Raw genomic sequence first — 288,358 nt, forward strand, 5'->3', positions numbered from 1 at the left:
GAGCATCCAACATTCCAGAATCAAGCGATACAGATCAAACTGAAGAAATCAACCAGATAAGTGTTACTGATTCTGATTCTCAATATGCAGATTTAATCTTCTATTTAAAGAATGGTTATGCACCCCCAAACCTGTCTTACAAAAACAAAAGGGCCATTAGGTTAAAAGCAAAGAATTTTACAATTATTGATGATGTGCTTTTTAAGCAGAATTACGATTCTATTTTATTAAGATGCCTTGAGAAACCTGAAGCACAAAAGGTTTTGCAGGAGTTACATGATGGACCAGTAGGAGGACATTTTGGAGCTGACACAACAGCTCACAAAATTATTCATGCTGGATACTATTAGCCCACTCTGTTTAGAGATGCCCACGAATATGTAAGGAAATGCCTCAATTGTCAAACTTCTAGTGGAAGACAACGTAAATCAGCTTTCCCTCTGCAACCAGTCAATATTGAACAACCATTTGAGCAATGGGGATTGGACATCATTGGGGAAATTACTCCACCATCTTCCAAACAGCATAAGTATATCCTTATTGCTACCGATTATTTTACTAAATGGGTAGAGGCAATTCCTTTGAACACAACAAATTCTGAAGCAATCATTGAGTTCATAGATAAATACATCATTACCAGGTTTGGTGTCCCAAATGCTCTTGTTTTTGATAATGCATCTTATTTCTCAGGCAATGCTATGTTTGATTTCGCTATTAAAAGAGGATTTAAATTAAAATATTCTGCTAATTACTATCCCCAGGGTAATGGTTTAGCAGAGTCTACTAATAAGAATCTGATCAAAATCATTAAGCGAACTATCGAACAGAATCATAAAAACTGGCATAAATCCTTAATTTTTGCGTTATGGGCTGATAGGATAACATAGAAAGCTTCTATAGGATCTTCCCCATTCAACCTTGTCTATGGAAAAGAAGCAGTACTGCCCACAAATCTTGTTCTTCCTTCTCTAGCCCTAATTCAATTCATTGAAGAAAGTCCTTCCTCTTCTATTCAATTTAGACATGATCAAATTCTAAAATTAGAAGAGGAAAGAGAAAAAGCCAAGGTTATTCATGCCAAACATCAGCAAATCATCAAGACAGCTTTTGATTCAGTCTCATCCGGTTCAAAACAATTTCAAATCGGTGATTTAGTTCTGCAATGGGACAAAGCCCATGAGGACAAGGGAAAACACACCAAGTTCCAGAAGATGTGCCTTGGACCATTTCAGATATGTGAGAAGATAGGCCATTCAACCTTCATGTTGCAAGATTTATCAGGTTTGAGAGATTCTCTCCCTGTTAATGGCCTTATCTTGAAGAAATTCTTTAATTGAGGAGGTAACCCCTTCTCATTTTAGCTTCATAGAGTTTTGTAGTTTGTAGAACCTTTAGGAAATAAAGTTTTAAGGTATCTTCCATTGACCTTTTGCTGCGTTTGAAAAGTTATCCCACAGAAGTAGTATAGATACTTGCTTTTAAATAATAGAGCTCACAACCAAAAGAGATAATTTCTAGGAAATTAGGTATCATTGTATTTTGAAACCACATTTCAAGTTTTGTGAATTCCTCTCAAAGTTTAGAAGTATTGTAAATCATTTTCTGTTTTCAAATTGGTCTCGAAAAGGTTATCAATATCAAGATAGAAGCTAATCCAATTTCAGCATCTTCAACTCTTACCATGTCATCCATTTACTCTTAAAAGAGAAAATTGTCCATCCCATTCACTAAAGTTTATGATTACTCAGAGTGTAATTCTAAAATATTTGATACAAAAGATAAGAGGTCTTATTACAAGCCTGCTTACCATGATCATAGGGAAATAGTTTAACCGACATTACCAATACTGCATACCATAACAGGGTAATGGCTTAGCAATTTTAAGACAAGGGGTCTCATCACGAGCCAGCTTGTTCGGTTAGATTACTACCAGTGAATGGCATTGTCAATAACTGGCCACCAAACCAGGACAATGGCTTTTTATCTTATCAATAACAGGAAAAGAAAGAAATACAAGATATGAAAACATGTTTTGAATTCATTCTGTTAATCACACTCTTAATTGGATGGAACAATGGACAATAACATGTCGAAACTATGAACGTTTGCTGGCAGCAGAGGCTCTACCTATGACAGAAGAGTTCACTATAAAAGCTGATTTGGAAAGGTTTTATGTTTTATCATTATAAACCAATAGAGGCCTATTTAAAACTTAGAATGTATCTATTTTCTTAAAAAAGAGAGAAAATTAGCAAAAATAGATTCATTTTATTTGGAATACATATATACCTAGTTATATTAGAATTTTCCCCTTTGATTAGAACTCTATTTTGAAAAAGTTTAAGTATTTCTATGCTTTTCAGAGATAACTGGTTCTTCCAGCGAATCGCCAATTTTTGTGCTCTACAACAACCCCCCCATTTCATATCATTTTTATATGAAATGGGTCCCTTTAGAAGTTAATTGGTATCAATATTGTATTGTTCAAAAAGGTCCGATAACCAAATGAAAACATTATATAAAAACCTTTTGAAAAATCCATTTTGATCAAATAAAACAATCTTTTATCATTGCGATAAAGTGATCGCAAGATCACATTTCGCAATGACATAGAGAACACAAATAAGTGACATATTGGTTTCCGCCGATGCGATATCGCTATCGGCTATCGGCGGTACTCTATACGCAGTCTTAAAGCACCCCAAGCCTTTCACCCCGATGCGATGCGATATCGCAATCGGCAATCGGCAATATCCTATGCACATTAATGAGGCGCCCAGGTGAGGCGGCCCGATGCGATGCGATATCGCAATCGGCAAATCGACGATATGTTGTCCATGTCACATATAATCCATATTCTCCCGACGCGATGCGATATCGGCTATCGGCAATCGGGGGTTTTAAATGGTGTCAATACAAGAAGTTAAAGCTCTCCCCGATGGCCGATTGCGATAAAGCGCAGTTTTCAAAAAGCCATTAAATGGAGGGATATTATGATCGAATCATATTTAAAGCTTAATCTGTTAAGAAATGATGCACCTGCGCCCAACCGCCAAAATATCCATAGCACGCTTAAGCGGGCCATTCGGTCGAATAATGATATAATGGGCATTTAAGATTGGCAGGTTTTAAACGGCCATTTAATGTGATCGTAAGTCCTAAACTCCTCCCATGGATTGTATCTGCGCCCATTTTAAAAGCTAATTCCTTATTATGCATCAGTCACCATAGCTCATTACTTTGAAGATTTCATTGCAATTCTCCGTGTTACGTTTATTTTCGCCTCTGTGCAGAATTCATCTCAAGGAGAAAGCTCAAGCAAAATGGGGAAGAAGTCCAAGAAGACCACAGGCACTTCCGCTGCACCAGCTGCAGGACAAGCTGCCACTGACAAAAAGAAGGGATTGATATCTGATACTACATGTTCGGGTCTCGTCAGAACTACTTGGCAAGGTACCTACAACCTGATTGAAGCCGAAGAACCAGTAGTGACAATAGTAGAAGCTACTGCAGATTCTACTCGGAAATCTGAGGGTACTCTCAAGGACTTAGCTGACTCCTTCCTTCACCGGATAGCAGCGAGAGAACAAATTCTCCCATATACTGATGTAGTGCGGTGGACAATTGAGGAAATCCCAGTCCTGGATAGAACCTTCAGCACTAGAGACGGGAGAATTTTCGGGTCATTCAGGGCGGATGATCTAAGGCAAATGTATCATTTGCCTGAGCCAGAGAAGATATACAATAAGGCGTTCCTGGAGAAATTCGCAAACGAAAATGAAGTTGAATCCGAACCCATCTGGGATTGGAGACAAAATCCGGCAAAGCACAAACATGAGTCTTCTGGTAAGTACTCAGTTGATTCCCTGGCTTCTCCTTATTGCTATGCTGGAATAATGATGTGTAGATTGTGGGGATTGCATGACTCTGCTAATTTTACCATAGAAATGGTTCCCCTAATGGAAGCAGCATGCAACAGTGTAATTATGGATTGGGCCACTATTCTCTCAAATAAACTAGCCTCAGCTCTTCTTGAATTTAGGAGTAAGACCTGCGTTTCTGAAAGGATAATTCCCCCATTCTATTACAGTGCCTTTATCTTAGATACCTTGTGTTTTAATTCTGAATTTCCTGTGCTCGGCTGGAGGTGGAAACCACAAGACCCCGTGCCTATTCACATATACCATTAGAAATTATGGAAGTACTCTTATAAACACCATTTGTATCAACTCTGCAATGGTTTTATGTTACCTGTTCATTATTCTATTTTTTATAAACCTGCTCCCAAGATTTCTTATCAAGCCGGAATTGACTTAACCTCAATAGGAAGATGGTTCGGGGAGGAAAACTTCACTTATATAAGGATTTTTGGTAGTCAAGACGAACCTCATGTCCTCCCTTTATACATACCGGATAAACTGTTGGCAAGAGAAATCTCTTACCAGATTATGGCTGAGAGTGTTACACAGACTCTCAAGAAAAATAAGAAGCAGGGCTGGCCCTCTTTTCCCTTGAGATGTGGTGTCTATACTCTGCTGATCTCAAACATGCAGAAAAGGAAGCCACGAAGATTAAATCATTGACTTTGGCGACTCTCCCAAATAGGCAGTTTGATCCAAACAAATTTGCCTATAATGCACTAGAACAGGCCAAATTGACAAAATTTGATCATAAAGAAGATATGTTTGATGACCTGTTCTCTTCAGCTGAGACAATAAATCAGGTTAAAGCATTCGCCAAAGTGAAATATAATGATGAAGGGCTGACTGAATTTAATCAAGTTAGAGAGCAGAGGTTGCAAACTCTGCCTCTAGATTTACTAGCGACAACCCCAGCGACATCATCAAGCGAGCCTGATTGACAATAGTCAAAGGAACCTCCGGTTATAACACAGGAGGAAAAGCAGAAGAGAGAACAGGAAGAAAAGCAGAGAAAAGAAAAAGAAGAGAGCCAGAAGAGAGCGCAGGAAGAAAAACAGAGAAGAGAGAAAGAGGAACAGCAAAAGAAAGAGCAGGAGGAAAGGCAAAAGAAAGAGCAAGAGGAAAAGCAGAAGAGAGAGCTGGAAAAGGTGCGGAAGGAGTCCCAAGCTTAAAAGCAAAAACAAACCACCATTTATGTCAATATAGATACTCATATTGACCCTAAATTGCTCCAGGAATGGAAGCAATTTGATTCTATCATCAGTGGGTTGGAATGTTCAAAGGACACAGACACTTCCAAGACAACGGATACACAAGACATCACTTCATCACAGGTTCAGAGTGGAACCAGTGGCCCACCCATTTCCAAAGAGGTTGAGATAATACCAAAAGACCCCTCCGACCAAATCATTTTGTAGGTAGAAGATATTCCTCCCTTGGATGTCTTCTACAGCCCAAGGCATAAAGCAGTGGTTAAACGACAAAGGAAAAGAAGAAGGACTGATCAACCTTCCCTTTTCCCAGAGAAAACTGTTACGGGCAATGTGGTTTGGAAGGAGGAATTTGACCCCTCCGATGACCTGACAAAACTGTCGCAGTATGAGGGAGCCTATTCGGCAGTGACAATTGATAAGGCATCGGAGGTAAGTCTTCTACTGAAAACCAAGGATCAAGAGATTTTCTCATTACAGGCAGAGTTAGCTGAGACAAAGCAGAAGGCAGAGCAGGCAGAGCAGCAATTGTTGATGCAACAACAATTAAATGGTCAACTAACTCAACAATTGCAGGCAGAAAAGCAAAGGATCGACCAAAGCGCGATCCAGAAACAGAAGGAATTATCAGATTCATTGGACAATTAAAGGCAGCAAATGAGCAAATGATGAAAACAAAAGATGAGCAAATTGCTCAATTGTCATCACAGCTCGAAAAAATAAAGGCCGTTCCACAAGTGGCTGAATTTAGAGCAGAAGCATTGCAAATAAACACTGCATTAATATCCCAAATTAAGCTTCTGTGTCAACAAATCGCCCAGGCAGAGCCACTGTGTGAATTAACGGCATCCATAAATAAGCAAGTAGAGAAGGCCAGAACTGAATTGGATCAAGCCGAAGAAATCATAGCTGCATTTCTTGATTGGCAGGATTCTGATCAAGGACAAGCGGCAAATTTTCCCAGGATCCTGGAACCACATAAAGATATACTCTTCACAGAATGGCAGTCCCAGTTAATGAAAGCAGAGAGGGCGGCTTCAAGATGTAAATCAACTTCTAGCAATTTAGTTGAACTAGTTAATAACACTCTCTACTTATCAAATATGATTTCCCAATGTACACCAGGAAAGTTGACAACTATGAAAACATTGGAGCAATCATGTTATCCAGATTTAGAAGAGAAGGGGAGATTAATCGCTGGGATTAACAGTTTAACCTGGGACACGTATTGGTTCTTCCTGGTCAAGCCATACACAGAGAGCCGCCCTTAAGTGCCTAACAAATGCAATCGGGTATATTATTCCCGATATTGAGGATGCCACCTATGCCGCCCAGCTCAGCTCGTGCCTCAACAAACCACCTGAAGTAGAGCCAATGCTTGCGATAAGTCAGCTCAGATATAAAGGCAAGCAGCCTACTTGATGAATCATGTCGCTGACTGCCAGATCATTGAAGAAAATCATATCAAGATCGATTGATACCAATTAAATAGGATTTCTGTTTTATAGATAGATAGATTAGTTAAGTATTTATAGACCCTTTCATTGTTTTGGAAAGGGTCGTAAAGTTTTGTACCAGACTTAAAGACTGAAGTTTGCACTATTGTGCTTCAGTCAATATTCTTTTATGAAACTGGACCAGTTGTTCTTAATTCGACAAGGAAGCTTTTTATGCAATTGTGCACTATTGTCTTTGTTGAGAATGTTTCTGCGTTGAAGGAAGAATTACAAGTAGCGATTGATATTGGGAGTGTCAAGCAGCTCATATGGTATTTCTATCTATGTCTGAATTCATTCCTTTCATATGAATTGTTATGTGATTATCTTTGCTATTATTGATTATATGCATGCGCTGTAACAACAGATCTATATTTCTTCCACTACTGGATGTTTTATGATATGCCTTTCTTTTAATCATGTATATGTCAATGATATAAATGATAAGTGTGGTAATATCGCTTCAATCACTTTGCTTAACTATTTAAGCATAGTAATCATGAATGAAATGATGTCCATGTCTGTTAAATGGAGTCATCTATATGCCTGTTTATAGACACAGATCATCAAGCGCTGCACTTTAAAGTTCAATAAGTTCCCGGGATAGGTCATAGTTTCTGTATTCTTGTTAATAGTTTTAGTTATTCGCTCATTGCTAGCTTAGTTTATAAATCATTCACTCATCCCGTTTATCTACTTTTGGGAAACTGGTCCCATTATCCCCAGTCGGAGCCACTATTCCAAATGGAAAAGGAGTTGTACTAAGGTCCGGACTGGGTGGTTATCCCCGATGTTGTTGCAGCGATTTTCGAGGCATCAACACTTAGCAAACAAATCTTGTTGCAGACCCCAAGGAGAGGTTAGGATCAATGAGGAGATCTCCATAAAGTTTATTACCTAATGTCATTTTAATTTACATGCATAAAAGGACCTCTACTAATTCCAAAAATTATCCCTTCCCATCTGTGGATTGTCTCATTTGGAATCTCCAATATATCTCTTCTATTCAATGCTCCAACTCCTAAGTGGATAGGATCCCCTCCTTGAATTCGTATCCCTCGTCTCTTTCTCTAACCACAAATCCAAGTGTGATCTTCCTTAGGGTTCAGATGCTTGTTCTTTGTTCTCCTTCATCCTTAAATTTCCCTCTCTGCTCCCCTCCTTCCACTATTACGCTACCTCTTTCTAAGCATCCACATCATGCTTCACTTCCCCGCCCCTATCTCACCCTTTCTCCTTGTTGTGGGAATCCTTTATTTTTATACGTAGTTTTCCTTCTCTCTTCACACTCTCTCAACACTTTGTGCCATTTGCATTTGTTTCTAATAGTAGTACCTCCAGTTCCCCTGATCCTTAATCCATGGATCTGAACCATTGCTACCCTCACTGAAATTCCATTACAGAAGAATTGGAACAGGTCAAAGCTTTGCAAAACCAGTGAAAGGATCAGTGCTCCTTAGAACTGGGTTCCTATATCACCAATGCACCAACCTCAATGACTGCTTCCACAACATTAATCAATATTGTGCCCACATTGAACTAGCTCTTCAATCTCTGCGAGATATTGTCAAAAAGAAGTTTGCTAAAAACACAGACTCCAACGATAGATGCACCATTCATCCACAAAAATAAATAAATAAATAATTAATTAACCAAAAATAAAAGGAAGAAACACCTTCAACTATGTTTCAAACTCCATAAAAACCTTCCACCAAACAAAATGATTTTGAATGCTTTCCCACACGTGTTTTGAATCTCTTCCTAACTAGAAATGAATAGATAATATAATTTGTTACCACAACAATATGTTAGAATATATAAGCAAAATGTAATAGGGAAAATAGGCACTTATATAAGCCAAAACTTAACTTACTAATGAACTTCTATTTAAAAAAGCGGTGACATAATGTCAATTAAAACGATACATGAATTTGGAGGAAAAAACAATAATACATTAATAATTTTGAATTGTCAAAATAAATAACTTATATTTATTATTTATTATTAAAACCGAAAATTTGTGGGTGACAGAAAATGGCTGAAAATTTTGAGGTGAAATCTTGATTTGTGTTATATAAACTGGTTTTTTCTATTGTATATATGGATTTAGCACCCTGAAAAACCCTAGGGCACTTTGATTGTGATAAGGGTTACCCATTAAGCTTGTGATTTCAATAAATTCCTGCCGAATTTTAAAGAAATTAAACCAGAAAAACCCATTGGATTTGACACCGTGAAAAACCCTAGGGCACTTTGATTGTGCTAAGGGTTACCCATTAAGCTTGTGATTTCAATAAATTCATGCCGAATTTTAGAGAAATTAAACCAGAAAAACCCATTGGCTTCCAAAAATTCTCACTTAAGACAATGCTCATTAATAATTTTAAATGTTCATAATAGTAATAAAACAATTTATCTTACAAATCAACATATATTATATCAATTCTCCTTTTTTGTTTTTTAATTATTTAAATAAATTTTGATATCGCATTTATTATTTATAATTAAAATAAAATATTTTACTAAAAGATAATATTTAAAAAATTAAAATTATGTATTGAGTGGTTTTGAGAGTGCATATTAGATATCCTTTTTTTGGATTCAAGTGCTTTAAGTAAGTCATTCATCTATGATAATTTTCATGAGAGGTAGTCTCAATAACTACTTCTCATGGAAATGGTCATAGTTGAATCCGAAAAATGATATCTAAATTAAAATTATATTTTGCAATGAAATAAAATAATATATGGATAAATAAAATTTAAATAATATAATAATTTTGATCATGTCAACTTACATTTATTATTTATAATTAAATAAAATTATTTTACCAAAAAATTATTTTAAAAAATTGTAGTCTAATCTATAGACCAAATAAGTTTTTTTTAGCGTGTTGGATCCATTTATGCATTCAAACATGTAATTTAAACAACAAAAAATCGCAATCTTGCTTGAGATTGTATCACCATATTCTAATAAAAATACCATTTTATTTATAAGTTAAACCAAATCTTTAAAAACCCTAAAAATATATTAAACCATAAATAAATAAATTTAACCCTCTCATACCCAATCACATAACCAGATTTCCTTTTAAAAAAATAATCCCATTAAACAAATATACAATATACATCTCTTACATTGACTCTTATAATTAAATAAAATTATAAATCATCATTTTATTAAATAAAAGTATTTTATTTAATAAAATTATTTTATTAGAAAACTAATAAAAGCAAGACTTCGTAAAAAAACCAAATTCTGTTAGGTTTTATTTATGAAAAAACGTTCACATTGATTTTCTTTCATTGTTAGAAGCACTATTTTAATTAAATAAAGTCAGTACGATTAGGTTTTATCTATGAGAAAACATTCACGTTGATTTTCTTTTATTGTTACAAGATATTCTAGTTTATTACAGTGCCTTATATACTGGTCGTATGAATTTCTAAATATCGCACCTATCTTTTTTTTGAAGATATTAAGGCTTGCTCAAAATAGGTCATGATTGAGAAGTGATGGAAATGGAGAGAGTTAGTGGGAGCCTAGGCTGTTCTTTCCTGCCAAAGGAACTACAAGAGAAGATATTGGCGTGGATGCCATTTGAATGCATCTGTACATGTCGCAGAGTGTGCAGTCAATGGAATGCCATATTTTCATCCATTGGCGTGGATGCCATTTGAATGCATCTGTACATGTCGCAGAGTGTGCAGTCAATGGAATGCCATATTTTCATCCAGTGAATTTGTATCTACTCAATGGGCTGAGTCGCCTGCCAATCAGAGCCCATTACTGGTTCTGATCCCTGTAAAGGCTCGAAATCATTGTGTGGCTTACTGTTTTTACACGCAAACATGGAAGAAATGCACCCCCTCCCTTTTCTTCCTACAGGAAGAGCCTGAGCCTGTAATTAATCATATAACTTGCGAGGGGTCGGCCAAAGGCCTCTTCCTGGTCAAGTCAATGGTGGACAGTAAGCCAATATCGACAACCCTTGCTGTGTGCAATCCTCTTACAGGAAGGTTCTTTTACCTTCCCACCATGTGGTCCATACGATTAGTCATGGCAATTGGCATTGTGGAAGGCGAAGAGAACACACATAAAGTAATAGTGGTGCGCAAATCAAGTCGACGTAATAAAGAGCCAATAGTGGAAATCTACGATCTCCTCCAAAAATCATGGAAGATTGTGGGGCGTCTTCCAAGAAATGTGAAGGAAGTCTACCATCATGATACAGTTTTCAGTGAGGGTTTCTTCTATTGCATCACAAAAGGGACGGTTCAGCAGACGCAAGTTATGGGTTTCAGCATCAGAGATGGGAGTTTCTATTTTGTGTCATTGCCTAATGTGCCTGGTGCAGAAATATTGCCTTACCTAATTGCATGTGGGTCGCGGATTCTTGTAGCAGGGATTATATGCTCAAATATTATAACCAAACAGAACGTGATTATTTGGGAGCTTGAGAAGGTGAGCGTGACATTACGTTTAAATTCCCCTTCTGCATCTTCCTGTTTATCGTGGAAGGAGATAACAAGTATGCCGCCATCCATGTGGCAAGATCTTTGGAAGATTATTCCTCCAGCTTGGCCTAAGATTACAGGAGTGGGAGATTATGTGTGTTTCACCGTAAGAAATAAAGTGATTGCTTATTATAGTTTAAGCAAAATGTCGTGGACATGGCTTCCCCAATGTCCCTTTGATGGTAACTTTGGAAGTGTTTCTGCACTTCAATTGAGACCAGATATGTTGAACTTTTGTATGAATGACTAACTGTCTCTCTGGCGTTTGAATTTCACGCCCTCCAGTCTTTGATCTGTGATTTAATTTATAAAGTTTTTCCATGCATTTTTCCACAATTTGTTCTTCTTGAATTAGGAGTGTAAGATTTTGTCCCACTACAATTTTCCCCTGTTGATGAGCAGCATAATTATAATTGCTCAATCTGGCCGACTCTGAACAAAGAGCAGCATTATCTTTTTTCATTCTTGTCGGCAAATATCACAAGGCTTTTCAATGCCTTAGTTACATGACTTGGACTTTGGAATGACTTGACAAAGGCAAAGAGTAAGAGGCTCTAGAAAATTTCAGGGAAGACACCACATATGACTCCAGTTATAAAAAGACAAAATAATACTAGTCTTATCTATCAAAATGATAAACGTGGTCATATGTCAAATTTTCTCAGTGTTGGCAAGTTTGATCAGGTTTGATCATGAGACAAAGGGAGGCTGATGCGCCATAATAATTTTGTATATTTCCATATAGTTATCACTGCCAGGTAAAGGGAGGCTGATGCTCCTTGTGCTGCTAATAATAATAACAATAATGGGTATGCTAATGCTGCAAGTGTTGGTAGAGGAAGGAAGAATGGGTTGCCTGCTAAGAATCTTATGGCAGAGAGGAGGCGGAGGAAGAAGGTCAATGATCGCCTGTTAAAGCTTCGTTCTGTGGTGCCCAACGTCTCCAAGGTGATCTCATTTCCTTTTCATTGTCCCCCCTGCTTCTTTCCCTCTTCTGGTTTTCTCTGTTGAATCGGTTACAACACTTCAGTTAGAAAACTTAAGATGACTGAAGTTAGAATCACAGTATAAAAATATTGAGCCTGGCCAAAGATTCTGTTGAAATTCAAGGACTAATTTTGCTGGCATTTGGTTGAGATTTAGGGACCAAAACTCCATGTCTTCAGAAAGGCTCGGTGGTTATATTCAGATATTCGTTTTCAGATAAAAATAATATCCTTTCTTCCTTGTTTCGAGCTTACTGTTAAAACATATAAGATATTGAAACTTGAAAGATTGTATTACTCATTTGGTAAATGGACAATTCATTTGACATAACTCGAAACTTAATCAAAGGAAACTAAAATACAGGGTTCAAATGCTCAGACTACAAAGGTATATTAATACGAAAAATACCACAATTTTGTTGTAGACTTGTCCTTGTGAGGATTGTGGATTTTGTCAAATCACTATGAATTTCTTCTTTAGTTTTTATTAGCGTTGCATTGATCATATTTTCTTCATATTTATTATACAATATATATTTTCCTGAATTTGTTTTTTCATCTCTTGTCTGTTTTAATAAAATGTGCTCTACATTCATCGTAATATTGCCTCAGCCAACATGAAAAATAATTTAAAGGTATCAGAAAGGAGAGATGTAAATCACGTAAACTCATCTTCTGTCATCTAATCATCTCCTTTTGAGCCCCATTGAAAATCACCACGTAGAATGATCATTTCATGGTGATCTGTAATAGACTGTTTCCTTATAAAAAATAATGGTTGGAAGATTTGTTTTCTATTTCTGTTTATGAATTTGAGCTAAGTTTAGTTACATATTTGCAGGGAAAACAATGGTGGCCCGAATTCTTGGAAAACTTTTGCATATTGTTGGTGTTTTACCTTCAGACAAGGTAACTGAAGTTCAAAGAACAGATCTAGTTGGAGAATTTGTTGGTCATACTGGCCCCAAGACTAGGAAAAAGGTATGGTCATAATTGGTCATAATTTTCTGCAACGTATTAATGGACTACACACCGAGTTCATGTATGGGTAAGAAGATTGTTCCTCACTCGCAGCAGAGCATGTTGTTTGTTCATTGTTAAGAAATTTGAAACCAATATAAAACGATTTAAGGAATCACTAGCCCATTACAGGTCCAATGGGCAGTTGAACAAAGAGAATGAGAACGAAATTAAAATGAGTGGTAGTTGGGCTGCAGATCGAACTGCGGGAAAACAATTCGTTACGCATGAACAATATGGGGAATAGCCTAATTTGTGTAAAAAAATTCCTGGTAGGAGTAATACCTTTGAACCCTAGTCTCCAGATAGATTCAGGGGACGAACATGTAAGTTCTCATAATCGTGTCTAGTGAGAGTGAAATGACAGAGAATTCATAGCACCGTGGAGAGTAGGTAAGACAATGATCTGTCTAGAAGGAACCAAATGAAAACATATGCGACTGAGTTCGAAGGGTTAGGGTAGTCATTTTTACAAACCTGGTTCTTTCGTTACTATTCGATGTAACTAATTGATCAAAATCGTTGAATGTGTGCAAGCCATGGGCACATATGCGACTGAGTTCGAAGGGTTAGGGTAGTCATTTTTACAAACCTTGTTCTTTCGTTACTATTCGATGTAACTAATTGATCAAAATCGTTGAATGTGTGCAAGCCATGGGCACTCCTGTCGTAAACACATAAATGATTTCCATGTATACGCATGGGCCTACGCTCGATGTAAAACATCCCACATTCATAAAATATAAATGGGAACCCAATTGTACAGGGAAAGGGAAAGGGAAGGGTACCTGCGAGCTGCAGAGCGGTACCTCAGCACAGCGGAATCGCAATTCAGAGCGGGAAGTGAGCTGCAGAGCGTAATCGCGCCGGTTCGAAATGGTCACCCCGCCGGTTCGAAATGGTCACCCGCGTGAGCTGCAGAGCGTAATCGCGCCGGTTCGAAATGGTCACCCGCGCGCCATGAATTCCAGCTCATCGCTGATGGGTCAGGGATGTCAGGCGGTTTAACTGCATTCTGATTTTTTTGTCAGCGAATGCAGGGAAGAATGCAGGGAATGTCAGGGCTGTCAGGGGAGGGTGGCGGAGAAAGAGGGTGGCGGAGCGGGGAGATGGTGGTGGAGGATGGGAGTAGTCCCGATCGCCGGAGCCGGACGATTTTCCGGCCGGTGCCGGAAAAGGGGCCATTCTACAGCCTCCGTAGACTACTCCAGAGCCTGAGCCTGTAATTAATCATATAACTTGCGAGGGGTCGGCCAAAGGCCTCTTCCTGGTCAAGTCAATGGTGGACAGTAAGCCAATATCGACAACCCTTGCTGTGTGCAATCCTCTTACAGGAAGGTTCTTTTACCTTCCCACCATGTGGTCCATACGATTAGTCATGGCAATTGGCATTGTGGAAGGCGAAGAGAACACACATAAAGTAATAGTGGTGCGCAAATCAAGTCGACGTAATAAAGAGCCAATAGTGGAAATCTACGATCTCCTCCAAAAATCATGGAAGATTGTGGGGCGTCTTCCAAGAAATGTGAAGGAAGTCTACCATCATGATATAGTTTTCAGTGAGGGTTTCTTCTATTGCATCACAAAAGGGACGGCTCAGCAGACGCAAGTTATGGGTTTCAGCATCAGAGATGGGAGTTTCTATTTTGTGTCATTGCCTAATGTGCCTGGTGCAGAAATATTGCCTTACTTGATTGCATGTGGGTCGCGGATTCTTGTAGCAGGGATTATATGCTCAAATATTATAACCGAACAGAACGTGATTATTTGGGAGCTTGAGAAGGTGAGCGTGACATTAGATTTAAATTCCCCTTCTGCATCTTCCTGTTTATCGTGGAAGGAGATAACAAGTATGCCGCCATCCATGTGGCAAGATCTTTGGAAGATTATTCCTCCAGCTTGGCCTAAGATTACAGGAGTGGGAGATTATGTGTGTTTCACCGTAAGAAATAAAGTGATTGCTTATTATAGTTTAAGCAAAATGTCGTGGACATGGCTTCCCCAATGTCCCTTTGATGGTAACTTTGGAAGTGTTTATGCACTTCAATTGAGACCAGATATGTTGAACTTTTGTATGAATGACTAACTGTCTCTCTGGCATTTGAATTTCACGCCCTCTGGTCTTTGATCTGTTAATTTTGGAGTGAGTTTGCACTTGAAGTTTTGAGACGAGATATGCTGAACCTCATATGGACTACTGTCTTTTTGGTGTCAGGATTTCACACCCTTTATTACCATAATTTATATTTTATTGTGATGTTTGGGTTTTATATAATCCATATTTTATTGTGATGGTTGGGCTTTTATAGTGATTTATTATAATGTTGAATCCATATTTTATTGTGAGGTATATTTTTGGGTTTTTATAGTGATTTATTATAATGTTGAATCTATATTTTAAATATGAATATGTTATGACTAGGCATTTGATGGCTAGAAGTGATGTCTACAACTTTGGTGTAGTGCTCCTTGAGCTGTTTACTGGAAGACGATCTGTGGATAAGACTAGACCAAACAGAGAACACGACCTGGTAGATTGGGCTCGTCCACTTTTAATGATAAGTGAAGGTTGCTGCAAATTATTGATCTTAGGCTGTAAAAACAATATTCCATGAAAAGTGCCCAGAAAGCTTGTAGCTTGGCCTGTCACTGCCTTAACCAAAATCGTAAGGCAAGGCCTCTCATGAGTGATGTTGTTGAAACATTGGAACCTCTAGAAAATAGGAAGGATATGGCAAATATTTCCTTAATTTATACTTTGAATAATAGGATAAATGTACTCTTACTTTTTTTTCTCTTGGAGCATTTACATCACCTCAAGCATATTTTCCTCTGATCAAACTTGTATAAAAGATTTCTGCCTTCCGTATGTGGGCAGCAATTCTTGATCCTAGTGAAAGTAGTTTAAGTTCATCAATGATTGAAGCCCATCATAGATGGGATGATCACAAGGGTGAAAGAACAGGGATTTATACTTGGAGAACTGTCTATCAGTGAAAGTTTCATTGCAGGTCACAGTATTGGTGCGTGGTGTGCTAGAAGTATTGCAAAGAAGCGAGTAGAGGGTTTCATTGAGATGGGTTCTTTCTTTGACACTAACTCTGACAATTTGGCTCAGTATCCAAAACCAGTGTTGAGCCTTGCTAACGGGTTTGATGGCCAACTCAAAGTGGCTACCATGGCAAAGCTTGCAGGTGAAATATATAGAATAGAACCTGAAATGGGGAATTTCAATACACATGTTGTCAAAACTATTATTATCATTCCCGAAATGAACCATGCAAAATTTAGCCACGACATCCCCAACAAATCAAGAGGTGCCCTTGATGCAAATATTCCAATTGAATAGGCTAGATTTGAGACTATAGAATTTGTTGCATCGTTTCTCACTGTGAATATTGAAGGACAGGTTGAAACAAGGCAGCTAGCATTTGAAAATTTGAGGAAAGGTGTAAAAAAATAAAAAAAAAATCCCATGGCCTGTATAATACATTTTGGGAAGCATATAACACTGGTGGTCCAGCTAGTCATTATCGTTGAAATGAAGTCCTGCTTGGATGACTTCACTCATCACAATATTGATGTTGCATGCAATTTTCTCGAAACATGTGGGCTTTTCTTGTATCGTTCACCTAAAACAACCATACGCATGGCAAACATTGTTAGAAATAATGATGCGATTGAAAAACGTGAAAAATCTTGAAGCTCCACACAGTACATTCATTGAGAATGATTATTAGCTTTGTAAGCCTCCTGAAAAATCTGCCAGGGTTTCTAAAGTTCGGCCTCCTTTGCATCAATATGTGCGGAAACTTCTTTTTCAAACTATAGAGCATGTTTTCCTTCAAATTCACAAGCTACCCCGGAGTGAATACAAACCATATGTCTTGAAGTGTTTTATGAAGGTTCACAAGGGAAAGTATAGTCAAAGTACACCTTATTGCATCTCTTATGGCAAGCTTAAGTCATCACCAAGAAGCATTGTTGTTGTTGTTGTTAATGAGGTTTTGGAGAAATCAAGCTAGGTCTCGAGCTAAATGACAATGGAATGCAGCAACGATGTATAACACACATGCACCTTCTAGGAGAGCTATACAGTTATCATCTTGTTGCTTCATCTGTGATTTTTTTATACTCTTTATTTGGTTCTTTGCTTTAGACATGATACTACAGAGCTTGACACACTAGATCCACTAGAGGACTGTTCTCGCATTCGGATGGTGATAACTTGTCTTCAGACATGTGGTCACTTCTTTAATAGAGGTTCTTCTAAATGAAGGCTTGATAAGTTTCAGATGCTATTGAAAGAGTAGAAGCGTAATGGTTTTCTGAAAAGATGGGCAGTAAAAACATTCTGACACAGAAGGATGCAAACCTGCTTCACATTCTGTTGATCCAGTTGCACAAATTCAGCGGTGGTTGAGGATTTCAGGGCTTAATATCAGCAGTCAAGGATTGAAACAGTAGTAAAAGGGTAGATTTTGTGGAATATGGTTCAGCACTTAAAGGAGTAGATCCAGGAACTAACAACTCTCACAGCTAGCCAGCTCTCAGTACAATCCTCACAGATGCTCACAGGAAATCTTGGCTTCTCTCCAGCCTTCCTCTCTGCCCTCCAAGCTCCTATTTCCTTGCGTTGTTCCTTATGGATGTTTAGCCTATTACTAAGTGGAAAACCAACACTATCAAAATTGCGCAATCCTCAAGGATAAATCCTTGACAACATGCATGAGTTTTCTCCATGAGAAAACACATGCAAATGATAGTACATTGTCCTTGAACATTAATCTCAACTGGGTCTTTCTTAGAATAGACATGCATGAGTTTCTGATGAGGGAATCTTCAGTTAACTGGAGTAGCACTAGTTGAGTGCATGCATGCATCAACTGACCGTTAACTCACTATTAGTTCCTCAAACAGTTTACAACTAATTTAACTGGACTTAACTTAGTAAACTGAGTTAACTAATTACAACTTAAATATAACTCAATATTATCTCCTTAATTTAAGGGATAACTCTTGCATGACTTCAAAAAGACTTCTAACTTGAATTTCTCCAACTAATTAATTTAAAATTAATTAATTAATTATTTCCAAGTAGCTGTTAAGACTAAATTCGATTTTTATTCACAGTTTAATTCAAGGACAAATTAAATTGGAATATTCTTGTTGCCATGTTTCAACACTCCCTCTCAACAAGAAAGGGATTATCTGCCACCCCGATCCTGTCTCTATGGAACTCGAATTTACACTTTGACAATGCCTTTGTCAAAATGTCAGCATCTTTCTCCTCTGTCGAAATATACTGCAGCAACATGATCCTCCTCGCAACATAGTCTCTGAGCTGATGGTACCGTATGTCAATGTGCTTGGACCTATCATGAAATACTGGATTCTCAAAGAGTTTGATACAACTCTGATTATCACAATAGATCACAGCTGGATCCATCCTCTGATCAAACAAACCAACTAGGATTTTCCGCATCCAGATAGCCTCACATGCTGCCTGACTTGCAGCCGTCTATTCTACCTCTACCGAGCTGAGTGCAACCGACCTTTGTTTCCTGCTGTACCAAGCAACTGTCGCTGACCCAAGGTTGAAAATCCTCCTGATGTGCTCTTCTGATCTAATCGACTCCCTACCCAATCTACATCAGTGAAGCCCTGTAGCTTCACTCCCTCTGTCCCTCTGTACCATAATCCATACTGAGATGTGCCTCTGAGGTATCTCAATACATGCTTTTTCACCTTCCAAAACATCTTGGTAGGTTGAACCATCGCTTGACTCAGTTGGTTCACTGCATAGCAAAAACGTTCACATTAATTCTTTTAGGTTTTATTTATGAAAAAACGTTCACATTGATTTTCTTTCATTGTTAGAAGCACTATTATAATTAAATAAAATCAGTACGATTAGATTTTATCTATGAGAAAACATTCACGTTGATTTTCTTTTATTGTTACGAGATATTCTAGTTTATTACAGTGCCTTATAAAGAGTCGTATGAATTTCTGAATATCGCACCTATATTTTGTTGAAGATATTAAGGCTGGCTCAAAATAGGTCATGATTGAGAAGTGATGGAAATGGAGAGAGTTAGTGGGCGCCTAGGCTGTTCTTTCCTGCCAAAGGAACTACAAGAGAAGATATTGGCGTGGATGCCATTTGAATGCGTTTGTACATTTCGCAAAGTGTGCAGTCAATGGAATGCCATATTTTCATCCAGTGAATTTATATCTACTCAATGGGCTGAGTCACCTGCCAATCAGAGCCCATTACTGGTTCTGATCCCTGTAAATGCTCGAAATCATTGTGTGGCTTACTGTTTTTACACGCAAACATGGAAGAAATGCACCTCCTCCCTTTTCTTCCTACAGGAAGAGCTTGTAATTAATCATATAACTTGCGAGGGGTCGGCCAAAGGCCTCTTCCTGGTCAGGTCAATGGTGGACAATAAGCCAAAATCGACAACCCTTGCTGTGTGCAATCCTCTTTCAGGAAGGTTCTTTTACCTTCCCACCATGTGGTCCATACGATTAGTCATGGCGATTGGCGTTGTGGAAGGCGAAGAGAACACACATAAAGTAATAGTGGTGCGCAAATCAAGTCGACGTAATAAAGAGCCAATAGTGGAAATCTACGATCTCCTCCAAAAATCATGGAAGATTGTGGGGCGTCTTCCAAGAAATGTGAAGGAAGTCTACCCTCATGATATCGTTTTCAGTGAGGGTTTCTTCTATTGCATCACAAAAGGGACGGCTCAGCAGACGCAAGTTATGGGTTTCAGCATCAGAGATGGGAGTTTCTATTTTGTGTCATTGCCTAATGTGCCTGGTGCAGAAATATTGCCTTACCTGATTGCATGTGGGTCGCGGATTCTTGTAGCAGGGATTATATGCTCAAATATTATAACCAAACAGAACGTGATTATTTGGGAGCTTGAGAAGGTGAGCATGACATTAGGTTTAAATTCCCCTTCTGCATCTTCCTCTTTATCGTGGAAGGAGATAACAAGTATGCCGCCATCCATGTGGCAAGATCTTTGGAAGATTATTCCTCCAGCTTGGCCTAAGTTTACAGGAGTGGGAGATTATGTGTGTTTCACCGTAAGAAATAAAGTGATTGCTTATAAGATTACAGGAGTGGGAGATTATGTGTGTTTCACCGTAAGAAATAAAGTGATTGCTTATAGTTTAAGCAAAATGTCATGGACATGGCTTCCCCAATGTCCCTTTGATGGTAACTTTGGAAGTGTTTTTGCACTTCAATTGAGACCAGATATGTTGAACTTTTGTATGAATGACTAACTGTCTCTCTGGCGTTCGAATTTCACGCCCTCTAGTCTTTGATCTGTTATTTTTGGAGTGAGTTTGCACTTGAATTTTTAAGACGAGATATGCTCAACCTGATATGGACTACTGTCTTATGCTGAACCTAATATGGACTACTGTCTTTTTGGTGTCAGGATTTCATACCCTTTATTACCATAATTTATATTTTATTGTGATGTTTGGGTTTTATATAGTCCATATTTTATTGTGATGTTTATGTTTGGGTTTTGATAGTGATTTATTATAATGTTGAATCTATATTTTAAATATATTGTGATGTGTGATGTTTGGGTTTTTATAGTGATTTATTATAATGTTGAATTTTTTATATATTGGGTGAGAGTTTTTTACTTGGAAATAACAATAAATTAAAAACTGTAGTTGCTTTTTTATTAGAATAGAATATTTTTGGAGTTGTTTTTAGTGTGATTTTTTGGATTTTTGAAATGAAATCTTGATTTGTGTTATTTAAACGAGTTTTTTAATTGTATATACCTTGAAACCCTAGGGCATTTGGATTGTGGGGTTACCCATCAAACTTGTGGTTTCAATAAATTCTTGTAGGATTTTAGAGAAATTAAACAAGGAAAACTCACCAAAAAAACTTCCAAAAAATAGCACTAAATACAACCCATATTTTTTTGCTTTTATTTTTAAATTATTTAAGAAATACAATATAATAAATGGTTATAAATAATGTAATTATTTAAAAAAATGGTTTTCTAAATATTTAAAATATATGTAAAGGTTTTCATGTTTTTAGCTTTTGAGTATACAAACAGATGAAAATCACTTCCTCTTAAAGTGCCCGTACAACCACATAGATCTCTATTTCAAAATCTTTGTTTCAACACTGACCTTCCTAGCCTTTTATGTTGTCAAAATTATAGTGAGCTCAGGAGGCTTCTCTCCAAGCTTTTTGAGCATAAGAATAAAATCTTAAATCAAAATAAGTAATTCGTTCCTTTAGGTCTGATAGACCAAAATTTGCTCTCAGTAGACGTTAACCATCATCATTATTTTTAATATTTTATTGTTATATATAAATTTTTATAATAATTTATTATAATGTTAACTTTAAAAAAAATAAAAATAAAATCCTCATAGATATTAAAATAATAATAAATTAAAAAATTTAATTACTTCTTCATTATAATGGAATATATTTCTTACTTTAAAAACACAACATAGTAAATTGTTACACATAATGCAATTATTTATTTTAAAAGAGGGTTTTTGTAATTTTTAAAAATATATTTAAAAGTTTTCTCACACTTTCATATTTGTGGTTAGTTTTTCATATATTATACTTGTTCATGATTAATGGTTTTTTTGTAAGTGACTTTGCAATTGACTTCTAAAGTTAAATTACCTTTATCTAAATAATATATAAATGGAAGAATAGAGAATATGTAAATGATTAAGTTTAATAAGATTTTTACTATTTGTGTGATGATAATGTTAAATTTTTAATATTAATGTTATTAATATGATATAACTAAATTATATTATTAAAATTAAATTAATTTTGTATTTTTAAATCGCTTTTATGAATCATTAAAAATAATTAATTTAATGAGAGATAATGTATTTTAAATACCATAATTAGTTTGTGTAATATGTTAATTATTTAGATGGAGGAATAATTTTTTATTTTTTTAACACTATCAGTTACTTTTTATATAATGCAAAAAAGAAAAGAAAAGGAAGTTGGTTCCTTGTACTATCAGATGAGGGTTGATTCAAAGTAGTGCGCAAAATGGGAGCGCAGTCTTCACCGCTATTTTTACAGCCCTGTTTCTATAAACTTCAAAGACTATAAAGCAAAGGTTGAGGTTCTGAGCTAAGGGGAAACTTTCCAAATTTTGACTTGAGTTCCTTAAGTCTCGCGTGGTAACCAAACCCACACATAACTTTGAATAAAGCAGAGTTAACCAAAAACTCGCACTTAACTTTGGAAAAGGTGAACATAAACACAAACACACGGGAAGAAACAAATTTCGCTTTCCACAGCCTTTGCACGAATTTCAAAGCTTACCTTTATTAGGCTCAATCTCCACCATAGAATTTCCTCCGTTAGATCTGATAGACACCCCGATCAATCAAATAACACGTCACTCCACCACCGTTGATGCACTCACGATAGATCCAACGACTATCGGGGATTTCAAGTCAGCAAATCACGTGGAGAATACCCACTCGGTAAAGCGGTATTCTCACTCCACCCTTTTATAACATGTCCAACGGTGAGTGGGATCGGGTGGTTCCCTCCTATAACCACTTACCGCTTAATCTCCCCCCGAAAAACCATTCCTATTTATAATCCCGCCTATTCTCTTTGACTAACTCTCGATCATGTTGGCACCCGATGACCGTTGATCTGCCACCATCGATGGCTACGATAACATCTCCGAGTTCCTCTTCTGCTACAAATGTTGTCAAACCTCGACCGTTGATCTCCAAGATCCAACGGTTCCTGTGTGATGATTCTTCATCTGTCTTCTCACTCTTACTTTGCTGAATTTGTTTATTGTTTTGTGGTCTTTATTCCTGATGTTTTGGTCTCTGTTGAGAAGAGCCTTATTGCTACTGGTTTCCATACTGTCTTGAGTCGCCTGGGAGCCTATGCAGGTGAACGTGGCTAAGAGTTACATTGACATTACGATCCAGGCATTTGTGATTCATCATATAGGGTAGCTTTTTTTGGATTGTGAGAATAATGTGCTTTGAGCAAGGCTGATTACATTTGAGAACCTCTACTCACATATATTCTCTGCTTTCCTCATGCAATATCCTTCTTGACTTAACGATTTGATTCTTCTTTTTTATTTTTTCCTCCCTGTAATATTTCTTGTGATATTCTTCGATTCTGTATCTACTTTCTTCGGTTCTATATCTTCTTGTCATGGTATACTTTCTTCATAAACTTCATTATTCTCTTTGACAATCCCAACTAGTCTATCAATTGCTTTGTTGGCATGGCTATCAGCATCCTTATTTTGGTTTCCCAAGACATGCTTTAGGGTTATTTTTCAAAGACTTTCAAAACTTGTTCTGATCCTTTGATATATTTTGTTGATGGCTATGCTTTTGAAGTCCCTTTTAGCATCCAATGTGGCTATTATGATAGCTGAGTCCCCTATTACTATAGGGTCCTTGATTGCATTTTTGTTTAAAAGCCTTGTGTCGAGGAGAAGGTTGTATGCTTCAGCCCTCTTATTTGTCATTTCTCCAAGGCTCCATTCATAGGTTATGATTTTTTTCCATTTGGTTCTAGAATAACTCCACCTACCCTTGCTTTACCTGGGTTATTTTTTGCAGCTCCGTAGAAAAAAAAGAATGTGTCCCTTCTAATCTTTTATCCATTCAGCAAATTCTTTATCCTCCAATCTTAATTTCCATTTCTTGTTTGTGTGAAATTCTTTATTTTTCGCTGTAGATCCTGCTTCTGCTTTGTTTTCTAACATTACTTTGTTGTACCAGTCTTTCTCCTCTTGTTGTAAATTGTTCTGGTCCATTTTTGAGATTCCATTTGTACTTATTATCTCTGCAACTTGGCTCCAAGTTTTTGCTAGGATCTTGCCTAGATTTGGCTTTTGTTCTTTGAAAATGCATTTGTTTCGAGCTAACCAAATTTGCCAACACAGAATTGAAGGGAGACATTTCCATATCCTATTTATTTTTGCCTATTTTTCTTTGTATATGGGAATCTTTTATCCCAGTTTTTATGAAGAGTTGTCAAATGAATTGTTGGATTTATGTTTATCTCCAAAGAACTTGTTTCCTATTTCTAGCACTCTCTCGCCACCATACAGTTTATGAAGAGGTGTTGGATTGTTTCTTCCTCCTTTTGACACATGACACATTTTGAGGGCCCTTGCATACCTTTTTTTTTTTTTTTTTTCCAGAGGTAAGAATTTTGCCTTTGAGAAGGGCCCCGGTGAAAAATTTAATTTTGGGCAGACTCTCTGATTTCCAAGCTGCCTTCCAAATACTCCAATCATTTTGATTATGAGGATTTTGGAGGAGTTTGTACCCTGATTTCACTGTGTAGTTCCCTCCATTTAGGTCCCAAACAAAGTCATCCTGCTCTTCTTTGTTGATGGGTGCGGCCCCTTCCAGATGGAATTTTAACATTTCCCACTTACTTTTTAGTGTTGGTGGTGTAGACAGATTTTTCCATCTTACCCAGTTGTTCTGATCCCAATTTGAAATAGAAAAAAGAGTGTTAAAACTTTTCTTTTCCATCCATCTCTGAAGTCCTCTTAAATTTTGTTGTTGATTTAAGGGGTTTTTCCTTGTAATTCTATCCTCCCAGATAGAAATAGTTTTTCCATTCCCTATATTTTTGGATATTTGATATCTAATAAGAGGAATTATCCTTTTAACCAATTTCCAGATTTGGGTGCATGGCTTGTCTGGAATAGTATCAATGAGCAGTTTTGTTCTATGACAATTTAAATATTTCATTGTTAGAGCTTTTTCCCACCAGTGACCATTCCCATTTATCATTCTCCATATAATTTTTGTCCCTAGAGCAATGTTCATTAGCCCTAGCAAGCGAATTGATATTCCTCTTTTTTCATAGGGAAGAGTAACTTGCTCCCATCTAACAAGGATAAATTTTTTATTATTATCTTGTTTTCCTCCTTGCCAAAGGAAGCTTCTAATTATCAGTTCCATTTGCTTGTGGGCACTTTCTGGGGCCATAATGATTGCATACTGATATATAGGCAAGGCCGAGAGAAGTACTTTAATCAGTGTCACTCTTCCTGCCAAGTTGAGCCACATCACTCCCCAGTTCTGAATTTTTTCCCTCATTCTCTCCACTTGCTTGTTCCAGACTTCTGATTTTACCACTTCCTTTACTAAGGGCAGCCTAAGATAAGTGAAGTGGCTCCAATTTATTTGTAGAGGTATTTCCAGTATTTGTGAGATACGTTGCATTGTTTTTGTTAGGGTATTCCAACAATAAATTCTGCATTTGGAGTTGTTTAAAATTCCTCCTGAAGCTAGGAGAAATTCATCCAAGACTTTTTTGAATCTTCTTGCTATAATGCAAGATGCCCCGCCTATGAGAAGGGTATCATCTGCAAAGAGAGAGTGGTTTATATCTTTGACTCCCCTCGAGATTTGGATCACTGTTATTTTTTTCTCTTTTCTCTGATTTTCCAGCATAACACTCAGTGATTCAGCCATGATGATGTACAAGAATGGGGAAAGCGGATAGCCTTGCCTCAGCCCTTGTGTGCTTTGGAAAAAATTACTGGGTCGACCATTGATTAAAGTAGTTATCCAAGGATTTTAGATACATGCTTGGATAATCTTTATGACATTTATTGAAAAGCCAAACTTTTTGAGTGCTGCTGCAAGAAATTTATGGTTAACTCTATCAAAGGCTACCATATCTAAGTTAACAATCATTCCTCTCTCTGTTATTTGGATACTACTATGAATAGCCTCCTGAACAATTATCACATTGTCTGTGATTTGCCTCTTGGGGATAAATCCTCCTTGGTTTTCTGAAATTATTTCCAGAAGTAATTTTTTCATCCTGTTTGCTAGTATTTTGGTGAGTATCTTATAAGATGAGTTGCAAAGGGAGATTGGCCTATATTTGTTAAAAGTCTTGTTGCAGACCCAAAGGAGAGGTTAGGATCAATGAGGAGATCTCCATTAAGTTTATTACCTAATGTCATTTCAGTTCACATGCATAAAAGGACCTCTGCTAATTCCAAAAATTATCCCTTCCCATCTATGGATTGTCTCATTTGGAATCTCCAATATATCTCTTCTATTCAATGCCCCAACTCCTAAGTGGATAGGATCCCCTCCTTGAATTCATATCCCTCATCTCTTTCTCTAACCACATATCCAAGTGTGATCTTCCTTAGGGTTCACATTCTTGTTCTTTGTTCTCCTTCATCCTTAAATTTCCCTCTCTGCTCCCCTCCTTCCACTATTATGTTGCCTCTTTCTAAGCATCCACATTGTGCTTCACTTCCCCGCCCCTATCTCATCCTTTCTCCTTGTTGTGGGCATCCTTTATTTTTATACGTAGTTTTCCTTCTCTCTTCACACTCTCACAACACTTTGTGCCATTTGCATTTGTTTCTAATAGTAGTACCTCCAGTTCCCCCGATCCTTGATCCATGGATCTGAACCATTGCTGCCCTCACTGAAATTCCATTACAGAAGAATTGGAACAGGTAAAAGCTTTGCAAAACAAGTGGAAGGATCAGTGCTCCTTAGAACTGGATTCCTATATCACCAATGCACCAACCTCAATGACTGCTTCCACAACATTAATCAGTATTGTGCCCACATTGAACTAGATTTTCAATATCTGCGAGATATGGTCGAAAAGAAGTTTGCTAAGAACATAGGCTCCAACGATAGATGCACCATTCATCCAAAAAAAAATTATTAATTAACAAGAAATAAAAGGAAGAGACACCTTCAACTATGTTTCAAACTCCATAAAAACCTTCCACCAAACAAAATGAATGCTTTCCCACAAGTGTTTTGAATCTCTTCTTAACTATAAATGAATAGATAATATAATTTTTTACCACAACAATATGTTAGAATATATAAGCCAAATGTAATAGGGAAAATAGGCACTTATATAAGCCAAAACTTAACTTACTAATGAACTTTTATTTAAAAAAGCGGTGACATAATATCAATTAAAACGATACATGAATTTTGACGAAAAAAACAATAATACATTAATAATTTTGAATGGTCAAAATAAATAAGTTATATTTATTGTTTATTATTAAAATAAATTATTTTATTAAAAATCAATAATAGTAAAATATTCTTTAAAAATCAAAAGATATTATTTATGGTTAGGTAATGTTGACCAATTTATACTCAATTTGAGAGATTTTTACAAAAATAAAAAAATAACTTTATAAAACCAATATGCATCGCATAAAATTGAAACAATACATTAATAATGAGTTGTCTTTAGTGAGACTTTTTAAAATTTTCCAGTGATTAAAAATGGCTAGAACGCACAAAACTGAAGCAATACATTAATAAGGAGTTATCTTTAGTGAGACTTTTTAAAATTTTGCGGTGACGGAAAATGGCTGAAAATTTTGAGGTGAAATCTTGATTTGTGTTATTTAAACTGGTTTTTTTTATTGTTTATATGGATTTAGCACCGTGAAAAACCTAGGGCACTTTGATTGTGTTAAGCGTTACCCATTAACCTTGTGATTTCAATAAATTTGTGGCGAATTTTAGAGAAATTAAACCAAAAAAACCCATCGCTTCCAAAAATTCTCACTTAAGACAACGCCCATTAATAATTTTAAATGTTCATAATAGTAATAAAATAATTTATCTTACAAATCAACATATATTATATCAATTCTCTTTTTTTGTCTTTTAATTATTTACAAAAATTTTGATATTGTCCAGATAAATTAACTTGCATTTATTATTTATAATTAAAATAAATTATTTTACTAAAAGATAATATTTAAAAAATTAAAATTATGTATTGAGGGGTTTTCACAGTGCATTATATTAGATATCATTTTTTTGGATTCAACTACTTTAAGTAAGTCATTCATCTATGACCATTTTCATGAGAGGTGGTCTCAATAACTACTTCTCATGGAAATGGTCATAGTTGAATCCGGAAAATGATATCTAAATTAAAATTATATTTTGCAATGAAATAAAATAATATATGAATAAATAAAATTTAAATAATATAATAATTTTGATAATTTCAACTTACATTTATTATTTATAATTAAATAAAATTATTTTACGAGAAAATTATTTTAAAAAATTGTAGTCTAATATATAGACCAAATAAGTTTTTTTTTATTGTGTTGGATCCATTTATGCATTCAAAAATGTAATTTAAACAGCAAAAAATCACAATCTTGCTTGAGATTGTATCACCATATTCTAGTGAACATACCATTTTATTTATAAGTTAAACCAAATCTTTAAAAACCCTAAAAATATATTAAACCATAAATAAATAAATTTGACCCTCTCATACCCAATCACATAACCAGATTTCCGTTTAAAAAAATAATCCCATTAAACAAATATACATCTCTTACATTGACTCTTATAATTAAATAAAATTATAAATTTTCATTTTATTAAATAAAAGTATTTTATTTAATAAAATTATTTTATTAGAAAACTAATAAAAGCAAGGCTTTGTAAAAAAAACCAAACTCTGTTAGGTTTTATTTATGAAAAAACGTTCACATTAATTCTTTTAGGTTTTATTTATGAAAAAACGTTCACATTGATTTTCTTTCATTGTTAGAAGCACTATTATAATTAAATAAAATCAGTACGATTAGGTTTTATCTATGAGAAAACATTCACGTTGATTTTCTTATTCTAGTTTATTACAGTGCCTTATAAAGAGTCGTATGAATTTCTGAATATCGCACCTATATTTTGTTGAAGATATTAAGGCTTGCTCAAAATAGGTCATGATTGAGAAGTGATGGAAATGGAGAGAGTTGGTGCGCGCCTAGGCTGTTCTTTCCTGCCAAAGGAACTACAAGAGAAGATATTGGCGTGGATGCCATTTGAATGCGTCTGTACATTTCGCAGAGTGTGCAGTCAATGGAATGCCATATTTTCATCCAGTGAATTTATATCTACTCAATGGGCTGAGTCACCTGCCAATCAGAGCCCATTACTGGTTCTGATCCCTGTAAATGCTCGAAATCATTGTGTGGCTTACTGTTTTTACACGCAAACATGGAAGAAATGCACCTCCTCCCTTTTCTTCCTACAGGAAGAGCCTGTAATTAATCATATAACTTGCGAGGGGTCGGCCAAAGGCCTCTTCCTAGTCAGGTCAATGGTGGACAGTAAGCCAATATCGACAACCCTTGCTGTGTGCAATAGTTTTTGATGAGGAAAATGAAGCTTTAACAAAACCTAATGAGGCAGAGGAACTAAAAATGCAATATGGAATCTCCATCCTGATAAAGCGCTAGGGTCGGATGGTTTCACTATCGCATTTTATCGATCATTCTGTAAACTCATAAAAAATGATCTACTTAATATGATTCATTGAGTTGTAAAAAAGCACAACATTATAGGCAATCCAAATTCAAACTTCTTGTCTCTAATTCCTAAAGAAACTGATGGGAATGAGATTTTGGGGTTAATTAAAATCCCTTTCCCTTTAAAAAATTGATCCTAGACATATGGGTTATGAGCCCACAAGTCTATCGGAAGCCTTCATTCGGCCTGGCACTTTTAAATTATAATCGGGACCATCGAAACCCATAGTACTATCGGGATTCCCTTTAAAGTTGGAGCATCAAACTTTAATCACAACACACAGAAACACAGGAAAATTCTGCTTTGAATCATATAGATAGATCTCAATATTATATACACACGCATGTATAAACTATCAGTGGGTACGCAACTTTAAGCGTTGTTCTTCAGAACCACTCTAACCTCTGATCTCCGATAGCGATCGCTTCAATCCAACCGAGCTCCGATTGCTCAACATTTCTTGATGCCGATCACCGATTTCGCTATCGGCGATATCGCACCGTCGCAATCATTGTGTTTATTCTCACCACCCTTTGCACTTCCGACTGCTGATTTGCAATTGAATCTCAACTGTGGATCTTCCAAATCCGACCGTTGCTGAGCATTCTCGCCGCTTCCTCGTTAACTTAATTTCATCCGCCATTGAAGGAATTCTGTGTTAAAACACAGTTCTGCCACTGTCTGCCAAAGCACGCATAAGTTCCATTAATATCTTTAGGTCGCCATTGATCCTTCTCATGATCGATAATCAATTGACCTGCAACATTTGAACACACTTATTACAGATTCAAACCATTCACGGGTATATACATATATACAGCATAACTGAAATATATACGCACGCGGAAACCCACAAATACATAAACGCACAGTTTCAATAGCTAAACACATTCATATATTATTAACGGTTATAATCTAAGGCATTGCAGTCTTAGCACGGTTTCTCTTCTAACTACATTTTAACACTCTATGTTACATGAGTTATATTCTGTTCTCTCTCCTCTACTACTTGGAACACATAGGTACAATCACATATATATAAGGAAAATTGGCTTACTAGATCCGATCACTGAAAGGATCCAATCATATCCTCTAACAAAAATCCCTTAAAGCATGCATACACATGGTAGATTATATTTAGATCAATTCTTTGAGAGACTTATCCATTCCATCTTTAAATCTGTTTTAAAGCAGTTTTTTCCTTGTTTTGCTCCCCTGGTCCACATTCGCTTTCTTTTTCTGCTTTGGATTCCTACCTTTGACTAAGAGTGTTGGATGCTCCTGCATTAGACTCCCGAGGCACAAAATTTTATGACCTCCTGGTCATATGCTTCTCCTTATTCTTAGCAATTCTACCCACTTCATTCTTTAGTGGAACTGCCTTCATGGTCTTCTGTGAGCTGCAACCAAACCTCTGCAGTACCAGTCTCCTTTTTTACATGATACCTCACCAAGCCCTCCTCACTCGGTCTTTTGGCATCCTTCAGGTTCTCTCCTCTGGAACCATATGAGCACTCATGCTCTAGGTTTGCTACAATCTTCTCCCTTTTTGTTGTCGTTCTTTGTGCAACGGTAAAGACCATAACTTTTTAGCTCTATCAACTATACCTCCTACTCCTCTTCTTTCTCTCTGGAATCCTTTAACCTTCCTTTCCATGCAGAATCTTATTATGCTTTGATACCACTTGATGGGAATGAGATTTTGGGGTTAATCAAAATCTCTTTCCCTTTAAAAAATTGATCCTGGACCTATGGGTTATGAGCCCACAAGTCTATTGGAAGCCTTCATTTGGCCTAGCACTTTTAAATTATAATCGGGACCATTGGAACCCATAGTACCTTTTCACTTCCGACTGCCGATTTGCGATTTAATCTCAACTGTGGATCTTCCAGATCCGACAGTTGCTGAGCATTCCCACCGTTTCCTCCTTAACTTAATTTCATCCGCCATTGAAGGAATTATGTGTTAAAACATAGTTCTGCCACTGCTTGCCAAAGCATGCATAAGTTCCATTAATATCTTTGGGTCACCATCGATCCTTCTCGTGATCGATGGTTGATTGACCTACAACATTTGAACACACCTATAACAGATTCAAACCATTCATGGGTATATATAGATATACAACATAACTAAAATATATATGCACGCGGAAACCCACAAACACATAAACGCACAATTTCAACACTTAAACACATTCATATATTATTAACAGTTATAAGCTAAGGCATTGCAGCCTTAGCATGGGTTCTCTTCCGACTACATTTCAACACTCTCTGTTACATGAGTTATATTCTATACTCCCTCCTCTACTACTTGGAACATGCAGGTTCAATCACATATGTATAAGGAACATTGGCTTATTGGATCGGATCACGGAAAGGATCTAATCATATCCTCTAACAAAAAGCCCTTAAAGCATGCATACACCTGGCAGATTACATTTAGATCAAGTCTTTGAGAGACTTATCCAATCCATCTTTAAATCTATTTTAAAGCAGATTTTTCCCTGTTTTGCTCCCTTGGTCCATGTTCTCTTTCTTTTTCCACATTGGATTCCTCCCTTTGACTAAGAGTGTTGTATGCTCTACATCAAAAACTAAACCTATATCCTTTAACCATTTTAGACCCATATCTTTGTGTAACTCCTCCTACAAAATCATGACTAAGATTCTAGAAAATCAACTCAAATCCCTCCTTCCAATCCCGATTTTTGAAAATCAAGGTAGCTTCATTCCAAATTGGCAAATTGTTGACAATATTCTATTAGAACAATGTAAACTTTGAAACGGGAACTATAAACTCAAAATGGGAACTCTGGCCAAAAAACCCCAAAAAAGCATCAAAAACAGTGCTAAAAACGAAAAAGTGTGTATACTGGAACGGTGTTTTTTTTTTTAGGTGTCAATTTTGAACGTGTTTTAAAAATGGCAGTGACTACGAAATTTACTACGAAATTTTTGTGCAAAATATAGCTTCAAAACAAAAGTGTTGATACTGGAATAATGATTTTTTTTTTTAGGGTCAATTTTCAAACTTTTTAAAAAATGCTAATAAAACCAATTTTTTATGTCTCAAACAAAGTTAAATTTTAAGGAAAAAACACATTAATGTTTCTGGTAGAATATCATTTTTCTTTCCTAAGTATAAATTTAACATGTTTTCAACCACAACATGCTAAATACAAAAGGAATTGAAATTTTTTCAACTATAAAACTAAAAAAACATGACATTATGAACAAATTATATCACTGAATGAATTCAAAAGTCTTTATTTGTATACTGAATATTATACGTAATATTAAACCCAATATTATACGTAATATTAAACCCAATATTATAAACTCAATATTAAACCCAAGTGATTAGCATAGTCAAACATGGTTAATATTACTAGTTAATGTGGTTGAATAATTTTTTAATGTTGCATTGCAATGTAATATAACATTACGACAATGTTTGTGACATTGCAACAAGGTTTGTCACATTAGTTATATTTTTGTATCATTTCGATGTCACAATATTATTATTATTTTCTTTACCAATCAACTTTATTAATATTACTATTGTTATTATTAATGATTTTTAATGTAACAATTGATTATGAATAATCAAATATTAACATTAGGTAACTGTGGTTGACCATAGTTGACCATTTTAACCACATTGAACAATGTTCACTATCAAACTTTGTCAAACATGGTCGAACATAGTCAACCACATTAGTTACTGTGGTTAACTAATTTTGTAATGCGACATTGTGACATTGGATACATTATAATGTAAAGTAACATTGTGATGTTGTTTGTCACGTTGCAACATTGGATAGATTTATGTAGTATTCAAATGTCTGAACATGTTTGATTATTAATATTAATCAATAATATTAATAGGTGATTATGTTTGACCAAAGTTGAAGAGTGTTGACTATAAAACATACTTAAACATAATTTAACATAGTTGATCACATTAGTAAATGTGGTTGACTAATTTTGTAATGTCGCATTACGACATTAGATAATTTAAAATGTAATGTAACATTGCAATAATGTTTGTCGCTTTGTGACAATGTGGTTTGCCATATTGTGACGTTGGATACATTTTTGTACCATTGTGACATCATAATATCAATATTAATGTCATCATTATTATTAGTCAGCTTTATTAATATTAATATTTTTATTGTAAACCCTAATATTACACCTAATATGATTAACCTTGCCATTAAACCAAACACTATAAACCATGTTAACTATACTTGATAAAGTGGTTGACCATGGATGTTGAACAATGTTCACTATCAAACTTTGCCAAACATGGTTGAATGTAGTAAATCACATTAGTGAATGTGGTTAACTAAATTTCTATAACATGAAGATGTCATAACATGATTAATTATCAATTTTAATCAATAATATTAACAAGTGATTATGTTTGACCAAGTTAGAATAGTGTTGACTGTTAAACATAGTCAAACATAATTGAACATAGTCGATCACATTAGTAAATGTGGTTGACTGAATTTTTAATGTCACATTGTGACCTTGGATAAATATGCCAGTATGTCCTGAAGAGCATTGCGATTGGAGTTATGAAAAAAAAGCATAATAATACATTGTGAAAAATTGCTTAAATTTTTTCTAAATCCAATAAATATAAAACATGTTGAAAAGTAACCATGGATCTATTTGTCTACCATATACATAAGGTTGCTTCTAATAACTTTATTGATGTAAATAATAATAAATTTGATTTTTTTTTTAAACATTATTTTTGATAATCCATAATTGTGTGTAATTTACTTTTACAATCTTCTAATTTATTTATTTAAAATATAGTTAACCAATCCACTTACTAATATTTATATATTATTTGTATTAGGTTAATTTAAAAGCAAAACTTGCGAAAAAGAAAGCCAGGTGGCTACACGATGCCCATGAAGAGAAACGATGGAAATATTGCATTGAAAGTTTGAAACGTGGTTTCATGCTATTTCCATGGATTTATTATATACATATGACAGTCTTGGCAAATCACGAGCTATTTCTGGAGTAGTAGTTTGGGCTTTCCATCTACGAATTTTCTGTGATAATGCACGCATCCATTCATTATGTGGCCGCTAAAAATCACATTTCTGGAATGAAATTGATGCTCATAATCGTACTCATAGAATGAAATGGCTCACATGATAGTTGAAATTAGTGCGAAGAAAAGTAAAAGCATAAGGTTCCCAGGACTACTAGTCGGGACAGTCTGCAGGGCATTATGATTCAGCCGTCTGTAAATTTAATAAATCATTATTAGTAAGTTTACTATTAAATCTACAGCTCAACTAGTTATCAATTATAACGCCTAATAATACAATAAGCAAACTCTCTTGAAAAATCTTCAAACTCACTTTGTGAGTTTCAACAAATAAGCCTATGTAGACCTGAAACTGCTATGTGATTTTTTCAGATGAAAAGACAGTCAATTCCGGTAGTTCATGGCTTCTTTCTTACACACCATTTCTCAACAAAACAAATGCCGTATAAAAGCATTATTGTCATACTACGTTACTTACACTCTTTTGTTTTGCACTCGTCGTATTTGTCATTTCTCAACAAAACAAATGCCGTATAAAACATTCTTGGGAATGATTTTCTTGGACACTCATTACTGGTGGGATTCTATTACACTAAATTTCATGATTCTATTTCATGTACAATTTCTTAACCACAAACTCTACAGTTACCTTCTCCTCCCACATTAACCTCTCTGTCAAGTGTTGAGTTTATAGTATATCATACCCTGATCTATTTTCAACTCGAGTTAGTTTATTCTTAATATACATAAAGATAGGGCGACTGGCTTGAAACGGAAATTCTATCAAGCGGTGCTGAAGTACAGATAAATATACCATAAACGATATAATACACTTAGCATAAAAATATCATCGCAGTTTTCTTTTTGAAAATTGGATTATGAATGAAATTTTACAGAAATTTAACTCACGGCAAACAGAGTCTCTCTCCACGAATCAGTTGTGGACATCAAATCTCCACTTGCGGTGAAAATATGGCATTCCATTGACTAATGTACTGTGTGGAGCTTCAAGATTTTTCACATTTTTCAATCGCATCATTATTTCTAACAATGTTTGCCATGCGTATGGTTGTTTTAGGTGAACGATACAAGAAACGCCCACATGTTTCGAGAAAATTGCATGCAACATCAATATTGTGATGAGTGAAGTCATCCAAGCAGGACTTCATTTCAACGATAATGACTAGCTGGACCACCAGTGTTATATGCTTCCCAGGCCATGGGATTTTATTTTTTATTTTTTTACACCTTTCCTCAAATTTTCAAATGCTAGCTGCCTTGTTTCAACCTGTCCTTCAATATTCACAGTGAGAAACGATGCAACAAATTCTACATTATAATAACTCACTATAAAAGCCCAACCATCACAATAAAATATGGATTATATAAAACCTAAACATCACAATAAAATATAAATTATGGTAATAAAGGGTGTGAAATCCTGACACCAAAAAGACAGTAGTCCATATCAGGTTCAGCATATCTCGTCTGAAAACTTCAAGTGCAAACTCACTCCAAAATTAACAGATCAAAGACCAGAGGGCGTGAAATTCAAACGCCAGAGAGACAGTTAGTCATTCATACAAAAGTTCAACATATCTGGTCTCAATTGAAGTGCAGAAACACTTCCAAAGTTACCATCAAAGGGACATTGGGGAAGCCATGTCCACGACATTTTGCTTAAACTATAAGCAATCACTTTATTTCTTACGGTGAAACACACATAATCTCCCACTCCTGTAATCTTAGGCCAAGCTCGAGGAATAATCTTCCAAAGATCTTGCCACATGGATGGCGGCATACTTGTTATCTCCTTCCACGATAAAGAGGAAGATGCAGAAGGGGAATTTAAACCTAATGTCACGCTCACCTTCTCAAGCTCCCAAATAATCACTTTCTGTCCGGTTATAATATTTGAGCATATAATCCCTGCTACAAGAATCCGCGACCCACATGCAATCAGGTAAGGTAATATTTCTGCACCAGGCACATTACGCAATGACACGAAATAGAAACTCCCATCTCTGATGCTGAAACCCATAACTTGCGTCTGCTGAGCCGTCCCTTTTGTGATGCAATAGAAGAAACCCTCACTGGAAACTATATCATGATGGTAGACTTCCTTCACATTTCTTGGAAGACGCCCCACAATCTTCCATGATTTTTGGAGGAGATCGTAGATTTCCACTATTGGCTCTTTATTACGTCGACTTGATTTGCGCACCACTATTACTTTATGTGTGTTCTCTTCGCCTTCCACAATGCCAATTGCCATGACTAATCGTATGGACCACATGGTGGGAAGGTAAAAGAACCTTCCTGTAAGAGGATTGCACACAGCAAGAGTTGTCGATATTGGCTTACTGTCCACCATTGACTTGACCAGGAAGAGGCCTTTGGCCGACCCCTCGCAAGTTATATGATTAATTACAGGCTCAGGCTCTTCCTGTAGGAAGAAAAGGGAGGAGGTGCATTTCTTCCATGTTTGCGTGTAAAAACAGTAAGCCACACAATGATTTCGAGCCTTTACAGGGATCAGAACCAGTAATGGGCTCTGATTGGCAGGCGACTCAGCCCATTGAGTAGATACAAATTCACTGGATGAAAATATGGCATTCCATTGACTGCACACTCTGCGACATGTACAGATGCATTCAAATGGCATCCATGCCAATATCTTCTCTTGTAGTTCCTTTGGCATGAAAGAACAGCCTAGGCGCCCACTAGCTCTCTCCATTTCCTTCACTTCTCAATGATGACCTATTTTGAGCCAGCCTTAATATCTTCAAAAAAAAAGAAAGCCTTATTTTAAAAAATTGTAGTCTAATCTATCGACGCCAAACAGCGAATCGTGGAAAGTCTCTGTTCTTGCTTAACGAAATTCGCACCCAAAATGAAGTCGATGTATAACGTTTTTAGATGTGCAAATTCCATTATTGAACGGAGAAGAAATGGTAACACAAAAATGTTAACCTATATATTCATATACAATACAAAAGTGATTACCAATGTCCTTTTTATATCGAATTCACATTCAATTGATCAGAGATAGATAGCACGCCTGCCTATTTCCTCTGCATTTTTGCAGCTGGGCTGTAAGAGACAGTTATCTCTCCCTTTCCAAGAGCAAGAAACAAAAGGAGGTCTGTAGAAGCTTAAATACTGAAGCAGTTACCAGCAATGACTAAGCTTAAACAAAAGGAGGTCTGTGCAAATGCTAGTAAAAAATTGTAGTCTAATCTATCGACGCCAAACAGCGAATCGTGGAAAGTCTCTGTTCTTGCTTAACGAAATTCGCACCCAAAATGAAGTCGATGTATAACGTTTTTAGATGTGCAAATTCCATTACTGAACGGAGAAGAAATGGTAACACAAAAATGTTAAGCGTTGACGTTGAGAATTTAGGATTTGTCAAAGACACCATGGAATTGCTGACACGTAATAAATGGCCGTCTCACGATAAATTAAAGAACATTTGAACATTACAACTAAATTAGTTAACCTTTGAATGAGAAATTGTGTCGTTATTATATTTTTAAAACTTATTTTGATTTCGCTAATGATGTGACTAATTTTGATCACAGATTATTTCTATTCCTCAGTCCATAGCAATTCGACAAATTATTATTATAATTTGCTAAAATAGAAATCTCTGAAGGGCAAATCGACAAATCTTTGTGTGGGTTTATTTTTATTTTTTTCCGTTTACCTGGGCAGTTTTTAAATCAATTTTACTGAGATTTGTTAAATTATAAATTGATGTCAAATTTAATGTCGAGTGAATAATTTTTATTATTATATTTAAAAAAAATCAAAATATTAAATTTATTTATATATTCAAAATATATTTTAAACTACCGACCATCTCATTTTAAAAGAATCAGATACTGAATTCAATGATATTTCAAAATATATCATCGAAACGAAACAAAACAAAAATTACTTCTAAATTCCAGCCAAAACAAACACCCATACCTTTCAATGTCAAGTCTAATGGATACGATGAAAGCGTCGTTTAACTCTGATGGATTTGAAGCGTAAAGACGGACGGAGACGTCTTCATATGAAAGCTATGACCTATTTTGGTCTATAGATTAGACTACAATTTTTTAAAATAATTTTTTGGTAAAATAATTTCGTATATGAACCCTGCTGGAGTTAGTTCCTTAACATGGGAGTTCCTGAACATGGGGAGCTGAAGCCGCTGACTCCTACTAGATATGGAATCCTGCCACGAGATAAACGATGGCCTCAGGCAGGGGGGTTTCCCGGTTGGGGCAGGCACAAAAAAAAGGTTGTTAGAAAGCATTTTCGCAAAATGCGGTGGTGTCCTTTTCACCCGTTTCTATGGCCATTGACGTGTTTTACTTCATCGTTAAGCTAGAGGGGCACAGGAGCGGAATCAAGCTTTGAGAGTTTCATCCGAGTGAATAATCTGACATGGCATTCGACATCATTATACTACTTTGCTATGCCTTGTGACTTCCCCATCTTCTTTCCATGAGCTTTGTAATAATTGCCTGGTAAAGGCATTGAAACTTGCGTGCTTTATCATAACCAATTGAAAGGAAAAGGAAGAACACATGACATGACCAGACGGTCACAATCATGACAAATACGACGAGTGCAAAACAAAAGAGTGTAAGTAACGTAGTATGACAATAATGCTTTTATACGGCATTTGTTTTGTTGAGAAATGGTGTGTAAGAAAGAAGCCATGAACTACCGGAATTGACTGTCTTTTCATCTGAAAAAATCACATAGCAGTTTCAGGTCTACATAGGCTTATTTGTTGAAACTCACAAAGTGAGTTTGAAGATTTTTCAAGAGAGTTTGCTTATTGTATTATTAGGCGTTATAATTGATAACTAGTTGAGCTGTAGATTTAATAGTAAACTTACTAATAATGATTTATTAAATTTACAGACCGCTGAATCATAATGCCCTGCAGACTGTCCCGACTAGTAGTCCTGGGAACACACTAATTTCATGTTCCATTTCATGGCCACGCTACGGGGATTCTCCCTAGGGCCTAAACCTGTTTTTTTCTTTGTTTAAATTCTTATAGACTTTTATTTTATCATAACACCACGGCTGTTATATATTAATGTTTGTTGTGTGATTGCTCTTTACCTTCTGTACGTCCAACCCGCCTCCCTTACTCTCTGCATCACAATTCCGCAATCCATCTCCCCGCTTCCCCTGCGGCAAGGCACAGAGATAACACATTCTCTGATTCTTTTTCTCCCACAACTACAAGAAAGCCATGGCAACGGTCACCACAGTAGCAGGCGATGCCACAATCAACCCAGTCATGGTGTTGATGAAGGAAGTTATTAACAAGGAGGATACTCGTCAGATTCTGCAAACTGACTTGACACGTATGGAGAGCTTACTACATATTGCCTTCTTTTTCGGATTTGAACAGAAAGAGACCCTGGAGATGGTGAAGATTTGGTTGCAGTTGCTGCAAAATTCGCTTACGGAGGCAAACGGCCTACTCGATCGCAGGGAGGGATCATGCCAGATTGGAAAGCAGTTTTTGATCATCTCTATGAAGTCTTTCAAACTGACTTTTTTCAGCACTTTGTTTTATCAGGTAACCTCATAAATAGCCATGCGGTCGCCCCAGTCACCGAACTGTTGAAGGATGTTATAGACAAGGAGGATAACCGTTAGATGCCGCAAACTGAGCTGAGGCGTATGGAAAGCCTTCTACAAGATATGGCCACCCTCTTCCGTGATGAGCCCGATATTGCCACTCTCTTCCATCGTCAAAAAGACGAGCTCCTGCAAATCATGAGGTTTCAATTGCTGCAAAGTTGTCTTACAGAGGCAAACGGCCTATTCGATCTCGATCCCACAACACACTCCCAAGAAATAAGAGAATGGCGCGCAGCGCCACCCCCGGGCCGCCCCGCCCTGCCCGACCGGCGGGGCGGGGCGGCCCGGGGTGCTGCTGTGCGCCACAGCAGCACCCCCGGGCCGCCCCGCCCCGCCCGACCGGCGGCAGGTCGATTCCCGGAATCGACCCGCCGCCGGTCCGGCGGGGCGGCACAGCAGCACCCCCGGGCCGCCCCGCCCCGCCCGACCGGCGGCAGGTCGATTCCCGGAATCGACCCGCCGCCGGTCCGGCGGGGCGGGGCGGCCCGGGGGTGCCGCTGCCGCGGAGGGAGAGGGGAGGGGGAGGGGTTTGTGCACGCGATTAGGCCACCAGGTAAGGATGATGTTGAAGATTGAATAATGTTGAGAGTCCATGAATCAGACTCGACTGAACCAAGAAACTTTAGAATAATGTTACAAATGTCAAATAACGTTAGAATAATGTTAAATTTTGCCTTAAAAGCTGTGAGTACTCAATTTCAAAATCTAAATCATTCTCATTGAAATTTGGAATTGAGGAGATGTATTTTTGTATTTTTTTAAAGTTTTTTATTTTTATTTTTATTAAATTGATATATTTATGGTAACATTGGAAACCAGATTCAGTGTAAAAGTTAATCTTTTTACTGATCAAGATTTGGTTATGCAAGACCGTATGTGATGGTATTAGTAAATTTTTAATGAAGTAAAAAAATCGTATGTTTATGGTTATATTGGAAACTAGGTTATAGTTACTAATTAAGATTTAGTTATGTAAGACAGTATGTGATGGTATTAGTAAATTTTTAGTGAAATAAAAAATTATGAATCATAAGTGGCATGGAATGGCATACAAAAATTATGCAGTTTCTGGAAATTTTGATAGGAATATTAAATTAGCACAGCCACTTAATAAGTGGTTGACATACCTCAGTGTTTATGAGAGAATAGCTGAATTCCTTTTGGAATATTATGGAATTTTATTGACAGTGCAGTGTGTCTGAGAAGACGACTGAATTTATTATAAATTTCTGGAATATTTTGAAATGAGAACCATATAAATAAAGTTAAAAATATGTTTTATTGTTTATCAAATTTCAAAATATTCTGAAAGTATATAATTAAATAAAATGAAAAGTAATAAAAAATATATATTTTTCTCTCCAAATTAAGTTTATATATTGATGATATATTTTATAAAACATTATACTGTTTGATACAATAAAATGTGGAAAGTGAATAAGTTTGTCAATGATATAATGGATTTTGCAATAAGAAGAAGTTGATATCAAAATGGTGGAAGATACCAAAAGAATATATCAATATCTTATCTCAAAATTGAGATTTTTATTATTAGTCATTGATGAAGAGACATTTTTTTTATATCAACATCTTTGATATCTAATCACAAGATTAGAAATAAGAAAAATCATTTTGACGCCTACATAGTGAGGGGAGGATTACGTACTCATCAGAAATTTTATTTAAGAAACTGAAGAATCTTTTTCTATACATCTGCAAAGTTTTGAATATAAAATTTTTCACTTCTGAAAATAAATGAAATGATACTTAAAAACTAATTTTCTTAAAAAATAAATATGTATTTTAATGGTTGTGAAATGTGTTGTATAAAGTTTTACGGAGATGTTATTGAATATGTTGTTTCATTGGGATATATACTGAGGTAAAAATGATATAATATATTAAGTGATATATAAAGTGTAAAGGATTTTTATATTGATAAATATAAAAAAATGGAGTTCAAAATTAATGAAAACACATAAAAATATAAAAAATGTTAATTAAAAAAAGTATTTAAATTAGGAGTTTTTTAAATTGAAAAAGTGTAAAATTTGTATTAATAAAGAGTTAAATAATGTGATTTTTACAAATATTTTCCAATATATAATCAAATTACGAGTATGAATTAATACGTCACAGGTTCATTTAGTATAACCCAGTGATAATTGGTAATCACACCTACCATAAGTATGAGTATGGTAAACTAGAATATAGCTGTGATCCAAGCAATACCTATTAAACTTCACGAAATTCAAAGAATGAACACAAATATGCGATACAGTCTCATGCTACTGTTCTAGAATTACAACCTGCCTTATATCATCTGCCGTTGCAAACCATGGGTCTGAACCTTCAAAATTGGCCATTCAGTGTTTTCAAGGAGCCTGTGAACTTGGGGCTTTCAATTTGGGGAAGGGGTGGGCGGGGGTGCGGGGGGTAGGGGGTAAGGTGGGGAGGGGGGGTAGGGGGGGGGGGGGGTGGCGCGGGTAGGGGGTTGGTGGTGGGGAGGGGGGGTAGGGGGGGGGGGGGGGGTGGCGCGGGTAGGGGGTGGTGGTGGGGGGGGGGGGGGGGGGGGGGGGGGTAAGGGGGGCGGTGCGGGGTGGGCGACGGGGGGGGGGTTAAGGGGGGCGGTGGGCAACGGGGGGGGGTAAGGGTAGGGGTTGGGGGGGGGGGATGGGGGTAGGGCACAGGGGTAGGGGTGGGTGGACGCTGGGGAAGGGTACAGTTGGGCGGGGGTTGGGGGGTAGGCGCAGTGGCGAGGGGCGGCTGCGGGGAGGGGTTGGGGGGTGTAGGGGGTTTGGGAGGGGGTTGGGGTGGTGGGCGCAGTGGCGAGGGGCGGCCGCGAGGAGGGGTTGGGGGGTGTAGGGGGTTTGGGAGGATGGAGGGGGGCAGGGGGTTTGGGAGGATGGGGGGGGGGGCGCGGGGGGGGTGCAGGGCGAGGGGGGATGGGGCGCGGGAGTGTGGGGGGACGGTAGGGGGTAGGGTGAGGGAAGGGGAGGGGGGCTGGGGAGGGGCGGGAAGCTTTGGAAGCTTCGTTCAAACAGAAAATTCAGCTGAAAACAAACATCTAGCGTGGCATGCAAAGGATGGACCACGAAGAAATACAGAGTTGGCGAGCGAAACAAAGAGAAAACACAGATTTGATGGATGCAGGGAGTACAATAACTTGGTAATCATATCGAGGGATTGTCATCATCATCATTTTTGGAGATTGGATCATGCGTGTTACTTTAATTATTAATGTGTAGTGAATCCAGACAAGAAATCTCTCGTGAGAGGAATAAGTTAATGGGGTCGGGGCTTCAATGTAGTCGTCAGGGGGTTGTGGGGGGCACATGGGTAGGGACTCGCCCATACTTGCCTAATTGTGCCCTTAGTCTCATTATCCCTCACTTGACCTCCCGCTCGCCCATCGACCCGCCTGCCCGTTAGAGGTGGGGGTAAGGGTAGGGGTTGGGGGGGGGTGGGGGTAGCGCACAGGGGTAGGGGTGGGTGGACGCTGGGGACGGGTACAGTTGGGCGGGGGTTGGGGGGGTAGGCGCAGTGGCGAGGGGCGGCTGCGGGGAGGGGTTGGGGGGTGTAGGGGGTTTGGGAGGGGGTTGGGGTGGTGGGCGCAGTGGCGAGGGGTGGCCGCGAGGAGGGGTTGGGGGGTGTAGGGGGTTTGGGAGGATGGGGGGGGGCAGGGGGTTTGGGAGGATGGGGGGCGGGGGCGGGGGTGCAGGGCGAGGGGGCATGGGGCGCGGGAGTGTGGGGGGACGGTAGGGGATAGGGTGAGGGAAGGGGAGGAGGGCTGGGGAGGGGCGGAAAGCTTTGGAAGCTTCGTTCAAACAGAAAATTCAGCTGAAAACAAACATCTAGCGTGGCATGCAAAGGATGGACCACGAAGAAATACAGAGTTGGCGAGCGAAACAAAGAGAAAACACAGATTTGATGGATGCAGGGAGTACAATAACTTGGTAATCATATCGAGGGATTGTCATCATCATCATTTTCGGAGATTGGATCATGCGTGTTACTTTAATTATTAATGTGTAGTGAATCCAGACAAGAAATCTCTCGTGAGAGGAATAAGTTAATGGGGTCGGGGCTTCAATGTAGTCGTCAGGGGGTTGTGGGGGGCGCATGGGTAGGGACTCGCCCATACTTGCCTAATTGTGCCCTTAGTCTCATTATCCCTCACTTGACCTCCCGCTCGCCCATCGACCCGCCTGCCCGTTAGAGGTGGCTGGGCAATTCTGATTATACAAATAAAAAATTTATGGTATATTTTTGTTGTTAATTTAAGTTAATATGTTTTTTTATTTACTAATTTATGTGTTTTTTTTTAGGAAAATGGCATCAAGGAAAATTTCTGTGAATCTTTCTGGACCAAAGAGTCTTAAAGGTGTATCTTCAAAAAACATTGGTGAACGAACTCCACCTGAGATCATGCCTACAAATATTTCAAGTGCTTTAAGTGATAAGAAGCTAATCTCAGATTGGAAAAGTTCAAAAGAGGTGAAATTTCCATCAAGAGTCTGGTATGTGAAAGAAAGAGATAGCACAACTATGATTTTCACATTGATTTTTAAGTTAATTATTATTTTTTGAAAAAAAAAAGTTGTTATTATTATTTTTTGACATGAAATTCATAAAAAAAAAACTATTATTTGACCATTTTTAGTTAATATTTTTGTATAAAAATTGTGATTTTGACATGTTAATTCTAGCAAAAAATTATCAAAACGTTTAGTTTTTTTGTTATATTTATGTTAAAAATGGTTATTTTTATGTCCATTGTTAAAAAATGTTGTTTTTTAGAAACAATTATTTCATGTGGATTGAAAAATTAATTAAGGATGTATAAATATGTAGATTATCTAAAATTCAAACTATCGACTTTCTAATTTAAAAACGCAAAACAATAAAAACCCCCCTAAAAAAAAAAAAAATTAAGATAAAGAACAAGAAAATATGAATAAAATGACGACTTAAAAAACTATCAAATTTAGAAAATAATTTTTTACATTTCACACACTAGAAAATTAAAAGTCAAAAAATAGGTCTTTTAAAAAAAGGGTGTGATGCAGAATACTCACTTTTTAAAATCAGCATGAAAATCGCTACCATTCTAAAACTTGATTTCATCCTTGAACATGAAAAAAAATTAAAGTTCCAAAAACCATGTTCTAAAAAAAACATGTGTATTCTGCATCACCACTTTTGAAAATCGGGTCATTTTTTTGCTATCTCTACGAAACGGGTAACAGTATCAGTTCCCGTTTCAAAGTTTACATTGTTCCTCTCATGAGTGATGTTGTTGAAACATTGGAACCTCTACAAAATAGGAAGGATATGGCAAATGTTTCCTTAATGTATATTGTTATCACTTAGAACTAAAATTGATACATGTAACTTTTTATCCTAGCCCGATGACAAAGGTCAGTGCTAGTTTAATTTTGTTTTAATTTTTTCCCTTAGAATCTGGAGTTTTGAAGAGTTTTTGAGTCAAGTTATTCTCAGCTCCGATTGGTTCCCCTCCATCTACCATTGTTTTATAGCCACTTGTTATCTTATGTCAGTCACCGTGCCTGTTTGCAATTTCGCAGCGCAATCATGATTAGGCAGTTTCGCAGCGCATCATTAAAATTTAAAACTAACAGCGCTGCGAAATCATGGATTCGTACATTTCGCAGCGAGTCTTTCTCGAAATTTCAAGTCCGTTAGGTGAGTCATAGGCCGTGTCTTCTCATGTCAGCTCATGTACCTCCCTTATCACATTTTACCACTCATTGCCACTATCACCACCACTAGATCTGTTGATACGCACGAATTATCATTCCCAAGAAAGACAACCGTGCATAAATCTTAATGATGGCCGTAAGTCTTGCATGAATGACAAATCTGCAAGATTACATCTTGAAAGATTTTAAAAGGAAAAATTTAAAATTTAAGCGAGGCTGATAATCAAGCGAGGCTGAATTCAAATAGAAGCTGAAACACAATTCCAACCGGAGCTGGTAGTTATTGTTTGCGAGGATTTGGAAGAATCAATGGAGAAAAAGGAGCACAGATCTGGAAAATGTCTAAGGACTGAGCCTGAAGGCCTGGATATAACGCTGAGAAATGAAGAGGTGAAGAAAGCATTTAAAAAGGCCGGGTGCTGGAAGTTTTGCAAAAAGTTACAAGGAGGACACACACAGGTAACCAAAGAATTTGCACTTAACTTCACAGGCTTGAATTCAAAAGTAGCCATGTTAGAATTGCAGGTTTCGCCAGAAGTGATATCTACTGTGACAGAGATCCCACGAGGACAAGAGGAATGGTTTAAAAACTTCAAATTTGACATGAATCCTTGTAAGGAGTTTTTGAAGGATGAATTTGTAAATGAAGATTTAAGTAAGGCAGTGCCCAGGAATTATGTCAAAGAATATTATGCTCACTTACTCACCTGCATACAGAAATATCTGACTTGTGAAGGAAGGTATAACAAGGTTTACTCTTACCATTTTAAACTCCTTTTGCATTTCACCGGGAAGGTCTCCATAGACTTATCTTTTTATCTGTTCCGTAGTTTGAGTAAGATGTGTGATAAGGTACAGATGAGGAAAGAGGATTGTGAAACCTCTTTGTTTCATCATGGTTTGATCAAACTACTGGTTTTAGAAGGGCTCCAAAAGGTAGACAGAGATTGGAATTCATTTATTTTTATGGCTGGCTTCAAAAGCCAGACTGGCCTCACTCCTCAACCTGTTAGAGATTCTACAATAGCTGAGCTCCAAACAGAAGTAAGAGCTAAAAGAGTTCCAAAGTCACAAGTAAGAAAACAAGTGAAGCCACTCGTCATCCAAGATCAACCTCAGCAATCAACTAAGGAAAAAGCTCATGGTAAAAAGACTGTACCTGAAACAAGCACATCTGAAGTAGTCTCAAGGAAAAAAAGGGGCAGGAGCTGGGATTTGGATCAATAGTCCAACTGAAGAAAGTAAGTTTCTCTCATACAAATTAAACTTTGATTGTACCAACAATATCGCTGAGTACGAATCTCTGATTTTAGGTTTGGAAGCCTTGATAAAATTGAAAGCTAGAAACATTGTTGTTTGTGGAGATTCTGAATTGGTAATTAAACAAGTAGAAGGTACATATCAAACTAAGGATACAAGGATGAGAGCATACAGAAATTTAGTGTTGGAAATGTTGGAAAAATTTCAATCCTATTCTTTTAGCATCAAAACTAGAGATCAAAACTCTATTGCAGATTCTCTTGCTGTTTCGGCCAGTCTCTTTATCATTCCTAAGCACTCTTCTGAAAATTATGAAGTGGAGGTTCGCCATAGACCAGTTATACGGGATAATATCACAAATTGGCAAGTTTTCGAGGATGATCAGCATGTAAGGAACTTCATTGAATTAAAAGGAGAGTTTGAACACAATCAGATAGATCAGCAGAATATGTTAATAGAGTCAAAGGAAAGCTCTGAAGTCTTACAATTACAAAACAACTTAATTCCTAAAGGCCTCATTCCCCTTGAGAAATTATTTGATCATAATTATGTGTTCAAAGCACCAAGACTACAAGCTAATGAAGAAGAACTAGAAAGCTGCAATTTAGGAGACTCGGTTGTGCCTAAGATAGTCAAGATTTCAAAATTCCTTTCAGCTGATATGAAGACTAAATATGTTGAGATGATGAAAAGATTCATTGATGTTTTTGCATAGAGTTATGCTGACTTGAAACAATATGACTCTTCAATCATACAGCATACCATTCCTATTAAGCAGAATGAAAAGCCTTTTAAGCAGAAGCTAAGAAGAATTAATCCTCTTCTAATGCCACTGATTGAAAAAGAAGTGAAAAATCTCTTTGATGCTAAAATTATTGTCCCAATCAGATTCTCAAATTGGCTTGCTAACTTGGTACCAGTCAGAAAAAAGAATGGAGAGATCAGAATTTGTATAGACTTCAGAAACTTAAACAAAGCTTCATTGAAAGATAATTACCCCCTCCCCAAAATGGATTTCATTCTGCAAAACATTGTTGGTTCACAAAGGATGTCTATGCTTGATGGTTTCTCAGGGTACAATCAGATTCTTGTTCACCCAGATGATCAGGAGAAAACGGCCTTCACTACACCATGGGGAACATTCATGTATGCAAAAATGCCATTTGGCCTCATGAACGCAGGAGCCACTTTCCAGAGAGAAATGGATATTGCTTTTGCTGAAGAAAAGGACAAATCAGTAGTGGTTTATCTTGATGACATCACAATTTTTTCAAAAAGGGAAGAAGACCACTTAAAGCACCTTGAAAGGGTCCTACTGAAGTGTAGGAGGTTTGGTATTTCTCTAAACCCAACCAAAAGTATTTTCTCTCTAACTTCTGGCAAACTGCTTGGTCATATTATTTCTGAAGAAGGAATTAGGATTGATCCTAATAGAGTTAGTGCAATTCAAAAATTAGATTTACCAAGGAGTAAGAAGGAGATTCAATCCTTTCTTGGGAAAGTTAACTTTGTTAGAAGATTCATTCCTAATTTTGCTGAAGTTGTCAAGAACATAACAAAGATGTTAAAGAAAGGAGCAGATTTTAAATGGACAGTTGAAGCAAAGAAATCATTTGAAGAGATCAAGAAGGCACTTACTCAAGCACCAGTACTCATCAGCCCGGATTTTACCAAGGAGTTCCTTATCTTCACATTCGCTTCTGAAGACACAATTGCTGGAGTTTTATTGCAAAAAGGAAGTCAAGGTACTGAACAACCCATTTCTTTCTTTAGCAAGACATTAGCCAATGCTGAATTGAAATATAATATCTTAGAGAAACAAGCCTATGCATTGGTGAAAGCAATTAAGGATTTCAGAATCTATGTTTTACACTCTCACATTGTTGCCTACGTCCCAAATGCTGTTATAAAAGATATTCTTACACAAGCTGATCCAGATGGAAAAAGGGGAAAGTGGATAGCAAAACTGCTGGAGTATGACATTGAGATCAAACCCACAAAGTTGGTAAAGGGTCAAGGCCTAGCAAAATTGTTGACTCGGTCAAATTTGGACTGTATTGATATTAATTTAAGCATAGAAATCTCAGAAATTTTTGAAAATGAAGAGGAATTGGTCCAAATAAATGAGAAATTCTTGATCTCAGAATGGTACAAGGATATAGCATTTGTTTTGCAGCATAATAGAGCTCCTGATAATATTTCAAAATCCAAAGCTCGGTTTACCAAATTGAAATCTCTCAGATATTTTGTGTATGACCAAAATTTGTTTTGGAAATATGCAGGAGGAATATTATTAAACTGCCTCATTGAAGAAGAAGCTGATAAAGTAATTGATGAGTTTCATAAAGGGGATTGTGGAGGACATCACTATTGGAAAACCACTGCAAACAAGGTCTTGAGAGCTGGCTATTTTTGGCCAACTATGTTTAGAGATATCTATAAAAAGATAGCCACATGCCATGAATGTCAAGTGTTTGAAGGAAAGAGAAAGCTGATGCCAATGCCCTTGGTTCCTATTTATGTTGAAGCACCTTTCCAGCAGTGGGGATTAGACTTTAGAGGGGAAATCCATCCTCCTTCATCAGGACAGCATCGCTGGATTCTCACAGCCACCGATTACTTTACAAAATGGATAGAAGCAATACCCACAAGGCAAGCAAATGATTCAGTGATTATTTCTTTCTTAGAAAATAATATATTATCAAGATTTGGTTGCCCAATCAAGATCATTACAGACAATGCTCAAGCTTTCAAGTCCAAAAGGATGATTAATTTTTGTCATCAGTATCACATCTCCCTTGGACATTCCACTGCTTATTATCCACAGGGAAATGGTTTGGCTGAGTCATCAAACAAGAGCCTTGTGAGAATCATTAAGAAGCTGCTGCAAGAAAATAAAAAAGCATGGCATTTGAAACTGAGATATGCTTTGTGGGCTGACCGGATTTGCACAAAGAGGTCCATTGGAACATCACCATATGAGCTAGTATATGGGGCAGAGGCTATATTTCCAACATCCCTTGGAGTACCAGTAATGAAGTTGATTCAAGGACTAGAAGAGGAACCAAATGCTATACAACGAAGGATTAATCAGCTAATAGCTTTGCAAGAGAAAAGAAATGAGGTGTTTGACAGTCATCAACAAAACCAAAACAGGATCAAGAGAGCATTTGACAAAAAGATCAAAGAAGTTACATTCCAGATTCATGATAAAGTCTTGAAATGGGAAGCTAGAATTGAAGAGAAAGGTAAACATGGTAAATTTGAAAATTTGTGGAAAGGGCCATATCAAATTTCTGCTTTCCATGGGAATAACACCTACATTCTACAAGAGATTGATGGAACACCATATGCTGGAGGACATGTTAATGGCAGGTTCCTAAAGCATTACAATTGATTAAATCTCTGCCAAGTTTCTCACAACATTGTATATAACCGTTTTATTAGTCTTTCTTTGTTGCAAATAAATGACAAGCTGAACAGGAAGCTTAAGCCCGAGGTGAAGGCTCACAAAGCTAGAGAAGGATGCTTGTCAACTTCATCTATGTTTTCATAAATTGGACAAAGCACTGGACATACGAGTTCTTAGTGTACTACAGGAGCACACTATCCCAAGTGGAGCCACTGTTATCACTTAGAACTAAAATTGATACATGTAACTTTTTATCCTAGCCCGATGACAAAGGTCAGTGCTAGTTTAATTTTGTTTTAATTTTTTCCCTTAGAATATGGAGTTTTGAAGAGTTTTTGAGTCAAGTTATTCTCAGCTCCCATTGGTTCCCCTCCATCTACCATTGTTTTATAGCCACTTGTTATCTTATGTCAGTCACCGTGCATGTTTGCAATTTCGCAGCGCAATCATGATTAGGCAGTTTTGCAGCGCATCATTAAAATTTAAAACTAACAGCGCTGTGAAATCATGGATTCGTACATTTTGCAGCGAGTCTTTCCCGAAATGTCAAGTCCGTTAGGTGAGTCATAGGCCGTGTCTTCTCATGTCAGCTCATGTACCTCTCTTATCACATTTTACCACTCATTGCCACTATCACCACCACTAGATCTGTTGATACGCACGAATTATCATTCCCAAGAAAGACAATCGTGCATAAATCTTAATGATGGCCGTAAGTCTTGCATGAATGACAAATCTGCAAGATTACATATTGAAAGATTTTAAACGGAAAAATTTAAAATTCAAGCGAGGCTGATAATCTAGCGAGGCTGAATTCAAATAGAAGATGAAACACAATTCCAACCGGAGCTGGTAGTTATTGTTTGCGAGGATTTGGAAGAATCAATGGAGAAAAAGGAGCACAGATCCGGCAAATGTCTAAGGACTGAGCCTGAAGGCCTGGATATAACGCTGAGAAATGAAGAGGTGAAGAAAGCATTTAAAAAGGCCGGGTGCTGGAAGTTTTGCAAAAAGTTACAAGGAGGACACGCACAAGTAACCAAAGAATTTGCACTTAACTTCACAGGCTTGAATTCAAAAGTAGCCATGTTAGAATTGCAGGTTTCGCCAGAAGTGATATCTACTGTGACAGAGATCCCACGAGGACAAGAGGAATGGTTTAAAAACTTCAAATTTGACATGAATCCTTGTAAGGAGTTTTTGAAGGATGAATTTGTAAATGAAGATTTAAGTAAGGCAGTGCCCAGGAATTATGTCAAAGAATATTATGCTCACTTACTCACCTGCATACAGAAATATCTGACTTGTGAAGGAAGGTATAACAAGGTTTACTCTTACCATTTTAAACTCCTTTTGCATTTCACCGGGAAGGTCTCCATAGACTTACCTTTTTATCTGTTCCGTAGTTTGAGTAAGATGTGTGATAAGGTACAGCTGAGGAAAGAGGATTGTGAAATCTCTTTGTTTCATCATGGTTTGATCAAACTACTGGTTTTAGATGGGCTCCAAAAGGTAGACAGAGATTGGAATTCATTTATTTTTATGGCTGGCTTCAAAAGCCAGACTGGCCTCACTCCTCAACCTGCTAGAGATTCTACAATAGCTGAGCTCCAAACAGAAGTAAGAGCTAAAAGAGTTCCAAAGTCACAAGTAAGAAAACAAGTGAAGCCACTCGTCATCCAAGATCAACCTCAGCAATCAAATAAGGAAAAAGCTCATGGTAAAAAGACTGTACCTTAAACAAGCACATCTGAAGTAGTCTCAAGGATAAGAACAAGAAGCCAGATGAATAAGGAAAAAGGTAAAGCTATAGCAGTCGAAGAAAGTCCAGTGTCCAAGGCAAGTTTAAATGACTTATTACAGGCTATTGAATTTGAGCAGTCTCTACCAGTTCAAATCGAGTTAATACAGTCAGAACAAGAAAGCACCAAGAAATCCAAGGCCTCAAAAAGGCTTAAATTTGATGAGCCAGCTGAAGAGTTCATTTTTAAACCTAGAAGACCTATGACAAGGAGATTCCAGCAAGTACAGGAAGTACTGCCAAGAACAGAGGAAACAGGGGAAGAGACACAGAAAAACGCAGGCAAAACAGTCATTACGCCTAAAGAAAATAATATAGCAGCCATAAAGAGCCAATTAGAATCAGCTAAGCATGAGATCGCCAAATTGAAGAAAGCTGCTAGAAGACATGCAGTCATACACGCAAACTATTATAAAGCTCTATGGAAAGGGAATGAAACTGTAGAAGCCCAGTTGAATTCAGTGGTTGATGGCCATTCACAATTTCACACCTGGACGATACCAGCAATCAAAGAAGCCAAGTACATCAGAAGGATCAATATGCAACTGAGAGCTGGGAATAAGGTTATGAAGAAACAAATTGAAGATCTGAAGGCACAGCTAAGCCAGCTTAAAGGACCTGCTAAATGAGTTTTCATTTCAAGTAAGATTTTGTTTCAAAAATTTTGACAAGTTTGCTTGATCTTATCTTTCTGAAGAAATATAAATTCCTATTCGACCTGTGGAAAGTCTAAAGAAGTTTTTGGAAATCAAGCACTTGGCTAATAAAGGTCTCAGGTTAAAAACAAGCTGTTTTAAATAACTCAGCAGTTTCGTAGCGCGCTACGAAACTTTTGAAAGTGATGATTTCAACGTAAATCAAGAAGTTTTGAATTATAAGCGGGAATTTTGAAAGGGAAACGTCTAAAAGGCATACAAGGCATCATCTGAAGCTATCAACAGTCAACCAGGTCAAGACAGGTGGAGAAAATATATATTCAAATCCAACTTTAAATTTTTGCCGTAAAGTGAGCACATTTACCACAGTTCAGGATATATCAAACAGTTTACAAGAAACTTTTGCCTGCACACATGTACATGGGAAAAAGTTTACAACGCATCAAGGACGTGGTAGTCTGCTCCATTTTGGGTAATTAAAGGATAAAGGACATGCTTATTTGCATTCGAATATTTTGGGGAAAACTAAAGACCAGTAAACAAGGGTAGTTTCCTATCTTTCAGGGCATTGGAAAACATGTGTCATTGAAGACAACCATGGAGCCTTGAAGACCATCACAACTAAACTAGAAGGGAACCAGATGTCAAAGAACGAGGAATCATCTTAATTAAAGCCATCATGCATGTAATATGGAGTTAGAGTCATAGTTGATTTAGATCTCTAAAAAAAACTCCAGTCAACACTTTGTTGTATTTATTAGTTAGTTAAAGGGTTAATAGGTGTCATTAGAAGTAGTTTTCGAATTCCCCTCATGCTGGAGGAGGAATCTCGATCAGTTAGAATAAGAGCTCTATATATAGTTGAAACAGAAATGTAATCAGGGTTGGAAAACTTTATAACAAAGTTTGTATTTGGCTTATGTAAGACTCATTTTCAGTAATATAATTTTGACTTTACTTCTCAGGATTCATGAAGGATTTCTTATGTTCAGAATATGTGAATGTTGTCATTTTCTTAATTCTTACAGTGGTATAGATGTATAATCACTCAGAATTCACTGAATGTGCTCTGATTTCCTGTATACATTTATAAACTGTGTGGTCCCATATGAGTTGATGTTCTGAATGTCTAAATGCTGAATGCCCTGACTTCCATGTAAGGTTAAGTTCACTGTTATATTGAGGTGTTGTTGACTCCATAAGCCCAATGGATAGTTGTTTAATGTGTTTCCAGCATTCATATTTTTCACAGTTGTTCTATAAGAGTTAGCCATCTTATCTTTAATCAAAATCATTAATCCATCAAGAGAGAGCCCTCTCAGGTTGAGGAGGCTAGGCCTCAGCCTAAAGTAGGTTTGAAATAGTTACTTAGAGTCAACCTGACCAGCAGCCTATCAGGGTCTGATTTTGAGATAACATTTTGGTGCGTCTGCCGGGAGCCTGAAGATTACTCATTCCCGAAATCATGAAGCTGAACTTCTGAAGGTAGCAGGAGCTCAGAAGGTTTTCGAGGCTGCATTCTACCTTGGTGACTCCATACAATCTTAAAGTTAAAAAGGTGGCTTCGAGAGGAAGATATACAAGGAGTAATCCTGACCCAGATCCACCTACTCCTGTGGATAATCCAAACACCATCTCAAGGAGCAGGCAAAGATTTCCTGATATACCAGGTACTTCATCTGTATCAAAATCTTTGTTCCCTGAATTTTCTAGAAGTCCTGAAGATAAAATTGTAGATGATAAAATTCATGAGGTATTGTTGAGGTCTGAGAACGAAGAAGAACTTATTGGAATTATTTTAGATTTACAAAAAAGAGGCATTGATACTTCATCCTTAGTGTCACAAAAAGATAAGGAAGAGTTTTGGGAGGTTGTTACTTCAGAATTACTGTTAGAAGAAGAAGATTTGAATCAACTCAAAGAGCTTGATCCTTTTGAAGTTTTGCTCAAATCCAAAACTGGTTTACCTCTCCCAAATTGGAGTTCCTTTGTCAGTGGTTTGCAAAGTCCAAATAGTCCTTTTCGTACCAATACTTTATCTTCTGCCTCTGCTAGTCCAAATAGTCCTCAGACACTATCTCACACTAGTTCTGCTCCCACCGGTCATACAATACCTGTTATCACTGCTCCTCCATTCACTATGGCTATACCTGCTAGGTATGCTCCTCTAGCTCTCCCTGCTGTTTTACATGATCTTCCTAGCAAATATGCTGCCAGAATTCCAACATGGGGAGGAGATGAAGATATTACAGCAGAGGAACATGTGGATAGGTTCAATGATTTTGTTGACAGGGAAGAAGTGGATGATGAATATGTAAAACTAAGATTGTTTGCTCAAACTTTCATTGGGGAAGTCAGAAAATGGTTTAAAGCCCTTAGAGCCGGAAGCATTCATTGTTGGATGGAATTTGAAGATAGCTTTCTAAGGAAATGGGGAAACAGAACCAACCCTGTCCAAGCCCTTACTGAATACAACAATCTTAGAAGAGCTCCAGACGAAACTGTCCAAAACTTCTCTAAGAGGTTTAACAAAATATACAATTCTATTCCAGCTCATTTGAAACCTCCTGGAGCTTTGGCACAATTGAGATATGCTGAATCATTTGATTCAGATTTCTCTCTTTTACTCAGAGAAAGGGAGTCTGCCTCTCTTGCTGACATGCAAAATGATGCAATTAAGGTAGAGGTGAATATGCTTGCTGCTAAGAAATCAAAGATGGCAAAGACTAAGCTGAAGGAAGAAGAGAAACCTTCTACCTCTGCTCAAGAAGACAAGTTTGAAACAATGATGAAAACCATGGAGAAATTGATGGACCGACTAGCTCTTGGGAATGCTTCTGCTCCTCCAGCATAGCAGGAACCTCAATTCAGGAACCCTCAGTTCAGAAGACCTCAGAATCAGCAAAGGCCAAGAGACAACAGAAATCAGCAGGCAGATCCTCCAGTGAGACCTCCCTTCTAAAAAAATTTGGTAGATGAAGAAGATGAACCTGAAGTCCCTGAGGAATCAATCCATTGTTTTGATGAAGAAGTGTCAGGGATTTTCTTGACTAAGGAGGAACATGATGAGTCCAGTATGATAAAATCAGGAGAAGAGCCTTCAGATTTTTTAAAGGGCTATCAGCACGCTATCTTTGAGATGCAAAAGCAGTATAATCTTAGGAATAGAGATGTTCCTATTACAGCAAACAAAGCACAGCCCAAGAAGAATACCTCAAAGACAGTTGAAGATAAAAAGGAAAAATCAAAGGTGGTTGAAGGTAAGGATGATTCTCCTCTTGTCAAAAAGGATATTCAAATTCTTCCTCCTCCTAAAGAAATTGACAAGACTACTTCTGTTTTTAATCTTGAGAATGAGATTGCAAAAATTAAGATATCAGTCCCTTTTAATGAAATTCTCAAGGTAGACAAATACAGAAGCAAAATTGTTGAAATGCTTAATTCACAACCAGGAGTGGCTGATATCCTAAATGTACAAGAAGATAACCCTGTTATCTGCTTGGGTCCAAGACTTGAGGATGAACAAAATGAAGAGTTTCCCCCTTTTTACATAAGCATTAGCATTCATGATATGACTCTACATAATGCTATGTTAGACTCAGGGGCATCACATAATCTCATGCCTAAGGTAATCATGGAAAGACTGGGGTTAGAGGTAACTAGGCCATATAAGGATTTATTTTCCTTTGATTCAAAAAGAGTCCATTGCATTGGTTTGATAAAAGATGTTGTTGTGGGGCTCACACAAATTCCAACAAAAACAATTGTTATGGATATTGTTGTTGCTGACATTCCACCAAAGTTTGGGATGCTTCTTTCAAGGTCATGGGCAGCAAAAATCAAGGGCACAATGCAGATGGACCTTACATATGCTACCATCCCAGTGTTTGGTGAACAAAGGAGGTTGTATCGCGAGACAAGGATGGCCTACATGGTAAGTAGCAAAGACAAGCCTCAAAATTTTCCTATTTATTCATGTCATACTAGTCTTGGGTCAGCTATCCTTTTCAATGAATCAGTTGCAAAAGAATCACAAGATGAACCTGCGGAAAATCAGTGTCAAGAAGGGCAGCAAGGAGATGAAACAGACATCATGGGCTGCTGGTCATTATACTTTGATGGATCAGCAGGAAAAGAAGGGGCAGGAGCTGGGATTTGGATCAATAGTCCAACTGAAGAAAGTAAGTTTCTCTCATACAAATTAAACTTTGATTGTACCAACAATATGGCTGAGTACGAATCTCTGATTTTAGGTTTGGAAGCCTTGATAAAATTGAAAGCTAGAAACATTGCTGTTTGTGGAGATTCTGAATTGGTAATTAAACAAGTAGAAGGTACATATCAAACTAAGGATACAAGGATGAGAGCATACAGAAATTTAGTGTTGGAAATGTTGGAAAAATTTCAATCCTATTCTTTTAGCATCAAAACTAGAGATCAAAACTCTATTGTAGATTCTCTTGCTGTTTCGGCCAGTCTCTTTATCATTCCTAAGCACTCTTCTGAAAATTATGAAGTGGAGGTTCGCCATAGATCAGTTATACCGGATAATATCACAAATTGGCAAGTTTTCGAGGATGATCAGCATGTAAGGAACTTCATTGAATTAAAAGGAGAGTTTGAACACAATCAGATAGATCAGCAGGATATGTTAATAGAGTCAAAGGAAAGCTCTGAAGTCTTACAATTACAAAACAACCTAATTCCTAAAGGCCTCATTCCCCTTGAGAAATTATTTGATCATAATGATGTGTTCAAAGCACCAAGACTACAAGCTAATGAAGAAGAAGTAGAAAGCTGCAATTTAGGAGACTCGGTTGTGCCTAAGATAGTCAAGATTTCAAAATTCCTTTCAGCTGATATGAAGACTAAATATGTTGAGATGATGAAAAGATTCATTGATGTTTTTGCATGGAGTTATGCTGACTTGAAAAAATATGACTCTTCAATCATACAGCATACCATTCCTATTAAGCAGAACGAAAAGCCTTTTAAGCAGAAGCTAAGAAGAATTAATCCTCTTTTAATTCCACTGATTGAAAAAGAAGTGAAAAAGCTCTTTGATGCTAAAATTATTGTCCCAATCAGATTCTCAAATTGGCTTGCTAACTTGGTACCAGTCAGAAAAAAGAATGGAGAGATCAGAATTTGTATAGACTTCAGAAACTTAAACAAAGCTTCATTGAAAGATAATTACCCCCTCCCCAAAATGGATTTCATTCTGCAAAACATTGTTGGTTCACAAAGGATGTCTATGCTTGATGGTTTCTCAGGGTAGAATCAGATTCTTGTTCACCCAGATGATCAGGAGAAAACGGCCTTCACTACACCATGGGGAACATTCATGTATGCAAAAATGCCATTTGGCCTCATGAACGCAGGAGCCACTTTCCAGAGAGCAATGGATATTGCTTTTGCTGAAGAAAAGGACAAATCAGTAGTGGTTTATCTTGATGACATCACAATTTTTTCAAAAAGGGAAGAAGACCACTTAAAGCACCTTGAAAGGGTCCTACTGAAGTGTAGGAGGTTTGGTATTTCTCTAAACCCAACCAAAAGTATTTTCGCTCTAACTTCTGGCAAACTGCTTGGTCATATTATTTCTGAAGAAGGAATTAGGATTGATCCTAATAGAGTTAGTGCAATTCAAAAATTAGATTTACCAAGGAGTAAGAAGGAGATTCAATCCTTTCTTGGGAAAGTTAACTTTGTTAGAAGATTCATTCCTAATTTTGCTGAAGTTGTCAAGAACATAACAAAGATGTTAAAGAATGGAGCATATTTTAAATGGACAGTTGAAGCAAAGAAATCATTTGAAGAGATCAAGAAGGCACTTACTCAAGCACCAGTACTCATCAGCCCGGATTTTACCAAGGAGTTCCTTATCTTCACATTCGCTTCTGAAGACACAATTGCTGGAGTTTTATTGCAAAAAGGAAGTCAAGGTACTGAACAACCCATTTCTTTCTTTAGCAAGACATTAGCCAATGCTGAATTGAAATATAATATCTTAGAGAAACAAGCCTATGCATTGGTGAAAGCAATTAAGGATTTCAGAATCTATGTTTTACACTCTCACATTGTTGCCTACGTCCCAAATGCTGTTATAAAAGATATTCTTACACAAGCTGATCCAGATGGAAAAGGGGAAAGTGGATAGCAAAACTGCTGGAGTATGACATTGAGATCAAACCCACAAAGTTGGTAAAGGGTCAAGGCCTAGCAAAATTGTTGACTCAGTCAAATTTGGACTGTATTGATATTAATTTAAGCACAGAAATCTCAGAAATTTCTGAAAATGAAGAGGAATTGGTCCAAATAAATGAGAAATTCTTGATTTCAGAATGGTACAAGGATATAGCATTTGTTTTGCAGCATAATAGAGCTCCTGATAATCTTTCAAAATCCAAAGCTCGGTTAACAAATTGAAATCTCTCAGATATTTTGTGTATGACCAAAATTTGTTTTGGAAATATGCAGGAGGAATATTATTAAACTGCCTCATTGAAGAAGAAGCTGATAAAGTAATTGATGAGTTTCATAAAGGGGATTGTGGAGGACATCACTATTGGAAAGCCACTGCAAACAAGGTCTTGAGAGCTGGCTATTTTTGGCCAACTATGTTTAGAGATATCTATAAAAAGATAGCCACATGCCATGAATGTCAAGTGTTTGAAGGAAAGAGAAAGCTGATGCCAATGCCCTTGGTTCCTATTTATGTTGAAGCACCTTTCCAGCAGTGGGGATTAGACTTTAGAGGGGAAATCCATCCTCCTTCATCAGGACAACATCGCTGGATTCTCACAGCCACCGATTACTTTACAAAATGGATAGAAGCAATACCCACAAGGAAAGCAAATGATTCAGTGATTATTTCTTTCTTAGAAAATAATATATTATCAAGATTTGGTTGCCCAATCAAGATCATTACAGACAATGCTCAAGCTTTCAAGTCCAAAAGGATGATTAATTTTTGTCATCAGTATCACATCTCCCTTGGACATTCCACTGCTTATTATCCACAGGGAAATGGTTTGGCTGAGTCATCAAACAAGAGCCTTGTGAGAATCATTAAGAAGCTGCTGCAAGAAAATAAAAAAGCCTGGCATTTGAAACTGAGATATGCTTTGTGGGCTGACCGGATTTGCACAAAGAGGTCCGTTGGAACATCACCATATGAGCTAGTATATGGGGCAGAGGCTATATTTCCAACATCCCTTGGAGTACCAGTAATGAAGTTGATTCAAGGACTAGAAGAGGAACCAAATGCTATACAACGAAGGATTAATCAGCTAATAGCTTTGCAAGAGAAAAGAAATGAGGTGTTTGACAGTCATCAACAAAACCAGAACAGGATCAAGAGAGCATTTGACAAAAAGATCAAAGAAGTTACATTCCAGATTCATGATAAAGTCTTGAAATGGGAAGCTAGAATTGAAGAGAAAGGTAAACATGGTAAATTTGAAAATTTGTGGAAAGGGCCATATTGGGAATAACACCTACATTCTACAAGAGATTGATGGAACACCATATGCTGGAGGACCTGTTAATGGCAGGTTCCTAAAGCATTACAATTGATTAAATCTCTGCCAAGTTTCTCACAACATTGTATATAACCGTTTTATTAGTCTTTCTTTGTTGCAAATAAATGACAAGCTGAACAGGAAGCTTAAGCCCGAGGTGAAGGCTCACAAAGCTAGAGAAGGATGCTTGTCAACTTCATCTATGTTTTCATAAATTGGACAAAGCACTGGACATACGAGTTCTTAGTGTACTACAGGAGCACACTATCCCAAGTGGAGCCACTGTTATCACTTAGAACTAAAATTGATACATGTAACTTTTTATCCTAGCCCGATGACAAAGGTCAGTGCTAGTTTAATTTTGTTTTAATTTTTTCCCTTAGAATCTGGAGTTTTGAAAAGTTTTTGAGTCAAGTTATTCTCAGCTCCCATTGGTTCCCCTCCATCTACCATTGTTTTATAGCCACTTGTTATCTTATGTCAATCACCGTGCCTGTTTGCAATTTCGCAGCGCAATCATGATTAGGCAGTTTCGCAGCGCATCATTAAAATTTAAAACTAACAGCGCTGCGAAATCATGGATTCGTACATTTCGCAGCGAGTCTTTCCCGAAATGTCAAGTCCGTTAGGTGAGTCATAGGCCGTGTCTTCTCATGTCAGCTCATGTACCTCTCTTTTCACATTTTACCACTCATTGCCACTATCACCACCACTAGATCTATTGATACGCACGAATTATCATTCCCAAGAAAGACAACCGTGCATAAATCTTAATGATGGCCGTAAGTCTTGCATGAATGACAAATCTGCAAGATTACATCTTGAAAGATTTTAAACGGAAAAATTTAAAATTCAAGCGAGGCTGATAATCAAGCGAGGCTGAATTCAAATAGAAGCTGAAACACAATTCCAACCGGAGCTGGTAGTTATTGTTTGCGAGGATTTGGAAGAATCAATGGAGAAAAAGGAGCACAGATCCGGCAAATGTCTAAGGACTGAGCCTGAAGGCCTGGATATAACGCTGAGAAATGAAGAGGTGAAGAAAGCATTTAAAAAGGCCGGGTGCTGGAAGTTTTGCAAAAAGTTACAAGGAGGACACGCACAGGTGACCAAAGAATTGCACTTAACTTCACAGGCTTGAATTCAAAAGTAGCCATGTTAGAATTGCAGGTTTCGCCAGAAGTGATATCTACTGTGACAGAGATCCCACGAGGACAAGAGGAATGGTTTAAAAACTTCAAATTTGACATGAATCCTTGTAAGGAGTTTTTGAAGGATGAATTTGTAAATGAAGATTTAAGTAAGGCAGTGCCCAGGAATTATGTCAAAGAATATTATGCTCACTTACTCACCTGCATACAGAAATATCTGACTTGTGAAGGAAGGTATAACAAGGTTTACTCTTACCATTTTAAACTCCTTTTGCATTTCACCGGGAAGGTCTCCATAGACTTACCTTTTTATATGTTCAGCAGTTTGAGTAAGATGTGTGATAAGGTACAGCTGAGGAAAGAGGATTGTGAAACCTCTTTGTTTCATCATGGTTTGATCAAACTACTGGTTTTAGATGGGCTCCAAAAGGTAGACAGAGATTGGAATTCATTTATTTTTATGGCTGGCTTCAAAAGCCAGACTGGCCTCACTCCTCAACCTGCTAGAGATTCTATAATAGCTGAGCTCCAAACAGAAGTAAGAGCTAAAAGAGTTCCAAAGTCACAAGTAAGAAAACAAGTGAAGCCACTCGTCATCCAAGATCAACCTCAGCAATCAACTAAGGAAAAAGCTCATGGTAAAAAGACTGTACCTGAAACAAGCACATCTGAAGTAGTCTCAAGGATAAGAACAAGAAGCCAGATGAATAAGGAAAAAGGTAAAGCTATAGCAGTCGAAGAAAGTCCAGTGTCCAAGGCAAGTTTAAATGACTTATTACATGCTATTGAATTTGAGCAGTCTCTACCAGTTCAAATCGAGTTAATACAGTCAGAACAAGAAAGCACCAAGAAATCCAAGGCCTCAAAAAGGCTTAAATTTGATGAGCCAGCTGAAGAGTTCGTTTTTAAACCTAGAAGACCTATGACAAGGAGATTCCAGCAAGTACAGGAAGTACTGCCAAGAACAGAGGAAACAGGGGAAGAGACACAGAAAAACGCAGGCAAAACGGTCATTACGCCTAAAGAAAATAATATAGCAGCCATAAAGAGCCAATTAGAATCAGCTAAGCATGAGATCGCCAAATTGAAGAAAGCTGCTAGAAGACATGCAGTCATACACGCAAACTATTATAAAGCTCTATGGAAAGGGAATGAAACTGTAGAAGCCCAGTTGAATTCAGTGGTTGATGGCCATTCACAATTTCACACCTGGACGGTACCAGCAATCAAAGAAGCCAAGTACATCAGAAGGATCAATATGCAACTGAGAGCTGGGAATAAGGTTATGAAGAAACAAATTGAAGATCTGAAGGCACAGCTAAGCCAGCTTAAAGGACCTTCTAAATGAGTTTTCATTTCAAGTAAGATTTTGTTTCAAAAATTTTGACAAGTTTGCTTGATCTTATCTTTCTGAAGAAATATAAATTCCTATTCGACGTCTGGAAAGTCTAAAGAAGTTTTTGGAAATCAAGCACTTGGCTAATAAAGGTCTCAGGTTAAAAACAAGTTGTTTTAAATAACTCAGGGTTTCGTAGCGCGCTACGAAACTGCTGAAAGTGATGATTTCAACGTAAATCAAGCAGTTTTGAATTATAAGTGGGAATTTTGAAAGGGAAACGTCTAAAAGGCATACAAGGCATCATCTGAAGCTATCAACAGTCAACCAGGTCAAGACAGGTGGAGAAAATATATATTAAAATCCAGCTTTAAATTTTTGCCGTAAAGTGAGCACATTTACCACAGTTCAGGATATATCAAACAGTTTACAAGAAACTTTTGCCTGCACACATGTACATGGGAAAAAGCTTACAACGCATCAAGGACGTGGCAGTCTGCTCCATTTTGGGTAATTAAAGGATAAAGGACATGCTTATTTGCATTCGAATATTTTGGGGAAAACTAAAGACCAGTAAACAGGGGTAGTTTCCTATCTTTCAGGGCATTGGAAAACATGTGTCATTGAAGACAACCATGGAGCCTTGAATACCATCACAACTAAACTAGAAGGGAACCAGATGTCAAAGAACGAGGAATCATCTTAATTAAAGCCATCATGCATGTAATATGGAGTTAGAGTCATAGTTGATTTAGATCTCTAAAAAAAACTCCAGTCAACACTTTGTTGTATTTATTAGTTAGTTAAAGGGTTAATAGGTGTCATTAGAAGTAGTTTTCGAATTCCCCTCATGTTGGAGGAGGAATCTCGATCAGTTAGAATAAGAGCTCTATATATAGCTGAAACAGAAATGTAATCAGGGTTGGAAAACTTTATAACAAAGTTTGTATTTGGATTATGTAAGACTCATTTTCAGTAATATAATTTTGACTTTACTTCTCAAGATTCATGAAGGATTTCTTATGTTCAGAATATGTGAATGTTGTCATTTTCTTAATTCTTACAGTGGTATAGATGTATAATCACTAAGAATTCACTGAATGTGCTTTGATTTCCTGTATACATTTATAAACTGTGTGGTCCCATATGAGTTGATGTTCTGAATGTCTAAATGCTGAATGCCCTGACTTCCATGTAAGGTTAAGTTCACTGTTATATTGAAGTGTTGTTGACTCCATAAGCCTAATGGATAGTTGTTTAATGTGTTTCCAGCATTCATATTTTTCACAGGTGTTCTATAAGAGTTAGCCATCTTATATTTAATCAAAATCATTAATCCATCAAGAGAGAGCCCTCTCAGGTTGAGGAGGCTAGGCCTCAGCCTAAAGTAGGTTTGAAATAGTTACTTAGAGTCAACCTGACCAGCAGCCTATCAGGGTCTGATTTTGAGATAACATATACTTTGAATAATGGGATAGATGTACTCTTACTTTTTTTTTTCTTGGAGAATTTACATCACCTCAAGTATATTTTCCTCTAATCAAACAGTTGAAAATAATTAATATTATTTTGTATTAATGGAGAAATGGTTACACAAGTTGTAACGTATCTCCTTAGTTTAGGATTTGTTCCTAGAGTGTAGGAGTGTGGTTGCAACTTCCTGATATCTAGTAAAGTACTTAATGATGTAATTGCTCATTTGATGCAAGTAGAGTGAATGGAGAGAGTCTCTTTGTTTGAATGCAGTCTCCAGGTGCAGTACTCACCTGTGAGTTGTAACTCCTTTTTAATTCAAGTCTGATTTTTATCTTGGTATCAGAGCGCAGAGTAGGGATAGCCTTAGTTTTTTTTTAGGATGCATCATTGATTACAGAACTGTAGTGGCGGTGGAGTGTACAGAAGCATTCGTAGGATTAGGTGGACTGCAGTAACACCTGGAGCACATATCTCAGATAACTGATCATCTATAAGCGCAAGAAAGTGTTGGTGCAGTTTCTTCGCGAACAGTCGCACCATTTTTGAACGAAAGGAAGAGATGGCGCGGTTTTTTAAGGAACAGATGCACCACTTGGTGCGGTTTTGAGGGGGATAAGCATGCCAGCACACCAGAAAGTCCTACTGACATGGAAAATCAAGGATTAAGCGCACTAATTTTGTAAGACGCATCGATTTTGTTTCTGGCGCGAGTATTTCGCTGTCGCGGAGCGCCAACCTCTTTCTCTTTGGAAAATCTGCAATTCTTGCAGATCGACCTTGCCCAGTGGTGGCACTTTGAATTTCTGGATCCTTTTGGTGGTAGCAGATCGGAGTAGCCCGGTGGTGGCACATTGAAGTTCCTGATCTACTCGGTGGCAGCAGATCGGACTTTCCTAGCGGTGGAGTATTGGAGTTCCTGATCTGTTTGGTGGTAGCAGATTGGACTTGCCCGGTGGTGGCATATTGGAGTTCCTGATCTGTTTGGTGGCAGCAGATCGGACTTGCCCGGTGGAGGCATATTGGAGTTCCTGATCTGTTCGGTGGTAATGGATCGAACTTGCCCGGTGGTGGTGCATTGGAGTTCCTGATCTGTTCGGTGGCAGCAGATCGGACTTGCCCGGTGGTGGCGCATTGGAGTTCATGATCTGTTTGGTGGCAGCAGATCGAACTTGCCCGGTGGTGGCTCATTGAAGACTGATTCATCAGAGGATTATAAATTTATCAGTCCAATATGAATAACAGTGATGAATACTCTCTTAAGCCAGAAAAGACATGGTCTATTATCAGGCCAGTAGATTATTTTCTCAGGGAGCAGTGGCTGCTGTTTATTTTGATAGGAATCGCCATCGCATCGACTTTCTTTATCCTTCAGCGTGGTTTTTTGGCTTCTAATGTTAATGAAAATGGAAGGTTTGTGCCCAACAAACCTCATCGGGTTGTTTATGAGACACTTGTTTCTCGGTGTGCTCAGTATCATTCGGGTTCGATGGTGAATTCGAGGGCTAAAGTGCTCCTAGGTTTGAAGAGAAAGTCCCTGCGAGTTGTCGTGACTTGTGGAGCTGACAAGCTCATGACAAGAGGTGACAGTGTTATTGTTGTCGACAATTGATTCACAGGAAGGAAGGAGAATGTTTTGCATCATTTTGGCAATGTTAATCCCATCAGAGTCCGCAGTTGCTATGATGAGGGTAAGAGAACAACCGAAACTCTGACTATGGGAGAAAATGTTGAGGTTCGGATTGCTCGAATTTTCGATACATACGGTCCGCAAATGTGCCGTGATGATGGTCGGGTTGCAAGTAATTTTGTTGCTCAGGCTTTGTGCAAGGAGCCTTTGACAGTCTATGGAAATGGGGAACAGACACGGAGCTACCAGTTCGTTTCTGATCTGGTTGAAGGCCTTATACGACTTATGGAAGGCGAACATGTTGGTCCTTTCAATCTTGGGAATCCTGGGGAATTTACAATGTTAGAACTAGAACAGATTGAAGAAGGAAAGGATGACTCTAACAGTGATTGGCACATTCCATTGCTAATGGAAGAAAACAGTGAGGAAGATGAAGAGCAGGAGCGGAAACAAGAAGAAGAAGTAACAGGAAATGTAATCAATAATGCAAGCCCAGAAAAGGCTGAAATAGACAGATTTGAGGTAAGTCCCCTACCAAGGAGATCAAGTAGGAATACTCGATTATCTTCTAAACTAAAAGACTATGCATTAATTTCAAAGTTTTTAAACATTGTAGAACCTGCAAATTATGAGGAAGCAAGTAAATCTGATGCATGGAGGGTTGCAATGTATGAGGAAATAGAATCAATAAACAGAAACCATACTTGGGATTTGGTTGAATTGCCTGAAGGTAAAACCCCCATAGGATTCAAATGGTTGTATAAACCAAAAATAAATGCAGATGGGAGTATAGAGAAACTTAAAGCTAGATTGGTAGCAAAGGGTTACTCACAGAAAGAGGGAAGAGACTTCGATGACACCTTTGCTCCTGTAGCCAAATTAAACACCATTACAATGCTAATATCCTTAGCAACAAAACACAAATGGTAGCTACACCAGCTAGATGTTAAGTCTGCATTTCTGAATGGTGACTTGAAGAAAGAAATTTATTTAGTACAGCCTGAAGGTTTTGTGAAAAAGGAGCAGGAACATCTTCTATTTCCCCTCTTTTTCCCTCCTCATTTCTATTTAAACCCTAATAGTATGCTCTTCTTCTATCAAGCATTCAAGTTGTCCTGATGATGGATCCCGGTTGGGATTCGAAACGTTGGCAGAAAATGGTTCTTACTGTGGATTCTCCGGTGACTAAGTTGAAAATGATAAACCACAGAGGTCTTAAATCCATAATCTTGTGTGTAAATTGAAAAGGTACTTTATGGTTTAAAACAGGCACCCAGGTCGTGCTATGAGAAAACTGATTCATTTTTTGTTCAACATTGGATCCAGGGTCATAGCATGGAGCAACAAAAAGCAGAGCACGGTAGCTCTGCTTCATCGAGAGAAACTACTGTCAAAAGAGATATGTGTTGAATATTGTAAAACTTGTGATAACATGGCTGATATGTTTACTAAGCCTCTTGGGCGTGTAAAGTTTGAATTGTTTAGAGGGATGCTAGGAGTTCAGGATAATCCTTTCTCCATTAAGGGGGGGAGTTGAAAATAATTAATATTATTTTGTATTAATGGAGAAATGGTTACACAAGTTGTAACGTATCTCCTTAGTTTAGGATTTGTTCCTAGAGTGTAGGAGTGTGGTTGCAACTTCATGATATCTAGTAAAGTACTTAATGATGTAATTGCTCATTTGATGCAAGTAGAGTGAACGGAGAGAGTCTCTTTGTTTGAGTGCAGTCTCCAGGTGCAGTACTCACCTGTGAGCTGTAACTCCTTCTTTTTAATTCAAGTCTGATTTTTATCTCAAACTTGTATAAAAGATTTATGCCTTCCATTTGTGGGCAGCAATTCTTGATCCTGGTGAAAGGAGCTTAAGTTCATCAATTATTGAAGCACAACATAAGGATGATCACAAGGGTGAAAGAACAAGGATTTATACTTGGAGAACTGTCTATCAGTAAAAAAATTATTGTAGGTCACAGTATTGGTGCATGGTGTGCTAGAAGTATTGAAAAGAAGTGAGCAGAGGATTTCATTGAGATGGGTTCTTTCTTTGGCACTAACTCTAACAATTTGTCTCAGTATCCAAAACTAGTGTTGAGCCTTGCTGACGGGTTTGATGGCCAACTCAAAGTGGCTGCCATAGCAAAACTTGCAGCTGAAATATATAGAATAGAACCTGAAATGGGGAATTTCAATACACATGTTGTCAAAACTGTTATTATCATTCCCAAAATGAACCATGCACAATTTAGCCACATCGTCCCTAACAAATCAAGAGGTGCCATTGATGCAAATATTCCAATTGAACAGGCTAGATTTGAGACTACAGAATTTATTGCATCGTTTCTCACTGTGCATATTGAAGGACGGGATGAAACAAGGCAGCTGGCATTTGGAAATTTGAGGAAAGGTGTAAAAAAACAAAACAAAAAAAAACCATGGCCCGTATAATAAATTTTGGGAAGCATATAATGTTGGTGGTCCAGCTAGTCATTATCTTTGAAATGAAGTCCTGCTTGGATGACTTCACTCATCACAATATTGATGTTGCATGCAATTTGCTCAAAACCTGTGGGCGTTTCTTGTATCGTTCACCTGAAACAACCATACGCATGGAAAACATTGTTAGAAATAATGATGCGATTGAAAAATGTGAAAAAGCTTGATGCTCCACACAGTACATTCGTTGAGAATGCTTATTATCTTTGTAAGCCTCCTGAAAAATCTGCCAGGGTTTCTAAAGTTCGGCCTCCTTTGCATCAGTATGTGCAAAAACTTCTTTTTCGGACTATAGAGCATGTTCTCCTTCAACTTCGCAAACTACCTTGGAGTGAATACGAACCATATGTCTTGAAGTGTTTTATGAAGGTTCACAAGGGAAAGTATAGTGAAAGTACACCTTATTGCATCTCTTATGGCAAGCTTAAGTCGTCACCAAGAATCATTGTTGTTGTTGTTGTTAATGAGGTTTTGGAGAAATCAGGCTAGGTCTCAAGCTAAATGACTATGGAATGCAGCAAAAATGTATAGCACACATGCGCCTTCTAAGAGAGCTATACAATTATCGACTTGTTGCTTCATCTGTGATTTTTTGATACTCTTTATTTGGTTCTTTTCTTTGGACATGATACTATAGAGCTTGACACACTAGATCCACCAGAGGACTGTTTTCACATTTGGATGGTGATAACTTGTCTTCAGACATGTGGTCACTTCTTTGATAGAGATTCTTCTAAACATAGGCTTGATAAGTTTCAGATGCTATTGAAAAAGCAGGAGCGTAATGGTTTTCTGAAAAGATGGGCAGTAAAAACATTCTGACACAGAAGGATGCAAACTTGCTTCACATTCTATTGATCCAGTTGCACAAATTCAGCGATTGTTGAGAATTTCAAGGCTTAATATCAGTAGTCAAAGATTGAAACAACAGTAAAAGGGCAGATTTTGTGGAATATGGTTCCACACTTAAAGGAGTAGATCCAGGCACTAACATAGTGGCGACCATACTGGGGAAGAGGTGACAGATCTTCTCCAGGAAAGATCATTCAAGTTGCAGATCTGATCGCTGATGGTGGACAACAGTCAGACACATATGAAGGCTGAAATCATCTACCTAATGACTCCAATGTTCAAGATCCCGAGCTTCAACTTCACTGCAAAAGAATCCAATTTTCAGAATGTTGATGGTAATCACCGATGACAGGGTATGTGGCAAATCCATTATCTAGTGAAATTTTATTTATTTTAAGGGATGAGATAGCAAAATTTCAAATTGATCAGATTTTTTAAACATCATTTCTTCTTAGCTTGAAATCTAGTTGACTCACACCTGAGAATAAATATTGTTTTCTTGGCTTAGTCGTTGAAAGATTAGAAAATGAAATTGAACTATTGGATGTCCAAATTAAATCACATGAATTCCAAGACCCTAAACAATTCTTGGAAATTCTCCCTCCTCCTAAAGAAGAAAAGATAAGGCTACCTTTAGATGGTTGGATGGAAGGATGTTATGATTTATAGCGAGGATGTGACAATCACCAGCGAATAGCATATGTTAATGAGCTGGGGCAGCAGATAGAATCTGGTTTCTATGATCCTATAGCTACATATATGGAATATATTTTTAAGTTGAAAGAAAAACCATGTTGCCTATTACAGAGCCAGAGGTACTATGGGTATATGTTGCTGGTAGGATTTCCAACTATGTTCTGGTTCAAACACTATCAAACAAATGCATCTTTGTCATAGTTACTTGACTAGTTACTCTAGCATTACAATATCACTTGATCTATTGATTTGGTTGCAAAGTAGGGTAGGAATGTGCATAAATAAGCTTCCAAAGGCAACATTTCAGTCTCCAGTATTTGTTATGTACAGTTTGCAGTATGTGTATGTTTGGATTGGTATGAGTTGTTTTGAGTTTGCAACTGGTTGACGTATTGCCCAATGGATGAGGCACTTGGTCTATAGTGTTCTTGACACCTCCAAGGAGTTCCCATCCCCAATGGAGCCAATGTTAGAGTCGATCTTGGTAGCCTGTCACCAGGGATCAACATGAGCTCTTACTATGTTTGGTTTGGTTAGATGTTTTTCACATGATAATCATCACAAAACATGTCATAAGTCTATTCATTAGGAGCAGCTTGGAAAGAGCTTTCCAACAGTATATTACACTCCAAACACCAGCTCCCAGATCAAAAGATATGACCAAATGAGTGATTGGCTCAAAGACCCTCCCGTGCAGCAGTTCAGGTATTGAAATATCCAGAGGAAGATAGGAAATATCAATGTCTAGTTTTGTGACTAGACTGTGATAGAAAAGAAGAGAACATAGCATTTGAGGTATTTTGTCGTGCTGCTAATCCTCATCTCAACATATGGCGAGCTTGTTTCTCTGCTTTGATTCAAAGAGATATCCTATGCAGATGACATTGTACATCGTTGACAGGGATATTGTTGGTGAAAATTTTATAGCTGCTAGTCTCATTTAGATGTTCATTTAGTATTTGCTGTCATCCTTACTTACTGTCATTCATCAGCTTGTGTCTATATGCCTACCTAAATTCGCTTAGAGAAGGAGCTTATTGGGTGGTGTTGTAAGCTTTTCCAAGAGAAAATCATGGAACTCTGTTGTGAGCATGTAACTGCATTACCGTTCATCTACAAGTGTAAACACAGATTTTGAGAGCTCGTTTCCTTATATGCTAGACCCACTTTTGCAGTGACTGCAATAGTGTGCTATTGTGTGGTTGGTGCAACAGTGGAGCTTGGAGGTATGAACAGGGGAGGATGCATTTGGGTTGAAATTGATCATGGGAAACTGTGGTACACGAGAGGAGTTTGATGTCACCAGTATTGTTCCCATAGCCAAACCAAGCACGTTCCAGACATAGCCTGTACTATTAGCACAACAAGAACATCAACGCAAGAAAGAAAAACAAGACACATCTCCTGCAATAGGCATAATCCCACCTTGGTTAAGAGACTATCCTTGTCTTCAACAGATCTGAGCAATCCATCAACTCCCAGGGCTGTAGAAGACCTGAGACAGGACTTTGGATCCAACGTGCTGGTTTTCACATTGTTTCAACTGGAGGTCATCACCAAAATTTTCCGTTTTGAATATATTTTGGTGGAAGGAGGCTTTGGAACTATATATAAAGGTTATGTAGATGAGAATGTCGGAGCAGGACTCAACCCTCGACCAAGGAAAATTTTAAGGATGGAAAATTTTCTTGAAGTTTAAAACATTGGCGAATCTCACTAATCCCTAATATGCAAATTATAAATGTTTATTGATATATTTGTAAAATTAATCAAATTTATAATTATTTTATATATAGTCTCTCTATAATGTTGGCGATTTTTAAGGTAAAATAATTTTATATTCTAAAATTTGGGCGAATCGTCTTTTATAAAATTGGAAATTGGCGAATCTTTTTTGTGGAAAAATCATGGAAAATTAGCCCACTGGGCGAACATTAGCCCCTAAAATTTTCCATGCCCTCGACCTATTGCAGCGAAGGTTGTCAACAAAAATGGTTTCAAGGCCACAGGGAATGGCTGACAGAATTTATTTTTCTGGGACAGCTGAGTCATCCCCATTTGGTTAAACTGATAGGTTACTGTTGCATGGACGACCATATATTGTTGGTTTACGAGTTCATGTTTCTTGGTAGTCTCGAGAATCATCTATTTTGGAAGGCATCTATTCCTTTTCCTTGGTCTACAAGGATGATGTTTACACTTGGGGATGCCAAAGGACTTGCTTTTCTTCATGGAGCAGAGAAACAAGTTATCTATAGAGATTTCAGAACATCCAACATTTTATTGGATTAGGATTATATAGCTAAGCTATCTGATTTTGGACTTGCAAAGGATGGACCGTAGGGAGATGAAACTCATGTTTCGACACGGTTCATGGGGAAATATGGTCATGTAGCTCCAGAGGCAAAAGAAGGCAGAAGAGGCTCACAAAGAGCCATGCAGAGACCAGGAGGGCTGATGCAGTTGGCCAAGGGAGCAAATCAGCCTTCCCGGGATTGCGCAGAGTCTAGAGGCTCAGTTCTTCAGTTGCTGGGGCATAGGAAGTTGTGGACAGATTGTGAAGAGTGAAGCTGGTGGGGTGTTGTTGTTGTTGAGGCAGAATAGTACCTAACGAGACAGAACCAAGTTAGAGGGAGTGGCTACCTAGGTGGATTTCTAGCCAAGAAATCCATATCAGTATTGCAGGAGCATAGGAGATCGGAGAGGTGCGACTCGACGATTGGTAGGCGGATTTCCAGGAGGGAAATCGAGACTCAGAGGGAGTCTAACAGAGAACTTCCAGGAGGGAAGTAGAGACTCGAAGGGAGTCGAAGAAAGAACTTCCAGGAGGGAAGTAGAGACTCAGAGGAGTCAAAAGGAAGAGCAGAGAGATGGCCATGAATGAACTGATGGATTAGGATAGGCTAGACGGGGCGTCCAACTTTGTCATCTGGAAGGCCAGGATCCTATCTGTTCTAGATAGACATCGCATCAAGGCCTTCACCTTGAGAACTGTGGCTATCCCATTCGACCCAGCTGATAACGAAAAGTATGAGGATGTGATGGCCAAGGTGAAATGCATAATCCTTGATGGGGTCAAGGATCATGTGGTCCAGCATATTACCGAGAAGGAGATGGCAAAGGAAATGTGGGATACCTTGAAGACATTGTATCAAGGCACTTCCGTGCAAAGGAAGATGCTACTGGAGAATTAGTTCCGGTCGTACTAGATGCATAAGGGGGAGCAAGTAGATCACTTCCTCAGCAGGTTGCAGGAGATCCGAGACCAACTGACTTCCATATGGGCCACGCCGGATCAGGAGTTGATGGTGAGGACCGCCCTAAACCCAGTCTCTGAGGAGTGGGAGACATTTTTCCAGAGCATTTTGGGCAGAGCGAATCTTCTAGATTGGGAAGAATTGTGGGTAGCTTTTCTCCAAGAAGAGATCAGATGGTTGACCAAGATGGGAAGTAGTAGCAAAGGAGCCTGGGTCAAGAAAGAGGAGGAAGAGGATGCAGCCCTGGCATCTGCGCCGGAGCAGGGGAAGAGGAAGAAAAAGGACATCTCCAAGATAAAGTGCTTCAACTGTGGGGAGTTGGGCCATTATGCAAACTAGTGTTCGAGGAAGAAGAATAAGGGAGAGGTGTCTGACTCCAAGGCAACACCAACGAAGGCAGATAAGGAGGTAGAGGATGATGACGATTGTGCCATGAGTGCTCATGTAGCTCTAAGGAAGAGGTGGGGCGACATCGCGCTGTAGTCAGGAGGACTACAGGTGATGAGGGGCAGGATCCTTGAGGTACCCAAACTCTTGGATCATATATGACTATAGGAGCCCAAAGTGACAGTAGCAGGATGGTGGATGTCGGTAGAAGCGGATGCGGATGAAGCAACTGAGAGTGCTAGAGTGCAGTAGTCCCAGGTAGCGCAGAGAGGGTTGCAGCAGTGCGAGAGGCACAAAGGAGGTTGCAGCAGTGCAGGATGGCATAGCGAGGTTTGCAGCTCTGCGAGAAGCACAAAGTTGTTGCAGCAGTGCAGAGGCAGCAGAGGGAACACAGTATAGTGGCAGAGAGAGTTTCAGCATCAGGAGGGTTTTCGGCCTGAAAAGGATGTCAGTAGTTAGGTGGATCAGTTACTTACTTCTCTGTAACTGAGTTGTAGTGCAACAATAGCAGTGGTAGTACTATGGGCAGCACAATGCAACATGATGAGAGAGAACTGCAGTGCAGATGCAATGTTGGGAGAAAGGCCAGCAACAGCGCCGATGCAAAGGGAGCTATTGTACAGATGTAGCAGTGGCAGTGGTAGGGCCATGGGTAGTAGTACAGGATGCAGCAATGCAGAGGATGTTGGGTAGGGAGGCCAAGCATCAACACAGGTACCGATGCTGGATAATCAGCGTGATGCTCAGTGGTGGAGTATTAGTAGAGCACATTCCTCGCTAAGAGGGAGTGTTGATTTGGGGTAGCATCAAATGTGCTCTAGCCATGAATATTGGTGGAGAGGCTAAAGCACATGAGATCTCCAAGACCCAGAAATGGTTTGGGGAAATTTTTCCCTGTGAAGGAGATATTAAAACAATTAATATTTTTAATGGGTTCCTAAGTCTAAACTAAGGAAAATAAAAATATTAATGGGTATTAATATAAAACTGGGATAGAAGGTTCTAAATGACATGGATCAAGCCAAATTTAATTTTAGCCGTTGATTAGAGATGTATCTTGGCTGTTGAAGACTCAACAGAAAAAATATAAGAGGCTTGAGGGTCAGTTGGAAAAACACTAGATTGATCAGTCAGTTTGATTTTCTACAGTAGGGTTTGCTAAGAGAAATTGAACTAGTGATTAGAGTTGCAGCGAGGGGTAGTGAGTACGAGGCAGAGAGAAAGAGATAGTGTCCCTAGAATAGCGCACAAGTAGAGAGGTAGACGCAGAGCTAGAGGAAGCCACACAAAGGCTAGTAGTGACTATGCAGAGGCCAAAAGGGCCTGCGTCATCCACGCAGAGGCTTCAGGAGTGACGCAAAGAGACAAAGAGGCTGCACAGAGCCTCAGAGGGCTGACGTAGAGGGTTTTAGGCTGATGCAGAGGCCAGGAGGGCTAACGCAGTGCTTCAGATTGTGTTGGAGAGGGTTTCGTGGGGCAGACTTTCAGGATATCTGCTTCTGAAGAGAGGATTATTTCCAGATTTTTTATCTTTGTCAGGTGAGCCAGTTTGGCACCCAGTCTACTCAAGAAAAGCTGCGTAATAATAAAACCCTTAGAACTACTGCACTAGTTTGCCCAAGTTGGGTTTTTCCAGGGACGATTGTCCAAAAATAACAGTGTCTCTTGTGTATTTGTCTATTATTTTCAGTTGTTGATTTGTAGATGGTTGAGACCGCATTAGTGTTTATTTTCAGTATTTATATGGTTAAATAACTTGTTGAGTAATAAACAAGTAGGAGAAATAAACCAGATAATGCAGGAAGAATTTCTAACGTGTTAGACTTAGAAATTTCAACAAGTAACATACAACATATTGAGTCTCATGCTTCATCAATCTTGAAGTTTCAAGCTTTCAAAATTCAATATATAACATTTATCATCATTGATGACCAAAGTTGTACTTGTAAGCTAAGTGTAACCATTACAACAAAGAATATCTAACATGAAATAAAATGTTATAAAATGAAATGAAATGAAACAACTTTCAACTTTCACGAAGCATTCTATTCATAATTCATTACCAATGAGTTATAATTGCCAACTTCAAACTTCAAACTTAAATTTTCATATATTGTTAAGAAAAAATATCATAATAAATATGAAAGAGTCAACAGTTATAAAAAGCACTAGAAACTAGAAAAGACAAGTAAATCTATTATCTATTGCTAATGCTTGGGCCTCTTGCTGCCATGAGAAATGTCTAATTTTATAGTCTTGTTGGAAAATCAAGATCTTTGTCATTAGTATCACTCTCTAAGCATTAATATGCAGAGATATCTTTGTCATTACCTCTAAATTTGTATAGGGATCTTTGTCATTAATATCACCCTCTAAGCATTAACATAATATAGAAAAACCGTAGCATGTCAAGTCAAGATTTTGTTTGAGTGATGGGTACATTTTTAGTAGGGTCATGATAGTGGAGTTCGACAACCAATTTCACTAACATCAAGGTACACAGAGGGATTGGTGCTCTTAATTAAATACAAGTTCCATACCCTAATACATGACAAAATCCAATGGAAACATTGCAATCCCCCCAATCCTGAAAAACTGATAAGTCTGCTGGATTTTGAATGAGATATGAACTTCTACTTTCTCCATATGAAATCCAATGAGGTTCGAACCACTCTCAAACATCCTGAGTCATTTCATGGTAATGTTAAAAATTTAAATAATTCACTTACTTTAAGAATTTAACATTAACATGAATCACATATCAATACTAGAGCCATAGGTTTGATCATTAGGCTGCCCCACTCAAAAAATATTTGTTTCTTTGAAAAAAATTGCATTTGAAATGTTATTGAAAAAAAAAATTGCAAAAAAGGCTAGGGAGCGAAAATTTCGCTCCCTGGGTCACTCCGGAAATTCGCTCCCTACGGAAGCGATTTCAGGAGCGCACTCCCAAGGTCACTCCTGAAGGGAGCCGCTCCCCCGTAACTTTGCTCCAGATCTTCAAGAGCTAATAAGGAGAGTTCCATAATTTTGAGCTCAAAACCAGAACAAAGGATCTGCAACTCTTCAAATACTCAGCATAACTACCTCAATCTTTGAATAAAAAAGGAGTTAACCACATGAGCACTCTGATACCATAATCGGAAATCACAGGTGGGCTATTCACAAGATGAATGCCACAGAGGAATAAATCATATTGACAAAAATTGAGACACCAAATTTATGTGGTAAAACGCTCAAAGAGAGAAACACCCACGAAGCAACATAAAAGTTGTATCATTGCTCATGAAATGAAATATGGACACACAGAAATATACTCTGTTTTGCATCTGTTTATCTAGATTATATTCCAAAACTAGGCCAAAGCCTTACATTTATAGATACTAGCTTGTGCAACTAAGGTGGACCCAACCCTTAGGCAAACCTTGGGTCCACTTGCAACTATCTACAAATCTAGGGTTGTGCCCATATGAAGTGGCATGACTCCCAAGAACCTAAAATGCAAGTGAGGGCCCCAACATAAGCAAAATACCAAGCATTGAAATTTGACTGCAATACATGGAGTAGTCAGCTCTCCCAAAAATACACAGGTTTTGTTGAAATAGAACAACCACCCTAGTTCTTCAAGACATAATAATGTGAGCTCCACAAGTCTGACATCAAAACCAAAAGGAGGGATCTGAAGCTCTTCAAATACCCAACATAACTAGCTTGATCTTTGATCGAGGAGTGAACCTCACAAGCACTTTGATACCATATTGGGAAATCACCAGTGGGTTACTCACAAGGATGGATACCACTTAGGAATAACTCATGCTGAACATAAACTAAGACACTGAGATTTACATGGTAAAACCCTAAAAATGAGACATCCTTGAAGCAATAGAAAAGTTGTACTACTGCTCAAGAAATAAATGGCTATATCCAGTACTATACTTTACTCTTCATCATGCAAGACAAGTGACCATCCATGATCTTTAAATAGAGATCATGGACCAATTATGTGATAAGACATAGATCAGTTGTCATAAATACCTCGAACATGAGCACCATTGGAGCATCTATGCATGAGATAGAATGGTGACCATTGGATAACCAAAGCACACATGACTATAGTTAAGACCAAGGTGGTCTTAAGCAACTCCTAAGGTCTAATATCCTAATATCCCCCCTTAAAAACAACTTGGGATAGGACTGATCAACCTTCCCTTTTCCCAGAGCAAACTGTTACGGGCAATGTGGTTTGGAAGGAGGAATTTGACCCCTCCGATGACCTGACAAAACTGTCGCAGTATGCGGGAGCCTATTCGGCAGCGACAATTGATAAGGCATCGGAGGTAAGTCTTCTACTAAAAACCAAGGATCAAGAGATTTTCTCATTACAGGCAGAGTTAGCTGAGACAAAGCAGAAGGCAGAGTAGGCAGAGCAGCAATTGTTGATGCAACAACAATTAAATGGTCAACTAACTCAACAATTGCAAGCAGAAAAGAAAAGGATCGACCAAAGCGCGATCCAGAAACAGAAGGAATTATCAGAGGCATTGGCACAATTAAAGGCAGCAAATGAGCAAATGATGAAAACAAAAGATGAGCAAATTGCTCAATTGTCATCACAACTCGAAGAAATAAAGGGTGTTCCACAAGTGGCTGAATTTAGAGCAGAAGCATTGCAAATAAACACTGCATTAATATCCCAAATTAAGCTTCTGTGTCAACAAATCGCCCAGGCAGAGCCACTGTGTGAATTAACGGCATCCATAAATAAGCAAGTAGAGAAGGCCAGAACTGAATTGGATCAAGCCGAAGAAACCATAGCTGCATTTCTTGATTGGCAGGATTCTGATCAAGGACAAGCGGCAAATTTGCCCAGGATCCTGGAACCACATAAAGATATACTCTTCACAGAATGGCAGTCCCAGTTAATGAAAGCAGAGAGGGCGGCTTCAAGATGTAAATCAACTTCTAGCAATTTAGTTGAACTAGTTAATAACACTCTCTACTTATCAAATATGATTTCCCAATGTACACCAGGAAAGTTGACAACTATGAAAACATTGGAGCAATCATGTTATCCAGATTTAGAAGAGAAGGGGAGATTAATCGCTGGGATTAACAGTTTAACCTGGGACACGTATTGGTTCTTCCTGGTCAAGCCACATACACAGAGAGCTGCCCTTAAGTGCCTAACAGATGCAATCGGGTATATTATTCCCGATATTGAGGATGCCACCTATGCCGCCTAGCTCAGCTCGCGCCTCAACAAACCACCTAAAGTAGAGCCAATGCTTGTGATAAGTCAGCTCAGATATAAAGGCAAGCAGCCTACTTGATGAATCATGCCGCCGACTACCAGATCGCTGAAGAAAATCAGATCAAGATCGATTGATACCAATTAAATAGGATTTCTGTTTTATAGATAGATAGATTAGTTAAGTATTTATAGACCCTTTCATTGTTTTGGAATGGGTCATAAAGTTTTGTACCAGACTTAAAGACTGAAGTTTGCACTACTGTGCTTCAGTCAATATTCTTTTATGAAACTGGACCAGTTGTTCTTAATTCGACAAGGAAGCTTTTTATGCAATTGTGCACTATTGTCTTTGTTGAAAATGTTTCTGCGTTGAAGGAATAATTACAAGTAGCGATTGATATTGGGAGTGTCAAGCAGCTCATATGGTATTTCTATCTATGTCTGAATTCATTCCTTTCATATGAATTGTTATGTGATTATCTTTGCTATTATTGATTATATGCATGCGCTGTAACAACAGATCTATATTCCTTCCACTATTGGATGTTTTATGATGTGCCTTTATTTTAATCATGTATATGTCAATGATATAAATGATAAGTGTGGTAATATCGCTTTAATCACTTTGCTTAACTATTTAAGCATAGTAATCATGAATGAAATGATGTCCATGTCTGTTAAATGGAGTCATCTATATGCCTGTTTATAGACACAGATCATCAAGCGCTGCACTTTAAAGTTCAATAAGTTCCCGGGATAGGTCATAGTTCTTGTATTCTTGTTAATAGTTTTAGTTATTCGCTCATCGCTAGCTTAGTTTATAAATCATTCACTCATCCCGTTTATCTACTTTTGGGAAACTGGTCCCATTATCCCCAGTCGGAGCCACTATTCCAAACGGAAAAGGAGCTGTACTAAGGTCCGGACCGGGTGGTTATCCCCGATGTTGTTGCAGCGATTTTCAAGGCATCAACATTTTTGGCGCTAGAAGGAGGGCCTGACTGTGAATGGCACATAAACCAAAATCTATAAGCCATTCTAAGAGTAATTCTCCCTCCAAATCCCCTCAAGATTCTCATTCGCATGCTGGTTCTCCAGTATCCAAACAAGAAGAAAAGGAATCAACTACCACTGCTCAAACCCATCATACTCCAGAACAATTACGTCTTGAATAACCTAAATTCCAGTCTCTTATCCACAAACTTCAGAGCTTCTCGATTTCACCACAGAAATCTGAGGTATCACAAAGCAGTGTGACTTCGCAGTTCAATTTACCTCACCCTCTCACCAGACTTCAGAGCGAAAAGCTCGGAATTGAACCCACTGAGTTCCCTTTACCCAAAAGGAAAAAGGCGAAGAAATATAATGGAGGATCTGACAGTGAAGAGCTTTCATCCACATCCTCCATTGCATCTTCCCCTCTGCAAAGTCAACCATCCACTTCCCCATTACATATTGTTGTTCACCAGGGATTAGGAGCTTCAACATCCCAACCTGCTCACTCCTCAACATTATTTCCTTCCCAGACATCTGGAGTCCCAACAGTAGTACCAAATACTACTGTTATTATAATGGCAGATCCATGGACCAGACCTGGTGCAATCAATATGCCTGCACCATTGCATCCATTACCAGATGCTCCTGAAAAATGGCTACCCAAGTTTAATCCAGATGATGGGACCCAGGCTGAGGAACACATTAACAATTTCATGTTGGCAGTCAACTTGAAAGGAGTAACAGAACAAGATGTTGTTGTTAGACTTTTTCCTTACACCTTGCAGGGATCAGCAGGATCCTGGTATTTTTCTCTACCAACTGGTTCCATTACCAGTTGGAACACTTGCCAAGAACAGTTTCTTACCAAATATGGAGATGATAGGTCTCTGGCTACCCTAATAAATGACCTCTCCAATCTTAGGATAGAGCATAGGGAACCAATTAAGGAATTTAATGCTCAATTTAATAAACTCCTGAATAAAATCCCGACAGCCTCCAAACCAAGTGAACAAATTCGAAGCGAATGGTATATAACAGCCCTGCCTGCCAATATAGCCATTTTTGTAGATAGAGCTGGGAAACCTACCTTAGCCGAAAACATGAAAGAAGCGCTTGCTGTGGAGAAACGTATCAATGCTCTAGAAAAGAAAGCTGCCCTGGAAGACAGAAAAGCCAAAAAAGCCTCTTTTAAAGATGACTCAAGAAAGAAAATCTCAAAAGACCCCTATGACATGGAGGGTTTGCAAAAATTCCTAAAAACTTTATCAAATGAAATGGTTGAAATAAAGAAACAGGTAGCCGAGACCTCAACCAAAAGACCCTTTAGGACTTATAAGAAAAATGAATCAAAGCCACCAAATGTCATATCTAATGCTGATTCAGAGCAAGAAGAAGAGGAAGAGGAAACGATTTCACCAACTAGCGATGAAGAAGAAGAAGTAGAATGTCATGGAATGTGGGATTTTATACTCCCCAACTCCGATTCCGATAATGAAGAGGAAGCGTTCCCGGTCACTACTAGGAGTAAAAGTGCTTCCGAACCTGTTCAGGCAACGTCAAAGAAAAGGAGTGCAGGTGCTGCTACAACCAAAGAAAAAATACCTGCAAAGAAATCACCTGCAGCAGTTCCCCAAAACTAGCCTTCAACTTCTAATATTCCTTCAATATCCAAAACATTAGTGGTATCAGATTCAATGGAATACAACATTGTTGATGACATGAAGAAAACTAAGGCAAACATTACTATGTTTGAACTTAGTAAATTAAAACATCAACAGAAATTGCTCCTCAAAGAACTGAATGTTGTTCCTTCTACACCTCTTCCCAGTGCAAAAGCTGCTAATGATTCAGGCCAACCCCCTCCCGGTATGGTTGAAGCTACCGATTCAGTTTTGGTTGGCGATAGATCAAATTCTCATACCCCACCTTTCCTATTGACCTATGAGATTTACAACAGAAACCTGCACAACTGTTTAATTGAATCAAGGGCATCATCTAACATAATGCCAGCTTCAGTTTGTTCTAAACTGAACATTGAACCCCAGAAATCTGCTATTCATATTGTACAGCTGGACAGGACCAAAGTACAGGTTTTAGGAGAAATTAATTCCGTAACTATTAGGTTATCTGCTGATCCCAGAATAGTACAGAGAATTGATATTCTAATAGCCGATATACCTAAATTTTACGGTTTAATTTTGAGTAGGGATTGGTATGAGAAATTGCATGGGTATATTTCCATTGATTGGTCACATATGTGGCTTCCCTACAAGGGTAATCCAAATCAAATAAGGATCGATCGGGAAAAACATATGACCCATACAGTTACAGAATTCGAACAAGAAAACCAGCCGGTAGCGTTCAACAACAACATTTTGGGGAATTATTCATCAGAGTCATTCTTTGGCAACTTCGTTGCCCAACCCTCTCCATTCTCAGTAAACCATTCTACATCTTAGATTGAAAATTTTTCACAAACAGATCGATCAAGATGTTTCAATGATACTGAGAAGTCTGTAAATACAATTGTTAATACTTCTTTATTTTGGTCTTTATATTTCGATGGGTCCAAATCTAGTGAGGGCTCAGGAGCAGGATGTATTTTGATTAGTCCACAAGGAGAAAAGACAATGCTGTCCTGTAGACTAGAATTTGAATGCACTAACAATACAACTGAATATGAAACCTTAGTCCAAGGACTATATAAAGAAATCGGCCTTAAAGTGCAATATCTAAAAGTATTCGGCGATTCTGAAATTATTGTTAAACAGGTGAGGAATGCAATCCATTGTCTTTCAAATCACCTCAAGCATTATCAATCGCTCGTACAAGAACTTACCTCGCACTTTTCCACATTCAACATTGTCTCCATCCCTAGGTCTCAAAACTCGGCAGCTGATCTCCTAGCCAATGTAGCTTCCAATCTCCTACCTTCTGAAGACTACAGCCCAGATAGATTTTCCGTAGAATTTCTTTTTAGACCCTCAATTCCTGACAATGTCACTAATTGGAGAGTATTCAACCATGATGAGGATATTTTACAATTTCTAGCTTCTGAAAAGTCCTATGACGATCAAATTATTGAGCAAAATGACCATGATCTACAAATGAAAGAAACGCCTCAGGAAAATTCAATCCCTAAGCCAGTGGTAAAGCTCGAGGATCTTTATGATATAAAATACATGTTTAAACCTGTAACTAATGCAAAGCTCCAAAGTTCTACCCTTAGGTTTGAATTGATAAATCTTGGCACCGAGCAAACTCCTCAAAACATTAACTTAGGGCTAGGACTTTCCTTGGAAGAGAAGGAGGCATTCATTAGACTGTTAAGGAAAAATAAACAGGTCTTTGCTTGGAAATACAATGATCTGAAGACATATGATACATCCATTATCCAGCATACCATTCCAATGCTTCCCGATCGGAAATCGATTCAGCAGAAGTTAAGAAAAATACATCCAAACTTAGAGAGCCAGATAAAATCAGAACTTAACAAAATCTTGAAAGCCAAGATTACTTTTCCTGTCCGACACTCAAACTGTGTCTCTAATATGGTGCCAGTCAGAAAGAAAAATGGCGACATTCGAATTTGTATTGATTTCAGAAATTTGAATAAAGCGAGCTTGAAAGATAATTTCCCATTACCTACTATGGAGCAAATACTTCAATCAGTAGCAGACTCTGAATTGATGTCCTTTCTAGATGGTTTCTCATGATATAACCAAGTCCTGGTTCATCCTGATGACTAGCTTAAAACCACATTCAGAACAAAATGGGGAACATATGCATATCAGAAAATGCCTTTCGGACTTATAAATGCAGGAGTGACATTCCAAAGAGCTATGGGTATAGCTTTTAAAGGGTTGATTAATAGAACAGTAGTCGTCTATCTAGACGATATTACTGTATTCTCTAAGGAGAGGTACAATCATTTGCATGATCTAAATCAAATTTTTCAGCGTTGCAAAATATATGGTATTTCTCTTAACCCTAAAAAGTCTTTCTTTGCTCTTGATCAAGGGAGGCTCTTGGGTTTTATTGTGTCCAAAGATGGCATTTATATTGACCCCGATCGAATCAAAGAAATCTCTGAAATCCCTTTCCCACATAATAAAAAATCGATGCAGTCATTTTTAGGCCAGATCAATTTTGTTAAAAGATTTGTTCCAGATTTTTCTCAAATTATTTTTCCACTTCAAACAATGATTAAGAAAAATTCAGTCTTTAAGTGGGGATCGGCAGAAAATGAAGCTTTTGATCTAATCAAGAAATCAATAATCAATGCCCCAGCCTTAAATACTCCAAATTTTTCTAATCATTTTACATTGTATACCATCGCATCCAACTTGTCTTATGCTGCAGTACTCACGCAACTAAATGATCACAATCTCGAAGCACCCATTTCATTTTTTATCTCAAATCTTCAGGGTGCTGAATTGAATTACTCCGAAGTAGAAAAACAAGCCTTTGCTGTATTTAAAGCAATCAAACATTATAGACCCTTCCTTTTGAAAACCCACACAAAAGTTATAGTTCCTTTCCCTGCAGTTAGGCAACTATTAATCCAAAAAGAACTAGGTGAAAAAAGGGCAAATTGGGTCACAGCGCTTAAAGAATATGACTTAGAAATTAAGCTAGCAAAGATTGTTAGGGGCCAAGGTTTTTGCAGGATATTGGCAGGAGCATCCAACATTCCAGAATCAAGCGATACAGATCAAACTGAAGAAATCAACCAAATAAGTGTTACTGATTCTGATTCTCAATAAGCAGATTTAATCTTCTATTTAAAGAATGGTTATGCACCCCCAAACCTGTCTTACAAAAACAAAAGGGCCATTAGGTTAAAAGCAAAGAATTTTACAATTATTGATGATGTGCTTTTTAAGCAGAATTACGATTCTATTTTATTAAGATGCCTTGAGAAACCTGAAGCACAAAAGGTTTTGCAGGAGTTACATGATGGACCAGCAGGAGGACATTTTGGAGATGACACAACAGCTCACAAAATTATTCATGTTGGATACTATTGGCCCACTCTGTTTAGAGATTCCCACGAATATGTAAGGAAATGCCTCAATTGTCAAACTTCTAGTGGAAGACAACGTAAATCAGCTTTCCCTCTGCAACCAGTCAACATTGAACAACCATTTGAGCAATGGGGATTGGACATCATTGGGGAAATTACTCCACCATCTTCCAAACAGCATAAGTATAACCTTACTGCTACCGATTATTTTACTAAATGGGTAGAGGCAATTCCTTTGAAGACAGAAAATTCTGAAGCAATCATTGAGTTCATAGATCAATACATCATTACCAGGTTTGGTGTCCCAAATTCTCTTGTTTTTGATAATGCATCTTATTTCTCAGGCAATGCTATGTTTGATTTCGTTATTAAAAGAGGATTTAAATTAAAATATTTTGCTAATTACTATCCCCAGGGTAATGGTTTAGTAGAGTCTACTAATAAGAATCTGATCAAAATCATTAAGCGAACTATCGAACAGAATCATAAAAACTGGCATAAATCCTTAATGTTTGCGTTATGGGCTGATAGGATAACACAGAAAGCTTCTATAGGATCTTCCCCATTCAACCTTGTGTATGGAAAAGAAGCAGTACTGCCCACAAATCTTGTTCTTCCTTCTCTAGCCCTAATTCAGTTCATTGAAGAAAGTCCTTCCTCTTCTATTCAGTTTAGACATGATCAAATTCTAAAATTAGAAGAGGAAAGAGAAAAAGCCAAGGTTATTCATGCCAAACATCAGAAAATCATCAAGACAGCTTTTGATTCAGTCTCATCCGATTCAAAACAATTTCAAATCGGTGATTTAGTTCTGAAATGGGACAAAGCCCATGAGGACAAGGGAAAACACACCAAGTTCCAGAAGATGTGGCTTGGACCATTTCAGATCTGTGAGAAGATAGGCCATTCAACCTTCATGTTGCAAGATTTATCAGGTTTGAGAGATTCTCTCCCTGTTAATGGCCTTATCTTGAAGAAATTCTTTAATTGAGGAGGTAACCCCTTCTCATTTTAGCTTCATAGAGTTTTGTAGTTTGTAGAACCTTTAGGAAATAAAGTTGTAAGGTATCTTCCATTGACCTTTTGCTGCGTTTGAAAAGCTGTCCCACAAAAGTAGTATAGATACTTGCTTTTAAATAATAGAGCTCACAATCAAAAGAGATAATTTTTAGGAAATTAGGTATCATTGTATTTTGAAACCACATTTCAAGTTTTGTGAACTCCTCTCAAAGTTTAGAAGTATTGTAAATCATTTTCTGTTTTCAAATTGGTCTCGAAAAGGTTATCAATATCAAGATAGAAGCTAATCCAATTTTAGCATCTTCAACTCTTACCCTGTCATCCATTTACTCTTAAAAGAGAAAATTGTCCATCCCATTTGTTAGTGTCAGTCTTTCCAGCCTTCCTATAGTGATCAAATATGCTCTTACAAAGTGGTCTCAGGGTGTCAAGGTCAAATTTTGTCATTTCAAAGAGTTTTCAAGCAAAATTTGGTCACTAGGCATTAGGTCTAGGGTTTGCCCAAATGTCAGTCCATGTCACCATTCAGCTGAGTTTATCATCATTCATAGGGTTGTCATTATCATGTCAGTGTCTAAAGAGTCGTTTCACACCTTGTTCATGCTTCAGTTGCACCTAGGCAAGGTCATTTCCCTCTCCTAGGGTTTTGAAGCCAATTTCTCTTGGATGGTCAAATCACCGACAAAACTTGTTTCCTGATGTTCATACACCTTTCCCTATCCTTAAAGTACCTTATCAAACACTTCCCATCCCTTAGATCCGCCAAATTCCTCATTTTTGAACAAACCCTAGTTTCTAGCTACAACTTGGCAATTTTCTAGGTTTGGCCTGTATTTTTCCCTTTTCGACCCCTTCCCCTCACTCAATCTCTGAGATTCCACTTTCCCCTACTTCCTAACATCCCTCCCCACTCCCAAAAATTTCCCCAAGAATTTAGAAGCCCTCTATCCCCTTCATTTCGCTCCATTTCGACAAAATCCCTTGTTTCACACATCGGGACAAGTTGCACTCAAATGATGTTTCAGGGCAATGAAAGATGAATTTTGGAAAACTGAGAGAGGTTTTTGTCCACAACATGCCAAGGACGAAAAACCTCTTTCACTTTTTACACAGGTGTCATGGTTTGAGAGAAATGTCAAAAATACCGGCGAGAACGAAGGTGCTCCAAGGACGGTTGGCCAAAGCACAAAAACGAAGGAAAACGCCCGATCCACTCCAAATTTTGGCCAAAGCCTCTTTGACTGAGCATGGTACTTGATTGGGGACTCCCAGCCCAAATTTCAAGAAATTTGGAGAAAATTTTGTCATTTGTGAATTTTTTGTGCAATTTTATAGGTTTTGGCCGTTGGAGTGGTCTCACCCCGCGCGCGACCACTCGTGGGGACAGCTCAGAACGGGGAAAACTCTACATTTTTGGAATTTTCATGCAAAAATACACTTTCCTATGGATGGACTTCAAATTTTATGGAGATTTGGACTTCCAAAAGCTCAAAATACATGCAAATTTTGACTTTCTGCCCCTTTTTTGAGTTGCAGAAAGCTGCCTTGGGAGAAATGATTTTTGAGGGGTCAAATCAACTCCAAATTCAGAAATTCCGGTGGGGTTGGAAATTAGACTCATATACCTTTCCAACAAGCTATCTTGCACTTGATTTGGACACCAGGAAGGCCCTAAAACACAGCTGCCAATGTGCGCGACCACTCCAAGGGAGGGGCGCGACCACTCAGGGAAATTTCACCATTTTGACTATTTCGGCCTGCAAAACACTGTTTTTACTTTGGTTGACTCTTAATGCATGTAAATGATGGATTTTTGGGTAATTTTCATGGCACATGGATACATTTACTCTCCTTTAACACTTCTAGAAGTTTCCTTGATGTAAATAGTGAATATTTAATGCATGGATAGATTACCTAAGTTTTAGAGGCAAGTTGTTTTGACTGCCTATTATCTAGGGCTCAGTTTAGAATTAGTTCAAACTGCTCCTAGGAATATGAGCTCGACCCCTAGAGGTGGGGAAAGGAGTTAGATCATCTATATCATGCCTTCTCTTGCTCATTTTCATGGTTGGACTCTTGAAGGAGAAGCTCTATTGTATATTTTACTTGTATCTCTGCAATTTGAGGAAAAGGAAGGCCAGGGTTTTGCAGACATCATTGTGGATTCTTGTGGATTATTGTGTTGATGGTGTGTTTCCTACTTGTCATTGTAAGTGTGTTTATGTGTTCCATCTCTTATTCTATTGCTGCTAATTAAACAAAAAAAGTGATAAAGTTTGAATTCATGCATGCCATGCTCAGCTTTCAATTTTGTTTAATATTTATGTTTTCCACTGTCTAAAGAGGATTCAAAGTCATTGTTTGCCCTCTTCAGCTCCCTCTCTTTCTTCCTTGATCATCCATCTCAGCTAAAGGCATCAGCACAAACTCCTACCTTGCCCCAAAGACCCACCTGCAAAAACTGAGTTCAATCCCCACACCCTGAATTACACTCCCTCCAATTGCCACCAAAAACCCCAAAAACTTTAAATCAACCCTCCTTATCAGTTTACTAGCCTAATATCAGTGTCACTGTATTGGTCATCTCTGTCCATTGAATATTTTACTGAGATAGACCAGAGAGAGCCTTCTCATACCCCGTAGGGCTAGCTACGAGGTGAAATGGTTTGATGTTGCCTTGAAGGTTTACCTTCCTCAGCCTAGGGTGAAATTCTAAAATATTTGATACAAAAGATAAGAGGTCTTATTACAAGCCTGCTTACCATGATCATAGGGAAATAGTTTAACCGACATTACCAATACTGCATACCATAAAAGGGTAATGGCTTAGCAATTTTAAGGCAAGGGGTCTCATCACGAGCCAGCTTGTTTGGTTAGATTACTACCAGTGAATGGCATTGTCAATAACTGGCCACCAAACCAGGACAATGGATTTTTATCTTATCAATAATAGGAAAAGAAAGAAATACAAAATATGAAAACATGTTTTGAATTCATTCTGTTAATCACACTCTTAATTGGATGGAACAATGGACAATAACATGGTTAAAAGGTATCCCTGTCGAAATATGAACGTTTGCTGGCAGCAGAGGCTCTACCTATGACAGAAGAGTTCACTATAAAAGCTGATTTGGAAAGGTTTTCTGTTTTATTATTATAAACCAATAGAGGTCTATTTAAAACTTAGAATGTATCTATTTTCTTAAAAAAGAGAGGAAATTAGCAAAAATAGATTCATTTTATTTGGAATACATATATACCTAGTTATATTAGAATTTTCCCCTTTGATTAGAACTCTATTTTGAAAACGTTTAAGTATTTCTATGCTTTTCAGAGATAACTGGTTCTTCCAGTGAATCGCCAATTGTTGTGCTCTACAACAACCCCCCCATTTCATATCATTTTTATATGAAATGGGTCCCTTTAGAAGTTAATTGGTATCAATATTGTATTGTTCAAAAAGGTCCGATAACCAAATGAAAACATTATATAAAAACCTTTTGAAAAACCCATTTTGATCAAATAAAACAATCTTTTATCATTGCGATAAAGTGATCGCAAGATCGCATATCGCAATGACATAGAGAACACAAATAAGTGACATATTGGTTTCCGCCGATGCGATATCGCTATCAGCTATCGGCGATACTCTATCCGTAGTCTTAAAGCACCCCAAGCCTTTCACCCCGATGTGATGCAATATCGCAATCGGCAATCGGCAATATCCTATGCACATTAATAAGGCGCCCAGGTGATGCGCCCGATGCGATGCAATATCACAATCAGCAAATCGGCGATATGCTGTCCATGTCATATATAATCCCTATTCTCCCGACGCGATGCGATATCAGCTATCGGCAATCGGGGGTTTTAAATGGTGTCAATACAAGAAGTTAAAGCTCTCCCCGATGGCCGATTGCGATAAAGCGCAGTTTTCAACAAGCCATTAAATGGAGGGATATTATGATCGAATCATATTTAAAGCTTAATCTGTTAAGCAATGATGCACATGCGCCCAACCGCCAAAATATCCATAGCACGCTTAAGCGGGCCATTCGGCCGAATAATGATATAATGGGCATTTAAGATTGGCAGGTTTTAAACGGCCATTTAATGTGATCGTAAGTCCTAAAATCCTCCCATGGATTGTATCTGCACCCATTTTAAAAGCTAATTCCTTATTACGCATCAGTCACCATAGCTCATTACTTTGAAGATTTCATTGCAATTCTCCGTGTTACATTTATTTTCGCCTCTGTGCAGAATTCATCCCAAGGAGAAAGCTCAAGCAAAATGGGGAAGAAATCCAAGAAGACCACAGGCACTTCCGCTGCGCCAGCTGCAGGACAAGCTGCCACTGACAAAAAGAAGGGATTGATATCTGATACTACATGTTCGGGTCTCGTCAGAACTACTTGGCAAGGTACCTACAACCTGATTGAAGCCGAAGAACCAGTAGTGACAACAGTAGAAGCTACTGCAGATTCTACTCGGAAATCTGAGGGTACTCTCAAGGACTTAGCTGACTCCTTCCTTCACCGGATAGCAGCTAGAGAACAAATTCTCCCATATACTGATGTAGTGCGGTGGGCAATTGAGGAAATCCCAGTCCTGGATAGAACCTTCAGCACCAGAGACGGGAGAATTTTCGGGTCATTCAGGGCGGATGATCTAAGGCAAATGTATCATTTGCCTGAGCTAGAGAAGATATACAATAAGGCGTTCCTGGAGAAATTCGCAAACGAAAATGAAGTTGAATCCGAACCCATCCGGGATTGGAGACAAAATCCGACAAAGCACAAACATGAGTCTTCTGGTAAGTACTCAGTTGATTCCCTGGCTTCTCCTTATTGCTATGCTGGAATAATGATGTGTAGATTGTGGGGATTGCATGACTCTGCTAATTTTACCATAGAAATGGTTCCCCTAATGGAAGTAGCATGCAACAGTGTAATTATGGATTGGGCCACTATTCTCTCAGATAAACTAGCCTCAGCTCTTCTTGAATTTAGGAGTAAGACCTGCGTTTCTGAAAGGATAATTCCCCCATTCTATTACAGTGCCTTTATCTTAGATACCTTGTGTTTTAATTCTGAATTTCCTGTGCTCGGCTGGAGGTGGAAACCACAAGACCCCATGCCTATTCACATATACCATCAGAAATTATGGAAGTCCTCTTATAAACACCATTTGTATCAAGTCTGCAATGGTTTTATGTTACCTATTCATTATTCTATTTTTGATAAACCTGCTCCCAAGATTTCTTATCAAGCCGGAATTGACTTAACCTCAATAGGAAGATGGTTCGGGGAGGAAAACTTCACTTATATAAGAATTTTTGGTAGTCAAGCTGAACCTCATGTCCTCCCTTTATACATACCGGATAAACTGTTGGCAAGAGAAATCTCTTACCAGATTATGGCTGAGAGTGTTACACAGACTCTCAAGAAAAATAAGAAGCAGGGCTGGCCCTCTTTTCCCTTGAGATGTGGTGTCTATACTCTGCATGATCTCAAACATGCAGAAAAGGAAGCCACGAAGATTAAATCATTGACTCTGGCGACTCTCCCAAATAGGCAGTTTGATCCAAACAAAGTTGCCTATACTGCACTAGAACAAGCCAAATTGACAAATTTGATCATAAAGAAGATATGTTTGACGACCTGTTCTCTTCAGCTGAGACAATAAATCAGGTTAAAGCATTCGCCAAAGTGAAATATAATGATGAAGGGCTGACTGAATTTAATAAACTGAGAGAGCAGAGGTTGCAAACTCTGCCTCTAGATTTACTAGTGACAACCCCAACGACATCATCAAGCGAGCCTAATTGAAAACAGTCAAAGGAACCTCTGGTTATAACACAAGAGGAAAAGCAGAAGAGAGAACAGGAAGAAAAGCAAAGAAAAGAAAAAGAAGAGAGCCAGAAGAGAGCGCAGGAAGAAAAACAGAGAAGAGAGAAAGAGGAACAACAAAAGAAAGAGCAGGAGGAAAGGCAAAAGAAAGAGCAAGAGGAAAAGCAGAAGAGAGAGCTGGAAAAGGTGCGGAAGGAGTCCCAAGCTGAAAAGCAAAAACAAACCACCATTTATGTCAATATAGATACTCATATTGACCCTAAATTGCTCCAGGAATGGAAGCAATTTGATTCTATCATCAGTGGGTTGGAATGTTCAAAGGACACAGACACTTCCAAGACAATAGATACACAGGACATCACTTCATCACAGGTTCAGAGTGGAACTAGCGGCCCACCCATTTCCAAAGAGGTTGAGATAATACCAAAAGACCCCTCCGACCAAATCATTTTGCAGGTAGAAGATATTCCTCCCTTGGATGTCTTCTACAGCACAAGGCATAAAGCAGTGGTTAAACGACAAAGGAAAAGAAGAAGGACTAATCAACCTTCCCTTTTCCCAGAGCAAACTGTTACGAGCAATGTGGTTTGGAAGGAGGAATTTGACCCCTTCGATGACCTGACAAAACTGTCGCAGTATGCGGGAGCCTATTTGGCAGCGACAATTGATAAGGCATCGGAGGTAAGTCTTCTACTGAAAACCAAGGATCAAGAGATTTTCTCATTACAGGCAGAGTTAGCTGAGACAAAGCAGAAGGCAGAGCAGCAATTGTTGATGCAACAACAATTAAATGGTCAACTAACTCAACAATTGCAGGCAGAAAAGCAAAGGATCGACCAAAGCGCGATCCAGAAACAGAAGGAATTATCAGAGGCATTGGCACAATTAAAGGCAACAAATGAGCAAATGATGAAAACAAAAGATGAGCAAATTTCTCAATTGTCATCACAGCTCGAAAAAATAAAGGGCGTTCCACAAGTGGCTGAATTTAGAGCAGAAGCATTGCAAATAAACACTGCATTAATATCCCAAATTAAGCTTCTGTGTCAAAAAATCGCCCAGGCAGAGCCACTGTGTGAATTAACGGCATCCATAAATAAGCAAGTAGAGAAGGCCATAACTGAATTGGATAAAGCCGAAGAAACCATAGCTTCATTTCTTGATTGGCAGGATTCTGATCAAGGACAAGCGGCAAATTTGCCCAGGATCCTGGAACCACATAAAGATATACTCTTCACAGAATGGCAGTCCCAGTTAATGAAAGCAGAGAGGGCGGCTTCAAGATGTAAATCAACTTCTAGCAATTTAGTTGAACTAGTTAATAACACTCTCTACTTATCAAATATGATTTCCCAATGTACACCAGGAAAGTTGACAACTATGAAAACGTTGGAGCAATCATGTTATCCAGATTTAGAAGAGAAGGGGAGATTAATCGCTGGGATTAACAGTTTAACCTGGGACACGTATTGGTTCTTCCTGGTCAAGCCACATACACAGAGAGCCGCCCTTAAGTGCCTAACAGATGCAATCGGGTATATTATTCCCGATATTGAGGATGCCACCTATGCCGCCCAGCTCAGCTCGCGCCTCAACAAACCACCTTAAGTAGAGCCAATGTTTACGATAAGTCAGCTCAGATATAAAGGCAAGCAACCTACTTGATGAATCATGCCGCCGACTGCGAGATCGCTGAAGAAAATCAGATCAAGATCGATTGATACCAATTAAATAGGATTTCTGTTTTATAGATAGATAGATTAGTTAAGTATTTATAGACCCTTTCATTGTTTTGGAAAGGGTCGTAAAGTTTTGTACCAGACTTAAAGACTGAAGTTTGCACTACTGTGCTTCAGTCAATATTCTTTTATGAAACTGGACCAGTTGTTCTTAATTCGACAAGGAAGCTTTTTATGCAATTGTGCACTATTGTCTTTGTTGAAAATGTTTCTGCGTTGAAGGAAGAATTACAAGTAGTGATTGATATTGGGAGTGTCAAGCAGCTCATATGGTATTTCTATCTATGTCTGAATTCATTCCTTTCATATGAATTGTTATGTGATTATCTTTGCTATTATTGATTATATCCATGCGCTGTAACAGCAGATCTATATTCCTTCCACTATTGGATGTTTTATGATGTGCCTTTCTTTTAATCATGTATATGTCAATGATATAAATGATAAGTGTGGTAATATCGCTTTAATCACTTTGCTTAACTATTTAAGCATAGTAATCATGAATGAAATAATGTCCATGTCTGTTAAATGGAGTCATCTATATGCCTGTTTATAGACACAGATCATCAAGCGCTGCACTTTAAAGTTCAATAAGTTCCCGGGATAGGTCATAGTTCCTGTATTCTTGTTAATAGTTTTAGTTATTCGCTCATCGCTAGCTTAGTTTATAAATCATTCACTCATCCCATTTATCTACTTTTGGGAAACTGGTCCCATTATCCCCAGTCGGAGCCACTATTCCAAACGGAAAGGGAGCTGTACTAAGGTCCGGACCGGGTGGTTATCCCCGATGTTGTTGCAGCGATTTTCGAGGCATCAACACTTAGCAAACAAATCTTGTTGCAGACCCCAAGGAGAGGTTAGGATCAATGAGGAGATCTCCATCAAGTTTATTACCTAATGTCATTTTAATTTACATGCATAAAAGGACCTCTGCTAATTCCAAAAATTATCCCTTCCCATCTGTGGATTGTCTCATTTGGAATCTCCAATATATCTCTTCTATTCAATGCTCCAACTCCTAAGTGGATAGGATCCCCTCCTTGAATTCGTATCCCTCGTCTCTTTCTCTAAGCACAAATCCAAGTGTGATCTTCCTTAGGGTTCAGATGCTTGTTCTTTGTTCTCCTTCATCCTTAAATTTCCCTCTCTGCTCCCCTCCTTCCACTATTACGCTACCTCTTTCTAAGCATCCACATCATGCTTCACTTCCCCGCCCCTATCTCACCCTTTCTCCTTGTTGTGAGAATCCTTTATTTTTATACGTAGTTTTCCTTCTCTCTTCACACTCTCGCAACACTTTGTGCCATTTGCATTTGTTTCTAATAGTAGTACCTCCAGTTCCCCTTATCCTTGATCCATGGATCTGAACCATTGCTACCCTCACTGAAATTCCATTACAGAAGAATTGGAACAGGTCAAAGCTTTGCAAAACCAGTGAAAGGATCAGTGCTCCTTAGAACTGGGTTCCTATATCACCAATGCACCAACCTCAATGACTGCTTCCACAACATTAATCAATATGGTGCCCACATTGAACCAGCTCTTCAATCTCTGCGAGATATTGTCAAAAAGAAGTTTGCTAAAAACATAGGCTCCAACGATAGATGCGCCATTCATCCACAAAAATAAATAAATAAATAATTAATTAATTAATTAACCAGAAATAAAAAGAAGAAACACCTTCAACTATGTTTCAAACTCCATAAAAACCTTCCACCAAACAAAATGATTTTGAATGCTTTCCCACAAGTGTTTTGAATCTCTTCTTAACTAGAAATGAATAGATAATATAATTTGTTACCACAACAATATGTTAGAATATATAAGCAAAATGTAATAGGGAAAATAGGCACTTATATAAGCCAAAACTTAACTTACTAATGAACTTTTATTTAAAAAAGCGGTGACATAATGTCAATTAAAACGATACATGAATTTTGAGGAAAAAACAATAATACATTAATAATTTTGAATTGTCAAAATAAATAACTTATATTTATTATTAAAATAAATTATTTTATTAAAAATAAATAATAATAAAATATTCTTTAAAAATCAAAAGATATTATTTATGGTTAGATAATGTTGAGTAATTTATACTCAATTCAAGAGACTTTTACAAAAAAAAATAAAAAAAAAATAACTTTATAAAACCAATATGCATTGCACAAAACTGAAACAATACATTAATGAGTTGTCTTTAGTGAGACTTTTTAAAATTTTCCAGTGAGGGAACATGGCTGAAAAAATTGAGATCACACAAAACTGAAGCAATACATTAATAAGGAGTTATCTTTAGTGAGATTAAAATGTTTGGGTGACAGAAAATGGCTGAAAATTTTGAGGTGAAATCTTGATTTGTGTTATATAAACTGGTTTTTTCTATTGTATATATGGATTTAGCACCCTGAAAAACCCTAGGGCACTTTGATTGTGATAAGGGTTACCCATTAAGCTTGTGATTTCAATAAATTCCTGCCGAATTTTAGAGAAATTAAACCAGAAAAACCGATTGGAATATATGGATTTAGCACCCTGAAAAACCCTAGGGCACTTTGATTGTGATAAGGGTTACCCATTAAGCTTGTGATTTCAATAAATTCCTGCCGAATTTTAGAGAAATTAAACCAGAAAAACCGATTGGAATATATGGATTTAGCACCCTGAAAAACCCTAGGGCACTTTGATTGTGATAAGGGTTACCCATTAAGCTTGTGATTTCAATAAATTCCTGCCGAATTTTAGAGAAATTAAACCAGAAAAACCTATTGGATTTGACACCGTGAAAAACCCTAGGGCACTTTGATTGTGCTAAGGGTTACCCATTAAGCTTGTGATTTCAATAAATTCATGCCGGATTTTAGAGAAATTAAACCAGAAAAACCCATTGGCTTCCAAAAATTCTCACTTAAGACAATGCTCATTAATAATTTTAAATGTTCATAATAGTAATAAAACAATTTATCTTACAAATCAACTCATATTATATCAATTCTCCTTTTTTGTTTTTTAATTATTTAAAAAAAAATTGATATTGCATTTATTATTTATAATTAAAATAAAATATTTTACTAAAAGATAATATTTAAAAAATTAAAATTATGTATTGAGGGGTTTTGAGAGTGCGTATTAGATATCTTTTTTTTGGATTCAAGTGCTTTAAGTAAGTCATTCATCTATGATCATTTTCATGAGAGGTAGTCTCAATAACTACTTCTCATGGAAATGGTCATAGTTGAATCCGAAAAATGATATCTAAATTAAAATTATATTTTGCAATGAAATAAAATAATATATAGATAAATAAAATTTAAATAATATAATAATTTTGATCATGTCAACTCACATTTATTATTTATAATTAAATAAAAATATTTTAAAAAATTGTAGTCTAATCTATAGACCAAAATAGGTCATAGCTTTCATATGAAGACGTCTCCGTCCGTCTTTACGCTTCAAATCCATCAGAGTTAAACGACGCTTTCATCGTATCCATTAGACTTGACATTGAAAGGTATGGGTGTTTGTTTTGGCTGGAATTTAGAAGTAATTTTTGTTTTGTTTCGTTTCGATGATATATTTTGAAATATCATTGAATTCAGTATCTGATTCTTTTAAAATGAGATGGTCGGTAGTTTAAAATATATTTTGAATATATAAATAAATTTAATATTTTGATTTTTTTTTAAATATAATAATAAAAATTATTCACTCGACATTAAATTTGACATCAATTTATAATTTAACAAATCTCAGTAAAATTGATTTAAAAACTGCCCAGGTAAACGGAAAAAAATAAAAATAAACCCACACAAAGATTTGTCGATTTGCCCTTCAGAGATTTCTATTTTAGCAAATTATAATAATAATTTGTCGAATTGCTATGGACTGAGGAATAGAAATAATCTGTGATCAAAATTAGTCACATCATTAGCGAAATCAAAATAAGTTTTAAAAATATAATAACGACACAATTTCTCATTCAAAGGTTAACTAATTTAGTTGTAATGTTCAAATGTTCTTTAATTTATCGTGAGACGGCCATTTATTACGTGTCAGCAATTCCATGGTGTCTTTGACAAATCCTAAATTCTCAACGTCAACGCTTAACATTTTTGTGTTACCATTTCTTCTCCGTTCAGTAATGGAATTTGCACATCTAAAAACGTTATACATCGACTTCATTTTGGGTGCGAATTTCGTTAAGCAAGAACAGAGACTTTCCACGATTCGCTGTTTGGCGTCGATAGATTAGACTACAATTTTTTACTAGCATTTGCACAGACCTCCTTTTGTTTAAGCTTAGTCATTGCTGGTAACTGCTTCAGTATTTAAGCTTCTACAGACCTCCTTTTGTTTCTTGCTCTTGGAAAGGGAGAGATAACTGTCTCTTACAGCCCAGCTGCAAAAATGCAGAGGAAATAGGCAGGCGTGCTATCTATCTCTGATCAATTGAATGTGAATTCGATATAAAAAGGACATTGGTAATCACTTTTGTATTGTATATGAATATATAGGTTAACATTTTTGTGTTACCATTTCTTCTCCGTTCAATAATGGAATTTGCACATCTAAAAACGTTATACATCGACTTCATTTTGGGTGCGAATTTCGTTAAGCAAGAACATAGACTTTCCACGATTCGCTGTTTGGCGTCGATAGATTAGACTACAATTTTTTAAAATAAGGCTTTCTTTTTTTTTGAAGATATTAAGGCTGGCTCAAAATAGGTCATCATTGAGAAGTGAAGGAAATGGAGAGAGCTAGTGGGCGCCTAGGCTGTTCTTTCATGCCAAAGGAACTACAAGAGAAGATATTGGCATGGATGCCATTTGAATGCATCTGTACATGTCGCAGAGTGTGCAGTCAATGGAATGCCATATTTTCATCCAGTGAATTTGTATCTACTCAATGGGCTGAGTCGCCTGCCAATCAGAGCCCATTACTGGTTCTGATCCCTGTAAAGGCTCGAAATCATTGTGTGGCTTACTGTTTTTACACGCAAACATGGAAGAAATGCACCTCCTCCCTTTTCTTCCTACAGGAAGAGCCTGAGCCTGTAATTAATCATATAACTTGCGAGGGGTCGGCCAAAGGCCTCTTCCTGGTCAAGTCAATGGTGGACAGTAAGCCAATATCGACAACTCTTGCTGTGTGCAATCCTCTTACAGGAAGGTTCTTTTACCTTCCCACCATGTGGTCCATACGATTAGTCATGGCAATTGGCATTGTGGAAGGCGAAGAGAACACACATAAAGTAATAGTGGTGCGCAAATCAAGTCGACGTAATAAAGAGCCAATAGTGGAAATCTACGATCTCCTCCAAAAATCATGGAAGATTGTGGGGCGTCTTCCAAGAAATGTGAAGGAAGTCTACCATCATGATATAGTTTCCAGTGAGGGTTTCTTCTATTGCATCACAAAAGGGACGGCTCAGCAGACGCAAGTTATGGGTTTCAGCATCAGAGATGGGAGTTTCTATTTCGTGTCATTGCCTAATGTGCCTGGTGCAGAAATATTACCTTACCTGATTGCATGTGGGTCGCGGATTCTTGTAGCAGGGATTATATGCTCAAATATTATAACCGGACAGAACGTGATTATTTGGGAGCTTGAGAAGGTGAGCGTGACATTAGGTTTAAATTCCCCTTCTGCATCTTCCTCTTTATCGTGGAAGGAGATAACAAGTATGCCGCCATCCATGTGGCAAGATCTTTGGAAGATTATTCCTCCAGCTTCGCCTAAGATTACAAGAGTGGGAGATTATGTGTGCTTCACCGTAAGAAATAAAGTGTTTGCTTATAGTTTAAGCAAAATGTCGTGGACATGGCTTCCCCAATGTCCCTTTGATGGTAACTTTGGAAGTGTTTCTGCACTTCAATTGAGACCAGATATGTTGAACTTTTGTATGAATGACTAACTGTCAATCTGGCGTTTGAATTTCACGCCCTCTGGTCTTTGATCTGTTAATTTTGGAGTGAGTTTGCACTTGAAGTTTTGAGACGAGATATGCTGAACCTCATATGGACTACTGTCTTTTTGGTGTCAGGATTTCACACCCTTTATTACCATAATTTATATTTTATTTTGATGTTTGGGTTTTATATAATCCATATTTTATTGTGATGGTTGTGCTTTTATAGTGATTTATTATAATGTTGAATCCATATTTTATTGTGAGGTATATTTTTGGGTTTTTATAGTGATTTATTATAATGTTGAGTCTATATTTTAAATATATTGTGATGTGTGATGTTTGGGTTTTTATAGTGATTTATTATAATGTTGAATCTTTTATGTATTGGGTGAGAGTTTTTTTTTTGGAAACAACAATAAATTAAAAATTGTAATTGCTTTTTTATTAGAATAGAATATTTTTGGAGTTGTTTTTAGTGTGATTTCTTGGACTTTTGAAGTGAAATCTTGATTTGTGTTATTTAAATGGGTTTTTTAATTGTATATATGGATTCAATACCTCGAAACCCTAGGGCACTTGGATTGTGGGGTTACCCATTAAACTTGTGATTTCAATAAATTCTTGTCAGATTTTAGAGAAACTAAACAAGGAAAACTCACCAAAAAAATTCCAAAAAATAGCACTAAAGACAACCCATCTTTTTTTGCTTTTAGTTTTAAATTATTTAAGAAATACAATATAATAAATGGTTATAAATAATGTAATTATTTTAAAAAATGGTTTTCTAAATATTTAAAATATATGTAAAGGTTTTTCATGCTTTTAGCTTTTGAGTATACAAACATCCAGGATGAAAATCACTTCCTCTTAAAGTGCCCCAAGTACAACCATATAGATCTCTGTTTCAAAATCTTTGTTTCAGTACTGACCTTCCTAGCCTTTTAGTGAACTCCGGAGGCTTCTTAAATCAAACTAAATAATTCGTTCCTTTAGGTCTCATAGACCAAAATTTAGTCTCAAATTTTTGATATTTTATTGTTATGTATAAATTTTTATAATAATTTATTATTATGTTAACTTAAATAAAATAAATAAATAAATAAAAATAAAATAATTATAAATATTGAAATAATAATAAATTAAAAATTTTAATTACTTCTTCATTATAATGAATATATTTCTCTCTTTAAAAACACAATATAGTAAATGGTTACACATAATGCAATTATTTATTTTAAAAGAGGGTTTTTGTAATTTTTAAAAATATATTTAAAAGTTTTCTCACACTTTCATATTTGTGGTTAGTTTTTCAATATTTTATACTTGTTCATGCTTAATGGTTTCTTTGTAAGTGACTTTGCAATTGACTTCTAAAGTTAAATTACCTTTATCTAAATAATATATAATTGGAAGAATAGAGAATATGTAAATGATTGAGTTTAATAAGAATTTTGTTATTTGTGTAAAGATAATGTTAAATTTTTAATATTAATGTTATTAACATGCTATAACTAGATTATATTATTAAAATTAAATTAATTATATATTTTTAAATCACTTTTTATGAACTATTAAAATTATTATTAATATAATGGAAGATAATGTATTTCAAATACCATAATTAGTTTGTGTAATATGTTAATTATTTAGATGGAGGAATAATTATAAGATGAAAAAAATGTGTGTTAATTTTTTCTATTATATGCTAAAAAAATACAAAATGGAACATTAGTAATAATATTTTCTATTTCAGAAATAAGATATTAGTTTCACCTGCAGCTCTCTCAATCTCCTGTTGAGGGCCTTCTACCCTCCCTTTGTTCAAGTTTTTCAGCCTCTTGCTAAATTTCCTCTGAGTTTCTTCTCGATCCTTGTTTTCTTGGGTGCACCTTTTTTCTAGTCCAAGCCACAATGGTCAACTCTTGGGGGATATCGTTCCATTCAACATCTTGGTTGCATCGGCTCCCAAGTTTTAGAAGCAAAGCGCGTCTAATTTTTTGAAACGAGTTGAGGAGATCCCAAAGATTGAGATAAGTACTCCTCAAGCCCTCTCTCATGCGTTGCATCTCACAGACATGGGGATTATTGGCCATTTCATGCAATTTTGGCCGTCTCCTCAAACCTCTCATCAAAGGAAAGGTGATTTCCTCTTTCTGTGGCAAAGGATTTTATAATATTTCTTTGAGAACAAGCTGGACAAAGATTTAGTGTTTAGGAGAAGTCCATACTTCATGGGGGCCCAAAGGCTGTATTTGGATTGTTGGAGTCCAAGCTTTAATCCAAAATGTGACGTGTCTTCCTCGGTTCCGATATGGGTGAAGTTGTCGTACCCTTCGCTGTTGGAATGATGTTACTTTTAGGCTCATCAAGAATTCCCTATGCAAGTATATTGACTATTTTGAACTAAAAGATGGCCTTTTCTCTTGCGTTAGGATCTATGTGGAGGTTAACTTAGAGAAAGGTCTCCCAGAGGTAGAGAATCTATGTATGGATAGCTAGACGCATGTGAAAGAAGTTGACTATGGTAAAATTCCATTTAAATGTCAGCTTTATCATGAATATGGACACTTCACTAAAAACTACCCAAACAGCCACGATAACTTGGAAAAGTAAGGTGAACCAACTGAACAATGGCAGTAAGTAAAAGAAGGAAGGGAAACGAGAGGTAGAGTAATGGGATCACCCCAAGCCACGAAGAGGCCTACAAGGAAGTTGGTCCAAGTCGGAGTGTCGTCCCCCCCCCAAAGGTCCGCCTATGGTGGGTGGTTCTAGGCTGGAGATGGAAAATCATTTTGAAGTTTTGGCTTCTGCTCCCACGGTTGAAAGCTCCTCCACCCCCCCTCGCCCCTCAAACCTCCATCATGGATTTTTCCAATTTGATCGCCTACCACTCCCTAACGTTGAAAAATCAAAAGGAAATAAGTTTTAGTCTGTAAACAGCTAATAGTATAGAAGAATCTTCAGAAGAAGAGGAGGATGAAGAAGGTTTTTTATCATCAAAGGAAGGACGAGGAGCAGCAATTCTTCAGAGCCGAGTAGATGAAAAGTTAGAAGTTAGAATGGCCAAGGATATAGAAAGTAAGGTCAAAAGATTAGGAAGGAAGACAAACAAAGAAATAAGGTGGGAAAAAATGGAAAAATACAAAGAGTTGGGATTCCAACACACAATACCTCGTTAGCTAGCCAGATTGGGAAAAAAGGAGGAAAAAGGGAAGTAATATGGGCCCTGGCAAGGGGGTGACATATACAAAAAAAGTGATTAATGAATATAATCTCCTGTAACTGTAGGCAACTAGGATCTGAGAAAAGAATATTAGAAGTGAAATCCCTAATCCACAAGGACATACCAATAGTCACTCTCCTATAGGAGACAAAGATGGATGAGCCTATCCTGCACTCACTCCATAACAAAATCTAGGGTTGCAATAATCTGGAAGAAGTAAGTTCAAGAGGAGCATCTAGAGGACTATGCACGATGTGGAACCCTATGAAACTTCAATTGGTAAGCTCTTTAAAAACTACACATTGGATAGAAACTTCTTTTAACATTATAGAGATGCAACAAATTTTCACAGTGATCAATGTATATATGCCTGCACATTTCTGAGAAAAACAAGAATGCTAGAAATCTTTGATGGAGTTAAAAGGTTCAGAGTTCGGTCAAAAGTGCATTCTGGGAGGAGATTTTAATACCACAATGGGAAGACATGAGAAAAGGGGTGGCTCAATTGTTAGAGACGCCCTCTAGGAGAATATGGAGGATCTCATCCTAAACCTTAATCTATTTGACGTTAAACGTCAGAAATTTCTCTACACTTGGAACATTAAAAGACCTCTCTAGGGCCACATTTTCGCTAGGCTGGACCATTTTCGTGCATCAAACAACCTTTTAATTTTGAACATCTACCTAAATTCCTCCATTTCTCCATGGTGAGGGTCAGATCATCAATCTATTAGCCTCTTGGTTTCCCCATCCCTTGACAATGGCCCAATCCCCTTCCAGTTGTCCCCTCTATGGTTGGAATCCCTAGGGTTCTTAGGAGTGGTATCCCTCTCCTCATCAAGGTGGGTTCAGGGCAACCTGACCACAATTTTTGAAATAAAAAATAAAAAATTAAAAAGGTGATATCAAAAAATGGCTAAAGGAAATCAAACTTGAAAGACAATATAACATAAAGGAAATGGAAGAAAACCTAGCCTCAATACAGGGAAAAATGGAAACCTCTCAGGTAAGCTTATCAGACTTCCAAAAAGAAGTTGATACCTTCAAGGCCCTCCACACTAACCTTAGAAGGGAAGAAGAGTATTGGAGACTGAAATCGAGAAACAATTGGTTGCAGGCTGGGGATAGGAACACAAATTTCTTCCATAAACAAGATAAGTTCAGGGAAATTAAAAACAACACCGCTTAGATAAATTATGGAGGGAAAACCATAAAGAATTTTGAAGAAATAAAGATAGCAATGGTGAAGAATTTTAGAAACCTCTATAGGGAGGACCCTCTGAGGGATGTTGAGAATGAGGACTACTTCCTCGAAGGTATCCCTTCTATGGAAAATATTATTATGATACAAGAGGCCATTGACTCGAGTTGGAGAAGGGAAAGCCTAGTGAAGTCTATGATTTCTTCCATCCCTTTGTATCAGTTCTCTACCTTGCAAGCTCCTAAGTTATACTTGCATCAATTGGGGGTATATATTAGAATATTTCTATGGAAGGGAGGGAAGACATAAACCAAAAATACCATTTGGTAAATTAGAAAACAGTTAGAGTACCAAAACATCATGGTGGGCTTGGAATAAGGGACCCAGGGATGATAAAGATGGTGATGGGAGCTAATCTCTTCTGGATCATGACCACGAAGCTGAATCAAAGGTGGATGCAGTTGATGCAAGAAAAGTATTTATAATAGCATAATCATAGAGAGGTGTGAATGGAAACGACTCAGGGTTCTCTAATTTGGAAACTCATGAGATCCTCATCAGACGTCATAGGGAATAATTTATGTAAAATTTAGGAGAAAGGAGACACTACATAAAAAAATTAGGATTCGATTATGCGGCTCTAAGTTATGGGTTTGGACCTTTCCCTCGATGCTCTCCATATCTACTTGGGGTAGATCGGGGTGGTATATTTGGACCAAATCTTGGAATGTGATCTACAGGGCATGTGGAAGGGGTGGAAGATGGATAACATCCCACCATATTTTTTTTCATTAAGAGAGAACCTTATCAAAAATTTAAGAGGTTGTGCCTCCATAGCATATTAAGTCTAGGACGAGTGGGGATGGAAAAAATCCAATTTTATGATAAAAGAAGGATATTCTCACCTACTATTAAATGATTAAGTCCCTAAAAATTCCTCCATTTGGAATAAAATTTGGAAATCAAATGTTATTCCAAAGGTAAATTTTTTCTGTTGGTTATTAGCTCATAAAAAAATTATCACAACAGACAACCTTTAGAAACGTCATCATATTAGGTCTTCCAGATGTCCTCTCTGTGAAAAGTCTGAAGAGTCTATTCCCCATCTCTTTCTCCATTTTTAGGTGGAAAAGGAAGTATGGTCGGTGGCTCTTGGTCCGCTTTTCCTCAAAACAAAATGTCCTTCTGATCTCCTTCAATTCCTCAACTCTTGTCTTAAATTCTATTCGAGCTCCCTTTAGGCAAAAAGAACCTTTAAAGAGATATGGACTGCGCTACCCAAGTATGTTTTTCGGAAAATTTGGCTAACTAGTAATAAATCGATCTTCAGAATGTCTTGCATAACTTCCAATACCACAACTCCAAAAACCCTCTCATCTTGTATGGAACTACATCGCTCAGAAATCGATCCCTTTCTAGATAAATTTGAAACAACTTGGATCGTTTCTTGGGCATGTCCCCAAACTCCCCATCTCCCTACAAAAGCCTCTCCTTCATGTCCTCCTTAGATCCTCAAATTGTCTTTGGAAGAGTTGGTAGATTGGATTAGATCATAGAAAAAATGAACTCTCCAATTTGATGGAGCATCGAAAGGGAATCCTCATTAATCACGAAGGAATCATAGAAGATAGATATGCTTGGGGTCTGGGAATGAAGACAAATAATCAAGTTGAGGCTTATGGGTTGTTCCTCGGGCTTTCTCTAGCCCAAGGAAAGGGCATCAAGGATATGGAAATTATAGGGGACTCCATGTTTATTATAATTCATATGAACTACAACTCAGCTGCTCAAAACATCAAACTGAACTAGATCATCAAGAGAACCCAAGGCATGATCCCTCTCTTTGATCAAGTTAATTTTTTCCATATTCTAAGATGTAATAATAAGGAAGCTAACAAACAAGCCAATTTGGCCTGTCAAATGAATGAGGAAAACAACAGAGTGAATGGAATCATGGGATCATTCATCATTCCCTAATAGTTTTTATGAATCTTAATCTATTGATAGTTGAGTGTGGTTATGGTAGGATCAAGAATTATAAAAGTAGAGATTGTTTGGAATTTTAGTGCCCCTCCTCCCCTAGATTGTCTCCTTTCCCCCCTGCTCCTCCATTCTTCTCTTATGCCTCTCCTCCCTCCCCCTCCCCCTCAATCTCCCTCCCTTCCACCTCATCCTCCTTTTCTCTTGTCCCCCTCCTCCTTGGCCACCTTGGCTACCACCTCTCCATCTCCCTCATCATTTATCTTCTCATCCCTATCCCATCATCATTCATTTCCACTGGCCCATCCTCTCAACTCGTGTCTCCCCTAACGATTGGAATATGATGCAGCATGGCTGCTGTCCTCAGGCTCATACTACACTTGGACAATGGAGAAGTCTCGGCATGAGAACCCTGGTATTTTCTCCTCATACCATTCGTGGGAGCAGAATAAACTGAGATGAAAGCAATGTGAAATAATGGGAAGTGAGAGGAGTAATTAATTCTTCTAATTCGAGGAGTACAGTTTGCGCAAGGGAAGCTAGTGTGGGACAAGTTAATGGACGTTTCATTGAGCAGAGGAATTATGGTAGAACATTGGGATTTCAGCAAAATGAGTACCTCACATCAACTCTGCATTTGAATTCATTCCATCATCCTCTATATAATGAGCAGTAATGGTAAGATCTCGTATCACAAGAACTTAGTTTATTCTATCCTGGGGGTTTTCTTCAGGGCATAGTGCTTGGGTTTGGGGATTCTAGGTATTCTATGTAGTGTTAGAGTCAGTCTAATTTGCACGGTGGTTTGAGAGGGTAGTTGTATGAAGGATCTAGGTGTTGTAGAGGGTGGAAACACATGCGATATTGGTAAGAAAGAGTTTATTAAGTTGATAGCCACAGTTGGTGGTGCTTCATAGTTTGAAACTGCAGTCTCTCATAAGCATAATTAGTTCAAATTCAAGTCTTTTGTTCTCTTTCTCTTCATGGACAGTTTTCATGGTCTCCCCCCGCTATCAATATTGACATGGTGAGAATTTAAGGGGAGGAGGGTTTGGTATCAAGTTCACGGGGCCATCGTTAGCCTCAGTCGTGTAGAATGCCTGGGCGCAATATAATGGATCATCAGAGGCTCCACCAGGCTTGCATTCTTTGTGACAAAGAACATATGGAAATAAAGGAAGGGTTGGAAATAATACAAAGTTTCATCCAAAATAAATAGATGGAGACTCTGGAACTGTAGGAGAAACAACTTGAGAAAAATGAGAGAATTCATTAGTTGGAAGACGAAGTTAATGCTCTGTGTTGGTAAATTCAGCACCTACAACTTAAGTTGGTCGAGAAAAGCCTGAGGTTGGATGAAGAAAACATTGGAATAGATCTTAATAGCTCAACACCAATGGAGGAGTAACCAATACCATCTATCTTTTTTTTTTTAATGTCAAATTACATATGTAAATATTTGTTGAACCAGTTCTACAGGATTTATAGCCATAGGAAAGTAGTAAGGGAGAATTTTATAATTTTGGGAAAGAAAATTATGGGCTAGGTAGAACATAATGTAAATTTTGAGGCCCTCGGGTGGCTCAACACTATATTGTAAATATTCCAGTTTTTGGTTGTGTAAAGGTGCATATTAATATATATCTCCTACTCTTTGCAGTTAAAAAAAAGAAATATTTTCTATTTCTTCAAAATTAATTAATAACTAAAAGATATTTACCCAAGCTAAGTGTTATTCTAGATGAAAAATTATATATTCTATTGACTAATAACTAAAATATATTTACCCAAGGTAAGTGCTATTCTAGATGCAAAATTGTATATTCTATTTTTATAAATTCATATATATTGAAAAACTGAAATCATCACTTTACATTTTAAAGTATGGGCATTCAATGGGAGTTTCTTGTTTTATATATATGCTTAGTAAATGATTCATTTTGTGATCTTCCTTTCCACATATCTTAAGCATACTGAGCATTTTCTTCTCCACACTCATGAATTTGGAGCTTTCTCTAGTGCATGAGGTTTGAATAAGCCTAAATTCAATTCTTATATAATTTTGCAATGAGTCTCTAGATGTTTTATTTGGAGAATTTTCCTTGCCAATGTTACTATACTCTTTGAATTTTTAGAGGTTCATTAATATTTGAAGAAGAAAATATCCCATGTAACTCCTAAACATTCTTTTTGCAATGATACTAGGCTATTTTAGCCTCACATAAACAAATTTGATAATAACATATTCTCTTGACTTTTTCCAAAAGGTTCTTTAATTGCTGCCAAGCACACAATAATGAACCTCCCAAATATTTTTGAAGATACCAATGAATGCACTACTTAAACATACTAAACTCCTAAGCAAGAAATGACCAACTAGAGTTGTAGTTCTCACCAACAAAAGCTACCAATAAAAGATGAAACCTCAACTAGTTTTCCACAGAGAACACATAGAGAATTAGAACACATCAAATGATTTTTCCATCACCAAAACAAGAAAATTAGAAACCCACACTTCTTTATCCAAATTATATAAATTTCAATCTATGCCCTAATATATGAAAATGTACCAATGATTGTGGAATTGATTTCCCATTCCATTAATGTTCGGAAGTGTCGTCACCTTTCATCCTTAAAATATTTACTCCACTTCATTAGGTTATCGGTAAAATTTTCACTCCAAACCATTAGGTTATATGTAAATAAATTATTGCACCAAGAGGCACTTTCCTTATATAAATGATGGAAGTGAAATGTCCTATATAAGATTGAGTTAAAATAGTCAACTTACCATTAGGAATTTTGGGCTCCAGTTTCTTGCAACCCATGCTCTATATTTTTTTGACAAACCAACCTAGGTCCATATTAACTCTCTATAGGGATTAAATCTCTTGAGGTGAAAACCACTTTTAGAGTGAAAAAGATTTTATCCCTCTGAGAGCTTGGTAGATCCACAGTTAATATGAATCTAAACTAGTCTTAAGATAGTGTATTTTTTCTCAAAGAAATCACCCATAATACCAAACCACTTCTCTTAAATTTATTGTTTACCTTAAAAACTTATCTTAAATACTCTAGGGTCAAATATCCTCAATGACCTTAGGGTTAGCCCCTGTTTGTTTGGCTGACACGTAGATCCCTTCAAGTTGATCTGCCTAGATTTTTCCATGAATGTAGAGACCACCCTAAAAAAAATTTATCTTAAATACTTTGGGGAGGAATTAAATATATTGAGGTGAAAACCACTTTTAGAATGAAAATAGATTTGATCCCTCTTAGAACTTGATAGATCCAGAGTTAAGATAGTGTAATTTTTCTAAAAAATAAACACCCATAATACCAAACCACTTCTCTTAAATTTATTCCTTATCTTAAATTAAGAAAAAATGTATTTTTCTACCCGGAATTACCCATAGCTCCAAACTACTATTCTTAAATCTATTATTCATAATTAAATAAAAATATTTTATAAAAAATAATATAAAAATATAGATTTAAACAAAAAAATATTAATGAAATAAATTAATAATCATGCACATTATTAAAAACGAGACATGCTAAAACTAATTTCAAACCATTGGAATGACATCTATGTAACATTCGTAAGGAAATCATAGCATAAAACCAATCCGCTTCTCTTATATTAAATTATTTTATTAAATATAAAAATATGTTTAAATCAACAAAACCTAGTTCTATTAATATTCATGTTTATTTTGGAGGATTTTTAGAATTTAAATTTAATTGCTTAAGGCATTTTATTTCAAGTTAAGGTGGATGAGGATTTGTTGACTTTTATTTTTATTTTTTAATTCATGGCCTAGATTGATTCTAAAGGGAATATGGTTAGCATATGTTTTGTATTAATGCTTATTAAGGGTTGTAGTGTGTTATAGGTTGCATTGATTTTTAATAAATTTAAAAAATTAGATCCAAGTGTCTCTCCACCCACCAATTTCCTAAGGATTTGAGATTATTCCAATTATAATAAGCTCCTCCATGATAAGTTCCTCATTATTATTTATAACATTCATTTATATATAAGAAAATTTTATTTAGCAAAATGGTCGATTACTTTTAATAAACTTAAAAAATTAGATTTGTGCCAAGTGACTCCTTGCCCACCAATTTCTTAGGGATTTGAGATTATTCCGAAAGTTCCTCCATGATAAATTATACATAAGAAAATTTTATTTAGCAAAATGGTCCATTTTACAATAAGATGTGTAATTCCTTTTTTTCTCAAGTTAAAGTTGACCCATAACCTTTTTTTACATGGTTAATGAGGTAAATGTGTGCAATGGTAAGGCATTCTTCCTGTTGCAATAGTTTTTTTTGTTATATTTATGAAGTCTTCCGCTAATTTTTTAATGTGGTTCTTTTAGTTATTAGTATATATTAGGTGGATGATAGAGATTTGACCTCCAAATTTTTTTATGAAATATTCATAATAAAGTACACAAATCCAAGATTGAGATTTATCTAGAAAGTAGCCCACATTAATGTTTTAATGTGGTTCTTCTAGCTATTAGTATATATTAGGTCGATGATAGGGATTTAACCTCCAAAAAATGTTATGAAATATTCATAATAAAGTACACAAATCCAAGATTGAGATTTATCTAGAAAGTAGCTATTCCGTTTTTGCTCTTTTAATTAAATTGATTATTTTAAAAAATTTAATGTCAACAAGTGTCATGAAATGAGATATAGTGTTTTGGGCATGTGGTATTGATAATCCATATTGGCCCATGGTTTGTAACAAAATTTGTTTATAGATTAATAATCACTATGGTAGAGTGAAGGTAAGCCTTTTGATGCTTATTATGGATTGATGCCTATGGATGTTTACCAACCATTTGATTGATATGGTTGTGCTAGTGGTATTTTCATAAGTTATAAGTATTATAGAGAATAAAACATATATTGATTGATTTTAACAAGCTAGCATAACTATATAAGTTAAATGGTTGCTAAATCCTAGCAAACATCAAAACACTTACCTCATTGTACATCTCACATTGCCAACATTAAAAATACTATAAATCTTAACTAAATTATAACTTTATTTTAATTTATTGTTGTTATTCATTATAAAAATAATTAATGTATGAGTTAAACATAAATATATTGTGACTGCAGGACTGTTGTGACTGCGGGGTCGTCGAGATGTGGGATGTGGGACCTGTGGATTGTTGTGACTACATGACTGTAGAGTTGTCGAGATGCAGGATTCACTGTGCCCGGGGGCCCTGACCTCCGATGAATAATACCACCGTGTGGAGGAGAGAGAAAGGGACTGCCATCCCTATCTTTGTGTGTATTTCATCTGTAAAACAAAATCAGTCCCTCCCTCTTTATTAACACTATCAGCATATTCCCCCCTCACAATTCCTTAATAATGACCCCTTGGTATTGCGGGGGCCATGCGGAACTCTGGGATGCAGGATTTTCCCACCACCAATCACCGATAAGCTTATGAATTCTCGGGGCCTGCCGATATGTCTGATAAGATGATGTGTGAAATTTCGGGGTTACCGATATGTGATATTTTCCTTCATACTTAGTTATTTTCTTGCTTTTCAAGGCTTTCCAAGTGTGATCTTCAACATGCTCTAACTTCCAATCTAGAAGCCCATTCTTGGACTTCTATATACCGTTGGAAATCTCTTTCCGAGAAATAGGTAATGGAGAGGGTCTGATTAAGCTCTGTGATCTTTTGTGGCCTGGGAAAGTGGCTCCAAACTTCACTGCTCTTACGCAACCTTGACCAATTGAAACCCATAATGCAGTGAGTGACAATAGGGGGAACATTGCAGAATCCTGGAATCTCCATTGACAAAACTGAAAGAGACACGAGGATCAGTCCCACATCATCTTCATCATGGAACCCTCTATTCCCAAAAACTCCAAAAATCATTTTTTAGGCCTGCCATACATGTCAGGTATTTCTCCAGCTCTCTAAGTCCATAACATTCATTACATATTTATGTCTTGAATAATTCTTTCACTTCAGGTTTTGGTTGTATCCATTGCAGGAATATCACACATGGTCAATTTCAACTAGCACCTCGATAAGCGAAAAAGAGAAGGTATCATTCTCCACTCAGCATGATAGGCTTCCCCCTAAAAATATTTGCATATCCTAACATCATTTCTCCAAAATGCGCCATAAGGTCCAACATCTCGACCATGTTTATCACCATCTCACACTTGTACATGATAAGCATTCACGCCAGTTGATAGAACCCCCCCCCCCCACATGGCTCCCTTCATCATTGTTGATCCTCCTTCACATAAAGGAGCCATGACCACTCACTTCGGCCCGGGAGAAATCTTACATACATATCTAAAAGTTTAGCCTCATTACACTACATTCATTTACACATTCAGCCAACTCTCCTGCCCCCATACAAATACTAATGGATGCACCTTTGAGTCCTATATTTGGCATATCGTTCATTTACGTCACATAGCCCATTTGTACCACCTCAACCACCCACCCAACACGGAGACTAACCAATGGAGTGCCCACCATCAGTAGATACATTACACCTTATTTTAGGTTACTATCATCATGGGGGCACCCGTCTCCATGGCTATAATTCCAAACCAAACCCTATTCCTTTGGCAAGTGTACAAATATTTGTTAAAAAAACCAAATAAATCTCCCATCCATAATTGAGTTTTACAATATAGGGCCCTCACTTGCCATTAGTATCTAATCATATTTTTTCACAACTTATAAGAAAACCACCCCCATTTTTCATGTCCATAAAAAATCACTTACACCCATCCTGGAAAATCCTACCAACTCCACAATCATTAGAAATCATGTTTTGACCACCGCCATTTTCATCTCAAGCTCTAACCTCAAAAGAGCTATCAGTATCCTCTAATATCGATAACCCTCACTATCAATACTATCTAACCCAAGTTATTACAATATGTTCATATCTATTTCTCGACTCCCCATTTTGGGCGGATGAAACCCCTTTCTTGTCGACTTCAACAAATGTATCCTAGGAGAGAGGTAGTACCTTGGATACTCCCTCCCTTAATAGGGACATCCTCGAGTGGCACAGTGGGAACCATTAGTGCCCAGTGATGTCATCGGTTCTCTTGAAATTCGACATCAACTCAAAATTTTCATGTCAAGGTGGTGTCATACTTAGTTACTATTGCAACCCGTTCACATAGTCGAAGATCCTCGCTTCAATAAGCACCTCATTCAACAATGCTTATATCATGAGTGTTGGGTGTGGAGCTTGATTATTTTCTTTATTCAAAGGTATCGTCACATTGGACCCCATTTCATAATGTGGTGGCAATGCTGCCTATTTATGTGTGCCACTAGGAAGGTCCAGGGGGGGTGACAAAGATTCTTTAGAGCACCCCCGGGGTGAGGGATAGGGGGCAGCGCCCCTAAAGCTAAAAATAGCTGCAAAATTGCCTTGTAAAATTTTGTAATTTCGTAGTTAATTTGGGTCATTCATTAGGGGGAAATATGATGTAGAAGTTATGTTTAATTTAGGTTTTTTTTCCATAGAAGGCAACCCCTCACTATATATGAAGCAATTTTATTGCGGCTATGTACATGTGTATTCTGAGTGAGAAATAGAGAGGAGATTGTGTGAGAGTGAAGAGGGAATTACAATGGATCTAATGTAGGTTGTATCTCTTCATTTTGTTGGATAATATAAAAGGAAGGACTAGTTGTTTCTCCATGGACGTAGCCCAAATTGAGTGAACCACGTATATCTGTGTCTCTCTTGTTGTATGCATTTTCTGTGTTTACATTTCTGCAATATATTGTATGTGTTCCATTGCTCTGTAATATATAATTTTCTAAAAATGAGGTGTGGGAGGTACCCACCACAAAATATCTATGCATACCATAGCATCCATCCAAAGTGATTCACCAAGATATGCATAGGAAAAGAAGATTTTGCCTACTTGACTAGAAAGAGCCCCTGAGGGTGTCAGTAATAACCACCATCAGCTATCATCAGGTCAACAACCAAAATGTTGATTGGACATAAATCAGTTATAGTCCAATTGTAATCAGTTTCGATTAGCCATCATAACGAGCATGGGACATACACGCCTCATATAGAACACACCATTATTGAAGTTTTTTCCATCGGAGCATGGGCATCAGCTATACTTAGTCAATTATTTTTCTCTACTCATCTCCGAAACAAGCTATCCTCTCTCTCAAAAGGAAAATTTCTCCAAATAAAGTGAAAGCATGATGTATTTCAACTATACGTCGGCTCCTAACCTCATACATCAGGGGGAAATTGTTAACACCTAAAAATCGTACACCTGCTAGTACAATCTAGAAGACATTGAAAGTGACCAACATAATGCATAGGTGGGCAATTTTCCAGGAAAATACATTACAAAGATTCAAAAATCAAAGGTTCTCCTAAATTCCAAAGTTTATAAAGGAAATTGATTAAGGTCGCGCATATATTTCTTCGATAATGTGTATGCACGACATATAATCAAAATTGCCACGTGGTTGTAGAAAAGGTGACTCAGCAGTCCGGGACCACTCCACACACTTGGAGCTGATTTCTTGCTACGAGGTCGCCTAGTACAACCGAATTTGAGTCACCTTAGAGAAGTTCATCCCTTAATGGAATCCTCTTATCCTACTCATGTGTCTTTATCATACATGTACCAAGAGAGGGAAGAGGGATTAGAAAAACTCTATATAAACAGGCCATGGGAGACCCAAAAATAAGAGACATTGTTATGCTGGCCAAATTGCTTGTAAGTAAACCACCATTTCATTGTTGAACAGGGAAGTGAAGAGCACTAACATGTTGGCCAAATTGCTTCTAAGCAACCCAACATCTTAGTGAGTGAAGAAAAATCCACCTGTTGGAGAGTCTTCACACTTCTTTAAGAGAGAGCAGAAACTTGTAAAGAGATTGGGGAAAAAACATCCTTGCTAAGGATTATTGAGCTCCCTAGCTCAAGGAATTCTCTTCAAGTGCTCTAATATTCTGATTGTATTCAACCTCTACCACTAGCAATCAATAAAGGGAGATTTTCCATATATTATTGATGTGTTTTCTCCATTTGAGCATTTTTATGTTCATGAACCTCTTTGTTTCTAACAACACCAAATTTGATTGTGATCCTTTGCAGGTAACAATACACTGCTAAGGGGGTGCTTTTTGGTACACTTGTGCTCCAAAAACATCCCCTGGTCTATTTCCTTTATCTCATTTCAATTCCAACATGCTTCTTTTCCCTTCCTTTTAGCTTTCTCTTAATTGAGAGAAATACTAATTTTTCTTTCAATTGAGATAGGTCTAGGGTAAGTGCATCTTAGCTTAGATTTTGCATTTTAGTTTTAATTCTCTCATCCTAGAAGTCCCCTCATAAAGGGGTAGTCTTTAGAGTGGCTTGGCTGAACCCCATATCAACTTAAGGATCACTTTCTTTCCTGATCAACAAGAGGGATGTTACTATGTATCTTCTCTATTGGTAAGTGAAAGTCATACTTTAAGCCAGTGGAGATAGAGAGAAGGTAATTGAACCTAGTTTAACCAGTCGGTACCACCATTTCAATGGAAAAGGAGCTACTCTAAGTTCCTGATCGGGTGGTCTCCCTTATAATGTTTTAGGTAGAGATTTTTGAGCCTTCAACATTTGGCACTAGAAGGAGGGCCTGAAGCTAGTTTATCTATTTGAAATTTTTTTTTATCATTTTTAACTGATCATGGCTCCTATATGCGTTCCTACAATGGGTCATGCTTTCAGCTCATCTAAACCTACCAGGGGCATGACCAAGAAGCAGATTGAGTCATTGTCTAATTTGAAGTTTGACAGTAAGAATAAATTTTTTGCCTTAGATCATCTTTGTGATTTTGTAGATAGATGTGAACCTTTTAATATTATTATTGATAATGAGATATGCAGGTTATTTACTCTTACATTTCGAAGACAAATCCACAAATGGTTTAGAGTACTTCCAACAATTTCAATTCATTCATGGAACCATTTTATGCAGGTATTTCTTTAAAGTGCACCAAAACTATAATTATAATAATTTGTGATTAGAATTAGATATTCTTTTCACGTACGAAGATGGATCTTTAGATGATTTTTATAATAGGTTTTGGTCACTTTGTTATAGATTTCATTTATATGATTTAACTTCAACTGAAGATTTGATTTAACATTTTTCTTCCCTTGTTTCTTCTAATTCTGAAGATAATAAATTAAATAGTGAAGAACAGGACACATCTAATTCATTTATTAGTCTTGAATCAACAAATTATTTTATTTATATTGAGCCTAAGATTGAAATTAGATCACAACCTTCATCTTTAGAAAGCTGCAATTCACATTTTATGTTTTCTGAAATGAATATTACAAATATAAATGAAAAATTTGAAAATGCAATTGAAACAATTTCTAATGATTCTTGTGATCAATGAGTAGGCCCAATATAATATAATCAAGAAAAAGATTTAAATAATGAATATACCAATCTCTCTTCCCTTAAGGCAAATTCTAAAAATTTAGAACACATTTCTATAATTGAAAGAATTTCTTTAAGTCATAATTATGATAATACAATGAGTTGTAAAGATGAATTTATTCAACCAACATTATATTCTAGTAGTAGTTATTTTCTTTATCCTCATATCTTTTCAGATCAAATTTCATTAAATAATGACCATTTTAATTTTTTCGGTTGAAATTTTTTTGTCGCTAGTTCTGAAATTCTAAAATTATCACTCATTTAGATGATAATTCATTAGTCATCAATCATGTTTCAAAATCTTCTTCTTACATATTTTATTATTTTGTTACAAATTGGTCATTTGATTTCCATGAGAAGGAGATAATTTATGATCAATACCATGATGATGATCAAAAATATTTTTATCCTATACAAAGTGCACTAATATAAAAAAATTGGGTTATCTCAGGAAGATTCACGTGCAATGATTTTGTCTCCTTTTGTTGAATAAAAATTTAATCTTAAAAATTTTGATGAGTTAGTATTGCAGGTTTCTAATGATATTCATTCTTATTTTAGTTCGAAAGCTCGCATCTATAGTATTTTGTTGGAATTTCCTTTTAGTGGCAATTCAATCACTAAATTTAATGATATGTTCCAAAGCTTTCATGTAACATTATGTTGTAATTTTAATGTCCATAGCAATTTGGTTATGATTTCTTTCTTTTGATTCTTTCATTATGTTTTCTTTTCTGATTTTTTATGCAGGTATGTTCAATATCTTAGCATTGAACACCCTTGAGATGCATTAAATAAAGACAATGAATATGTTATTCGAAATTTTAATCTTGAATATCGAATAACTTTTCTTTTTCAAATTAATGTGATGTTCATTTCATTTCAATTATCTCATTGTTGAAAAAAATTTACTCTCCAGAGTGTTCCCTCACGATCTACCTTGCTACCTTCTCTTTTGGTTAGTTTTGAATCTTTGACAAATATACATCCATACTTTTATGATCTGATAGATATTTGTTTGGAGACAACTTTCCAAGAGAGATGGTTTTCAAATAAGTCGTTCTTTGTACATAATTTAGTATTAGATGTATATAATCAATTCAGATTTACTTTTGTTGTTTCAATTGTGCTTTTGTTACTGATATTTGACTGGTGTGTACATGCAGTAAACAAAGCACTTGAATGGTTACATTGGAAGTTTGATTTTACCTAGTCATAATTTTCTTTTTAGATTAGGATTAGGAATAGATTAGATTTATTTTTGTTAACTTTTTCTTGATTAAATAAAAATATGATTTTAAACGTTCTTAAGAAATACATGGAATAAGATGAATATCCAATGAGGTAAACTTATTATTAAATTCTTCGAGGTATGCATTTGTAATTTTATTATCATCTCTTTGTGCGTTTTTTTGTCGATTTATTCTTAGTTTTTATTTCTTATATTTTGTTGTTCTTTTTGCAAATTTTGGTTTGATCCAACCATTGTGAATAAGACAGTTGTGATAAACATAAATGATAGATGGAGCATCTTTCAAACCTTACTCAGGGAGATTTTGTTAACTTGAAAATTTTGTTATCATTTTTGTGATATGTTTTAAAGTAAGATTTGAGTAAGGAAATAAATCTCTCTTAAGACAAATGTAATTTTTAATTACAACTCTTCATTGGTTATTTTTTAATAAAATCATGTATAAGAAAACTCATTTTAACAAAACAACATTTACTTGACATATACATAACAAGATCTTAATCCCTTATGTCAAGATATTACTTTTTCTTGTTTGATTAGTTTCTATTTCATGATTTTGCTTGCAATATTTTTCTTTTATTTTTTATTTGATTGCATTTCTCTTTGCTCTTGTTTTCATATCCAATTTCATGACATTTAATTTTGTTTCCCTTTGAAAATCCCCTTGTGTTCTTTTGGTGATATTACGAAATCTTTTAGTTGAAGAGCTTTTTTCACATCCATTTTTGGTCTAATACATGGGAAATTCTTAGATTTAGTTAATACAATTCATTAGTAAGAGGAAGAATATCAAAATAATCATCAAATTGTTGTCTTTCAAATTTAAATTTGATATTCTTATTGTGTTTCCTTGTCATTTGGTTAATATCACTTTATAATATAAGAGAATTCTATTTTGCAACAATTTATCTTATAAACAACTCTTGCAAAACCAACACAAAGCAACATATAAAATTTTAATTTTTTTAAACTCTTCCATGTCATCCAAATATCTTAAGTAAAAGATTTGTCTCCCCATTTGTTAACACAAATTATTAGAGTGTAAATGAAAATTGTGAAATACCTGAAAGATAGGGGGTCTTGGTAAAGAGCTAGCCTACCATGATCATGGGTCTTGATGGTTATGACATTATCTTAATTGGTTACTAAGATAGGATAATGGATCACAACACTTTGCTGTAAGACAAGAGGTCTCATCATGAGCCGACTTGTTCATGACTATCAACGTTTGTGAATGGCATTGTCATATCTAGTCACCAAGCCAAGACAATGGCTTTCAGAGTTTTAATAAAATAGGTTTCCTCTAAAATATTTAAATGTAGAAGGTGTAGAAATAAGTGCAAGAGGAGCTTCTGAAGGAATATGTACAATGTGGAATCAAACACCTTAGGAGCTAATTTGCACTCATAAGGAGAAGTATTGGATCAAAATAAAAATTAAAAACAAAATCTCAGGAAAGAAAATCATTATTTTCAACCTCTATGCCCCATCCCACTACAAGGATAAGGACATATGCTGGAAATCCTTGGTAGATTAGTTAGAATCAGAAGAAAATAGAAGCATAATAGTTGGAGGTGACTTCAACTTGGTGATGAATGCAACATAAAAATGTGGAGTTACTTTGCTGTTAGATCCAATTAGAGATAATATCAAGAGTATAATAGAGGATCAAAATTTAACGAATATCTTTCCAAAGAACAACAAATTCACCTGGAGCAATAGATGAATAGGTCCAAGAAATATAAGGGAAAGACTGAACATATTCCTAATTCATGTTAGCCTCATTTCTAGCTCTAATCAAGTGTCATAAAAAATTATTTCATCTGCAACCTCTGACCATAAGCCTATCTCTCTAAGATTCGGTAAATACATAAATTTGGTCCCTCTCCCATTTTTCTTCAATCTTGTGTGGTTCTCCATCGATGAGGTAAAGAATCTGATTTTATCAACATGGAAATTCAATATTAATGGTTCTTCGGGTTATATATGGGAAACCAAGTTAAATAAGACTGTGAACACTCTCAAAGAATGTGAAGATCCCATTACAAAGAGCCAAAACAAAAGAAAAGCGAGCTCCAAATAAAGCTAGATTAAGTCCAAGAAAATATGGAAATAGGAGAGGTCACAAAAGAACTGTAATCCAAAGAAAAATAGCTCTATTAGAAAATCTATAAAACCAATATGAAAGAGGAGGAAACCTAGAGAATCTAATCTAGGACTTATGGATTTAGGATGGTGATAAGAACACTTCCTTCTTTCATAATATAACCAAAATGTGAACAATAAATAATCACATAGAGGTAATAAAGGGAGAAGGGAACGCTGAAATTAAAGGGCAAGAAGAAATTAAAGAGGAGGCACACCAACATTTTAAAATATTTTTAACAGCTAAGGAACAGGCCAACAGTTATGAAGATTTCATAAGACATACCAAATATAGTTTTTGATGAGGAAAATGATGCTTTAACAAAATCTAATGAGGAAGAGGAACTAAAAAATGCAATATGGAATCTCCATCCTAATAAAGTGCTAGGGACAGATGGTTTCACTATCGCATTTTATCGATCGTTCTGCAAACTCATAAAAAATTATCTACTTAATATGATTGATTGGGTTCACCAAAAGTGTAGAATTATAGGAAATCCAAATTCAACCTTGTCTCTAATCCCTAAAGAAACTAGGCCTATCTCCTTTAACCATTTTAGACCCATATCTTTGTGTAACTCCACCTACAAAATCATGACTAAGATTCTATAAAATCGACTCAAATACCTCCTTCCAATCCTGATTTTTGAAAATCAAGGTGGCTTCATTCCAAACTGGAAAATTGTTGACAATATTCTATTAGTCAAAGAATATATCCACTCTAGCCTTTCCAGAAATGGGCATGGATTCATCTTGAAGCTATACATGGCTAATGCCTTTGATCGAGTTAGCCAATCCTTCCTTATTCTTGTTCTTCACAAACTACACTTTGCACAATACTTCATCGATCTCATAAAATCATGTATACATGGGCCATAGATTTCTCCCTTAATTAATGGAAGGCATGGAAAATTCTTCCAAAGCTCCAATGGCCTTAGGAAAGGCCACCGTGTATCTCCCTTCCTCTAGATTATAATGGTTTAATCTCTAAGTAGGAATTTAGAACACAACCTGAAAAGTGGGCTTCTCATTGGGATCCATTATTAGAGGAGTAAAAATAATGAATCACTCTGCGTTTCTTGATGATGCCTTTTTCATTGGTGGAGCCTCCTACAATATTTCTAGAAGATTTAAATCCATATTGGATCTATTTTTGGAGGCCTTGGGTGGTATTCTCAATAATGTAAAGAGAAGTATATTTGGATGGAACACCCCTATTCGAACTCTTGAATGCATTTCTCAAATATTTGGTATCCATTTCAAATCAAATTTGTCTCATTTCAAGCATTTAGGACTGCCAATATCAAAAGGTACCATGAAGTCTAAGGTATGGATGAAAGCAATAGACAAAATGAAGAAGAAAATGTATAATTGGGGAATGTAATGGCTTAATTTGGGTGGGTGGAAAACCTTGATTCAATGTATTCTCTGTTCCCTCTCCTTATATCAATACTTAATTATACAAGCTCCAACTTGGATTCAAAAGAAAATTGAACTAATCAAAAGAAATTTTCTCTCGGAGGGAGGTAATAAAAAACCAAGAAATTTAGTTTGGTAATCTAGAATCAAGTTTCAGCTCCTTATGGCAAAGGAGGAACTTCCATCCATCTTCTTGGATTGATGAACATTTCTCTGGGAGAAAAAATCATATGAACGCTCATTACGGAAGAATATTCACGGTGGGAGTATGTATTAGAACATAAATACATCACCGCTTCTTGACACCATCTTCTCTCCTCTCAGCTTCCTATAAAACCTTGCTTGCAAATATGGAAGTTTTGAAACAATGATCTACCCCTAATCCAAGCCAATACTTCAAGAATCCCTCAGGGGGACAAGACATAAACATCTAGATGGATAGAATCATGGGTAATCCCTCTCTCTCCTCACTAGAGGAAATACAACATCTCATGATTTGGCTTAAAAACAAAGACATTATAAATCTTGATCAAATTTCCTCCTAGAATCATCATGACAATTCTTGGGAAGGATGGAATTCTATTGCAAAACCCCCTAAACTTCTCTAGTAGTGGAACCTTGTTATTCACCATCTTAAGAGAGAAACCCCAATTCGCTTCAAGAAATAAGATAACTTCAAATGGAACCAAACTAGAAGAGATTATTTAGTTAAATTTGGGTATGGAAAACTCGAAGAGGATCTCAATCAACAACCTATTTGGACTCTGTTGTAGCAACTACAACCACCCTCCAAAATTTTTTGTTAGCTTCGTTTTGGAGCCTCCCTACCAACCTTTCTCAGAACCTTGTCTTTCTTCATCAAGTACGCAAGCTTCAGTGTTTTTCTTGCACAAAAGCAACCTATCGATCACAGCTTGACGCATTCTCCTCACAGACTGTTCACCCAGACTTGGTCCAGTTACAGGTTGAGCAACTCCCCAAGAAATTGTGCGTTTCTGGAGGGCAACCAACCTTCCCTTGAGAAATTTTGCAATCTTTTCTGGCAGCCTGTTGGGCTCTAGAATTGCGCAATTCTTCTACTCAAAACTCACAGTAAAAATTACGTAATTTTCCCCAGCAGGGCTGCTCAGCCCAAAATTTGCGTAAATTTGGGTAGCAGTTAGCTGCTTTGCCCAGATCGCAGCCAGAAATGTGCATTTCCTTCAAGCAGTTGAGCAGCTGCATGCATGAGCACTTTGGTTGACTAATTCCACTCAGGACCAAGGAAACGTTACCTACATGCATGGCTTGATTTTTCCCAAAATAGATAAAGGAAACATGCAAAGGCATGCCATGATTCAGAGAGCTATTTTTGGCAACTAGAGGTTACATGCAAAGCTGTTTTAGAAAATTTCCTCCAAGTGTCATTTTTTCCTATATTTGTGGCATGCACGTCATGAGCTAAAAAATTATTTATTTGACGCATCAGAGCTCATTCTTTCACATCAATATTGGAGCTTTGACATCCCACAACACATCCAGGACTCTTCGACACATTCAACTTAGCTATTCACGAGCAAGTGGCCTCAACTTGTTTTTTCAACATTTCTGTCACTTTTTGTGTATTCACTTATGTTAGTGTTGTTTTCTTGATTTCTTTGAACACTTGATTACATTTACATGTATACTAGCTTGTCCTAGCTTTGTTTCAGTTTTTGTTGATATGTCACTGTTGTTGCATGCATGGAATTGTTTTGCACGGACGGTCGCTAATTCAGCGACTCGCTTCATCCACATGCATGTTGATCTATTTACTAAATATTTCATTCATGCTTGCGTACACTGTCAATCACTTTTGATTTCACTTAGTTTCGCCATGCATTCACTGTCTTATTTGATTTCAGGTTCCTGTCGGCAAGTTAGGCTAACCTTGGCCCGAACTTTGCCTTCACTGAGACAACATTGTGCAATCTAGGTAAGGAAGGCTCTGCCTTCCTATCTAGAGATGTGCATTTCTACCCAGCACTATCCTCTAGGACTGTTTTGCACATTTCTCAGGGGCAATGATTGCTAGCCCGGAAAATTGCACAATGCAGTTCCTGAGCTTGTAGTCACTCCCAACTCGAATTGTGCATTGTGCAATCCTAGCAGCCAACAACCAGTATGAATTGCACATTGTGCAAATACAACAACTTATCTTGCCTCCCAAATAGCCTAGACTGCCTTTTGTGCAGTTCTAATAGCCATTCACCCAACCTCCCAGAAGAAATTGTACAATATTTCCTATCAGTTTCCTAGGTATGTGCTATGTCATTCCCCGAATTTGCTTTGGTTTTCGCTGATAGATTTCTTGCCATGCATGTTGCTTGTCTCCAGATATTTCAGGTGTTCATCCACCTTTTAGCAGTACTGGATCATGACATCCAAGAGAGATGGTTCACAGGACACTGATGGAAATGCAGTTGGAGCAGTAGTTGAGTGAATGTCCTCCAGTCTACCAATCTATGAAGATATGAAGCTATATCTAGACAGGGACATCAAACTGAAGTGGCAAGAGGTCAATGAAGTATTTTTAGGCACTTTTGAGGAAGACCTCGAAGATTTTTAGGTGTACATGATCATTAACAAGTCCTGCTTGTACCAGATTGCATGAAAATACCCTACGTTCCCATGCACAGACATGATACACTGTATCGTCTCTCACACTGATCCCGAGATGATGACCTTGAGAAGTATCAATGAGATGAATCTTGCAACCTTCTAGGCATGAGATTATGATGAGATGTATTAGATGTCAGAGCCCGTGACTATCATGAAGACTCCATTTAGCTTACCCAACAATAATACTAAATCTAGAGACATTCTGAAGAACTCAGTAAAGGAGCCGACTCGATTCAGGTTAACACCCAACCAGATATACAAGACGAAGATACTGTGGAAGGCATAGAAATACTTGGTCATATTTTCTTGTCGATTGTATGGCCAAGTAAGCACGGAAACCTTCCCATAAAGTTGGGTGATCGCACTAGACCAATTGGATAGAGAAGAAAAACCATGTAACTAGTCTGACATATTGGCTCATCAGCTAAAGGAACATGTAACGAAGGTTCAACAGTCACCCAGAGGCATGCATGCAGAGATTTACATGTCCACCTACATCCTAGATGCAGTCTTTGCTCGATAGGAGTTCCTGGGTTTGGAGTGGGCCTAGTCATTGGCAGATACTGCTGTGAATACATATTTCTAGTTGTTGTCTGAATGCAACTTTAGAGGAGTAATCACACAGTTGTCTGATCATTTTTTCACCCTAGTGTATAAGATGATATTCAAACAGGATCCACCCTACAAGTCAAAGGAAGAAATGGAGGCATTGATAGGTATTACAGATTGGTATGAATCATCGTCTAACACCTTCATCCGAATGTTCGATGCGGAGAATCCTCTGCATATTCTATCGAATTTTTTTTTGGACGTACTTTTCATGTAGGAAGTAGCATATCACATCTCAGCAGGATTGACAACTAGACTACACCAGAAGAAGAAGGCACCTTGGCCCGCTCTTCCATTGCAGATTGGGTTATATGAGATTCAGAGTATCAAGAAAGCGGATGTTTAAGCAGAACAGATGAAGAAGTACCCACTAAACCTCCAAAGCTGCAATCCGTATGAACCAAATTGCATTGTGAAAAATCACTGCATGAGAGCTCAATTCAAATAGATCCACAGGGCATTTCATTGGGCCAGGAGGACCCATGGAGATATTGCTACAATTTCTTCAGGCCCAATGAACCGGTCAGCATCACTGTGGAGTGGTTAGCAAAGCAACATGAAGCAGCATCATGGAGAGCACCTGCAGCAGCAGTAGCAGCATTGGTAGTAGAGTCAAGCCAATGCATGATAAAGGTAAGAGGAACATGGTCAATCGCATGGAGGAGGAGCAAAGATGCAATTTTTGAGCAAATCCACTTGTAGAGCAAGAATTTATGGATATAGATGCAAAGAGGCATGAATGTGACAAATGAATCGCGAGAAGGCAAAGGGATAAGAAGAGAATAGAAGAAGTAGAGAAGGAGTTGCATGAGCTAAGGGAGAAACTCCGAAAGGAATAAGAGCTACGCAAATAGGAGAAGGAAGCATAGTAGCAACAAATATAGCAAGGGGCATAACATGTGAAAATAGATGAAGCAATTCCCATACAAGTAGTTGATTCATCATAACAGCTGGCATCAGGTGAATAGGGGGAACCATCATAGCATCAAGACTTTTCTCATTAGATAGAATAAGCACTTCAACAATTGAATGTTGACATGGAGTAGAAAGAGTTGGAACAAGACACTGACCTCTTGCCTCACCACAAAGTGTTCGACTCACCTGCTTCAATGCATCTAGATGATGAGCAAGTCTCGAATGGTCAAGGAGGCATTGAGATCCTTGGTGATCGGCCAAAAGCACATATGCACATCATCCCATTTGATGAATCTAAACATAGAGTTGTGCAATCTTGGAGAGTGTTAACTCCAGAGGATCCAACATCTCCTGCGCAAGTTGAAGAATAAGTGATTGTGACTGATGTGCGTGAATATCTAGCAACCTTGGCTTATGCAACTAGCGTGTATGACAAAACCACTAGCTTAAGTGTTCACTTTCTGATAGATGAGAATGAGCAAATGACAAAGGAACTACAGATGGCCAATCAAGGAGGAGACTTGGTGACACTGTCCACCCAAGCTAAACTAAAGAAGGCAATAGTAGATGAAGTGATGTCTCTTGACACAGTTATGGGAGCATTGTACTACAAGTTTGGTACCATCCATAAGGCAGTCATCCATCTCAACAAATGGTAGCAATGATGTGCTAGAAGAGTGCGTATCTTAAAGAACTTGCATGCTTCTATTTATGACATGAAAAATGGATGATGAAATACAAGGGAGCCCCGCTTCACTTTCCTAAGATGATGAGGGCCAATGCGGTCGAGCTAAAATCACGTATCCAGAGTCATATCTAGAACTATGAAGAGCTCCCACAGCTCATCACTAGCAATAGGATTCCCATTCACGAGTGTTCAGGAGTATGGATGTTGTGGTGCACACACACGCGATCCCATCTATTGGAACTCTCACCCAAGTGAAGACAAAGAAACAGGTCTGACTAGAGTTTGAATCATACTTCAACAAGTTGATGCGCATTGCCACCAGCCCAGACTTGTCCATCAGTGTAGACATCATGCACAAGTATCTTGTTGGTCTGGCCGTATTGAAGACAGTGATGCACATTTTTTCAGATGAGTTGGACAGAGGAGCCCTAGAAGTGTACCTGGATGCTATGGAGGCAAGAGTCAAGTTTCATAAAGATGTCACCGCGAAGCACACAAATACCATCAAGGACTACCGATCTTGGCATCAGTATGTTAATTTCGATCAAAATCAAGATGTTGAGGAGTTGGACTTCCATGGTTATCTAAGTCAGAGTGATGTCTAGCATGGCTTTCTCAAGCCATTTTGTTTCACATGGGTACATGTGCATTGTAATGTAAAGTCATGTCAAGTGTAAGCCAAGTTGTGATAGTTGGATGTAACAATCATAGAGTAGTTGAATTGTCACAAAGGCGGATGTCAAGGGTCACCCCACCCTTTACTATAAATTTTCCCTCATAACTCATTGTAAAATATTTTGGTTAGTTAAGCTTTCGATAAGATTATCTTGGAGAGAGATTGGACAGTATTGTAATGCGCCTTGGCTTCTCCATTGCATGGAGCTAGTACATCTCTTTGGAGGAGCAGGTGGATGTGGCTGTAATGTTCCATTATTTGGACTAGTGGTTGGACATGGATGTATTGTATGACTGGAGCTTACACTTATTTATATAATAAGAGCCAACACTTTTCATGCATACGTCATATTGTATTATGGCTATCTTGTTTACTCTAAATGGTATATGTATCTGTTTTCTTACGCATGCATGTATGGACTATTCTGTATAAGTATATATGAATCTTACTGAAATGTGTTGATTGGTTTAACCATCACTTTGGATTGTTAGCTAACTGGATTTTTAGCTTGTGATGCATCTTCACTCATGTGTTCCCTTCCCATTCGAGTACTATTATAGGTTGCCAAGGGGTGCACTCACCTCAACCCACATGTGTTAGAACCTCTCATGCACCTTCCTTGACTTACTATAGCTGTCACACCCATGCTACCAATAGAGTCATCTTACTTGCCTCTGTGCGAAATTGTGGTCGAGGCATTACCGTACAACCCACTACTGGGACTCTTACACCAAACGGTCTAAGGTCTAATTGGGACTTATTACCGGGGAGATCCCCTTGACATGTTGGCGGGTCCAACACCATCAACAGACTCTTTGGAGAATAGTTTGGAAATTCGAAAGCCTCCCTAAAATCAAAGTATTCATAGAGACTATGCTTAAAGGGAAAACTATCACATCATATAATCTCAGAAAATGAGGCATATACGACTCCTATATTCCCCCCTTATGGTCTAAAGTTGAGGAAACCATTCACCATCTATTCATCACATATGAATTCTCAATCAATTGTTGGAAATCCTAGTAAGCCCCCTCCAAGTCCATGTTAATTCTAATCTTAGTTTATTTGACTTCTTTGTCAATTGGAAATCCAACTATCCATACTCCTTCAAAACAAAAGTCATGGTTAAACACTTTTATACTTTCCTTCCATCTTACTTATGTTGGAAGCTCTAGTTAGCAAGGAATATGTTTATCTTCCAAACATAAAGCCTGAAATCACAAAAACTTTGGCCAAATCATGGATCATTTCCATGGAAACCATTTTATCAAAAGGGAACAACAAAATTGATATTAATTTCCTCTAAGATGAAGAGAGACATTGGTTCAATTTTGTTCTAGATTGATCCCCCAGCCTCATTTGTTTACCTAGGAGAAATACCCTCAGTACAGATAAATGGAAGATTCGTCTAAAAGGCCAAGATTTCAAACATTGGTTAAAAGCTCTCAAGAGGCCCTAGCTATTCTTTGATGGAGCATCCAAATCAAATCTCACTCTTTATGGTGTTGGAGGTGTCATTTTTGTATCATATGGGATCAATCTCCAATTCTTTCGAGTGAGGATTGGGCATTGAATCCAATAACAGATTTGATGCCTACGTTTTTCTGTTGGGTGCATAGATTCTATGTGATCAAAATTTCATGAATCTGATCATGTTTAGTGACTCAATCATCCTCATTCATCAGATGGTCAAAAGATCGACACCAATGAACACTAAACTTGGGAAAATTGTTTCCTGAATACAAAAACAAATGAAGAATCTAAGAGAGATCTCTTATTATCATGTCCTCAGAGGAAACAATGGTAGGGATGGTGAATTAGCAAACAAATCTTGTTGCAGACCCCAAGGAGAGGTTAGGATCAATGAGGAGATCTCCATCAAGTTTATTACCTAATGTCATTTTGGTTCACATGCATAAAAGGACCTCTGCTAATTCCAAAAACTATCCCTTCCCATCTGTGGACTCTCTCGTTCGAAATGTCCAACATATCTATTCTATTTAATGCTCCAACTCCCAAGTGGATAGGTGCCACTCCTTGAATTCGTATCCCTCATCTCTTTCTCTTACCACATATCCAAGTGTGATCTTCCTTAGGGTTCACATGCGTCTTCTTTGTTCTCCTTCTTCCTTAAATTTCCCTCTCTTCTCCCCTCCTTGCACTATTGTGCTGCCTCTTTCTAAGCATCCTCATCTTGCTTCACTTCGCCGCCCCCGTCTCGGCCTTTCTCCTTGTTGTGGGCCTCCTTTATTTTTATATGTAGTTCTCCTTCTCTCTTCGCACTCCCACAACACTTTGTGTGATCTGCATTTGCTTCTAAGATCAGTGCCCCTGTTTCCCCCGATCCTTGATCTAAACCATTGCTGCCCTCACTAAAATTCCATTAGAGAAGAACTTGAATAGGTCAAAGCTTTGCACAATCAGTTGAAGGGTGCTCCTTAGAACTCGGGTTCCTATATCACCAATGGACCAACCTCAAGGACTCCTTCCACAAGATTAATCAGTGTTGTGCCCACATTGAACTAGCTCTTCAATCTCTGCGAAATATGATCGAAAAAAAGTTTGTAAGAACACAGGCTCCAACGATAATGCAACATTCATCCACAGAAAGAGGAAATATCAATTAACAATGAATAAAAGAAGAAAACACCTTCAACTACGTTTCAGATTCCATGAAAACCTTCAATCAAAAAAATGGATGAATGCTTTACCGCAAGTGTTTTGAATCTCTTCTTAACTATAAAAAAATGTAATTTATTGCTACCCCAACATGTTAGAATATATAAGCCAAATATAATAGGGAAAATAGGCAATTATATAAGCCAAAACTTAACTTACTAAGGAACTTTAACAAAAAAAAAGGGTGACATAATATCAATTAAAACGATACATGAATTTTAAGGAAAAAACAATAATACATTAATAATTTTGAATTGTAAAAATAAATAACCTATATTTATTATTTATTATTTATTATTAAAATAAACTATTTAATTAAAAATCAATAATAAAAAAATATTTTTCAAAAATCAAAGATATTATTTATGGTTAGATAATGTTGACCAATTTATATGCAAAGAGATTTTTCCAAAAAAAGGAAAATAACTTTATAAAACCAATATGCATGGCATAAAACTGAAGCAATACATTAATAAGTTGTCTTTAGTGAGGCTTTTTAAAATTTTCGGGTGACAGAAAATGGTTGAAAAAATTGAGGTGAAATTTTGATTTCTGTTATTTAGACTAGCTTTTTTATTGCATATATGGATTCAAAACCATGAAAAACCCTAGGGCACTTCGAGAGGTTACCCATTAAGCGTGTGATTTCAATAAATTCGTGCCGAATTTTAGAGAAATTAAACAAGAAAAACCCATAAGCTTCCAAAAATTCTCACTTAAGACAAAGCCCATTAATAATTTTAAATGTTCATAATAGTAATAAAACAATTTATCTTACAAATCAACATATATTATATCAATTCTCTTTTTTTGTTTTTTAATTATTTACAGAAATTTTGATATTCTCAAGATAAATTAACTTGCATTTATTATTTATAATTAAAATAAATTATTTTACTAGAAGATAATATTTAAAAAATTAAAATTGTGTATTGAGGGGTTTTCAGAGTGCATTATATTAGATATCATTTTTTTGGATTCAGCTGCTTTAAGTAAGTCATTCATCTATGACCATTTTCATGAGAAGTAGTCTCAATAACTACTTCCCATGGAAATGGTCATAGTTGAATCCGAAAAATGATATCTAAATTAAAATTATATTTTTGCAATGAAATAAAATAATATATGAATAAATAAAATTTAAATAATATAATAATTTTGATAATGTCAACTTACATTTATTATTTATAATTAAATAAAATTATTTTACCAAAAAATAATTTTAAAAATTTGTAGTCTAATATATAGACAAAATAAGTTTTTTTAGCCTGTTGGATCCATTTATGCATTCAAAAATATAATTTAAACAAAAAAAATCACAATCTTGCTAGAGATTGTATCACCATATTCTAATAAAAATACCATTTTATTTATAAATTAAACCAAATCTTTAAAAACCTTAAAAATATATTAAACCATAAATAAATAAATAAATTTCACCCTCTCATACTCAATCACATAACCAGATTTCCGTTTAAAAAAATAATCCCATTAAACAAATATACATCTCTTACATTGACTCTTATAATTAAATAAAATTATAAATCTTCTAAAAGTATTTTTTTTAATAAAATTATTTTATTAGAAAACTAATAAAAGCAAGACTTTGTAAAAAGAAACCAAATTTTGTTAGGTTTTATTTATGAAAAGACGTTCACATTGATTTTCTTTCATTGTTAGAAGCACTATTATATTTAAATAAAATCAGTACGATTAGGTTTTATCTATGAGAAAACATTCACGTTGATTTTCTTTTATTATTACAAGATATTCTAGTTTATTACGGTGCCTTATAAAGAGTCATATGAATTTCTGAATATCGCACCTATCTTTTTTGAAGATATTAAGGCTTGTTCAAAGTAGGTCATGATTGAGAAGTGATGGAAATGGAGAGAATGAGTAGTGGGTGCCTAGATTTCCTGCCAAAGGAATTGCAAGAGAAGATATTGGTGTGGATGCCATTTGAATGCATCTGTACATGACACATTACTAGACACATTCGACATTGTCTAACAGCTCACACCCACAGAGATAAATCCATATTACATGGAACAAGTTGCAACTAATCGGATCATGGACACACAGATCAAGCACACTCGTCAGCGGAAGATCCAACTGTATCGTGTTGTCAAAGCAGGCCAACTCCTTCACCAAGGCAAGTGGCTCACCAGGGACCAAGTTAGCAAAAGTTTCCTCATCTCATGGAGGAGCTCAACGCAATGGGGACCATTACTTCCTAAGGGGGGAGGATTAATCCAGGTGGATATTTGTGGCCACCTGCCAATTCCACTTAGACTCCCACCATTGTTTCTTTCAGTTTTTCAGTTTCCTTAATTGTAGCACAATTTACTATTTTTAGCAGTTTTTCGAGTCCTGAACTTCCAGAGCCGTTTTGAGGCCCTAAACGACATTTTTTGGGAAGAATGGGAGCAACATGGGACACAGGAGCCATGTTTCTCATACCAAAGTTGTATTCCTTAGATAGATCTTTCTAACAAGGTATTTTGCATGTCAAACGGAGATCGTACGCCAAAGTTACGACCTTGGGAAGTTGATGTACCAATTTACCCAAAAGAGGGCCCATAGTTTGGCGCTTCATCTACTAGGGTTATGTTTTTGGATGTTTAGGATTTTCCATTGTTTCTAAACAATAAATAGGCCTTCGAGCATCATTGTAAGACAGTTCAGAGGAATGTAGCCACCACATCTCTTCTCAGAGATAAGCTACCATCACCCTTGCTAGTTTATTTCCATTTCTGTTTGTAAGCATATTTCAGTATTTTACAGTAATGAAATGAAGTATTATTTCTACTGCATCTCTATGTTTATAGTTATATTTTTAATTTGTTGTGTTCTTGTATAAATCCGAATCAGAGAAGGATTCAAAAAAATCTATATAAAAATGCCATGGGAGAGCAAAAAAGAGGAGACATTGTTATGCTGGCCAAATTTCTTGTAAGAAAACCACCATTTCATTATTGAGCCAAGGAAGTGAAGAGCACTAACATGTTGGCCAAATTTCTTCTAAGCAAAATTACATCTTAGTTAGTGAATAACAATCCACCCTTAGGAGAGTCTTCACACTTCTTTGAGAGAGAGAGGAGAAACTTGCAAAGAGATTGGGGAATAGAAACATCTTGCTGAGGATTATTGAGCTCCCTAGCTCAAGGAATTATCTTCAAGTGCTCTAGTATTCTGATTGTATTCAACCTCTACCACCAACAATCAATAAAGGGAGATTTTCCATATATTATTGACGTGTTTGCTCCATTTGAGCATTGTTATGTTCATGAACCTCTTTTTTTAAGTTTACTCTTTTGTATGCATTGTATCCATTATTTACAATGTTGTGTTTATTTAATTTTGTCCACTAACAACACCAAATTTGATTGTGATCCTTTGCAGGTAACAATCCACTATGAAGGGGGTGTTTTTTGGTACACTTTTGCTCCAAAAACACTACAACAACAAGGATTAGATATTGTGAACTATTTCCCTGGTCTATTTCCTTTATCTCATTTCAATTTCAACATGCTTCTTTTCCCTTCATTTTAGCTTTCTCTTGATTGAGAGAAATATTAATTTTTCTTTCAATCGAGATAGGTCCAAGGAAAATTTTAAGGATGGAAAATTTTCTTGAAGTTTAAAACATTGGCGAATCTCACTAATCCCTAATATGAAAATTATAAATTTTTATTGATATATTTGTAAAATTATTCAAATTTATAATTATTTTATATATATTCTCTATATAATGTTGGCGATTTTTAAGGTAAAATAATTTTATATTCTAAAATTTGGGCGAATCATCTTTTGTAAAATTGGAAATTGGCGAATCTTTTTTGTGGAAAAATCATGGAAAATTAGCCCACTGGGCGAACATTAGCCCCTAAAATTTTCCATGGATAGGTCTACGATAAGTGCACCTTAGGTTAGATTTTTCATTTTAGTTTTAATTCTCATATCCTAGAAGTCACCTCATAAAGGGGCAGTCTTTAGAGTGGCTTGGCTGAGCCCACGATCAACTTAAGGATCACTTTCTTGCCAAATCAACTAGAGGGTTAATATTATGTCTCTTATTTATTGGTAAGTGAAAGTCATACTTTAAGCTAGTGGAGATAGAGAGAAGGTAACTGACCTAGCTTAACCACTAGAATCACCATTTCAACGGAAAAGGAGTTGCTAGATAAGTTCCCGACCCGATGGTCTCCCTTATAATGTTTTAGGCAGAGATTTTCGAGCCTTCAACATTTGGCAATAGAAGGAGGGCCTGAAGCTAGTTTATCTATTTGAAATTTTGTGTTATCATTTTTAACTAATCATGGCTCCTATATGCATTCCTACAATGGGTCATTATTTCAACTCACCTAAACCTAGTAGGGGCATGACCAAGAAGCATATTGAGTCCTTGTCTAATTTGAAGTTTGACAGTAAGAGTAAATTTTTTTCCTTAGATCATCTTTGTGATTTTGTAGATAGATGTGAATATTTTAATATTATTGCTGATAATGAGATATTCGGGTTATTTCCTCTTACATTTCGAAGACAAATGCGAAAATGGTTCAGAGTACTTCCAACAAAGTCAATTCATTCATGGAACCATTTTATGCAGGTATTTCCTTAAAGTGCATCAAAATTATAATTACAATATTTTTTGTTTAGAATTAGATAATCATTTCATGTACGAAGATGAATCTTTAGATGATTTTTCTAATAGATTTTGGTCACTTTGTTATAGATTTCATTTATGTGATTTACCTTCAACTGAAGATTTGATTTAACATTTCTCTTCCCTTGTTTCTTCTAATTCTGAAGATAATAAATTAAATAATGAAGAACTAGACATATTCATTTATTAGTATTGAATCAACAAATTATTTTACTGATCTTGAGCCTAAGATTAAAATTAGTTCACAACCTTCATCTTTAGAAAGTTGCAATTCACATTTTCTATTTTCTAAAATGAATATTTCAAATATAAATGCAGAATTTGAAAATGCAATTGAAACATTTTCTAATGATTATTGTGATTAACAAGTAGGCCCAATAGAATACAATCAAGAACAATATTTAAATAATGAATATAGCAATCTCTCTTCCCTTGAGGAAAATCCTAAAAATTTAGAACACATTTCTATAATTGAAAGAATTTCATTAAGCCATAATTATGATAATACAGTGAGTTGTAAAGATGAATTTATTCAACCAACATTATATTCTAGTAGTAATTATTTTCTTTATCCTGATATCTTTTTAGATCATATTTCATTAAATAATGACCATTTTAATCTTTCAGCTGAAAACAATTTTATCACTAGTTTTGAAAATTCTGAAATTATCACTCATTCAGATGATAATTCTTTAGTCATCAATCATGTTTCAAAATCTTCCTCTTACATATTTTATGATCCTGTTACAGATCAGTCATTTGATTTCCATGAGAAGGAGATAATTTATGATCAATACCATGATGATGATGACAAAGATTTTTATCCTATACAAAGTGCACTAATATTAAAAACCGAGTTATCTCATGAAGATTCACGTGCAATTATTTTGTCTCCTCTTGCTAAACACAAATTTAATCTTGAAAATGTTGATGAGTCAATCTTGCAAGTTTCTAACGCTATTCATTCTAATTTTAGTTCGGAAACTTGCATCTATAGTATTTTATTGGAATGTCTTTTTAGTGGCAATTCGATCACTAAATTTAATGATAGGTTCCAAAGTTTCCCTGTAACATTATGTTGTAATTTTAATGTCCATAGCAATTTGGTTATGATTTCTTTCTTTTGATTCATTCATTATGTTTTTTTATTTTTATTTTTTATGTAGGCATGTTCAATATCTTAGCATTGAACACCCTCGATATGCATTAACTAAAGGCAATGAATATGTTATTCAAAATTTTAATCCTGAATATCAAATAACTTTTCTTTTTCAAATTAATTTGATGTTCATTTCATTTCAATTATCTCATTGTTGAAAAAATTTAACTCTTGAGAGTGTTCCCTCACAATCTACCTTTCTACCTTCTCTTTTGGTTAGTTTTGAATCTCTAACAAATATACATCTATACTTTTATGATCTGATAGATATTTGTTTGGAGACAACTCTCCAAGAGACATGGTTTTCAAATAAGTCATTCTTTGTACATACTTTAGTTTTAGATGTATATAATCAATTCAAATTTACTTTTTTTTTTTCAATTATGCTTTTGTTACTAATATATGACTGATGTGTACATGCAATAAACAAAGCATTTGAATGGTTACATCGGAAGTTTGATTTTACCTAGTCATAATTTTCTTTTTAGATTAGGATAAGGAAAATATCAGATTTATTTTTGTTAGCTTTTTCTTCATTAAATTAAAAGATGATTTTAAACATTCTTAAGAAATACATGGAAGAAGACGAAGATCCAATGAGGAAAACTTATTATTAAATTCTTCCAGGTATGCATTTGTAATTTTATTATCATTTGGTTGTGTTTTTTTTGTCGATTTATTCTTAGCTTTTCTTTCTTATATTTTGTTTTCGTTTCGCAGATTTTGGTTTGATCCAACTTTTGTGAATAAGACAGTTGTGATAAACATAAATGATAAATGGAGCATCTTTCAAACATTACTCAGGGAAATTTTCTTAACTTGAAAATTTTCGTATCATTTTTGTGATATGTTTTAAAGCAAGATTTGAGTAAGGAAATAAATCTCCATTAAGGCAAATGCAATTTTTAATTAAAACTCTTCATTAGTTAGTTTTTAATAAACTCATGTATAAGAAAACTCATTTTAACAAGACAAAATTTTACTTTACAAATACATAACAAGATCTTAATCCCTATGTCAAGATATTACTTTTATCTTGTTTTATTAGTTTCTATTTCATGATTTTTCTTGCAGTAGTTTGCTTTTATTTTTTATTTGATTGCATTTCTCTTTTCTCCTATTTTTGGATATGATTTCATGACATTTCATTTGTTTCTCTTTGAAAATTCCCTTGTGTTATTTTGGTGATACTACCAAATCTTTTAGTTGAAGGGCTTTTTTCACATCCATCTTTGGTCTAATACATGGGAAATTTTTACTCTTAGTTAATAAAATTCATTGGTAAAAGGAAGAATATCAAAATAATCATCAAATTGTTGTCTTTTAGATTTAGATTTGAAATTATTCTTGTGTTTCCTTGGAATTTTTATAATTTCACTTTATAATATAATAGAATTCTATTTTGCGACAGCTTATCTTCTAAACAACTCTTGCTAAAACAACACAAAGCAACATATAAAATTTTAGTTTTTTTGAACTCTTCCATGTCATCCCAATCTCTTAAGAAGAAGATTTGTCTCCCCATTTGTTAACACAGATTATCAGAGTGTAAATGAAAATTGTGAAACGCCTTGAAGATAGGGGGTCTTGGTAAAGAGCTAGCCTACCATGATCATGGGTCTTGATGGTTATGACATTATCGTATCTGCTTACCAAGAGAGCATAATAAATCAAAACACTTCATTGTAAGACAAGAGGTCTCATCATGAGCCGACTTGTTCATGACTATCAATGCTTGTGAATTCCATTGTCGTATATGGTCACCAAGCCAAGACAATGGATTTCAAAGTTTTAATAAAATAGGTTTCCTCTAAAATATTTAAACATAGAAGGTGTAGAAATAAGTGCAAGAGGAACTTCTGGAGGAATATGTACAATGTGGAATTAAACATCTTAGGATCTAATTTGTACTCATAAGGAGAAGTATTAGATCAAAACAAAAATTAAAAACAAAATCTCAGGAAAGAAAATCATTACTTTCAACCTCTACTCCCCATCCCACTATAGGGATAAGGAAATATGTTGGAAATCATTAGCAAATTAGTTAGAAACAAAAGAAAATAGAATCATAATAGTTGGAGTTGACTTCAACTTGGTTATGAATGAAGCATAAAAATGTGGAGGCACTTTGTTGTTAGATCCAATCAGAGATAAGATTGAGAGTATAATAGAGGATCGGAATTTAATGAATATCTTTCCAAAGAACAACAAATTCACCTGGAAAAATAGATGAATAGGACCAAGCAATATAAAGGAAAGACTGGACATATTCCAAATTCATGTTAGCCTCATTTATGGCTCTGATCAAGTGTCATAAAAAATTATCTCATCCACAACCTCTCACCACAAGCCTATCTCTCTAAGCTTCAGTGAATCCATAAATTTGGGCCCTCTCCCATTTCGCTTCAATCCTTTGTGGTCCTCCATCGATGAGGTCAAGAAACTAGTGTTATCAACATGGAAATTCAATATTAAATGTTCTCCGAGTTATATATGGGAAACCAAGTTAAATAAGACTAGGAACGCTCTTAAAGAATGGGAAGATCCCATTACAAAGAGCCAAAGTAAAAGAAAAGTGAGGTCCAAATAAATTTGGATTAAGTCCAAGAAAATATGGAAATAGGAGAGGTCACAAAAGAACTGTAATCCAAAGAAAAAGAATTCTACTAGGAAATCTATCAAACCAATATGAAAGAGGAGGAAACCTAGAGAATAAAACCTAGGAACTTATGGATTCAGGATGGTGACAAGAACACTTCCTTATTTCATAATATAACCAAAATGTGAAAAGTAAAGAATCACGTAGAGGTAATAAAGGGAGAAGGGAATGCTAAAATTAAAGGCAACAAGAAATTAAAGAGTAAGCACACCAACATTTTAAAATATTATTAACAGTTGAGGAAGAGGCCAACAATTGTGAGGATTTCATAAGACATGCCAAATATAGTTTTTGATGAGGATAATGAAGCTTTAACAAAAGCTAATGAGGAAGAGGAACTAAAAAATGCAATATGGAATCTCCATCCTGACAAAGCACCAAGGTCGGATGGTTTCACTATCGAATTTTATCGATCATTTGGAAAACTCATAAAAAATGATCTACTTAATATGATTCATTGAGTTCTACGAAAGCACAACATTATAGGCAATCCAAATTCAACCTTCTTGTCTCTAATTCCTAAAGAAACTGATGGGAATGACATGTTGGGGTTAATCAAAATCCCTTTTCCTTTAAAAAATCGATCTTGGACCTGTGGGTTATGAGCCCACAAGTCTAACGGAAGCCTTCATTCGGCCTAGCACGTTTAAATTATAATCGGGACTATCAGAACCCATAGTACTATCGGGATTCCCTTTAAAGTCAGAGCATCAAACTTTAATCACAACACACAGAAACACAGGAAAATTTTGCTTTGAATCATATAGGCAGATCTCAATATTATATGCACCCGCAAGTATAAACTATCGGTGGGTCCATAACTTTAAGCATTGTTCTTCAGAACCGCTCTAACCTCTGATCTCCGATAGCGATCACTTCGATCCAACCAAGTTGCGACTGCCCGACATTTCTCGATGCCGATCACCGATTTCATTATCGGAAATATCGCACCGTTGCAATTACTGTGTTTATTATCACCGCCCTTTGCACTTTCGACTATTGATTTGCAATTGAATCTCAACTGTGGATCTTCCAGATCCGATGGTTTCTGACCATTCTCACCGCTTCCTCCTTAACTTAATTTCATCTGCCATTGAAGGAATTATGTGTTAAACACAGTTCTGCCACTGTCTGCCAAAGCACACATAAGTTCCATTAATATCTTTGGGTCACCATTGATCCTTCTCATGATCGATGATCGATCAACCTGCAACATTTGAACACACTTATAATAGATTCAAACCATTCACGGGTATATACATATATACATCATAACTGAAATATATATGCACGTGGAAACCCACAAATACATAAACGCACAGTTTCAACACTTAAACACCATATATTATTAACGGTTATAAGCTAAGGCATTGTAGTCTTAGCATGGGTTCTCTTCTGACTACATTTTAACACTCTCTGTTACATGAGTTCTATTCTATTCTCTCTCCTCTACTACTTGGAACACACAGGTTCAATCACATATATATAAGGAACATTGGCTTACTAGATCAGATCACTAAAAGGATCCGATCATATCCACTAACAAAAATCCCTTAAAGCATGCATACACATGGTAGATTACATTTAGATCAAGTCTTTGAGAGACTTATCCATTCCATCTTTAAATCTATTTTAAAGCAGATTTTTCCTTGTTTTTCTCCCATGGTCCTCATTCGCTTTCTTTTTCCGCTTTGGATTCCTCCCTTTGACTAAGAGTGTTGGATGCTCCTGCATCAGACTCCCGAGGCACAAAAATTTATGACCTCCTGGTCATATGCTTCTCCTTGTTCTTAGCAATTCTACCCACTTCATTCTTTAGTGGAACTGGCTTCATGGTCTTCTGTGAGTTGCAACCAAACCTCTGCAGTACCAGTCTCCTCTATTACACAATACCTCACCAAGCCCTCCTCACTCAGTCTTTTGGCATCCTTCAGGTTCTCTCCTATCGAACCATATGAGCACTCATGCTCTAGGTTTGCTGCAATCTTCTCACCTTTTGTTGTCATTCTCTGTGCGACAGTAAAGACCATAACTTTTCAGCTCTATCAATTGTACCTCCTGCTCCTCTTCTTTCTCTCTAGAATCCTTTAACCTTTCTTTCCACGCAAAATCTTATTCTACTTTGATACCACTTGATGGGAATGAGATTTTGGGGTCAATCAAAATCTCTTTCCCTTTAAAAAATTGATCCTGGACCTGTGGGTTATGAGCGCACAAGTCTATTGGAAGCCTTCATTTGGCCTAGCACTTTTAAATTATAATCGAGACCATTAGAACCCATAGTACCTTTGCACTTCCGACTGCTGATTTGTGATTTAATCTCAACTGTGGATCTTCCAGATTCGATGGTTTCTGAGCATTCTCACCACTCCTCCTTAACTTAATTCCATCTGCCATTGAAGGAATTTTGTGTTAAAACACAGTTCTGCCACTGTCTGCCAAAGCATGCATAGGTTCCATTAATATCTTTGGGTCACCATCGATCCTTCTTGTGATCGATGGTCGATTGACCTGCAACATTTGAACACACTTATAATAGATTCAAACCATTCATGGGTATATACGGATATACAACATAACTAAAATATATATGCACGCGGAAACCCACAAACACATAAATGCACAATTTCAACACTTAAACACATTCATATATTATTAACAGTTATAAGCTAAGGCATTGCAGCCTTAGCACGGGTTCTCTTCTGAATACATTTCAACACTCTTTGTTACATGAGTTATATTCTATACTCCCTCCTCTACTACTTGGAACACGCAAGTTCAATCACATATATATAAGGAACGTCGACTTATTGGATCGGATCACTGAAAGGATCTGATCATATCCTCTAACAAAAAGCCCTTAAAGCATGCATACACCTGGAAGATTACATTTAGATCAAGCCTTTGAGAGACTTATCCAATCCATCTTTAAATCTGTTTTAAAGAAAAAATTTCCCTATTTTGCTCCCTTCGTCCATGTTCTCTTTCTTTTTCCACATTGGATTCCTCCCTTTGACTAAGAGTGCTCGATGCTCCTGCATCAAAAACTAGACCTATCTCCTTTAACCATTTTAGACCCATATCTTTGTGTAACTCCTCTTACAAAATCATGATTAAGATTCTACAAAATCGACTCAAATCCCTCCTTCCAATCCCGATTTTTGAAAATCAAGGTAGCTTCATTCCAAATTGGCAAATTGTTGACAATATTCTATTAGTCCAAGAAGCTATCCACTCTAGCCTTTCCAGAAATGAGGAAGGATTCATCTTGAAGCTAGACATGACTAATGCCTTTGATCAAGTTAGCCACTCCTTCCTTCTTCTTGTTCTTCACAAACTAGGCTTTGCAAAAGACTTCATCGATCTCATAAAATCTTGTATACATGGGCCCTAGATTTCTCATTAATTAATGGAAGACGTGGAAAATTCTTCCAAAGCTCCATGTTCCTCCACTTGCAACCATCACTTGACACTCTGGTGCTGGATATAGGAAGCAATTCAATCCCTTGGCTATCTTACAATGAATAAAATTATGGGTACTTCCTAAATCAATCAACACTATTAACTTTTTCTTCTTGATATGCCCTTCTATCTTAATAGTTTGAGGAGTGGTAATTCCAACCAATGCATTACAAGATATGGTCGGATTCATTTCTTCTTTTTCTAAGGTTTTTTCCTAGTGTATATCCTCTTCTTTTGACATTTCTTGTTCCTTTTCTTCCTCCTCTTCACAATCTATGTAAAATAATTTCTTATCGACACACTTATGACCTTTAGTGTACTTGCTATCACAACTATAACAAAACCCTTTTGCTCTTTTTCTTCCAATTGTTGTGGTGTCAACCTTGTAAGTTGTGGATGGCTAGGGGCAACAACACTTCCATCTTTATGATTGTGAGTGGTAGGCTTTCTTGTTGCCATAATTTTGCTTTCCATTTTTCTTGCCAACCTGAATGCCTTCTCCAATGAATCTAGTTCCCAAAGGCGAACCTCATGTTGGATGTTATCTTTTAAAGTCCCTATGAACACATCAATCCTATGCTCCTCTAGAATATATTTTAACCTTATATTCAATTTTTGGAAGTCCTCAATGTGCTCCATCATTGAACCCTTTTGTTTGAGCTGTATCAATTGGCTAAAAAAAGTGTTGCTTTTGTATCCTCATAATGTGCTATCATTTCATCCGTAAAAATAGCCCAAGTGACAAGTTGTTTACGAGAGAAAAACCATCAATACCATACAAACTGATTTGGTTCCAAATATAAAGTTGCAATGCATACCTTTTGTGTGTTTTGCACATTATGGAGATCAAAAAATTGCTCCATCTGTAGTATCCATGTTTCAGGATCCTTGCCATCAAACTTCCTCATATCAATCTTTGGAACATGGTGGTTCTTCGATCCAACATTAGAGTCTATGAAATCCTAATTAACATTTATTTTGTTCTCATCATGAGTTTCCTTTACTACCCTTTTGCCATTAGTAAGTATTTCTTGTAGAAACTTTGTCAAATCTGTCTTCAAATCTTCCATGCCTTTCTTTAGATCATCCATCTTAGCTTCCACACCATCCATCTTAGCTTCCATGCCGTCCATCTTAGCTTCCACGTCGTCCATCTTAGCTTCCACGTCATTCATATTAGCTTCTACGCCTTTCTTTAAACCATCCATCTTAGCTTCCACGCCTTTCTTTAAACCATCCATCTTAGCTTCTACGTCTTTCTTTAAACCATCCATCTTATTTTCTATTACTTTTTGTGCGAGTGAAATTTGTTGCACTTGGTCTCGTAATTTTGATATATCATGTTGCATTTCTTCTTCTTCTTCATGAGTCATGCTAGAGATTTCAGGTTGCTTACTAGGTGTTTCCATTTTCTTTCTTTGGGGCATCAATTACTGATAATAATGCTTCACTATGCCCTTCAAATTCATTCAAACTAATTTTTCAAACCAAGCTTATGCAAAAATTAAAAAAAACTACACACTTTTTTTCACTTTGTAGGAGCTTGATATTGAATCTAATGTATCTTTGTAATTTTGGATCTCCCATGTTTGAAATTTCTTCTTGCGGTAACCCTCTGAGTAATATTTCTAACCCCACAAGTCTGATCAAGATTGGATTCTCCAATGAAGAGTTATGCCAAATCTCCCACGATGACCTGAGTATAGATTGGTTCAGTAGATCAAACTTGTACGATGTGTTGCAGGTCAATGTTTCAAGCTTAGGTTTTCAAAATGATACCAAAAACAACTAGGTGTGTCCTCTTTCTATAACTTCTTACGCAAATTCAATCTGATGCTCAGAGCGAAAGTTATGATGATTTTCCCAAGGTGATCTGTTTGGAATGTAATTGAGGGGTCTGCAAAAACCCTAACTTCCTCAGATTATATCTCTGCAAATATAGCGATAAAGAATCTAAAATTCAGAGTTACGGTTCAGACCGATTTCGTCTCAAATGGGTTTTTTTAGCTTCTGAAACATTGTAGCAAAAGAGTTATAGGGAAAATTCCACAATGAATTGTTTTAGATGAAATTCTAGAGCTTGCAGAAACCCTAACTTTCTCAAATCATATCTCTGAAAATATAGCGAGAAAAAAATATGAAATTTAGACCGGTGGTTCAGCGAGATTTATTCTCAAATGGGGTTTTTTTTTTAAACATCGCAGAAAAAAAGTTATAGTGAAAATTTCACGATGACCTGTTTGGAGCAGCGAAACCCTAGAATCCAAAGCTCTAATACCAAATTTTATGAAACCATCTCACAAAAAGATAGTAAAGATAGATCAACGCCTTAGAATTCATCCTCTTCAAGGGGGAAACCTCCTTTACATTACACAAACGGATGATTCAGATGAAAAAACCTCCTTTCTATATATAGGAGTCTAAGGGGTCACAACATAACCAAGCCAACCTAACAATAATAATATAAAGGCACAAAAATAACAATAGAGGGATTCTATGGGGCATAATAATAACAATATGGGGATAATGGGGGCACAAAAATAATAATAAGGGATACAACGACAATAGTAATGGGGGAATCACTAGTATTATAGGGACCTAACACTCCCAGGGCCTTAGGAAATGCCTTGGTGTATCTCCCTTCCTCTACATTATAATGGTTTAATCTCTAAGTAGGAAGCTAGAACACAACATAAGTGTGCTTATCATTGGGATCCATTATAGTAGAGGAGTAAAAATCATGAATCACTATCAGTTTCCTCATGCTACCTTTTTCATTGGTGGAGCCTCCTGCACTATTTCTAGAAGATTTAAATCCATCTTGGATCAATTTTTGGAGGCCTTGGGTGGTCTTGTCAATAATGTAAAGAGAAGTATATTTGGATGGAACACCCTTATTCGAACTCTTGAAAGCATTTATCAAATCTTTGGTATCCATTTCAAATCAAAGTGGTCTCATTTCAAGCATTTAGGATTGCCAATATCAAAAGGTACCATGAAGTCTAAGGTATGGACAAAAGCTATAGACAAAATGAAGAAGACAATGTAGAATTGGGGAATGTAATGGCTTAATTTGGCTGGGAGGATAACCTTGATTAATTGTATTCTCTCTTCCCTCTCCTTATATCAATACTCAATTATACAAGCTCCAACTGGGATTCAAAAGAAAACTAAACTAATGAAAAGAAATTTTCTCTAGCAGGGAGGTAAATAAAGACCAAGAAATTCAGTTTGGTAATCTAGAATCAATTTTCATATCCTTATGATAAAAGAGGGACTTCCATCTGGCTTCCTGGATTTATGAACATTTCTCTGGGAGAAAAACTCATATGGAGGCTCATTATGGGAGAAGCTTCACAGTGGAAGCAAGTATTAGAACATAAATACATCAGCGCTTCTTGACACCACCTTCTCTCCTCTCAGCTTCCTATCAGACCTTGCTCGCAAATATGGAAGCTTTTCAAGAAATCTTTGCACCTAATCCAAGCCAATACTTCAAGAATCCCTCGAGGGGATAAGACATAAAGATATGGACACATAAAATCATGGGTAATCCCTCTCTCTCTGCACTACAGGAAATACAACATCTCATGATTTGGCTTAAAAACAAAGGCATTATAAACCTTGATCAAATTTCCTCCTGGAATCATCATGACAATTCTTGGGAAGGATGGAATTCTCCTGCAATCCCCCCTAAGTGTCTCTAGTAGTGGAACCTTCTTATTCACCATCTTAAGGGAGCAAACCCAATTCACTTCAAGAAATAGTATAACTTCAAATGGAAACCAATTGGAAGAGATTATTCAGTTAAATCTGGATATGGAAAACTCCAAGAGGATCTTGATCAAAAACTCGTTTGGACTCTTTGGAAAATAGTTTGGAAATTCAAAATCCTCCCTAAAATCAAAGTATTCATATAGACTATGCTTCAAGGGAAAATTGTCACATCATATAATCTCAGAAAATTAGGCATATAAGCCTCCAATATTCCCCCCTATGTTCTAATGTTGAGGAAACCATTCACCATCTATTCATCACATGTGAATTCTCAATCAATTGTTGGAAAACCTAGTAAGCCCCTCCAAGTCCATGTTAATTCCAATCTCAATTTATCTGACTTCTTTGTCAATTGGAAATCAAACTATCCATACTCCTTCAAAAAAAAAGTCATGGTTAAACACTTTTAGAATTTCCTTCGAGCTTACTTATGTTTCCAACTCTAGTTAGCAAGGAATACATTTATCTTCCAAAACATAAAGCCTGAAATCACGAAAACTTTGGCCAAATCATGGAGCCTTTCCATGGAAATCCTTTTATCAAAAGGGAACAACAAAATTGATATTAAGTTCCTCCAAGATGAAGAGAGACATTGGTTCAATTTTGTTTTGGATCGATCCCCCGACCTAATTTGTTTACCCGGGAGAAATGCCCTTGGTCCAGATAAATGGAAGATTCGTCTGAAAGGCCAGGATTTCAAAGATTGGTTAAAAGCTCTCAAGAGTCTCTGTATATTCTTTGATGGAGCATCCAAATCAAATCCCTCTCTTTCTGGTGTTCGAGGTGTCATTTTTTTATCATATGGGATTAGTCTCCATTTCTTTCAAGTGGGGATTGGGCACTGAATCCAATAAAAGAGTTGAGGCCTACGATTTTCTGTTGGGTGCACAGGTTCTATGTGATCGAAATTTCATGAATCCGATCATGTTCAGTGACTCAACCATCCTCATTCATCAGATGGTCAAAAGATCGACCCCAAACAACGCTGAACTTGGGAAAATTGTTTCCCGAATTCAACAACAAATGAAGAATCTAGGAGAGATATCTTATTATCATGTCCTTAGAGGAAACAATGGTAGGGCCAGTGAATTAGCAAACAAATCTTGTTGTAGACCCCAAGGAGAGGTTAGGATCAATGAGGCGATCTCCATCAAGTTTATTACCTAATGTCATTGCAGTTTACATGCATAAAAGGACCTCTGCTAATTCCAAAAATTATCCCTTCCCATCTGTGGATTGTCTCATTTGGAATCTCCAATATATCTCTTCTATTCAATGCTCCAACTCCTAAGTGGATAGGATCCCCTCCTTGAATTCGTATCCCTCATCTCTTTCTCTAACTACATATCCAAGTGTGATCTTCCTTAGGGTTCACATGCTTGTTCTTTGTTCTCCTTCATCCTTAAATTTCCCTCTCTACTCCCCTCCTTCCACTACTACGTTGCCTCTTTCTAAGCATCCACATCGTGCTTCACTTCCCCACCCCTATCTCGGCCTTTCTCCTTGTTGTGCGCATCCTTTATTTTTATATGTAGTTTTCCTTCTCTCTTCACACTCTCGCAACACTTTGTGCCATTTGCATTTATTTCTAATAGTAGTACCTCTAGTTCCCGTGATCCTTGATCCATGGATCTGAACCATTGCTTCCCTCACTGAAATTCTATTACAGAACTGGAACATGTCAAAGCTTTGTAAAACCAGTGAAAGGATCAGTGCTCCTTAGAACTAGGTTCCTATATCACCAATGCACGAACCTCAATGACTACTTCCACAACATTAATCAATATTGTGCCCACATTGAACTAGCTCTTCAATCTCTGTGAGATATGGTCAAAAGGAAGTTTGCTAAGAACACAGGCTCCAAACATAGATGCACCATTCATCCCAAAAAAAAAAATTAACAAGGAATAAAAGGAAGAGACACCTTCAACTATGTTTCAAACTCCATAAAAACCTTCCACCAAACAAAATGAATGCTTTCCCACAAGTGTTTTGAATCTCTTCTTAACTAGAAATGAATAGATAATATAATTTGTTACCACAACAATATGTCAGAATATATAAGCCAAATGTAATAGGGAAAATAAGCACTTATATAAGCCAAAACTTAACTTACTAATGAACTTTTATTTAAAAAAGCGGTGACATAATATCAATTAAAACGATACATGAATTTTGAGGAAAAAACAATAATACATTAACAATTTTGAATTGTCAAAATAAATAACTTAGGTTTATTATTTATTATTAAAATAAATTATTTTATTAAAAATAAATAATAATAAAATATTATTTAAAAATCAAAAGATATTATTTATGGTTAGATAATGTTGACTAATTTATGCTTAATTGAAGAGATTTTTACAAAAAAAAATAATAATAACTTTATAAAACCAATATGCATAGCACAAAACTGAAACAATACATTAATGAGTTGTCTTTAGTGAGACTTTTTGAAATTTTCCAGTGACAAAAAATGGCTGAAAAAATTGAGATCCCACAAAACTGAAGCAATATATTAATAAGGAGTTATTTTTAGTGAGACTTTTTCAAATTTTCCAGTGACAGAAAATGGCTGAAAATTTTGAGGTGAAATCCTGATTTGTGTTATTTAAAGTGGTTTTGCTAAGGGTTAGCCATTAAGCTTGTGATTTCAATAAATTCCTCCCGAATTTTAGAGAAATTAAGCCAGAAAAACCCATTGGCTTCCAAAAATTCTCACTTAATACAACCCTATTAATAATTTTAAATGTTCATAATAGTAACAAAACAATTTATCTTACAAATCAACATATATTTTATCAATTCTCCTTTTTTGTTTTTTAATTATTTAAAGAAATTTTGATATTGTCTAGATAAATTAACTTGCATTTATTATTTATGATTAAAATAAATTATTTTACTAAAAGATAATATTTAAAAAATTAAAATTATGTATTGAAGGGTTTTGAGAGTGCATTATATTAGATATCTTTAAAAAATTAAAATTATGTATTGAGGGGTTTTGGATTCAACTGCTTTAAGTCATTCATCTATGACCATTTTCATGAGAGGTAGTCTCAATAACTACTTCTCATGTAAATGGTCATAGTTGAATCCTAAAAATGATATCTAAATTAAAGTTATATTTTGCAATGAAATAAAATAATATATGAATAAATAAAATTTAAATAATATAATAATTTTGATAATGTGAACTTACATTTATTATTTATAATTAAATAAAATTATTTTATCAAAAAATTATTTTTAAAATTGTAGTCTAATATATAGACCAAATAAGTTTTTTTTAGCCTGTTGGATCCATTTATGCATTCAAAAATGTAATTTAAAGAACAAAAAATCACAATCTTGCTTGAGATTGAATCACCATATTCTAGTAAAAATATCATTTTATTTATAAGTTAAACCAAATTTTTAAAAACCCTAAAAATATTTTAAACCATAAATAAATAAATTTGACACTCTCATACCCAATCAGATAACCAGATTTCTGTTTAAAAAAATAATCCCATTAAACAAATATACATCTCTTACATTGACTCTTATAATTAAATAAAATTATAAATCTTCATTTTATTAAATAAAAGTAATTTAATAAAATTATTTTATTTAATAAAATTATTTTACTAGCATTTGCACCTAATGTTGCAAAGGAAACGCCGTAAGGCATAGTGTGCGGAAGAATATTGAAATGTGAATGGGGTTTTTTGAAAGCAAGGGTCGATGATAATGAGTTTGAATTGAGGAAGCCATGTTGAAAACCATATTCGGGGGTTAAAGTGGCTATGAAATAGAATAAAAGTAGTCATAAATATCCATTGAACTTGTTTAGATACCTTAAAGATTGCCTAGTTGAAGGTGAAGTTAAACAAATGAATTCACGCAAACAACAACTAGGTATCCATATTGATATACAAAATTTTAAGGAGAGGTATGTTAATCTTTTCAAACAACATTCTAATGTATTTTCCTAGAAATATGAAGACCTTAAACCATATCGCATTGTGATGAACTAAACCCCTGCTAGGATATATTCCTTATGACGCAGAGAAGCCACAGGTGGTTGATAAGGAGGTGAAAACAAATGCTTGGGCTCATGAACGAGCTCTATATTTTCCTCCAGCCCACACTGTTCCTATGCCTATTATATTCCATGGCAACATCGTACAGAGAGACATCTCTTGTTCATTAATCCTAGTATGGTAATATTGACTAACTCTGCCTGTGTCACAAATCATATAAAAATGGATTTTAGTTAGCTCCGTGGTCCTTGGAGAATAATAATATATACAAATTTTATCAATCATGGCCTCTCAACAGTCTAATTACTTAGCTAATTGCAAACCTATCTTGAGACATTCTATATGATGCCACTTTTATTACAGGGATGCAGAAATTAGAGTTTAGAATGGGAATTGTACTTCAACGTTATTTTCATTCAAGTGGCATTTGTGCCAGCTATGTCCTTTGGACAATTATGGCTATTCTAAATGGTAATGTTGTGTCAAGTAGTATGTGCTAGAATTTTTATTTTTATGATGAAAGCTGCATATTATATCAGTTTAAACAATCATAATATGATTTTCGTGCCACATTGCAATTTTTTCATAGGCATTGAATTGTTTTTTCTGGAGAGTATCCAGAAGTCTGAATGCCCTAAATAATTAGAGCTAGCAGAGTTTTTGGCCAGATTTTTGGCACTTCTTGAGCGTTTTGGCCAGAGGTTTGTTTAGAATGAGAGTAAGAATGATGATGAGCAAACTTGGAATAGCTTCCCATCCAACTGTGGCAAAAAGGATGCCAATTGCTGCACAAATTTTCAAAGGGACAGTCTAACCCCAATGCAGCCACCTTGGAAACTCTCCAAAACGATATGCATCTACAGCTATGTAGTTTACAATCTCACCAGTGGCATGTCTTCTTCTTCCTAGACTAGACAGCCAAAGTTGTTTATGATATACAGCTGCCATCAAGGCCGAACACATTCGCATACCTGCGCTTCTGGAATTGAAGTATTTTTTTTTCCGTTCGCTTAGGTGGGCCAATGCATGTTCTGAATGTAGGGAAGTCTGAAATTCTGTTGACTGTCATTCCATGCGCTTAGGAAGTTCTGCTGTTGGAAAGTTTGATTGGGCTGCATTGAATTAAGCAAGGCTGAAACATTATTGTTGACGTTGTAGCTGTAGTTGTCCTGCATGTTGTTGAATCTCTTTGCAGGGTTGGTTTCATCGTCCCCATATGCTAAGGAAAGGGTCCTCTTGAGAGAATTGAATTTGTTGTCATTCTCCGCTGCTAATTATTCTTGTTTTGGGACAACTTCATATCGGCAATCACTAGTGTTGTCATTGTTATTGCTAAAATTGTTTTCAGAGAGGTTGCAGGACTGGACTTGAGGTAGTCTGCTGCTGTTTCCATTGCCATCCATGGCTTCATCGTTTAAAAAACCATCTATGAAAGGATCGCCACTCTCCAACAACCCACTGAAAGAGAAAATTTTGGGCAATTGTAGTTTGTTTTGCTAATCAATATCAGGAAAAGAAGCCATCACTTCATCTACACTCAGTGATTCATCTCGTTCTACCCATTGCACTCTCTGAGAATGACCATTTTTCTTGTAAATTCAGCACAACACCCAATCATCAAGCTAGACAACAAAAGTGCCATCAAAATCAACAATACCAATTTTAGTTGAATGAATCAATTCCTATTCATAAAGAATCAAAACACAAGAACTGTGAAGGGAAAATCACTCATATTGATCAATATTCAAGAAGACATCACTTTGTAGGGTGTGTTATTTGTATTTACACAATTGATTTTTTTGGAGTAGTCTACCTAGGCAAAGGAATTGCCCAGTTTCCGTCACCGCCCAAAAAATCGTCTGGGTTCGGTCGTCGACAATTCCTTCGTCCTCCGCCACCCTCCCCTAGCTCTGCCACCCTCCATCCACTGCTCCACTTTCATTTCCTGACATTTCTTGACAGATCGGATCGGAGCTGGCAATCCTGACATTCTCTGACAGATCAGATTGGTGTTGGAATTGTTGCAGCGGAGAGTTGATGCCCTTTCCAATTCGAAATGGAGGAATTGCTAAACTGCGGGCTGCTCCCCCAACCAACACGACTCGGCCTCTGTAGCTCACGCACCTTCCTCCTCGACTCTGTGCCTGCAGCTCACCACAAAACTCCGGCCCAAGCAATTCCTCCGCTCTGCAGCTCACCACCCAGGGGACGTCACCTTCATGTTCAGGTGTAATTGGGTGAGTGCTGATTTTTAATATTTGTTGGTAAATTGAACAGTGGGTGCTTCACAAGGAGTTCATCCACCACGAGGTGAGCAGAGTTCATTCTATCCACCACAGGCTAATGTTGAGGCATAAGGACATACATTTAAGACTAATTGTGAAGCCAACCCAGAGTTTTTCTTGGCTGCTCGTGGTGATGTTGCAGTGCTTGCGCTGGAAAACGCACATGATCCTCATCAGGTATGTTCATCAGTTTGAGCTACTTTATTTGAAGCTCGCTGAAAGAATTTGTTCATCTAATAATTGATGGTTAATCACTATCCTTATTCCCCTGTTCGATGGAACCTTTTGTCAGTAATGGATCAAAGTAGATTCATGGGGCCTTCGAGTCAAGGATGAAGTTGGCTTCCCAACGTTTACCTTGGTGAACAAGGCAGACATGCTCTGAAACACGGGGATAAAGAATGGGACTAGGTAAAACTTTCTATTTCCCTTTTCCTTTTAGTTTCATTGTTTAATATAGCCTCTCCTCTGGATATGTAGAGAAGTCTTATTCACTGCAATGCTATAAACCACCTTAACTCAGGGTTTCGGAATGCTAGGGTCTTGGGCATTATGGGCTGCAATAGAGCTATTTACAATGGTGGTCCCCTAATCCATAGTTTTTGTTGAGTGTTGTTGAACAGATATACTTGGCAGACTATAATCATGACAAGGCAGAGCAGTCTGTTTTGTGGACCTTAACTGTAGATGTTGGAAATAGGTATCAATCTCTGAGGCCTGTGAACAACATTAATTTGAATATGGATACGAAAGCTACAGATAGCCATGTGGGAGGAATACGTGATGGAAATGAACTCATCCTCTTTGAGTGGAAGAAACAGAGCAACCAAAAATTGAATCTCCAGCCCATCTATTGTAAGAAATCTAACAATAACAAGTTGTCTTTCAAGCTCTTTATTGAAAGCATCATCATTTCTGTAATTTTATCAATAGAAAGGACGGAGGGTTCATGCTACTTGAAAGTTTATCATTTCTGACATTTTCTGTAAGTTTTTCTGGCATCATTTTCCACATTCTTTTGTTTGCAAGTTTGGGTGTTCATCATAAGTTTGCTTGGCCTTGCACCTCTTGCCGAACGTATAAGCTTTGTCACAGAGTAAGTGAAAAATTGCATGGCATATGTACATAGGGTACGTGTAATCTATACCTTATACTGCAATTGTTTATACACTTGGAATGGTCACTGCAGTGCAGTGACTTCATAAAATATTATGTTTGTTGGTTCTACAATCTGATGTTTTATTGTAAATTGTTGTAGACAAATTGCATTCTACATTGGACCAACAAGTGAGATTCTTATATGTATATGGACTATGTACTCATATTTGTGGATACAAGATATAAGCTAATTGATATATATGATAAAGTGTTTGACATTTCGAAGTAACTGATGCAAATATATTGTTAATTAATTCTCCTATAGTTGGTGGGCTTCTCAACGCCACATGTGGAAATGCAATAGAGATGCTCATTGCACTGTTTACACTTTACCATGGGAAGACCAATGTGGTCAAGTATTCTCTACTAGGCTCTTTTCTTTCCAACTTACTTTTTGTGCTTGGCACATCTCTCTTTTGTGGAGGAATTTCCAACATGAAAAAAGAACAACGGTTTGAAAAGGCATGTGATACATTTTTAGTTTTTTCTTAACAACCTAGGCCACCAAAACAAGTCCGACCTGCTCATGATATTCATTCATTAAGGCCTAGCCATGGGTGTTGTATTTCTATATGACGTAGGTTATTTCTGGAATCGACTCCAGTCTTCTCATGATGGCTTCACTGTGTCTCATGCTACCCTTAGACCTTCAACAATCTATGGCATATAGTGAAGCAGCTGCATCAACATTACAACTGTCTAGAGTCAGCAGCATCATCATGCTGATAGCTTATGCTGCATATTTGTTCTTCCAATTAAGGACACATATACAATTGTTTGAAGAAGGCCCAGAAACAAAGGAGCTTTTTCTCTGAATCCTCAACAGCAAGAATTCTTTGTCTTGGGTGGTTCCACTCCATCCCCATCTCCATATACATCCATAATATTAACTCTGTTGAGAGACAATTGAGACTTATAGGAATCTGAATTCAACATTTTCTTGCTCACATTAGTGTAAATCTCCTTGAGCACAATTTGGAATGCACGCAATACATTTGTATTATCCAGAGCCAATTCAAAGTCAAGTGAATCCATGCATGATTGACTACAAGCAATGGCTTATCTAATCATGATTCAATGTTTGGAGGCTGCCAATTTGACTTAGAGGAAGAGGTAAGTGACGCTCCAATGGTAATTGGGGATCTCCTTCTAGATTTGCAGGACACTGGCTTGGAGCTTGCAGCTCTGGATGAATCTACGTCAAATGGAAAAATTTTGTATCATCTCAAATCGAAACTAGAATGTGTCTTGGAAAGGAGAGGCAAAAATGGTGATTTTTGGCACTCTAAATTTCTCGATTTCTAAGTGCCATTGTCTGATAGACGGTGTGATCGTGTTGAAAAGTGGCTTCACTGCAACACTGCAAAATTTTCTGGGAATGCTGATGTACAAAATTTGCAACTGGAGGCAATTTTATCACTTGCAAAACTGAAACAGGGACTCTCTGTATGTGTTTGTAAATGTTCTTTATGTTTTTGGCAATGTGTTCTAGAGAAGGGCCATTCCTCTGATCACTCTTGTATGGGTAACCATTGTTGCGATGAAAAGTGCACATATTTCTCTCTTGAATCACACCAAGGAAATGAATTGGAGGAATGCCGAAATTTGATAGGTCATGATGGGAGTCATGATTGCAAAAAGAAAAATCATACATGTATGAAGCTCTGTTCTTTATTTGATAAATCATCTAATTGTAACAAATTTTGTTGCTTGAAGGTTGGCCATGAAGGTTAAAAACTGCTACAAATTGGCAAATGCCTACAAATTTTTCATTATAATAAAATGAAAAGTTATTTGCAGGTGGGATGTTGTCTTTTAACAAGTAGACTTCCAAGGGTTTCCAAACTAAAGTCCCCATATGGATTATTAAGCAATGATGCATTTGAGATTATGACAAATTCTATATCAGCATATTATTATACAACCTTAACTAATGCATTGACTAGCTTTTCCATTAGGCAATCAACTAGTGTAATGGATTTCACTTTGAGTGGATCTTTTACAATATAATTGACTACAAGCAATGGATTATCTAATCATTTGACTATGAATTCTCATGGTGAATCTCATACAAAAATTCCATCTATAAGGGACATTTGTCTTCTCCAATGGTTGACTAAGACAATTGAAGTTGTCGATGTTAATGTAGGTATGATAAATGACTCAAGAAAGACTTGATAGAAATCATGTGTTATTGTTGCTTTCATGGCATGTATCCTAAAGGAATTGGTCTCAATAGACATTCAGATGCACAAGTTTAATCTAAATGGGAGAATGATATGACTAAAGAGTGCAATTCCTTTGATGAAAAATAAAAGTTGATACTTAGTTCCCTAGGCATAAAGAAAGAATGTGATTAAATGTCTAATGGTCTACAAGACTAAATTTACCATCTGCAAGTGTTATTGAGAAACATAAATTTACTCATCACAAAAATCTTCTCTCAAAAAGATCATATTCATATTGACTACATTTAAATCTTTGCACCTACTACAAATATGAACTCTTAACTACTTATTCTTTCACACATTATTCATTCTGTATAAGAGTTATAACATACATCAATTGGATGTCAATAGTGTTTTTTTACATGGTGTTCTCACTGAGTAGATTTATATGGAGCAATTTTTTTACATGGTGTTCTCAATGAGGAGATTTATATGGAGCAACCCAAGGCTTTGAGAAGGGCCACAATCTTGTTTGTCTACTAAAGAAATCCTTTTACACTTTGAAGCAAGCCTCCATAGTGTGGTATAAGAAGATTGGTTGATTATTAGTTTTGGTTTCAAGCATCATGAATTTGATTGTAGTGTTTATATTTTGCAAGCGATGATACTTACATGTTGGTGACTTAATCATAAATTGAAGTAGTGTCAACCTAATTTTGGGTTTGAAAAAACAATAAATAGAGATATTTACAATTACAAACCTGAGTGTGTTGTATTTTTCCTTATGGAAGCAAGTTTTGCAAATGGATAACAATATATTTATTTACCTAAATATAAATCGCCATTCATTATACATGTTTAGGATGGAACACTATAAACCATTTTTGGCACCATATCAATCAAGAGAGAAATTGACTGAGTGTGCCTTTGAAAATTAATGGTACTCAGTACAAGAAGACTATTGGAGCCTCATTTACTTGATTCATAGCATATTTGATATATTATTTGATGTTAGTGTGGTCTACAAAATCATGTAGGATATGAAAGAGAGTTGCTTAGAGGCCACAAAAAGGGTTGTTTATGAAAGATACATATTAGCACAATATCAAGTATTGCATTAAGAATATGAAACTAGTCAGTTACTTTGGTCTTGTAAGAAGCAGGAAGAACTATTGACCACTAAAATTGAATATAAGGGTGCATTTAATGTTGACAAAATAAATGTGAATCCACATAATGGATGAGGTTGGCTTCTCATTTGAGCAATAGATTCAATGTATTATGCAATACAAAATCTTCTTTTTCATAGTAAAATAGTGTATGTGGACTCTTCATGCCCATTATTTGACAAAATAAAGATATTGTGAATCTTCTTGTTCATAGTAAAATAGTGTATGTGGAGGCTTCATGCTCATTATTTGATAAAATAAAGATATTTTGAATCTTATTTATTGCAAGATAAGTGATCACATCATTAATATTTTTGCAGAGTCATTAACAAAAGACAAGTTTACGAAACTTTGAACTATGTTTTGGATTTAAAAAATTGCAATCATGGTAGAGTGTACATAAGACAATTTCACCTCTAAAAAGTTTCAGATAGTTGTGTTGACAAATGAGCTTTGAAACATCAATTTCATCATACAATTTGACCTTTTATGGATATTGTTGATTCACAATGGAAGGTCAAATAACTAATTGGTTAGATTCGTCCAAGGTCCCCAAGTTATGCAAGTCGAAGTATCTAAGATAGGTCCCCAAGCTTTGCAAGTCAAAGTATCTAAGATAGGTCCCCAAGCTTTGCAAATCAAAGTATCTGAGATGAAGATTCAAATGCATTTAAGATTATTAACGTTGACTGTTTTTCCTATTTTAGATGAGTTACATTTAATTTTAAGCCATATATAAATCATACCGATTGTCTTATCATTAAAATTATTTAGTTATCCATTTTATGTCAAGAAATTCTTACTTGTACTTCAACACTGTAAAGATATGATATCTTTGAACACAAAATTTTCTTGAAATTCATTATTCATCATTCCTGTAAGTCCACAGCCCCCTAACAATCATTACCATTGACTTTAGGACATTTAAATAACATTGTGATATACTTAAAACCCTAGTTTTAAAAATAAGACATAAATTCCTTGAGAATTCACTTTCTTTAGATCCTTTGAAAGCTCATTTTCCATAGGAGTTCACGATTTGTTGTTAACTATCCTCGGCTACACTTGGAGATGATACAACGCATAGCAACCTCCCATGAAATAACAACATAAATCTTATAAATCAGACAGAGCAAATCAACATTGCCACGAAATACCCGAAGTATCATCATCGCGATTACTTCATAAAAAGTGCCAAACATAATACAAAGAACAATAGTAAAAACAAGCACCACACACATTTGTAATAAACTTTTATTATTATGGGTTGATAAAGAAACAGAGGATACAGAGCTATACAGAGGCCAACCCCAATCAAGTCGATCACAAACATAGACTATGATCATCCACAGGCCAACTCCATTGAATTTGTTATACAATTATTTACATATTTTACATCATCAATACAACGGTATAAGAAGTGCAAGTGATCAGAAGTGCCAGTGGATTCAAATAATTTAAGAAAAGAGGAAGCACTGTATTAGCTGATCCAGTGAAAACATACCACTGACTAGGAATCTCTAAACAAAAAGGTGGGGTGCAGTTCCTATTCGATGAAGGAATGAAAACAATACCAGCAATTGCCCCAAATTGTCACCTCGTGCTGTACCAATCTCCTACGAAATCACATTCCTTTCAAATTCATATGTTCAGCAAGAAGTCCAATAGTATCCAACACCTTCTCCATCAGTCTGCCCAATTCTTACAAATAGACTTTGGATCATGCCTTCTACTTTCAAAGGAAACTCCAGTGGCTAAAAGGAGTATTTTACTTCCTACAAGGCCAAGAAGTGCTAAGAATCTATGTCAAGCACTAGAATCTATGTTAACATTGTGATTCATCAATGGTCTTTACCTCTGTAATTTGAAGAGTTGTCATTCTGTAGAAAAAAGACTATTTATCAGCTTGTAATTTGTACAAATTGTATAAGCAATTCTAGATTAGGTGGATTTAATTCCTTTCTCCTACCACCACTGTAATTAGCACTGTCTTCTTTTAGTTCTACCAATTTTACAGACTTCTCTATGATGAGGTCAATTTCACAATTCCTGGGTCATCAAATGACAGGGCCATGTTCAGCCAATGTGGTGAATATTTCTCCATTTCTGGTCTTCTGTTCGATGATCAACAAATCATATTTGGCAAATCCCAGTGGTATTGTGCTTTCCAGATCTTGGCATTATTGTACCCAATTTCTGTCTTTAGCAAGGTAATTGTCACAGTGGAAAACAGATGAACGACGATGGTTTTTAGAGAACCATCATCCATACATACTGATACAACCTTCAAAGGCAATTACTTAATTCCATTGCAAGAGGCCCAAAATACAACATCTAAGAATAGGATTTTATCAATCCAAGACTATAGAGAAAACACTCTGAATTTGATTTGAAGAGATCACCAAGGGAGAATTGGATGGCAGGTTCCCTTGGAGGAGATTTTGTATGCATACAGTTGTCTTTTACTTGAAAATTTGTTAGTCCAGTTTCTTGGCGAACAACTTCTACTGTCTTGGCATCAACGTGGTTTCCAGTTGTATCAGTCACATAGAACACATCAGCTACCTTATCACCCCGCGTTGACACCTCTGCTTTTGTAACTAACATCCCATTTTCTCTAAATATGCGAGTCACCTCCGACAGAAGCCCAACACGGTCATTGGTGCAGAGTTCCAGTCACATACCCTGAATTCATAAAATATCATCAACAAAACTCACACTAAACTGACTAAAATTTAAAAAGGATCAAATTTGAATGCATCGGGAATCCCAAGTCTTAGGGTTTTGAATAAATTTCCCCCATGGATTTGATCCTTGGACTCATACCTCTGATGTTCTTCATCTAATGGTAGCCTCCAAACACTGAATCACATGCTGCTTCTCTGCTTCTGAATACACAGGGCAACCATCAGTATGCCTGATGTAGTACTCATGTATCACAAAAGAGAAGAACGGAAATAAATACCCCAAATCTTCTTTAACCTAATTTAGATTCAATGTTAATCCCATTAGGGATGTGATCTGAAACCACCTATACCTGGTTTAACAAAATCAAATTAGGAATTAAACATTTGAAAAAAAACAAAGATCCTATGAAAAGTCAAGTCGCTTGTAAGAAACAAAAATGATGAAATAGTAAAACCGTATAGTGCATATTCAAATTACAATTACAGAGATCAAGAGAGAGCTGATTGAAAGCAACAAAGATCCAGATCAAAAAGCAGACAAGTTTACACAACATCAAATACCTTCTGTCCTGCCAATTACCAAACAAATAAACTGTATAATCCCCTGAATCTCTACTAACTTGCAGCTTAGCTGTTCCATGAACAATGAGACACTTGAAAAATTTATCACAGCCTCTAGCATGTGGACGTATCCTTGGCAAACGTTTGAACTTGGTAGTGAGAGTATTGACAACAAATAAAGTAATGTTAGACCGAGCCACCAAAAATAAACCATCACAGGCAGCCTTGAGACCTAGGGTCTTCATGCCCATTATTTGACAAAATAAAGAGATTGTGAATCTTCTTGCTCGTAGTAAGATAGTGTATGTGGAGGTTTCATGCCCATTATTTGACAAAATAAAGATATTGTGAATCTTATTTATTGCAAGATAAGTGATCACATCATTAATATTTTTGCATAGTCATTAACAAAAGACAAGTTTACGAAACTTTGAACTATTTTTTGGATTTAAAAAATTGCAATCATGGTAGAGTGTACGTAAGACAATTTCAACTATAAAAAGTTTCAGATAGTTGTGTTGACAAATGAGCTTTGAAACATCAATTTCATCATACAATTTGACCTTTTATGGATATTGTTGAGTCACAATGGAAGGTCAAATTACTAATTGGTTAGATTCGTCCAAGGTCCCCAAGTTATGCAAGTAGAAGCATCTAAGATAGGTCCCCAAGCTTTGTAAGTTAAAGTATCTAAGATAGGTCCCCAAGCTTTGCAAATCAAAGTATCTAAGATAGGTCCCCAAGCTTTGCAAATCAAAGTATCTGAGATGAAGATTCAAATGCATTTAAGATGATTAATGTTGATTGTTTTTCCTATTTTAGATGAGTTACTTTTAATTTTAAACCATATATAAACCATACCGATTGTCTTATCATTAAAATTATTTAGTTATCCATTTTATGTCAGGCAATGCCTACTTGTACTTCAACACTGTAAGGATATCTTTGAACACAACATTTTCTGGAAATTCATTATTCTTCATTCCTGTAAGTCCACAACGCTCTAACAACCATTGCCATTGACTTGAGGAAATTTAAAGAACATTGTGATATACTTAAAACCCTAGTTTTAAAAATAAGACATAAATTCCTTGAGAATTCACTTTCTTTAGATCCTTTGAAAGCTCATTTTCCATAGGAGTTCACGATTTGTTGTTAACTATCCTCGGCTGCACTTGGAGATGATACAGTGCATAGCAACCTCCAATGAAATAACAACAGAAATCTTATAAATCAGACAGAGAAAATCAACATTGCCATGAAATACCTGAAGTATCATCATCGCGGTTACTTCATAAAAAGTGCCAAACATAATACAAAGAACAATAGCAAAAACAAGCACCACACACATTTGTAATAAACTTTTATTATTATGGGCTGATAAAGAAACATAGGATATAGAGGTATATAGAGGCCACCACCAGTCAAGTCGATCACAAACAATGAACTATGATCATCTACAGGCCAACTCCATTGAATTTGCTATACAATTATTTACATATTTTACATCGTCAATACAATGGTATAAGAAGTGCAAGTGATCAAAAGTGCCGGTGGATTCAAATGATTTAAGAAAGAAGTGGGAAGCACTATATTAGTTGATCCAATGAAAACATACCACTGACCAGGAATCTTTAAACAGAAAGGTGGTGTACAGTTCCTATTCGATGAAGGAAAGCAAAAAATACCAACAATTTCCCCAAATTGTCACCTCGTGCTGTATCAATCTCCTACCAAATCACACTCCTTTCAAATTCAGATGTTCAGCAAGAAGTCCAGTAGTATCCAACACCTTCTCCATCAGTCTGCCCAATTCTCGCAGCTAGACTTGGGATCGTGCCTTCTAACTTTCTTGCAGTTAGTGGTAACTTTCTACTTTAATAGCTTTCTGCTTTTGGGAATGTTGCACAAGATATATCAACATGGAAAGTGTCAAACTGTTAGTAGTAACTTTCTGCACTGACAACTTTCTGCATATGAGAATGTTTCAAAAAATATATCAACATGAAAAAATATTTTTAAATCATTAGCACTCTAAGGAGAGGCTTCAAAATCGATAAAAAAAAAGTTATGCAATCTCATTTCTGATAATAGAAAAAGAACAGACAGTGGCAGTGAAGACAACGAACCAAGTGAGTCAAAATTGTTAAGGCTTCAGTGTGTAACCCCGTAGTTGGCATGAGAGCTATCTTACTTGATAGCAAAGGGATGACTACAACAATTTTCGAGGTCAATACAATTTGGCGAGATGCAAGTAATAGAAAAGAGAGGTAAACTCTAGCCTCTCAGCCTTTCATTTCAAATTGAGTTGAAATGTGGTATTCACAACTTATTTGGTAGAATTTATAAAGAAAATGTTCATATATGAGAATCAAGATTTTGACTGGTATATTTATGTCAATTGTATAATTTGGGAATATCTCAAAATTTGATTATCAGCAGAGGACCAATTCTTTGACCCTTTCCTAATTGTCATTTTTGAAATATTTCTGCCATCGTCAAAAGTTCAGATGGTTTTGAAAAGACGTGCTCGCTACTGGCGTCTAGTTTATGAAGTATCATGAATAATTCCAGCTCTCAAATGCTTTGAATAAATTAGTTTCAATCATACAAAGAGAGAGGACATAATAAAATCGAGAAATCTGAGCACTTGGTAGTTTCTGACACACAAAAATTTTCTCATTTCAAGGAGAAGATTAAAGAGAAGGCAGAGCACACCGTGAATGGTACATGTGAGAGTTATGATAAACCCAGGGAATTACACTGTGATTGGTACATGTGAGAGTTAGGAGAGAGGGATGATACGTAGGAGAGGTAGGCCTTCAAAAAGGTTGAATATTAAGAAGAACAACACACAGATCTGAGATACAATATAGCACACTAGGCTTCCATTTTATACAATTCCCACAAACTGTGGAAAAAAATTTTGTCATTCATTGGAAGCAACCAATAAAGCATATATTTTAAAAGTAAACCAAAGAAAATAACTCATAACAAGTTAATGCACAAGTAGAGAACAGAGATTTACAATTTTGAAGTCTTCTCCAATCTAATGAGCCCTGCAATTTCTTCAAAGATAAACCCAATTTTCTGTAAGGAAATATGTGATAAGATTAACAAAGATCTTATTAACAAAACGTAAACAATACTCAAAAGACCAAAAACCAGAAAACCAGGAAAAATAGATAACCCTAAAAACAAAAAAAAAAAGTAAAAGCAAGAAACCTGGCCTAGCGCTCCTCCTCCTGCAGAAAAATTTAATGCACAAGTAGAGAACAGAGATTTACAATTTTGAAGTCTTCTCCAATCTAATGAGCCCTGCAATTTCTTCAAAGATAAACCCAATTTTCTGTAAGGAAATATGTGATAAGATTAACAAAGATGTTATTAACAAAACGTAAACAATACTCAAAAGACCAAAAACCAGAAAACCAGGAAAAAAAGATAACCCTAAAAAAAAAAAAAAAAAGTAAAAGCAAGAAACCTGGCCTAGCGCAAAGCAAGAAACCTGGCCTAGCGCTCCTCCTCCTGCAGAAAAATCTGCCCTAAGTGGCTCTCCTCATCCATTTGGCGCTCCTCCTCCTCATGCAGAAAAAGCTGGTGCACAAAAAGGTATACGGACGGATGCGCTAGGTTTAATTGATTTTTTTAATGTTTTCTTTCGACGGCAGATAATTGTTCAATCATCTAACAATAGATCTGACGGTTAAGATTATGACAGAAAGACATTTAGGGGAATTCATCTCAGAGGGAAACGCCTTACGGTGTAAAGATAATTGTTCAATCATCTAACAATAGATCTGACGGTTAAGATTATGACAGAAAGACATTTAGGGGAATTCATCTCAGAGGGAAACGCCTTACGGCATAATTAGAAAACTAATAAAAGCAAGACTTCGTAAAAAAACCAAATTCTGTTAGGTTTTATTTATGAAAAAACGTTCACATTTTCCTTTTATTGTTACTAGCAATTGTCCCATAAGGTACAAAGAGAGGTCGATAGGATTATTAAATTAGAATTGTTGAATTTCTCAAGAAGAGATGTTGGTTCAAGCCTAACGGATGAGCAATTTGAGCTCGCCAAATGCCTTCTAATTGTTTTTTATTATTGTAAAATTATATTGATAATTCATTGGTTTTACTTTCAAAAGCTTAAAGGAATTTGAAGAGTAGGTATAGAATTGCTTTGTGGGATTTGATCCCAAGTGTTGAGTTGATTGCTTTAACTTGCTTGGAATAGCAACCTTGAGTGCTTTGATAATTGTACGTCTGTTGGGTGCTGGTGATTGTATCGTCTCCCCCTGCATTTTGATTATTATTCAGAGAGCTGAAGAACGTTCCACTAGAGTCAACAATGGATACATTTTTATTAAGTGCATTTGAAACATTTATTACAGCCATAGGAGAATTGAAATCTAAATATAAAGTGAAGAAGTCATCAACTTCAGAGGATAATTCTATTCCTGTGGCTGCCTCTACAATAACCTTACTATTGGTTGCTATCGTTTGGTTCACAATCTGGTTCTCTCCAAGTGCTTGAAAAGTCATTAAATTATCATACGTGAACTCTTGCGAAGTATTAGTAATGAGCTTGCCATGAGAGGATTCTACCCAGCCAGAGGAAGAGATCCTGCTATTGCCAAATGCACTATCAACACGAGGCATTGGCATCAGCTTATTCAAAGGATGTTCAAAGCTCGGCAATCCACATGATGTAGAGAAGTAACAACCTGCGAAGGCAAATGCAACAACCAATATTACATTAGAGGCTCTATAGCCAACATTCAACTACACTTTCATGTGCCATATAGCTAAAAAACAGATAAGCTCTAATTTAGCAGTCCTATATTACCTTGGGGAAATGGAGCAAAAGATTTTCCACATCCTTCTTTCAAGACATTTGGCTCATCAAATAATACAAGGTAATCATCAGCTGCAATGCCCCAGAAGAAAGGCACTGAATCATCAGCATCCCAGCAAAACAAATAGTTATTGTTCAAAAGTCAAGAAACCCACAATTTCAAGGAATGCTTAATATTTTATATGGAAACAAAATATGTCCAAATAAATACTCAGGGCACCATTCTGTTATTGGGAAATTGGAAGTGCAGCCTATGACAAATCATATGAGCAGAATTTTCGGGGTAACAGGTGCCAGTAGCCCATCTGAAAATAAATATCTAATCTTCCCCCTTCCCTCTCCCAAAACAAATAATTAGAGAAACGCTATGGGAAGATAAATTTATTTCAACAAAGTAGGAATCTCGGAAAATATTGGGAAATTGCTTTAGGCCTAAAATTTGCAAGGAGTTGGTTAGCAAATGAATAATGTGATTTTATGGCTTAAGGTACATTGAAGTTTTGTCTTTGTCTGTACCATCGTGGAAGCACCCAGCTCTTCCAGATTATCCAGCCTGATCCACTCAGTCCGGGCCATTCCTCGGATAACAATCTCAGTTATTGACGACGCTCACACTAGCTCTTTTATATCTATATCTACGTTAAAAGGTCTATACCTATTTATATTATTTTTAGGGTTTACGAGTTTATGCTTTATCTATATACTTTTGGTATGCCTAGCAGTCCCCTTTTATATATTCGTCATGTGTAGACACTAATAAAATTTCTTTCGTCTTCATTCTTCTAGATGAGCAACAATCACGTGTCATTCTTTCATGCTCTGAGCAATTTGTGTCAAACAAATCAGGCTAAATATTTTGTATGTCTGGTGTTTGAATTTGCAAACAGTACTTATTGCGGTCATGTCCATTTCCTTCATTATTTTAGCATGTAGTTTATTTCCGTATGGAGTATAGGGCTTTGGATGGGATCATTAAACATCAGAGTGGAAAAAGAAAATGTTTCCAAACCTTTCTAAAATATTCAGTTTTCCTTTCATGTTTTTCCAACATTCGTGACTCTTTGCTATATCAATGTGACTTAAAATAGTGGGAAGCAACTCAAAGTTTTATGTGATCCTCTGTACCAAAATACTAAGGTTGATGTAATGGAATTTTCCCTTTCTCCATTTTCAACAAGACATATGTTCTCAGTGAATCTCTTTTGGCTTATTAAGAGTTTCTGCATGTCCTTTCTGCTTCAATGTCCGCACCAGAATCTTCCCTTACTCCATTCACACCCAAAATATTAAAGTTGATGTAATAGAATCTTCCCTTTTTCCATTATCAATATCACATGTGTTCAGTGGATCTCTTTGGGTTATTAAGAGTTTCTTTGTGTCCTGTGTCTGTGGGTATCTATTCCCACACCCAGAGTTTCTTTGTATCCTTCTGTGTTTGTGGGTATCCAACCCACACCCTAACACAACTTGTGTGTTCCGCGCATCTATTTGGTTTATGTAGAGTTTCTTTGTGTCCTTCTGTGTTTGTGGGTATAAAGCCCCACACCCCAATGACTTCTGTGTTTGTGGGTATCCAACCCCATACCCCCAGTGGATCTCTTTGGCTTATTAAGAGCTTCTTTGTGTTCTGTGTTTGTTTGCATTTATAAAAAAAAAGAGGACAATCAGATAACGAGAACCATTTGTTTCTTTAAAGAAGAGAAAAGCACTTGATGCAAAATTTGTCTACTCAATAATTCTCATTAAAAGTGCCATGAAACTAAACATTAACAAATTAACAGCTAATACGCTCATGACGGACCAGCGGAGATATGTGGCAATTTAATTTTTAAACACCAGAAAGTCCCTTGGCAAATTACATGTGCATAGCTTCCTCCCTATCACGACTTGTGCCTCTCCTAATAAAAATCAATTATAACAAAATATGATACAAGAAGCGAAACAAGAGATTGGTATAAATTATGGTAAGAAATAAATTCCTTACAATGACAAGAAAGAGTAGTGAGATATAAGATATACATGAAGCCAAATAGTAAGATATAAATTCCTTACAATGATAAAAAAGGTACACATCATTGGCACAATGGAACAACAGAGAGAAGAAAGAGCGGAAGACTGTTCTATGATTTACCAATGGGCAATGACAATTTTTATCACTCCTAATTAAAAAACAATAAACAGACGCGACTGGTACATGAGAATAATAGAGTACAATTTTAATCTTGGTAAGATATAAATTACTTCCAATTATAAGAAAGAGTACATTCTTGGATATGATAGAACAGCAAAGAAAAAACAGACGAAGAATGGTACATTGGTAACAAGACAAAAATCCCTCACAAGGAGAAGAAAAAGTACATTATGTAATGTGCATAACTTCCTCTGTATCACAACTTGTATCTCTCCTAATGAAAAAAATACAACCAAAATTACATGCATGGAAAAAAACAAAAGGGATTGGTAATATGAGTAAGATACAAATTCCTTCCAAGGAGAAGACAGAATACATTCTTGCCATGATAGAACACAACAGACAAAAGAAACAGAAGAAGATTGGTTAAAGAGAAGTACTTACAAGGAGAAGAAAGAGTGAATAACCAATATGATTCCAAAATTATTACACACACTCATTTCTGCTGTAGAGAACATTTTCTTTTTTTTATTATTTGAATAGATATACAGGAAAAATATGAAAAACCAGAGCTCAATACATATATAAATAATCTGAGTAATGACAGATCGCATGGTGAAATGTTTCCAGAGGCATCTCAAAATCAGCATGCAAGTGCAAATTTATTTTCAGCTTTAAACTAATACAATTTGAGTATACTAACAAACTTGGGTTAACCGTTCTACTCAATTCTCTGTTACCAACAAACCCAAAATTCTCACAATACGGTTCTAAGGTCATCTACTAAGGGTTCCCTTAAGGTTGGAGATTTATAGTGGACTCCAACAAAATCCTGGCAGGCATCTATCACCTTCCGTCATGAATCGAGATGATGTTTCTGAGCTCTCTTATCATCCAGAATCAGAATGTACAGATAAAGGTGATGGATATGCCATGTCACAGACCATACTCTACATAGAGTTTGTCACAAATGTTGACTCCCATGGGGTTGCACAATTTTTACCAAGTAAGAACTCCAGACATCAACAACCTGCTCAGATACTTCGACTCATGACAGATCACATGATGAAATATTTGCAGAGGCATCTCAGAGTCAACACTACTCAAAATCAGCGTTCTAGTGCAAAATTATTTTCAGCTTTAAAGTAGTACAATTTGGTTATGCTCACAAACTGGGGTTAACCTTTCTACTCAATTCTCCATTACCAACAACCCAAAAATTCTCACAACACGGTTCAAATAAGGTCATCATCTGCTAAGGGTTTCCTTTAACAATATAGATTTGTAGTAGACTCTAGAGTCCAACAAAGTCCTGGCAGACTATCTATCACCTTCTGTCATGAAACGAGATGATGTTTCTGAGCTCTCTTATCATCTAGAATCAGTTTGTAAAGATAATGGTGATGGCCATGCCATGTCACAGACCATAATGTACATATTGTTTGTCACCAATGTTAACTCTCAAGGAGTTGCACAATTTTTACCAAGTAAGAACTCCAGAGTCCAGACATCAACAATCTCCTAAGAACTAGATTGAACTCATATTATCCTTAATCATAAGGGAAGGAAATCTAGAACCATAGACCAGAATGTATTTGGTTGAATATAGAAGGAATGTCCAAGAGTCCAGGACCACTAAAACTTTTAGCCTCTTCCAGTACAATAATGAGAAATTGAGAAATAATTACCAGGTGCAGATCCAGTAGTCGTTGCAAAAGCTGGAAAGGTAATTATTTTCGATCTTTTGTCTTTTGTCTTTTGTTTATATTCCTGAGACCAGTACCATAGACCACTGAAACTTTTAGCCTCTTCCAGTACAATATTCAAGAAAAATCTTCTCTTAATCTCAATGTCAGCTATAAACAAAAGATCGAAAAGCTTTTGCAACGACTACTTGATCTGCACCTTGTGTAATAACCAGCTATCCTCTTGTGAGTTCCAGTTTCCTTTGGCAGTGCTGACATATTTAGGGCTATTTCTTCAACATTGCCAGTCTAGAAAATGCAAAAGATTTAGTAAACATCTACTCCATTCAAGTTCAGAAGTATATTGGTCAGAAATTAAGATCACATAATTTACCTCCCACCCTTGCGCCTTTGCAAAAGTCCTTGCTTCAGTCTCATCTCCAAAAACATAATCCATATACCTGAGGTAAAATTGCCAGATGTCATGAAACATTTCAAACAGTATAATAAATATAAGTTATAACAGAGGGAATTCGGATATCATAGAAGAAAGAAGCCAAATCAACTTGGTATGAAAATAGAAATGTTTTAAGTTCTATCTGCGTAATCATCTGCTATCTAGATATCAGACTAAAACAATGCAAGGAAGTAGGTCTTACGGAAAAACTTTCATCCATGCCTCAGTAAAACATTCACAGATATAAGGAGATGCAAGATTCATCATAAATATCTGCACGACATGAAATACAAGACCATTTGGCATGGACATTGTTTGTTTGCCAAATAAACAATAACACAATAACCCCTCTGCTTCCAGATACCAAAGTGATTACAATACACTTTACCCTCCCTTTCTGAGCTGCATGTTCAGCCACAAGTTGAATCGACTCAGGCGAGACTGCAAGGAAAAAGCCAGCAATATAAAAGAACTTGGCCTTCTCAACTGTACAACAAACAATAATTTCCTTTTAAACTTAGAGCTAAGTAAAGCCTAAGCATTGAGAAAATAACTTAAAAGAGAGCAAAAACTTCAGTACATTACCTAAAGCCCAGTTTTCGGGTGATTTCAAGTGTTCTGATTTGTAGCAATTTGTTGCTAACAAATTTACAACCACTGACCTGAACATTACAAGGTTAATATTTAAACGAGTCAAGAGAGAAAAACCTGACGAGAACAACTGGCAATGAAGCGAATATTATGTGCATAGGTCAAGAAACTCAGGTATCTGGGGTGTCAGTGACAAAAGAACTAGTACACTGTACAATACAATAACACACTGTTAAGAGACATTTTCAGTGCTCACCTTTCACCCCCAACGATAAGAACAGTACATGTACCAGTTGGTTTTGTTTCATCCTCATAATAATGCACCTGTATGAAACACAAAATATAGTTTCTCATATCAGTGATTCTTCAGGGAAACAGAGTACTTTTGCAATGAAAACGAACTATACTGAAGATAATGGAAGTTACATTGACTCCAGGGGCTTTCGAATTTTTCTTCATCTCTGCCCCAAACTTGTCCTTGCCAAGAAGGGTGCCTGAGACCAGTAATAGACATGCACAGAGATAAAGGAAATCACGGTTACCGCAACCCTCACGGCCTAGATCCGTGAGAATGAATCTCTTTCAGGAAACGACAGACTGAAAACCTAAGGGAACTTGGAATGCTACCTTCGAGCGTCCTCGAGTTTATTCCGCTTCCTGGGAAAACATGGACAGAACCTACTACAAGAATCGCTATGAAACAGTAAGTCAGAGACTAAGGGAACAAGAAACCTAGGCTTCTGCAAGAAAGAAGAGGAAACACATTATAAACCAAACCCTACTTGTAAATCAAGAAAATCAAACATTAATGGAAATGAAACAAAACAAAAACGAGTTATTGGGAAAAACAAATAAAAAAAGCTAACTAATACCTGCCATTCAGCGCCTTTCTCCAGCAACATATGCCATGGTTGAGTTCCTTTCTAAGAAAAATTTTCATATGCAGAATACTCAACTCCTGAGGAATCGTCAGACTCATGGTAAAGGGGAGTCGAGCTTCAATGCATATCTTGAGAATTTTGGTAGCAGAGGGAACCAGGACATGGGCACGGAGGAAGTCGAAACATGTTCACATGTGGAATAACGAGGCACGGAGAAGGGATTAATACTCTTGAATAGAAGAGGAAGGAGGTTCGTCTCTCCATGCACAAACCAGAACCTGCAAAACCCTCACATCAAAACGCGATGACAACAAACAAAAATGCAAAAGCGAAATGAGACGTAGGGTTTTAGGCATGCAGTTAGGGTTAGGACCAAACCTCCACCAATTATCCTCCTTCAGGTGATCATAACCCTAGATCATCACCATGGTCGGGTTGGGCGTGAGCCACAAGAGTACCTTACCCATCACGTGAACAAGACCAGGTGGCAACAGGACATTACGCCACGCGAATGTGGACCCAGGACGCCAGGTGTCAACGTTAGGAACAAAAGGACGACGAAAGTTTCTTTCAAAGGAAGGCCTATCGGCCTAACAAGATATTCTAGTTTACTAGCAATTGTCCCAAAAGGTACAAAGAGAGGCCGATAGGATTAGTGAAAGGAAGAAAGTTCTATAGATAGTCAAGCATATATAAAGGTAAGTAGTGACGAAGGCAATAACCACGTTGACCATCCTGTACCAGTACATTTGATATTAGAAGAACAAAACCAAAACCAAACCATTCATATTAATATAGTAAGTGTAGAACGCGTTCATACTTAAAGCTCAATAGGTTCAATAGATTATTGGCAGCACGGTTTTTTTCTAAATGAAAAGTAAATTACAACGTTGTACATGGTAAATGAAAAGTGGAGAAATTTGTGATTTGCAAATGTTAAAACAAATCACTTACATTACTGGTTGATAGTAGAACTAAAACATTAACATTATTAAAATTTTGAAACCGATTTTAAATTCATGTATTGTATTTTTCAAAGTATTTTGTTTTACATACTTAAGTCCTCAAATATAGTGGTTTTAGATTCCATTTTGGCAAACCCACCATTCAAAACAATATGTATTTCTCTGGCCCTCAAAGCAAGCTTTTAGCACTTATTAATCTATGCTCTGTCCAAGATACAATTCAAACTTTCATTTTCAAGCATTTTAAGAGGCAAAACAGTGCAAATATTTTAAATGTTCTATTTACTTGTCTGAATTTCTACAAATAAAATATATATCTTACATCCCCACCCCACCTTTAAGGGGTTTAAAAAGAAGAAAGAGCGCTCTCAAAAAAATTAGAAACCTTTAATATAAGGTGAATTTTTAAAAATTTACATCAAGAATTTGATTCTGGAAATTTCTGCAATCCCTACACATCCTTCCTTTAAAGGGCATTTTACAATTTGGCTTTCCAAAAATGGAAATAGTCTCAACCAAAATTTTCAGTTATACTTTAATCTGTGTATCCAGGTAACAACTCCCAATGATCGCCAGTTCACACAGAACATTGGTCACACACCAATTGCCCCCACTTAACATTGCTTATGCATCACTCATTCGCAATAGGTTAACAGGTTTCTTTGATATCCAATTCTAACAATAGTTTTAGACCATCTTTGTGTTTTGCTTCCTCACATAATCTGTGTCTCCAGATATTTTTCCTTCTACACTCCCATACTCCCATACACTCGTTTTCCTTCTACTCAAACCAATCATCTTCAACTTTGATTTCAAACCAAGAAAGGGGTTCAAGGTTTCTACAATTTCAAATTCAATTAAAATGATTTCAGTTTCTTGGAATTTTCTCTGGAGCAATCTTTGCTGCCCCAAAACTGTTTATACCCTTTTCCATAAGTAGGATACATACGCAGCGACATTTTTCACTCAAACCCTTAAAAAGAACAAGCCTTCAGGGAATTTCGTCTGGATCTTTTATCATTAATGTAAACAAAGGAACACAATCTATAAATTCCCACTGTTTTCTTGAAAAAGGAATCAGAAGAATTTACATTTTAAATGGCAAATATGAATACTTTCGAAATTGTGATGAGTTTCTTCTTCCGTATCTATCACATAAGTAGTTTTAGTGCCACCCCATTGTTGGCCACTCTTCGCCGCTACATCTGTAACCTGGACACTTTTCCTACTTCAATCACCCTGCACAGTTCAGATCTCTCTTGCTACAGGATCTATGCATCAATTCTGCACTCAATGGCTCCACAATTATAGCCCCAAGCATAATTTGTCAGGGATTACCCTAGATTTGTCACGGTAACAATCTAGAAAGCAAATACTCAAAACTAATTGATTGAATATATATATATATATATATATATATATATATATATATATATATATATAGATAGATAGATATATATATAGATATATATAGATATATATATAGATATATATATAGATATATATATATATAACAATAGTGTGGAGTTATTTCAACGAGGCTTGTCAAGGTAATCCCAGCTATTGTGGATCATGAGGCATTACTTTAAGAGACAATTACGAGATCAGTTTCAAAGCAGAGCTGTAGGAGATGGATCAAACAACAGAGCAGAACTTTATGCTTTTTGGTAGATTCTGAAAATAGCAATAGAGAAAGGTTTAAATTGTCTACAGGTGATAAGAGATTCCAAACACATTGCAGAGAGGTCAAATGGAAATTTCAATCAGGAAAATTTGCAGCTGGCCCATCATTGGACGGAGTCAGAGAAGCAAGGAAAAATTCCATGTCATTATCTTTTCATCATGTCTACAAGGGATAAATATGAAGGCTGATATATTGTTCAAGTAAGCACTGAGGATGCAGAACAGATGGATGGAGATGATTGAATACCCCATCTGGACCTTCTCATTCAATCTATTTCTAATCAAGCTATTATAGTAATGACCTTTTGGATGGCTGTTTTGGAAGCAGTGTCAAAACTTAAACATCATACTTACCCTAAAATTATTATAACTGTTTACATGCTTTCCAGGACTTTAATTGCATACCATAGTTACACATAAAAGCCACGACATTAATCACATAACAGTTTGAAATAGTTCAGCATGCCTTCATAACATTGGAGATATTCCAACTGTGTTCATATTTGTCACTAATCTTGGATGACTTTAATTACAGTTCTCAGACCCTCTCCTTTAAGCATGTGATCAAATGCCTTGTTGATGTCAGCAAAAGAAACCTTGTCTATAACAAATTTATCCAGTTCAAGCTCCTGCAAATTTAACAATCAAGGAAGGAAAGATTAAAACCGTAATTATAACTCTAATTAGATATGATAAGCATAGATTGCTCCCGTCATGGTACAGACAAAAAAAAAACAACTGGGAAATATGACCACACAGTATTATCTACAATTATGGTTTGAATAAGCTGTTACAACTATGTTATGAAGTCTTACCCCATTCAAATACATCTCTACAAGGCCTGGCAAATCAGTACGAGGCTTATAATTTCCAAAGAAGGTTCCTTTCAACATTTTCTCGCTCAGAAAGTTTACAGGATTCGTTTTAAAGACTGCGTCTGAACGAGGGACCCCTGTTAAAACAGCTACACCCCAACCCTGCAAAAACAGAACTCTGATATCAAACATATGCATTGCCTGCATTTTCTTAATTAAATCGAAGCAATCAGTTTAAACTTTAAAGCTACAGCTTAGAATTGAAATGATTGATGTATCTTAAACCAAAGGAAACCAAGAGCTAGTACATCATGGCAGCATTCCAAAGCTTGAACCGTGGCCTCAATACTCCCTGTGCATTCGACACTGCAGTCCACCCCTCCATCAATTTTTTCCGCAATTACCTGTAAACATTTTTTATAAGTGTTTGGAAATTAAGAGTCTACACTGCTTTGAATGGATGGTGAATGAGTGCACTCCATGCGAAAACTTAAAATCTCCCCCACCTAAGTACTAAAGTACCACACTAGTCAAAAGCAACCAATACTCTGATCTGGGAGAGAGTTTGATGATCATTTTGGGCAGCTCAACGTACCTGCTGAATAGGTTTTTCGTACTCTTTAGGGTTTATAAATTCCGTTACTCCAAATTATTTTGCTGAGAAAGGAAAGATTACAAGAAAGGGTTAAAAAGGTAATTCTACAAGTCAACATATCAACATATGTACACAGATTTTCCAATAATGGAAGTGGGAAATATACAATTACCTCGTTCATATCTCTCATTATTGAAATCGATTCCAATTATTCGAGCAGCTCCTGCAATTCTTGCACCTTCACAAGCCTGCGTAGTTAAACTCGGGTCAGAAGGCTAACATATAATTAAACTCTACCCTCATCATATTGGTCCCAATGAAAATGCAGGTAGGGGAAGTGAACAGAATAGTCCCTAGAAAAAGGTTTGAGGACTTTAAAACTGCAACATATACTAATATGCATACAGTGGAACATAAAGAGGGCACTTGTTATTAGTACTTACAGCAAGCCCAACAGCCCCCAGGCCAAATACTGCTACTATCGAACCCTTCTTGGGTTTGCCTGCGTTCAAAGTAGCACCCATCCCTGATTCCACAACAGAGAAGAATTTTACACAACAATTCCAGTCAAAGAAACCATTATCTTTACACTGGACATTAACGTCTGCTCATTATCACAAAAGTAACAACAATCAGAAAACCGTGGGCCTGCATAAGAGTCCCATATTACAGAATGAAAATGCATATAGATAAAGATTACTCTTAGGCAGCCAATTTACCTCATAAGCCTGATTGATCTTGTGACAGTGAAGGAGATATCAGCAAAGCGTTTACCTGTAACAACATAGACTCGTTTACTTGTAACAATGAGGACGATGGTTCTCGAGCTCTCCGCCGATAACAACCCTCCGCCCATAACAGAAATGAAGGCCATGTTCCGCCCGTAACTGAAGGATGAAGGCCATGTTCCGCCCGTAACTGAAGGATGAAGGCCATGACGAGTAACTGAAGGAGGAAAAGCGTGACGAATATCACGAAATGTGCACAGATGTCAGTAGAGAGCGGCCCTAAAAAAACTGTGCACAGATGTCAGATGTACATTCTCGTCTGAAGAATGCCAGGTGTCAATCTCTCAAAGAAAAGAAGCACGGGAGACAAAGGGAAGGGAGAAACCCATCGATGGCATAACTGTCCACGTGTCAGCACGGGAGAAAAAGGGACGACGAAAGTCTGTTCCAAAGGGAAGGCCTATCGGCCTAATTACAGTGCCTTATAAAGAGTCGTATGAATTTCTGAATATCACACCTATCTTTTTTTTAAGATATTAAGGCTTGCTCAAAATAGGTCATGATTGAGAAGTGATGGAAATGGAGAGAGTTAGTGGGCGCCTAGGCTGTTCTTTCCTGCCAAAGGAACTACAAGAGAAGATATTGGCGTGGATGCCATTTGAATGCATCTGTACATGTCGCAGAGTGTGCAGTCAATGGAATGCCATATTTTCACCGCAAGTGGAGATTTGATGTCCACAACTGATTCGTGGAGAGAGACTCTGTTTGTCGTGAGTTAAATTTCTGTAAAATTTCATTCATAATCCAATTTTCAAAAAGAAAACTGCGATGATATTTTTATGCTAAGTGTATTATATCGTTTATGGTATATTTATCTGTACTTCAGCACCGCTTGATAGAATTTCCATTTCAAGCCAGTCGCCCTGTCTTTATGTATATTAAGAATAAACTAACTCGAGTTGAAAATAGATCATGGTATGATATACTATAAACTCAATACTTGACAGAGATGTTAATGTGGGAGGAGAAGATAACTGTAGAGTTTGTGGTTAAGAAATTGTACATGAAATAGAATCATGAAATTTAGTGTGCTTACATATAGAATCGGTCGATCAAAAATAGAATCTCACCAGTAATGAGTGTCCAAGAGAATCATTCCCGAGAAAGAAGCCTGTTATTTCACAAAAAATGTGTGACCTAGAATTAACTATAAATAAATGTAAAAAATGTGTGACCTAAGAATTAACTATAAATAAACGTACACACATGTTAATCAATGAACCATACAAATTCACAGGATGGTGACTTGAATTTGTAACGCGTGACCAAGGGAACCATTCACAAATAATTTTGTCGTTTCAGTGTTACCAAAACACTGAAACGAACTAAGAATAAAATCTAAGAACTTATGGATTCAGGATGGTGACAAGAACACTTCCTTATTTCATAATATAATCAAAATTTGAAGAGTAAAGAATCACATAGAGGTAATAAAGGGAGAAGGGTATGCCAAAATTAAAGGGCAACAAGAAATTAAAGAGTAGGCACACCAACATTTTAAAATATTATTAATAGCTGAGGAAGAGGCCAACAATTATGAAGATTTCATAAGACATGCCAAATATAGTTTTTGATGAGGAAAATGAAGCTTTATATATAAATTTTTATAATAATTTATTATAATGTTAACTTTAAAAAAAATAAAAATAAAATCCTCATAGATATTAAAATAATAATAAATTAAAAAATTTAATTACTTCTTCATTATAATGGAATATTTCTCACTTTAAAAACACAACATAGTAAATTGTTACACATAATGCAATTATTTATTTTAAAAGAGGGTTTTTGTAATTTTTAAAAATACATTTAAAAGTTTTCTCACACTTTCATATTTGTGGTTAGTTTTTCATATATTATACTTGTTCATGATTAATGGTTTCTTTGTAAGTGACTTTGCAATTGACTTCTAAAGTTAAATTACCTTTATCTAAATAATATATAAATGGAAGAATAGAGAATATGTAAATGATTAAGTTTAATAAGATTTTTACTATTTGTGTGATGATAATGTTAAATTTTTAATATTAATGTTATTAATATGATATAACTAAATTATATTATTAAAATTAAATTAATTTTGTATTTTTAAATCGCTTTTTATGAATCATTAACAATAATTAATGTAATGAGAGATAATGTATTTTAAATACCATAATTAGTTTGTGTAATATGTTAATTATTTAGATGGAGGAATAATTTTTTATTTTTTTAACACTATCAGTTACTTTTTATATAATGCAAAAAAAAAAAGAAAAGGAAGTTGGTTCCTTGTACTATCAGATGAGGGTTGATTCAAAGTAGTGCGCGAAATGGGAGCGCATTCTCCACCGCTATTTTTACAGCCCTGTTTCTATAAACTTCAAAGACTATAAAGCAAAGGTTGAGGTTCTGAGCTAAGGGGAAACTTTCCAAATTTTGACTTGAGTTCCTTAAGCCTCGCGTGGTAACCAAACCCACACATAACTTTGAATAAAGCAGAGTTAACCAAAAACTCGCACTTAACTTTGGAAAAGGTGAACATAAACACAAACACACGGGAAGAAACAAATTTCGCTTTCCACAGCCTTTGCACGAATTTCAAAGCTTACCTTTATTAGGCTCAATCTCCACCATAGAATTTCCTCCGTTAGATCTGATAGACACCCCGATCAATCAAATAACACGTCACTCCACCACCGTTGATGCACTCACGATAGATCCAACGACTATCGAGGATTTCAAGTCGGCAAATCACGTGGAGAATACCCACTCGATAAAGCGGTATTCTCACTCCACCCTTTTATAACATGTCCAACGGTGAGTGGGATCAGGTGGTTCCCTCCTATAACCACTTACCGCTTAATCTCCCCCAGAAAAACCATTCCTATTTATAATCCCACCTATTCTCTTTGACTAACTCTCGATCATGTTGGCACCCGATGACCATTGATCTGCCACCATCGATGGCTACGATAACATCTCTGAGTTCCTCTTCTGCTACAAATGTTGTCAAACCTCGACCGTTGATCTCCAAGATCCAACGGTTCCTGTGTGATGATTCTTCATCTCTCTTCTCACTCTTACTTTGCCGAATTTGTTTATTGTTTTGTGGTCTTTATTCCTGATGTTTTGGTCTCTGTTGAGGAGAGCCCTATTGCTACTGGTTTCCATACTGTCTTGAGTCGCCTGGGAGCCTACGCAGGTGAACGTGGCTAACTGTTACGTTAACATTACAATCCAGGCATTTGTGATTCATCATATAGGGTAGCTTTTTTTGGATTGTGAGAATCATGTGCTTTGAGCAAGGCTGATTACATTTGAGAACCTCTACTCACATATATTCTCTGCTTTCCTCATGCAATATCCTTTTGACTTAACGATTTGATTCTTCTTTTTTATTTTTTCCTCCCTGTAATATTTCTTGTGATATTCTTCGATTCTATATCTACTTTCTTCGGTTCTATATATTCTTGTCATGGTATACTTTCTTCATAAACTTCATTATTCTCTTTGACAATCCCAACTAGTCTATCAATTGCTTTGTTGGCATGGCTATCAGCATCCTTATTTTGGTTTCCCAAGACATGCTTTAGGGTTATTTTTCAAAGACTTTCAAAACTTGTTCTGATCCTTTGATATATTTTGTTGATGGCTATGCTTTTGAAGTCCCTTTTAGCATCCAATGTGGCTATTATGATAGCTGAGTCCCCTATTACTATAGGGTCCTTGATTGCATTTTTGTTTAAAATCCTTGTGTCGAGGAGAAGGTTGTATGCTTCAGCCCTCTTATTTGTCATTTCTCCAAGGCTCCATTCATAGGTTATGATTTTTTTCCATTTGGTTCTAGAATAACTCCACCTTCCCTTGCTTTACCTGGGTTATTTTTTGCAGCTCCGTAGAAAAAAAAGAATGTGTCCCTTCTAATCTTTTATCCATTCAGCAAATTCTTTATCCTCCAATCTTAATTTCCATTTCTTGTTTGTGTGAAATTCTTTATTTTTCGCTATAGATCCTGCTTCTGCTTTGTTTTCTAACATTACTTTGTTGTACCAGTCTTTCTCCTCTTGTTGTAAATTGTTCTGGTCCATTTTTTAGATTCCATTTGTACTTATTATCTCTGCAACTTGGCTCCAAGTTTTTGCTAGGATCTTGCCTAGATTTGGCTTTTGTTCTTTGAAAATGCATTTGTTTTGAGCTAACCAAATTTACCAACACAGAATTGAAGGGAGACATTTCCATATCCTATTTGTTTTTGCCTATTTTTCTTTGTATATGGGAATCTTTTATCCCAGTTTTTATGAAGAGTTGTCAAATGAATTTTTGGACACATGACACATTTTGAGGGCCCTTGTATACCTTCTTCTTTTTTTTAATTTTCAGAGGTAAGAATTTTGCCTTTGAGAAGGGCCCCGGTGAAAAATTTAATTTTGGGCAGACTCTCTGATTTCAAAGCTGCCTTCCAAATACTCCAATCATTTTGATTATGAGGATTTTGGAGGAGGTTGTACCCTGATTTCACTGTGTAGTTCCCTCCATTTAGGTCCCAAACAAATTCATCCTGCTCTTCTTTGTTGATGGGTGCGGTCCCTGCCAGATGGAATTTTAACATTTCCCACTTACTTTTTAGTGTTGGTGGTGTAGCCAGATTTTTCCATCTTACCCAGTTGTTCTGATCCCAATCTGAAATAGAATAAAGAGTGTTAAAACTTTGCTTTTCCATCCATCTCTGAAGTCCTCTTAAATTTTGTTGTTGATTTAAGGGGTTTTTCCTTGTAATTCTATCCTCCCAGATAGAAATAGTTTTGTCATTCCCTATATTTTTGGATATTTGATATCTAATAAGAGGAATTATCCTTTTAACCAATTTCCAGATCTGGGTGCATGGCTTGTCTGGAATAGTATCAATTAGCAGTTTTGTTCTATGACAATTTAAATATTTCATTGTTAGAGCTTTTTCCCACCAGTGACCATTCCCATTTATCATTCTCCATATAATTTTTGTCCCTAGAGCAATGTTCATTAGCCCTAGCAGGTGAATTGATATTCCTCTTTTTTCATAGGGAAGAGTAACTTGCTCCCATCTAACAAGGCTAAATTTTTTTTTATTATCTTGTTTTCCTCCTTGCCAAAGGAAGCTTCTAATTATCAGTTCCATTTGCTTGTGGGCACTTTCCGGGGCCATAATGATTGCATACTGATATATAGGCAAGGCCGAGAGAAGTACTTTAATCAGTGTCACTCTTCCTGCCAAGTTGGGCCACATCACTCCCCAGTTCTGAATTTTTTCCCTCATTCTCTCCACTTGCTTGTTCCAGACTTCTGATTTTACCACTTCCTTTACTAAGGGCAGCCCAAGATAAGTGAAGTGGCTCCAATTTATTTGTAGAGGTATTTCCAGTATTTGTGAGATACGTTGCATTGTTTTTGTTGGGGTATTCCAACAATAAATTCTACATTTGGAGTTGTTTAAAATTCCTCCTGAAGCTAGGAGAAATTCATCCAAGACTTTTTTGAATCTTCTTGCTATAATGCAAGATGCCCCACCTATGAGAAGGGTATCATCTGCAAAGAGAGAGTGGTTTATATCTTTGACTCCCCTCGAGATTTGGATCCCTGTTATTTTTTTCTCTTTTCTCTGATTTTCTAGCATAACACTCAGTGATTCAGCCATGATGATGTACAAGAATGGGGAAAGCGGATAGCCTTGCCTCAGCCCTCGTGTTCTTTGGAAAAAATTACTGGGTCAACCATTGATTAAAGGAGATATCCAAGGATTTTAGATACATGCTTGGATAATCTTTATGACATTTATTGAAAAGCCAAACTTTTTGAGTGCTGCTGCAAGAAATTTATGGTTAACTCTATCAAAGGCTACCATATCTAAGTTAACAATCATTCCTCTCTCTGTTATTTGGATACTACTATGAATAGCCTCCTGAACAATTATCACATTGTCTGTGATTTGCCTCTTGGGGATAAATCCTCCTTGGTTTTCTGAAATTATTTCCAGAAGTAATTTTTTCATCCTGTTTGCTAGTATTTTGGTGAGTATCTTATAAGATGAGTTGCAAAGGGAGATTGGCCTATATTTGTTAAAATTTGTAGGATTGGGTTCTTTGGGAATGAGGGCTAGGAAGGAAGATTTTCTATTTCCTCCAATATTTTTTTTTTGGAAAGCATTTTTTAGCGTTCTCATTAGATTTTTTTGTATAATTTCTCAATGTTGTTTGTAAAAGGCTATTGTCAACCCATCTGGACATGGAGCCTTATCAGGGTGGAGATTCCACACAGTTTCTCTGACTTCTTGCTTAGTAATTTCTTTGTCTAATTCCCTGTTTTGTTGGTCGCTTATTTTTTTTTATATGCTACAAACTTTCTTCATTAGTTGCCTACTAGTCACCTGTTGAGAGGAGTTCTTTAAAGTGTTTATGGGATGCATTTTTTATTGCTTCAACTCCTTTTATTTCTTGACCATTTACTTGAATCTGTTCAATCTGATTTTTTGACCTCCTTATTTTCATTTTATTATGAAATAAAGTTGTATTTTTGTCTCTGTATTTTAGCCAAAGGCATCTTTATTTTAGTCTTCTTTCCTCTTCTTCTTGCCTATTTTGTTGATATATTTCTGCATATATTTCCTTTTCTTGTACATGATCTTGCTTACTTTCTTCCTTGTTCTCTTTTTCCTTTCAAAGAATATCCATTTTTTTTTGCAATTCAATTTTCCTAGCTTTGTCCCGGTGATCATTTTCTCTTGCCCAATTTTTTAAGTACATCCTTAGGTTCTTTAGCTTAGTTTCCCAAACATACCGAGGAGATCCTGTTACACTTTTTTTCCAGCTGTCCTTTATTTTTTTGCCAAAGTCTTCCTTGATATCCCAAATTGAATTATATCTGAAGGGAAGGGGTCATTGATTTTCTAGCTTTCCCAAGGTTAGCACCACCAGCTTGTGATCTGAAGCTGAGTTGTGAAAAATTTTACTCTTCACAAGAGTATAAGCAGCTGCTATGCTTTCATGAATAAGAATTATGTCTAGCCTTTCTTTTATGTTATTTTCCCCTATTCTTTTGTTGTTCCAAGTGTATTTTCCATTACTTGGCAGAATGTCTATTAATTTGTGTTCTTCTATTATTTATTCAAGAGCTTCTCTTGATTGATCGTTGTGGAAGATTCCGCCAAATTTTTCTTCTGTATTCATTATTAGATTTAAGTCTCCTCCCAGGATTAAGTTCCCACTTTGTCTCTCTACTATTTCTTCTTTAACTAATTTCTAGCAATTCTTTTTCTCTCTATAGTGATTTGGGAAATACACATTTATAATGTTATACTATTCTTTTGTATTGAGATTTCTCAACTCTATTCAAATCCAGTGACTACTAATTTTTTGGTCATTAATTCCCATTTTCTTTTATCCCAATTGGTGTTGATTCCTCCTGATGCTCCTGTGGCTTCTAACGCTACTCCTTTATAATTTTTAGTTTTTGGATCATTTTTTGATTTTATTTCTTGTTTAGTTTGGTCTCTTGGATCATATATATGTCTGGTTGTTCCTTGGCTAAAATGTCTCAAGCTACATTGACTTTAAAGGAGGTGCCAAGGTCGCGACAATTCCAAGAGACCGCTATCATTATTTACTATTGTGTTGGTGCGGTCCTCCCTTTCCTCTTTGCTGAGTTTTTTCATGACTTCCTGTTTGTTTCCCAAGGAATGATTCCATTGGCTGTTGCGTTCCTAGGGCCATTTCTTTAGTTTTTGGCTCATCTCTGATTTCTTTATTGGATTTCCTTCCCACTTTTTTTTGTTGATCCCAAGCTTGGGGAATTTCTTTAGATTTGTTTCTAGTTAGAATGTGGTCCACTAAGGGAGGAGGTGGAGAGGATATCAGGTTGGGGGAGGATATGAGAGCTAAAGAGATGGGGTTTGAAGATGGGGATATGGGAGATGGTGGATCAAAGGAGTCTTCTAATGGCTCAAAAGTATTCAAAGTTGTGTGATCAGTAGGAGTAACCTTCGCTGGAGGCTGAGAGGTTGTTTCATTTGCTTCTTGGGACTGATAGATATTTGGTGCAGTCTGCTTATTGGTAGGTTTTCTCCTTTTCACTTGTTCCCATGTTGGTTCTTACTCTTCTACATTTTCATGTTGTATTTTTTTAAGACACCTATTTGCAAAATGACCATACTCGTGACATACCTTGCATTTAAATGGTATTTTCTCGTAGTCCAGCTGCTGAATGTGTGTCCACTAGTCGACCTTGATCTTTATTGCCTCTAGGAGTCCTTTTCCAAGATCTACTTCCACACATATTCTTGCACACGCATGCATGTTGTCTTTTGACTCACATCTGTCAATATATTTTTCCACTGCGTTTCCTATAGCCTTTATAGATTTGTCTCCCCAATAGTGGAGAGGAAGATGCGGGAGCCTGACCCACATAGGCACTACATTTGGGAAATCCATCTTCGGATCAAAGTCTAGCGTCCACTTGTTCAAGTATAAACCTCTGGAGTCCATGAAGTAAGGTCTGTTTCTAAATATCAGATCTCTTTCCTCCTTTGTTTCAAAGAGAAAGGTGTAGTATCCCCTTCCATAGAATCGTATGCTATCTTCCCTTGTGTGGTTGCATTCTAGTTTCTTTCCACCCATTTTTGCACTGATTTGGGTGAAAGCCATAGCCCAGTGAACTGTCCAACAAGTCCGCGTTCTACCAGAGAGATGGATGCTCTTCTTGGAAGTGCTGGAGGGAGAGAGATCTCTGGGATACTTTCCAGTTTCTTTACAAATTTATTGACTAATGTCCTGTTCCTTGAAGCTCCATTCTCTGCGATATGAGATGTGAAGGCTTCTGCGTTTTCTTCATTCCCTAGCTGCATGGAAGAGTGAGGATCTCCCTCCTCAGAGGGATGCATGGTCTGGTTGGCCTCAGCAGCAGGAGGCTACCGAGAGAGGGATCTGCAGGGCAACGGCGGCTAGGTCAGCATAGTCTTAGGCTGGGCTGTTGTATGGGTGAAAAAAATGGAGGAATAATTATACTATGAAACAAATGTGTGTTGATTTTTTCTACTTTTCTACCATATGCCAAAAAATAATACAAAATGAAACATTAGTAACAGTATTTTCTATTTCAGAAATAAGATATTAGTTTCGCCTGGGGCTCTCTCAACTTCTTGTTGAGGGCCTTCTGCCCTCCTTTTATTCAAGTTTTTAGCTTCCTGTTGAATTTCCTCTGAGTTTCTTCTCGATCCTTGTTTGCTTGGGTGCACCTTTTTCTGGTCCGGGCCACAATGGTGGACTATTGGTGGATATCGCTGTGTTTAACATCTTTGTTGCATCGGCTCCCAAGTTTCATAAGCAAAGTGTGTCTAATTTTGTGAAATGAGTTGAAGAGATCCCAAAGATTAAGATAAGTGCTCCTCAAGCCCACTCTCATGCTTTGGATTTCACAGACTGCTCTAGATTCCAATTCCTTGAATATTCAGCAATTGGACCGGACATTGACATTGGCTCAGTCAAAAATTTGACCCAGCTAGTGTTCGTCTGATTGCCGAATATTCAGGGAATCGGCAATCGATATAAGGATGCCCCTCACAAACAAGGGGTTTATTGGCCATTTTATGGAATTTTGGCAGTCTCCTCGAATGTTTAAATCTGGATAGAAAAGAACTGGAAACCTCTCATCAAAGAAAAGGTGATTTCCTCTTTCTGTGGCAAAGGATTTTATAATATTTTCTTTGAGAACAAGTTGGACAGAGATTTAGTGTCAGGAGAAGTCCATACTTCATGGGGGCCAAGGGTTGTATTTGGATCGCTTCCCATGTCCCTTTGATGGTAACTTTGCAAGTGTTTCTGGACTTCAATTGAGACCAGATATGTTGAACTTTTGTATGAAAGGTTGTCTCTTTGGCGTTTGAATTTCACGCCCTCTCCTCTTTGATGGGTTATTTTTGGAGTTTTCACTTGAATGTTTGAGACGACATATGCTGAACTTGATATGGACGACTGTCTTTTTGGTGTCAGGATTTCACACCCTTTGTTACTATAATCCATATTTTATCATGATGTTTGGATTTTTTATAATCCATATTTTATTGTGATGGTTGGTTTTTTATAGTGATTTATTATAATGTTGAATCTATATTTTATTGTGATGTTTGGGTTTTTATAATTATTTATTATAATGTTAAATTTATATTTTATTGTGATGTTTGTGTTTTATAGTGATTTATTATAATGTTGAATCTTTTATATATTGGGTGACAGTTTTTTACTTTGTAAATATTAGAAACTCTATATATTCTTTGATGGAGCATCCAAATCAAATCCCTCTCTTTCTAGTGCTGGAGGTGTCATTTTTTTATCATATGGGATCAGTCTCCATTTCTTTCGAGTGGGGATTGGGTAGTGAATCCAATAAAAGAGTTGAGGTCTACGATTTTCTATTGGGTGCACAGGTTCTATGTGATTGAAATCTCATGAATCCGATCATGTTCAGTGACTCAACCATCCTCATTCATTAGATAGTCAAAAGATTGACCCCAAACAGCGTCGAAGTTAGGAAAATTGTTTCCCGAATTCAACAACAAATGAAGAATTTAGGAGAGATATCTTATTATCATGTCCTTAGAGGAAACAATGGTAGGGCCAATGACTTAGTGTTGTGCTCTACAACAACACCCCATTTCATATCATTTTTATATGAAATGGGTCCCTTTAGAAGTTAATTGGTATCAATATTGTATTGTTCAAAAAGGTCCGATAACCAAATGAAAACATTATATAAAAACCTTTTGAAAAACCCATTTTGATCAAATAAAACAATCTTTTATCATTGCGATAAAGTGATCGCAAGATCGCATATCGCAATGACATAGAGAACACAAATAAGTGACATATTGGTTTCCGTCGATGCGATATCGCTATCGGCTATCGGCGGTACTCTATACGCAGTCTTAAAGCACCCCAAGCCTTTCACCCCGATGCGATGCGATATCGCAATCGGCAATCGACAATATCCTATGCACATTAATAAGGCGCCCAGGTGATGCAGCCCGATGCGATGCAATATCGCAATCGGCAAATCGGCGATATGCTGTCCATGTCATATATAATCCCTATTCTCCTAACGCGATGCGATATCGGCTATCAGCAATCGGGGGTTTTAAATGGTGTCAATACAAGAAGTTAAAGCTCTCCCCGATGGCCGATTGCGATAAAGCGCAGTTTTCAAAAAGCCATTAAATGGAGGGATATTATGATCGAATCATATTTAAAGCTTAATCTGTTAAGCAATGATGCACCTACGCCCAACCACCAAAATATCCATAGCACGCTTAAGCGGGCCATTCGGCCGAATAATGATATAATGGGCATTTAAGATTGGCAAGTTTTAAACGGCCATTTAATGTGATCGTAAGTCCTAAAATCCTCCCATGGATTGTATCTGCGCCCATTTTAAAAGCTAATTCCTTATTATGCATCAGTCACCATAGCTCATTACTTTGAAGATTTCATTGCAATTCTCTGTGTTACGTTTATTTTCGCCTCTGTGCAGAATTCATCTCAAGGAGAAAGCTCAAGCAAAATGGGGAAGAAGTCCAAGAAGACCACAGGCACTTCCGTTGCTCCAGCTGCAGGACAAGCTGCCACTGACAAAAAGAAGGGATTGATATCTGATACTACATGTTCGGGTCTCGTCAGAACTACTTGGAAAGGTACCTACAACCTGATTGAAGCCGAAGAACCAGTAGTGACAACAGTAGAAGCTACTGCAGATTCTACTCGGAAATCTGAGGGTACTCTCAAGGACTTAGCTGACTCCTTCCTTCACCGGATAGCAGTGAGAGAACAAATTCTCCCATATACTGATGTAGTGCGATGGGAAATTGAGGAAATCCCAGTCCTGGATAGAACCTTCAGCACCAGAGACGGGAGAATTTTCGGGTCATTCAGGGCGGATGATCTAAGGAAAAGGTATCATTTGCCTGAGCCAGATAAGATATACAATAAGGCATTCCTGGAGAAATTCGCAAACGAAAATGAAGTTGAATCCGAACCCATCCGGGATTGGAGACAAAATCTGGCAAAGCACAAACATGAGACTTCTGGTAAGTACTCAGTTGATTCCCTGGCTTCTCCTTATTGCTATGCTGGAATAATGATGTGTAGATTGTGGGGATTGCATGACTCTGCTAATTTTACCATAGAAATGGTTCCCCTAATGGAAGCAACATGCAACAGTGTAATTATGGATTGGGCCACTATTCTCTCAGATAAACTAGCCTCAGCTCTTCTTGAATTTAGGAGTAAGACCCGTGTTTCTGAAAGGATAACTCCCCCATTCTATTACAGTGCCCTTATCTTAGATACCTTGTGTTTTAATTCTGAATTTCCTGTGCTCGGCTGGAGGTGGAAACCACAAGACCCCATGCCTATTCACATATACCATCAGAAATTATGGAAGTCCTCTTATAAACACCATTTGTATCAAGTCTGCAATGGTTTTATGTTACCTGTTCATTATTCTATTTTTGATAAACCTGCTCCCAAGATTTCTTATCAAGCCGGAATTGACTTAACCTCAATAGGAAGATGGTTCGGGGAGGAAAACTTCACTTATATAAGAATTTTTGGTAGTCAAGCCGAACCTCAAGTCCTCCCTTTATACATACTGGATAAACTGTTGGCAAGAGAAATCTCTTACCAGATTATGGCTGAGAGTGTTACACAGACTCTCAAGAAAAATAAGAAGCAGGGTTGGCCCTCTTTTCCCTTGAGATGTGGTGTCTATACTCTGCATGATCTCAAACATGCAGAAAAGGAAGCCACAAAGATTAAATCATTGACTCTGGCGACTCTCCCAAATAGGCAGTTTGATCCAAACAAATTTGCCTATACTGCACTAGAACAGGCCAAATAAAACAAAATTTGATCATAAAGAAGATATGTTTGACGACCTGTTCTCTTCAGCTGAGACAATAAATCAGGTTAAAGCATTCGCCAAAGTGAAATATAATGATGAAGGGCTGACTGAATTTAATAAACTTAGAGAGTAGAGGTTGCAAACTCTGCCTCTAGATTTACTAGCCACAACCCCAGTGACATCATCAAGCAAGCCTGATCGATAACAGTCAAAGGAACCTCCGGTTATAACACAGGAGGAAAAGCAGAAGAGAGAACAGGAAGAAAAGCAGAGAAAAGAAAAAGAAGAGAGCCAGAAGAGAGCGCAGGAAGAAAAATAGAGAAGAGAGAAAGAGGAACAGCAAAAGAAAGAGTAGGAGGAAAGGCAAAAGAAAGAGCAAGAGGAAAAGCAGAAGAGAGAGCTGGAAAAGGTGTGGAAGGAGTCCCAAGCTGAAAAGCAAAAACAAACCACCATTGATGTCAATATAGATACTCATATTGACCCTAAATTGCTCCAGGAATGGAAGCAATTTGATTCTATCATCAGTGGGTTGGAATGTTCAAAGGACACAGACACTTCCAAGACAACGGATACACAGGACATCACTTCATCACAGGTTCAGAGTGGAACCAGAGGCCCACCCATTTCCAAAGAGGTTGAGATAATACCAAAAGACCCCTCCGACCAAATCGTTTTGCAGGTAGAAGATATTCCTCCCTTGGGTGTCTTCTACAGCCCAAGGCATAAAGCAGTGGTCAAACGACAAAGGAAAAGAAGAAGGACTGATCAACCTTCCCTTTTCCTAGAGCAAACTGTTACGAGCAATGTGGTTTGGAAGGAGGAATTTGACCCCTCCGATGACCTGACAAAACTGTCGCAGTATGCGGGAGCCTATTCGGCAGCGATAATTGATAAGGCATCGGAGGTAAGTCTTCTACTGAAAACCAAGGATCAAGAGATTTTCTCATTATAGGCAGAGTTAGCTGAGACAAAGCAGAAGGCAGAGTAGGCAGAGCAGCAATTGTTGATGCAACAACAATTAAATGGTCAACTAACTCAACAATTGCAGGCAGAAAAGCAAAGGATCGACCAAAGCGCGATCGAGAAACAGAAGGAATTTTCAGAGGCATTGGCACAATTAAAGGCAGCAAATGAGCAAATGATGAAAACAAAAGATGAGCAAATTGCTCAATTGTCATCACAGCTCGAAAAAATAAAGAGCGTTCCACAAGTGGCTGAATTTAGAGCAGAAGCATTGCAAATAAACACTGCATTAATATCCCAAATTAAGCTTCTGCGTCAACAAATCGCCCAGGCAGAGCCACTGTGTGAATTAACGGCATCCATAAATAAGCAAGTAGAGAAGGCCAGAACTGAATTGGATCAAGCCGAAGAAACCATAGCTGCATTTCTTGATTGGCAGGATTCTGATCAAGGACAAGCGGCAAATTTGCCCAGGATCCTGGAACCACATAAAGATATACTCTTCACAGAATGGCAGTCCCAGTTAATGAAAGCAAAGAGGGCGGCTTCAAGATGTAAATCAACTTCTAGCAATTTAGTTGAACTAGTTAATAACACTCTCTACTTATCAAATATGATTTCCCAATGTACACCAGGAAAGTTGACAACTATGAAAACATTGGAGCAATCATGTTATCCAGATCTAGAAGAGAAGGGGAGATTAATCACTGGGATTAACAGTTTAACCTGGGACACATATTGGTTCTTCCTGGTCAAGTCACATACACAGAGAGCCGCCCTTAAGTGCCTAACAGATGCAATCGGGTATATTATTCTCGATATTGAGGATGCCACCTATGCCGCCCAGCTCAGCTCACGCCTCAACAAACCACCTGAAGTAGAGCCAATGCTTGCGATAAGTCAGCTCAGATATAAAGGCAAGCAGCCTACTTGATGAATCATGCCGTCAACTGCCAGATCGCTGAAGAAAATCAGATCAAGATCGATTGATACCAATTAAATAGGATTTCTGTTTTATAGATAGATAGATTAGTTAAGTATTTATAGACCCTTTCATTGTTTTGGAAAGGGTCGTAAAGTTTTGTACCAGACTTAAAGACTGAAGTTTGCACTACTGTGCTTCAGTCAATATTCTTTTATGAAACTGGACCAGTTGTTCTTAATTCGACAAGGAAGCTTTTTATGCAATTGTGCACTATTGTCTTTGTTGAAAATGTTTCTGCGTTGAAGGAAGAATTACAAGTAGCGATTGATATTGGGAGTGTCAAGCAGCTCATATGGTATTTCTATCTATGTCTGAATTCATTCCTTTCATATGAATTGTTATGTGATTATCTTTGCTATTATTGATTATATGCATGCGTTGTAACAGTAGATCTATATTCCTTCCACTATTGGATGTTTTATGATGTGCCTTTCTTTTAATCATGTATATGTCAATGATATAAATGATAAGTGTGGTAATATCGCTTTAATCACTATGCTTAACTATTTAAGCATAGTAATCATGAATGAAATAATGTCCATGTCTGTTAAATGGAGTCATCTATATGCCTGTTTATAGACACAGATCATCTAGCGCTGCACTTTAAAGTTCAATAAGTTCCCGGGATAGGTCATAGTTCCTGTATTCTTGTTAATAGTTTTAGTTATTCGCTCATCGCTAGCTTAGTTTATAAATCATTCACTCATCCCGTTTATCTACTTTTGGGAAACTGGTCCCATTATCTCCAGTCGAAGCCACTATTCCAAATGGAAAAGGAGCTATACTAAGGTCCGGACCGGGTGGTTATCCCCGATGTTGTTGCAGCGATTTTTGAGGCATCAACATTTTTGGCGCTAGAAGGAGGGCCTGATTGTGAATGGCACATAAACCAAAATCTATAAGCCATTCTAAGAGTAATTCTCCCTCCAAATCCCCTCAAGCTTCTCATTCGCATGTTGGTTCTCCAGTATCCAAACAAGAAGAAGAGGAATCAACTACCACTGCTCAAACCCATCATACTCCAAAACAACTTAGTCTTGAATCACCTGAAGTCCAGTCTCTTATCCACAAACTTTAGAGCTTCTCGATTTCACCACAGAAATCTGAGGTATCACAAAGCAGTGCGACTTCGCAGTTCAATTTACCTCACCCTCTCACTAGACTTTAGAGCGAAAATCTTGGAATTGAACCCACTGAGTTCCCTTTACCCAAAAGGAAAAAGGCGAAGAAATATACTGAAGGATCTGACAGTGAAGAGCTTTCATCCACATCCTCCATTGCATCTTCCCCTCTGCAAAGTCAACCATCCACTTCCCCATTACATATTGTTGTTCACCAGGGATTAGGAGCTTCAACATCCCAACCTGCTCACTCCTCAATATTATTTCCTTCCCAGACATCTGGAGTCCCAACAGTAGTACCAACTACTACTGCTATTATAATGGCAGATCCATGGACCAGACCTGGTGCAGTCAATATGCCTGCACCATTGCATCCATTACCAGATGCTCCTGAAAAATGCCTACCCAAGTTTAATCCAGATGATGGGACCCAGGCTGAGGAACACATTAACAATTTTATGTTGCAGTCAACTTGAAAGGAGTAACAGAACAAGATGTTGTTGTTAGACTTTTTCCTTACACCTTGCAGGGATCAGCAGGATCCTGGTATTTTTCTCTACCATCTGGTTCCATTACCAGTTGGAACACTTGCCAAGAACAGTTTCTTACCAAATATGGAGATGATAGGTCTCTGGCTACCCTAATAAACTACCTCTCCAATCTTAGGATAGAGCATAGGGAACCAATTAAGGAATTTAATGCTCAATTCAATAAACTCCTGAACAAAATCCCGACAGCCTCCAAACCAAGTGAACAAATTCGAAGCGAATGGTATATAACAGCCCTGCCTACCAATATAGCCATTTTTGTAGATAGAGCTGGGAAACCTACCTTAGCCGAAAACATGAAAGAAGCGCTTGTTGTGGAGAAACGTATCAATGCTCTAGAAAAGAAAGCTGCCCTGGAAGACAGAAAAGCCAAAAAAGTCTCTTTTAAAGATGACTCAAGAAAGAAAATCTCAAAAGACCCCTATGACATGGAGGGTTTGCAAAAAGTCCTAAAAACTTTATCAAATGAAATGGTTGAAATAAAGAAACAGGTAGCCGAGACCTCAACCAAAAGACCCTTTAGGACTTATAAGAAAAATGAATCAAAGCCACAAAATGTCATATCTAATGCTGATTCAGAGCAAGAAGAAGAGGAAGAGGAAACGATTTCACCAACTAGCGATAAAAAAGAAGAAGTAGAATGTCATGGAATGTGGGATTTTATACTCCCCAACTCCGATTCCGATAATGAAGAGGAAGCGTTCCCGGTCACTACTAGGAGTAAAAGTGCTTCCGAACCTGTTCAGGCAACGTCAAAGAAAAGGAGTGGAGGTGCTGCTACAACCAAAGAAAAAATACCTACAAAGAAATCACCTGCAGCAGTTCCCCAAAACTAGCCTTCAACTTCTAATATTCCTTCAATATCCAAAAACATTAGTGGTATCAGATTCAATGGAATACAACATTGTTGATGACATGAAGAAAACTAAGGCAAACATTACTATGTTTGAACTTAGTAAATTAAAACATCAACAGAAATTGGTCCTCAAAGAACTGAATGTTGTTCCTTCTACACCTCTTCCCAGTGCAAAAGCTGCTAATGATTCAGGCCAACCCCCTCCCGGTATGGTTGAAGCTACCGATTCAGTTTTGATTGGCGATAGATCAAATTCTCATACCCCACCTTTCCTATTGACCTATGAGATTTACAACAGAAACCTGCACAACTGTTTAATTGACTGAGGGGCATCATCTAACATAATGCCAGCTTCAGTTTGTTCTAAACTGAACATTGAACCCCAGAAGTCTGCTATTCATATTGTACAGCTGGACATGACCAAAGTACAGGTTTTAGGAGAAATTAATTGCGTAACTATTAGGTTATATGCTGATCCCATAATAGTACAGAGAATTGATATTCTAATAGCCGATATACCTGAATTTTACGGTTTAATTTTGAGTAGCGATTGGTCTGAGAAATTGCATGGGTATATTTCCACTGATTGGTCACATATGTGGCTTCCCTACAAGGGTAAGCCAAATCAAATAAGGATCGATCGGGAAAAACATATGACCCATACAGTTACAGAATTCGAACAAGAAAACCAGCGGGTAGCATTCAACAACAACATTTTGGGGAATTATTCATCAGAGTCATTCTTTGGCAACTTCGTTGCCCAACCCTCTCCATTCTCAGTAAACCATTCTACATCTCAGATCGAAATTTTTTCACAAACAGATCGATCAAGATGTTTCAATGATACTGAGAAGTCTGTAAATACAATTGTTAATACTTCTTTATTTTGGTCTTTATATTTCGATGGGTCCAAATCTAGTGAGGGCTCAGGAGCAGGATGTATTTTGATTAGTCCACAAGGAGAAAAGACAATGCTGTCCTGTAGACTATAATTTGAATGCACTAACAATACAGCTGAATATGAAGCCTTAGTCCAAGGACTATATAAAGCAATCGGCCTTAAAGTGCAATATCTAAAAGTATTCGGCGATTCTGAAATTATTGTTAAACAGGTGAGGAATGCAATCCATTGTCTTTCAAATCACCTCAAGCATTATCAATCGCTCGTACAAGAACTTACCTCGCACTTTTCTGCATTCAACATTGTCTCCATCCCTAGGTCTCAAAACTCGGCAGTCGATCTCCTAGCCAATGTAGCTTCCAAGCTCCTACCTTCTGAAGACTACAACCCAGATATATTTTCTGTAGAATTGCTTTTTAGACCCTCAATTCCTGACAATGTCACTAATTGGAGAGTATTCAACCACGATGAGGATATTTTACAATTTCTAGCTTCTGAAAAGTCCTATGACGATCAAATTATTGAGGAAAATGACCATGATCTACAAATGAAAGAAACGCCTCAGGAAAATTCAATCCCTAAGCCAGTGGTAAAGCTCGAGGATATTTATGATATAAAAGACAGGTTTAAACCTGTAACTAATGCAAAGCTCCAAAGTTCTACCCTTAGGTTTGAATTGATAAATCTTGGCACCGAGCAAACTCCTCAAAACATTAACTTAGGGCTAGGACTTTCCTTGGAAGAGAAGGAGGCATTCATTAGACTGTTAAGGAAAAATAAACAGGTCTTTGCTTGGAAATATGATGATCTGAAGACATATGATACATCCATTATCCAGCATACCATTCCAATGCTTCCCGATCAGAAACCGATTCAGCAGAAGTTAAGAAAAATACATCTAAACTTAGAGAGCTAGATAAAATCAGAACTTAACAAACTCTTGAAAGCCAAGATTATTTTTCCTCTCCGACACTCAAACTGGGTCTCTAATATAGTGCCAGTCAGAAAGAAAAATGGCGACATTCGAATTTGTATTGATTTCAGAAATTTTGAATAAAGCGAGCTTGAAAGATAATTTCCCATTACCTAATATGGAGCAAATACTTCAATCAGTAGCAGGCTCTGAATTGATGTCCTTTCTAGATGGTTTCTCAGGATATAACCAAGTCCTGGTTCATCCTGATGACCAGCTTAAAACCACATTCAGAACAAAATGGGGAACATATGCATATCAGAAAATGCCTTTCGGACTTATAAATGCAGGAGCGACATTCCAAAGAGCTATGGGTATAGCTTTTAAAGGGTTGATTAATAGAACAGTAGTCGTCTATCTAGACGATATTACTGTATTCTCTCAGGAGAGGTACAATCATTTGCATGATCTAAATCAAATTTTTCAGCGTTGCAAAAGATATGGTATTTCTCTTAACCCTAAAAAGTCTTTCTTTGCTCTTGATCAAGGGAGGCTCTTGGGTTTTATTGTGTCCAAAGATGGCATTTATATTGACCCCGATCGGATCAAAGAAATCTCTAAAATCCCTTTCCCACACAATAAAAAATCGATGCAGTCATTTTTAGGCCAGATCAATTTTGTTAAAAGATTTGTTCCAGATTTTTCTCAAATTATTTTTCCACTTCAAACAATGATTAAGAAAAATTCAGTCTTTAAGTGGGGATCGGCAGAAAAAGAAGCTTTTGATCTAATCAAGCAATCAATAATCAATGCCCCAGCCTTAAATACTCCAAATTTTTCTAATCATTTTACATTGTATACCATCGCATCCAACTTGTCTTATGCTGCAGTACTCACGCAACTAAATGATCACAATCTCAAAGCACCCATTTCATTTTTTAGCTCAAATCTTCAGGGTGTTGAATTGAATTACTCCGAAGTAGAAAAACAAGCCTTTGCTGTATTTAAAGCAGTCAAACATTATAGACCCTTCCTTTTGAAAACCCACACAAAAGTTATAGTTCCTTTCCCTGCAGTTAGGAAACTATTAATCCAAAAAGAACTGGGTGAAAAAAGGGAAAATTGGGTCACAACGCTTCAAGAATATGACTTAGAAATTAAGTCAGCAAAGATTGTTAGGGGCAAAGGTTTTTGCAGGATATTGGCAGGAGCATCCAACATTCCAGAATCAAGCGATACAGATCAAACTGAAGAAATCAACCAAATAAGTGTTACTGATTCTGATTCTCAATATGCAGATTTAATCTTCTATTTAAAGAATGGTTATGCACCCCCAAACCTGTCTTACAAAAACAAAAGGGCCATTAGGTTAAAAGCAAAGAATTTTACAATTATTGATGATGTGCTTTTTAAGCAGAATTACGATTCTATTTTATTAAGATGCCTTGAGAAACCTGAAGCACAAAAGGTTTTGCAGGAGTTACATGATGGACCAGCAGGAGGACATTTTGGAGCTGACACAACAGCTCACAAAATTATTCATGCTGGATACTATTGGCCCACTCTGTTTAGAGATGCCCACGAATATGTAAGGAAATGCCTCAATTGTCAAACTTCTAGTGGAAGACAACGTAAATCAGCTTTCCCTCTGCAACCAGTCAACATTGAACAACCATTTGAGCAATGGGGATTGGACATCATTGGGGAAATTACTCCACCATCTTCCAAACAGCATAAGTATATCCTTACTGCTACCGATTATTTTACTAAATGGGTAGAGGCAATTCCTTTGAAGACAGCAAATTATGAAGCAATCATTGAGTTCATAGATCAATACATCATTACCAGGTTTGGTGTCCCAAATGCTCTTGTTTTTGATAATGCATCTTATTTCTCAGGCAATGCTATGTTTGATTTCGCTATTAAAAGAGGATTTAAATTAAAATATTCTGCTAATTACTATCCCCAGGGTAATGGTTTAGCAGAGTCTACTAATAAGAATCTGATCAAAATCATTAAGCGAACTATCGAACAGAATCATAAAAACTGGCATAAATCCTTAATGTTTGCGTTATGGGCTGATAGGATAACACAAAAAGCTTCTATAGGATCTTCCCCATTCAACCTTGTGTATGGAAAAGAAGCAGTACTGCCCACAAATCTTGTTCTTCCTTCTCTAGCCCTAATTCAGTTCATTGAAGAAAGTCCTTCCTCTTCTATTCAGTTTAGACATGATCAAATTCTAAAATTAGAAGAGGAAAGAGAAAAAGCCAAGGTTATTCATGCCAAACATCAGCAAATCATCAAGACAGCTTTTGATTCAGTCTCATTCGGTTCAAAACAATTTCAAATCGGTGATTTAGTTCTGAAATGGGACAAAGCCCATGAGGACAAGGGAAAACACACCAAGTTCCAGAAGATGTGGCTTGGACCATTTCAGATCTGTGAGAAGATAGGCCATTCAACCTTCACGTTACAAGATTTATCAGGTTTGAGAGATTCTCTCCCTGTTAATGGCCTTATCTTGAAGAAATTCTTTAATTGAGGAGGTAACCCCTTCTCATTTTAGCTTCATAGAGTTTTGTAGTTTGTAGAACCTTTAGGAAATAAAGTTGTAAGGTATCTTCCATTGACCTTTTGCTGCGTTTGAAAAGTTGTCCCACAGAAGTAGTATGGATACTTGCTTTTAAATAATAGAGCTCACAACCAAAAGAGATAATTTCTAGGAAATTAGGTATCATTGTATTTTGAAACCACATTTCAAGTTTTGTGAACTCCTCTCAAAGTTTAGAAGTATTGTAAATCATTTTCTGTTTTCAAATTGGTCTCAAAAGGTTATCAATATCAAGATAGAAGCTAATCCAATTTCAGCATCTTCAACTCTTACCCTGTCATCCATTTACTCTTAAAAGAGAAAATTGTCCATCCCATTCACTAAAGTTTATGATTACTCATAGTGTAATTCTAAAATATTTGATACAAAAGATAAGAGGTCTTATTACAAGCCTGCTTACCATGATCATAGGGAAATAGTTTAACCGACATTACCAATACTGCATACCATAACAGGGTAATGGCTTAGCAATTTTAAGACAAGGGGTCTCGTCACGAGCCAACTTGTTCGGTTAGATTACTACCAGTGAATGGCATTGTCAATAGCTGGCCACCAAACCAGGACAATGGCTTTTTATCTTACCAATAACAAGAAAAGAAAGAAATACAGAATATGAAAACATGTTTTGAATTCATTCTGTTAATCACACTCTTAATTGGATGGAACAATGGACAATAACATGGTTAAAAGGTATCCCTGTCGAAACTATGAACGTTTGCTGGCAGCAGAGGCTCTACCTATGACAGAAGAGTTCACTATAAAAGCTGATTTGGAAAGGTTTTCTGTTTTATCATTATAAACCAATAGAGGCCTATTTAAAACTTAGAATGTATATATTTTCTTAAAAAAGAGAGGAAATTAGCAAAAATAGATTCATTTTATTTGGAATACATATATACCTAGTTATATTAGAATTTTTCCCCTTTGATTAGAACTCTATTTTTGAAAAAGTTTAAGTATTTCTATGCTTTTCAGAGATAAATGGTTCTTCCAACGAATCGCCAATTGTTGTGCTCTACAACAACCCCCCCATTTCATATCATTTTTATATGAAATGGGTCCCTTTAGAAGTTAATTGGTATCAATATTGTATTGTTCAAAAAGGTCCGATAACCAAATGAAAACATTATATAAAAACCTTTTGAAAAACCCATTTTGATCAAATAAAACAATCTTTTATCATTGCGATAAAGCGATCGCAAGATCGCATATCGCAATGACATAGAGAACACAAATAAGTGACATATTGGTTTCCGTCGATGCGATATCGCTATCGGCTATCGGCGGTACTCTATACGTAGTCTTAAAGCACCCCAAGCCTTTCACCCCGATGCGATGCGATATCGCAATCGGCAATCGGCAATATCCTATGCACATTAATAAGGCGCCCAGGTGATGCAGCCCGATGCGATGCGATATCGCAATCGGCAAATCGGCGATATGCTGTCCATGTCATATATAATCCCTATTCTCCCGACGCGATGCGATATCGGCTATCGGCGATCGGGGGTTTTAAATGGTGTCAATACAAGAGGTTAAAGCTCTCCCCGATGGCCGATTGCGATAAAGCGCAGTTTTCAAAAAGCCATTAAATGGAGGGATATTATGATCGAATCATATTTAAAGCTTAATCTGTTAAGCAATGATGCACCTGCGCCCAACCGCCAAAATATCCATAGCACGCTTAAGCGGGCCATTCGGCCGAATAATGATATAATGGGCATTTAAGATTGGCAGGTTTTAAACGGCCATTTAATGTGATCGTAAGTCCTAAAATCCTCCCATGGATTGTATCTGCGCCCATTTTAAAAGCTAATCCCTTATTACGCATCAGTCACCATAGCTCATTACTTTGAAGTTTTCTTTGCAATTCTCCGTGTTACGTTTATTTTCGCCTCTGTGTAGAATTCATCTCAAGGAGAAAGCTCAAGCAAAATGGGGAAGAAGTCCAAGAAGACCACAGGCACTTCCGCTGCGCCAGCTGCAGGACAAGCTGCCACTGACAAAAATAAGGGATTGATATCTGATACTACATGTTTCGGGTCTTGTCAGAACTACTTGGCAAGGTACCTACAACCTGATTGAAGCCGAAGAACCAGTAGTGACAACAGTAGAAGCTACTACATATTCTACTCGGAAATCTGAGGGTACTCTAAAGGACTTAGCTGACTCATTCCTTCACTGGATAGCAGCGAGAGAACAAATTCTCCCATATATTGATGTAGTGCGGTGGGAAATTGAGGAAATCCCAGTCCTGGATAGAACCTTCAGCACCAGAGACGGGAGAATTTTCGGGTCATTCAGGGCAGATGATCTAAGGCAAATGTATCATTTGCCTGAGCCAGAGAAGATATACAATAAGGCGTTCCTGGAGAAATTCGCAAACGAAAATGAAGTTGAATCCGAACCCATCCAATGAGCCGGGTGCGAGAGCCGAGAGCTAGGGTTTATGCGATCCAGCGCTTGAGACAGGGCTGGAATACCACAGAGTCAGACTGGCAGCATTGTTTCGAAAGGGGCAACTGCTGTCGGACTGGATGGGAGCAGAGGGGTCCAGTGGGACCCCAACGTTTAAGCAGATTGTCATGCAGAAACAGCAACAGAAAATGATAGAAGGAGTCAGAATAGAGGGAATGAACAGCAAGATGCAGAATGGCAAAAAAAATAAGGAAAAGACACCAATGATACTTGACAAGACAGAAAACACCTCAGAAGTTAGGAATAAAGAGAAGCAGAACCGAGAAGACACAAAAGACAAAACGGATGCAAAGTTTCAACCCTCAGAAAACGAGGAGGAACGACCTAAAGAAGACAAAGAGCCAAAAAACAAAAGCGAGGTCCAACCGGAGAAGGATGGGGAATCCAGCGCGAACCCCAACAGGACCCCTATGACCAGCAATGCATGTAAGCCCAAGAAAAAAGACAACCTACGGGTGACAATCACTGACCCTGAAATCCAGGCCTATAGGGAGCACATGGCTGAACATGCCATCATTTGCAAATTTATGGGAGTATGGCCGTCTGAAAGGACTCTGTGCCAATGGATAAGACAACAGTGGAAGCCGAAAGGAGATGTGCAGATGCATTTGGGGGCTAAAGGATTTTTCACAGTAGTCTTTACAAGTCTAGAAGACAAAGATAGAATCTTTGAAGGTGGCCCTTATTTTCTAGCAGCAACAGGCTTGTATATGAGACCTTGGAAGCCAAACTTCGTCCCGGAGAAGGAATCTTTCACTCAAGTTCCGGTCTGGATCAGACTTTTTTCTCTCCCTATAGATTATTGGGGATTAAATGCCTTGAAGCAGATAGGGGATAAGCTAGGCACCTTTGTTAAAGCCTCGGAGGCAACCATGCAGAAAAGATATACCTCCTACGCTAGAATCTGTGTGGAACTGGATGTGTCTGGTGCACTACATGAAGGTTTATGGCTCGAGTACAGGGATGAGGAATACTTTCAGGCTTTAGACTATGAGCAAATACCTTTCAGGTGTCGGAAATGCCACAAGCATGGGCATCTAATAAGGGACTGTCCACTGAATAGAAAGGAGGTAGAAGACGAGAAAACACAAAACAGCAAAGACAAGAACAACTTCACCAAACCAAAGAACAGGCAACGCGCCAATAGAAGAAGGACTAATAAAGGTAGCACAGAAAGAAACTACTTCAGTAACCCCTTTGAGATCCTAGATCTTGAGACTGACTCGGAGGAAAAGCAAAATATACCTAATGTGGAGGCAGGGCAAGAAGGACAGGAAGAACCTACAGGGAAAGAAACCGCGGAAGGAGATTTCAGTGGTGAAATCCACATGCAGGATAGAACAGCAGAAACGGACGAAGAAATAGAGATGTTAACAAGTGAAGCGAGAAGTGGGGATCTGGAGCTGGAAGAGACCCTAGCTATGGAAGGAATGGACCTTACGGCGATTGTAGAAATATGGAGAGCTAAAGGGATTGAAGCAGTATCGGAGGAAGAAATCAGGAAGGTCAACGACCTCTTCATTGCACGGCAGAATGCAGTAATAGAGAAACAGAAGAGAAAATTAGGCATCATCAAAGGAAGCAGTCCACACTACAAAGCAATACTGGGAAAAACCTCTGGCTCAAGGCACAAACGCCGTAGAGGCCGCAAGTCAAGCGGAGAACGTCTGCAGGAGCTTGGAGAGATGTTGTTCAATGCCGGTAAGATTAGGTAGCTAAGTGATTATCTGTCCTTCCGAAGATTTGTTTAAATATGAAGATAGTATCATGGAATGCAAGGGGGATCAACAGCCAGGCCAAACAGAGGATTATGAAGCGGCAAATGCAAAAATACAACCCGGACATGGTGTTTCTACAAGAAACCAAATGTAATAAAGTCATCATAGATCGGCTACGAGTTAATTTGGGAAGAAATTTTGAAGTCCTAGAGATCGAAAGCCAAGGGCGAGAAGGAGGCTTAGCTACTTTCTGGGACACAAGGAGATACTAGATTCTTTCAGCGGAAGCAAGCAAAAACTACTTAGCACTGGAAGTGCAACCAACAGGTAATTCTATATCTTTTCTATGTATCAATGTCTATAGTCCTCAGAAGTTAGAAGACAAGATTAATTTCCTAGAGTCTTTATCCAAATTTATAGAAAGACACCCTAGTGCTAAATACATATTGGGGGGAGACTTCAACATGATCACCTCCCTCCTGGAGAAAAAAGGAGGCCTCAGAAAACTAAACAGGGATGTGGAGGCTTTCATAAGTTTCATTGATAATGCAAGAATGGTAGATGTATACCCTAAGAGTGGTAAATTTACATGGAACAACAGAAGGGGGGGTGAAAGGCTAATATCTTCTAGACTGGATCGTTTCTTAGTCTCGGAAAGCTTAATTTTAGATGGAACGGTAGTTGAGTCGAACATCCTCCCAAGTGGAGGGTCGGACCACTGGCCGATCTCACTAGCTGTTGAGCTTCAGGGCACCCCCAGGAACAAACCCTTCAGGTTTGAAAAGTTCTGGATAGAACACCCCAACTTCCTCACAATGGTGGAAAAATGGTGGTCAGAACCTTTAGTTGAAGAAGGATCCAAAATGTTCAATCTTCAAAAGAAACTAAAAAACATCAAAATGAGATTAAAGGACTGGAATAAAACAGTATTCGGAAATATCTTTCAGGAGAAAGCTATCATCGAAAACAAGCTGGAACAAATTCACAAGGATGGTGCGGCAGGCTACAGAAATGAAGAAACCTGTGAACAAGAAAAAGAGCTTACTCAACAATGGCACAATAGATGCAGGCAGGAAGAGTCATTATGGAAGCAGAAATCAAGAATCCTTTGGTTGAAGGAAGGGGAGAAAAATACTAAGTTCTTCCACAGATCAGCCATGGACTACAGAAGTGCCAACAAAATCCTAGAACTAAAAAACAGTGAGGGAGAACTCCTTAGAAATCACAACGAGATATCAGCCTCCCTATCGGATCACTTTAGCTTCATAGTGCAAGAACCAGGGATCAAAAGAGAGGAAGCCATCAAAGAAATTACCAATGTCATACCTAAAACCATCACAGAGGATCAGAACTGGGCCCTAAGAAGAACAATCACCATGGAAGAAGTCGAGGAGGCAGTTAGAAGTATGCCAAGCGACAAAGCTCCTGGACCGGATGGATTTACCATCAACTTCTATAAAGCCTGCTGGAACATTGTAAACCAAGACATTTGGGAGATCGTGGAAGACTCAAGACGATCCAAAACAATCCTAAAATCTCTAAACTCAACTTTCATTGCTCTTATACCCAAAGTGGAGGAAGCTAACACGCCAAAAAAATTCAGACCCATAGCCCTTTGCAATGTCATCTACAAGATCATTTCTAAGGTCATAGCCAATAGGCTGAAAGCAATCCTCCCTGGCATCATCTCGCAAGAACAGTCTGGCTACGTGGAAGGTAGGCAAATTCTAGACAATATTTTGCTTGCACAGGAGATGATTCACTCACTTCATTCGCGGAAAGAAGCCGGAATGCTCATGCAGCTAGATCTTTCCAAAGCTTATGACAAGGTAAGTTGGTCTTACCTGGAAGCGGTTTTAGAAGCTTTTGGTTTCAGTAGACAATGGATCAAATGGGTTTTAGCCCTCATAAAATCTCCTAGATACTCTATCCTTGTGAATGGCGCCCCCTCTGCTCCATTCAGCCCTTCCAGAGGCATTAGACAGGGGGATCCCCTGTCCCCATTCTTGTTTGTCATTCTAATGGAAGGCCTTAGCAGATTAATTGCCAAGAAAAAAGCAGAGGGTCAAATTAGAGGTCTGCAACCTATCAGATCCATTCTAGCTACAACTCATCAACAGTTTGTGGATGATACCATGTTACATGGGACTCCAACAATAAAAGAAGCTTTAGCTTTCAGAGACATTCTCAATCTTTTTAGCAAAGCTTCGGGAATGGAGATCAATTATTCCAAATCTACCATTTTCTTCTTCAACACGCATCAGGCTATCCAATCTCATCTGTCAAGGCTTCTGGGGTTCAAAATTGGCTCCTTACCTTCAAGATATCTTGGTGCCCCTCTAACCCTCAAACCTTGGCAAAAGGTTCATTGGGAGAAAGTCCTAGCCAGTATGGAAAGGAAGTGCAAACATTGGACTAACAAGGCTCTGAATTTCGCAGGTAGATTAATACTAACAAAAGTGGTCTTGCAGGCTATCCCTTAGTACATGCTATCAATTCTTCCTGCTCCAAAAGGAATCTTAAATCAAATGAGAATCATCCAGCGCTCCTTTTTATGGAGTGGAAACAGTGAAAAGAAAAAATGGTCTTTGGTTGCTTGGCAGAAACTGTGTAAACCTAAGGACAGGGGGGGTCTTAATTTGGTTGATCCCTCAGTGGTAAATAGAATATGCGGGGCCAAAATATGGTGGAAATGGGTCTCTGACACAAGCCTACCATGGGCCATTCATTGGAAGGAAAAGTATATGCCGAATAGCACCACTCTCGAACTTATAAGAATGCAGGACGCTCCCAATGGATCACCAATATGGAACCATGCCATAAACAATAGAAGTATTGTTCAGGACTATAGCTTCTGGGAGATACGAAATGGAACTCAAGCACTCTTCTGGGAGGACGCCTGGCAGCAATCCCCGAAACTGGACACCCCTCAACTTCTACCCGTGAAGCAAAACAATCAAAATGAGGGCAAATTCAGAGTAAATCAATACTGGAACCCAAACAGTGAAGACCCAGATTGGCGGGAATGGACCGTTTTCAACTCTACCTACAACGAAGACATTCAGGAAACCATTCAAGCTTTAAATCAACAAATCCTCAAAAGAAAAATCTGAATTGCAGCTGAAAATGACAAGCTCAGATGGGGGCCGAAAGGCAACGGTGATTTCTCCCTGAAAGAAGCCAGGAGTATCATAGAGAGGGAAGAGCAGCCTGATATAGTGCCCTGGACCGATAAAGTTTGGGACAATCTACAATGGCCAAAGGTTAGAACTTTTCTATGGCTTCTTATGCAAAAGAAAACTCTAACTTGGGAAAACTTATTGAAAAAAGGGTTCAGGGGACCTTCTAGGTGTCCTATGTGCATGGAGGCAGCAGAAACAATGAATCATCTTCTTAATTCCTGTGAGTGGGCTTCCCAGCTATGGCACTGGATGGAAGAAGTTCTTGGAGCTTCTGATCAGGAAAGAGACTCCATTCAGGGAACCATCATCAACTGGAGGAGAAACTTTTCCAGAATTCGAAGAGTTGAAAGTATATGGAAGTGCGCCCCAGGCTTTATCTTATGGACAATATGGAAAGAGCGGAATCGAAGGATATTTCAGGAGGAAGTAAGAAACATAGAATGTGCAAAAGAATCAATCACAATTAACATCAAACAGCTCATACAGATAAAACGTAAAGAAGAACCGAATGAAAAACCTTCGGACCAGGACTTACGTATATTGAAGAGTTTTCAATTAGAGGCCTCCAGCAATCAACCGACTGGGGGAAACAAGTCACAACCTTCATCGCAAATCCTCAAATGGCAATGCCCGCCAGAGGGAGGCCTAAAATTGAATTTCGACGGGGCATCGAGGGGCAACCCAAGAACAGCAGGTATCGGAGGCGCAATTCGCAATCAGGCTGGCGACATTGTTCATATCTACTGCAGGGCGCTTGGAGAAAGCACCAACAATGAAGCAGAGTTTGCGGCGCTTGAGCAAGGATTGAAAATTCTAAGAACAATTCGACAAGGGAATGTCATAGTTGAGGGGGATTCTTCCTTGGCCATCACGGCGGCCAAACGCTTACAAGCAGGCACAAGAGCCAGTAAAGCCACCAAACATTGGAGGCTGGCTAAAGCCACTGAGAGTATAGCGGAGCTGATAGCAGAAATGAGAGGCATGGTTTTCCAAACAGTAAGAAGAAAGGCGAATGGATTGGCAGATTTTTTGGCAAACCATGGTGTTGACAACCCGAACAAAATTTTGGATAGCTATTGGCAGGAGGTAACCTGCCCAATCCTCAAGGTGACATGTGCACAGCTGGCAGAGAAGGATTTAATCCAAGCCAATCCAACCTAGCAGGTGAAGGGTTCGGGTTGCGTTACTAGAAGTTTGATGATACCGGTAAAAGCAGCAATAATAACCAAGGCAATGGAATGACAGGACATCTCTGGCGGTGGAATTCCTGGCGGCGGCAGGCCAGCCAGACGAGTGATCATTACAGATCGAACCACAGAGCTTATAGCATCAGCAGTATCAAAATTAAGACACATGGAAGGGATCCATATGGGGAGGCATCAATAACATTTATGGTGATCTCAAACGAGGCGGGCTGGCCCGAAGCAATGCATAGGAAGACCAGACATGCAGGCAAACAGGGTTTTTCAAACACCACTATTAACAATAGCAATAGATCAAACGTACAGGACACTTGGCATAATCTCAATTGGATGATGCGCAACCACTTTCATTCCAACTCGACCTGTAACGGCCCTGCTTGTGCGAACCTCAATCAAATTTATTGCAACAGTACTCACACTTCTAGTGGGATTAAGACAAACCTCAGGAGGGCTCACAAACGAAAACACTATAAAGCTGAGGGCAGACACCCTATTTTCTCCACAGTATCTCATCATAGTGTCGAGCACGCATCCGTGAACGGCAATTGTATTAGCTGGGAGGAGCACAGAGAGTTAGATATGGAAGCGGGAGATTGTCGTTGTGCTGCTGCAAATCGGGACCTTCAAGAGGCGAAGAGAGCCTATGAAACCCGAACGGCAACTAAGAACAAACGAAAAGTTGCTGAAATGGAAGCCAAGGCTAAGCAGGAGGAAGAGGGGCGCACGGAGGAGGAGATTGCAGAGGAGGTAGATTGGATGAAGGATCCGGGCACCCCCTCGAAGAGGGCAACTCAGTTTGTTAGAACAAAAGCAGAGAGTTGGCGAACCAAGACTCTCATCGCCAAAGCTCTGGAATCGATCGAGAAGGAAAAGCAGCAAATTGTGACTGAGGTGAACCTCACGGAGGCTCAAATGGCAAAAATAATCGACTACAACAGTTCACTGGACGGCCAAATCACTACTGTGCATGAGGTTGTTCAGACAGTCAATAGAAATCTTACTCTGCTCATCAGGCTCCTGAGGGATACTGTTAACCCAGCGCCCGTTACTCTGCAGCCGGCCACTACAGAGGTGCAGGAGAATGAACCAATTGAAGCCATGCAAGCAAGGATGGATAAACATATTCGGGAGATGGGTCTGGACACCATCAGTCAAATGGGCAAGTTCATCTAGGGTAGTCACTTCTGATGTTTCCTTCATCTTTATCTATGTTTCGGCCTTAGTCTATCTATGTTAATGTCATGAACTGTAATGTCTCGGCAGTATCGTTTTTAGGCACAAGTTTAGCTCGGGCCACCCTGCGCGGTGTGCATTTTGCAGTCTCTTTGTTTTGAAATCTCTGAGCAGGTGATAAGTTATGGTCTATTGTACATCCCTGCTTTCGATCTGCTTCTGCGGATTTTTTGTACTATATTTTGTGACATAATATAAACTTCTAACTTACACAAAAAAAAAAAGAATCCGAACCCATCCGGGATTGGAGACAAAATCCGGCAAAGCACAAACATGAGTCTTCTGGTAAGTACTCAGTTGATTCCCTGGCTTCTCCTTATTGCTATGTTGGAATAATGATGTGTAGATTGTGGGGATTGCATGACTCTGCTAATTTTACCATAGAAATGGTTCCCCTAATGGAAGCAGCATGCAACAGTGTAATTATGGATTGGGCCACTATTCTCTCATATAAACTAGCCTCAGCTCTTCTTGAATTTAGGAGTAAGACCTGCGTTTCTGAAAGGATAATTCCCCCATTCTATTACAGTGCCTTTATCTTAGATACCTTGTGTTTTAATTCTGAATTTCCTGTGCTCGGCTGGAGGTGGAAACCACAAGACCCCATGCCTATTCACATATACCATCAGAAATTATGGAAGTCCTCTTATAAACACCATTTGTATCAAGTCTGCAATGGTTTTATGTTACCTGTTCATTATTCTATTTTTGATAAACCTGCTCCCAAGATTTCTTATCAAGCCGGAATTGACTTAACCTCAATAGGAAGATGGTTCGGGGAGGAAAACTTCACTTATATAAGAATTTTTGGTAGTCAAGCCGAACCTCATGTCCTCCCTTTATACATACCGGATAAACTGTTGGCAAGAGAAATCTCTTACCAGATTATGGCTGAGAGTGTTACACAGACTCTCAAGAAAAATAAGAAGCAGGGTTGGCCCTCTTTTCCCTTGAGATGTGGTGTCTATACTCTGCATGATCTCAAACATGCAGAAAAGGAAGCCACGAAGATTAAATCATTGACTCCGGCGACTCTCCCAAATAGGCAGTTTGATCCAAACAAAGTTGCTTATACTGCACTAGAACAGGCCAAATTGACAAAATTTGATCATAAAGAAGATATGTTTGACGACCTGTTCTCTTCAGCTGAGATAATAAATCAGGTTAAAGCATTCGCCAAAGTGAAATATAATGATGAAGGGCTGACTGAATTTAATAAACTTAGAGAGCAGAGGTTGCAAACTCTGCCTCTAGATTTACTAGCGACAACCCCAGCGACATCATCAAGCGAGCCTGATTGACAACAGTCAAAGGAACCTCCGGTTATAACACAGGAGGAGAAGTAGAAGAGAGAACAGGAAGAAAAGCAGAGAAAAGAAAAAGAAGAGAGCTAGAAGAGAGCGCAGGAAGAAAAACAGAGAAGAGAGAAAGAGGAACAGCAAAAGAAAGAGCAGGAGGAAAGGCAAAAGAAAGAGCAAGAGGAAAAGTAGAAGAGAGAGCTGGAAAAGGTGCGGAAGGAGTCCCAAGCTGAAAAGAAAAAACAAACCACCATTTATGTCAATATAGATACTCATATTGACCCTAAATTGCTCCAGGAATGGAAGCAATTTGATTCTATCATCAGTGGGTTGGAATGTTCAAAGGACACAGACACTTCCAAGACAACGGATACACAAGACATCACTTCATCACAGGTTCAGAGTGGAACCAGCGGCCCACCCATTTCCAAAGAGGTTGAGATAATACCAAAAGACCCCTTCGACCAAATCATTTTGCAGGTAGAAGATATTCCTCCCTTGGATGTCTTCTACAGCCCAAGGCATAAAGCAGTGGTTAAACGACAAAGGAAAAGAAGAAGGACTGATCAACCTTCCCTTTTCCCAGAGAAAAATGTTACGGGCAATGTGGTTTGGAAGGAGGAATTTGACCCCTCCGATGACCTGACAAAACTGTCGCAGTATGCGGGAGCCTATTCGGCAGCGACAATTGATAAGGCATCGGAGGTAAGTCTTCTACTAAAAACCAAGGATCAAGAGATTTTCTCATTACAGGCAGAGTTAGCTGAGACAAAGCAGAAGGCAGAGCAGGCAGAGCAGCAATTGTTTATGCAACAACAATTAAATGGTCAACTAAATCAACAATTGCAGGCAGAAAAGCAAAGGATCGACCAAAGCGCGATCCAGAAACAGAAGGAATTTTCAGAGGCATTGGCACAATTAAAGGCAACAAATGAGCAAATGATGAAAACAAAAGATGAGCAAATTGCTCAATTGTCATCACAGCTCGAAAAAATAAAGGGAGTTCCACAAGTGGTTGAATTTAGAGCAGAAGCATTGCAAATAAACACTGCATTAATATCCCAAATTAAGCTTCTATGTCAACAAACCGCCCAGGCAGAGCCACTGTGTGAATTAACGGCATCCATAAATAAGCAAGTAGAGAAGGCCAGAACTGAATTGGATCAAGCCGAAGAAACCATAGCTGCATTTCTTGATTGGCAGGATTCTGATCAAGGACAAGCGGCAAATTTGCCCAGGATCCTGGAACCACATAAAGATATACTCTTCACAGAATGGCAGTCCCAGTTAATGAAAGCAGAGAGGGCGGCTTCAAGATGTAAATCAACTTCTAGCAATTTAGTTGAACTAGTTAATAACACTCTCTACTTATCAAATATGATTTCCCAATGTACACCAGGAAAGTTGACAACTATGAAAACATTGGAGCAATCATGTTATCCATATTTAAAAGAGAAGGGGAGATTAATCGCTGGGATTAATAGTTTAACCTGGGACACGTATTGGTTCTTCCTGGTCAAGCCACATACACAGAGAGCCGCCCTTAAGTGCCTAACAGATGCAATCGGGTATATTATTCCCGATATTGAGGATGCCACCTATGCCGCCCAGCTCAGCTCGCGCCTCAACAAACCACCTGAAGTAGAGCCAATGCTTGCGATAAGTTAGCTCAGATATAAAGGCAAGCAGCCTACTTGATGAATCATGCCGCTGACTGCCAGATCGCTAAAGAAAATCAGATCAAGATCGATTGATACCAATTAAATAGGATTTTTGTTTTATAGATAGATAGATTAGTTAATTATTTATAGACCCTTTCGTTGTTTTGGAAAGGGTCGTAAAGTTTTGTACCAGAATTAAAGACTGAAGTTTGCACTACTGTGCTTCAGTCAATATTCTTTTATGAAACTGGACCAGTTGTTCTTAATTCGACAAGGAAGCTTTTTATGCAATTGTGCACTATTGTCTTTGTTGAAAATGTTTCTGCGTTGAAGGAAGAATTACAAGTAGCGATTGATATTGGGAGTGTCAAGCAGCTCATATGGTATTTCTATCTATGTCTGAATTCATTCCTTTCATATGAATTGTTATGTGATTATCTTTGCTATTATTGATTATATGCATGCGCTGTAACAGCAGATCTATATTCCTTCCACTATTGGATGTTTTATGATGTGCCTTTCTTTTAATCATGTATATGTCAATGATATAAATGATAAGTGTGGTAATATCGCTTTAATCACTTGGCTTAACTATTTAAGCATAGTAATCATGAATGAAATAATGTCCATGTCTGTTAAATGGAGTCATCTATATGCCTGTTTATAGACACGGATCATCAAGCGCTGCACTTTAAAGTTCAATAAGTTCCCGGGATAGGTCATAGTTCCTGTATCCTTGTTAATAGTTTTAGTTATTCGCTCATCGCTAGCTTAGTTTATAAATCATTCACTCATCCCGTTTATCTACTTTTGGGAAACTGGTCCCATTATCCCCAGTCGGAGCCACTATTCCAAACGGAAAATGAGCTGTACTAAGGTCTCGACCGGGTGGTTATCCCCGATGTTGTTGCAGCGATTTTCGAGGCATCAACACTTAGAAAACAAATCTTGTTGCAGACCCCAAGGAGAGGTTAGGATCAATGAGGAGATCTCCATCAAGTTTATTACCTAATGTCATTTTAATTTACATGCATAAAAGGACCTCTGCTAATTCCAAAAATTATCCCTTCCCATCTGTGGATTGTCTTATTTGGAATCTCCAATATATCTCTTCTATTCAATGCTCCAACTCCTAAGTGGATAGGATCCCCTCCTTGAATTCGTATCCCTCCTCTCTTTCTCTAACCACAAATCCAAGTGTGATCTTCCTTAGGTTTCAGATGCTTGTTATTTGTTCTCCTTCATCCTTAAATTTCCCTCTCTGCTCCCCTCCTTCCACTATTACGCTACCTCTTTCTAAGCATCCACATCATGCTTCACTTCCCTGCCCCTATCTAACCCTTTCTCCTTGTTGTGGGAATCCTTTATTTTTATACGTAGTTTTCCTTCTCTCTTCACACTCTCGCAACACTTTGTGCCATTTGCATTTGTTTCTAATAGTAGTACCTCCAGTTCCCCTGATCCTTGATCCATGGATCTGAACCATTGCTACCCTCACTGAAATTCCATTACAGAAGAATTGGAACAGGTCAAAGCTTTGCAAAACCAGTGAAAGGATCAGTGCTCCTTAGAACTGGGTTCCTATATCACCAATGCACCAACGTCAATGACTGCTTCCACAACATTAATCAATATTGTGCCCACATTGAACTAGCTCTTCAATCTCTGCGAGATATTGTCAAAAAGAAGTTTGCTAAAAACACAGGCTCCAACGATAGATGCACCATTCATCCACAAAAATAAATAAATAAATAATTAATTAACCAGAAATAAAAGGAAGAAACACCTTAAACTATGTTTCAAACTCCATAAAAACCTTCCACCAAACAAAATGATTTTGAATGCTTTCCCACAAGTGTTTTGAATCTCTTCTTAACTAGAAATGAATAGATAATATAATTTGTTACCACAACAACATGTTAGAATATATAAGAAAAATGTAATAGGGAAAATAGGCCAAAACTTAACTTACTAATGAACTTTTATTTAAAAAAGCGGTGACATAATGTCAATTAAAACGATACATGAATTTTGAGGAAACAACAATAATATACTAATAATTTTGAATTGTCAAAATAAATAACTTATATTTATTATTTATTATTAAAATAAATTATTTTATTAAAAATAAATAATAATAAAATATTCTTTAAAAATCAAAAGATATTATTTATGGTTAGATAATGTTCAGTAATTTATATTGAATTCAAGAGACTTTTACAAAAATAAAAAATAAAATAACTTTATAAAACCAATATGCATTGCACAAAACTGAAACAATACATTAAGGAGTTGTCTTTAGTGAGACTTTTTAAAATTTTCCAGTGAGGAAACATGGCTGAAAAAATTGAGATCACACAAAACTGAAGCAATACATTAATAAGGAGTTATCTTTAGTGAGAATTTTTAAAATTTTCGGGTGACAGAAAATGGCTGAAAATTTTGAGGTGAAATCTTGATTTGTGTTATATAAACTGGTTTTTTCTATTGTATATATGGATTTAGCACCGTGAAAAACCCTTGGGCACTTTGATTGTGATAAGGGTTACCCATTAAGCTTGTGATTTCAATAAATTCCTGCCGAATTTTAGAGAAATTAAACCAAAAAAACCCATTGGATTTGACACCGTGAAAAACCCTACAGCACTTTGATTGTGCTAAGGGTTACCCATTAAGCTTGTGATTTCAATAAATTCATGCCGAATTTTAGAGAAATTAAACCAGAAAAACCCATTGACTTCCAAAAATTCTCACTTAAGACAATGCTCATTAATAATTTTAAATGTTCATAATAGTAATAAAACAATTTATCTTACAAATCAACATATATTATATCAATTCTCCTTTTTTGTTTTTTAATTATTTAAATAAATTTTGATATCGCATTTATTATTTATAATTAAAATAAAATATTTTACTAAAAGATAATATTTAAAAAATTAAAATTATGTATTGAGGGGTTTTGAGAGTGCATATTAGATATCCTTTTTTTGGATTCAAGTGCTTTAAGTAAGTCATTCATCTATGATCATTTTCATGAGATGTAGTCTCAATAACTACTTCTCATGGAAATGGTCATAGTTGAATCCGAAAAATGATATCTAAATTAAAATTATATTTTGCAATGAAATAAAATAATATATGGATAAATAAAATTTAAATAATATAATAATTTTGATCATGTCAACTTACATTTATTATTTATAATTAAATAAAATTATTTTACCAAAAAATTATTTTTAAAAATTGTAGTCTAATCTATAGACCAAATAAGTTTTTTTTAGCGTGTTGGATCCATTTATGCATTCAAACATGTAATTTAAACAACAAAAAATCGCAATCTTGCTTGAGATTGTATCACCATATTCTAATAAAAATACCATTTTATTTATAAATTAAACCAAATCTTTAAAAACCCTAAAAATATATTAAACCATAAATAAATAAATTTAACCCTCTCATACCCAATCACATAACCAGATTTCCTCTTAAAAAATAATCCCATTAAACAAATATACATCTCTTACATTGACTCTTATAATTAAATAAAATTATAAATCATCATTTTATTAAATAAAAGTATTTTATTTAATAAAATTATTTTATTAGAAAACTAATAAAAGCAAGACTTCGTAAAAAAACCAAATTCTGTTAGGTTTTATTTATGAAAAAACGTTCACATTGATTTTCTTTCATTGTTAGAAGCACTATTTTAATTAAATAAAGTCAGTACGATTAGGTTTTATCTATGAGAAAACATTCACGTTGATTTTCTTTTATTGTTTCAAGATATTCTAGTTTATTACAGTGCCTTATAAAGAGTCGTATGAATTTCTGAATATCGCACCTATCTTTGTTTTTAAGATATTAAGGCTTGCTCAAAATAGGTCATGATTGAGAAGTGATGGAAATGGAGAGAGTTAGTGGGTGCCTAGGCTGTTCTTTCCTGCCAAAGGAACTACAAGAGAAGATATTGGCGTGGATGCCATTTGAATGCATCTGTACATGTCGCAGAGTGTGCAGTCAATGGAATGCCATATTTTCGTCTAGTGAATTTGTATCTACTCAATGGGCTGAGTCGCCTGCCAATCAGAGCCCATTACTGGTTCTGATCCCTGTAAAGGCTCGAAATCATTGTGTGGCTTACTGTTTTTACACATAAACATGGAAGAAATGCACCCCCTCCCTTTTCTTCCTACAGGAAGAGCCTGAGCCAAAGGCCTCTTCCTGGTCAAGTCAATGGTGGACAGTAAGCCAATATCGACAACCCTTGCTGTGTGCAATCCTCTTACAGGAAGGTTCTTTTACCTTCCCACCATGTGGTCCATACGATTAGTCATGGAAATTGGCATTGTGGAAGGCGAAGAGAACACACATAAAGTAATAGTGGTGCGCAAATCAAGTCGACGTAATAAAGAGCCAATAGTGGAAATCTACGATCTCCTCCAAAAATCATGGAAGATTGTGGGGCGTCTTCCAAGAAATGTGAAGGAAGTCTACCATCATGATATAGTTTTCAGTGAGGGTTTCTTCTATTGCATCACAAAAGGGACGGTTCAGCAGACGCAAGTTATGGGTTTCAGCATCAGAGATGGGAGTTTCTATTTTGTGTCATTGCCTAATGTGCCTGGTGCAGAAATATTACCTTACCTGATTGCATGTGGGTCGCGGATTCTTGTAGCAGGGATTATATGCTCAAATATTATAATTGGACAGAACATGATTATTTGGGAGCTTGAGAAGGTGAGCGTGACATTAGGTTTAAATTCCCCTTCTGCATCTTCCTCTTTATCGTGGAAGGAGATAACAAGTATGCCGCCATCCATGTGGCAAGATCTTTGGAAGATTATTCCTCCAGCTTGGCCTAAGATTACAGGAGTGAGAGATTATGTGTGTTTCACCGTAAGAAATAAAGTGATTGCTTATAGTTTAAGCAAAATGTCGTGGACATGGCTTCCCCAATGTCCCTTTGATGGTAACTTTGGAAGTGTTTCTGCACTTCAATTGAGACCAGATATGTTGAACTTTTGTATGAATGACTAACTGTCTCTCTGGTGTTTGAATTTCACGCCCTCTGGTCTTTGATCTGTTAATTTTGGAGTGAGTTTGCACTTGAAGTTTTGAGACGAGATATGCTGAACCTGATATGGACTACTGTCTTTTTGGTGTCAGGATTTCACACCCTTTATTACCATAATTTATATTTTATTGTGATGTTTAGGTTTTATATAATCCATATTTTATTGTGATGGTTGGGCTTTTATAGTGATTTATTATAATGTTGAATCCATATTTTATTGTGAGGTATATTTTTGCGTTTTTATAGTGATTTATTATAATGTTGAATCTATATTTTAAATATGAATATGTTATGACTATGCATTTGATGGCTAGAAGTGATGTCTACAACTTTGGTGTAGTGCTCCTTGAGTTGTTTACTGGAAGACGATCTGTGGATAAGACTAGACCAAACAGAGAACACGACCTGGTAGATTGGGCTCGTCCACTTTTAATGATAAGTGAAGGTTGCTGCAAATTATTGATCCTAGGCTATAAAAACAATATTCCATGAAAAGTGCCTAGAAAGCTTGTAGCTTGGCCTGTCACTGCCTTAACCAAAATCGTAAGGCAAGGCCTCTCATGAGTGATGTTGTTGAAACATTGGGACCTCTAGAAAATAGGAAGGATATGGCAAATATTTCCTTAATTTATACTTTGAATAATAGGATAAATGTACTCTTACTTTTTTTTTCTTGGAGCATTTACATCACCTCAAGCATATTTTCCTCTGATCAAACTTGTATAAAAGATTTCTGCCTTCCGTCTGTGGGCAACAATTCTTGATCCTGGTGAAAGTAGCTTAAGTTCATCAATGATTGAAGCCCAGCATAGATGGGATGATCACAAGGGTGAAAGAACAGGGATTTATACTTGGAGAACTGTCTATCAGTAAAAATTTTATTGCAGGTCACAGTATTGGTGCGTGGTGTGCTAGAAGTATTGCAAAGAAGCGAGCAGAGGGTTTCATTGAGATGGGTTCTTTCTTTGACACTAACTCTGACAATTTGGCTCAGTATCCAAAACCAGTTTTGAGCCTTGCTAACGGGTTTGATGGCCAACTCAAAGTGGCTACCATGGCAAAGCTTGCAGGTGAAATATATAGAATAGAACCTGAAATGGGGAATTTCAATACACATGTTGTCAAAAATATTATTATCATTCGCGAAATGAACCATGCAAAATTTAGCCACGACATCCCCAACAAATCAAGAGGTGCCCTTGATGCAAATATTCCAATTGAATAGGCTAGATTTGAGACTGTAGAATTTGTTGCATCGTTTCTCACTGTGAATATTGAAGGACAGGTTGAAACAAGGCAACTAGCATTTGAAAATTTGAGGAAAGGTGTAAAAAAAAAAAAAAAAAAACCCCATGGCCTGTATAATACATTTTGGGAAGCATATAACACTGGTGGTCCAGCTAGTCATTATCGTTGAAATGAAGTCCTGCTTGGATGACTTCACTCATCACAATATTGATGTTGCATGCAATTTTCTCGAAACATGTGGGCGTTTCTTGTATCGTTCACCTAAAACAACCATACGCATGGCAAACATTGTTAGAAATAATGATGCGATTGAAAAATGTGAAAAATATTGAAGCTCCACACGGTACATTCATTGAGAATGATTATTATCTTTTTAAGCCTCCTGAAAAATCTGCCAGGGCTTCTAAAGTTCGGCCTCCTTTGCATCAATATGTGCGAAAACTCCTTTTTCAAACTATAGAGCATGTTTTCCTTCAAATTCACAAGCTACCCCGGAGTGAATACAAACCATATGTCTTGAAGTGTTTTATGAAGGTTCACAAGGGAAAGTATAGTCAAAGTACACCTTATTGCATCTCTTATGGCAAGCTTAAGTCATCACCAAGAAGCATTGTTGTTGTTGTTGTTAACGAGGTTTTGGAGAAATCAAGCTAGGTCTCGAGCTAAATGACAATGGAATGCAGCAACGATGTATAGCACACATGCACCTTCTAGGAGAGCTATACAGTTATCATCTTGTTGCTTCATCTGTGATTTTTTTATACTCTTTATTTGGTTCTTTGCTTTAGACATGATACTGCAAAGCTTGACACACTAGATCCACCAGAGGACTGTTCTCGCATTCGGATGGTGATAACTTGTCTTCACACATGTGGTCACTTCTTTGATAGAGGTTCTTCTAAATGAAGGCTTGATAAGTTTCAGATGCTATTGAAAGAGTAGAAGCGTAATGGTTTTCTGAAAAGATGGGCAGTAAAAACATTCTGACACAGAAGGATGCAAACCTGCTTCACATTCTGTTGATCCAGTTGCACAAATTCAGCGGTGGTTGAGGATTTCAGGGCTTAATATCAGCAGTCAAGGATTGAAACAGTAGTAAAAGGGCAGATTTTGTGGAATATGGTTCAGCACTTAAAGGAGTAGATCCAGGCACTAACAACTCTCACAGCTAGCCAACTCTCAGTACAATCCTCACAGATGCTCACAGGAAATCTTGGCTTCTCTCCAGCATTCCTCTCTGCCCTCCAAGCTCCTATTTCCTTGCGTTGTTCCTTATGGATGTTTAGCCTATTACTAAGTGGAAAACCAACACTATCAAAATTGCGCAATTCTCAAGGATAAATCCTTGACAACATGCATGAGTTTTCTCCATGAGAAAACACATGCAAATGATAGTACACTGTCCTTGAACATTAATCTCAACTGGGTCTTTCTTAGAATAGACATGCATGAGTTTCTGATGAGGGAATCTTCAGTTAACTGGAGTAGCACTAGTTGAGTGCATGCATTCATCAACTGACCGTTAACTCACTATTAGTTCCTCAAACAGTTTACAACTAATTTAACTGGACTTAACTCAGTAAACTGAGTTAACTAATTACAACTCAAATATAACTCCATATTATCTCCTTAATTTAAGGGATAACTCTTGCATGACTTCAAAAAGACTTCTAACTTGAATTTCTCCAACTAATTAATTTAAAATTAATTAATTAATTATTTCCAAGTAGCTGTTAAGACTAAATTCGATTTTTATTCACAGTTTAATTCAAGGACAAATTAAATTGGAATATTCTTGTTGCCATATTTCAACACTCCCTCTCAATAAGAAAGGGATTATCTGCCACCCCGATCCTGTCTCTATGGAACTCAAATTTACACTTTGACAATGCCTTTGTCAAAATGCCAGCATCTTTCTCCTCTGTCAAAATATACTGCAGCAACATGATCCTCCTCGCAACATAGTCTTTGAGCTGATGGTACCGTATGTCAATGTGCTTGGACCTATCATGAAATATTGGATTCTCAAAGAGTTTGATACAACTCTGATTATCACAATAGATCACAGCTGGATCCATCCTCTGATCAAACGAACCAACTAGGATTTTCCACATCCAGATGGCCTCACATGCTGCCTGACTTGCAGCCGTCTATTCTGCCTCTACCGAGCTGAGTGCAACCGACCTTTGTTTCCTGCTGTACCAAGCAACTGTCGCTGACCCAAGGTTGAAAATCCTCCTGATGTGCTCTTCTGATCTTATCGACTCCCTACCCAATCTACATCAGTGAAGCCCTGTAGCTTCACTCCCTCTGTCCCTCTGTACCATAATCCATACTGAGATGTGCCTCTGAGGTATCTCAATACATGCTTTTTCACCTTCCAAAACATCTTGGTAGGTTGAACCATCGCTTGACTCAGTTGGTCCACTGCATAGCACAAATCTGTTTGTGTGTTCACTACGTACATCATTGAACCCACAAGCTATCTATACATAGTAGCCTCTACCACTTCTCTTGAAGTAGCAACCTCCTTCCTCCAGTTACCTGCTAGAGGAGTCTGCATTGGCTTGCACTTCTCCATGTGGAATCTCTTGAGTATCTTGTTGGCATACTTGCCTTGACACACAAACAACTCCCCATCCTTTTGTCACACTTCCATGCCAAGAAATTAATGCATGAGACCCATGTCTTTCATCTCAAATTCTCTTGCAAGGTATTCTTTGCAAGACACGATCAACTGATCATCACTAGTCAATATGAAATCATCAACATAAAGTACGATGATCAACAGCTTACCTTTCACCACAATGTGGTACAGGTTCGCATCCGCTTCACTCTTTGTGAAGCCCAACCCGGTGAAGTAGTTGTCTATCCTGGTGTACCAAGCATAAGGTGCTTGCTTCAGCCTGTACAACACTCTCTTGAGTCAGCACACATGTGACTCATGATCGAAGGTCTCAAAACCTTTCGACTGCTCTATGTACACCTCTTCCCTAATCTGGCCATTGAGGAATGCAGTCTTCACATCCATCTAATGGATATTCCAACCCATTTGTGTTGACAGTGCCAACATAGATCTGATAGATGAGTACCTTGTGAGAGGAGAAAAAGTCTCATCATAGTCACAATCCCCTCGACCTGTGAAAAGCCACGACAACAAATCTTGCCTTACGCTTCTCCACACTACCATCAGCAACTTGCTTTACCTTGTAAAGCCAACGGGAACTCACAACTGACTTATTTTTCGGTCTCGGAACCATGTCCCAAACACTGTTACGAACTATGGAGTCATAGCATCAACCCAAATCGGCTGCTACACTACTTCCTTAAAGGAAGATGGCTCGGTCTCAAAACATTCCCCAACAAGGGCCATGTATCCAGTGTGCCTCTCAGGTGACCTCCTCTATCTGCGCTGAGAAGATGGTGCTCCCACATTCTCTCTCGCATCCTCCAACAATCTGTCAGCTTCTCTTATGCGCTTCCATCCATCTCTGGAAGACTCTGCTTGAGTGGATGTCTCCACTCCTAGAACCTTTGCATGTGATTGCTCCGCATCAGTCTAAGGCTCCTCCTCCTTAGGAACCAACAATTCCTCCACAGCCTGTAGTTGGAGCTCCCTCCCAAGGGAAACTCACATGGCCTTCTGCCCATCAAACTTGAGATCTCTGCGAACCACTGTCCTCCTACTGGTAGGCAAGTACACCCGATAATTGTGATGTGTATCAGTGTACCCCAGAAATATCCCAAACTCTGTTGTCAGCTCAAACTTCTTCCATGCATCCTTTGTCACATGGAAATATACCTATGAGCCAAAGATCCTGAAGTGACCCACAGCTGATCTCTTCTTGGAGAAAGATTCCTCTGGTGTCTTCATCCCAAGTATGCGATGCTGGATTCTATTCCGCAAATAGACTGCTGTGTTGCATGCCTCAGCCCACAAGTGAAGTGGTAGACCTTGGTCATGCAACATTGCCCGTGTTGCCCCTACAATAGTTTTATTCTTCCTCTCGGCCACCCCATTCTGTTGTGGGTTATGAGGTGTCATCAACTCTCGTTTAATTCCTTCTACTGCACAGAAGTCCTTAAACTCTTGAGAGACGTATTCTCCATTGTTTTCACTTCTCAAGGCCTTGATCTTCTTCCCTGACTCTTTCTTGACCAAAGCTTTGAACTCGCAAAACTTTGTGAAAGTTTGGTCCTTCTTCTGCATGAAATAAATCCAGCATTTATGAGACTATTCATCAATGAAAATCGCATAATACATTTGCTTCGCTTTGGATGCCATTGATAATGGTCCACAAAAATTAGTATGAACTCGCTCTAAGATAGCCTTTGCTCGACTGTCTCGATCATGAAAGGAAGACTTGGTGTAATTTCCCAAGGTACAACCTTTGCATGTGTCAACTTGCTCAAGTTTACCTTTGGAAAGTCCTGTAGATATCTATTTCATTATCTTCAAAGTCCCATGATGCAAATGGCCCAACCGCCTATGCCACAACTCGCTAATGTCTTGGCTTTGCACCAATTATGCTTTCATACTCAATGCTGCACAATCATCTACCCCTAGTTTATAGAGATTCTTCAACCGAATCCCTATCCTCTTTGTCTGACCCGTGGCTATGTGTCTTAGGAAGATATTTACTTTATTGAAGACGACATCGTAGCCTTTTTCCTCCAACATTGCGACTGACAACAAGTTCTTCTTCAGTCTAGGCACATACATCACATCTGTCAAGGTGAGAGAAGCTCCATGCTCCCTCTTAAAATAAATCGTGCCCACTCCTGAAACACTATACCTTCTATCATCACCCATCTCTATGCGCATCTTGAGGTCTTTCTCCTCCAAGGCACTGAATAATTTTTTATCACCAGTCATGTGGAATGAGGCTCCACTGTCAAGATACCAGACACAACCCATCATCGATGACACCATGCATGCGATGAGGGTAAAGTCCATTTCGAACTGAGAGGCTAATGCCTCACCTTCTGATCCTTCCAAGGATCCCTTCTTGGAATTCTTCGATGGGCAATTAGTCGCATAGCGTCCCATCTTGTGACAATTAAAACAACTTACTTTAGACATGTCACCCTTCTTCCTTCCACGAGAAGAATTCAATTTGAAATGGGAAGCCTTCCCCTTCCCTTTCCTTGCCTTACTTGCTAAGGCCAAATTTTTTTCATCATCATTCTTGGATGAAGAACCATCTCGTGTATTCCTCTTGATCTCCTCCTGCATAAGATCCGACCACAGTCGTTCCCAATCCGGCAGTTTCTTCCTTCCATTCACAGAGTCCTAGTAGTTATTCCAACTCTTTGGAAGTCCAAGGAGAGCGAGGCTCACCATATCATCATCAGCAGTACTTATTCCCACACTGCCAAGCTCATCTCTGCAGCTGGTGAGCTTGTTCAGATATGTGGAAATAGTATCACCCTTCTCCATCTTGATTCTTCGAAATTTATCCTTGAGCGCCAATTTCCTTTGATCGCTATTGTTCTGGTAGAGGTCCTTCAATATCTTCCACATTGAAAATGGAGTATCCTTCCCATGGAGACTCGAGACAATATGGTCTCAAACTCCCTCAAGGATGATCCTTCTCGCCTTCTTCCACTCAGCCAACTCTTGTGCATTAGTTGAAGTTGGCTTTGGGATTTCTTGATCAATGAATTCCTTCAAGCAATTGTCTTCTAATATAGCCTCCATTCTATCTTTCCATGCTATGTAATTCAAGCTACCTTCCAAGGCATACTTGAGTCTCAAGCCATAGAAAGCCATTAGCCAACCTTGAAGTATGTTATGAATTCGATTTGCACCTGCAACCCCGAACTTCAAACTTAGAATTCTCTTCTCAGTATAGTGTTCACAACTCCGATACCATGTAGAATAATTTTTACAAAGCTAGCTCTGATACCATGTAGAAAATCTATGATAGGTTAACCCGATAATGCAATATAAATCAAAGCAAAATACTATAACCTACTTCTACTATCAATTTGTGGAAGCTTAAAGATCAAGCTGAACAATATAACTAGAAGAAGAAGAATCAATGGCACAATACACATGAAAATACTTTGGGGAAAGCCTCATCTAAAAACCCCACACTATTGTATTATCATACATGGTGGAAATACATAGGAGTTATACAAAGCCTTAGCTCTCACAGCTAGCCAGCTCTTAGTACAATCCTCACAGATGCTCATAGGAAATCTTGGCTTCTCTCTAGCCTTCCTCTCTACCCTCCAAGCTCCTATTTCCTTGCGCTATTCCTTCTAGATGATTAGCCTATTACCAAATGGAAAACTAACACTATCAAAACTACACAATCCTCAAGGATAAATCCTTGACTGCATGCATGAGTTTTCTCCATGAGAAAACACATGAAAATGATAATACACTTCCCTTGAACATTAATCTCAACTGGGTCTTTCTCATAACATACATGCATGAGTTTCTGATGAGGGAATCTTTAGTTAATTGGAGTATCACTAGTTGAGTGCATGCATGCATCAACTGACTGTTAACTCACTATTAGTTCCTCAAACAGTTTGGAACTAATTTAACTGGACTTAACTCAGTAAACTGAGTTAACTAATTACAACTCAAATATAACTCAATCTTATCTCCTTAATTTAAGGGATAAATCTTGCATGACTTCAGAAAGACTTCTAACTTGAATTTCTCCAACTAATTAATTTAAAATAAATTAATTAATTATTTCCAAGTAGCTGTTAAGCCTAAATTCGATTTTAATTCACAATTTAAATTCAAGGACAAATTAAATTGGGATATTCTTATTGCCATATTTCAACAATGGCGGCCACTCCGAATAAGGACTATGGTAATGTGAATCCACCGAACGGTCAGGCTACTAATCAACCTACCAGTTCGACATCAACATCATGTGATCCTACTCCACCTCTGTTTCCTATGGAATTGACTATCAAGCCTCCAAAGGGCGCTATTCATAAGTCTTCTTTCAACCCTCATTCAGGAGCTGCCAAAAATTATAACGTAGTTGAATACTTGGCTCAATCTCCATCAAATATGTCAACTCTTGAAGTATTGCAGAATTTCCCCACCCAAAAGAAGGCCTTGTTATCAGTTATCGGATGCGTGGATCCATCAAATTCCAAGCTAGTGGTTTTCTCTAATGAAAACTATACCCCTCATCTTCCAACATAGTTATATTTTATAATTCAGGTTTTCGTTCGTGGTAATAACATTCATCGCTCTATCATGGACGAGGTAGCCTCGACCTGCATTATTTCCATGTCTTTCTGGAAGGCGATTGGTTCGCCTCAACTGAGTAAATTTACCACCATATTGAAAGCCTTTGGTGGAAGAATGTACAAACCTTATGGGATCTTAAATTCCCTTCAAGTAGAACTCAGAGGCAAAACTATTTCCATAGAAGTTGAAGTTATTGAGGGACCTCTCAATTATAATCTTCTATTCGAACGTACGTGGGTTTACGCCATGGTTGTCGTCATTCCAACTTACTTCCGTATGATTTCCTTTCCTCGTAAAGGCGATAGTTCAACCATAGATCAACTCACCTTTTCACTCCCTCCTCATGTTCTTTTATGCTCTTAACCTGCAAAATGATACCCAATACAGAATATGCGAAGAAAAGATACCCAGAACACAGAATAGCAATGATTTTATTATTCAGAGAGTAATGTTCACTTGCCTCTTCGAGGGGGCAACCTCCGATAGAGCAGAGCTCGATTACTAAATAAGACACGATACTCCTCGTAGGGAGTCTCTATCCTTTATATATGACTCATACATGCAATACCACGAGCCAGTACCGTGGGTTTTATTAATACCATCTATCTAATACTATGGCCCATTTGCAACTAACTGTGGTCCCGTCACTAATTGCGGGTTAACCACTTACAAATATTAATATGGGCTTTATTGACTCTTGACTATGACGTGATCCCATGACATAAATAAGGGGGTTAGGGTGGGACCCTAACATGCCCTCCCCCTTAAGACTAGCCTTGTCCTCAAGGCTGAAGCTGCGGAAACTGCTGAAGAATAGTGGCTGGTTCCCAAGTTGCATCTTCCGGAGAGGTGTCTTTCCATTTGACGAGGACTTCCTTAATCATGCGGTCGCGCATGTGTTTGTCTCTTGTGTTTAGAACCTATTCGGGTTGAAGCCAGATTGACCCTTCTTCGTTCAATTCAGGTAGACTGGTTTGAACTCAACAATTGTTCCTGATCACTTTCTTGAGGCACGATACATGGAAAACTGGATGGATTTTTGCAGTAGGTGGCAAAGCCAACTTGTAAGCCACTTCTCCAATGTGCTGAAGTACTTGGTATGGTCCGTAGAATTTTGGAGATAGCTTCCGACAACCCTTGTATTTGAGTGATGTTTTCTTATATGGTTGCAGCCTCAAAAAGACCTGATCCCCTTCTTGAAATTGGCGCTCTGAGCGATGCTGGTCTACCTGTTGCTTCATGCGGTTCTGAGCTTGATGAAGATTCTCTCTAAGATGGGCGAGCATGGTTGCGCGGTGTTGTAGGAGTTGATCCACTACTTGTACTTTGGAGCACCCCTTGAGATAAGAGGTAGGGGAAGGCAGAAGTTGACCATATACTACTTCATAGGGAGTCATTTTGGTGGTGGCATGATAGTTGGTGTTATACCACCATTCAGCCAGAGGTAACCACTGTACCCAAAGATGTTGCTTTTCTGAAGTGAAACACCGAAGGTAGGTTTCTAGACATTTGTTGACGGCTTCAGTTTGACCATCCGTTTGCAGATGATAGGAAGTACTGAGTTTTAGTTGAGTGCCTTGTATCCTGAAGAGTTCCTGCCAAAAATTACTGGTGAAGATCGGGTCGCGATCGGACACAATAGAAGTGGGCATGCCATGCAATTTGAAAATCTGATCCATGAAATATTAAGCGACCAAAGTTGGTGTAAATGGGTGGGGTAGGGCGCAGAAATGAGCATACTTCGATAGTCGGTCCACAACCACCATGATGACTGACTTGTTCCCGGACTTTGGAAGACCTGTAATGAAATCCATAGAAACTTCCGTCCAAATTGATGTCAGAATGGGCAATGGTTGTAATGTGCCTGGTGTGTTGACGGTTTCCCCTTTGTGGCGTTGACAGACATCGCATTCTGCTACAAAAGTAAGGATGTCCTTTTTCATGCCTGTCCAAAAAAATGATCTTCTGGTGCGAGCATACGTCTTCTGAAAGCCCGAATGTCCTGCAATGGGCGATGAGTGCAATTCTGCCAAAATGCGACCTTTGAGGGTGGATGTTGGGGATATTATGACTCTGTCCTTGTAGCGAAGAATATCATCCTGCCACGAGTAGCCCTTGGTGGAATTTGGATCTACCTGCAATTGAGAAATGAGTTGGGATAACCCGGGGTGTGAAAACCATTCCTTGCGAGCCTCTTCAATCCATTCTAGAATGGGGAGGGAAATTGCTAACATAGTACTTTCTTCCTCAAATTGGCGAGATAATGCTTCTGCTACACTATTGTCTTTCCCTTTCTTGTAAATGATCTCATAATCATATCCCAGCATTTTGGCGAGCCATTTATTTTGTTGTGGGGAGGATAGGCGTTGCTCCAAAAAATATTTAAGACTGTGATGATCTGTGCGGATTTGGAAACGTCGCCCCAATAAGTAAGGTTGCCAGGTCTCGATGGCATGTATGATGGCCATCATTTCTTTTTCATAGGTAGATTGGCCCAGATTCCTCCCACTTAGTTGTTGGCTTGTGAAGGCCAAAGGTCGCCCTCCCTACATTAAGACCGCCCCAATACCGGTCCCCAAAGCATCAGATTCAATGACAAAGGATTTGGTGAAGTCAGGTAGTGCTAAGACTGGAGTGGAACACATGGCGTTTTTGAGAGCAGTAAATGCCTGTTGTGCTTCCTCATTCCAGAAGAAGGAATTTTTCTTTAGGAGTTGAGTGAGGGGCTTCGCTATGCAGCCATAGTTGCGGACAAATTTACAAAAATAGCTTGTGAGACCCAAAAATCCTCTCAAGCTCTTCAAGGTCTTAGGTTGAGGCCATTCTTGCATTGCCTGGATCTTTTTGGGGTCCACCTTCATGCCCCAAAATGTGGCCCAAATACTCAACTTCTTCCATGCCAAATGAACACTTGGACATCTTGAAAAATAATTTATACTTGCGGAGCATGTGTGAGAGTAGATCTACATGCTAAAGATGTGCAGCCCAAGTGCCACTATAGATGAGGATGTCATCGAAGAAGACAAGGACAAATTTCCTGAGATATGGTTTGAGAATGTGATTCATAAGGCTCTAAAAAGTAGAGGGGGCATTACAAAGACCAAATGGCATGACCAGGAACTCATAATGGCCTTCATGAGTTCGGAAAGCAGTCTTGGGAATGTCGACTTCCTTCATGCGAATTTGGTGGTAGCCTGAGCAAAGATCCAGCTTAGTGAAGAATTGAGCCCCATTGAGTTCGTCCAGCAAATCGTCAACCACCGGGATGGGAAATTTATCTTTGACCATCAACTTATTGAGGGCCCTGAAGTCGGGACACATCCGCCACTCCCCATCTTTCTTGAGCACCATGACCACTGGGGATGAATAAGGACTAATGCTGGGACGAATGACACCTGCTTCCAAAAGTTCCTTGATGATTTTTTCTATTTCATTCTTTTGGGTGAACGGATATCTGTATGGCCGCACATTTGGGGTTGGGCCCCTGGAACCAAGGTGATGCTATGATCATGTTCCCCTCATGAGGGTGGAAGCTCATGAGGCTTGTCAAAGACTGGCAGATGGTTATTTAAAATCTGTTGCATCTCAGGATGAATTGGCAGAGACTTGGTTTCGACGACCTGGATGGCATTAAATTGAGCTACCACTCCATGATTGCCCTTTTTTAACAACTTTTCCATCCGATGCGAACTGATGATAGAGGGGGCTCCCGCCTGGAGTCCAAGGAGGGTATGTGTGTAGTTGTTCTGCTTAAAACTCATATATAACTCCTGAAAATCCATTGTGATTGGCCCAAGAGTGCGGAGCCATTCAACGCCGAGGACAATGTCGCAACCCCCCCATGTGTATGGAAAACATGTGGGTTTTCAACTGATAATCCCCCATTTGAAGTTTTACATTTTCACAGCGGCCTTCACATTTCATTGTGCCCCCATCCGCAATTTGGACTTGGAAGTTAGAAACTGCTCGTACAAAACAATGCACTGCTTCTGCGATTTTTTGATGGATGAAATTATGGGTACTTCCACTATCAATCAAGACTACAACTGGGCGATGTTTAAGAAAACCCCTAATTTTGAGAGTTTGAGGGGAAGAAATCCCTGCCAACGCATGCAGCGAAATAACTGGTTCGTCAGAGACATTCTCCTTTGGGTTGTCTTCTTCTAGCGCCTCATGTTCCTCAAGTGGTGGATCTTCCTCTGTTGAGTTGTAGTCAGTGGCATCTATTTGAAAAAATTTGGGCTCCTTGCATTTATGACCTGGGGAGTATTTTTCATCACAGTAGTAACATAGTCCTTGCTTCCTTCTTTCGGCCATTTCCGCAGGTGACACCTTTTGGACCTTAAGTGTTTGAGTCGTGTTGTGAGCCTGTGGGGGACGACCTTTAGCGGGGAAATTTGGGCGACTGTATTGGGCTGCTAATGCACGTTCCATGTTATGGGCTACCTTGCAAGCCTCTGTCCAAGTGGGAGGGTGGTGCAGTAAGACTTGAGCTTTGATGGCTTCTTTAAGACCACCGATAAAACAATCTGTGTAGAACACATTTGAGAGACCCCAAGTGCGGAAGGCTAAGGCTTCAAAAGCTGTAATATATTCATCCACTGTACCTGTCTGTCGAAGCTTGGTAACACGACCCAAAAAAGAGTCCTCCTGTTCAAAGCGGTCTCGAAGAGCTTTGGTAAATTGGGTCCAAGTCTTAAAAGGTCCATTGCAACGTTGATGCCATTCCCACCATTGCCACCGTTCATTGTCCAAGTACATGCTCTCCAACATAAGCTTAGTCGCATCATCTAAGATATGATTCAGTTTGAAATACTGCCCCATTTGTGCTATCCATGCAGACGGGTGAGAACCATCAAATTTATGCATATCCAACTTGGGAGGTCGCTGACTGGGTGCTGGGTGGGTGTGCCAGACGTGAGGAGAGTGGCTAGACTCACCCTCATTGTATTCATTGTCATTATACTCCTCCTCGTGGGCTAGCTCCTTGCCCTTCGGGATTAATTGCTGGACCTGGAGACATAGTCCGGTAAGCTGCTTATCGATGGATTGTACGGTTTCTTCAAGTTTATCCATTCTTTCATTGGCCATTGCTTGAGCTCTAGTTTCTACCATACACCAACCTGATGAAAAATTGGGACCGCCTAAAAATTTTCACTAATAATTAAATGGTACCACCGTGCTCAGCTCGTCGTCCTGATTCTGATGGGCTAGATCACCAATAAGCACCCTGGAAGATCTCAGACTTTTTTTTTTTTTTTGAAAACTCCTAACGGAGTTTTACTCCTTCCTGATCAATACTGCAGTCGCCAAATCCACAAAATGTCAATGCGGCCAAAAGTCCTGCGAAAATTATACCTCGGTATAGGAACCCTTCACAACAACTCTGATCTGGTGGATCTGAGAGATCTGAATGGCAGATCAGATAGCTCTGGGCGGCAGAACAGACTGCTGCTGCAAATCGGCTGGCTCTAATAGATCGAAATGACTAATCTGCGAACTCGAGACTGCGGGACTGATGTCAGCTGCTACTGCACCCCGTTGCACCAGCGGATCTAGAATAGATGATGTGCGATCCCCCGATAGAAAAGGGAACTATGGTCTTGAGGAGTGGCAGGTGCTACAGATCGCAATATACATAAGGGTCTGGCAGTAGTACTCGGCCCAATGTTTCAGGGCTCTAACTAAGGAGGATCGACTGTACCCTTAGCCATACAACCCGACTACCCTATCATACGGGTGAGTAATCTCTTCAAGTGCTGTTCTCGGTGTACTGTAGCCACAAGACAGCCGACGGTTTATCTATGGCGAGGTTTCAAGGGAGCCTAGGGGCTTCCGATATACCCAGAGGGTACGTGGAAGACAGTCCGTGCGTGGTTCTGTCTAATGCGCTACTACTCGAAGGGGTACCCACAGGGGTTACAAGGGAGTCCAAAAGACGTGACCACCTCTTGTATTTCCTGCGTGCATGCCTCCCCAAATCTGTAGGTTTATGCGCTCAACGACAGATCCCATGGTTTAAAGATGCCGGAACACGTCTCTAGCCAAAAATTTTTTTGCTAAGAATTGGATATTCCACCGGCCCTGGAAAGTGCTCTGATACCACTTGTTATGCTCTTAACCTGCAAAATGATACCCAATACAGAATATGCAAAGAAAAGATACCCAGAACACAGAATAGCAATGATTTTATTATTCAGAGAGTAATGTTCACTTGCCTCTTTGAGGGGGCAACCTCCAATAGAGCAGAGCTCGATTACAAAATAAGACACGATACTCCTCGCAGGGAGTCTCTATCCTTTATATATGACTCATACATGCAATACCACTGGCCAATACCGTGGGTTTTATTAATACCATCTATCTAATACTATGGCCCATTTGCAACTAACTGTGGTCCCGTCATTAATTGCGGGTTAACCACTTACAAATATTAATATGGGCTTTATTGACTCTTGACTATGACGTGATCCCATGACATAAATAAGGGGGTTAGGGTGGGACCCTAACATGTTATTCCCAATAGATGACCTTCATTTGCTTATATCAACATGATATCATCCTCTACTATCTTGGTTGATCCTTGGATTGTTCTAGATGAAACTAGCATCCAAATTTTTGGCGACTGAATGCCGCTTAGCCCCTTTGATCTAGATTATGAAGCCATCTATTTGACTTGTGTGACGTAAATATTTTCTTCGATTAATTGGGTAGATCGATCACTGGATTATGTGGCATGTATTCTGATCCTTTTTCTTGAGTATTCTCTATTGATGAGAGCATCATGGAGATCACAATGCTAGTTCACGGGTCATGGGACAAACATCACCATTGTTCCTCCTTACCAGATCACATTGAGGATAGTCTTAGTGTTGTATATTTTCCTAATTTCATCAAGCCTTTAATGAGTTCCATCTCTATTCATGAGTTTGACTCTGAAAAGAACCTTTCAAATATCGAAGAGACCATACCTCTCGATATCTCGATTAAACCATGAATTGTCGAAAATCTATACATTGGAGAATCTTGTTCTCCATCTGAGATCGAGATTTATAGAGATCGTTTACGTGAGTTTCATGATGTCTTTTCCTGGAATTATGAAGAAATGTTAGGTATCGACCCAAACATAGTAGTGCACGCGATTAAAACATATCTTGATGCCAAACCCGCCTGGCAGTAGCTCCGTCTGATCCATCCCACGAAGGCTGTCGGGATTAAGGCTAAAGTTGAAATGCTTTTATGGGTTGGTTTCATATACCCTGCTCCTTTAACTAATCGGGTATCCAATGTTGCCCATGTTATGAAAAAGTAGGGCACGATACGAGTATGTGTTGATTACTAGGAATTGAATCGAACTTGTCCTAAGGAAAACTATCTGACCCCATTTATTGACCAGATTGTTGATGACTGTGTTGGATGCAGGATTTATTCATTCATGGATGGATTCTTAGGTTATAATCAAATCAACATTCTCCTAGTGGGCCAACCTAAGACTGCATTTATTTTTCCCTGGGGTACTTTCGCTTATCGAAAGCTCCCATTTGGCTTCAAGAATGTTGGGGCCATGTTTCAACATGCTATGGATTATGCTTTTCATGATATTAAATATATCGTGCAACACTATTTAGATGATCTCCTTACTCATTCCAAACATCGAGTTGATCACCCGATGAATTTAAGGGCTATTTTCCTCTATTGTAGACATTATAACATTCAACTTAACCTGCAAAAATGTGTGTTCTATGTTGATTCTAGTCGACTCCTCATTTTTTTCATTTCAAAACAAGGAATTCTTATTGATCCCTTGAAAGTGCAAGAAATCGTTGACTTTCCTACACCTTCTTCTCTTATTCAGTTATAAAGACTCCAAGGGAAAGCTAACTTCCTACGGAGGTTCATTCCTAATTATGTTGAGCTGACCAAAGGATTCACTCGCTTACTAAAAAAAGGGGTTCCCTTCAATTGGGATGACGCTGCTCAGAAAGCATTTGATTCCCTAAAAGATGTACTAGTTTGGGCATCTCTTCTTTATCCCCCTGATTATCAGCGCGATTATTTCTTATATCTCGTTGTTGCCATTTCTATTATAGAAATGTTATTGGTCCAAGAAGATAATATAGGTGTTGAACATCCTATTTATTATTTGAGTCAAAACCTTAACGATAGTGAAATCAGATATACTCACATAGAAAAGTTGGCTTTGGTGGTCGTTCAAGCTGTCCAAAGGTTTCGCCATTACATCTTGGTCAGGAAAACTATGGTTTCAGATTGCAACCCTATGACATATATATTGTAACATCAACTAATGGGGGGGAAGTACTCTAAGTGGATTACTATTCTCGAAGAGTTCGACCTGGAATTCATCAAGTCAAAGTCAAATAAATCCTTATTTTTCGTTGAGCTTATGTGCGATCTTCATTCCCCTATTTATGAATCTACATCTGAAGATTCTATCTCTGACTAGTCATTGTTCCTGATATCGTCATTTAACCTTTGGTATGGATAATTTTTTATCTATCTCCAGAACCAAACTTTCCGACCTAATACCTTCTCACTCCAAGCAACGATGTATTCGATATCAATCCAAAAATTATGTTATTATCAATGACACCATTTACCGTCGTGGTATTGATACGATCTTATGGAGGTGCCTCACCCTTGAAAACACCGATAAATTTCTCAATGAATGCCCGTCAGGGGCATGTGGCGTACATTTATCTGGTTACTTTTCATATACTATCTTTCATGACTACATCCTCGTCATCCAGAAGTGTCATGCATACTAGATATATGATCGTAAGATTCATGCACCACCTGCTCTGTTGCATCTTGTTGTCGTTGTTGGTCCCTTTGCGAAATAGGGTATCGAATTTATGACATGTAACACTCACTCGAATTGGGGGCATGGTTATATCATTGTCACCATTGACTACTTTACTAAGTGGGCTGAGGCGATGCCTACATTTAACAACACGGACGAAATAGATGCATATTTTTTCTTCAATCGTGTTATTTCTAGGTTTGGTGTTCTGCAAGCAATAGTTATGGATCACAAGAAACATTTCTGTAATAATATGATGATTGAATTAACTGCTAATTTGGGACTTTCACATGAAATTTCCACTCCCTACTATCCCCGGGCTAACAGAAAGGTTGAGGCTATTAACAAAGTCCTTAAGACTATGCTTCAACATATGGTAGGGTTCCACAAATTGGACTGGCACTTGCTTCTTTACACTGCCTTATGGGCATACCGAACCTCAGCTAGGATAGCTATCAGATTCACACCCTTTTAGTTGGTCTATGGTCTGGAATCTATCCTCCCCATCGAATGTGAAATTCCATCGTCAAAACTAGTTGTAGAACTTTTTCCTGCCACTTCTGTAGAGGAGAGGTTTCTTTTACATTTGACTCGTTTGGATGACACTTGGCGCGATGCTAATTTAGCTAATGAAGCTCATAAAATATGCGTCAAGGCGCAATATGATAAAAATGTCAAGCCTCGTGCTTTCTCAAAAGGAGACCTAGTTCTCTTATATGATGAGGACGTTGATAAGTTAGATCCAAGGAAGTTCCAACCCATGTGGCTAGGTCCATACACTGTCAAGTGATTCCTTGCAAAAGGAGCGTATGACTTAGTAGATTTTATGGAGTTCCACTGGTGTAGCCTTGGAATGGGTTGTACCTCAAAAAATATGATGCTTGATCCCATGTGTAGTACATTATTTCCATATTGCCTATAGTTTTGTTAAGTGTGTTTGCAGCATGTATTTTCAAAGTTTCCTTAGGTTTCTATTGATCCATTTTACATTTGGTTTGCAGATGTCGACTTATCTCAAACCATATATTGGCTATGATGATGGTGCTAGTCATAGTACTAAAAACTTATCCTCCGCAACATGGGCTATCTTTGCTCCAAATGGAGAGCTAGTGAGTATGAAAGGGATTTACATTGGTTTCTTTACTAACAAAATTTTTGAGTACAATGCATTGGTGGAGCTACTATCTGATGTTATTTTATATGGTATTTGTCGTATAGTCATCAGGCTTGACTCACAACTTGTAGTACTATAACTTGCTAACGTTTATTCAATAAGAAATCATGTCATCCTTCTCATGGTTTTGAGAGTATGTATTCTAGAAAGATATTTCAATTCCATATGATATGAACACATTTCTATAAATCTAAACACATTAGCATATGTCCTAGCTAATTATGTTTTATATATACATTTGCAACGATTGTAAATAAATTTCAATTCACATCAAATCATATTGAAATAACAATAGGAACTAGGAAACACTGAATATATATGTATATATATATTTCCCCGAGACACATATGGTTGCATCTCCCATATAAAAATCTACATACAAATATCTAAGTAGACAAATCAACGACGCTCATGATAAAATGACATTGCACAAGTTATCTTGTGCAACAATCAACCAATACAGCAAGGCACTCTGATAGTGTGTCACTGAAGTCGCACCAGAATATGGTCGACACTAGTCTCATCAACCCCATGTGTTGTTCCACCTCTAATAGGATCTCAACTATCTCAAGATCTCATAGCGCATCTCATCCTACTGCAGTGACATGTACTGGTTCCACTACCTCCTCATGTGGTTCTCTTTCTGCACGACAAAGATATGAAGCACCTGTTGGTTGAACTGATCCCATATCTACATGACATATCAATAGTTTAGTCCCAGGAAATATAAAAAAAATATAAAAAAATTGTAAAACTTCCAAAAGCTTAAAATGGTTGAATTTTCCCTGTAGCATCCCATTGCACCCTCGGGCGGCACGAGATCGGTATCATCACGGAAATCTATCCCTGCATAAGGATGGTCATTAATCATCATGAATTGTCTACACAACCACCCAAAGAACCTTGGTGAGAAGTTGATCACCGACAAACATGCATGTTGGGCCATATGATCTATCCACCTCTTCATTTGTGGTACCCTTGGATCGATAAGCTCAAGTATGAGATGTTGAGGTGGAAGTAATGGCACCCGCTCTAGAGAAAAATAGACTAAGATCAAACCATAGTTGAAGTTCTTTAAATTCCCCTCTCTTTCTTTAGTCATTTGTTCTTTCATATTGACCAGAACTCCCTCACTCTAGTTGAAGATTGTTGCCTCTAGACACTTTATTTCGTACTGCATGTACGATTTACTTGCCACATGTAGTGTTGAGCTACCTGCCAATCTCGTGATAATGAATAGGATCGTTCTCAGAGGTAATTAGCTCACTTCTTTTCTGTTTATATTTCCATCCTTGGTTGGATGGGCTCGAGGTCTATAATAGGTGGTGATATAATCTTTCACTATCTCCCCACCACTTCTCCCACCTAGGAGAGAGATGGGGGCACATCTTTTGGATAAACCTGTTATAAAGTAGATATCTTCTACCTTTATCTCGAGCAAATGTTCCCCAAACCTATATGCTTGTGCCTGAACATCCCATGAATGAATGAGTTATTTCAAAAACTCCATCGGTTGCCTCATACTAGGAGTCCAAAAGAATTTTAGCAATCCATAGTTTTTTAGTGCTTGGATGGTAGCAGGATCACTTGCTGCACTTAAATCTTGTTCCTCATGTTCTCTTTCTCTCCAAATGAATTCCATTTTGTGCTAGTGAACACCTGAAACATTAAAAAGAGATTCATTAGACTCATTTTCATGCAAAAAACTTGGCAAAATTTGAGGGGAAACTAATAAATAAGTTGGAATTTTATGCCCAATACACCCCAGTAGTGTAAGACAAAGCGTTACACTTCTCCCTGCAGTGTTAGTCTGCCTAGTTGCAATGCATATTTCGATACTAGGGTGGTGCATTGGTCCAAGGGAATATTCTTTAAACCCCAGGGACCTCAAAACCTCAAAACATTTGTATGAAATCACAAAATTGGACCATGAAAGGAAAGAGAAGGGTTTGATCTCCTAACTAGAAGTGATGGTACTCATAATGGGTCACCGGATTAATCGCAATCAGCTGCAGAAGATCGAGGGAAAAAAGGGCTTAGAACTCTCACTGATAGAGGTAAATGTGAAATGGTGAAAATGAATAGTCATTTTGAGTATTTATGGTCATTTCTCGCATTATTTTATTCATATTTAATGTTTTGACCTGAATATGCTTCATTTTTACTATGAAATAGGTATGTTTAATCCTTTTTGTGATGTTTTGAGCAGGTCGACAGTTGTTAACAGGTTTTTATCATGCTTTAAACATGTTATTTTGACCAAAGAGTATACTTTTATCTCTTTTTTGGGCTCTGTAAACCTACGAAAAAAGGAACCCCTTGGATTCCTCTTTCAACACTTTTCGGACTCCCAAAATATGAAAATATTGTCAACCACTTGTTTATTCGAACTCATAAAAGTAAATGAAAAGGTTTCTACTCAGTATAAGTTTAACCCTTTTCCAGATAGAGATGGACTATCTACGAAAAATGAATACCTTATTCAAACATGGCTAAGAGGTTCTCTTGAGTATTATTTTCTACCTTTTTGGACTTAAGAGATTATCTACAAAAAGGGACATTTGGAGTTTTCTTTTTCGCCTCTTTTTCAAACTCTTTAAACATGAAAAAGATGTTGATTTTTACCTTCGTTGGACTCGTTAAAACATCAAACAGAGATGGAATTTTCAAACATCACAAGGTCGAACCATTCCTTCTTTGGGTTCATTAAATATACTCTATTTCATCTAAAGGATGAACTTACAGATCAATCATATATTATTCTCCTCAAGCTTGTTAAAAAATAAAGAGGTATTGACTAGTATGGTTGAGGAAATTGGGAAAAGAGGGTATTCCATTTTGTTAACGTGTTGACGGTGTTGGACCCACCAACATGTTAGGGATCTCCCCAATAAGAAGTCCCAACTAGACCTAAAATCATTTGGAGTAGGAGTCCTAGCATTGCATATTATGGCATCGCCTTGACTATAATTGCGCGTAGAGGTAAGTAAAATGTCCTTGTTGTTAGCAAGTGTGTGACCTTGCAGCAAGTCAAGGAAGGTGCATGAAAGGCTCTAAGACATGGAAGGAGGGAAGAGTGCGCCCCTTAGAAACTTGTGATAACACACGACTTGAAAGGGAACACACGAGCAGAAAGAAATCACGAGATGGAAAGAAGGATAGCTGACGATCCAAAGTGATGTATTATATCAACAACACGCTTCGATAGGATTCATACAAACACATATGGAATAGTCCATACATACATTCATAAATTACAGCTACATACATCATTAAAGTAACCAGGATAGTCGAACTACAATAACAACATATGCATAAAATGTGTTGGCTTTGTTGTATTAAAAGAGTGAAAGATCCAATCATACATACCCATGACAACCACTAGCCCTGATACTGGAATATTACAGTCACTTCCACTTGCTCCTCGAAAGAGATGCACTAGCTCTACACTGTGGAGAAGTCAAGGTTCGTTAAAATACACTCCAAGCTTTCTCTAAGTTATCCTATAGGAAGCTTGGCTCCCAAAACCCTGTACAATGAGTTATGAGGTTCTATAAATAGAAAAGGATGGGGTGACCCTTGACATTCCCAGTTGTGACTCTTCACCTACCCTCATGACTCTTCAACTTACACATGATTGTTACATTCTACTGTTGATACTTGGTCTTTCACTTTTACAACATGTTTACATTACAATCCATACATGTACCCATGTGAGACAAAATAGGCTAGAGTAAGCCATGCAAGACATCACTAAGACTCGGACACCTGTGGGAAGACTAACCCTTCGACATCCTCTCGATGGTTAATGGTGGTGAACTGATGCTAAGCTTGGTAGTCTGTTATGGTGTCTGCATGCTCTGTGGTGACATCCTTTTGAAAGCGAACTCTTGCCTCTATTGCATTCAGGTACATTGATTTAGCACCTTTGTCCAACTCGTCGGATATCATGTGCATCATAGACTTGAGTGTAGCTGGACCAACAACATACTGGTGCATAGTGTTTGTGCTCATCTGCAAGTCTACGTTGGTGGCAATGCACATTAATTGATCAAAGTACATGTCCAAATCCAATAGGACTTGGTTCTTTGACTTCGCCTCGGTGAGTGTGCCAATGGATTTGATCACATGTGTGCGCATAATGGCATCCATGCTCTTGAACACCCATGCATGTGAAGCTTGTAAGTTGGTGATGAGTTGTTGGAGTTCCTCATAGTTTTGGATCTGACTACAGATGTGTGCCTTCAACTGCACTACCTTTGGCTTTATCATCTTTGGCAAGTGAAATGGGGCTCCTTTGTACCTCATTTTCCAAATTTGCATGTGATCGACAGTAGTTTGTGAATTTGACAATATGCATGCTCTCCTAGCACAACGCTGATGCTACAACATTTGACTTATGCACGGTGAAATATCTGAAGTACAACTTCCACATGACTATCTCGAGAGACGATACTTCATCTAGTATCGTTTTCCACAACTCTGCTCTGGTGGATGCTATAATTTTCTCTTCTCCCTACTTGGTTGCTTGTAGCTTCTTAGCCATGTGCTCATTCTCAACTATAAAGAATATAACACTCAAGTTGGTGGCTTTGGCACAAGCCCTTGTAGCATTTCCCAATGCAGCTGGTTGTCTGCACACATCGGACATGATCACTCGCTCTTCAAAATGCGCAGGAGATACATGGACATCCAGAGTGGGCACTATGTGTGACTTCATAACTCTATGTTGTGACTCGTCAAAAGATATGTTGTGCATCTCCACTTCTAGATTGTCTTCAAGGATTTTTGTGTCTCCTTGATTGCTTGGGACTTGCTCTGATTCCAAATCTAGTGAAGCCGGTGGGTTGACCTCTTTGTTCTAAGGCATGAGGTCAATGTCCTGATCTAACTTGGGTTGAACCATATTCATGTCCATCTACTCTAGCATCTGTTCAATATCTTGAGCAAAGTCATGCTCATGCGACTAATCAACCTGTCTGTTATGTGCCAGTTGTTTGGATGAAGCAATAAACTGTATTGGCACAGTTTCATCAATGTGTGCATGTTGCGCCTCCTATTGTTCATGTTCTTGTTGCACTTCCTTCTCTCTTTTGTGCAGCTCTTGTTCTTCCCTGAGTTTCTGCTACAACTCCTACAACTCCTTTTCTTCTTCCTCCATATTTTGCTTCTCTCTTTTCCTTTGCGTGATCCTTCTGTCATGTTGTCACCTCTTAGACTCAATCTCCAAAGTTGCTTTCAACATAAGTGGGTCTTCTTTGAACTTGCAACTTTTCTCTGCATCTGCACTGTCAGCAACCTTCCTCTTTCCTTTTCAAGCACAGGTCTATTTCCCTCTGCTACTACTGATGATGTTTCTCACTGAGATGTTGTTGCCTTCTACACTGCTAACCATTCTATAGCCATGCTGACTGGTTCATTGAGCTTGGAGAAGTGATAGAAATATCTCCACGGGTCTTCCTCAGTCCAATGACATGCCCCGTGGATCCAAGGATGATGCACTCTCACACAGTGGTCCTTCATTAAGCAATGCGGGTCATATGGATTGAAACTTCTGGTGTCGAAGGTGAACCTATTGAATTCCTCCATCTCGGCCTCAGCATGCTTGAGATTTTGGATCTCATACAACTTGATCCGCAAAGGAAGAGCAGGCTAAGGTGCCTTCTTCTTCCTATGTGATCTAGCTGACAACCCTATCGATATGTGATATGACACTTCTTGCATGACCAACTTATCCATGGAAAAATTTGGTAAAATATGTGGAGCCTTCTCCGTGTTGTACATTTGTATGAAGGTGCCAATGGGTGATGCATACCAATATGTTATGTCAATCAATGCCTCCATTTTTGCCTGTGACATGCAAGGGGGATCCTGCTCAAAGATCATCCTATACATCAGGGTGACGAAATGTCCCGGTATTTGCACGATAAATCCATGGAAGTTGCATTCAGTGAACAACCTACAATAAGTTTGCACAGAGTTTTCTGAAGGTGTCCATGCCCAATCCAAGCTTGGGAACTACCGATGGGACAGACTGTGTCAAGTATGTAAGTAGATATGAAAATCTTTTCTTGCTGACCCTTGAGCAGATGTTAGGCTTTTGTTACTTGTTCCTTCAACCTGAGAACCAACATGTCGAACCAGTTGAAAGGTCTCCCTTCGTTCGCCAGCTAATCCAACACAATCACCCAACTCTACAGGAAGGTCTTCGTACTCTTTTGGCCATATAAGCAGCATGAGAATATGACCAAAAGCTGATATGCCTTTCGCAATATCCTTATCTTGTACACTTGGTTGAGTGTCATCCTAAACTTGGACGGCTCTTTCACACAGCTCTTCAAGATGTCTCTTGTGTATGCACTGCTACTAGGTCTGATGAAGGGTGTATCCATCGTGATCATTGGCTGTAGAAAGTGATACATCTCCTAAAATTACTCTGCCCTGAAGGTAGCAAGTTTTGTTCCACTAACACTACTCAACACCACTTACTTTAGATCAGTATGCGAGACAATCCAGTGCATCATGTCCGCGCATGGAAACGTGGGATACATGCATGCAATCTGGTACAATTCAGACTTGTGTATGTTGACATAGACCTTGCGGTCCTCCAGATTCTCCTCAAATGTGCCTGAAAAGGTGTCATTTATGTCCTTCCATTTCATCTTGATCTCCTTGTCTCTGAACATCTTAGTGTCTTCATAGATGGTCAAGCTCATAGACACTTACTCAACTGCATCTCCAGTTGCACTCTCGGCAATGTCCTTTGACCCTGCTCTCTTGGAATCCATTTTACTTGTACTGTTGAGAGATAGGAGAACACCTATGATACCTGGAGACAAAGAAACACTCATGGAAAACATAATGTTAGTTGAAAACCAAAATTAAATTGAGGATTGACATGAAACACACCTGGGTGACTGATTGGAAGGTTTGCGCAATTTTCACCGGGAGGCTAGGAGACTGACTGCCAGAACTGTGCAGAACACAGTCTGGACTATCAGTGGGTTGACTGAGTACTGAAACTTCATAGAGCATATTCCATCTTGACCTGCTAAGGACTACACAATTTCAGTCAGTAATGGCTATAACCCAAAAATTGCATCTGCGCAATTCCGGGGGCCAAAAGGGCACTTCCTCTCAAGATTACATAGAGAAAGCCTGGGAGTCCAATGTTGGGAAATTTTGCACAATTCCTGGGAGGAAGGTAGAGCCTTCACTCTGGGAAATGCGCAGTGCAAGTCGAGCAAGGTAAGGTTCAGGCTAAGGCAACCCAGACCTGTCGACGGACGACCGAAAACATGTAAAGGTTGTATGCATGTGCAAAGTTGAGTTTAGACAAGAGTGAATGATCACGCATGTAATCAGTGAGTACAAGATTCAGCAAATGGGAAAAAAAGTAAGTGAGTGAAGCGAGTTGCCGCAATGGTGACTGTCAGTGCAGAAACAGTGTCATGCATGCGACAATAGTGAGATGCAATAAAAAATTGAAACAGTGCTTCTACAAGCTAACATGCATTAAAATTATAGAAAATTTTCAACACAACCAAGCAAACAACACTCACACAAACTGAAATACAAAAAGCGACAAAAAAGCAACGAAAGACATGAAAAGCGAACTTACCCAGGAAAAAGTTGAGTTGAGTGTGTTGAATGCTCCTAGATTTAATGGGTGATGCCAGAGATCCAAGATCGAAGTGAAGAGTGATCTCTAAAGCATCAAATAAATAGTTTTGATAAGATCGAGGCTTATGACACGCATGCCACAAATCTAGGAAAAAGCGACACTTGGTGGGAGGTTTCTAAAACGGATTTTGCATGTAACCCCCAGCTGCTAAAAATGGATCCCTAAAATCTAGGGATGCTTTTTTTCTTTTTTCTTTTTCGAGAAAAACAACCCATGCATGCAAAGCAATATTGCTCAGTCCTAGAGGGAACCAATCAACTTGGGAGCACATGCAACAAACTGCAAGCCCTGGAGTGACTTCTGCGCAGTTTCTGGGCTGAGTGGGTCTGGCTGCCCCTCAGGCTCTACGCCATTTCTGAACTAAAGCCCAGGTTGTTAGTGAGATCTGCGCAAATTTTGAGAGAAAGCTACTCTGCACAATTTTTCAGAGGGAAGGTTACATACTTGCTCTGTGCATTTCTGGAGAGCAGTAGGCTGCCTCGATGATCTACGTAATTCTAGAGAGAAAGGTTGACCCCCCTCAAGTTCTACGCAATTTTCCAAGTGAGCACAACAGCTAGAAAATGACCAAGTTCTAAGATGTTAGCTTGCATTTGGAAGGTGGACAACCTAACAAACACAAGTTGATAAGCCACTAAAACTCAATTGAAGCATATATTCCTGGATAGTGCAAGACATGCTACTAAAGATGGTTGGTAGGGAGGCTCCAAAAAGAATCTAAGACAAAATTTTGGAGGGTGGTTTTAGTCGCTACAACACTTGCGACACACTGGTAGAACTCTAACTCTCTGAATGGACCTTGTTTCGTGAAAAAGTAAGTCTAACTCCTTTGGAAGTATTGTTTGATTCTTATATCATTAGGGTTTTCACACTAGCTTGATTGAAATATGTATAACTTTCCATGCTCTTGATCGTTCAACACACATTCCAAGCCAAGTCAACTTAGTTGTTTCGATAAGGGATGAGGAGTATATTGGTGCACAAGTAATATGACTGTCAGAGTTTAAGTTTAATCTCTGGTGTTGCTCCGCTACCAACAGGCATGGACAGTACCTTGAAGGAGTCATGTAGGAACACAAGCATCGCTCCACTGCCATTGAGCCTAGTCAGTACCCCAACAAAGTTACTTGCATCACCTCTCTACATAGAAAACCTTTCTCTTCTTTCTCCTTATTCATTTTTCAAAAAAATTCTCATTTTCATTTTTTCGTTTTTTTCATTTTTCAAGAACTGTGCATATGCACTTATTTATTTCAGAGGCGAAAGAGGGATCCCGACTTATTGAGAGAAGAAGAGGTTGTTCCTTCAAGGAATTATTTTATATATACCTCTGACATACTTGTTAAGGTTTTCCCCCTCACCTTACTCTACTTGATTGATCTGACAAGGGTTAACCCAAAAACAACCGACTAGAGTATGTGGTACTAGTTAGCATGTAAGCATTGTGTTTTCACCAAGATTCACTTTGAATAGAATGTATTTTCCATTGGTGTATCAATGACTAAAGACAACAAATTCTATATAAAGAGAGAATACAATAGATAACCAAATGTTGGCAGTTGTACAATTCCTCTTATTTTTTACCTTGCTTGTTTCAAGAGTCGCGCATACTAACCTATGATTGTAAACAAGCAAAAAAACAAAACAAATCAAAGAGTAGAAGAAAATGTGAAAGAAAAACAAGTAAGCAAAGCAAGCAGGAAAGCAAACAAACAAACAAAGGAATGAAGCAAACATGCATACAAGCAATCTAGACATAAAGCAAACACTACTCCTACTCCTAAGCTAATGGTGCATGGGTCTGATCACATGAAGTGATATTTCCAATGCAGCCACCAACACATTGGTTGACCCATGTTGGTGAAGGCATGGTTCGCAAACAGCACCGTCTAGCGAACCAACAAACATGAAAGATATAACAATGAAGACAAACACACTCCGAGTTTAAATGCGTCCACAGAAAAGAAATGAGTGAAAGCACACGACAAGCACTTTGTGGACTTACCGTGGTGTTGTGATACACTATGTGCAGATGTTAAGCATATGCAATCTCTTGACTGTGACATGCAAGGAAAATGTGAGAAAAAGAGATAACTTACGTCTCGCAAGTGTGCTTGCTGTGTAATATTCATCCAATACATGAGCGATAGGATGATGTGATTTGAGTGGAGGAAGCAAAATCTTTGTGTTGGATTGATCTTCAATGCATACAGATGAGTGATGAGGAGCTTTGGGTAGTTCAACAATTTCCTGATCAGAAGGGAAACCAACCTCAGGATAGTGAGGGCCTGACATAACCATTAGCTCGGGCTAAAGTGACTCAACATTCTGCATAGTTTTTACTTCATCGACAGATAGATCATTGTAAACAGGTGGCTTTGAAATATCAACATCGTGATCAAATTTAGGAGTAAATAGATCATGACAACTACGATCAGAAAAATCAATGAGTTCATCGGCATCCTCATGATCAGATAAATCAAACAGAGGGGTGGATAAGAAGCAATAATGTTCACCCTCTGCGTTTCCAGAAAAAGTAGATGAAAAATCAAGTGGATTTTCAGTGAATAATTTGTCCTCTTCGTTGTCGAATGATGCAGTGACATTAGGTGTGTTCTACAAATGATCGAAAGTAGGTTCATCTGTGGACAGATTTATACAAGGAAAATAAGAGATAGCAGAATCACCAAATATGTCAGGAAAAAGCGAAGGAGGCACATACAGAAGGAGGTCATCCTTCAACACGGGTTGATGTTTAGATTCCTAGTCATACTCATCGTAAATGATAGCACAGGTTGGTTGTGCAACATCAACTCCGTCAATGGCTTGATCCTGATTCACAACAGGTGTAGAGTCCAGAAAATAAGAACACAAGATATTGCAATTTGGAGGATCGGCAGAACGTGAAGATGGAGGTTGAGGTAACAAGTACATATGAGAACCCATGGACTTCCCAACCAAATCTACGCAGAAATTGAGAGTAGTGAGGGTGGGAGGATGTGACAGTTGAACAGACGTGTGTGCATGTTCTCCCACATCACTCTGCGGGGGTGGAGCTGTTTCATGAGGGGAAGGCAGATAGTCACTTGTGACAACGACTGTGTCTGCTTGTGATTACGCAACTCCATCACCGAAGTATGCTGAGCGGGGTTTTAACTTTCTCTTCACGTTGGGACAGATTGATTTGGTAAGGAAATATTCAAATTTTTCCATGAGATATTGTAATTTCATCTGCTTTTCGAAGCTTCAAACATGAGTAAATGGAAGTGCTTCCAAAAATCCATAGGCGATTCATGCGAGGCATTCCATTGTTTTAACATTTTTTTGTCAAGAGATTCATGATCAAAATTATGGAAACAGATTTGATTAGATCATGAAAATGCTTAAAAAAGTGCTCGCAATTGGTAGGAAGGTTGCAGCACCATTGTTCAGGGGATTTGCGAAGTGTGTATGCAAGTAGCATGCTGACCTCTATGTCATAAAACTCTTCCTCATTCCCCAAGAATGCAAGGAAGTCATCTGGCCCTCCATCTAGCACTAGAAATGTTGACGGTGTTGGACCCACCAACATGTCAGGGGATCTCCTCAGTAAGAAGTTCCAACTAGATCTTGGACCATTTAGAGAAGGATTCCCAACAGTGGGTAGTATGGTATCGCCTTGACTGCAGTTGCACGCAGTGATAAGTAAGATGTCCTTGTTGGTAGCAAGGGTGTGACCTTGCAGCAAGTCAAGGAAGGTGCATGAAAGGCTCTAACACACAGAAGGGGGGAAGAGTGTGCCCCTTAGAAACCTATGATAACACGCATCTTGAAAGGGAACACACAAGAAGAAATACATCATGTAATGGAAAGAAGGATAGCCAACGATCCAAAGTGATGGATTATATCAACAACATTCTTCGATAAGATTCATACAAACACATACAGAATAGTCCATACATACATGCGTAAATTACAGCTACATACATCATTAAAGTAACCAGGATAGCCAAACTACAATAACAACATATGCATGAAACGTGTTGGCTTTGTTACATTAAAAGATTGAAAGATCCAATCAAACATACAATCATGACAACCACTAGCCCCGATAGCAGAACATTATAGTCACTGCCACCTACTCCTCCAAAGAGATGCACTATGGAGAAGCCAAGGCTCATTACAATACACTCCAAGCCTTCTCTAAGTTCTCCTATAGGAATCTTGGCTCCAAAAAGCCCATACAATGAGTTATGAGGTTCTATAAATAGCAAAGCGTGGGGTGACCCTTGACATTCCCCTTTGTGACTCTTAACCTACCTTCATGACTGTTACATTCTACTATTGACACTTGGTATTTCACTTTTACAACATGTTTACATTACAATCTGCACATGTACCCAAGTGAGAAAAAATAGGCTTAAGTAAACAATTCAAGACATCACTAAGACTCAAAAAGTTGTGGGAATACTAACTCTTCGACATCCTCTCGATGATCGACGATGGTGAACTGATGCCAAGCTTCGTACTCCATTATGGTGTCCGCGTCCTCTGTGGTGACATCCTTCTGAAAGCGAACTCTTGCCTTCATTGCATCCAGGTACACTGATTTGGAACCTCTGTCCAACTTGTCGGATAGCACGTGCATCATAGTCTTGAGTGCAACTGAACCAACAACATACTAGTGCATAGTGTTTGTGCTCTTCTACAAGTCTGCGCTGGTGGCTATGCGCATCAATTGATCGAAGTACATGTCCAGCTCCAGTCGGACTTGGTTCTTTGACTTCTACTCGGTGAGTGTGGCAATGGATGGGATCACATGTGTGTGCATAATGAAATCCATGCTCTTGAACACCCATGCATGTGAAGCCTGCAAGTTGGTGATGAGTTGTGAAAGTTCCTCATAGTTCCAGATCTGACTCTCGATGTGTGTATTCAACTCCACTGCTTTTGGCTTTTTTGTCTTCTGAGATAATTCTAGGTTAATAAATTATGCCAAAGCATCTAAAATGTTTTGTTGTTTAAAAAAAAATGGATGACCAATGTGATTAGAAGGATAAGGCAAGTTCTTAAACCTTATTAGTACTGCATATTATGAAAGGGTTGATTCTTTACCTCTGAACAATATTTTTATTTAAAGTGTATGGAAAGGCAGAATTGTAAGAGGCTATGATTTCCTAAATATTCAGACTAAATCTTTAGTTAATCATAAGAAAGAATGCAAGTAAACATTTTTTACAGCCCAACAAAATATATTTAACCTTATGAAGATGGTTGCCAATTTATAAATGTAGTGGAGCTTATAAAGACAAATAGTCCAATAAACTATTCCCTAAAATAGATTATAACTTCAGGGGGCTTTAAGATAGACTGATATTTAGTTTTCTCTTACCCAATTATCTTCATAAAACTTAAATACATGTAGAATAACAAAAATGAAGTGAAAAAATTAAGACAAACTCACAAAGTAACAAGTTGTTTGAAACAAACTCAGAATCCTTTCATTAATGTGAAGTAATTTCAGTCTTATACAATTCTGCTTTAGAAAAATGCATGCAAGGGTTCAACCTTCAATACATTGAACCGTTACTTATTTATACAAAAATAGGATTCTAGAAACATCTGACTAATTTACAAAAATAGTACAAAAATTTAGAACTACTTAAATTGTTGAGTTTGCTGGCACTATCTTCAAGGAAATTGTTGATGACTCAGGCCCAAAATGTTGTCTTGTTGTCTGTCTGTTGGAGGTAAAAAAAATTTACTCAATGGTATCACATAACTCATCCCACCTTTCATCATTAGGTATAGAAAGATTTATTATCTTTCTATAGACTTCATCTACTTCAGTGTACTTCTCGAAAGTTGGCTTGTTGATGAAGATATGCTTGATTTCATGTTTGATAGTTAAATCAAACTCTAATGCTTCAATAAATGCTTTCCCTGTGACATGTCTCTTAATACCTGCAGATTTGGATGTATATGTGGTAATGATGTAAAGCTTCTCACGGTAATCTTACAAGCTAATTAGTCTGTCATTTGGTGCTACTAGCCCTGGCAGTCCTCTTTGATTCAGCAAATTGAATTTAGTATGAAATCTTTGGACAACAATTTCCAGAGATTGACACTTAGTCTCCAATTGGTTCATTAAATTCCTTTTCTGTAATACCTTTTTGATCTCCAGGATGGTCTATGTTCTATCTGCAATTTGAATTTGTTCCAACTCTGACCTAGTCTTTAAATTCAATACCCTGATCATGGAAGTAGCCTCTATTGGTTTTTGTCCCACTGCTGTTCTGACCTGTTCAATAGATGTTCTGCATTTATCGATTAATTCCTGCTTAAATATAATCTTGATAGATGAATAAACTTCAGTTATGGGATGATTTATATCCACCAAGATCCTTTCCTTGGCTTGGGCCAAGGTGTGAGCCATTAGTGGCTGATTTTCCAATGGGTCAATATTCTTGGCCAGTTGGTGAGATTTCTGCATCTTTTCCACCAAAAGAGAATCATGTTTTTTATCTTTTGTGCTTCTATATGCTTGAGCTTTTGTTGGATCCTGACATTTTCTTATCTCTAAAGAGATAGGTCCTGCACAACTTTATTTAAATCATCAGGTGTTGATGTCGAATCTCTTGTTGTGTCTGCAACTGTGATTGGTATGGTTGTCACTAGAGCTGTAATTAATTGTGCAGCCTCTTCTTTTTCCTTAAGGAGTTTCTCAATATGTTCCTCCATCTCCTTCATTTGTATATTTTGCTCAATGATCAGTTTGAGCATGTCTTCTTTATGTTGTTCACTTTCTTCAATCTCTTTTGTTAATGGATCTTCTGTAGAAGGTAACTTCAACTATTTCCTAAGTGCTGCAATGTCTGCATTCTTCTTCTTGATGATCTCCTCCACTTCTTTGACATCACTGGGATCATAACCCAGCTTGATCACCAAATCTTCTAGTGTTTTGATTTTGGTATCCTTTGATAATGAAGAAATTTTCTCCAATTTCAACTAATTTAGGACATTTGTGAGAGATTTCCTTAACTTTCAAAGATCTATGGAAGTATTTTTGATGGTGGAGAAAATTATTTCTCCATAATATCTATGCATATCCATTTGAACAATGTGATGTATTAACTTTGCATCAAATGAGAAAATAGTCTTCTTATAATCTGCAAAAGGTTTTGGAGATGGTACTTGAGCCTATAAGAATTCCATTTGAATTCTTCCTTTTTCACTATCAAATGTTGTTAACAATCTGTGTTGGGAGGTAGAAGTCTGCTTCCAAAACTGAGCATAGGTGCTAGACTTTAGTGTTTTATTTTTCTGCTTAACCTGCAAAAACTTGCTGAAGATATTGGGATCATCAAGTACACCCAATTCTGTTGACTGTGATTTGTATGAAGGATTTTGTGAGGCTAAAGAGGATGGGATGTTAGGGAGGTGTTCTTCTGACCCTATGGAAAACTATAAACCACTCATAACAATAGTCTACTACTCTTCCTCATTTTGAATGGTGACATCTTTGAGTTGTGTCTTCTGCTTCTTCTATTGAATAATGAATTCTTGAGCACTTATTTTTGTACATGTTGGAGATGAATTTTCTTCTCTTGGCCTTTTTCCCTGTTTATATTGAGGTAGTGGAGTGTGGAGGGTAGTTGTAGATAGAATCTTCTCTTCTGCTTCCTGTAATGTATTCTCCTCCCACTGGTCCTGATTCATAAACTTTTTGATCTCTGGTCTAGGGGTATGATTATAAGGTGTGGTTTTGAGTTCCACCCTTAACTTAGAAATAATGTTGAATGGATCATATGACTAGGTGAAACTAGGATGAAAGTTGAATTTCCTGAGGATTGAGTCTGCCTCATCTCCTGTTGTTCTAGTATTGCATATGAATGGTCCTACTTGAGTTTTGATCTTGAATTGTGATTTCCTTTTCCCTGAAACAAAATGGATTTCATCCATGTTGATCATCTGCCTTATGTATTCCAAAGAGAAAATCCTCATTGGAACATACTTGGCAGTTTATAGGGAGCTAGCTCACATCCATATACTCTTATTTCTGTATAATTCTGGTATAAAGACCAATCTCCAACCTTTGTTTGCTCACTCAAGTGTAAAACCATTTTAATTTATACACTAATCCTTGGCACATTTTGACTACTAAGAAGCCCTACAACTGTGTGAACAAAATTGTCAATGAATTCTGCAAATTTAAACTCTATTGAGTTTCTCTTGACTAACTAAGTCCACTGTGTAACTACTTGATTGATGCCCTGATCATCGTGCATGTGTTGAGTTATTAGAAACTTATCTCCCTGCTGAAAAAGAAACATATAGACTAGTACAGATGCATAATTAAACATGCCTTATGTAGTATTCTTCGTTATCTGTTCATGGATATTATTAGCCAGAAATTGGCTAAACTTGAACATGAATGTTGGTTTATGCTCAATGGATAAAATTGATAGAAAACCTAAGATAGGCTCATCTACCCACTAGTCTGATGGATACCCTAAAAGGAAAGAAACTAAGGCAATTATTTGCTTGGCTTTCTCAGGGAACATAGAGGTTGGATAAGCAAGATTTTTCTTAGGAAGCTGAGAGTCTTCACGAAGGCAAATCTTGAAAATCTGGGCTCTTTGGGGAAAGGTGATTTATGATATAGGTCCATAAGAACTGCTGCAGAAAAATGGTTGAGGGAGTCATTCTGAGAAATCAACATCATCTGGTTTATGGTTTCTGGTGTAATGGAGATCAAAATGTCTCCATTCTAAGCCACAATGGTTCTTTGTAGCAAATTATATTTGGCTTGACACCACATGACCAAATTAGGGAAATGATGTGTATGTGGAAAGATAAACGTAAGTAACAAGGATTCCCAAAGATTAATGTGATCCTATTGATCTAGGTAATTTTGCTTCAACCAGTGATGTAATTCGAACAAGTCATTCACACTCGGTGTTAGCAATCTTAAAATATTGGTCTGCTAATGGAATATGATCTATGTATAAGGTACCAGAGGTCTTAGGGTTATCATCAGTTTTATATTTACTGCTAGAAGATTGGGATTTTTCCTTTGGTGCCATGACTAAGGATTTTGAGAAACACAATGATATCAGAGGACAGAACTTTGGCTTGAACAGGTACCTAAATAAGAAGTAAATCTCTGTCAAGGGTATCTAGGCTCTAAATTGTTGAAATTTACAGATGTTAAATAGTAGGAGTCGTAGAAACTCAAAACAGTACCTGCAATTTGAAAATAGTAATCAAAGTAGCTAGGGGAGCCACGCGAAATGTGTCAAAGTTATTTTATAGAGTTGATGATTACCATTGCGATTGGAATGGTTATCGAACGGGATTTAGGTGCATTAATGAGCAACGAGAATATGGTAACGGATAAGCGTGCAATAGGAAAATGGTAACGGGAATGTGGTAACAAATAATAGATGGACAAGCGGTGCAATGTGATTAGTAGAAGGAGATGTGTAGGAGGTGACGTAGTGACCGTTGGCAGGAGTGGAGGAGAAATAGGCAGATTTCGGGGGGCGGTGGTAAGCAGTTTTGGACGAGGGGGGTGCAAATTTATGAGAGCATGCTGCGTTGCATGGGGCCCAGAAAAAAATGATACCACTTTCTAGACCTCCTCCTCCCTTGGCGTTAACAAGAAATGGAACAAGGGGGTGCAAATTGGTTTCCCCGACGTTGATTTGGGTGGGGAAAATCATGGCCATTGAAAAGTGTCCTTTGGATATTACAAAACATCAAATCATCTCTGACGTAAAAATAAAACTCAAGTTTAATGCTTATTACATGGTGCTAATCATGTTTAAATGACATGATTAATTTATTTTTTAACTAAAATAAATCAATCAAAGCATGATTAATAATTCTAAAGGTGCATTAGATCCAACATGCCCTTTTTATTTCCTAAAGTAACTCTTGACCTTATTCTACTGCATAAAATGCAATTGACCAACATTAAATGCTTTGCTCACTTTGTTCTCTAATATATCCTATATTCTAATTTCAACCAAGATTAAACAGTTTGGTTGAATTATTTTCTAATCCTAAAAAATAAATTTAAACATGTTTGATCATGATTATACTATATGATTCAAACAAGATTTATTTCAAGTGGCATTTGAGCTTGCTCACTTGTGCACTTATTTTTCTTTTGATGGGGTTTATTTTCATATTTTTTTAATAATTTTCATATTTTCATTATTTTTTTGTATTTTTTTTTGTTTTTTTCTATTTTTATACTCTCTTTTATAAATATCTAACTTATCAAAACTATTTATGTTACAACATTGGCTCCAATTGGGGACTGCTTCCTCCTATAAGATGCAGAGAACTTGTAGATCCATGTGCCTTCTCCTCGGGCTAATGGGGTCTTTGTTGAAAACAATCACACACTGCATGTAAAAATAAAAACAATTTGGTGATGTACAAATGATGAATGAATGAAGGAATATAAATATTGGATATAATGCTTCAAATGTTTCCCATTGATAGGCCAATGAGGAATATTGTCCTTCCAATTTATGCAAGATAAAAGTATTATTAACTTTAACCTCTACAAAGCTAAAAGGTCCAAACTAGAGATTATCAAACTTTCCATGTTTTCCTTTATCTTCCCTTCTTGCATCCCATCTTAATACTAAATCTCCTTCTTTAAAATCTCTTTCTCTAGCCTTTCTGTCAAACAAACTCTTCATTTTGTTCTGATATTTCTAAAGCTTATAATGAATTTCATCTATGTTTTCATTAAGTTCTATAATTTGATTGATTCTCCTAGAAAAATCATCATGTTCTTCATTTGCTTCTTGTAAAAACCTCATGACAGGAAAGACTAGATGTGTAGGAAATATGGCTTCCTTACCATAAACAAGCTGAAATGGAGATTTACATATTGACCTCTTTGGAGATATTTTGTTTTCCCAAACTGCATATATGAGATGGTTGTCCCAACTCCTTTTGTGGTCTTCCAATGTTTTCTTAATGACTTTAACCAGGCCCTTTTTTGAGGACTCTTCTAGTCCATTTCCTTGTGGATAGTACAGGGTAGAATGATGCAACAAAATTTCGTATTTTTTGAAAAAATTCAATCATTTTGACACTAATAAATGTTGTTGCATTGTCTGTAACTATCTGTTGGGGGCATCCAAACCTAGATAGTATATTCTCTTCAATAAATTTAATAACTACAGTGTCAATTTCATTTCTAACTGGAATTGCCTCTACCCATTTGGTAAAGTAATATGTGGCAATCAATATCCATCTATGTTGGTTGCTTGATGTTGGATGAATTTCCCCAATGAAATCCAATCCCCATTGTAGAAAAGGTGCTTGAACTAGTACTAGAACTAGAGGAAGTGTTGCTAATCTTTTTTTTCCAGTAAACATTTGGCATTGGGTACAACTTCTAACCTTTTCTCCTACTTGTGAAAACAATGTGGGCCAATAAAATCCTGCTCTTAAAATCTTATATGATGTATCTCTCCAAGCATAGTGTCCTCCACAAATACCTGCATGAAATTGATCAATAATTCCTTTTGTCTCACTTTTTGTCAAGCAAAGAAAAAGGATATTGAGTGGGTCTTTCCAATACAGATTTGCATTGATGATACAGTGTTTTATGACCTTCAATTTTAGTGTCTTGAATTGATTCATTGTAAATTCAAATGGACACTCAAAATCTCTAAGAAAATGTACAATATCAGTGTACCATTTAGATAACAAAAAATTTCTCATCAATATGAATAGGAGTTGATTGGATTGAAGATGAAGGTTCTTGTGGATTCTCCTTTGCTGAAGATTGAGAAGGTTCTTGTGGATTCTTCTCTGTTGAAGTTTGAGAAGGTTCTTGTGGATTCTTCTCTGCTAAAATTTCAAAAATAGAATTTATTCCCAAGACTTTACAATTTGACTCAACTAAGAGTTTAGCTGAGCCTTCACCCTTTACCAACTTTGTAATTTTGATAATGAGATCAAATTCTAATATATTAGTAATCCATCTTCCTCTTCTTCCATAGGTATCAGGTTGAGTTAACATAGTTTTAACAGCACTAATAGGAACATACGCAACAATGGAAGAATGAAGGACATAGACCCTAAAAGATTGAAGTGCTTGAATTCAGGAATAGTATTGTTTTTCAATAATATCATATTTGAGTTCAACATCTCTCATAACTTTACTGAAAAAAGGAAATAGGTTGGTCATCTCCATCCTCGTTCTTTTGAAAAATAACAATAGCTAAGGTTGTTTCATATGAAAAGGAAAAGATGTTAAATGGTTCAAAATAGTTTGGATTGGCCAGTATTGGGGCTTTTGAAATAGATTTTTTAATCTAGTCAAAAGTATATCTTGTTGGAATTGTCCATTTAACTTCACGATCTTTCCTCAACATATCAATGATATCCTTAATTATTTCATCTTAATTAGGTATAAATCTTATTAAAAAGTTGATTTTTCTAAGAAAAGCCTGAATTTCCTTCTTATTCCTTGGTAATGAAAGTGCTTGAATAGCTGAAACTCTTCTGGGATCAATAACCACTTCTTCCTTATAAATAATATGGCCAAGCAATTGATTGCAAACGGGGACTTTTTTGGATTAACTGAAAACCCAAACTTCCTACACATGTCAAAAACTTTCCTCGGGTGCTTTCATTAGGGGAATTTTGAGGTCTAAAATGGGCCTCCTAAGAAAAATGTACAAACAAAATAAAATTTATAAGAACCAACAGGATTCAAGATGATGATGTCAAGCATGGGGAATGATTCACCATTTTTGGAGTAAAAAAGTAAAAGGATTAAAAAAGAATAAAATAATAAAACTACTTTTTCCACTCATATTTTCAACTTATCTCCTTGAGGTTTTACTCAAATTTTGAGAAGGAGAACTCATTGGATGAAAAATTTAATTCCTCATCCAAGGAGTACCCATGTTGCATACTTTCAATGGACCCTGCCACACGAAAAATGAGAAATACATGAAAAAAATGTGATTGCAATCGTATTTCTCATTTTTCATGTAGCAAGGTCCATCAAAAGTATGCAACAGGGGTAATCCTTGGATAAGGAATCAAATTATGCATCTAACGAGTGTTTCTGCTCGAAATTTGAGCAAACCCATGGGGAGATAAGTTGAAAATACGAGTTGAAAAAATAGATTTTTTCTTTTTTCCCTCTAAAATTTGATGATGTAATCTAATCTTAGTTTATTATTTCCACTATTATTTTATAATTTCCTTAGGAGGCCCATTTTAGACCTCAAAACTCCCCTAATGAAATGTTTTTTATCAGAATTAGAAAATACAGTCAGATCATCAAGATAAATGACAACAAATTTATTTGTTTTACCCACAAATGCTAAATCCATAGCTCTTTGAAAGGTAGCTCCAGTGTTGGTTAATATGAAAGGCATCCTTGCTTACATAAATGTACCCCAAGGAGTTGTGAATCTTGTCTTTTCTCTATATTATGAGCTCACCGTGATCTGATTGTATCCAGAAAAACCATCTAACATAGAAATTCTATTAGCACCTAAAACGTTTTGAAGCAATTGGATAATGGATAATGGATAATTATCCATCTTGGGTAATGGATAATTATCTTTCAAATATGATTTATTTAAGTTCCTGAAATCTACACACAGACTGATTTCACCATTTTTCTTTCTTACTGGAACTAAATTAGCTACCCAATCAAAATATCTCAATGGAACTATGATATTGGCATCAAGTATCTTTTTAAGTTATTTCTCAATGGTAGGAAGAAGGACATGATTAATTCTCCTTAACTTTTGCTTAAAGGGTTTAGCTTTTGGTTTTAAAGGGATTTTATGTTCAATGAGTGTTGTATCATATGTCTTCAACTCACTATAAGACCAAGCAAAGACATATTTATAAGCTTTAAGGAGAGACCAACCCCTTGGGAATGAAATTTTTAGATAACTAAATGATGCTTTGATCACCAATTCTTGAGTCAAATTGCGAAGTTTGATTTTCCTTATTCAACTCATTATTATCCAATTGTTCTTCTTCAATTTGTAAGGTTGAAAAGTCATCAATTACTTGCAAAAAGGATTTCAATTGCTCATCATCATTGAATATTTTCCAATGTTTAATATTGTCAGGAATTAAAGGCCTATATTTAACTTGAATTTGATATTGCACAAGCATTTGATCAGGAATTTTAAAAGAAATAGCTGAAACAACTAAAGAGTCTACATGAATTTTTTCATCCCTTGGAATAGAAGTGATGTTAAATGCTTGGAAGAAATTATCCACAGAGTCCCATACCTCATTTATATAAGACCTAAATCTGGGATGTTTTGTTTGACAAATATTCCTTACTTGTTTAACAATGAGCTCTAAGTCACTGAATACACTTAGATTTTGTACTTTAAGAATTTTGGCGAATTCCAATCCTAGAAGGAAGGCTTCATATTCCACTACATTATTTGTCACATCAAATTCAAGCTTATAGGATTGAGTTATATTCTCTTTGTCTAGTGAAACTTGTACAATGTCAGCTTTAGATCCTTCCTTTGAGCAAGAACCATCGAAGTATAATCTCCAAATATTAGTCTTAATGGTATTTGGTTTTTCTACAATGTTTTCAATGCTAAGCTGAGTGTTTTGTAAGTTATTTGATGATAATTCGAAACATCCAAAGTCTTGATCTACTGCATAAATGGGATGATTTCTTGCTTGATCTGATTTGAAAACAGTATTCATGAATCTTACTTCTTTGTATAATCCAAGATTGTCACCCCCATATATAGGAATGGTAGCATAAGACATGTCCATTTGAAGACTTCCTCCTAATTTGGCACAACATGATCTTGATAATAACATGCCAAATTTAGGAGGGATATCAGTGACTACAATGTCTAATACCACACTCTTAACAGGGATTTGAGTTAAAGTGCCACTAGATCCTTTATAAGTCCAAGGCAAGGCACTTTCTTGGAATCAAAAGTATATAGATCAAGATAAGTTTGGGTAACCTCTAATTGAAGTTGGTCCATGATTACCTTTGGCGTCAGATTGTGGGAGGCTCCAGAATCTAACATACAGTTGTATAATAAGAAATCATGAACTTTTAGAGTAACATAGAAAGGTGGTACATTTTCATCAATCATATCTGAGCTAGGACCAAAGACTATTGAAGGCTTTTCATCTTGTAAGCTTATTACATATCCTTTAGCATAAAAAATTGATGATTGGATCCATTTAGAAACTTGATTTATATCCTGGATTCTTTGAAAGTTCAAATAAACGATGGGTATTTTGACTCTTTCTAATTCCTTTTCAACATTGAAAGTGATTAAAACAGTTTTATCAATTGATGTTGTTTCATTTGACTGATTCAATGGTTGGATTTTTGTTGTTTGAGATTCATTAGATTTAATTTTGGTTCATTTACAAAGGATTTTTTGGAGGTATACCAAGCCCTAACCTTGGTCTTAAGTCATATCTCATATTCAGTTTTGTAATTAAAAACTCAGAAAAGACCTGATATTTTGAAACTTCTGAGTCTTCTTGATCTTGTTGAGAAGATTGATTTAAAGGAAGAGAAACAATAGCATTTTGTAGAGATGAATGATCAAAATTATTTATATCCTTACTAATCAAAGGGATAGTGTCTTCAGGTTGTTGATCATCAATCATTAATGGTGGTTGAATTTGTTGATCAACATTTGGTCTTTGCAAAATTTGGGGTTGTGAAGCTCTCCTAAATTGAGTTTGAGGTCTAGAAGCAGTTTGTTGAGTTGTTCTAGGTTGAGCTTCTATTTTTGAAATTCTGTTTGAAAGGTTTCTAATCAATGAATTGATTTCATCTATATTTTGATCTTAATTTTTAGATTTTGAGGAAGAACCTTCTTCCTTGGCTTTCATTTTCCTTTCATCTATTTCAACCTTAGCTTTGAGTTTAGTTGATATTGACCTATTGGCTTCAACTTCTATGGCATTTATTTACATATCTTCTAGGGTATGAGATGTCATTTCCCTAAGCATAACTGCAAAATCATCTTCAAATTCTGTAAAAAATGTAACTTTGGCTACTGCTACTGGTGGTTTACAGTAAAGTGGCATTTTATGATAAAGTTTATTAAATCTCTTTATGAAATCAGCCACTATCTCACCATGGTTTCTTTTCAGTTCTTCAAATTCTGTGAGAAAATAAATAGAATCCTTCTTAACCCCCCATTGATTCTTAAATATGGTAGTTAATTCATTCCAAGATCAGATAGAATTTGGCCTCAATTGTCTAAACCAAATTCTAAGATCGCCTTCTAGTGATTGAACAAACAATCTCATATACACATTTTCATGTTCAATGTTCATGTTATTAGCAAATTCCAAGAAGGAAGATAAATGGTCTTCAGCAAACAAACCAGTTTCTCCATTAAACCTAAGTAGGTGTTTTAAATACCGATCAAGAAAATTATTGAGTATATTAGGAAGTTTTAAAGCATCATACCTAGCTTGAACAATAGATTGAAAAGCAGCCATACTTGAAGATGAAGATGAAACAATAGAAGATGTGGTAGAAGATGAGGTAGAGGATGATGAAGTTGTAGGTGAAGATGGAGGTGTAAAAGTAGGTGGAGGAGGAAAAGAGGGTGGAGGATTTCTTAAAGTCTTTAAAGGTGTTTTGATGACTAACTTTTGGACCTATGTTTCTACTTCTTTTTTGTTTTCAAACAAAGGATTTGAATATACAAAAAAAGTTTCCTCAGGTTGGGCAGAAGTAGATGGAAAAGTATAATGAGTGGGAGAGATAAAATCAGTAGGTTTTAACTTAGGTAAATGTACATTGAATTCTTCTTCTGACTTAGGTGAATCTAAAGGAATTTTAGGAATTTGATATGATTCCAGTGAATGGACAAAAAGACTTGACTACATATCAACTCCTTTGTATAGTAGTTCTAAAACCCTAGGTGTTAAGTCAGCCAAATCTAATGGAGATGGATCATACCTAAAGGGATCAGAGGCTAAAATATCCTCAGGTTGTAGTGGTACAGAAAAAGAAGAATAAGCTTCAAGTCTTCTTCTGAGGCTTCTCTTACCAGTCTGTCTGGATCAGATAGTGGAGAAACAATTTCAGAGTCTTAAAGAGGCCTGGTGTTTATTAAAGGAGCTATTTTGGGTTTGTGAAGTCGCCGATGAAATATTTTAACCTACTATTCCTTTATTCACCTTAAAGGAAAATATCTATCATTTCCCCATGGAAAAATAATTCAATTTTCATTCCCAGGCAACGACGCCAATCTAACGTTGTCCTCTGAGATAATTCTAGGTTAATTAATTATGCCAGAGCATCTAAAATGTTTTGTTGTTTAAAAAAAAAAATTGGATGACCAATGTGATGAGCAGGTTAAGGTAGGTGCTTAAACCTTATTAGTATTGCATATTATGAAAGGGTTGATTCTTTACCTCTGAATAGTAATTTGATTTAAAGTGTATGGAAAGGAAGAATTGTAAGAGGCTATGATTTCCTAAATATTCAGACTGAATTTTTAGTTAATCATAAGAAAGCATGCAAGTAAACAATGTTTACAACCCAACAAAATATATTTAACCTTATGAAGATGGTTGACAATTTATAAATGTAGAGGAGCTTATAAAGACAAACAATCCAATAAATTATTCCCTAAAATAGATTATAACTTCAGGGGGCTTTAAGATAGACTGATATTCAGTTTTATCTTGCCCAATAATCTTCATAAAACTTAAATACATGTAGAATAACAAAAATGAAGTGAAAACATTAAGACATACTCACAAAGTAACAAGTTGTTTGAAGCAAACCCGGAATCCTTTCATTAATGTGAAGTAATTTCAGTCTTATACAATTCTGCTTTAGAAAAAATCATGCAAGGATTCAACCCTTAATACATCGAATTGTTACTTATTTATACAAAAATAGGGATTCTAGAAACATCTGAACTAATTTACAAAAATGTTGAACTACTTAAACTGTTGAGTTTGTTGGCACTATCTTTAAGGAAATCGTTGATGACTAGGCCCCAAATTATTGTCTTGTTATATTTTTGTTGGAGGTAAAAAAAATTTACTCAATGGTATCACATAACTCATCCCACCTTTCATCATTCGGTATAGAAAGATTTATTAGCTTTCTATAGACTTCATCTACTTCAGTGCACTTCTTGAAATTTGGCTTGTTGATGAAGATATGCTTGATTTCATGTTTGATAGTTAAATCAAAATCTAATGCTTCAATAAATGCTTTCCCTGTGACATGTCGCTTAATACCTACAAATTTGGATGTATTTGTGGCAATGCTGTAAAGCTTCTCACAGTAATCTTCCAAGCTAATTAGTTTGTCATTTGGTGTTACTAGCCCTAGAAGTCCTCTTCGATTCAGCAAATTGAATTTAGTATGAAATCTTTGGACAAAAATTTCCAAATATTGGGACTTAGTCTCCAATTGGGCCATTAAATTCCTTTTATGTAATACCTTTTTAATCTCCAAGATGGTATCTATTCTATCTGCAATTAAAATATGTTCCAACTCTGACCTAGTCTTTGAATTCAATACTCTCATCATGGAAATAGCCTCTGCTAGTTTTTTTCCAGTGTTATTCTGACCTATTCAATAGTTGTTCTGCATCTGTCGATTAACTCTTCTTGCTCTAATATAACCTAGATAGATGGCCAAACTTCAGTTATGGCATGATTTATATCCACCCAGATCCTTTCCTTGGCTTGAGCCAAGGTGTGAGCCATTAGTGACTGATTTTTCAATTGGGCAATCTTCTTAGCTGGATGGTGGTATTTATGCATCTCTTCCACAAAAAGAGAATATTTTTTTATCTTTTTTCCTTCTATATGCTTGGGCTTTTGTTGGAGCCTATCATTTTCTTGTCTCTGAAGAGATAGGTCCTGCACAACTTTATTTAAATCATGAGGTGTTGATGTTCAATCTCCGGCTGTGTCTGCAACTGTGATTGGTATGGTTATCAATGGAGTTGTAATTAATTGTGCGGCCTCTTCTTTTTCCTTAAGGAGTTTCTCAATTTGTTTATCCATCTCCTTAATCTTTATATTTTGCTCAATGATCATTTTGAGCATGTCTTCTTTATGATGTCCACTTTATTCAATCTCTTTTGTTAATGGATCTTTTGTAGAAGGTAACTTCAATTGTTTCCTAAGTGCTGCAATGTCTGCATTCTTCTTCTTGATGATATCATCCACTACTTTGACATCACTAAGATCATAACCCAGATTGATCACCAAATCTTCTAGTGTTTTAATTTTGGTAGCATTTGATGATGAAGAAATTTTCTCCAATTTCAACTGAGATTGGACATTTGTGAGAGATGTCCTTAACTTTGAAATCTCTATGGTAGTATCTCTCATGGTGGATAAAATCATTTCTCTAGACTTTCTATGCATATTCATTTGATCAATGGGATGTGCTAACTTTGCATCAAATGAGAAAATAGTCTTCTTATAATCTGCAGAAGTTTTTGGAGATGGTACTTGAGCCTGTAATAATTTCATTTGCATTCTCACTTTTTAATTGTCAAATGTTGTTAACAATATGTACTGGGAGGTATAAGTCTACTTCCAAAACTAAGCATAGGTGCTAGCCTTTAGTGTTTTATTTTTCTACTTAATCTGCAAAAACTTGTTGAAGATATTGGGATCATCAAGTTCACCCAATTATATTGACTGTGATTTTTCTGAAGGATTCTGTGAGGCTGAAGAGGATGGGGTGTTAGCAAGGTGTCCTTCTGACCCTATGGAAAACTGTAAACCACTCATAACAATAGTCTACTACTCTTTCTCATTTTGAATGGTAACATCTTTGAGTTGCGTCTCTTGCTTCTTCTGTTGAATAATGAATTCTTGAGAACTTATTTCTGTGCATGTTGGAGATGAAGTGTCTTCTCTTGGCATTTTTCCCTTTTTATCTTGAGGTAGTGGAGTGTGGAGGGTATTTGTAGATAGAATCTTCTCTTCTTCTTCCTGTAATGTATTCTCCTCCCACTGGTCCTGGTTCATAAATTTTTCGATCTCTGGTATGGGGGTATGATTATAAGGTGTGGTTTTGAGTTCCACCCTTAACTTAGAAATAATGTTGAATGGATCATATGACCAGGTGAAACTAGGCCGAAAGTTTAATTTCCTGAGGATTGATTATGCCTCATTTCCTGTTGTTCTAGTATTGCATATGAATGGTCCTACTTGAGTTTTGTTCTTGAATTTTGATTTCATTTTCCCTGAAACAAAATGGATTTCATTCATTTTCATCATTTGCCTTATGTATTCTAGAGAGAAAATCCTCATTGAAACATACTTAGGCAGGGTATAGGGAGCTAGCTGACATCCATATACTCTTATTTCTGTATAATTCTGGTATAAATACTAGTCTCTAGTATTTTTCTGCTCACTCAAGTGTAAAACCATTTTCATTTCTACACTAATCCTTGGCTCAATTTGACTGCTAATAAGCCCTACAACTGTATGAACAAAACTGTCAATGAATTCTGGAAATTTAAACTATGTTGAGTTTCTCTTGACTAATGAATTCCACTATGTCACTGCTTGATTGATTCCCTGATCATCTTGCGTGTGTAGAGTTATTAGAAACTTATCTCCCTACTGAAAAAGAAATATATAGACTAGTACATATGCATAATTAAACATGCCTTTTGTAGTAACCTTCATCATCTGTTCATGCATATTATCAACCAGAAATTGGCTAATATTGAACATGAATGTTGGTTCATGCTCATTGGAGAAAATTGATAGAAAACCTAAGATAGGCTCATCTACCCACTGGTCTGATGGATACCCTAAAAGGCAAGAAACTGAGGCAGTTATCTGCTTGGCTTTCTCAAGGAACATAGAAGCTGGATAAGGGGGATTTTTCTTAGGAAGCTGAGAGTCTTCAGGAAGGAAAATCTCTAAAATCTGGGCTCTTTAGGGAAAGGTGAGCTTATGATACAGGTCCATAAGAACTGCTACAGAAAAATAGTTGAGGGAGTCATTCTGAGGAACCAACATCATGTATGCGAGACAATCCAGTGGATCATGTCCACGCATGGAAACATGGGATACCTGCATGCAATATGGTACAAGCCATACTTGTGTATGTTGACATAGACCCTGCAGTCCTCCAGATTCTCCTCAAATGTTCCTGAAAATGTGTCATTGATGTCCTTCCATTTCATATTGATCTCCTTGTTTATGAGAAACTTAGTGTCTTCATAGATATTCAATATCATATACACTTGCTCAACTACATCTCCAGTTGCACTCTCGAGAGTGTCCTTTGACCCTACTCTCTTAGAATCCATTTTACCTGTACTGTTGATAGACAGATGAACACCTGTGAAACCTAGAGATAGAAAAACACTCATGGAAAGAATAATGTCACTTGAAAACCAAAATCAACTTGAGGACTAACATGCAACACACCTGGGTGACTAACTGGAGGGTTTGCAGAATTTTCACTGGGAGGGTGGGAGACTAACTGCCAGAACTGCACATAAGACAATACAAACTACCAGTGGGCTGACTGGCTACTCAAACTACACAGATCACAGTCCATCTTGGCCTATTGAGGACTGAAACTGCACAAAAATTGCATATGCGCAATTCCGGGGGCCAACGTGGCATTACCTCTTAGGATTGCACAGAGCAAGCCTAGGAGACAAGTGTTTAGCAAGTTCTGCATAATTCCTCTGAGGAAGGAAGAGCCTTCACTCTCAGAAATGCGCAATCCAAGCTGGGCAAGGCAAGGTTCGGGCCAAGGTAGCCCAGACCCACCGATGGTCGACTGCAAAGGTGTAAAGGTTGAATGCATGTGCAAATTTGAGTGTAGACAAGAGTAAATGATCACGCATGCAATCAGTGAGTACAAAATTCAGTAAATGGGAAAACAAGTAAGTGAGTGAAGTGAGTCGCCGCAACGACGACCGTTAGTGCAAAAACAATGTCATGCATGCAATAACAATGAGATGCAATAAAAAACCAAAACAGTGCTTCTACAAGCTAACATGCATTAAAATGACAACAAGTGTTAAAAAAACCAAGAAAACAACACTCACACAAATTGAAATGCAAAACACAACAGAAAACTAGCAAAACACATGAAAAGTGGACTTACTTGGAAAAAGTTGAGCTGAGTGTGTCAAATGCTCCTAGATGCGATGGGGGATGCCAGAGCTCTAAGATCGAAGTGAAGAGTGAGATTTGAAGCGTAGAATAAATAGTTTTGATAAGATCGAGGCTTATGACGCGCATGCCACAAATATAGGAAAAAGTGACACTTGGCGAGAGGTTTCTAAAATAGATTTTTCATGTAACCCCCAGCTACTAAAAATGGATACCTAAAATCTAGGGATGCTCTTTTTTCTTTTTACTTTTTCAGAAAAGTAGCCCATGCATGTAAAGCAAGATTTCTCAATCCTGGAGGGAACCGGTCAACTTGGGAGCACATGCAATGGACTATAAGCCCTGGAGTGACTTATGTGCAGTTTCTGGGCTGAGTGGGTCTGGCTGCCCCTCAAGCTCTACGCAATTTATGGACTGAAGCCCGGGCTGTCAACCACATCTGCGCAAATTTTGAGAGCAAGCCCAATGATAGGCTTCTTTGCACAATTTTCAGAGGGAAGGTTGGTTGCTTTCTCTGTGCATTTTTGAAGAGCAATAGACTTCCTTGATGGTCTGTGCAATTCTGGAGAGTAAGGTTGGCTCCCCTCCAGTTTTGCGCAATTTTCCAAGTGAGCACAACAGCCAGAAAATGACCAATTTTTGGGATGTCAGCTTGCAAGTGGAAGGCAGACAAGCTAGAAAACACAAGTTAATAAGCCATTGAAACTCAACTAAAGCATATCTACCTAGATAGTGCAAGACATGTTGTTAAGGATGGTTGTAGGGAGGCTCCAAAATGAAGCTAAGGCAACATTTTGGAGTGTGGTTGTAGCTGCTACAACATAATGTTAGTCAGTCGCTCTTGAACACGACACTCTTTGTGGTTGTTGGGTTGGGTAATCTTCTTGTCTTTTGGTTATCATACCACTTTTAGAGCCTCCATTTCAATTTTGGGTCAATGTTTCCAACTCCATTCAATGTCACTAGTGTGCTCAAGAGAAGTCATTTAGTTAATATATGTTACAATACTTTTAAGGCTTCATTCCATGTTTGCCTTTCCTAATCTAGTTTTGTATCAACATCATTCTATCTCAATCATGATATTTGTTTCATGTCATTAATGAGGGATATATCAAGGCCCTCCTGCGATGGGTCCCTTTGTGTCAACATCAGTACATTATCTAGGAGGTTGACTTAGAAATGCCCCTTGGTACCTGTTGATGCCTAAAAAATCGTTGCATCAACATCAGGGATAACCACCCAATCTGGACCTTAAAGGCAGCTCCTTTTCCGTTTGGTGTGGTGGCTCCGACTGGATATAATGGGACCAAGTTCCCAATGATTGGTAAATAGGATGGATAAATGATTGATTCTCTAATATCTAATGATAATGGATGAATGATTTAATCTAAAAGTAAAATGATAAACAACTATCCTATCCCGGGAAATTTCTTCTTTTAGTGTAACTTTGGATGGTCTTCATTAACAAACAGGCATATAGATGACTCTTGTTGGTAAGAAAAGATTTTTATTCATATGATAATTACTAAGCCCAAATAGTTGAACAAAGAAATCAAGCAAACATTATTACACTATTCCCCATATATATCATAGACATAGATATGATTGAAAGAATAACAGTCCTTAGACATTCAATAGTGAAAAGTACAAGGATTGTTGTTAAAACACATACCTATATTCAATGATAGCAAAATTTAAACGAATGCCAATTCACATAAAAATGACACAAGAGCATAGATAATAGTACCATATGTTTATTTGAGTCACTCCCAATATCAACCGCATTCAAATTCCTTCTTTTAACTTAGAAACACTTCCACAAAAGGAAATAGTGCACATATCATTAAACCCTTCTTCGTCAAAATTCATAATACTGGCCTAGTATTATAAAAAATAGATCAGAAGCACAATAGTGTGACTTCCTGATTTGAGTTTATACAAAAATTGAGGACCCTTTCCAAATGCATGAAAGGGCATATAAATACTAATTAAGCTAAATAATTACAAAATAAAAGTGTTATTTAATCGGTACAACTATGCTATGAATATCTCCTCAAAATCAGTTTTTCCTTAGTCGGCAGCATGATTCATTGTTTCAAATGATCTCCCTTCGGCTTGAGTTGGCAGATATCTAGCATCGGTTGCAAATCTAGAGGGCGACTTAGGCGAGAATTCAGTTGAGCTGAATATGTAGCATTTTGGATCTTTGGGATCATGCAACTGATGGCATCAGTTAAACATTTGAGTGCGGCCCTCTGACTGTATGGCTTGATTAAGAAAATCCAAAAGGTATCCCAAGTTAAACTTTGGATGCCAGCGATTAGTCTTCCTTTATTTTCTAATTCCTAATTGCATATTTGTTCCAAGGCTTTGGCCGATGTCAATTTTCCTCGATTACATTGTGAAATCATATTAGACAGATAAAGAGTGTCATTGACAAATTCAATTAAATTACTAGTAGATAACCGACATCTTGAGGTTTCTCTTTCTGCCTTCATTAGTCGCGTCTGCCATTCTAGGAACAAGATGTCTTTGTGTGACTCTAGAATTTTGGGCAGATCTGAAGCCTGTCCTTCAAGGGAGTCTTGCCAAGCAAGAAAACTGGTTAAGGTCTCATCGGCCTATTCTAAATCTTGTCTAGATTCAACTGATTTATCAACTATCGATGTATTAATCTCACAAAGAGGTTCAGCTAGAGAAATGTTATGACATAGCAGTTTTAGCTGTGTAATCAATGCCTTATTGATTTGTAGAGCTTCTGTTCTGAACTCTGCTACTTGAGGAAGGCTCCTGAACTTTTCTACTTCTTGTGACAGTTGAGCGATTTGCTCATCCTTAGTCTTGCTCATTTGTTCATTCATCGCCTTTAATCTGGTCAATGCTTCGGACAATTCCTTCTGTTTCTACACTGCACTCGAATCTATCCTCTGTTTCTCTTTGAGCAATTGCTCATTTAATTGGTTGTTTGTCTGCCACTGTGTTGATAGTTGTTGTTCCAATTGTTCTATTTTCCGTTGTGCTTCAGACACCTACGACTGCAATGAATCAATCATTTGATATTTTTCCTTAAGGGGACTGCTCACTTCCGAGGCTTTATCCATGGTGGCTGTCGAATATGCTCCGGCATACTGGGAGAGTTTCGTAAGGTCATCGAAAGGGTTCAATTCCTCCTTCCACACCACATTAGTCATCTCTGTTTGATCTCGCAAAAGGGAAGATTGATCAAGTCTCCTCCTTTTCCTCTGTCTTTTCACCAGAGCCCTATGTTTAGGACTGTAAAAGACATCTAATGGTGGTATGTATTCTATCTATAAAACAATCTGATCGGATGGATCTTTGGGAATTATTTCCGTATCTTTGCTACTGGGTAGGCCGCTGGTCCCTTCACTTGGAACCATAGTTGTGGTTGTTTCTTGACTGACTGTCACTTGGGGTGTGCCGAATCCTTGAGAAGTCTCGGGATTGCTTATAATAGAGTCAAATTGTTGCCACTCTTGGAGGAGTTTGGGATCAATTTGAGTCTCTAAATCAATAACTTCATTGTCCCGCTTCTTTTCTTTCTCCTGCTCTGTTTCCTTCTCTTTACCTTTTTCTGACTCTTTTCCCTTTTCGAGAATTTTATCTGCAGCAGGAGGCTCGTCAATACTCTTCTGCCCAGGCTCGCTTGACTTAGTTGTTGGTGTAGTAGCCAATAAATCCAGAGGCAGAGTTTTCAACCTCTGTTCTCTGAGCCTATCGAATTCTACCAGTCCTTCATCATTATATTTCATCCTGGCCAATGTTTTAACCTAAGACAATGATTATGTTGAAGAAAATAGATCATCAAATTCATCTTTCTCATGGTCAAACTTAGTAAGTTTGGCCTGTTCAAGCACATTATAGGCAACCTTCCGGGGATCGAATCGCTTGTTAGGAATGGTCGCAAGATTGAACATATTAATTTTTTCTATCTCCTTCTCAGCATGTTTCCAAGCAAGTATGGTATAAACACCGCATCTCAAAGGGAATATGGGCCATAGCTGCTTTTTGGAAGTCCTTAGGGTTTTGGATGTTCCAACGGTTGTTATTTGGTAAGTTAATTCTCGTGCCAACAGTTTATCAGGTACATGCAATGGGAGGCATGGGGTCTTGTGGCACTACCAAACACCCTTATATATGTGAATTTATCTTCCCCGAACCAATTTCCCACAGCAGTCAAGTCAACTTCTGCCTCCTTGGAAATCCTTGGGGTAGGCTTATAAAAAATGGCATAATAGATAGGCAGCATGAAACCATTACAGATTTGATACAAGTGGCCTTTATAATGTGCCTTCCATAACATTTGATGATAGTTGTGGATTGGCTTAAGGTCCTATGGCGTCCACCTCCACCCAAGTATCGGGTATTCGAAATTAAAGCAAAGCATATCCATAACATAAGCACTGTAATAGAAAGGGGGAATAGTCCTGGTGGTTTTGCGTGAATTGAATCTAAAATCAAGAATTGCAGAGGCTAATTTATCAGACAATATATTCACCCAATCCATGACATAACTACTAGTTGCCGCTTCCATTAAAGGAACCATTTCAATATTAAATTTTGCTGAATCATGCATTCCCCATATCCTACACATCATTGCCCCAGCGTAACAGTAAGGAGATGCCAAGGAATCCATGGAGTACTTACCCGATGATTCATGCTTGTGCTTTGCAGGATTTTGTCTCCACTGTCTAATCGGGGTTGATTCCGTCTCATTCTCCTCTGCGAATTTCTCCAGAAAAGCTTTGTTGTATTTCTTTTCAGGTTAGGGAAAATGGTACATTTTCCTCAAGTCGTCAGGCTGAAATGAACCGAAAACTTTTCCATCAACTGTGCAAAACATCCTATTAGAAACAGGAATTTGTTCAACCACCCATCTAACCACATCAGTATAAGGAAGAATTTTCTCTCGAGCTGCTATCCTGTGCAAAAATGAGTCGGCCAAATCTCTCAGGGAGGCTTCTGATTTATTAGTTGAGCCTGCAATAGCTTCTTCCAACACTTCCTCCAATTCTTCTGTCTCAATTAAATTATAGATGTTTTGCCAGCTTGTATTTCCAAGGCCGAGACATGTAGTGTCCGAAATTAGGCCCTTTTTGCTTGGTCCTGGGTCACTGGTGGGCTGGACTGTTACTGCAGGGCCGCTGCCGCAGCGGATCTCTTAGATTTATTTCCCATTTGCTTTAAACTTGATACTTCGACAGAATTCTACACAAGGAAGGGAACTAGCGTGATACAGAGAAATAGATAACATGAGTCAATATGGAAGAGTTATATCTTTTAACGAATAATCAAAGATCATAGTGAAATTGTCGCAGATAGAATCTAAGTGGAAAATCTCGGCATAACTGCTTCATTAATGGGCCGCTTCACCTGTCAATCATGATAAGGGAGCTTTTAAATATCCATCATAATGTCTATATGGTGAATAATTGATTCAAGTGTGGCTTAGATTTTTGGGGGCTAATCGCATTTGATGATTGGCAACGTGAAAGGGAGGGTTTTCATAATAGTCCAAAATATCATTCAATCACCAAAGGTGATATAATGCATGCCAATCTTTAATATGCTTAGAAACATGCACCCTAATTTAATGCGTCGCAATCGGGACAGGACTCAGGTCACTTTATTTATGCCATTGTGAAATCGCCGATCGCCAATGGCGATACGCCTTATCACATCGGGGATTTGAATGTATCACAGTTAATGCATTGATTACCACAGCCGATTGCCGATAGCGATACCTTTTATCACATCGGAGGAATGGGGGATGCCTTATAAATGATGCGCTTTGCCTTTTCCCGATATCTGATAGCGATTTCCCTTTTCGGATCGGAGTAATTCAATGGGCCTTTATTTATGTTTCTCTTATTATTGCGATATGCGATCTTGCGATCGCTTTATCGTAATAATAAAAAGCTTTATGATTTGTTTAAAAGACCTATTTTATCATTGTTTAAAAGGGATATCATATTTCATTCGGACCTTTTGATGAGAGTTTTTTCTAATAATAAGTTAATACCAATTTATTCACACATCTATGTTTAAAAGGGACCCATTTCATATTATGATTTTTGAAGAAAAATTTTACGAAATGGGGGTTTGTTGTACAGCACAACAATTGGCGATTCACTGGAAGAAACAGTTATCTTTGGGAAAAGTTAAAATACTTAAACTTTTTAATCTGAAAATCTTATCTGAGCGAAAGATCTAATATAACTAGGCAAACATAAATTCTGAATGTAATGATAGCTATTTCTGCTATTCTCTTCTCATGTTACAATTAAATACATTCTATGTTTCAAATTAGCCTTAATTGGTTGTTAATGATAAAAATAAAACTTTTCCAACTTAGCTTTATAATGACTCCTTTGCCATAGGTAGAGCCTCTGCTGCCAGCAAACGTCTATAGTCTCGACAGGGATACCTTTTAACCATTTGATCATTCATTATCCCGTCCATTTCAGAGTATAAGTAAAAAGAATGAATCCAGAAATATGTTTTCATATTTTTGTATCATTTTTTCTTTTTCTTTATTTTGTAAGATAAAAAGCCATTGTCCTGGTTTGGTAGCCAGCTATTCGACAATGCCATTCAGTGGTGATAATTTAACTGAACAAGCTGGCTCGTGATGAGACCCCTTGTCTTATAATTATAAGTCATTACCATGTTTTGATATGCAGTATTGGTAATGTCAGTTGAACTATTTCCCTATGATCATGGTAAGCAGGCTTGTGATAAGACCTCTTATCTTTCACCTCAAATATATTTTAGAATTACACTCTGAGTAATTATAACCCTTGATGAATGGGATGAACAATTTTCTCCTTAAGAGAAGATGGATGACAGGATAAGAGTTGAAGATGCTAAGATTGAATCAGTATCTGTTTTGTATTGATAATCGTTTTCAGGCTGCTTAAAAACATTAAAATGGTTTACAGTACTTCTAATCTTTGAGAAGAGTTTACAGAAATAAAATGGGGTTTCAGAATCTAAATATACCTAATTTCCTAGAAATCTTCCTTTCATTTAAGGCTTCCATTTTAAAAGCAAATATCATAACTATTTCTTTTGAGAAACTTTTTCAATATAGTAAAGACCAATGGAAGACTAACTTTATTTTTCTACAATCTTAAAAATCTAAGCTATGTACAAAAATTTAGCTGAAAATTGAATATTTACAAAGGGAGAAGAGGTTACCTCCTCAATTGAAGAATTTTTTCAAGATAAGTTTGTTAACAGGAAGAGAGTCTCTCTTTCCTGATAGATCTTGCAAAATGAAAGTAGAAGGGCCTATCTTCTCATTGATTTGAAATGGTTCGAGCCACATTTTCTGGAACTTTGTGTTTTTTCCTTTATCCTCATGGGCTTTGTCCCATTTCAAAACTAGATCACCAACTTGTAATTGTTTTGAACTGGTTGAAGTTGTATCAAAAGATGACTTGATAATTTGCTGATGTTTTGCATGTATAATTCTGGCTTTTTCCCTTTCTTTTTCTAGTTTCAAAATTTGATCGTGTCTTAGTTGAATAGAAGATGAGGGACTTTCTTCAATAAACTGCACTAAAGCTAAGGATGTAAGCACTAAGTTAACTGGTATGACAGCTTCCTTTCCATACACTAGATTGAATGGAGAAGTGCCTATAGAGGCTTTTTGAGTTATTCTATCAGCCCATAGTGCAAATATCAAAGATTTATGCCAGTTTTTATGATTCTGTTCAATAGTTCGCTTAATAATTCTAATAAGGTTTTTATTGGTGGATTCTGCCAAACCATTGCCCTGAGGGTAGTAATTTGCAGAATACCTCAATTTAAATCCCCTTTTGATAGAGAACTCAAACATAGAATTTCCAAAGAAATAAGATGCATTATCAAAAACAAGAGCATTCAGGACACCAAACCTGGTAATAGTGAATTGGTCAATGAATTCCATAATTGCCTCAGAGTTCATTGTCTTTAAAGGAATTGCTTCAAACCACTTATTAAAGTAATCAGTGGCAGTAAGGATATACTTATGCTGTTTGGAAGAATGTGGAGTGATTTCTCCAATGATGTCCAATCCCCATTGCTCAAAAGGTTGCTCAATGTTGACTGGTTGCAAAGGGAAAGCTGGCTTTCTTTGTCTTCCACTAGATGTTTGACATCTTTGGCATTTCCTTACATATTCATGAGTATCTCTGAACAAGGTGGGCCAATAATACCCAGCATGAATGATTTTGTGAGCTGTGGTGTCAGCTCCAAAATGTCCTCCTGCTGGTCCATCATGAAGTTCCTGCAAAACTTTTTGAGCTTCAGGTTTTTCTAAGCATCTTAATAAAATTGAATCATAATTTCGCCTAAACAATACATCATCTATAATTGTGAAGTTTTTTTCTTTCAATCTAATGGCACATTTGTTTTTATAGGAGAGATTGGAAGGAGCGTACCCATTTTTTAAATAGAAAATCAGATCTGTATATTGTGTTTCAGAACCTGTGGTACTTATCTAATTGATTTCTTCAGTATCTTCTGTAATTTCAAGTTCTTGAATGTTGGATGCTCCTGCTAACAACCTGCAAAAACCTTGGACTTTGACAATCTTTGTTGGATTGATTTCCAAATCATATTCTTGTAATGTTGTGACCCAATTCGCTCTCTTTTCTCCTAATTCCCTTTGAACTAGTAATTGTCTTACTGTTGAAAAAGGAACTATAACTTTTGTGTGAGATTTTAAGAGGAAGGGCTTGTAGTGTTTTATGGCTTTGTACACAGCAAACGCTTGTTTTTCAACTTCCAAATAATTTAGTTCGGCACCTTGAATATTTGAGCTGTAAAACGAAATTGGTGCTTCCAAGTTTTGATCATTAATTTGAGTCAACACTTCTACATATGACAAAGCGGATGCGAGGGTATATAGTATGAAATGATTAGAAAAATTGGGAGTGCTTAAAGCAGGCGCATTAATTATTGATTGTTTAATGGAATCAAATGCCTCCTTTTCTGCAGATACCCATTTAAACATCGAATTTTTCTTAATCATCATTTGCAATGGTAAAATAATATGGGAAAAATCTGGAACAAAACGTTTAACAAAGTTAATTTGACCCAAAAATGACTGCATGGATTTTTTATTATGAGGGAATGGAATTTCAAAAATCTCTTTAATTCTGTCTGGATCAATATAGATACCATCTTTTGAAACAATGAAGCCTAAAATTTTTCCTTGATCAAGAACAAAAAAGGATTTCTTTGGATTAAGAGAAATACCATACTTTCTACAACGTTCAAAGATTTGTTTTAAATCATGTAAGTGATTAGACCTTTTCTTGGAAAACACAGTAATATCATCTAAATAAACAACTACTTATTTATTGAGCAATCCTTTGAACGCTATGTCCATGGCTCTATGAAATGTAGCTCCTGCATTAATGAGTCCAAATGACATCTTTTGGTAGGCATAAGTTCCTCACTTAGTTCTGAAGGTAGTTTTAAGCCTGTCATCAAGATGAACCCGAATTTGGTTATATCCTGAAAAACCGTCTAAAAAGGACATTAGTTCTGAACCAGCTACCGAATGTAATGTCTGCTCCATAATAGGTAAAGGGAAGTTATCCTTTTGGCTTGCCTTATTAATATTTCTGAAATCGATGCAAATCCTGATATCACCATTTTTCTTTCTAACAGGCACCCTATTGGAAACCCAGTTGAATGTCTCACAGGAAAAATTATCTTAGCCTTCAAGATTTTATTTAATTCAACGTTTATTTGAATCTCTAGGTTAGGATGAATCTTTCTTAACTTCTGTTGCACTGGTTTTTGCTCATAAAGCATTGGAATAGTATGTTGAATAATTGATGCATTGTATGTTTTCAAATCATCATATTTCCAAGCGAAGACATATTTGTTTTTTGTTAACAGCTTAATGAATGTTTTTCTTTCTTATGAAGAAAGTCCTAGTCCCAAATTGATGTTTTGAGGGCTCTCCTCAGTCCCTAGGTTTATCAATTCAAATCTTAAAGTAGAACTCTGGAGTTTTGAATTGGTCACCCGTTTAAACCTGTCTTTAATATCATAAAGATCTTCAAGCTTGACCATTGGTTTTGGTATTGAGTTTTCCTCTTGGTTTTCTTTCATCTGAAGGTCATGATCAGTTTCATCAATGATTTGGTCATCGTAGGACTTTTCAGAAGTCAAGAAGTTTAAAATGTCTTCATCATGATTGAACACTCTCCAATTTGTGACATTATCGAGAATTGATGGTCTAAAAATTAACTTTACTGAAAATCTAATCGGGTTGTAATCTTTGGATGGTAGGAGTTTGGAAGCAACATTAGCTAGCAGGTCTGTTGCTGCATTCTGGGACCTAGGGATGGGAGAATCATTGAATGCTAAAAATTGTGAGATGAGTTCCTGTACCAGAGACTGATAGTGTTTGAGATGACCAGAAACGCAATGAATTGAATTTCTAACCTGTTTAATAACAATCTCTGAATCACCAAACACTTTCAGATATTGAAACTTGAGGCCAATTTCTTTGTAGAGTCCTTGAACTAGGGCCTCATATTCAACTATATTGTTTGTGCATTCAAATTCCAGTCTTCATGATAACATAGTTTTTTCTCCCTGAGAGCTAACTAAAATACATCCTGCTCCTGAGCCTTCACTAGATTTAGACCCATCAAAATACAGTAACCAAAATAAAGAATTATCAACAATTTTATTTACAGTTTCCGCAGTAATATTAACACATATTGAGCTATCTGTTTGTGAAAAGTTTTCAATATGAGATGTGAAATTATCGACTGGGAAAGGAGATGGTTGGGCAGTGAAATTGCCAAAGAATGATTCAGATGAATAATTCCCCAAAAAATTGTTATTGAATGCTATTGGTTAGTTTTCTTGTTCAAACTCGGTAACTGTATGGGTCATGTGTTTCTCCCGATCAATCTTGATCTGATTTGGTTTTCCTTTATAAGTTAACCACATATGAAACCAATCGGTGGAAATATAACCATGGAGTTTTTCGAACCAATCTCTACTTAAAATCAACCCATAGAATTCAGGTATAGCAGCAATCAAAATATCAATTCTTTGAACCACTCTAGGATCAGCTGATAACCTGATAGTTACTGAGTTGATTTCCCCTAAAACCTGGACCTTAGTTCTATCCAACTGTACAATATGAATTGCAAACTTTTGGGGTTCGATGTTCAGTTTCGAACAAACTAAAGCTGGAATTATATTAGAGGAAGCCCCTGAGTCAATCAAACAGTTGTGTAGATTTCTATTATAGATTTCATAGGTTAATAGGAAAGGAGTATGATAATTTGATCTATCCCTAATTAAGACCACATCAGTAGCTTCCACTCTACCAGAAGGTGGTTGGCCTGAATCATTAGCAGCTTTGGACAATACAACATTAGGAAGAGGTGAAGAAGGAACGGCATTTAACTCCTTAAGAAGTAATTTCTGCTGATGTTTGAGTTTTCTAAGTTCAAACATAGTAATATTCGCCTTAGTCTTCTTCATATCTTCAATAATATTGTAGTCCATAGAATCTGATACTACCAATGTCTTAGATGTTGAAGGTAGATTTGAAAATGATGGTTGATTTTGGGATGGTATCACTGAAGCTTTCTTTGTAAGAATCTTTACTTTGGTAGTAATGGAACCTGTATTCCTTTTCTTCGAAGTTGTCTGGACAGGTTCAGGAGTACCTTTACTCCTGGTAGTCACAGGGAAAGCTTATTGTTCATTTTCTGTATCGGAGGTGGGTAAAATAAAATCCCACATCCCATGACATTCGACAGTCTCCTCTTCTTCGGGTTCCTCGGATGGCAAGACTGTTTCATCTTCTTCTTCTTCTTCAGGATCTGAATCAGCATTGGATATAACATTTGGTGGTTTTGATTCAGGTTTCTTAAAATTTCTAAATGGCCTTTTTGTTGAGGTTTCAGCTACTTGCTTCTTGATTTTGACCATTTCATTTGACATAGTCTTGAGGACTTTTTGTAAACCTTCCATATCATATGGATCTTTAGGGGTTTTCTTCTTTGAATCATCCTTGAAAGAAACATTTTTGGATTTTCTATCTTCAACAACAGCTTTCTTTTCTAAAGCAATAATACGTTTCTCTACAGCAAGTGCCTCTTTCATGTTTTCAGCTAAAGTTGGTTTTGCATCCCTGTCTACGAAAATAGCTATATTTGAGGGTAGGGCAGTTATATACCATTCGCTTCTGATTTGCTCACCTGGTTTAGAGGCGGTTGGAATCTTATTCAAGAGTTTATTAAATCGTGAGTTGAATTCCTTAATAGGTTCTTTAGGCTCTATCCTAAGATTGGAGAGATCATTGATTAATGTGGCTAAAGATCTATCATCGCCATACTTAGTAGAAACTGTTCTTGGAAAATGTTCCAGCTGATAATGGATCCAGAGGGCAGGGAAAAAGACCAAGACCCAGTTGATCCTTGCAAAGTATAAGGGAAAATCCTAACGACAACATCTTCCTCTGTCACTCCTTTCAAATTAACTGATAACATGAAATTATTAATGTGTTCTTCGGCTTGTGTTCCAGCATCTGGATTAAATTTGGGTAACCATTTTTCAGGAGAATCAGGCAATGGGTGTAATGGTGCAGGCATGGTGACCGCACTAGGACTATTCCATGGATTCGCCATTGAAAAACCAATAGTGGATGATATTGCTGATGAAATTCCAGATGTTTGGGAAGGAGTTGATATTGAGGATTGAATGGGTTGGGATGTTGAAGTTCCTGATCCCTGTTGAACAACAATATGTAATGAAGGAGTGGATGGCTGACTTCTCGCTGGGGAAGATGAGATGGAAGATGATGATGAGATAGTTTCACTGTCAGATCCTTCAGTATTATTTTTTTCCCTTTTCCTTTTAGGTAAAGGCAGCTCAGTAGGTTCGATACTGAGCTTTTCACTCTGAAGTCTAGTGAGAGGGTGAGGTAGATTGAATTGCGAAGTCTCACTGCCTTGAGATACCTCAGATTTTTATGGTGATATTGAAAAGCCTTGAATTTTATGGATGAGAGACTGAACTTCAGGGGGCTCAGGACTTAATCGTTCTGAAGTATGGTGGGTTTGAGCAGTGGTAGTTGATTCCTCTTCTTCTTGCTTGGATACTGGAGTTCCAGCATGCAAATGGGAGGTACGAGGTGAGGTGGAGGGAGATTTACACTCAGAATGGGTTATGGGTTTGGGTTTGCTCGCCATTCACAGTTCATGCCCTCCTTCTAGCACCAAAAATTTTGATGCCTCGAAAATCGTTGCATCAACATCGGGGATAACCACCCAGTCTGGACCTTAAAGGCATCTCCTTTTCCGTTTGGTGTGGTGGCTCCGACTGGATATAATGGGACCAGTTTCCCAATGATTGGTAAATAGGATGGATAAATGATTGATTCTCTAATATCTAATGATAATGGATGAATGATTTAATCTAAAAGTAAAATGATAAACAACTCTCCTATCCCGGGAAATTGCTTCTTTTAGCGTAACTTTGGATGGTATTCATTCACAAACAGGCATATAGATGACTCTTGTTGGTAAGCAAAGATGTTTATTCATATGATAATTACTAAGCCCAAATAGTTGAACAAAGCAATCAAGCAAAAATTATTACACTATTCCTCATATATATCATAGACATAGATATGATTGAAAGAATAACAGTCCTTAGACATTCAATAGTGAAAAGTACAAGGATTGCCGTTAAAACACATACGTATATTCAATGATAGCAAAATTTAAATGAATGTCGATTCACATAAAAATGACATAAGAGCATATATAATAGTACCATATGTTTATTTGAGTCACTCCCAATATCAACCGCATTCAAATTCCTTCTTTTAACTTAGAAACACTTCCAAAAAAGGCAATAATGCACATATCATTAAAGCCTTCTTCGTCAAAATTCAGAATACTGGCCCAGTCTTTATAAAAAATAGATCAGAAGCACAATAGTGTGACTTCCTAATTTAAGTTTATACAAAAACTGAGGACCCCTTCCAAATGCATGAAAGGGCCTATAAATACTAATTAAGCTAGCTAATTAAAAAATAAAAGTGTTATTTAATTGCTACAACTATGCTATGAATATCTCCTCAAAATCAGCTTGTCCTCAGTCGGCAGCATTATTCATTATTTCGAATGATCTCCCTTTGGCTTGAGCTGGCAGATATCTAGCATCGGTTGCAACTTTGGAGGGCGACTTAGGCGAGAATCCAGTTGAGCTGAATATGTGGCATCTTGGATCTAGGGGGTCATGCAACTGATAGCATCAGTTAAACATTTGAATGCGGCCCTCTGACTGTATGGCTTGATTAAGAAAAACCAAAAGGTATCCCAAGTTAAACTTTGGATGCCAGCGATTAGTCTTCCTTTCTTTTCCAATTCCTGATTGCATGTTTGTTCCAAGGCTTTGGCCGATGTCAATTTTCCTGGATTACACCGTGAAATCATATTAGAGAGATAAAGAGTGTCATTGACAAATTCAATTAAATTTCTAGTAGATAACCGACATCTTGAGGTTTCTCTTTCTGCCTTCATTAGTTGCGTTTACCATTCTAGGAACAAGATGTCTTTGTGTGACTCTAGAATTTTGGGCAGATCTGAAGCCTGTCCTTCAAGGGAGTCTTGCTAAGCAAGAAAACCGGTTAAGGTCTCATCGACCTGTTCTAAATCCTGTCTAGCTTCAACTGATTTATCAACTATCGATGTAGTAATCTCACAAAGAGGTTCAGCCAGAGAAATGTTATGACATAGCAATTTTAGCTGTGTAATCAATGCCTTATTTATTTGTAGAGCTTCTGTTCTGAAATCTGCTACTTGAGGAAGGCTCCTGAACTTTTCTACTTCTTGTGACAGTTGAGCGATTTGCTCATCCTTATTCTTGCTCATTTGTTCATTCATCGCCTTTAATCTGGTCAATGCTTCGGACAATTCCTTCTGTTTCTGCACTGCACTCAAATCTATCCTCTGTTTCTCTTTGAGAAATTTCTCATTTAATTGGTTGTTTGTCTACCGCTGTGTTGATAGTTGTTGTTTCAATTGTTCTATTTTCCGTTGTGCTTCAGACACCTGCAACTGCAATGAATCAATCATTTGATCTTTTTCCTTAAGGAGACTGCTCACTTCTGAGGCTTTATCGATGGTGGCTGTTGAATATGCTCCATCATACTTGGAGAGTTTCGTAAGGTCATCGGAAGGGTTCAATTCCTCCTTCCACACCACATTATCCATCTCTGTTTGATCTTGCAAAAGGGAAGATTGATCAAGTCTCCTCTTTTTCCTCTGTCTTTTCACCACAACCCTGTGTTTAGGACTGTAAAATACATCTAATGGTGGTATGTCTTCTATCTGTAAAACAATTTGATCGGATGGATCTTTGGAAATTATTTCCACATCTTTGCTACTGGGTAGGCCACTGGTACCTTCACTTGGAACCGTAGTTGTGGTTGTTTCTTGACTGACTGTCACTTGGGGTGTGCTGAATCCTTGAGAAGTCTCAGGATTGTTTATAATAGAGTTAAATTGTTGCCACTCTTGGAGGAGTTTGGGATCAATTTGAGTCTCTAAATCAATAACTTCACTGTCCTGCTTCTTTTCTCTCGTGCTTTGTGTTAGGACTCCACTATGTACCATTTTTGCTATATATTTTGACACCACTCTACTCTTAAACTATGAACTTCAATGTCTTTTTCATCCACTTTATCCCAAGGTAGATAGAAACCTCTTCTTTATTATATGATTAATCTGTCTTACATTTAATTCCGCAATACTCTTATATTTTATCATTAATTGAAGTGCATTGTTGCTAACACAAGTCAAAGATCGCAGATAAGTTATATGCCTTGTTGGGAACGAGCGGCCGTTGCTGAAACAACTGACTCCGTTGCTGAAACAGCTGACTCCGTTGCTGAAACAGCTGACCCCGTTGCTGAAACAGCTAACTCAGTTGCTGAAACAGCCGTCAAGCACGCAAATCCCGTTATGCGTAATTTGCGATTCTGGAAGAACTTTTTGTGGAATAGTAGCAGCAACCCGAAGATACGGTTACCTGGATTATCCTGAAGATAGCACTTCTGTTGTCTCGGTTGTAACAGTATCTCTTTTTAAAAGAACAGAATAGTCCTGTTTTGGAGAAGAAAACAGAATCGAGATATTCGCTCTCATGTAAATTGTAAATGATGTCTCCTCTTTAAAAAGAGGAGACATCATCATTAGAGGGGGATTGAATTGTAAGTTACAGGACAGTATTGTGGAGAACTGGAGCTAGTCTCCTTCTGTAATGTATTAGTTACTTTGACAGATGAATAAAAACTTCTTTTGAGCGTTCCGATTTAATTCTTTCTCCTGGGGAATCTTGTGAGAAGGAAAGGGCCCGCCTTCCTCACAAGATTCACCCTTTTGGTTCCTGTAGTTTGTTTATTTCTTTATGTGTTTGCACTTCCCTTAATTCTGTTGTTGAAACACTAGTTACATGGTTTGCAATAATCTGTTTCTTAGCGCTACACGTATTGAATGCGCGAGTGAATGATGTTGAGAGCATGTGCTGAAGATCCCTGCATAAAGGGATAGGGTCTTGCTCCCATTGATTGCTTTCCTTTGCCTGCAGTGTGATTAGAAACAAGAGGACAAGTGCTGAAGGTTCCTGTTCCTGGGAATAGGGTCTTGATCTCTTGAAGTTACTTTTCTTACAGTGTGATTAAGTGCCAGGCATCAGGTGCTGAAGTTCCTCACCAGGGAATAGGGTCCTGTTCCTACTATGGTTGAATGATTTCTTTCCTTGTAGATTGATTTTCCTTTGCTATAACAGAGAAATCGTTTCTGCTATAATTTAATTGACTTCAGCTTTAATTAAGTAGAGTGTGAATTAGTAGATTAATGAATTTAACAGGTGTGTGTCTTTCTTTCACTACAACATCGATCCCGCTTTTGAAATTGAGCATATCCAGTGCGCTATTATCTTTGAAATAAAAAGACCTTCTCGGGTTGACAATTTATGTGGAGCTCGAATTGTGAAAACAATTAGAGCGACCAACATTTTGGCGCCGTTGCCGGGGAAGGTAATTATAGATTTCAAAAGCATTCATTTTTTTTCCTTTTAATGTGCAGATTGCATGAGAGGACGAGGAAACCAGAAGAAAAATAACCGCACAGGTGGAAAGGGCTGGGGAGGACGAAAAACGTTTATTGACGAGATTGTATCGAAGGCTGAATCATCACAAAGATTAAGTTCTCGGAAATCAAAATTTCAGCGTTCTCCTCAGTCAGATTACAGAACAGAGGAAGTTGTGGGTCTTGAAAATACAGAAGAACCAGCAGCCAGCGCTGAAGAGTCAGAGGGAAGTATTAGCAGATCAGTAGAATACATTGAGGAAATAGTAGAAAGCGTTGGACGACCGGTAGAAAACATTGAAGAACCAATAGAGGATTCTGACGATCGAGAAAGTGCAGTAGGAGGGCCAACGATGGAAGATAACAATGATGCATTCCTCTTTGGAGGAGGATGTGCAGGTCCTGAAGAAGAAAGAAGGGATGAAAATTCCCTTTCTACCTTAGGATTTCCCATCAGTGATCTTCCTGCAGGAACAATGAAAAATATCCCATTGTCTGCTCTACCTAACTTTCATGGTTTATCCACTGAGGATCCTGACGAATTTCTTTTTGAATTTGATATTTTATGCAGAAGTTATGATTATGTTACTAATGCTCAAAAGTTGAAGCTGTTTCCAGCCACCTTAAAAGGGAATGCTTTAAGGTGGTTCATGAGCCTTGGAAGTCAGGTAATCACAACATGGGAGCAAATGAAACAAAAATTTCTGCTTAAATATCAAGACTACTGCCGGACGAGAGAGAAGAAGGATGAACTATTCAATATGGCACAAAAATCGGATGAAAGTCTGGAGGACTACATAGAAAGGCTGCAATACAACATACAGAGATCCGATCATCCGGATATAAGTAAGGAAATTCGTAAAACAATATTACTTAGAGGTTTAAGGGATGATTGTTTAAATATGTTAAATATGCTTGCTAAGGGAGATATATCCAAAGAATCATATGATGAGATTTGTGAACTTGCTAAAAGGTGCTCTAGGGGAGCTGCAAGAAACATAATAAGAGACTCCACCTATTCAAGGGTGCAGAAATCAGCCAATGGAGGAGCAACAAGAGCAGAAATAGGTAATTTACTTGAAGAATTTAAAACCGAAATGTTAAGTTCTTTTGCTTCGCAGATTGACACTTTGCAGGTTAAGAAGAAGCAGGCCGAAGCAGAAGCAACTCTGGCTGTCTTTTGCCCGAAATGTAGAGACAAGCATCCACTAAGGGAATGCCCAAGAGATAAAGTACCAGTTTGCACCCTTTGTGAGAAAGATCATGAGACAGAACAGTGTCCATCTCTACCAGGAATAAAAGCAGCGTTGCAGCCAACGGAAGAAGAAGCTGAGGCAGTTTACCTGCTAACTCAAAGAAGACAATGGCAACCTAAAGGGCAAGGTACGAACTCTGGTATGCCATTTAATCGTTGAACAATTATTCTGCTTTTGGCCAAACAAGTTATCCCCCCTTCAACCAAATGCAATATCCACTTTTCAATCAAATGAATTTCCCACCCATGCAAATGCAAAACCCTCCCTTTGTTGATCCTTCAATGTGGACTCCTTGGCCTCCACAACAACCACCTCCTTTCAATCCTTGGAACCCAAATTGGAATAGTCAATCACTCCCGTACCCAAATCAAATGCCTCAATTCCAACAATCACTCTCTCTGCCATCAAATGCTCCGCCAAACAATCAAATGAGACCCCAACTACCTGTGCAACCAAATCCTAACCCCAATAATAAAGTTGTGCAAGTCATTGATATTCAGAATCAGTCTATATTCCCTACTATGCAATGTAATGATATTCATCTGAGATCTGGAAGAATAGTAGAGCCTATTATTGATGACATAACTGATTCAGATAAAAATGAAACCGAGAAACAAAAAGAAGCTCAACCACCTCCTAACAAAAATGTTGAATTAACAGAACCACCATTCCCCGAGCGTTTGGTTTTAACCAAAACAGCTGAAACACCTACTTTTAATTTTATGGGGGAATTGCAAAATTTTTATATTAAAATTCCACTTTTACAAGCATTAAGAGATGTACCAATTTATGCCAAAACATTAAGGGATATTTGTGTTAAGAAACCTGGTAGGAAAACCAAGGATCCCCTTACAGTACATGTGATGGGAGACTTGTCTGCATTAATGTCCGGAAAAGCCCCTCCTGTAAAATATGGTGATCCTGGCCATCCTACTGTCACAGTTCAGATTGGTAAAGCAATGATTCCCCGAGTTCTGGTAGACTTAGGTGCAGCAATTAATATAATGACTCTAGAAACTTCACAATTGTTACAGCTGAATAACACAATCAGAGATACACCCACCATCTTAGAGTTAGCTGACCGTTCCACAATTAAGCCAGAAGGGATTGTTGAAGACCTACTCATTTCAGTTGAATCCTGGAAATATCCAGCTGATTTTGTTGTATTGCAAACTAAAACAAAGCTGGGGGGACATCCCTTAATTCTAGGAAGGCCATGGTTGGCCACAGCTGATGCATTTATTAGTTGCAGATCTGGTTCAATGACAATTTCTAATGGTTATGAAACAAAACAATTAACTCTTTATCCTCACGCTACGCCAGTAGTCAGTAATGAAGATTCTATATGGATGGATTATGATGATAATGCTGTTCAGCCGATTCTAACTATAGGACAAGCTTTAACTCTTAAAGACAATACAGAGGATGAGATAATCAATAATTTTATTTGTGAGCCTTCTTCTGTCATTGCTGAAACACACAATCAATTAACTGCAATTTTTGAAACTGATGCACAAGAAAAGATTGAACCTGAAGATTCATCTCAAACTTTGACCACGATCTCATCTAAAAGCATAACAGTTGAAATTGAACCCGGTAAGACATTAAACATAAATCCTGATCTAACAGATGCTGAAACACAGCAACTAATGAAGTTATTACACGAATATAAGGAGGCATTTGCCTGGGATTACACGGACATGAAAGGTATTTCTTCTGAATTATGTACTCACAGAATTTACATTAAAGAGGGATGCCGACCTGTTTGTCAACCCCAAAGACGAATGAATCCTAATTTACGAGAAATTGTTAAAGAAGAACTTCAAAAACTGCTTAACGCAGGATTTATATACCCCATATCTGACAGTGAATGGGTTTCCCCGTTAGTAATTGTTCCTAAGAAAAACGGGAAATGGAGGGTATGTGTCGACTATAGAGCTTTAAACAAAGCTACTCAAAAGGATCACTTTCCCTTACCTTTCATTGATCAGGTGTTGGACAGTCTTGCAGGGAAGAAATTCTTTTCTTTTCTAGATGGATTCAGTGGGTATAATCAGATAAGAATTGCACCCCAAGATCAAGACAAGACCACTTTCACCAGCCCCTGGGGAACTTTCGCCTATAAAGTTCTTCCATTTGGGTTGTGCAATGCACCAGCAACTTTTCAAAGAGCTGTTATAGGAATTTTTTCCGATATGCTGAATGATTGTATGGAAATATTTATGGATGATTTTACCCCCTATGGTGTGTCTTTTGAAGAGGCATTACAAAACCTTGAGAAAGTACTTAAAAGATGTATTCAAGCTCACCTCTCCCTAAGTACCGAAAAATGCCATATGATGATGAGTGAGGGAATAGTGCTTGGACATTTCATTTCATCTCAAGGTATTCAGGTAGATCCATCTAAAATATTGGTCATTCAGAATCTTTCTGTTCCTAAAACTCAAACTGATGTGAGAAGTTTTCTAGGACATGCTGGTTATTACAGGAGATTTATTAAAGATTTCTCTAAAATAGCTTCTCCATTATTTGTATTGCTTATGAAAAGTGTTGAATTCAAGTGGACTAATTCTTGTCAGAAAGCTTTTGAAGAACTGAAGCATCAGTTGTCTACTGCTCCTATTTTGAGGGGGCCCGACTGGAATCTTCCGTTTCACATATCTTCTGATGCTTCAGACATTGCTATTGGAGCGGTTTTGGGACAAGAGGAAAATCATCTTCCTTATGCTATATACTTTATCAGTAAGAATATGACCTCTGCTGAGCTTAACTATACAGTTACCGAGAAAGAGTTCCTTGCAGTAATCTATGCCATTAATAAATTCCGACACTATATTACTGGTTATCCTACTTTTGTGCACACTGATCATTCAGCTATTAAATACTTAATGAACAAATCTGTCACAAATGCTAGAGTTACCAGATGGCTATTACTATTGCAGGAATTTGATATTACAATTGTAGATCGGCCTGGTAAAGAAAATGTGGTGGCTGATTTTCTTTCACGGTTAAAAACTGACAATGATATTCCAGTAGACGATAGTTTTCCTGACGAATATTTGTTTGCAGTTTCTGCTCATTCTCCATGGTATGCAGATATTGCTAATTACTTGGTTGCAGGAAAACTACCAGCACACCTGTCATATAGAGAAAAGAGAAGAATTGTTCAACAAAGTGCCAGGTACAGCTGGATAAGCGGGTGTCTCTTCTATACTGGGCTTGATCAGGAGATCCGAAGATGCATTAGAGAAGATGAAGTGTATGACATATTGAAAGCTTGTCATGATGGCCCTTGTGGAGGCCATTTTGCTGATAAAAGAACAGCACATAAAATTCTAAGGATGGGTTACTATTGGCCCTCATTATTTAAGGATGCAAAGAAGTATGTAAGGGCTTGTGACAGCTGCCAGAGAATGGGTCAACCCAATCATAGAGACCAAATGCCATTAAATCCCCAGGTAGTTTCTGAACCATTTGAAAGATGGGCCTTGGACTTCATAGGACCCATTAACCCTCCATCCAATCAAAGAACCTATATATTAGTCTGCACAGACTATATGACTAAGTGGGTGGAGGCCAAAGCACTTATTAGAGCCAATGAAGATGCTGTTCTAGCCTTCTAGTTTGAAGAGATTTTCACTAGATTTGGAATTCCCAGAGAGCTAGTTACTGATGGAGGACCTCCATTCAATTCTCATGGTTTTAAATCTACCCTTCACAAATATCATATTCAACATAGAATGACTACACCATACCACCCCCAGGCCAATGGGCAGGTGGAAAGCACAAACAAAGTTTTAGAGGCCATTCTAACTAAAACAGTGAAGGACAACCGAAAGGATTTGTCCCAAAGGCTCCCTGAGGCATTATGGGCTTACAGGACTACTTGGAGAAACACTACAGGTTTTTCCCCCTATGAATTGGTTTATGGTAAAAATGTTGTTTTTCCTGTGGAATTTGAAATTAAAACTTTAAGGACTGCTTTAGCTGTTAATCTTGATTTGAATGATGTGCAGACAGATAGATTGCAGCAGCTTTTGGAGTTGGATGAAAAGAGGTTAGATGCCATTCATCAAACAAACATGATTCAGCAACAAAGGATGAAGTGGCATGACGAAATTATCAAACACAAGCAGTTCCAAAAAGGTAATTGGGCCTTGTTGTATGACTCTCGGTTTGAAAATTTTCAGGGAAAGCTACGTACACGTTGGCTTGGACCATATGAAGTAGATGATGTATTTCCAAACGGAACGGTAAGACTTGTAACAATTGATGGTGCTAAAACACCTCTACTAGTCAATGGCCATAGGCTCCGTCTATATAAGCGCCCTGTTTCTAAAGAGGATTTCAAGACTGCTTGCATGACTGATATTCATTATCTTTTTCTAGGGGAGTCTTCTGCTCCTCACAGTACTTAATTTTCTACACTATATTTTTAGTATTAGATTAGATTTAGCACTAATAATCCCTGTCAAGGATTGGCATATTACAATTGAATTTTGCAGATTCTGGAAAAAGCAATAAGGAGGACAGATTCATCATCAGAAGATCTGAAGCTTTAAATCAAGAAGCTTCTTCCCATCATTTTACCCTCTTTCCTAAAGCAATATCCCTCCATACCCACATTACTTCTATTATTCCCACTCCCACCACCCCTGAAATATCCTCCTTCAGTCAGTATTTCCCACCCCTTACTGCCGAAATAATCCCTTATCATTCACAGACCTAAGTCAGTTATCCCATTTCTCTGATTTTTCCCGTTGCTGAAACACCTGTTTCAGCAACGTATCATTGATTTCCCCCGTTGCTGAAACACCTGTTTCAGCAATGTATTATCGATTTCTCCCGTTGCTGAAACACCTGTTTCAGCAACGTATCGTTCATTTTTCAGTTGCTCAAACACCAGTCTCAGCAACTTGTTATCATCAAAACAGTATCTCTCTTTGCTGTCATATGAGCTTTCTGGTTCTCCACGATTATACTTCAGATCCTTTTGGTGAAAACTATTCAGCATGTACCAGATTCAATTACACCTCCGTTCTAAAAATCTACAAATTCTTCCATATACATTAAAGCTATTTTGAAGCAACCGACACTTCGAATTATTAAATCAAAGGTAAAATGTAAGGTATAAGGTTTTAATGTAATTCGGTTAAATCATATTAAAGAGAGGATTTCATTTCATAATGATTGCATATCTTTACACGTCCAATCATTATTACACCATACGTAGGGGGGGGAATTCCGAAAATAGAATAATCATTTCGCATGAACCAAGCAGCCGCCCGTTGTCATATCTATTTCTGCCGTCATTTAGACTATGCAGCCTCTGTTGCAACAACTAGTGCGATCACGGTCTGAGTTTACTGTGTCGGTGCCTCTGCGGAAAACTCAAAGCTACAGCCATGGGTGGGTCGGCCGTTAGACATGAGCCCGGCTCCATAAGTCTTCTTCAGCTGTTTCCTGAAGTTTATCAGATCTTCCAACAAGCGGGATGGACAGTATATTTCGAAAGGTTGGGGGAATTTAACCAGGAACAAGTCTTAGAATTTGCACAAAACCTTGAAGACAATTTTTCAGTGGTCCAAGGGGTTCGCATTTCAGTGACAGAGGATGACATAGTGCAAGTATCAGGGTTGCCAGCTGAGGGCACTCGCTGGTTTAGCAGGAAGCAGGTCGTTCTTAACGCACAGCAAGAATTTCTGCACCCGGACGAGCAAGTGGAACCCAGAGGCCGCGGGGTTAGTCTGCACTCACTTCCTCAACCATGGCCATCAGTGGCAGAGTTCATCAAACACTACTTAACATGTGAGGGGCGTTATCAGGTAGTGTACAATCATGATTTTGTTTTGATGAATCACTTGAGGAATGGACGACTAATTAATATCCCCTATTATCTGCTTGGTTGTATTAAAAACATGTCTTATTATTGTAAACGAGCCAAATCTCCAATGTCATCCCTTACCCATCACCGTTTATGCCAGTTGCTGATACAGAGGGGTTTTGCTCAGCAAAATCCCCCTCTGCACGCCCCACCTGAAATTCCCCAACCACCCGAAATTCCTCAACAAGTACCTGAAATTCCCCAGCCGCCCGAAATCCCTCAACAAACCCCAATATCCCAACCACCCGAAAATTCTCAGGATATTCCGGAAATTCTTCAGCAGGACCAAATGCCTCAACCATCTGAAAGTCCTCATGACATTCCAGAGATTCCTCATAAAGAACAACAGGAGGAAATCCCGCATTCCCCAGTCAACCCAACCCCGAGCTCGCCTCATTTAGCAGAGCCAACTGCCTCCACTATTCCAGTCCCTAGTGACGATTCTCTAACACCCCCTTCTTCACCCGTTAAGAAAAAGAAGAAAACCTCAGCAGTCGCAGGCTCCAGACCACGGACAAGGTCCACATCTCAAATTCTTACCCCTCCGGAAAACCCTGTCCCCAGAAAAAAGCCCTCCCTTTCAAAGAAAAGGAAGGGCAGCAATTTTGCTGCCTTCCTACCAAAAAGAAAAAGGAAAACGACTGTTGAGACAAAATCCACCTCCATTTTCCCTGACCCTGCCACTATTCTACTAAAACCTTTATCCCCATCCCAAACTTCCCAACCCGTCTCGTCCGAAGGCACTGCCACACAAGAACCAGTGCCCCGGGATAATATGACATTGTTTATGGGTCAAGAAGTGACTGCTCCACAAGAACCAGTCACTAGCCCAGTGACTGAAACACAAGAACCAGTCACTGAGGCACAAGAATACACCAAGCAGGACGATAGTGGGAAATGCCCAGTGACTGAAACACAAGAACCAGTCACCAGCCCAGTGATTGAAACACAAGAACCAGCCACTGGAGCACAAGAATCCATTTCTAGCCCGGTGGATGAAACACAAGAACCACCCACTGTGGTACAAGAACCAGCTACTACTGTGCATCAACAAAATATTCCAACAGAGCCAATCAGCACACAAGGTTCACATACTATGACATCTCTACTGGAGGAAAATGAGTTCCTGAAGTCTGAATTAGAAGCTTACAAAACTGAAGTAACCATGGCTCGAGAGGCTTTTGAAAGAGAACT

The 288,358-nt window shown here is 37.4% G+C and overlaps 5 protein-coding genes and 2 pseudogenes across 8 annotated transcripts; 3 read left to right on the plus strand and 4 right to left on the minus strand.

The window, feature by feature from the left end:
- The first annotated feature begins 19,234 nt into the window (after positions 1-19,234).
- LOC149146956 (F-box/kelch-repeat protein At5g15710-like) lies at positions 19,235-20,461 on the plus strand. Its single transcript, XM_089441675.1, has one exon. The coding sequence runs from the start codon at positions 19,235-19,237 to the stop codon at positions 20,459-20,461; it is 1,227 nt and encodes a 408-aa protein (XP_089297801.1).
- A 15,749-nt stretch (positions 20,462-36,210) lies between these two features.
- Positions 36,211-37,377, minus strand: LOC149146957 (F-box/kelch-repeat protein At5g15710-like). Its single transcript, XM_089441676.1, has one exon. It carries the CDS (start codon positions 37,375-37,377, stop codon positions 36,211-36,213), a length of 1,167 nt encoding a protein of 388 aa, XP_089297802.1.
- Positions 37,378-65,873: 28,496 nt separating this feature from the next.
- Positions 65,874-66,251, plus strand: LOC149146958 (UDP-glucuronic acid decarboxylase 1-like). The gene has a single exon (XM_089441677.1). It carries the CDS (start codon positions 65,874-65,876, stop codon positions 66,249-66,251), a length of 378 nt encoding a protein of 125 aa, XP_089297803.1.
- Positions 66,252-72,266: 6,015 nt separating this feature from the next.
- LOC149146959 (putative serine/threonine-protein kinase PBL8 pseudogene) lies at positions 72,267-215,055 on the plus strand (annotated as a pseudogene).
- LOC149146960 (adenosine kinase 2-like) lies at positions 164,417-170,421 on the minus strand (annotated as a pseudogene). The gene is made up of 9 exons (XR_016262768.1): positions 170,072-170,421; positions 169,827-169,892; positions 169,626-169,693; positions 169,456-169,523; positions 169,194-169,270; positions 168,997-169,094; positions 168,811-168,881; positions 168,546-168,612; positions 164,417-168,460 (listed from the first exon to the last, which is right to left on the minus strand). The product of XR_016262768.1 is annotated as an adenosine kinase 2-like (transcript).
- Positions 172,902-174,194, minus strand: LOC149146961 (alcohol dehydrogenase-like). Of its 2 annotated transcripts, XM_089440307.1 has the most exons (3): positions 173,852-174,194; positions 173,544-173,705; positions 172,902-173,357 (listed from the first exon to the last, which is right to left on the minus strand). In XM_089440307.1, exons 2-3 carry the CDS (start codon positions 173,619-173,621, stop codon positions 173,238-173,240), a joined length of 198 nt encoding a protein of 65 aa, XP_089296433.1. In that variant the 5' UTR covers positions 173,622-173,705; positions 173,852-174,194; the 3' UTR covers positions 172,902-173,237. The 2 variants fall into 2 exon arrangements, with proteins under 2 accessions (XP_089296433.1, XP_089296432.1); XM_089440306.1 differs by having other exon boundaries at positions 173,544-173,907.
- Positions 174,249-174,919, minus strand: LOC149146962 (alcohol dehydrogenase 1-like). Of its 2 annotated transcripts, XM_089440309.1 has the most exons (3): positions 174,858-174,919; positions 174,582-174,664; positions 174,249-174,386 (listed from the first exon to the last, which is right to left on the minus strand). In XM_089440309.1, exons 2-3 carry the CDS (start codon positions 174,660-174,662, stop codon positions 174,258-174,260), a joined length of 210 nt encoding a protein of 69 aa, XP_089296435.1. In that variant the 5' UTR covers positions 174,663-174,664; positions 174,858-174,919; the 3' UTR covers positions 174,249-174,257. The 2 variants fall into 2 exon arrangements, with proteins under 2 accessions (XP_089296435.1, XP_089296434.1); XM_089440308.1 differs by lacking the exon at positions 174,858-174,919 and having other exon boundaries at positions 174,582-174,796.
- Positions 215,056-288,358: the final 73,303 nt, after the last annotated feature.

Source organism: Pinus tabuliformis, chromosome 9 (genome assembly GCF_031772625.1).
Source record: "Pinus tabuliformis cultivar Carrire ecotype Pingquan chromosome 9, CPIR1, whole genome shotgun sequence".
NCBI classification, from domain to species: Eukaryota; Viridiplantae; Streptophyta; class Pinopsida; order Pinales; family Pinaceae; genus Pinus; species Pinus tabuliformis.

Excerpts from the sequence above, each read along its gene's own strand:
- LOC149146956 (XM_089441675.1), top strand. The coding sequence starts at position 19,235 with ATGGAAATGGAGAGAGTTAGTGGGCGCCTAGGCTGTTCTTTCCTGCCA.
- LOC149146957 (XM_089441676.1), bottom strand. The coding sequence starts at position 37,377 with ATGGAGAGAGCTAGTGGGCGCCTAGGCTGTTCTTTCATGCCAAAGGAA.
- LOC149146958 (XM_089441677.1), top strand. The coding sequence starts at position 65,874 with ATGAATAACAGTGATGAATACTCTCTTAAGCCAGAAAAGACATGGTCT.
- LOC149146961 (XM_089440306.1), bottom strand. The coding sequence starts at position 173,750 with ATGCAGGCAATGCATATGTTTGATATCAGAGTTCTGTTTTTGCAGGGT. Across the intron at positions 173,358-173,543 it reads TAGAGATGTATTTGAATGGG|GAGCTTGAACTGGATAAATT; the intron begins GTAAGACTTCAT and ends TTAAATTTGCAG.
- LOC149146962 (XM_089440309.1), bottom strand. The coding sequence starts at position 174,662 with ATGGGTGCTACTTTGAACGCAGGCAAACCCAAGAAGGGTTCGATAGTA. Across the intron at positions 174,387-174,581 it reads TGGGGGCTGTTGGGCTTGCT|GCTTGTGAAGGTGCAAGAAT; the intron begins GTAAGTACTAAT and ends TTAACTACGCAG.